The sequence below is a fragment of the Moschus berezovskii genome, chromosome 22, assembly GCF_049115385.1.
Source record: "Moschus berezovskii isolate FMDL1 chromosome 22, NW_MosBer_1.0, whole genome shotgun sequence".
Classification (NCBI taxonomy): Eukaryota; Metazoa; Chordata; class Mammalia; order Artiodactyla; family Moschidae; genus Moschus; species Moschus berezovskii.
The window spans coordinates 13,097,123-13,349,126 of record NC_142481.1 but is presented as its reverse complement, the minus strand read 5'-3'; the positions used below and the strand labels follow the sequence as shown (position 1 = coordinate 13,349,126).

The 252,004-nt window shown below is 50.8% G+C and overlaps 12 protein-coding genes and 1 long non-coding RNA gene across 30 annotated transcripts; 7 read left to right on the top strand and 6 right to left on the bottom strand.

Annotated features, from left to right (window-relative positions):
* The first annotated feature begins 42,403 nt into the window (after positions 1 to 42,403).
* CYP2S1 (cytochrome P450 family 2 subfamily S member 1) lies at positions 42,404 to 55,887 on the top strand. The gene is made up of 9 exons (XM_055411081.2): positions 42,404 to 42,650; positions 43,902 to 44,067; positions 46,305 to 46,454; positions 47,216 to 47,376; positions 47,517 to 47,696; positions 50,113 to 50,254; positions 51,719 to 51,906; positions 54,619 to 54,760; positions 54,854 to 55,887. Exons 1-9 carry the CDS (start codon positions 42,474 to 42,476, stop codon positions 55,033 to 55,035), a joined length of 1,488 nt encoding a protein of 495 aa, XP_055267056.2. The 5' UTR covers positions 42,404 to 42,473; the 3' UTR covers positions 55,036 to 55,887.
* A 9,697-nt stretch (positions 55,888 to 65,584) lies between these two features.
* On the top strand, positions 65,585 to 104,087 carry AXL (AXL receptor tyrosine kinase). Of its 2 annotated transcripts, XM_055412099.2 has the most exons (20): positions 65,585 to 66,143; positions 67,272 to 67,494; positions 67,830 to 67,930; positions 68,639 to 68,815; positions 74,792 to 74,872; positions 75,002 to 75,117; positions 80,319 to 80,529; positions 80,825 to 80,964; positions 82,275 to 82,425; positions 82,626 to 82,652; positions 85,301 to 85,433; positions 85,734 to 85,825; positions 89,566 to 89,661; positions 89,830 to 89,907; positions 94,363 to 94,455; positions 94,873 to 94,994; positions 95,930 to 96,039; positions 98,943 to 99,102; positions 99,614 to 99,750; positions 102,237 to 104,087. In XM_055412099.2, the coding sequence occupies exons 1-20, from the start codon at positions 66,080 to 66,082 to the stop codon at positions 102,586 to 102,588; spliced, it is 2,664 nt and encodes an 887-aa protein (XP_055268074.1). In that variant the 5' UTR covers positions 65,585 to 66,079; the 3' UTR covers positions 102,589 to 104,087. The 2 variants fall into 2 exon arrangements, with proteins under 2 accessions (XP_055268074.1, XP_055268075.1); XM_055412100.2 differs by lacking the exon at positions 82,626 to 82,652.
* A 948-nt stretch (positions 104,088 to 105,035) lies between these two features.
* On the top strand, positions 105,036 to 140,776 carry HNRNPUL1 (heterogeneous nuclear ribonucleoprotein U like 1). Of its 3 annotated transcripts, none has more exons than XM_055412097.2 (15): positions 105,036 to 105,103; positions 110,617 to 110,742; positions 112,753 to 112,906; positions 113,881 to 113,954; positions 115,711 to 115,850; positions 117,436 to 117,535; positions 119,288 to 119,400; positions 124,426 to 124,692; positions 125,797 to 125,919; positions 126,012 to 126,140; positions 133,259 to 133,427; positions 134,018 to 134,302; positions 135,362 to 135,651; positions 139,144 to 139,338; positions 139,870 to 140,776. In XM_055412097.2, the coding sequence occupies exons 2-15, from the start codon at positions 110,622 to 110,624 to the stop codon at positions 139,984 to 139,986; spliced, it is 2,277 nt and encodes a 758-aa protein (XP_055268072.2). In that variant the 5' UTR covers positions 105,036 to 105,103; positions 110,617 to 110,621; the 3' UTR covers positions 139,987 to 140,776. The 3 variants fall into 3 exon arrangements, with proteins under 3 accessions (XP_055268072.2, XP_055268073.2, XP_055268070.2); XM_055412098.2 differs by lacking the exon at positions 105,036 to 105,103 and adding an exon at positions 106,558 to 106,996; XM_055412095.2 differs by lacking the exon at positions 105,036 to 105,103 and adding an exon at positions 106,751 to 106,890.
* Positions 140,777 to 144,059: 3,283 nt separating this feature from the next.
* Positions 144,060 to 152,725, top strand: CCDC97 (coiled-coil domain containing 97). The gene is made up of 5 exons (XM_055412094.2): positions 144,060 to 144,259; positions 147,364 to 147,819; positions 149,635 to 149,910; positions 150,340 to 150,469; positions 152,131 to 152,725. The coding sequence occupies exons 1-5, from the start codon at positions 144,214 to 144,216 to the stop codon at positions 152,249 to 152,251; spliced, it is 1,029 nt and encodes a 342-aa protein (XP_055268069.1). The 5' UTR covers positions 144,060 to 144,213; the 3' UTR covers positions 152,252 to 152,725.
* Positions 151,241 to 152,846, bottom strand: LOC148774352 (uncharacterized). The gene is made up of 3 exons (XR_016035934.1): positions 152,720 to 152,846; positions 151,799 to 151,894; positions 151,241 to 151,379 (listed from the first exon to the last, which is right to left on the bottom strand). It is a non-coding gene; the product is annotated as an uncharacterized LOC148774352 (long non-coding RNA).
* Positions 152,847 to 159,089: 6,243 nt separating this feature from the next.
* Positions 159,090 to 174,912, bottom strand: TGFB1 (transforming growth factor beta 1). Of its 2 annotated transcripts, none has more exons than XM_055412092.2 (7): positions 173,672 to 174,912; positions 170,281 to 170,441; positions 168,965 to 169,082; positions 166,799 to 166,876; positions 166,480 to 166,630; positions 160,096 to 160,249; positions 159,090 to 159,404 (listed from the first exon to the last, which is right to left on the bottom strand). In XM_055412092.2, exons 1-7 carry the CDS (start codon positions 174,024 to 174,026, stop codon positions 159,246 to 159,248), a joined length of 1,176 nt encoding a protein of 391 aa, XP_055268067.1. In that variant the 5' UTR covers positions 174,027 to 174,912; the 3' UTR covers positions 159,090 to 159,245. The 2 variants fall into 2 exon arrangements, with proteins under 2 accessions (XP_055268067.1, XP_055268068.1); XM_055412093.2 differs by having other exon boundaries at positions 166,480 to 166,627; positions 173,672 to 174,909.
* Positions 174,913 to 175,496: 584 nt separating this feature from the next.
* Positions 175,497 to 182,926, bottom strand: B9D2 (B9 domain containing 2). 3 transcript variants are annotated; one of them, XM_055412090.2, is made up of 4 exons: positions 182,770 to 182,926; positions 182,176 to 182,267; positions 178,802 to 178,927; positions 175,497 to 176,097 (listed from the first exon to the last, which is right to left on the bottom strand). In XM_055412090.2, exons 2-4 carry the CDS (start codon positions 182,261 to 182,263, stop codon positions 175,784 to 175,786), a joined length of 528 nt encoding a protein of 175 aa, XP_055268065.2. In that variant the 5' UTR covers positions 182,264 to 182,267; positions 182,770 to 182,926; the 3' UTR covers positions 175,497 to 175,783. The 3 variants fall into 3 exon arrangements, with proteins under 3 accessions (XP_055268065.2, XP_088686339.1, XP_055268066.2); XM_088830213.1 differs by having other exon boundaries at positions 182,720 to 182,872; XM_055412091.2 differs by having other exon boundaries at positions 182,715 to 182,870.
* A 1,899-nt stretch (positions 182,927 to 184,825) lies between these two features.
* TMEM91 (transmembrane protein 91) lies at positions 184,826 to 195,598 on the top strand. 6 transcript variants are annotated; one of them, XM_088830628.1, is made up of 4 exons: positions 184,826 to 185,434; positions 192,506 to 192,598; positions 194,790 to 194,939; positions 195,275 to 195,598. In XM_088830628.1, the coding sequence occupies exons 1-4, from the start codon at positions 185,312 to 185,314 to the stop codon at positions 195,596 to 195,598; spliced, it is 690 nt and encodes a 229-aa protein (XP_088686754.1). In that variant the 5' UTR covers positions 184,826 to 185,311. The 6 variants fall into 6 exon arrangements, with proteins under 6 accessions (XP_088686754.1, XP_088686755.1, XP_088686756.1 ...); XM_088830629.1 differs by having other exon boundaries at positions 185,277 to 185,434; positions 192,506 to 192,729; XM_088830630.1 differs by having other exon boundaries at positions 185,384 to 185,518.
* A 164-nt stretch (positions 195,599 to 195,762) lies between these two features.
* Positions 195,763 to 206,186, bottom strand: EXOSC5 (exosome component 5). Of its 2 annotated transcripts, XM_055412088.2 has the most exons (7): positions 205,961 to 206,186; positions 202,086 to 202,199; positions 201,444 to 201,565; positions 199,990 to 200,130; positions 198,896 to 198,985; positions 198,083 to 198,176; positions 195,763 to 196,820 (listed from the first exon to the last, which is right to left on the bottom strand). In XM_055412088.2, the coding sequence occupies exons 1-6, from the start codon at positions 206,121 to 206,123 to the stop codon at positions 198,084 to 198,086; spliced, it is 723 nt and encodes a 240-aa protein (XP_055268063.2). In that variant the 5' UTR covers positions 206,124 to 206,186; the 3' UTR covers positions 195,763 to 196,820; position 198,083. The 2 variants fall into 2 exon arrangements, with proteins under 2 accessions (XP_055268063.2, XP_088686751.1); XM_088830625.1 differs by lacking the exon at positions 195,763 to 196,820 and having other exon boundaries at positions 197,550 to 198,176; positions 205,961 to 206,183.
* A 360-nt stretch (positions 206,187 to 206,546) lies between these two features.
* BCKDHA (branched chain keto acid dehydrogenase E1 subunit alpha) lies at positions 206,547 to 225,600 on the top strand. 2 transcript variants are annotated; one of them, XM_055412083.2, is made up of 9 exons: positions 206,547 to 206,704; positions 215,642 to 215,827; positions 215,931 to 216,017; positions 219,751 to 219,859; positions 221,810 to 221,971; positions 223,327 to 223,533; positions 223,629 to 223,770; positions 223,997 to 224,168; positions 225,049 to 225,600. In XM_055412083.2, exons 1-9 carry the CDS (start codon positions 206,597 to 206,599, stop codon positions 225,217 to 225,219), a joined length of 1,344 nt encoding a protein of 447 aa, XP_055268058.1. In that variant the 5' UTR covers positions 206,547 to 206,596; the 3' UTR covers positions 225,220 to 225,600. The 2 variants fall into 2 exon arrangements, with proteins under 2 accessions (XP_055268058.1, XP_088686747.1); XM_088830621.1 differs by lacking the exon at positions 215,931 to 216,017.
* A 351-nt stretch (positions 225,601 to 225,951) lies between these two features.
* Positions 225,952 to 228,002, bottom strand: B3GNT8 (UDP-GlcNAc:betaGal beta-1,3-N-acetylglucosaminyltransferase 8). 2 transcript variants are annotated; one of them, XM_055412085.2, is made up of 2 exons: positions 227,656 to 228,002; positions 225,952 to 227,326 (listed from the first exon to the last, which is right to left on the bottom strand). In XM_055412085.2, the coding sequence occupies exon 2, from the start codon at positions 227,289 to 227,291 to the stop codon at positions 226,095 to 226,097; it is 1,197 nt and encodes a 398-aa protein (XP_055268060.2). In that variant the 5' UTR covers positions 227,292 to 227,326; positions 227,656 to 228,002; the 3' UTR covers positions 225,952 to 226,094. The 2 variants fall into 2 exon arrangements, with proteins under 2 accessions (XP_055268060.2, XP_055268061.2); XM_055412086.2 differs by having other exon boundaries at positions 225,952 to 227,323; positions 227,656 to 227,875.
* A 4,194-nt stretch (positions 228,003 to 232,196) lies between these two features.
* Positions 232,197 to 238,443, bottom strand: DMAC2 (distal membrane arm assembly component 2). 4 transcript variants are annotated; one of them, XM_055412087.2, is made up of 6 exons: positions 238,379 to 238,443; positions 236,616 to 236,812; positions 235,210 to 235,290; positions 234,008 to 234,144; positions 233,741 to 233,903; positions 232,197 to 233,378 (listed from the first exon to the last, which is right to left on the bottom strand). In XM_055412087.2, exons 1-6 carry the CDS (start codon positions 238,427 to 238,429, stop codon positions 233,198 to 233,200), a joined length of 810 nt encoding a protein of 269 aa, XP_055268062.2. In that variant the 5' UTR covers positions 238,430 to 238,443; the 3' UTR covers positions 232,197 to 233,197. The 4 variants fall into 4 exon arrangements, with proteins under 4 accessions (XP_055268062.2, XP_088686748.1, XP_088686749.1 ...); XM_088830622.1 differs by lacking the exon at positions 238,379 to 238,443 and adding an exon at positions 238,205 to 238,372; XM_088830623.1 differs by lacking the exon at positions 238,379 to 238,443 and adding an exon at positions 237,681 to 238,163.
* An 8,415-nt stretch (positions 238,444 to 246,858) lies between these two features.
* Positions 246,859 to 248,693, top strand: ERICH4 (glutamate rich 4). The gene is made up of 2 exons (XM_055411080.1): positions 246,859 to 247,032; positions 248,472 to 248,693. Exons 1-2 carry the CDS (start codon positions 246,859 to 246,861, stop codon positions 248,691 to 248,693), a joined length of 396 nt encoding a protein of 131 aa, XP_055267055.1.
* The last annotated feature ends 3,311 nt before the right edge of the window (positions 248,694 to 252,004 follow it).

Below are 252,004 nucleotides of genomic sequence, written 5' to 3'. Positions count from 1 at the left end.
ATGGCAAAGGACTTTGGCTTTTTCCTTGAAAGAGATGGAACACATGGAAGGCTTCTGAGCAGAAGAGGGAACGTGATCTGACATATTTTTAAAGACTCCCACTAGCTGCACACCTGCATGTCCTCAGACTACCGTGTCCTCGGAGGCATGTGCAGACAGAGGCAGGGCCCTGGTAATCGTTTCCTCCAACTCCCAGCCAACACCCAGACCCAGCAGGGGCCGTGTTCTTGCCTCTGAGCCACAGCCTGTACTGGGGAAAGGGCTCACGTGCTTCCATCTGTCTTTGGCTTAACTCTCAACTCTGTTGAGTAAACTGATGATGCAAAGAAAACTTGCCGAGTGGGTGAACCAGTGAGCCCTGTTTGGTAACATCAGCCAAGAGACTTGCTCTCTGCTGCCCTTGTTGGAGGGATGAGTTATACAAGGATGACTGTTGCCCGGGATGGGCTGGTAGGGTTAACTGCCTCTTGTCCTGACTTAATTATTCTTTTAATTAATTCATTCACTTTTTTGGCCATGGCATGTGGGATCTCAGTTCCCCGACCAGGGATGGAACCCGTGCCCCCTGCACTAGGAGCCTGGAGTCCCAACCACTGGACTACCAGGGAAGTCCTGACTCAGTTACTAATAGCACCTCTTGTAGTCTCAAAGCAATTTGGGTGTAGCAATAAATTATAGGGTCTGTAGTTCAAATGATTTTACAGCCCAGTTATCTGGGGGTGGAGGGTGAATTTAGGGGCTATAGAAATAAAGAAATAATATTTATTTTATCATATTTATCATAAATAAATGTTGGAATCATGAACTCTTCAAACAACCAGAATAGCTGGCCTTTATTAACCACTCCCTCTGTGCCAGACAATGGTGTAAATATTTTACAGTTTTTAAGTCATTCCATCCTCCCATGACCTCAAGGGTAGGTACTGTTATCTCCACGTTACAGTGGAGGAAACTGAGCCTCAGTGGTCGCCAGCTGCTAAGTGGGAAAGCCAGGACTTGCCATGTCCCACATGACAGTGCTATGCTGTTTCTCTCATCTCATCACAGAGCCACAACTTAGAATTCTCCAGCCATGAGAACCACAACCTGTATTTATCTGCTCCTCACATAGACCATCTTACTGAGGCTTCACAGCAAGCCTGTGAAGTAGATATCACAAGCCCCCATCAGACTTTTTTCAAATTATCGATTAATTTATTTTTAATTATGGTAAAATATGCATAACATAAAATTTACCACTTTGAAGTGATATAACATAAAATTAACCATTTTTAAGAGTGCAGTTCAATGGCATTAAGTGCATTCATGTTGTTGGTGCACCCGTCACCACCATGCATCTGCAAAGGTGTTTTTCATCTTGCAAAACTGTATCCATTAAAAAGCAACTCCCCATCCTCCATTCCCCCCAGCCCCTGGAAACCACCTTTCCACTTCTTGTCTCTATGAATTTGGCTGTTCTGGGTGCCTTATATAAGAGGAATCATGCAGCATTTGTCCTTTTGTGACTGGCTTACTTCATTGAGGGCTTCCCTGGTGGCTCAGATGGAAAAGAATCTGCCTATAATGTGGGAGACCTGGATTTGATCCCTGGGTTAGGAAGATCCCCTGGAGGAGGGCATGGCAACCCACTCTGGTATTCTGGCCTAGAGAATTCCATGAACTGTGTACTCCATGGGGTTGCAGAGAGTTGGACACAGCTGACTGACTTTCACCTTTTACTTCACTTACCATAATGTCCTCAAGGTTCGTCTATGGTATAGTATGAGTATAATTTCCTTCCTTTATAAGGCTGAATACCATTTGCTGTATGGATATACCACACCTTGTTTATCCAGTCATTCCTCTGTTGTCAGTTTTATTTATTCATTTACTCATTTAACAAATTATAATCCTAACACAGTAGCTGTGGATAAAACTGACAAAGAGTTTACACTGCCCTCAAAGTGTCTACATTCCTGTATGTTTGGAAACAAATAATAAGTAAAAAGCAAAAGATATGCCATATCAAACTATATATAAAATAAACAAGATCCTACTGAATAGCACAAGAAACTATATTCAGTATTCTGTGATAAACCATAATGGGAAAGAATATGAAAAAATATATATGTGTATGTGTGTGTGCATGCAGGCTAAGTTGCTTCAGTCATGTCTGACTCTTTGCAACCCTTTAGACTGAAGCCCACAAGACTCCTCCATCCATAGGATTGTTACCCCCTCCAGGGTAACTTCCCCACGCAGGGGTCAAAACTGTCTCTTATGTCTCCTTTATTGGCAAGTGGGTTCTTTACCACTAGTGCCAGCTGGTTCAGTTCAGTTCAGTCCAGCTGGTTAGTCACTCACGGTCTTTGCGATCCCATGGACTGTAGGGCTCCAGACTCCTCTGTCCACGGAATTCTCCAGGCCAGAATGCTGGAGTGGGTTTCCATTTCCTTCTCCAGGGGATCTTCTTGACTCAGGAATAACCCAGATCTTCTGTATTGTAGGCAGATTCTTTATCATCTGGGCCACCTGGGAAGGCAGATATTTATACATATATATATATATATATATATAAAACTGAATCCCTTTGTTGTACAGTAGAAACTAATACAACACTGCAGATCAACTATACTTAAAATTTTAAAATACAAATCAAAAATATATGGTGTATCAGATGGTGATAAGTGCTGTGGTCAAAAACAGAGCAGAGAGAGGACAAAGGAAATGCTAGGAAGAGGGGGTGGTCATTTTAAATAAGTGAGGAGAGGCTGCCCTAAGAAGGAGAGTCTTTGAGCAAAGACCTCGAGGGGATGAGAGCGGGAGCCATCTGGATATACTGGTGGAGAGCATTCCCAGCAGAAGAACCAGCTAGTGCAAAGGCCCTGAGGTTGGTGGGCCCACTGTGTTCAGAAACAGAGAGGGAGCCAGTGAGTTTGGAGCAAAGTAAAATATCAATAACCTCAGATAAACAATGACACCATCCTTATGGTAGAAAGTGAAAAAGAACTAAATATTCTCTTGATGAAAGTGAAAGAGGAGAGTGAAAAAGTTGGCTTAAAGCTCAATTTAGTTTTCAGAAAACTAAGATCATGGCATCCGGTCCCATCACTTCATGACAAATAGATGGGGCAACAGTGGAAACAGTGGCTGACTTCATTTTTCTGATCTCCAAAATGACTGCAGATGGTGACTGCAGCCATGAAATTAAAAGACTCTTGCTCCTTGGAAGGAAAGTTATCACCAACTTGGACAGTATATTAAAAAGCAGAGATATTACTTTGCCAACAAAGGTCCATCTAGTCAAGACTATGGTTTCCCAGTGGTGTGGTCATGTATGGATGTGAGAGTTGGACTATAAAGAAAGCTGAGTGCCAAAGAATTGATGCTTTTGACCTGTGGTGTTGGAGAAGACTCTTGAGAGTCCCTTGGACTGCAAGGAGATCCAACCAGTCCATCCTAAAGGAGATCAGTCCTGGGTGTTCATTGGAAGAACTGATGCTGAAGCTGAAACTCCAATACTTTGGCCACCTGATGCAAAGAGCTGACTCATTGGAAAATTCCCTGATGCTGGGGAAGACTGAAGGCAGGAGGAGAAGGGGATGACAGAGGATGAGACGGTTGGATGGCATCACCGACTCGATGGACATGGGTTTGGGTGAACTCCAGGAGTTGGTGATGGACAGGGAGGCCTGACGTGCTGCAGTTCATGGGGTTGCAAAGAGTCAGACACGACTGAGCGACTGAACTGAACTGAGCAAGAGAGAGAGGGGGAGCTGAGGGAAGTGAGACTTTGCAAAGTGGCAAAAGGCCTTTCTCAAGGTCACAGCTAGTAGGTGGCTGGCCTGCCACTTAAACAGGATCTGCTTGACTTCAGAGTTTGAGCTCTTAACCATGGCATTGTTTTGCTTCACAAATTTGTTGTTGCTATTCAGTTGCTAAATCATGTCTGACTCTTTGCAATCCCATGGACTGCAGCACACCAGGCTTCCCTGTCCTTCACTATCTCTCAGAGTTTGCTCAAACTCATGTCCATTAAGTCAGTGATGCTATCCAACCATCTCATCCTCTGTTGCCCCCTTCTCCTTCTGCCCTCACTCTTTCCCAGCATCAGGGTCTTTTCCAATGAGTTGGCTCTTCACATCAGGTAGCCAAAGTATTGGAGCTTCAGCTTCAGCATCAGTCCTTCCAATGAACATTCAGGGTTCATTTCCTTTAGGATTGACTGGTTGGATCTCCTTGCTCTCCAAGGGACTCTCAAGAATCTTCTCTAGCACCATAATTCAAAAGTATCAGTTCTTCAGTACTCAGCCTTCTTTATGGTCCAATTCTCACAACCATACATGACTACTGGAAAAACCATAGCTTTGACTATACAACCCTTTGTCGGCAAAGCAATGTCTCTGATTTTTAATACTCTGTCAGGTTTGTCATAACTTTTCTTCCAAGGAGCAAGCATCTTTTAATTTCATGGCTGCAGTCACCATCTGCAGTGACTTTGGAGCCCAAGAAAATAAAATCTGCCACTGTTTCCATTTTTTCCCTATCTATTTGCCATGAAGTGATGGGACTTAATGCCATGATCTTCATTTTTGGAATGTTGAGTTTTAAGCCAGGTTTTTCACTCTCCTCTTTCACCCTCATCAAGAGGCTCTTTAATTCTTTGCTTTCTGCTATGGGGGTTATATTATCTGCATTTCTGAGGTGGTTGATATTTCTCCCTGCAATCTTGACTCCAGCTTGAGCTTCATTCAGCCTGGCATTTCACATGATGTACTCTGTGTAGAAGTTAAATAAGCAGCGTGACCGTGTACAGCCTTGATGCATTCCTTTCGCAATTGTGAACCAGTCCATTGTTACATGTCTGGTTATAACTTGCTTCTTAACCCACATACAGCTTTCTCAGGAGGCAGGTAAGGTGGTCTGGTATTCCCATCTCTTTAAGAATTTCCCATAGTTTGTTGTGATCTATGCAGTCAAACGCTTTAGCATAGTCAATGAAACAGAAGTAGATGTTTGTTTGGAATTCTCTTGCTTTTTCTATGATCCAATGGATGTTGGCAATTTGATCTCTGGTTCCTCTGCCTTTTCTAAATCCCCAGTGTTTTTGCTGGCCTCAGGCTATCAATAAGCAGTGTTTGTGGTTGGACTGGCCCTCGGTGTTTTTATTATGACTGCAAGATGCTCTTCAGCAATAACCATCAGGAAACTTTGAGAAAAATAAAATAGATTTATTATTTACGAGACCTAGAAATTACATAGCACAGCTGGAGCCACTCAGTCAGGTCTCTGGTATAGATGGGGGCGGGGGGCCAGGGAGTGTGAAGGGGTTGGGGGGCAAACCTGGGGTTCTGCTTTTATTGCTGTCAAGAATGGCCACCTAGGATTTCACTGGCCCACTCCTTACTGGTGAATTCAAAACAGAAGAGCATGAATTTAAAGTGTGGGAAGACAGGGGACTTGCCAGGTGGTCCAGTGGCTAAGACTCTGCACTCCCAATGCAGGGAGCCTGGGTTGGATCTCTGGTCAAGGAACTAGATCCTACAGGCCATAACTAAAAATCTCAAGTGCCACAACTAAGATCTGGTGCTGCCAAATTGATTAATTAATTTAAAAAGCAAGTGAAAATAAAGTGTAAGAAGAGAAAAAAGCAAACAGCCCAAATGATCTAAAGTTATTGATGTCAACCAAGAGCTCTAAAACAAAGGGTCTCAGCGGGAGAAGGTGGGCTGGCTCTTCACCTGGTCCTGTGGCTGGTAACGTGTTTATTTGAGAAAGGCACCTCGGAAGCAGATACCTCTGAAATGGATGCCTCTGACAATCAAAGCTTAAGTCAAGCAATTGCATTACAAAAAAGAAAAGAAAAAGAAAAGACTGTCAAGGTTTACACTACACCCAGGAACAAACTCCAAGAAGTGATATTTATTTGGGCTAATCCTGGGCTCATACCTTACAGGCATTGTCTCATTTTACACATGGCAGAACAGGGGCTCCAGGTATGCTCAGTCATTCACTCGTGTGACTCTTTGCAACCCCATGGACTCTAGCCCTCCAGGGTCCTCTGTCCATTGGGATTCTCCAGGCAAGAATACTGGAGTGAGTTACCATTTCCTCCTCTAGGGAATCTTCCCAACCCACGGATCGAACCCAGGTCTCCTGCATTGCAGGCAGATTCTTACAAGCTACCAGGGAAGCCCAAGGATACTGGAGTTGGTAGTCTATCCCTTCTCCAGGGGAATCTTCCCGACCCAGGAATTGAACCAGGGTCTCCTACATTGCAGGCAGATTCTTTACCAGCTGAGCTACCACAGAAGCCCTATAAAGACAGGTCTAGCTAGGAAATGGCAACCCACTCCAGTGTTCTTGCCTGGAGAATCCCAGGGACGGGGGAGCCTGGTGGGCTGCTGTCTATGGGGTTGCACAGAGTCGGACACGACTGAAGCAACTTAGCAGCAGCAGCAGCTGAAGTTTAAGTCCATGCTCTTCCCTGCTGTTATCACACTGATGCATGGAGCTGGAGTTCTTAAATTAGAAACCTTTAGCATTTTAGGATCTTGGGGCCAGGACTGACAAGGCTATAATATTGATAAAATATCTAAATACTTCCTGGACTTCGTGGTAAATAACCACTGCCCTGAGGGTCTCCCCTACTGCTCCCATGTGGCCCTGGCCACCCCAGAATCCCCCGATCTCCCCAGAAAACAGCACCTAAAGAGTTAACGCTGGACTCAGCACTGAGCCTCCCTACCTTGCTCCTGCTATATATCAGTGTCTATTCTTACTGTGTAAGTGTAAGAGCCTTGTTGGAACTATAACATGGCATTCCTGGAAGGAGGCGGAGTCTTCAGCTCAGAGAATTCACATCCAGTTAAACCAGCAAGGATATGGAGAAAGAGGGCAAAGATGGCGCAGTTTGGGGAGGGGGTGGGGGTGGGGGTCTTCTCAGTTTACATTTCTGAGCACTGGCCTCATTGGAACCTGCCTCTAAGCGCTTCCCGGGTTGCTCAGTGGTAAAGAATCTGCTTGCCAATGCATAAGACATGAGTTCGATCCCTGGGTCAGAAAGATTCCCTGCAGGGGGATATGGCAGCCCACTCCATTATTCTTGCCTGAGAAATTCCAAGGACAGAGGATCCTGCCCAGCTCCAGTCCGTGGGGTCACAAAGAGTCAGACACAACTTACACAACTTAGTGACTGAACATGCACTCACTAAAAGCAAATACATACCACAGGCAATAAGCCTTCAATCGCCAGAAGAAGTCTTTCTGGAACTATATATAGCCTAAGGGGAGAGACCATGCGCTCCACCTTCAACTAAACTTTTGTAATAATGTGATATGTTTCCTTTCAATAATATGGGTTCATATAATCCTTCATCCAATCTCATTAGTTTCCCTGTGATGATCTCCAAAGGAAACCAGTGATGTTTCTATCAAAGGGTGTAGATCTGAGGTTGAGGAGGGTCAGTGGAATGGACTTAGGGTCAACAGTTTTAGCCAATTAGGTTTTAATTGTTCCAGCTGGTTCCATTAACCCAAAAGACTGAGGAAAATCACCATGGAAATGCTCATAGTTGGCCAAATCGTAAAATATTCTTAAACAATTTGTCCAGTAAAATGAGTTCCACTATCACTATGTATTTCCTTTTTTTTTTTTAATGGCTATGTATCTCTGAGGGGATAGGGTGCATCCCTGGTGGCTCAGATGGTAAAGAATCTGCTCACAGTGCAGGAGACCCAGGTTCAACCCCAGGGTTGGGAAGATCCCCTGGAAGAGGAAATGACAACCCACTCCAGTACTCTTGCCTGGAGAATTCCGTGAACAGAGGAGCCTGGCAGGCTCCATGAGGTCACAAAGAGTCGGATATGACTGAGTAACTAACACATTTCTGAGGGGACTCCCCAAAAGAAGGTCATCCTTTTGAAAATGAGTTTCCCCACTGATTGTTCTGTGGGCTGTCTGCATGAGAATGCTTCAGCCCAATGTGAAATATACAAATCATAACAAGAATGTATTGACTACCTTGAGAGGGAGACATTTGTATAAAATCAAGCTGCCAAATTTCAAAGGGACCTGCAGGTAAAGAAAAATGTCCTTGAGAACCGTACAATGGCTTCCATGAGTAACATTTTGGCCAAATAGTACATCTTCGAAGAATAAACCTTCTGAGCTGTTGTAAAGGACGCCTTCCAAAATTATTGTTTACCCCATAATACCATCTTGTCTGGGTTCCAATGAGCTAGCTCATGAATATATTATAAAATAAAGTATTGAGCTCCAGAGGGAAGGATAGGCCTCCTGTTTGTTCCTATCCAAAGCTCTTCATTGAGATCGAATCTCCTTTTTTGACTCCCAGGAGTCTTTTTCTTTTCTTGTGCCATGCCACCAGAATAAGAGTGTGCCAGGGCAGGGTAGAGGGTAGTGGCACAAGAAATTCTGGAGGGATTTTGGAGGGATCCCACCAGAAGGGATCAGGTAGAGAGAAAAAGATAAATGTTTTGGGAATTCTCTGCTGGTCCAGTGGTTAGGACTTGGCATTTTCACTGCCCAGACCCAAGTTTGATTCTGGTTAGAGCTTCCCTGATAGCTCAGTTGGTTGAGAATCCTCCTGCAATGCAGGAGACCCTGGTTCAATTCGTGGGTTGGGAAGATCACCTGGAGAAGGGAAAGGGTACCCACGCCAGTATTCTTGCCTGGAGAATTCCATGGACTGTATAGTCCATAGGGTCACAAAGAGTAGGACACACCTGAGCAACTTTCACTTTCAGGAAATTAAGACCCTCCAAGCAGTGCAGCAAAAAAATAAATAAATGTTTCATCTTTATCTACAAAGATATCGAATTGCTGCAAGTTCTAGTTACCTCGAGAGGAAAGATTCCTTATGTCTGGAAAACGAAGATTAAAAAAACTAGTAATATTTCAGACAAAAAGCCACAAAAATTATAATCATATTCCTCAGTTCATTCAGTAACTAATTCTTGATCTTTGGTTAGTAGTTTTATGAAGCCATCGGTTTCTTCATTAGAGTTCTATAAATTCTTACCCAGTTCAAAGGTATGGTCTGAAAGTTTATCAGCAGTTTGTTCTTGTCAAAAAGTCCTTTCTATGAACCTTCTTGAAGATGTAGCATTTTAGCAAAAGCATCAGAGTAAAATGTTAACTGTCCGTAAATGACAAAAGACTGAAAATGGTATGGTAAAGATCTGACTACAAAGTGACTGACAAAGAAAATTTGGTTATTTCTGTGATACACATTTTAATGTAATAACTAGAATTATGAATGATGACATTAATATTAACATATAACAGATTTTAGGAATTCCATATAATTTGAGAACATACATTATTAACATTTACCCATGCAATATGACCTTAGAAGGTTATCACTTATTTGACAATGGTTCCCATGTAATTTTATGTACCAGATAAGCCAATTAATTTAATATTTCTCTGAGATGTTTCAGGGGCCCTCTGAAAATCTCAAGGTTACTTAGATAATAAAGGGATTTCATTTAGAATTTTATTTGAGAAAGTTTGATAGATATGTCAAAAGGTTTTAAAACACCTGGTCAAGTTGAATCATAGGTCACTGTGAAACAATGCTTATGTGCTTAACCAACGTGACAATCAGTTCAGTTCAGTCGCTCAGTCATGTCTCACTGTTTGTAACCCCATGGACTGCAGCACACCAGGTTTCTCTGTCCTTCAGTATCTCCCAGAGTTTGCTTGAATTCACCATTGAGTCAGTGATGCAATCCAACCATCTCATCCTCTGTTGCCCCCTTCTCCTCCTGCCTTCAATCTTTCCCAGCATTCAGGGTCTTTTCCAATGAGTGGCTCTTCACATCAGGTGGTCAAACTATTGGAGCTAGCTTCAGTTTTAGTATCAGTCCCTCCAATGAATATTCAGGACTGATCTCCTTTAGGATTAACTAGTTTGATCTCCTTGCAGCCCAAGGGACTCTCAAAAGTCTTCTCCAACACCACTGTTCAAAAGCGTCAATTCTTTGGCACACATGACAATAAAATATTTCAAAAGCAAATACAGGAAGTTACAACAGATTACTTAAAAGGTTAAAAAAATAACAACTTCACAATCTGTTATCAAAAGCAGATCAATATTCAAGAAAACTTTGTCCTCTTAACAGACAGAAAAAGCAAAGTTTAATTTTGCATTAGCTTACTCATTAACTTAAATTCGTTTTCATCTTAGCTAGTCCTGGCCATGCTTAAAATTCCTTTCTAAAGATTCTTTTTTTTTTTTTTTCACAAAAACAAACTTTTTACATCTTTCTATGTCCATTTTAGTTTATCCTTTATTTTCTTTCTCATTTAGAGATAACCAGCTTTAGGACAAAATTACTTTCTTTCCCTTAACAAATTCCATTTCCATGCTTTGTACCTTTTTTTGGTCTTACACATAAAGACGTTTTCTTTATTAACTTTGAAGTAATTTTAATTGCATATGTTAATTAGAATCCTTGACCTTTAAAATACTTAAATTCTAGTGACAATTAAGAAGTAATCAATTTTACATTAAGAAGTAAGCTAATTTTACATTCAGTTCAGTTCAGTTCAGTCGCTCAGTTGTGTCCGACTCTTTGCGACCCCATGAATCACAGCACGCCAGGCCTCCCCGTCCATCACCAACTCCCGGAGTTCACTCAAACTCATGTCCATAGAGTTGGTGATGCCATCCAGCCATCTCATTCTCTGTCGTCCCCGTCTCCTCCCACCCCCAATCCCTCCTAGCATCAGACTCTTTTCCAGTGAGTCAACTCGTCGCATAAGGTGGCCAAAGTATTGAAGTTTCAGCTTCAGCATCAGTCCTTCCAATGAACACCCAGGATTGATCTCCTCCAGAAAGGATTAGCATTCTGTAAATTGGCGAACTCATAAATACCATTTATAGCTTCCTAAAACATGTGCTTTCTTTGGCTCCAAGCATATTTACCAGTAGTCCTAAATATTTTCATTTTCTCTGTAAAAAGAATCCTATGTTCAGTGTTTCAGTATCTTATTTGGGAAAAATCGAGATATTCAATAAATTTTCATTTGACTTAGCAAGATCCTAAAGTTTCAAGTCACCAAAAAGTTTTGGAGAAACTATTTTTAAGTAGACATACCATAAAATATAATTATTCTTTTTAAAGATTTCCTCTAAAAACTCTTATCCAATTTACATTTATTTAGTTACTTAGGAAAATATCACAAGAAGTTATTTTTGTTATTGATGAATTTTGTAACAAAGATAAGATGAACTTGGAGTAAATATAGATATTAATGAGGCAGGAGGCAGATGCCTCTCCCCTGCCCAGGGTAAGGTGATTAGAGATTCATCCCCTATGGAATTAAGAAAGTCAGAATGATTTCATTTGTTTCATTGACTCCAATATAGTTTGACACAAACATGAATTATCTTGGTATCTGCTGAAACACAAATGATAACATCCTTAAAGACTGAAGGAAAAAAAAAAAAACAGGTTGGGGGCATCCCTGGTGGTACAGCGGCTAAGAATCCACCTGCCAAGGGTTCCATGTGCCCATGGAAGATGAATGGTTACAAAATAATATTCACTTCATAATTGGGGAAGATTCCACATGCCACTGAGCAACTAAGCCCCTGGGTCACAACTACTGAGCCCATGCTCTAGAGCCTGTGCTCCTAAACAAGAGAAGTCACTGCAATGAGAAGCCTATGCACCTCAAGAAGAGTGGCCTCTGCTCATCGCAACTAGAGAAAGCCCACTTGCGGCAATGAAGACCAAGAGGGCAACCAGAATATAATTAATGAATTAAAGTCACTTGTTTGACGTGATTGCTCCAAGAAGCTATTTCAGTTACTTTTGACTACTAATAATCTTTAGAAAACAAAAATATCTATTTTTCAGTAAGAATTTTCATTTTGGGGGACTTCCCTGGTGGCCCAGTGGTATGAATCTGAAATGTACAGTTTTTAAAATGATTATGTGAGAAAGAAATCTTCCATGAAGAACCCAAGTTATAAGATTTACTTTGAACATGTTGTTTTAACTGAATGGTATTTGTAGGAGAGGCTGTTGGAGGGGCTGGAGATTATGATGTGAATATTATTTTATAACCACTCATCTTTAACTTTGGGGGAAAATGTTTACCATGTGACAAAAACAAATTAAGATTATTACTCTTATGTTGGGCTTCCCAGGTGGCTCAAGTGGTAAAGAATCCACCTGCCGATGTAGAAGATGCAGGATACTCGGGCTCTATCCCTGAACCAGGAAGATCCCCTGGAGTAGGAAATGGCAACCTGCTCCAGTATTCTTGCCTGGAAGATTCCATGGACAGAGGAGTCTGACAGGCTACAGACCATGGGGTCATAAACAGTCGGACATGACTAAGCAACTAAGCACATGGGCACACACATGTGCCCACACGCACGTGCACACACACACACACACAAGTCTTCCGTTACTAATAATATCCTAGATTTGAGAACAAGGTCTTTAATGGGAGAAGGAAGTTCTTAAATTAGTATTTGTAATGTCTTCTTGTTCTTTGTTTAATTCATCACTCAATGGATTATCAACGACAAACTGGCCCTTGCTAAGGACATTAGCCATCTGCCTCTGCAAAGATTGAATCCTGGGCTGCTGCAGCTGTCGACCTTTGACACACTTTCAAATGAGTTCAGTGTGGAGAATGAGGCACTCTATGCTCCAGGGAAGCTGGTGGAACAAATCTTTAAGAACTTTGATGTTTTCAGAAGCTCATTTGATTATCCCAATCTTTGCATGTCCTCATATCTAGAAAAGCACTAGATCCCTTCATGGTGACATCAGCTCTTGTGACTAGCAGAAAACATTTTGTAAAATAAGTGCTTGATTGCATTGAACTCCCCTTTCACCAAAATCATATATACTGACCTTCTCCCACTACCTCTTTGGAACTACTATAGTTTCTCAGAGCTATCTGGGATGCTGTCTCCTGGGCTCCAGTCCTCATTTTGCCCCAAATAAAACTTAACTCACAATTCTCACATTGTGCATCTTTTTCAGTCAGCAGGACCATCTTCCTGTCCAGTCTTGTTCTTTTTGATCAAATACTTTACATCCAAAATTTTATACTTTACCAAAAGACTGTGCTGATCCTCTGGAATTTTACTTAAATTTTTGCACTTACTTTTATGCCAATTAAATAGGGGTCTTTTTCAAATTAGTTTTGGTGTTGTAGCCACGCGTTCCGAGAAACAAACTCACTCAAAAGGACAATGCAGATAGTGAAGTGCAGTTTATTACACCGGCGGGCCCAAGGCAGAGTCTCCTCTTAACCAAGGACCCGGACCAACATTTGTGAAAATCTTTTATAGTACGTGTCTGAACCCACCACTCCAAATTCCTTGAAACTTACATAAACCAAGGAAAACACAACCCCAGTAACCCCATCATTTACGTGCTAAGTGCTCATGTGCTCAAACAGTCAAACAATTAGCCAATAATAATCAATAAGCCCGAGGTTACACTCCGATAGATACAGAAAATTAACGGCCTGTCTGGAGGAAGGGGTGATTAGTGTATGTTTTCTCTTAGGCGATGAGTAACCTAGATACGATCTTCAAGGTTTCCCTGTCTGGAGGGGGTCTTATCCTTCTGTTGTCATTTTCATAGGCACTAAACACAGAGTTCAGAGTCCATTGGAAAGGTGGCTGAGCATGATCAGCACGAACAGGCCTAAGATGGAGTCCAGGCCCTATGAATTCCTTCTTCATTGGTAATGCCATTCAGAGATAGAAAAAATATTATATCTATAATGTAAACAAATAGACATATAGACAGACATAACCAGAGATCTCATAACTTTCAATTTAAAACTTTAGTCATGAATTTTAAAAATAGAAATAAAAATGAAATTTTAGTCATGGATCAGATACAACATAAAATTAACTCGTTTATAAATAGCAGTTGAGATATGTTAGGTCCGCTCACTCAGAAGGCTTAAGTCTTGTACTGTTTTGTGGAGAAGACATTTACATTTTCGAGTTTTAAAAGGTCTCTTATCTTTTTTCAATCTTAGGAATTATCTCTCATAAAAAAAAGTCTTTCTTTATTTGACGGTGCCATACGCAGGATCTTTGCTGCAGCAGGCAGGATCTTCAGTTTAGTTGCAGCATGCAGGATCTAGTTCTTTGACTAAGGATGGAACCTGGACTCCCTGCATTGGAAGCATTGAGTCTTAACCACCGGACCACCAGGGAAGTCCTGTAATTATCACTTACATAAGAGTTCCTTGAGAAGAGCAGGCAAAGGCATCCCAAAGGCACCTGAAGAGAAATGCAAGCTCCTCTTGGGATTCTTATGGAGTCCAAGTTTATTCTGCTTGCCACAATAGGCCAACGAATCCGAGAGACACAGCGCTGAGGCAAGGAATAGGACTTAATCCAGAAAGCTGGCTGACCAAGAAAACAGCAGACTAAAATCTCAAAATAGCCATCCTGTTGGGGTCTGGATGCCAGGTTTGTTTATGAATTAGAAGATGGGGAGGGGAGGTGAGGAAACCAAGTGAAAAAGGCCATTAGTCTTGCAAATGTCTCCTAGTGTTAGTCATTCAGTTGTGTCTGACTCCCTGTGACCCTGTGGACTGCAGCCTGCCTGGCTCCTCTGTCCATGGAATTCTCCAGGCAAGAACACTGGAGTGGGTATCCATTCCCTTCCACAGGGGATCTTCCTGACCCTGGGATCAAACCTGGGTTAGGTTAGGTTTTAGGTGTCCAACTCTTTGTAATCCCATGGACTGTAGCCTGCCAGGCTTCTCTGTCCATGAAATTCTCCAGGCAAGAATACTGGAGTGGGTAGCTGTTCCCTTCTCCAGGGGACCTTCCCAACCCAGGAATCGAACTGGGGTCTCCTGCATTTCAGGGGGATTCTTTACCAGCTAAGTACAAGGGAAGTCCTGGTAAAGAATAACAGGGTCAGGGTTAAGTCAAAGAGACAGATCTAGCATGGAAAAGTCAATATAGACTCTTCCATCTTACAGGACTTCTGTTCCCTTAGAGTCAGAATTTTGAGAGAGGTGGGGGAGGTGGGGAGTAGTTTTTTCAAGCCGGCTTTCTCTAGAGCTTACACAGAACAAACAATCTTAGAATGTCAAAAGAGCCCCATCTTGGCCTATAACAGAGCGTTCCCATTTAAGCAAGTACTTTCAAGTATAAGCTCCACATTTGTACATGCACCTGGCTGGAGCGTTATTAATAGCTATGGAGGTTGACTCTCTGGTGCCCTTTTTTACGATTTGGAGGTTTTGTTTCCTATTTCAGGGTCAGTTTGTCAGGAAAAGAATACTATTGCAAACTGTGTGATGGGCCAGTGTGTTTATTGTGAACTTAACCCCTCTTACGAGTCACCCTGGAGTTGTTTGAACTCTTTTTTTTTTTTTTGGTGAGTTCCTTTATTGATTTCTTACTATGTCTCAGACACTCAGCTTTTCAATCTTTAGTTATTTAATGCTTTTGACAGTCCTCTGATATATTGACAGATTCCGTATTCTGCCCCATATTCTTCAAACAGGAAAACAAGTATAAGTAGTTAAATGAGATGTTCCCCCAGATTGAGTATCTTCTAAGTGGAGATACTTTGGCTGTAAAATAGACAGGATTTGGTGGTAAGCTGCATATAAGGGAAGATGTGGGGAAGATGAGGCTGGAGCTGGAAATAGTGGCTGGGACAATGGGTGGATATGAAATTGCCAGATACACAAAGGGCTGGGGTTGCTCTGGTCTTGCTGCTATTCCAGACAAGCAGGTTGGGGGCTGAAGCACTCTCATTTGGGAGAAAAGCCATCCAGAGAAATTGATGTGTGCAGGGAAGAGTCAATTCTAACATCCTGTTGGAACTGTTCATTTAACTTACTTTATGTTGCTTTTGTTATTATAATCATGCATAATGGCATGCCTCAGGGAACCCTGCCCCTCTGCTTGACTTGTAGGACTAGAATGCCTTTATTCAGCTCACAGAGAGATCATCTGACCCTGCCTACCTGTGAATGGCGTCAGGAAAGAGGAGATTGACACATTGCCCTACCTGAAGTTTGCCATTCTAGGAGATACTGGCAAGAGTAATGCACTTTTTACCTTGTTTCCTCACCTCCCTTCACTTCTGTTCTGTAAAAGAACACGGCATCCAGATCCTGTAAGATGGTTTTTTTGACACATCAGTCAGTCAGCTTCTCAGCGGTTTTCCAAATAAGAGTGAGCCTGGACTCAGTAGCAATAGATGCACCTGGAAGGGTGGGTACAGTGCTGAGGGATCTTAGAATCTCAGGATAATAGTTAATGTCGACAGAGTTTTTCTTAGTTCAAACTAGCTTTACACTGAGCAATTTACATTCATGAAATTACACGATTGAACCCTCTCGTCTTCTGAGTCAGCTATCCCTGTCCTCTAGATGAGGAAACAGCTCAGACGGGGGTGGTGGTCTCTGGTCAGGGTTAGAATGCAGCAGAGATGGATTTGAACTCAGGTCCACCCAGCTCTAAAACCCTCAAACAGGACTTCCCTGGTGGTCCAGTGGTTAAGACTCCATGCTTCTACGTCAGGGAGCAAAGGTTCAGTCCCCAGTCAGGGAACTAAGATCCAACATGCCACATGGCAAAAAAAAAAAAGAGCAAACAAACCCTCAAACAATGAACCTTCCTTGCAATGATGCCAGTGTTAACATTTCTGACCGAAACATTCATAATGACAAGAATGTTCTCATTAGAGAGCCTGCTGTGAGTCAGCACTGCCTGACACTTTGACAGGCCAGCCCTTGTGTCATTTCACCCCCAATTCACAGAGGATAATCAAGGCTCAAAGAGGCTAAAGTATATATCCAAGGTCGCAGTACAGCAGAGATGTGGCTGGAACCCAAGCTGTTTTTGCCTCCAAAGTCTATCCTAGAGCTCCTCGCTTAGACTAATTTTTGAAAATGAAGGAAATGGGACTTCCCTGGTGGTCCAGTGGTTAAGACTTCACACTTCCAATGCAAGGGCCAGGGTTCGACCTCTGGTCAAGGAACTAGATCCCACATGCTGCAACTAACGGTTCACATGCTGAAATTAAAGATCCCACATGCATGTATGTGTGCTAAGTTGCTTCAGTCGTGTCCGACACCATACAACCCCGTGAACTGTAGCCCACGAGGCTCCACTCTCTATGTATTCACCAGGCAAGAATACTGGAATGAGCTGCCATGCTCTCCTCCAGGGGATCTTCCCAACCCAGGGATGGAACCTGCATCTCTTAAGTCCCCTGCATTGGCAGTCGGGTTCTTTATCACCAGCACCACCATACCACAACAGAGATACTGCATGCCGAAACTAAGACCCAGCACAGCCAAATAAATAAATACTTCTTTGAAAAGGTCAGAGAAGGAAGGGTCTCATGCAAGTTTCCCCAGCAAAATGCAGCCAAAGAAAGGGCTGCCGTGAGGAAGAGGAGGTGGGAAGTCTGAATGAGAGACCTGTGTTTGCAGACATTCCTGTGCATAACTCTCATGCCCTTCTTGACAAAGCTATAAACACAAAGCTATAAACAAAGCAGGCATGGGCCCTTGACCTCCTGAGGAATTCTTTTAGAACTATTCTGCTGCCTCTCCCACTCTGTGTACTCTGCCTGCCAAGGCATGTGTGACCTCCAGGTCAAGCCCAGAATGACCCAGATACTTCTCTCTGACTTCTAAAGAGGAACCTGGCCCTGCCTGGCCAAGGTTCTCACCGAGCCTTTTCCCCTTATTGTGCCTCAGTTTCTCCAGCTGGAAAGAGAGATCATATGGGGTCCGTGCATGGGGGAGTCAAGTTGAAATCACTGGTCTGAATCCAAAGCTGTGTAACCTTGGACAAACGTCTTGGCCTCTCTGCCTCTGTTTCCTTATCTATAAAATGAAATGAGAATAGTCATTACACAGGGTGGTTTTGAAGCCTCCATGAGGATGTGAGTATATAAGTCTGGCAGTTAAGTTGCTTAAAATTTTTTACCTCTGGGACTTCCCTGGTGGTCCAGTAGCTAAGACTATGCTCCCCATTCAGGGAGCCCAGTTCCATCCCAGGTCAGGGAACTGGATCCTCATGCCTCAACTAAGAGGATTGACTAGTTTATCTCCTTGCAGTCCAAGAGACTCTTAAGAGTCTTCTCCAGCACCACAGTTCAAAAGCATCAATTCTTCAGTGCTCAGACTTCTTAATGGTCCAGCTCTCACATCCATACATGACTACTGGGAAAACCATAACTCTGATTGTTCAGGTCTTTGGCAGCAAAGTGATGTCTCTGGTTTTTAATACGCTGTCTAGGTTTGCCATAGCTTTCCTTCCAAGGAGCAAGTGTCTTTTAATTTCATGGCTGCAGTCACCATCCGCAGTAACCAATATGGCTGCCTCTAATCCTCTTTTCTGAGGGTTAATTCTCCACCTTATCTTCCTTGTCTAGCCTGAAGGGAGTTTAGAAGAGGATTTCCCTCCTGGGGTTGTGCTGCTTTATTTCTTCATGTTCATCGACCACTGACTGGGGCTTCCCTGCTGACTCAGTTGGTAAAGAATCTACCTGCAATGCACGAGACCTGGCTTTGATCCCTGGGCAGGGGGGTGCTTCAATTCTTGGGATGGAAACCAAGTCCCCCTAAAACTGAGTTCCCGTACCACATTTATGATTTAATTCCTCTTTCCAAAACTTTCTTCCCTTGCGTGTCTCCTCTGACCTCAGTCCCCCTCATCTCTTCTAACCTCAATCCCGTGCTGTTGTTGCTGTTCGATTGCCAAGTCGTGTCTGACTCTTTGTGACGCCATGAATTGGAGCACACCAGGTCTCTCTGCCCTTCACCATCTCCCAGAGTTTGCCTGATTGAGCACTGCTTCACCAGAATCAGATGACTAACATTGCTGTTGTCACATCATTGGTGCTCTAAAACTGCTGTTAAAGATATCACTAACTACAAACTCAGGCTGTTTCCCCAGGGCAAAATGAACTCAGGAATCTCCAAGCCATGGGCCACTTGGCCCGAGAATTGTAAACTGAAGACATCCTGATTCCTGAAACTATGATTAAGAAAGATCAGAAGATGATGATCAACCTATTCTATCAATCTTCCTCTTTAAAATAACTTGAAGACCAGGTTCATGTGGATTTGAGGTTTGTCTCCCAGTTCCTTGCTTGCTGTCCTACAAATGCATGCGTGTTAAGTCTCTCAGTCATATCCGACTCTTTGAGACCCCATGGACTGTAGCCCACTAGGCTCCTCTGTCCATGGGACTTCCCAGACAAGAATACTGGAGTGGGTTGCCATTCTCTTCTCCAGGGGATTTTCCCTACCCAGGGATCAATCGAACCTGAGTCTCCCACATTGCAGGGAGATTTTTTCTCTTTTACCATCTGAGCCATCAGGGAAGCCCCACAAATAAACCTTTACTTTGCTGAAAACACCCACTATCTCAGGTTGACTTTCTCTGCTGTGGGCATATGAGCCCTCGCTCGGTCACAGAACTCCATGGACGTTGTCTGTCATACCAGAAATCTTGATAACTCCTGGTTCTTGAATCTAAACTCAGGGCCGATGGGGTGCCTTTGCGTTAATCAGAAAAAGGCTGTCCCTCTAGATGTAAGCGAGGATCTCATCTGGGCAGAGCCATACCTCAAAGTGCAGTTTGGGGAGTAATGCTTTCTTGGGAAAAAAAAAACAACGAACGAAACTGCCCTCCTGTGGTTGTATGCAGCGCTGCTCCAAGGTGCGTGACTTGGCATGTGAAGTGTAAGCAGGCTGCATTTGCTGCTCACTCCTTGTGCAGTGAATAACCTGCACAACCACACAGCCATTCACTGTTTGGACCCCACCCTGGAGAGTCTGCCTCTCAGCAACAGTCATCAGAGCTCTAGACCCCTGAGGGGACTCAACGGAGCTGGTCAAGTATAGACAAACGTTGGCCATGTTACTGACTGTAGATGGGACCTAAGGTATCCATCAGAACATTTCCAAGAAGAAAGCCCAGGACTCCCCTGGTGGTACAGTGGATAAGAATCTGCCTGCCAATGCAAGGGACACGGGTTCAACCCCTGGTCCGGGAAGATTCCCCATGCTGCAGAGCAGCTAAGCCTGTGCACCACAGCTCCTGAGCCTGTGCCCCTAGAGCCTGTGCTGTGCAACGAAGAGTAGCCCCTACTCGCTGAAACTAGAGAAAGCCCGTGTGCAGGAACAAAGAGCCAACACAACCAAAAGTAAATAAATAAACAAGATAAGAAGGCCCAGAGAAGGTCTGTATTAATGTAAAAGCCAAGTTCCTATAACCATAAGATCCCAAAATACAATGGCTTAAGTAAAATAGAAGGTTCTCTTTCTCTTCCATGACCCTCCTGAAGTAGGCATGTTGTCTAAGATGGCAGGTGGCTCCCCTCCACGTGGTCAGTCAGGGACACAAGTTCCTTCAGTCTTGTTGCTGAGATCACTAGCATCAGCATCACCAGAAACTTGTTAAAAATGCAGATTCTCAGGCCTGACCCTGGACCTACTGGATCAGAAACTCTGGGAGTGGGCCAGCGACCTATGTTTCAACAAGGATTCCCAATGACCTTGATGGACAATTAAGGTGGATAACACCACCTTAGGGTGTTATTCTGATCTTCATGGTCAAAGGGAGGGCTTTGGACTTCTCGAATCCCCCCTTCCTATCCAGGACGTGGCCAGGATGGAGACGCTCTGGCTGTTCAAAGACCTCAGGTCCAGAAGAAACTTGACTTCTGGGCATGCGAGTTGGTTTAAGAGGATGAGGGTGGCTAGTCTAGCATAATAGTTAGTGGTTTAGATTCTGGAGACAGGCTACCTGGGTTTAAATCCCAAAGTTGCTGTGGTACCAGCTGTGTGACCTTCAACAAGTAACTTTACCTCTCTGAGCCTCAGTACCTTCTCCTATAATACAGGGATCATTGCTAATATAAATATCTGTCTCATGATATCACTATGGGAATCAAGTGTTATTATGTGCCCTACACATAATAAGCTCTCAAAATGTTAGCTTAATCATCTCAATATCTTAATAAAAGCTGCTTTTTATTTTATTTTGGCCGTCCTGTGCAGGTCATAGGATCTTTAGTTTCCTGACCAGGGATTGAACCCAGGCCCCAGCAGTGAAAGTGCCAAGTCCTAAACGTTGGATCACCAGGGAATTCCCAAAAGCTGCTATTTATTCCATGTAGCATCATATTGAATCTTCATGATACTATTGTGAAAGGTATGTTTTACATATAGATATTCATTTTATAAAGGAGAAAATTGAGGGGCAGACTGGTAAGATAACATAAGTTATAGGTAATAGAATGGTAATTCTAACTCAGGTCAGATTCTTATAGAATCAAATCTAAATCACCTCTCAAAAAAAGGGGGGGGAATATTTGCCATCCAATTAAAATAAATAAAATTATTTTTAATTAAAAAAAAGGAGGGGGGAGTGGATTTCTAAAACTTCTTGTCTTACAGGAAGGCAGTGTTGTTCGTGGCTGGTGGGCTGAGCTGTAATAGGAATGCGTGCCAGGGACTTCCTTGACAGTTCAGTGGTTAAGACTCCACACTTCCAACGCAGGGGTCTGGGGTTTGATCCCTGGTTAGGGGGCTAAGATCCCACATGCTGTGAAGCCAAGCAACAACAACAATAAAAGGAATGCATGTGGTAAGCCTAGGGGAGAAATCTCTATCCTCTCCAAATTCTCCCAATCACTTGGCCAGATGGACAATCCCCTAAGGAGAGATGAGAAACACTACCCAGGGCCAGATCCAGCCCTAGAAAGAGGTGCCTGGAAAGGTATGCACCAGACAATGCATCAGACACGTTACGTCACTGTCACTGAACCAGCCTATTACTGTCCCCACTTTAGAAGTAAATAAAACCAAATGCAGAGATAGTAAATGTCCAAGATTTTAGCCAGGAAGCAACAGAGTGGAAGTCATTCTCAGAGCTGAACGTCTCTTGCCCCCGACTCCCTATGGAGCTGTGGACAGCGCCACCTGGTGCTATTCTGTTGGAACTGCTTCTGGAGGAAGAGAGCAAGATAAAAAGGGGATATTACAGGGGACGACGGAGGGTAAGACGGTTGGATGGCGTCGCTGACTCAATGAACACGAGTTTGAGCAAGGTCCGGGAGATGGTGAAGCACAGAGCAGCCTGGTGTGCTGCAGTCCACGGGATCGCAAAGAGTGGAACACGGCTGAGCAACTGAACGATAGTTAATATATAGCATTTAAAATGTGCTAGGCACTGATCTAAATGGTTTACTTAGATTCCATTTAAATTAACTTGTTTAATACCTCCTCCTAACAGCCCTTTAAGGCAGTTAATTAATAATAATTTCCACCCTTATCCACTTTTATTTTACTCTTCTTTCTTACTGGGGGAAAAAAAAATCTTACTGTGGAGCATTTCTGTTCTGTTCTGTTCTGTTCTGTTCAGTCACTCAGTCGTGTCCGACTCTTTGCGACCCCGTGGACTGTAGCCTACCAGGCTTCTCCATCCATGGGATTCTCCAGGAAAGAATACTGGAGTGGGTTACCATTTCCTTCTCCAGTGGAGCATTTCAGGTATACCCAAAACTGGATGATGGGGCTTCCTTGGTGGTTCAGTGGTAAAGAATCCGCCTGCTAAGGCGGGACACACAGTTCAGTCTCTGATCTGGGAAGATTCCACATGCCACTGAGCAACTAAGCCCATGCACCACAACTAGTGAGTCTGTGCTCTAGAGCCCAGGAGCCACAGCCACGGAGCCCACGCGCCAGAGCTGCTGAAGCTCCTGCACCCTAGAGCCCATGCTCTGCGACAAGAGAAGTCACCGCGATGACTGGAGCGCTGTGCACTGCAAGTGGAGAGTAGCCACCCGCCCACAACTAAGGAAAAGCCTGAGGAGCAAAGGGGACCCAGCCCAGGCGAAAGTAAATAAAATGATGTATTTAAAAAAGAACTGGTGATGATGTATCCATCATCCTGGTTCAACAATGATCAACTCATAGCCAATCTGTTTCATCCACACTCTCAACAATCCCCTCCTCCTACACCCCCCCCCAAATCAGAATTACTTTGAAGCAAAGTCCAGACGTTGTATCCATTCTCATCGGTCCGATTATGTATTCCTAAAAGTGTCCCCATCTTGCTGTTGAGGAATCTGATCAAGGTCACTTTGCTGATAGGGTTCAGAGGCTGGATCATTCCCAGTGGTCTGGTTTCAGGGCTTTTGCCACTGGCTGTTGTGATGCCTCTGGAGTGTGGATCACTCAGACAGTACCACAACTCAGCCTCAGCCACTTTTATTTTTCTTTTTGGCCTTGTCGCTTGTGGGATCTTAGTTTCCTGACAGGGGATCGAACCCAGGCCCTCGGCAGTGAAAGCATACCTGGAAGACCAGGGATTGCCCAACCTCTTTTTTTCAAAGTTGTCAATTGATTCTCAAATTGACAAAGTTGGAATATAAATAGTAGAGATGAAAGTATTGTATCATTGTTAACTTAACAACACTAAACTTGATAACCAGACTGCAGCTGTATGAGGAAACATCTCTGTTCTTAGGAAATACACACTGAACTATTTAGGAGTAAAAGGCCATGTTGTGTGCAGTCATGTATCCTGAATGATTTAGGAAAATATTAGATAGATATGAGACAAAGAGAGAGAGGAGAGTCAAATGATATTGGAAATGAAATAAAATGTTAACCTGACGCTAATCTGGATAAAGAGCCACCAAATGGATGTTATTTGAACTATATTCATTTTTGAAACTTTTCTGTACATTTTAAACTGTATTGCCCCCAGAGTTTTAAAATTTAGAAAAATAATGCATAATACATATCACATATGATTTTATTTAGGTGAAGGGTTGTTTAAATCTAATAAAAGGACTTTCATCCAGAATTTATTAAGAACTCTCAAAACTCAGTAATGAGAAAACGTACAACCCAATTTAAAAGTGGGCAAACAATTTGAACAGGTATTTTTAGGTGAAGTTTTCAAACAGGCAAAAGTACTCTAGATGAAGTCAGAACGGTGGTTCCACTCAGTGGCTGTCACTGAAGAAGGGCAGGACAGAGATATCCAGGGTACCAAAAAAATTCTTTATCTGTTCTGAACCTGTCTCATTCAGCTGTCTGCTTAAAAGCTTTGCACTTCACTGTATGTAAATTATACCTCCATAAAAATGAAGGCAATAATAAAAATAAAAGCAAAAGACCAAAACAGGTACATTGCCACAGTCATAAAATCAATTACTGTAAAGCAAGAAAAATGAAGGAATTGCAGTTTTACACAATAAAAAGGATGAGAGAATTCCCTGACGGTCCAGTGGTTAGGACTCCTCACTCTCACTGCCCCGGGCCTGGGTTCAGTCCTTGTTTGGGGAACTAAGATCCCACAAGCTCCACACATGGCCAAAATGTTTAAAACATTAAGTTAAAAATGTGTTCTCTTTAACAACAAAAGCAACAGAAAAGAATCTCAAAAACATAACTTTGATAGTGGAACTATATGTAACCTTGTTCTCTATTTTCCAAGTCTCCTGTAAATTTGTTATCATATTTTTCTTAAAAGTTAGAAGAAAAAAACACATAACTTTAAGCAAAGAAAATAGACACAAAACTATATGTATTAAATGTTTTATTTATGCAAAGTCCCACAAAAACAGGCAGGCAAGTAGCCCTGCTTAGGAGGTAAAAGACTACACTAAAACTCTATGAAAGTCAAGAAAATGCTTTTCTTTGGGAAGAGAGAGGCAGGAGTCATGGGGAGGGCAGCAAAGGGGCATCAGGGATGCAGGCTACATTCTGTCTCTTAACCTGGGTTTTCACTTTTTAACAATACATTGGGCAGGTACTCATTTGTTGTGGGTACTGTTTCATATGTATTGAAACAAAATATACATAATTTTCCACCACATCTAAATCATGAGAGAATAAGGCATAAATCTTACGCATAAAATATGCGTAAGACCTGTCCACCGAAAACCACCCGATATTGCTAGGGTAACTGAGTAAGACTGAATATATGAGAAACATGTCACGTTCAAGAATCAGATGAGTCCAGACTGCCGAAGCATCAGTGCTCCACTGATCTGTAGAACAAAGAACTCCGAACACAATCGAAATCCCATCGAATATTTAATATTTTTGTCAAGCTGAGATGAAAGCATCTTTTTGACAATTTGTTTTCCTACAGACTATCCATTCAAGCCTCTTCTCTGGTGGCTCAGCGGTAAAGAATCTGCCTGCAATGCAGGAGATGCAAGCTCAGTTCCTGGGTTGGGAAGATCTGCTGGAGAAGGGAATGGCAACCCACTCCAGTATTCTTGCCTGGAGAATCCCATGGACGGAGGAGCCTGGGGGGCTTCAGTCCATAAGGTCGCAAAGAAAAGAAAATATATAACTGCTTCCACTTTTTCCCCTTAAATCTGTCACGAAATGATGGGACTGGATGCCATTTGTTGTTATTGTTCAGTCACTGAGTCGTGTCCAACTCTGTGACCCCATGGACTGCAGCACATCAGGCTTCCCTGTCCTTCACTATTTCCTGGAATTTGCTCAAACTCATACCCATTGAGTTGCTGATGCCACTGAGACACTATCTCATCCTCTGTCATCCCCTTCTCCTCCTGCCTTCAATCTTTCCCAGCATTAAGGTCTTTTCCAATGAGTCAGTTCTTTGTATCAGGTGACCAAAATATTGGAGATTCAGCTTCAGCATCAGTCCTTCCAATGAATATTCAGGACTGATTTCCTTCAGGATTGATTGGTTTGACCTCCTTGCAATCCAAGGGACTCTCAAGAGTCTTCTCCAACACCACAGTTCAAAAGCATCAATTCTGTGCTCAGCTTTCTTTATAGTCCAACTCTCACATCCATACATGACTACTGGAAAAACCATAGCTTTGACTATACAGACCTTTGTCGGCAATGTAATGTCTCTGCTTTTTAATATGCTGTCTAAGTTTGTCATAGCTTTTCTTTCAAGGAGCAGGCATCTTTTAATTTCATGGCTGTAGCCGCCATGATTTTAGAGTCCAAGAAAATAAAGTCTGTCACTGTTTCCATTGTTTCTCAATCTGTTTGCCATGAAGTGACGGGATTAGATGCCATGATCTTAGTTTTATTTCACACCACACCCAAAATTAACTTAAAATGAACCAGAGTACAAGCATGTATGAAATATGATACAGCCATATGATTGTGATGCATAAGGAGATATAGATGATATACTGAAGATAAAGTAAATAAATAATTAAGAATCAAGATCTTCAGCTTAAGAGAAGGGGAGTCCCCAAAGTACAGTTTTATTTTTAAAAAGCAAAAGAAATGCTAGATTCTTCCCTTTATATATATCAACTTTCCAAAAAAATTTATTTATTCCTCAGTATCCTTCCAAAGTGACCCATTGAGGTTTTTGGTCTCATGACGATTCACTGATATACTTGATCACAGTGAAAGTTTCCTGGTTATGTCAAAATCTGGGGATCAAATACTGGCCAGTGCTTAGAAAAAGTAAACAAAGACAAAACTGTTATCAATCTTAAGAAAAACACACCTGCAGGAGAAAGAGCATATAGCTATAAGTCATTACATGGTCCAGCTGTGAACTCTATTACACAGTCATAATAATGTAAACACCCAGGGTTGATTTAAGAAGAAACGGTGATGAACTCAGCAGAGGAACTGAGGGGAGGAAGAGAGTGAGTGCAGAGGGACGTTCTTGCCAAAGGAATCCCATGATTTGATTCCTGAAGGGATTCTCTAAGAGACTGAGGTCTCTGGATCTGCTCTGTCCCAGAGCAGGAGGCTGAATAACAGCCCCGTCCCCAAAAGATGGGCTTCCCAGGGTAGCTCAAAAGATAAAGAACTTGCCTGCAATGCAAGAGACCTGGGTTAGATCCCTGGCTTGGCAAAATCCCCTGGAGGAGGAAATGGCAACCCACTGCAGTATTCTTGCCTGGAGAATTCCACAGACAGAGAAGCCTGGTGGGCTACAGTCCATGAGGTCACAAAGAGTTGGACATGACTGAGCAACTTCCACTTTTCCCAAAAGATGCCCCTGCCTTCATACTCAAAATGTGCTCCCCTTACCTGCTAAAAAAGACTTTGCAGTTGTGATTAAATTAAGGATCTTGAGATGGATAGATTATTCTGGATTCTTCTGGTGGCTCATTGTAATCACAGTGGTCCTTATAAGGGGTGACAGAAGGGTCAGAGTCACAGATGGAGATTGCAACAACAGAAGCAGATATCACTTGATGCAGCTGTGAGCCAAGGACTGTGGGCAGCCTCTAGGTTCCAGAAGAGGCAGGGGACAGATTCTCCCCTAGAGCTGCTAGAAAGAAGCAACTTAGTGGACACTTTGATTTTAAACCCCTGAAACTCACTTCATTTTTTTTAAAGCACTGTTATTATCCTCATCCTATTTTTCTTTAATCTATCAGATTTTTTCTTTTTTATTCTTTTATAGTGAGAAGTGGAGTATCTCCTACCACATCAGTACTGTATCAGCAAACAAGAATGTCACAGTCATCAGCGATTTCAGCCCTCCAATAAGAGCCAGCAAGCCCTAAGGGCATACAGGAAGGAGAAGAATACCTGCCATCTAGCTGTCAAAAACTGCTGGTTTTTCCAGTGATCCTGTATGGATGCGAGAGTTGGACCATAAAGAAAGCTGAGCGCCAAAGAATTGATGCTTTTGAACTGTGGTGTTGGAGAAGACTCTTGAGAGTCCCATGGACTGCAAGGAGATCCAACCAGTCCATCCTAAAGGAAATCAGTTCTGAATATTCATTGGAAGGACTGATGCTGAAGCTGAAACTCCAATAGTTTGGTCACGTGAGATGAAGAACTGACTCATTTGAAAAGACCCTGATGCTGGGAAAGATTGAAGGCAGGAGGAGAAGCGGGCGACAGAGGATGAGATGGTTGGATGGCATCACTGACTTGATGGGCAAGAGTTTGAGCAAGCTCCAGAAGTTGGTGATGAACAGGGAAGCCTGGCGTGCTGCAGTCCATGGGGCTGCAAAGAGTCAGAAACGACTGAGCAACTGAACTGAGCAGCCATCAGACTGCAGCCACCCCCTATGGTGAGCCCCAGGAGAGCTCAAGATGTGAAACACAGGATACTGGCCCTATGATAGCTGAGGTGCATATGAGAGGAACAATTTCAGTGAGCCTGGACTCTTGCACCTACCTTCCCAAACACAGAAAAGTGCTAAATTACTTTACTTAGGATATCTGGTTTTCTTTAATTAACAATAATCTTTTAATGTTCAGACTATCTGCTCTTTGTTGCAAAACTTTGATATAATCTGGGTCCTTTCCTCACCTCCTTAGAGTAGTTCTCTCAGGGTTACTTGAGATACTGCCTCCTAGGAAGCCCTCCCTGATCCCCACTACTCCCAGGCTGGGGCAGGCACGTTTTGTGGGTTCCCACAGTCCCCTGTACCTTCTTCATACAGGGTCTGACCCCTCTGCCTATGCCACCCCCATCCCAGCCCAGACGGCACTGGGCAGTCAGCGTGACTGATCTGACTACCCCACTAGAGGGCAAAGCTGCCTATGCTACCACTGTGACTCCAGCATGGCCCAGCCAGGCCTGAGCACAGAGCTAGCTGGCATCCACTTTGGAGTTAAGAGGGGGAACCTGGGGTTCACTGGGGCCTCTAGCCTTAGGCACAGACAGAAAGCCCTTCTGCATCCTGGCCCTTTGCCTCTCCTCCAGCCAATTATTCTGGAAACTGTGCGTGTGTGTGTGTTTAGCCACTAAGCCATGTCCAACTCTTTGCAACCCCATGGTCTATAGCCCGCCAGGCTCCTCTGTCCATGGGATTTCCCAGGCAAGAATACTCAAGTGGGTTGCCGTTTCCTTCTCCTCTGGAAGCTGGGGCATATTGAAATAACACGTAGCCCTAAATGCAGGTGGCATTTACTTGAAATTTGGAGACAAAGTGGAATGTGACATTTCCAAAGTAACAAAGGCAGGGCCTTCTGTCAGCTATCTAAGGGTGAGTCTCCTTTGGTAGACAGATAGAAAATAGTGGAACCAGTCCACACTGGTTCGGACAACAAATCTGAGAACATGAATAACCCCTTAGGTGTTTCCCGGGCTGAAGGCTCGGCCTGGGGGCTGAAATAGTCAGGGCCAGAGAATGAGGAGTTGAAGGTATTCTTTCCCTGCAATCTTTGTGTTTTTTTTGTTTTTTTTTTTGGTCACGCTACATGGTTCACTAGACTGTCAGGGAATTCCCAGTGTTTTGAGATTTTTGAGTTTATAATCATCTGCTACTTGTGTAACTGAATTTCTGTAGAAAACGGCGGTGGAGACTGCTTTGGGCTGTTGTGAGATCCGAGGGCCACACCTGACACGGACGCGCACCCAGAATGACACAGCGGTGAGCGGCATAGCACGCCTGCTGCCTGCCGGGATCGGCCAGCAGTCATGCGACGCCGCCGGTAATCCTCCCGGGAAAGGACCAGCCTAACCTCCTCATTTTCCAGATGAGAACCTGAACTAGAGGGAGGTTTTTAGCTGGCCTGCCCGAGGTCACCCAGCTTCTCAAGGTCGGTGCCGGGATTTGAACCCAGGAACCCTCACCTGGCAGCAGGTGGATATCCCTTGCAGGTTCTCGCTCCCTCCAGTCTCGGGTTTTCTCGCGGGTCTCTGATCACCTCCCTTCTCCAGCTCAGAACTCTCATGTCCAGTGACTGGGGGAGAGGAGAGCGCCCCCTGGTGGAGGTCCTGTGTGAGCGACAGCAGAAGCTAGTGGGAGTGGATGGGGGGTGTCGCGGTGCGGGGTCGTACCCGAAAGGGAAGGGTGGGCATCAGCGTGGGGCTCGCTCCTTCATTTCATCATAGTCCAGGGCAACTAGTCTGTACCGCAGGTTGCTGAGTAGGGATGGAGGAATAGGGAAGGAACAGCCCCAAACAACAGATACCTACGTGGCCTTGAGCAGGTCACCTTGACTTTCTTCTGCCCCAGTTTCTTCATCGGTTATCGATGACACCTCTCTTAAGGTATTAATGGGGGATAATAAGATTCATGCCTTTTCTAGGAGGAGCCCAAAGAAGATTCCTTAACCCAGGCTGGGATGGAAGGTAAGGGGTCTGGCTTTACTATTTGCTTGCTTGTTTAGTCGCAAAGTCACATCCGACCCTTTTGTGACCCCCATGGACTGTAGCCCTCCAGGTTCCTCTGTCCATGGAATTTTCCAGGCAAGAATATTGCAGTGGGTTGCCATTTCCTTCTCCAGGGGATCTTCCCCACCCAGGGATCCAACTGCTGAGCCACCAGTGAAAGAAACTGAAGCTGAAAGTTGCCCAGTTGTGTCCGACTCTTTGCAACTCCATGGACTATAGAGTCCATGGAATTCCCCAGGCCAGAATACTGGAGTGGGTAGCTGTTCCCTTCTCCAGGGGATCTTTCCAACCCAGGGATCAAACCCAGGTCTCCCGCATTGCAGGCAGATTCTTTTCCGGCTGAGCCACCGGGGAAGCCCAAATCCCTGGCAGGTAGGTATAATTATAAGCCCCATTTACAGATGGGGAAAACTGCAAAGTTAAAATAACTTGCTAGAATCACACAGAGAGCTGTGACAGTGGCAAGGCAGAGACTTGAGTTCAGTAATTCCTGTTCTCAAAAGTTTCCAAACTTTCCAAACAGTTCCAGCCCTTCAAAGCTCACTCTCCAGCCTCCAGACCGTCTCCCCAGACTCTTCCTGTTCTTTTTGAATGCAAAACCACTCCACACCATCCTAGCACCCCCACACACTCCCTACTCCCACCCCCCCAACCCGACCAACTGGCCAAACCACATACTTTCATCAGCCAAGCCAGTTCTTCCCCTAAGAAAGAAAGATAGCGCTAAGTCATGTCCAACTCTTGTGATCCCACGACCTGCAGCCCGCCAGGCTCCTCTGTCCCTGGGATTCTCCAGGCAAGAATACTGGAGTGGGCTGCCCTTTCCTTCAGAGAATTCCAAAGCCAGCTGCTGAGACTGTTCACTTTCATCCCCCTTATATCTGTGTCTTCCTGGTCGGGTGCTGCTGGGTGGGGAAGATGAACCCTGCCCCTGCCCTGGACCCTGTCCAGCTCTGGGCTTGGAACACAACCAGCATCAGATAAACGATCAAAGATGGGAAATTTAAAGACTCTGGGACTTCCCTGGCTTCCCAGTGGTTAAGACTCTGTTTTTCCACTGCAGCGGGGCACCGGTTTGATCACTGGTCAGAGAAGATCCCATATGCGATGCGGCGAGACCAAAAAATCATAATTTTTAAAAAAATAAAATAAATAAAGACCCTCTGGCTTCGAGTGGAAGGTAGATGGGAGCCTGGAGGCCTGGAGGCCAGGAGCTTAGAGGAGATTAGGTTGGACCCAAAGGAAAGATAGGAGGGGAGAGATTGAAGCCAAATGCTGCAGGCAGAAGGAACCAGACCCCCATGACTCAGGCACTTGAAATGAGGAAATTCTTAACCAAGAGAAAGATTCAGTGCTTTATGTAAAAGAAACTGTCAAAGCCGTTCCATGATCTGCCTGCCTGGAGTTGAAACCAAAGCTGCATTGACTGGATATGAGTGACCCCAAAAATGGAAGAAAAAGAGGCCAGCTGCAGAAAGATATGTCTGTGGTATGTGCTGTCCTGTGTATCCAGTTCTTAAACCTGCAAAAGATTCCCAAATATTGTGTTGGATGCACACATATGCAGTAAAATAATGAAAAGTTATGTCAGAATAGTAACTGTAAGAGAGTGGTTTCCCCGGGGCGGGGGGCGGAGATATGACATCTGGGATATCAAATAAATTGCTTTAAAAAAAAAAGAAAACAAAAAACTCTCCCATCTCTGTATTTGAAATACTTATTTCTAAAACAGCAAGATCAATCCTGGGTGTTCATTGGAAGGACTGATGCTAAAGCTGAAACTCCAATACTTTGGCCACCTCATGCGACGAGCTGACTCACTGGAAAAGACTCTGATGCTGGGAAGGATTGGGGGCGGGAGGAGAAGGGGACGCCAGAGAATGAGATGGCTGGATGGCATCACCGACTCTGTGGACATGAGTTTGAGTGAACTCCGGGAGTTGGTGATGGACAGGGAGGCCTGGCGTGCTGTGATTCATGGGGTTACAAAGAGTCAGACACGACTGAGCGACTGAACTGAACTGAAAACAGCAAAGGGGGACTTCCCTGGTGGTACAGGAGAGGATACAGGAGACCCCCCACTGAGTCAGAAATTGTTTTCTTTCCCTAAATAAATGAATGGTAAAAATGGTAACATATAATAAAGTGTGTAGATACACTGAATCATGACAGTTCTTCAAAACCTGTCCTGTCTTGGGAATTCCCTGGTGGTCCAGTGGTTAGGGCTCCATACTTTCACTGCATGAGGCCCAGGTTTAATCCCTGATCAGGGACCAAAGATCCCAAATGCCTGTGGCACAGCCAGAAAATAATAAAATAAATTGCTTAAAAAAAAAAACAACCTCTCCCATCTCTGTATTTGAAATAATTATTTCTAAAACAGAAAAGGGGGACTTCCCTGGTGGTACAGGGACATGGGTTCGATCCCTGGTGCAGGAGGATTCCACATGCCTGGGAGCAATTGAGTCTGTGCGCGACAACTACTGAGCTGGTGTGTTGCAACTATTGAAGCCCATATGCCTAGAGCCCGTGCTTTTTAGCAAGAGAAGCCACTGCAGTGAGAAATCCATGCACCACAACCAAAAGAAAACCCTCACACAGCAATGAAGACCCGGTGCAAGCAAATGAATAAAAATTTTGAAAAAGGCTCTGAGGAGGAGGGATGGTAACCTTATGTGAAAGTTAGGGAAAAACAAAAACAAAACAGAAAAGGGAAGCTATGGAACCAGATAATAATCAGATGCAGCTGTAGATGGAGGGAAGGGAGCAAGAGCCATGGCAGGAAAGACCTACAATTTTCTTTATCTCAGCCCTTGGCTGCCTTCCTGAATGTATGGGGCAGTGCCTCACTTTTATTCCCCGCCCCACCGGCCCATCCCACTACAGAGTATGATACATAGAGGGTCTCAGGAAAAGAGAGGATGGGGTAAGAGCGTTACTGAACCCAACTTAAGTCCAATCACCTGCTGCTGCTGCTGCTGCTAAGTCGCTTCAGTCGTGTCAAACTCTGTGCAAACCCATAGACAGCAGCCCACCAGGCTCCCCGATCCCTGGGATTCTCCAGGCAAGAACACTGGAGTGGGTTGCCATTTCCTTCTCCAATGCATGAAAGGGAAAAGTGAAAGTGAAGTCGCTCAGTCGTGTCCTACTCTTAGCGACCCCATGGACTACAGCCTACCAGGCTCCTCCATCCATGGGATTTTCCAGGTGAGAGTACTGGAATGGGGTGCCATTGCCTTCTCCGGGGTCCAATCACCTACCATGAAGCAAAACCAATCTACTGACACCAGGTTGTTTGATGAAGAAAAAGTACAGCAGGGAGCCAATTGCAGGAATCCAATCAAGGAAAACGGGCAGCTCATGCTCAAAAGACCCAGACTCCTGGATGGCTTTCAGGAGAGGATTTTTAAAGGCAACATTTGGGGTGAGGGTTGTAGGGTGTATGGACTTTCTTCTGATTGGCTGATGGTCAGGTAACTGGGTGATGTTTCTGGAATCTTAATCAGCAACCTTCTGGTTCCAGGCAGTCTGGTATCTACTCGCTTGTGGTCCATGTAGTCATCATCCTCCACCTATGGAACAGGAATCGGGGGTTCTGAGTGTCTGCAGAAAACTCAAAGATATGCACAGATGGTTGTGTGTATCAGTTGAGGAGGAACCAGGACTCTGTGTTATGGACAGAACCAAGGAACCATTGTTTAAGACATCATTACTTTTCCTGCTCAGCTACTCCTCCTTTGTCTCTGCATTCCCCCGTCACTTCCCTAATTAGTAACTGCTGAAGTCTGTTCTTTGGAACTCCAAGAAGGCCTAGGAGACTAAAGCTTTTTTCTATAAACACGAAGTGAGGGACATAGAAGGGTTTTTGTACCCAGGGAGGCCCCACAGCATCCTGCTCAGTTTCAATCCCCTCTTTCTTTGATACTCCTCAATCCTGACAGGAACAGGAGTCAGACAACAAACGGAATACAGTTTTGAACAGTTAGTCATAAACTCAGCAGGGGAATGTGGTTTTAGGGGGACTTGGTTTCAAGAGTATGGGATGAAGTGGTGGATGAGAGAGTCAATGAGCGGATGGATGAGGGATGGGACGGGAGACAGCAGTAGAAAGCCAAAGAACATTGCTGCCTGTGGACTGTGACATAGTCAAGTCCCTCGAATTACTCGGGCTTCCCTGGTGGCTCAGATGGTAAAGCGTCTGCCTGCAATGCGGGAGACCCAGGTTCGATCCCTGGGTTGGGAAGATCTCCTGGAGAAGGAAATGGCAGCCTACTCCAGTACTCTTGCCTGGAAAAGCCCACGGACGGAGGAGCCTGGTAGGCTGCAGTCCATGGGGTCGCAAAGAGTCGGACACGACTGAGCGACCTCACTTTCCTTCCTTTCCTCATGTTACTCACAGCCAAGGATGCTCTTAGAATCCAGGGAAACCCTAGGCCCAGTATAGTAGGAAGGAAGCAAGACTCATCTTAAACTTCCCTTTTGCCCAGTTCTGGGTGCTGGGTGGGGTAGCTTTGCAGAAGGGAAGGCAAAGAAACTAAGCAGAGCTGGGGAAAGAATATTTGGGGCAAGGAATAAACCAGAGAGCAGATGGGCCACAGCTCAGCCCCAGATAGCAAATCAGGTTCTAGAACTGTAAGGCTTGAGGATCCAAGCAAAATAATGCCCCAGCAACTTATAGAACGCACCCGCCACACAGCCTGCTGGAACCCTGGGGTTGACAACCCCCCAGAGCAGTCTCTTAAAATCCATCATAGTAGACTAAATTTAAAGTCACCCAATGGGAAATTCCCTGGTGGTTCAGTGATTACGCCTTGATGCTTTCACTGCCCAGGGCTCCTGGATTTGATCCCTGGTCAGGGAACTAAGATCCTGCAAGCCACACAGCACTGCCAAAAAATAGAAATACAAAATTAAGTCACCCAGAGCCCTACCCAGCCCAGAGGGTGTCTGATGGGAAGTAGCTGATATGGGGGAGCAAAGGGTCAGGTGTCAGTCACTGAATAAGATATGTGAGCATATCTCCTGGTCCAGGGAAAGAGAGACAGGATCTACCACAGATGACTCAGTTACTGAAGAATCTACCCTAGGAATCTCAGAATCTTTGCTCTGTAGACTGAGATTTTGGAAAACTTGATTGCTCTTTAGATGAATTTGAGAGACTAGCAAATCTCTCATTCAAATCACTCATTCAACAAAATAATTATTGAGTACCTACTGTGTGCCAGACACTGAGGGCACATCAGTGAACCAGACAGAAGTTCCTGCCATCATGGAGAGACTATTCTGGAGGGGGAAGGCAGAATGAACATGTGAATCAATATATGAGATACTTCAGGAGACCTCCCTGGTGGTCCAGTTGCTCAGACTTCACACTCTGGCGATGCATTGAGATCCCACATACCTCAGAACGAGCAACTCCTGAAGGCTCATGCCCTAGAGCCGGTGCTCTGCAACAAGAGGCTCCACCGCCATGAGAAGCCTTTGCATCACAAAGAAGAGTAGCGCCCACTCACTGCAACTAGAGAAAGCCCGCATGCAGCAAGGGAGACCTGTCGCCTGCGTGCTAAGTCGCTCAGTCGTGTCCAACTCTTTGCAACCCTATGGACTGTAGCCCAGCAGGCTCCTCTGTCCATGGGATTCTCCAGGCAAGAATACCAGAGTGGGTTGCCATGCCCTTCTCCAGGGGAATCTTCTCTACTCAGGAATCAAACCCACATCTCTTATGTCTCCTGCACTGGCAGGTTTTTACCACTAATGCCATCCGGGAAGCCCAAGGAAGACTGAGCGCAGCCAAAAATAAAATAAATAAAAGTTAAAAAAAAAAAAAGATGCTGCAACTGAAGAAGAAGTGCCGCAACTTAGACCTGGTTCAGTTCAGTTCAGTTCAGTCTCTCAGTCATGTCTGACTCTTTGCAACTCCATGGACTGCAGCACGCTGGGCTTCCCTGTCCATCACCAATTCCCGGAGTTTACTCAAACTCATGTCCATTGAGTTGGTGATGCTATCCAACCATCTCATCCTCTATCATCAGCTTCTCCTCCTGACTTCAACCTTTCCCAGCATCAGGGTCTTTTCAAATGAGTCAGTTCTTCATATAAGGCAGCCAAAGTATTGGAGTTTCAGTTTCAGTATCAGTCCTTCCAATGAATATTCAGGACTGATCTCCTTTAGAATGAACTGGTTGGATCTCCTTGCAGTCCAAGGGACTCTCAGGAGTCTTCTCCAAAACCACAGTTCAAAAGCATCAGTTCTTCAAAGCTCAGCTTTCTTTATAGTCCAACTCTCACATCCATACATGACTACTGGAAAAACCATAGCCTTGACTAGACGGACCTTTGTTGGCAAAGTAATGTCTCTGCTTTTTAATATGCTGTCTACGTTGGTGATAACTTTCCTTCCTAGGAACAAGCGTCTTTTAATTTCATGGCTGCAATCAGCATCTGCAGTGATTTTAGAGCCCCCCAAAAAAAAGTCTCTCACTCTTTCCACTGTTTCCCCATCTAAATAGATGGCAAATGCCATAAAGTGATGGGACCGGATGCCATGATCTTTGTTTTCTGAATGTTGAGCTTTAAGCCAACTTTTTCACTCTCCTCTTTCACTTTCATCGAGAGGCTTTTTAGTTCTTCTTCACTTTCTGCCATAAGGGTGGTGTCATCTGCATATCTGAGGTTATTGATATTTCTCCCAGCAATCTTGATTCCAGCTTGTGCTTCTTCCAGCCCAGCGTTCCTCATGATGTACTTATATAAATTAAATAAGCAGGGTGACAATATACAGCCTTGACGTACTCCTTTCCCTATTTGGAACCAGTCTATTGTTCCATGTCCAGTTCTAACTGTTGCTTCATGACCTGCATTCAGATTTCTCAAGAGGCACGTCAGGTGGTCTGGAGACCTGGTACAGCCAAATAAATAAATACTTTTTTTTAAACAAAAGATGCTTCCAGGTAGTGATAAAAGACTATGAAGACAATTTTGTATATATTTAATAAACATATTCAAAACTGCCTACATGCCAGGCATTATTATTGTAGGTGCTTAATTGCTCAGTCGTGTCTGACTCTTTGTGACCCCATGGACTGTAGCCTGCCAGGCTCCTCTGTCCATGGGGATTCTCCAGGCAAGAATACTGGAGTGGGTTGCCATGCCCTCCTCCAGGGGATGTTCCAACCCAGAGCTCGAAGCCAGGCCTCCCCTACTCCTACTCCTAGCGGATTCTTTACCATCTGAGCCACCAGGAAAGCCCATTGTAGAGGCTTAGAAAATATTAATTCATTTCACATTTATTAAGCACCTTATTTTATAAATTACAGCAAGGTCTGGGGTTGGGGACGAAGGGAATTCTGTTTGTGTCATCTATGACAGTCTCTTCCAGAGGGGACTGCCATTTAAGCTGAGAACAGAGGATGAGCCAGTCTCAATCTCTAGGCCAAACATTTCAGGCAGAGAGCTAGTGCAAAGACCCTGAGGCCAGCTTACTGTTTAAAACACTGAAAGAAGGCTAGTTCTCAGGATGAATGGACCATTCTGAGCATAGAACAGCGTGGGCCCAGATGATGTCAAACAGCAGCCAGTGGACAGATCCCCCAAAAGGGCCCCGTTGGCCACCAGGAGGGACTTGAATTTAATTACCACCGTGGTGGAAAGTCTTGTCTTGAAATCTTTAGAATCTTGTGAACTTACCTATAGGATCTTGCAGTCAAGTTCATCTTAAAATGTGATTAGACTCTTAGACCTCTGCAATCTTGAAATTTCTATTCTAGGCCAGAGCCCTTTCTCTCAAAACATGGCTAGGACTTCCCTGGTGGTCCCATTGCTAAGAACCTATGCTTCCACTGTGGGTTCGATCCCTGGTTCCACATGCCAAGGTGGAGCAAAAAAAAAAAAAGAAATGGCCAAAATGTTCTCTATAGTCTTGATTCTAGCCTCTGACACCCAAAGGTGTCTCCTGAAACCAGAGAGAGGTGGGAAGAGGCTGGCCTACACTTCGTTACCATGAAGCAGGTGCGAGTCCTTAAGCTTCTCCTTTGCCCTGTTCCAGAGGGTTCTGGGAGGTCTCAAGTCCAACGTCTAACCTGCCTGTCCACTTGACTCTTCTCCTGGGATAGCTAACAGCTATCTTAAACTTCTCAGGACCAAAAGAGAATTCCTGATTTCCCCTCCCTCCAGTAAAACTTGCTTCACCAGTTTTCCACCTCTATTTGAACCCATCTCCTTCCTCACCTCTGTAAAAGGAAAGCGTCATGTTTCCACTTGCTGAGGACAAAAACAAACCGAGATTAGGGAAAGCATTGGTTTCACTAGAAAATACATTTTTCTGGGTTATCACATTCTGGGGTTGCTCACTGTCTTTGCAATAGACTCTGTCCCCTCTACTGCAACAGTCTTTTGGGAAAAAAAATCTCTCCTTACTCTCCAGAATTGTTAGTACATGACAGAAACAACCTGAATTCCTTCGCCTTCAAATCAAATTTGTCAGGAAACCCTGCTGAGTCTACCTCCAAGTATTAATACATTCAAAATAAATCCATTTCTTTCTCTTCTCACTGGTACCCACTCTGCTCCCTGCCATTAGCATCACTTGCCTGGACCTTGATTGCACTGGGCTCCCAGCTTTTTCTTCCCCTGCTCCCCACTCCCCAACAGTTCCTTCTTCTAAAGGCAGACAGAAAGATCTTTTGAAATGCAAAAAGAGGGGAATTCCCTGGTGGTTACAACTCTGCACTTTTCACTGCGAGTGGCCTTGCAATCCAAGGGACACCAATTTGATCCCTGATCGGGGAAGAGCCCACTTGCCTCAGAGCAACTAAGCCCGTGTGCCAAACTACAGAGTCAGCATCCTAGAGCCCACGAGCCTCAAATACCGAACCCTCCTCATGCAACTACGGAGTCCCGTGCACCCTGGAGCCCTTGCTCTGCAATGAAAGAAGCCATTGCCATAAGAAGCCCAGGCACCACAATTAGAGAGTATCCCTGGTTCGCTGCAACTAGGGAAAGCTCGCGAACAGTAACAAAGACCCTCCACGGCCAAAAAGTAAAATAAATGCATAAATCATTTTTAAGATATAAGAAAAAAATGCAAAGAGAAAATGAATGTTTGAGGGGGTGATGGGAAAAGGCCTAGTGGTTTCTGGAATGATGGTAACTCTCTATATCCCCATAGGATTTTGGGGTCACATGGAGGATGTACTCATGTGTGGAAATTTGCGCATTTCATTGTGTGTAGATTTACCTGTAAACCAAAATTAACTCTAGCATGCTAGATGCATGCTAGTTATGATATGCATGCAGATGTGTTTAGGAGTGAAGGATACTGGTGTCTGCAACTGTTTTTGAAAGGCATTAAAAAAAAGATTAATTGATGAGACGAGATGAATAGATACATAACAAAGCAAAGATAGTTAAAATGTTATCAGTGGAAGCTAGCTGGTGAATATACTGGTGTCTATTGTATGTTTTAAAGTTTTCCTAATAAAACACTAAATGAAAGTGCAAAGCAAACAGTAACTTCCTGCTAGAAACACTTCCACTGCTTCCCCTTTCATTCGAAATAAAACACAAAATCTTTTCTGTGACGTTCCTGTCGACCTCAACATCCTCATCCCCTACATTCAATCTGTGATGCAACAGACATTTATTGAGCATCTACTCTATGCCAGGCACTGCTCCAGATGCTGGGGTACATCACAGATCGGACACTGTAACTGTCTTCTGCCTGAAGGAGCCCATTCCCTTGGCCGGCCTCTGAGATTCCTTAAATTGTCTCGATTTGCAAGTTTATTTACACAGGGGTAGGTGCTCTGAGAGGGCAAGGTTCTCTCTGTTACTCATAGCTGCACCGGCAAAGTCTTACTCACAATCAGACTGCAGTAACAATTAATCAGAAGAATATTAGCTTTGCATTTGTTTAATATTTGTTATATATGCACCTGGCCCTGTTTTAAGCTATGTACACACATACCTGGTGGCTCAGACGGTAAAGAGTGTGGGACACCCGGGTTCAATCCCTAGGTCAGGAGGATCCCCTGGAGAAGCAAATGGCAACCCACTCCAATATTCTTGCCTGGAAAATCCCATGGACAGAGGAGCCTTGCAGGCTACAGTCCATGGGGTCACAAAGAGTTGGACACAACTGAGCGACTTCACTTTCACTTTTTCACACACATACCTATATTTTTATATTCTTTTATGTTTGGCCTCTTATTTGTGAGATCTTATTTCCTGGAACAGGAATTGAACAGGGGCCTGTGGCAGTGAGAGCCCAGAGTCCTCACCACTGGACCACCAGGGAAGTCCCACAGTTACCTTTTTAATTCTAAAACAGATCCCCATTTTACAGATGAGTTAACAGAGTCACAGAAAAGTTAGGCTGTGAACTCAAGTAGTCTGGCTTTAGACATCATGGTTCTAACCACTGTGCTATACTGCGAAGTGAATGAATGGTTTAGTCAGTCATTCAGACTGGCCTGAGTTCAAATTCTAGTTGAGCCTTTGTTACCTAAGGCTCTCTGAACCTAGATTCTTTATTTTTTTTTGTTTGTTTTGTTTTGTTAACTAGTTAATTTTTATTGAAGTATGGTTGATTTACAATGTCGTGTTCATTTCAGGTGTACAGCAGTGATTCAGTTACACATGCCCAATTACATACATATATATGTGTATAATTAATATATGTAGATATACATATGTCTATATATACACATATTTATATTTACATATGTATATATAAATACATAATATATATAGGTACACATGAATATATATTTCCTTTTTCAGATTCTTTTCCATTACAGTTTATTACAAGATATTGAGTATAGTTCCCAGTGATATACAGTAGGTCCCTGTTGGTTATGTATTCTATATATGTGTGTAAATATATATTAATATTAAATATATATAATATATATATAAATATATACACATATATATGTGTATATATGACTTGCTTCTTGGCAGGAAAGCTATGACAAACCTAGACAGTGTGTTGAAAAACAGAGACTTTACCAACAAAGGTCCATGTAGTCAAGGCTATGATCTTCCCAGTGTTCACGTACGGTTGTGAGAGCTGGACTGTAAAGAAGGCAGAGAGCCGAAGAATTGATGCCTTCAAACTATGGTGTTGGAGAAGACTCCTTCGAGTCCCTCCAACAGCAAGGAGATCAAACCAGTCAATCCCAAAGGAAACCAACCCTGAATATTCATTGGAAGGATTGATGTTGAAGCTGAAGCTATAAAATTTTGGCCAACTGATGCAGAGAGCCAACTCATTAGAAAAGACCCTGATGCTGGGAAAGATTGAAGGCAGGAGGAGAAGCTGGGGCAGGGGATGAGATGGTTAGATAGCATCAGCAACTCAATGGACATGGGTTGGAGCAAACTCCAGGCGTGCTGCAGTCCCTGAGGTCACAAAGAGTTGGACCGGACTTATCGACGGAACAACAACATATATAAGTATATATATTGTGTGTGTGTGTGTGTGCTGCGCTTAGTCGCTCAGTTGTGTCTGACTCTGCAACCTCTTGAACTGTAGCCCGTCAGGCTCCTCTGTCCATGGGATTTCCCAGGCAGGAATACTGGAGTGGGTGGTCATGCCCTCCTCCAGGGGATCTTCCCGACCGAGGGATCGAACCCAGGTCTCCCTGAGCTCTCCTTGCAGGCGGATTATTTACTGTCTGAGCCGCCAGGGAAGCTCAACTATATATGTACACGTGTATATATATATTTTTCTTTTTCAGATTCCTTTCCATTACAGGTTATTAAAAGATACTGAGCACAGTTGCCTGTGCTATACAGTAGGTCCTTGTTGATTATGTATTTTATATATTGTTAAAGGTCCCGTCCCTCCTCCCAGTTCATGATGAAGATGTAAGATGCTGGAGGAAACCGGCTCAGGCCCACCACTCAAGGCCGCACACGAGCACACACACCCAGATAACAGCGAGGAAGGAGGCAGGAGCTGGAGAGGGCGGCGCGGGGTCGCCGCCAGGCGCTGGGGTGTGGCCTCCAGGAGGCGGCCAAAGTCTCCGGCTTGCAGGTTCCTCCCGTGGGTCCACGCCCTACCTGGGGCGCGGGGAGCGGTCTCCGCCCCCTCGAACCTGGGGGACCTGGGAGACTACCTGGGGGACCTGGGAGACTACCGCTGGGGAGTGTGTGTCCCCGACAGCAGGCGGCGGCGGTCGTCTGGGAGAAAGAAATCGGGCGGCGGGAAGAGAATCCCGCCCGCACGCAGCGGGAGAGGCTCCGGCCCCGCCTCCCTCGGCCGGATTCCCGCGGGGAGGGAGGGAGCCGCCCGGCGCCCGCCCCCGACGGGCCGGGCCGCGTGGGGCGTCTGCGAACCGGAGGAGCCGCCGACCTGCAGAGATGGAGGCGGCGGGCACCTGGGCGCTGCTGCTGCTGCTGCTGCTGCTCCTGGTCGTGACGCTGGTGCTGCCTGCGACCCGGGCCCGAGGCCACCTGCCCCCGGGGCCCACGCCGCTGCCGCTGCTGGGCAACCTCCTGCAGCTCCGGCCGGGCGCGCTCTACTTGGGGCTCCTGCGGGTGAGCGGCCGCGCGGACGTCCCGGCTAGTGGAGAGGGGGTGGGAGGCGGGTGCCAGGGCCAAGAGACGCGCGAGGGGACCCCAAGCCGGGAGACCACGCAGAGAGGCCCTTGGGTGTCCTAGAGGATGCAGGCGAAGGGGCTACAGATGCCCCGGGATGGGGTGGGAGTAGGGGTCCCTGGCTGAGATGGTTGAGGGAGTGATGGTGAGAAAGGAGGCTAGGGTGGGGATGGCGCTAGGAGACGCAGAGAATCCTGGAGAGGGTGTGAGGGGTCGGAACCAGGATCCAGAGTGGCAGGGGTCCCGGGTTAGAGAGACTGGGAGAATCCTAGGAAGGCTGGAGCGGGGTGCAGGGAACCGGAGCTGAGACAAGAGACCTCAAGCAGAAGAGACCGAGGTGGCTTGTCCCACTGGGAGAGGTAGCGGGGAGATACAGGTGAGTCTCCTGAGGAGGGAGCAGGGAGTAAAAAAAAGGTGCCCACCCAACCCCACCCCACCCCCCGCCCCTCACGCGGGGGAGTTGGAGGCCGAGGCTGGAGGATTCCAGGAATCTGTTTGCCCAGACTGATGGGGATGCGTGCTGGAGGCGGATGGGGGGTGGTTTGGGGGTGGGGAATACTTGGAACTCAGCTAGGAGGGAGCTGGAAGCTCCTGGGGAGGAGAAAGTGGGGAGAGAAAGAAGGCTGGGGTGGCCCCAACCTTTTCAGGGTAGGGGGAAGTGAGGAGAGGCCAGAGGTTCCCCATTCTGGGGTCCTCTATACAAGGCAAGGCGGGTAGCAGTCTTGGTTGGACAGAGATAGTGCTGGTGCTTGAAGAATTTGAGGATTTAGCAGTGACTCAAAGGGGTGGTTAGTTTTTTTTGGGGGGTGGGGATTAAGGAAGCCCACCGTTATCATCCCGTGCCCATTTTTGCCTCTATACGTCTGAGTTGTGGGAGTGATGGTGGGTCTTGGGTCATCCTGGCGTCAGAAGTTAGGGCTCTGCAGGGTAAGGGGATGGGGACCAGAGAGTGTGTTGCGTGATGGAGTTTGGGGAAGGAGAGCTTTTAGGGGCAGGGGGCTGGGAGCCTGGTACAAAACAAGAACTGAATCCCCCAAAAGGACTGTTTCCGTTTGGGGTGAGGCAGAATCAGAAAGGGTTCCTCTTAGGTGGTTCATCCAGAGACAAGGGGCCGCGATGGAGACACACAGACTTTGAGAGGCAGCAGCCTGCCCCCGCACATCACTCACACCTCTCGCTCCCTGCTCCCAGCTGAGTAAGAAGTATGGACCGGTGTTCACCGTGTACCTGGGACCCTGGCGGCGCGTGGTGGTCCTGGTTGGGCACGAGGCGGTGCAGGAGGCCCTGGGAGGTCAGGCCGAGGAGTTCAGCGGGCGAGGGATGGTGGCAACGCTAGACGGGACCTTCAGTAGCCACGGTGAGTCACAAGGGGAGCTGGAGGCTGCTGGGTCCCTTCACTCAGAGCCTGCCAGCATTTATTGGCCTGTGACCTGCACGTGGTGCAGGGTCTCTGGGCCACTGTTTCCTCATTTGTAAAATGGGATGATAACAGTGCCTTATGGTACTGAAGGTTGCTCAAAGTCAGCACTCATTAGTTATCTGGTTGCAGTAGAGTTATTATTGCTCCAGGGGAAGCTGCAGGGTTGGGAGGAAAAGGGAGAGCATTTGAGACACTGGGAATCAGTGGGCAAACTCTCCAAATGTACAAACGAGTCTCTGTGTTAAGATTGAAAGCAGGAGGCCAGTGCTGGATGCTCCAGGGAACCCAGCAGTGAATAAACAGCCTCAGTCCTGCTCTCCCAGAGCGCACAGGTCAAGAGGAGACAGTCAGGGCTGGCCTGCGGGAAGCCCTGGGACTGGTGGAATTGGAGGGGGCACCTGGCCCAGCCTGTCCAGGGGGTCTTCCTGAAAGATGGTGAGTCTGAGCTGAGACTTAGAGGATTAGGGGAACAGTGTTCCAGGCAGAGAGAAAGCACGGAGGTGAGATAAGCATGCATTCATCGGCTGACAACTTTTCATTACACCTGGTTGGGTACTGGGAACACAGCAGTAACAAATGTAATGACATGTTTTACTGTGGGAGTGATGAGCTATATGAGAAGACAATGGAGGGAGAGACTAGATTTCTAAACCCAGTTGGTGCTAGTGGTAAACGGCCCCCCCCCCTCCACCGCCAATACAGGAGACGCCAGAGACTCGGGTTCAATTCCTTGGTTGGGAAGATCCCCTGGTGGAGGAAATGGCAACCCAGTATTCTCACCTGGAAAATTTCATGGACAGAGGAACCTGAAGGGCTACTCCATGGGGTTGCAAAGAGTCAAACATGACTAAGCATGCATGCACAGTCCTGAGAGCAAGACAGAGGGGGCCTCTACTGCCCGCAGGAGCAGAGCGAGTTGAGGGGAGAATGGAAGGAATCAGGGAAGGCTTCCTAGAGCAGGTGATATTTAAGCTGAGACCTCAAGGCTGAGTGGAGTGAGTTCAGTGAGGAGAAGAGGTGAGTGGTCCAGGCAGAGGGAACAGCAGGGGCAGAGGCAGAGGGGACATGATGATGCCTTTGAGGAAGTGAGAAGGGCCAGTGTGAGTGCATGAGGAACAAAGTTGGAGAAGTCTGTGGAGCCTGATCATGCAGAGCCTGAGTCAGGCCAGACCTTGGGTTTTCCTGGAAAAGACTGGAGTCAGAGTTAGAAAGGTCCTCTGGTTCCTGTGTGGGAGTCCAGAGAGGGGCTTGGGCTGGACCAGGGCTGGAGCCGTGGAGTGGGGAGGGGAGGTGGTTGGGAGAGGAAGGCAGGACTCTGGGTAGGGAATGGGATGCTCGGTGGCTAAGCCAAGGAGAGATGCTGAGGCCAGTGTGGGGCCCAGTGGAGGGCTTGGTGGGCAGGGGACATCCAGAAGGAGGCATCCAGGAGGCCACCATGGGCTGGCATTCTACAAGTGGAAACAGTTCAGAGCAGGGAAGGGTCTGTCCAGAGCAAGTCTCCTGAATAAAGAGGAAAACAGTGCAATTTCTTCCTCCTCCTTCCCTGTTTGGGGCACTGGGGCCTGGGACCCAAGGCGTGCATGCGTGCTAAGTCGCTTCAGTCATGTCCAACTCTTTGGAACCCTATAGACTGTAGCCCGCCAGGCTCCTCTGTCCTCTGTCCATGGGATTCTCCAGGAAAGAATACTGGAGTGGATTGCCATTTCCTTCCCCAGGGGATCTTCCCAACCCAGGGATCAAACCCGCCTCTCTTATATGTCCTGGATTGGCAGAAAGGTTCTTTACCGCTAGGGCGAACCGAGAAGACCTGCGTAAATGTTAAGATGGATGGAGAGAAGGGTAGGAGGGAGGGAGAGAGAGGAAGGGGAAGGAAGGATAAATGGATGGGTGGGTGAATACAGGAATAAAAAGATGGATAGACAGAAGAAAGGAAGACATCTTCATCCACCTTGGTGAATTATCCAGACATAAGGAGTCTGGATAAGCCCCGTTAATGACTCCCCAGGAGGCCAGCCTCTGATGCAAGGTTAGGCATTGATGAAACACCTCCTGAGTCCTCCTCCGTGGACTAGGCTCTTACGGACTCAGGACAGGGCACCTCCCTGGGAGGAAGGGAGGAGTCCTGGGGATCAGGGGGAGGGCCGGTCCCTCCTTGAGCCTAGCCGTCTGTGCAGGGGTGTTCTTCTCCAACGGGGAGCGATGGAGGCAGCTAAGGAAGTTCACCACACTGGCCCTGCGGGACCAGGGCATGGGGAAGCGAGAAGGCGAGGAGCTGATCCAGGCGGAGGCCCGATGTCTGGTGGAGGCGCTGCAGGGGACAAAAGGTCAGCAGGGTGGCCCGACTATGGCAGGAACTTCTTGCCTCGGGGGCCAGGCTGGGGGCTCTGTTTACTCCACCTCTGTCTTCCTCTGCCTTCCGTCCGCCCTGCTGTCTCCCTGAGGGCGTGTGTCCCTGGCCCTGTCACATCACTCTTTCTGCCTCTTCTTTTTCTCTGGGTGTGCTCAGCCGCTCAGTCATGTCAGACTCTGTGACCCCATGGACTATAGCCACCAGACTCTTCCATCCGTGGGATTCTCCAGGCAAGGATACTGGAGCAGGTTGCCACGTCCTCCGCTAACAGATCTTCCCGACCCAGGGATCAAACCCGCATCTCCTTCATCTCCCGCCCTGGCAGGTGGATTCTTTACCGCCGGGCCACCTTTCTGTTTCTGGTATTCTCTCCTGTAAGTCTCTCTCTCTCTAACTTTCTCTCTCTCCCCCTGGCCAAGCCAGGCCGAGTGGCATGTGCGATCTAGCTCTCTGACCAGGGGTTGAACCCTCGCCCCCGGCGGTGAGAGTGCAGAATCTTAGCCACTGGGCCCCCAGGGAAGAGCCCACGTCTGACTCTCTGTCCCGGTCTGTCAGGCCCTCTCTCGCCGACTGCCTCCCGTCTCTCCCCATCGCCGTCTGCTGTGTCTGCCTCTCTCTCTGCCTCTCCTTCTGGTGGCGTCGGGCCCCTCTTCCATCTCTGCGGACCAGCTCTGCCCAAGTCAGTCCCGCTCTGCCCGTCTCTACCACAGCCTCCCCGCTGTCCCCTCCTCCCAGGACGGCCGTGCGACCCCTCCCTGCTGCTGGCCCAGGCCACCTGCAACATCATCTGCTCCCTCGTCTTCGACCTCCGCCTCCCCTACGACAATGAGGAGTTCCAGGCCGTGGTGCGGGCGGCTGGCGGCATCGCCGTGGGGGTCAGCTCCCCGTGGGGCCAGGTAAGTGGTTGGGACCCCTCTCTGGCCACCTTCCCCAAAGGCTCCTGCCTGCCTCTTCCAGGCAACCCGAGCGCCCTGTCCACCTGCCCATCCGCCCTGGTGCAGGGGCCCCGTGAAAACGGCTGTCCTTCTCCCCGCAGACCTACGAGATGTTCTCCCGGTTCCTACAGCGCCTCCCGGGCCCCCACACGGAGCTCCTTGGCCACTTGGGCACCGTGGCTGCCTTCACCACCCAGCAGGTGCGGCAGCACGAGGGGAGCCTGGACGCCTCCGGCCCCACGCGCGACCTCGTGGACGCCTTCCTGCTGAAGATGGCAAAGGTGGGACAGTTGGGGTTGGGGGGCCTCCTGGCCGGCCCCCACCCGGGGGTGTAGCCGGGACACTCTGTCACCCTCCCTCTTTCTCTCTGCACGTCCCTCTGCGAATGCGGGTCTGAGTCCCTTGCATCTTCTCCTCCCTCCACCCTCAGCCCCCTGCCCGGGCCTCAAGCCCCTTGACCCGCTGCTGTCAACCCTCACCGTCACTTCCCCACACACACACACAGGACAGTTCCTATCAATTACAGTGGTTTACTTATGAAACCTTGCAATAGCAAATTACACTGAGAAAGTCCTCTTTATTAATTATGTGAGAACAACTAGCATATGGGAAAATTCGCATTACGATGACCCCTGTGGAAATAACTAGTTTTTAATTGTACACACTTTGCCATTAGGGGAGATATTCAGGGCCACAGTCTTTGCATACATGCAACCCTGCTCATGGAGAGAGAGGAACTTTTTTCTTAACTCTGTGGCCCTACTTTTGTTATTTTTTTGTCCATGCCACTCAATTTGTGGGATCTTAGTTCCCCAAATGGGAATTGAACCCAGGCCCTCGGCAGTGAAAGTATGGAGCCCTAACCACTGAACTGCCAGGGAGCTCCCATTTCCTTTCATTTTTTGAATTAAAAAGATTTAATTATATTTGAGATGAACAGATATTACTGTATATAAAATAGATAAACAAGGACCTACTGTATAGTACAGGGAAGTATATTTAATGTCTTGTAGTGGACAGGGAGGCCTGGTGTGCTGTGATTCATGGGGTCACAAAGAGTTGGACACGACTGAGCGACTGAACTGAACTGAACTGAATAACCTATAAATGGAAGAGTCTGAAAAAGAATAAATATAGTATGATTCAGTTATATGTGTGTAACTGAATCTCTATACATTCTGTATACAATCTGTATAACTCTGCTGTATACTGGAAACATCATAAATCAACTAGACTTCTGTAAAAAATTTGGTAATTCTCTGGTGGTCCAGTTATTGGGACTCCATGCTTTTTCTGCCAAGGGCCTGGGTTCAATTCATGGTCAGGGAACTAGGAGCCCACAAACTGTGTGGCATGGTCAAAAAAGAAAAAAATGAAGTATACAGTTTAGTAGTGTTAGATATTACATCATCACCACCTATCGCCAAAACTGTTTTCAACCAGCAAAACTGAAATTCTGTAGTCATTGAAAGACAGCTCCCCCTTCCTCCCTCCCCCAGCCCCCAGCCCCCCGCTTCTGCATTTTTTCTCTATAAACTTGACTCCTCTAGGCACCTCATGTGTGTGTGTTAGTAGCTAAGTTGTGTCTGACTCTTTGTGACCCCATGGACTATAGCCTGCAGGGCTCCTCTGTCCATGCAGTTCTCCAGGCAAAAATACTGGAGTGGGTAACCATTCCCTTCTCCAGGGGATCTTCCTGACCCAGGGATTGAACCCAGGTCTCCCACATTGCAGGCAGATGCTTTACCCTCTGAGCCACCAGTGTTTGTCCTTTTGTAGTTTATCTCACTTAGCATAATGGCCTCAGGGTTCATGGTCGCTGTACCTCGTGACAAGGTCTCCCTCCTTATTGAGGCTGAATTGTATGAATACAGCACATTTCCTTCATCCATTCATCCATCAAGGGACACTTGGATTCCTTCCACCTTTTGGCTGGTGTGAATAGCCTGCGATGAACGTGGGTGTACCAATGTCCTTCAAGATCCTGCTTCCTATTTTTTCTCTTGCTTTCTACTCTTTTGAATAAATCCCCAGAAGTGGAATTGCTAGATCACATGGTAATTCTGTTTGTAGCTTTTGAGGTACAGCAGTACCTCAAAAGTACCTCATTTACCATAAGAGCTGCACCCTGCTTTTTGTTTTTTTGGCTGCACTGGGTCTTCATTGCTGCGTTTGAGCTTGCTCTAGTTGCGGTGAGCAGGGGCTACTTTTCTTTGTGGAACACGGGCTTCTCACTGCGGTGGCTTCTCTTGTTGCGGAGCACAGGCTTTAGGAGTGTGGGCACAGTAGTTGTGGCGCACAGGCTTAGCTGCTCTGCAGCATGTGGGATCTTCCCGGACCAGGGATCAAACCCATGTCTACTGAGTTGGCAGTCGGATTCTTAACCACTGGGCCACCAGGGAAGTCCCCACTGCACCCTTTTATATGTCCCCTTGGTGATAGGGATTCTGGTTTCTCCACATCCTCATCAACACTTGTCATTTTCTGTTTGGGTTTTTTTTTATCGTAGCCACTCTTTCATTTTTAAACCATTTCAAGCCAACAGAACTCATGTGAAGACCCAACTTGCCCATACATTTTATTTAAACTCCCTGACAAAGCTTTTCACTTGCTGCACTATACCCTAAACGTGGCTGTGCTGGGTCTCTACTGCCCGCAGCCTGTGTTGTCTGAGTCCCTCTGCTTGGTTTCTCCCAGGAGAAGCAAGACCCAAACACAGAATTCACCGACGAGAACCTGCTGATGACGGTCGTGTATCTGCTGTTCGCCGGGACAGTGACCGTCAGCACCACGATCCGATACACCCTGTTGCTCCTGTTGAAATACCCTCAGGTCCAAGGTAGGAGCCTTCTCCACCAGCCGGGCCCCGGGAACAGCAGGGAGGGCTCGAGAAGAAGAATGTTCAGGAGAGTGGGCAGTCTGAGCCAGAGCATGGAGACGAGAATGAGCCCGGACATCCAGCGTGTCTGAGGAGCGGGAAGTCTGGGGACTGCCGACTGCAGCTTGAGGCACAGTGAAATGAGAAAGGAGGCAGGAGACGCCTCCAGCCTTGCTGCCTTGGTGGCACATTGTACGCCTAACCCTGAGCAGTGGGGAGCCATGGAGGGCTGTGGAGCAGGGGAGGGCAAGGTCAAATTAGAGTTTTAGAAAAATGTTTTGGTCTGTCATGAAGAAGCAGGTGAGTGTGAAAGAGGATGCCCGGAGGACCAGGTGGAGCCAGGGCAGGGACCTGGGTGGGAGAGAACAGGGCTGCGCCAGGCTGTGAGGAGGGAAGAGGGGGCCTGGTAGGCAGGTGGTAGAGGATGACAAGGGAGGGAGGCGTCCAGGGACAGGCCCAGGGCTCTGGTCAGGGGACAGGGGACCCGTGAGGCCACCCTGAGATGGGGGCAGAGGGATGAGGAGCTAGTTCAGGGGAGACGCTCAGGCCGCGCATGCGTGCTCAATTGCTCAGTCGTGCCCAACTCTTTGCAGACTGTAGCCCACCAGGCTGCTCTGTCCATGGAATTTCCCAGGCAGGCATACTGGAGCAGGTTGCCATTTCTTCTTCCAGGCGATTTTCCCAGCACAGGGGTCGAACTTGAGTCTCCTACATTGGCAGGCGGTTTCTTTACCACCGAGCCACTGGGGAAGCCCCATTTGGAGACAGTTTGCGTGTGAGGAGCCTGGGACCACCAGGGGGAGGCATCCAACCCGTGTCAGAACTGAAGATAAAAAACAAACTGGGGTTATCAGAGTACAGGCAAGACCTGAAGCTGTGTTGGTGAGGGAAGGCTGGGAATGTGCCCCAAGGCACTGCAGCATTTCAGAGGCAGGCCACTCCATCAAATGCCCGTCGAGCCAGTGGGATGGGATGACAGGGAGCTGGGACCTGGTGGCCTTGGTGGAATGGAGTCAGCTGAGATTTCAGCTCATCAGGCCTCAGTGTCCTTATCTGGGAAATGGGGCTACGTAATGGCTCCCCCACCACCACAGGATTGCTGCGGGAACTGGAAGAAGAGAGACGTGATGCCCAGCACATGGGATGTCCGGGCTGTGGAGGGCCAGAGGACTCTCCCTCCCTGCCCGCAAGTCTCACCCCTAACCATAGCTGATCAAGAAGATGGGAATTCCCTGGTGGTCCAGCGGTTAGGATGCCACACTTTCACTGCCAAGGGCTTGGGTTCAATCCCTGGTCAGGAAACTAAGATTTGGGCAGCACAACTAAATAAATAAATAAATGTTTTAAGAAGAAGAAGGTGAGACGTCCAAGGGGAGATCACAGGACCCCGCCTAGCCTTTGACCTCCAATTCTCCTTGCGTGCAGAGCGCGTGCAGGACGAGCTGATGCGAGAGCTGGGGGCCGGCCAGGGGCCGAGCCTGGGGGACCGAGCCCGCCTCCCCTACACGGATGCAGTTCTGCACGAGGCGCAGCGGCTGCTGGCGCTGGTACCCATGGGAATACCCCGAGCCCTCACCAAGACCACCCGCTTCCGGGGGTACACCCTGCCTCAGGTTGGTTTTCCGGTCAGCCAGACCCAGCGGCGCTCTCCCCTGAGCCTTGGGTCCGAGTCCCTTGCTGTCTTTGTTTCTGGATCTTGGACGGTTTTTCTGTGTCTTTATCTTCCTGCCCTCCCTCCTCGCTGGATGACATCTTCCTCTCTTTTTCTGTCCCTGTCTCTGCACGTGTTTCCTTCTGTGTACACCTTCTCTTGCACTTTGACGCCGTCTCTGAGCCTGTTTGCCCAGGTGTCCAGTGGATCCTAATTCTTTGCTGTTGTTCAGTCGCTAAGTCGAATCTGACTCTGCGACCCCACAGACTGCAGCCCACCAGGCTCCTCTGTGCCCCGCTATTCTGCCTCCTTCCAGTTGTGGCTGAGACAATCGGATAAGGTGACAGGCAGGGAAGCAGGCTGAGAACTGAGGGCCAGCCGAGGCCTCTCCCCCCTCCCTGCGCCCCGCGTTGCCCTCCTCACCGCAAAGGCTATCAGGCTGTCCTTCCCTCCACACCTACACGCTCAGTTCCTGCCCCTTCATTCCAGAGCAACTCACAGCTAGCACCACCAGGGGGCGACATCTCCCTGGAAACTGCAAGTGCCTTTCTGGCAAGTTGCTCCTTGAGTTCATTGTAGAATCCAACTCAAAGCAGTTAGAATCCAGTCCTGCTGTTTTCTAGCTGAGACCTGGAGCAAATCACTTCGCCCTCCATCTACTTCTCTACTAAATCGGAAACAATCATATTATCAATTTGAAATTGTAAGGAATCTGTGAAATGAGGCTTGTGAAACACCAGATGACGGACTTCCCCAGTGGTTCAGTGGTTAAGACCCCCAAACTTCCAGTGCAGGGGGCACAGGTTCAATCCCTGGTAGGGGAAGTAAGGTCCCACATGCCATGTGGTGTGGCCAAAAAGAAAAACCCCAAAACACCAAATGAGCTGTGCAGGAAGTGGGGCTCCCACATACCCCACAGCAGCAACTATTGCTAAAGCAGTGACCATTACAACTACAATAAAGGCAACAGCAATTACAGGCATCAGTGATCAAGGACCTGCTCTGTGCCAGATATTATTCTAAATGCTTTGCACGTATTACCTTATTTAACCTTCAGAGCAACACTATAGCTTTATCATGCCCACTTTACAGATGAGGAAACTGAGCCCTGAGAGGTTAGATTTGCCAAGCTCACCCAGCCTGTGAGTAGTAGGGGTAGGATTTAAGCCCAGAGCCTATGCTTTAACCATTGCTATCTTTCTCTTCTTTTTTTTTAATCTCTTTTCTGAACACCGACAGTATGACCTTCTCAGTGCTCACCACCCTTCCCAATTCAGAGCCCTAGTAGCCAGTATCCTTAATAAAGGAGGTCTGTCACCCCCTCCTTAGAGTCCTGACCTTCGTTCACCCTCCACCATAGTCTTGGGAACATGGGGACTCTGATCTCAGCTGAAGGGGCTGCCCCTCTCCCCAAACCCAAGTGGGGGGATGCCTTCATGGACAGCCCTCAACCACCCACCCTTCACCCTCAGAAGACCATAGTGGCAGAAAGCTGGACTCTGAGCTAAGTGGCTTAGGACAGCCACAGCTTAATAACAGCGCGCCCTCAAGGTATAATAACAAATGTAAAATAATAAGCTCTGCCATAGCCATGTCCAGATGTCGCCTCTAGCAAGTTGCTTAAGATCTCTGAGCCTTTGTTTTCCCATCTTTTTTTTTTTTTTGGTTGCGCAACTTGCAACTATTAATAGTTCCCTGACCAAGGATTGAACCTATGTCCCCTGCAGTTGAAGCACAGAGTCCTAACCATTGGACTGCCAGGGAAGTCCCACATCTTTTAAAATCGGGATCATATTAATAACTATTCCCTGGACTTGTAAAACGAAGAAGGAAATGGCAACCCACTCCAGTACTCTTGCTGGGAAAATCCCATGGACAGAGCCTGGCTGGCTATAGTCCATGGGATCGCAAAGAGTCAGATACGCCTGAGCACTCACACATACCTGCAGACTTGTTAAAAAGATTTAGTGAGTTTGTGTATCTTTGTGAGTAAGTATAATATGTGTATGTAGTATATATGAGGTAATATATGTAATACTTAATAAGATGCCTGATCCGTAAAAGTACTCAGTAAACATGATGTCGCTATGTTTTGTGAGTCAGTTTCCCCAACACTCCACAGACTGCTGTGCTCTGCCCTCAGGAACTGAAAACCTGGGGGGTGAGGGATATTTGTAGTTTGGGGTGTTTTTATATTTTTTTATGTCCCCACTGTTTTCCAAGAGCTTAGGGGCCAGAATTGTGGAGGGAGGGCGGGGTTGGGGGGGCGCTGTACTGGGTCTTCTACAGCATATAGGCTTCTCTAGCGGTGCACAGGCTTAGTTGCCCCTCGGCATGCGGGATCTTCGTTCCCCAACAAGTGTCCCCTGCGTTGGAAGGCAGATTCTTAGCCACTGGGCCACCAAGGGAGCCTGGATATTTGTAGCTTTGTTATCATCTCCCCTGGTGACTCAGATGATAAAGAATCTGCCTGCAGTGCGGGAGATCCCTGGGTCAGGAAGATTCTATCCCGGGTTCGATCCCTGGGTCAGGAAGATTCCCTTGGAGTAGGAAACAGCAACCCACTCCAGTATTCTTGCCTGGAGAATTCCATGGATGGAGGAGCCTGGCGGGCTACAGTCTGTGGGGTCACAAAGAGTTGGACACGGCTGAGCGACTGTCACCACCACTGCAGGGCACGGAGGTCTTCCCCCTTCTCGGCTCCATCCTGCATGACCCCGCGGTCTTTGAAGAGCCCGAGGAGTTCAACCCAGGCCGATTCCTGGATGCGGACGGGAAGTTCAAGAAGCACGAGGCGTTCCTGCCCTTCTCCTTAGGTATCTTCTGGGGCCACCCCTGCCCACTCACCGGTCCCCCTGTGCCTGGCGGGGAGGATGGCTGGCCCAGCACCACCTCTCTCTTCCCTCCAGGTAAGCGCGTCTGCCTCGGGGAGGGCCTGGCTCAGACTGAACTCTTCCTCCTGTTCACCGCCATCCTGCAGGCCTTCTCGCTGGAGGGCCCGTGCCCGCGGGGCGCCCTGAGCCTCCAGCCGGCAGTCAGTGGTCTTTTTAACATCCCCCACGCCTTCCAGCTGCAATTCCGGCCCCGCTGACCTCCACCCCGCCCCCACCCTCCGTGTGGACCGGATGACAGAGGGAGCCCTGGGAGGGTGGCAGCCTTGACGGTGGGCGTGGACACGGCTGTGTCTCCAGAACCACGCGTCTACACCACAGGCAGCCTCATTCACACCCGTGTAGGTGTACATTCGCACACATATTTTCAGCCTCCACATCCACAGGGTCATCAGCACGCAGACACACCCACAAGAACCACAAGGCAACTGAGCCACACTGCTTTCTAAAGACAGAAATTCAGCCCGTCTGAAATCACGACCACGTACCCAGATAACCCACCAACTCAACACACAGCACAACCACCCTGGACTCACAGCCCACATGTGGGCGTTCAGCTGCTGCCATCACAACTCACGGAAACAGCCACCATGTTTGTGGCCCACACGCCCTCTGAACACATCAAATTTACCGGAGCCACCGTCTCTGGGAGCCTGGAGCAGAGACCCCAGGCTGGGTCACATCACCATGCACATGTCCTCAGAGAGGTATGTCCCTTGGTGACCCTACTGCTATCCAGGCATAAGACTGTCGCCATCCACAGGCCCCCAACCATCAAACAACACAGCCAGCCCACGTGTGTGTGACACCAGCCTGACTGCTGGTATCTCCCTGCTAAGATACAACACAGCCTCGGGGGCCACAGTTGTGGCCTCCTCTATACCTTCAGCCAAGGGCATCCCCTTTGCAAGTACCCTGATCCTCAGATGCCCCCAAATACAGACACACCCCAATGTGCAATTGTGCACAAAAGTCTGGGGACCAGGTCAAGTTGGACACACGTGGACCCCCAGGCCAGGGTAGCACGCGCGTGTGCGTGCATACACACACACACACACACACCAGCTTATATCAGAGATCGAACCCATGTCTCTTATGTCTCCTGCATGGGCAGGCAGGTTCTTTGCCAGTGAGCCTCCAAGGAAGCCCTAGCCTCCCCTGCTCCCCCCCACCCCCCACCGCCGCCAGCACACACACTGACCCACCGCCCTGACTGCGTCACAGTCCCAGCTAGACCTCATGGAAGGAGCCAGATTCCAGTTCCCCGTGTCAGGGAAGAGGCCAGGTCTGACGTCCTTGCCACTTGGAAGGTCCCCGTTTTGCAATAAAAGTTTGTTTCTGGCCCCGGGGCAGGGCCTAGTCTGAGTGTGACAGTGTCCATCATTGTGAGTAAGGGGTGGGGACGGGGGTCCACCCCTCCCTCGAGGCTAGGCGGGAACTGAAAAACATGGCCCGCGCCTACCCTGGCTGTTGACATCAGTAGCAGATGTGGAGGTGGGGGGGAGGGGAGCTGTCCTAGGCCTCTTCCGGTGAGGCTGGTGGGGGAGGGGCCGGACTGCAGGCCTGGGGGGGGCTTGGGGCGGTGGGGGGGACCTCAGTTTGGGACAGCCCGAAGGTGACCGCCCAGCACCCTGGGCACCCTCCCAAACTGAAAGCAGATGCTGAAACACAAACCCTACCCTTCACTCTGGCCTCTCCTGCCACCCTTTCCCTCCTCTTCACAAGGGAGCCAGAAGCATTTTTATTTGTCAACTATCTAATAAGGAAGTTTTCAAATATACAGTAGAGAGACTAAGAGAGCGGGCCCATGACCCGTCCTCATTCGATAAGCCATCAACTTTCTGCTAATTTTATTTCCTCAGTCGTTCCCTTACGACGATTTTAAAGCCAATCTCAGAAAATAATTGAATACACATTCCTAATAGGAAAAGATATTCCCCCCGCCAACATTTTTTTTTCCATTTCTTATTCTATAAAGCCAATACATTGGACCTGATGATTTTTTTCCTTTTAAAATATTCATTTATGTATATGTTTACGGCAGTGTTGGGTCTAAATTTCGGCACGCCAGATCTTCACTGCAGCATGCGGGCTTCTCTCTAGCTGTGGCTCACAGGCTCAGAAGTTGAGCCTAGCTGCCCCGTTGCGGGCTTAGTTGCACCGTGGCATGCAGGATCTTATTTCCCTGACCAGGGATCGAACCCGAGTGCCCTGTATTACAAGTCAAATTCTCAACCACTGGGCCACCAGGGAAGTTCCCCTTCTCCTGCAACATTTTATTATGACAATTTTCAAACATGCATCAAAGTTGAAGGGATTATTCAGGAACATCCATGGGACACCACCTACATTCTCCCACCTTGGTTACCCTGCTTCATCACTACATTTCTATCCACCTGACCATCCAACTCTTTTTTTTTTTAAGGCATTTTAAAACAAATTGCAAAGACTTCCCTGGCAGTCCAATGGTTAGGACTCCACCCTTCTACTGCTGGGGGTGAGGTGGGGGGAACAGGTTCGGTCCCTGGTCAGGATACTAAGATTCCACATGCCATTCGGCACAGCCAAAACCAAACAAAAGATTGCAGATAGGCCTCTGAAAGCTTCATAGATAGCATAGAAAGCATAGATCGTTGGCTAAAGTTGTTTTTTTTTTAATTTTCCATGATGTCATCACTTTATTTTTTGGCTTAAGTTCTACAGAGGTGTCACAGAACAGTGATATGATAGAAAACAGAAAGATGAGACTGGGATCACATCTTAACTTTGCCACTTTCTAATTGATGACGCCTTCACTGAGGGTTGAGCATCTAAAAGACATGCAATTTAACATGCTCCCAAAGTAGGGGGCACAAGTTTGATCCCTGGCCAGGAAGCTAAGATCTCACATGCCGCATGGCATGGCCAAAGAAATAATTAAAAAAGAAAACAATAAAAGACTTACCTAATTTAAAAGAAGAGATGTGAAGAATTCTGGAACTTCACAGGCACCAAAATATATGTTACATTCTTGGATTTATTATTATTGCTACTTTGTATGTCCTGGACAGAAGAGCCTGGTGGGCCACAGTCCATGGAGTCACAAGAGTTGGACACGACTTATCGACTGAACACTCACTCACTTTTTATGTCAGTAGGATATGAAAAGGAATGAATGAGGTTTGAGGTTTGGTCTTTTTATTTAAATTAAGGCAGTGGGGATGTCCTTGGTGATCTAGTGACTAAGACTCCGTGCTCCCAATGCAAGGGGCATGGATTTGGTCTCTACTCAGGGGACTAAGTTCCCACATGCCATAAGGTGCCACCTAATTAATTAATTAAGGCAACAACTAGCTTTCCTTTGCTAGTTCCCATTCAGGGAAATTTGGAACCAGAAATACCAGCAAACCCATTTATTTATGGAAGGATGGACCTTGTACTGCATTAATATGAAAGTTGACATATTAGAATGATTGCAGTAGCAAGCAAAGACGAACATAAACTCAGAATGACTTAACAATAATTATCGAACCCCAAAGTAAAAGTATTTACAATTAGTGTGCTCTTCAGTTTTTTTGGGGGGAGTGGTAAAATATATCCATTTATCATTTTCACCACTTGTAAGTGTATTAAATACCTTCACAATGTATAACCATCACACTATCTATACACAAAACTTTCATTATCCCCAACAAAGGCTCCTAACTTACTAAAACAACTCCCCCTTTAAAATCTATTCTTTATTTTTTTTTTTTGCCATGTGTCTCTCAGGATCTTAGTTCCCCAGCTAAACCCATGCCCTCAGCACTGAAAGCTTGGAGTCCTAACAACTCCACCGCCAGGGAATTCCCTAAAATCCACTTTTTAGAAGTCACAATTCTGGGGTTTCCCTGGTGGCTCAGTGGTAAAGAATCCACCTGCCAAAGCAAGAAGCATGGGTTCGATCCCTGATCCAGAGGATCCCACATGCCACAAAGGAGCTGAGCCGTGCCCCATAGCTACTGAGCCTGTGTTCTAGAGCTCGGGAGTCACAACTCCTGAAGCCTGAGTGCCCCAGAGCCTGTGCTCCACAACGAGAGGCCACTGCGATCAGAAGCCCGCGGCCTGCAACTCGAGAGAATAGCCTCTGCTCACTGAAACTAGAGAAAAGCCTACACAGCACAGCCAAAAATAAGCAAAATTATTTTAAAAAGTCACAACCACGATCCACATTTTCACACCTATCCCAGTTAGCTCTTTTGCAGTGTTAGTGTTCATCTTTCCCCGAAGGTCCCAGAAATGTACTTTGTGGTCGTATTTACTCAAATCAGCACTCAGAGGCTCACCACGCAGTGCCTTCATTTGGATGCTGTACTCAGTCGCTCAGTCATGTCCAACTCCGCAACCCCATGGACAGCAGTCCGCCAGGCTCCTCTATCCATGGGATTTCCCAGGCAAGACTACTGGAGTGGGTTACCGTTTCCTTCTTCAGGGGATCTTCCCAACCCAGGGATCGAACCCACGTCTCCTGCATTGGCAGGTGGGTTCTTTACCACTGCTCCACCAGGGAAATCTTCTAAGTTGTAATCATTCCCCAATCATTTGAATGCTACTTATTTTTTAAAATTTGTTTTGAAATATAGTTGATTTACAATGTGGCATTAGTTTCGGATGTGCAGCACAGTGATTCAATTATACATCTACATAATTATACAGTTCTTTTTTATCTTCCCTTCTAGTATAGGCTATTATAATGTATTGAGTATAGTTCCCTGTGCTATACGGTAGATGCTTGTTGTCTATTTTCTGTATGTGAAGTGAAAGTCACACAGTCGTGTCCGACTCTTTGTAACCCCATGGACTGTCCATGGAATTCTCTAGGCCAGAATACTGGAGTAGGTAGCCTTTCCCTTCTCCAGGGGATCTTCCCAACCCAGGGATCGAACCCAGGTCTCCTGCATTGCAGGCAGATTCTTTACCAGCTGAGCCACAGGGGAAGCCAGGTATATATTTTAACCCCAGATTGTTCATTTATCCCTCCCCCTTTTTTCCTCTGGTAATACCACTAATTTCTTGAAGAAACTGGGTCACATCCTGCATTTGGCTGATGGCTTCTTGGGGGTGCTACTCAAGAAGATATCTTTCCATTGCCAGGAATTCCCTGCAAACTGGGAGTTAGATCAGATGCGGGCTTATTCTGGCAAGAGCTCCTTGCTAGGGAGCGCTGGGTCCCTTGCCAGCATCAATAATAAATTGTCCCATATAGTCTGTCCAGGTCCTGATGCCCCTGTTAGAAGGTTTCCCATCAACCTTTCACTTACTGGTCTCAGTAAAGCCATATTTGTTTATTCATAGCTGTCCTGGGTCTTCATTCCTGCAAGGGCTACTTTCCAGTTGCTGTGCATGGGCCTCTCATCAAAGTGGCTGCTCTTATTGTAGTTCCTGGTCTCCAGAACACAGGCTCAGCAGATGTGGCGCCCACAGGCAGAGTTGCTCTGCAGCATGTGGGATCTTCCCAGACCAGGGATCCCACCTGTGTCCTCTGCATTGGTAGGCCGATTCTTTACCACTGAGCCACCAGGGAAGCCTGAGATCTTTGAAAACCAAATCAAATCTGGTCACTCCCCTAATCAAACACTTGTGCGCTGTTGGTGGGAATGTAAATTAGCGCAGCCACTATGGAAAACAGCTTGGAGGCTCCTCAAAAACTTAAAATTGTTATATAGGATCCAGCCATCCCACTTCTTGGTATATAGCCAAAGGAAACAAAATCAGTGTCTCAAGAGATATCTGCACCCCTGTGTCCATGGTAGCATTATTCACCATAGCCAAGACACAGAAACAAATCTGTGTCAGCAGATGAGTGGATAAAGAAAATGTGACATAGGAACCTCCCCTGTGGTCCAGTGGCTAAGACTCTGCACTTCCACTGCAGGGGCAAGGGTTCAATCCCTAGTCAAGGAAGTTTCACACACTGTGATGCAACCAAAAGAAAAAGAAAAGGAAAGGGAAAGTGATATAAATGTGTAGCAGAATATTGTTCAGCCATAAGAAAGAAGGAAATCCTGCCATTTCTGACAAAAACGGATGGACCTTGTAGACATTATCTGAGTGAAATTAAGTCAGACAAACTAGTATGATCGCTTATATGGGGAATCTAAAAAAAACTGAAAAATCACGAAACAGATAGGGATATAACGTACTAGGTGCCTGGTAATCATGGTTAATAATACTGTATTATACATATGAAGGTCGCTAAGAGAATAGATTATTTAAAAATTATTTATTTATTTAAATTGGGGCATGTGGGATCTTTAGATACAGCGTGTGGGATCTAGTTCCCCGGCCAGGGATTGAAACTCCGCCCCCGCCCGCCCTTCCCCCCACAGTTGGCAGCATGGAGTCCTAGCCACTGAACCACCAGGGAAGTCCCAAAAAGAGATTTCTTTTTTTTTTTCTGCCGTGTAACTCAGCATGCAGGATCTTAGTTCCCTGACCAGGAATTGAACCTGGTCCCCCTGCGGTGGAAGCAGAGTCAACCTCTGGACCACAGAAAAGAGCCCTGAAAGTAGATCCTAAACATTCTCTTAACAACAACAAAAAAAACCCGTCACTGTGTAGTGATGGAGATTAAACTAGACTTACAGTGGTGATCATTTCACAATACATACAAATACTGAATGTCTGCGTACATCAGACACTAATGTAATGTTGTATACCAATTATCTCTCAATTAATAATTAATGGGGGCTTCCCTGGTAGCTCAATTAGTAAAGAATCTGCCTGCAGTGTGGAAGACCCAGGTTTGATCCCTGGGTCAGGAAGATCCCCTGGTGAAGGAAATAGCAACCCGCTCCAGGATTCTTGCCTGGAAAGTCCTATGAACAGAGGAGCCCAGTGGGCTACAGTCCATGGGGTCACGAAAGTTGGGAAGATTTAGCGACTAAACCACCACCTATAATTAATTAATTAAATGAAAAAGTGAAAGAATGGTGGTTGCCAGGGACCGGGTGAGAAACGGGGGGATTTTGGTCAAAGGGTACAGAGTTCCTTTTACAAAATGAATAAACTCTGGAATCTATTGTACAACCTGGGGAACGTGGCTAATGCTGTCTTGCATGTCTATTGATTGATTGGCCGTGCTAGGTTTTTGTTGCTGCGCACGGGCTTCCTCTAGTTGCATATGTCGGGAGCTACTCTCTAGTTGCGGTGCTTGGGCTTCTCATTGTCGTGGCTTCTTTTGTTGCAGAGCACGGACTCTAAGGCGCAGGGGCTCAGTAGTTGCGGTGCAAAGGCAACTAGCTCCGAGGCATGTGAAATCTTCCAAGACCAGGGATCGAACACCGGGTCCCTTGCATTGAAAGGCAGATTCCTAACCACTGGACCACCAAGGAAGCCCCTGTATTGTATACTTGAAATTTACGAAGAAAGTAAAATCGTAAATATCCTTTACCATCCACACCAGAAAAAATGGTAACTATGTGAGGCAATGGATGGGTTAACTAAATATATTGTGGTAACCATTCCACAATATATACATGTGGTGAATCATGTCGGACCCTTTAAATTTATACACTTTTGTCCATTGCATGTGTTAGTCACTTAGTCGTGTCCGACTCTTTGCGACCCCACGAACTGTAGCCCGCCAGGCTTCTCTGTCCATGGGATTCTCCAGGCAAGAATGCTGGAGTGGGTTACCATTTCCTTCTCCAGGGGATCTTCCCGACCCAGGGGTCGAACCCGGGTCTCCCGCATTGGAGGCAGACGCTTTAACCTCTGAGCCACCAGGGAAGCCCCCACGTTTGTCCATTACACACTGATAAAGCTGGGTAGGGAAAATAGCCCCCTAGTGCATTCTCTCATATTTAGAATAAAAGCCCAAAGTCTTCCTTGCCAGGCTGACACCCTCTCTGACCTCAGCTCCTCCGTGACCCCCATCCATCCCAGCCACACGGGTCTCCTCCTTGGAGTTCTCCACAAGCCGGCCTCCAGGCCTTTGCACTGGCTGTTCCCTCTGCCTAGAATGCCCTTCCTTACATGACTCACTCACTTGCTGCTTTTCTTCAGACCTTGATCGTAACCCCAGAGAGGCCTTCCCTGACCACCTTCCCTAAAACAGCAGTCTCCACCCCCTTGATAGCCCTTCCCTTGATGTATTTGTCTTCACTGCCCATGATGCGTCCTGATAAATGTTTCTCTGGCAGGCTCAGTAGTTGTAGCACTCAGGCTTAGTTGCCCCTCGGCACATGGGAACCTTAGTTTCCCTACCAGGGATCAAACCCATATCCCCTACACTGAAAGGCAGGTTCTTAACCACTCAGGACCACGAGGGAAGTCCCGAGCAAACAGTTCTTGAGAGAACGAACACTGATTTGACTTGGCCAGGCACACAGCAGGTCCATTAGGTGCGTATGGTCCCCCAACATATTCAAACAAGTGGGCAGATCATTGCAAATATTTGCATCTCGCCCGACACTGCCACAATAATTAACTGACCGCTTTATGAAAGGTTTTTTACAGGGTGGTGGGGACAGAGTGATGACCAAGCCACACCCAATGCCTGCTCTCTTAGAGCCCACAGACCAGCAGGAGAAGGAGGACATAAGACACACAGCTACACCAATAAATATATCATGAAAACTCATGCAGCGCCACCAAAGGAAAGGACAGGGACCTCCCTGGTGGTCCAGTGGCTAAGACTCTGCTCTCCCAATGCAGGGGGCCCAGGTTCGATCCCTGCTCAGGGAACTAGATCCCACATGCCACAGCTGAGAGTTCTCATGCCACAACTAAAGATACCACATAAAGTGCAGTCAAATAAACAAGCAAATAAACATATTTTTCAAAAAAACAAAGAAAAATATTAAATAAATATATATATTTTAAAAAAAAACAAACCAAAGAAAAGGACAAAGTGTTGGGCGTGAATAACACGGGGACCTGGAGTTCACTGGGAAGTACCAGGCAGTGATGCCATGGGAAGGGGGCAATTGATATGGGGCTGAAGGGTGTGTAGAAGTTGGGGAAAAAGGGCTACAGGAGGAGGCCCGGAGACCTGTGAGCAAGAGAAAGGAGCCAGGTGGTGGACATCAGTGGGTACGAGGCAAGCAGTTTGGGGGTTTATCATGGAAGATTTGGGACAAAGGAGGAAATGGGTTTGATTTGGGATCGAGAGACAGTCTTTTTCTCTTTTTTCTTTTTTTCAATATCTATTTATTTGGCTGTGCCAAGTCTTAGTTGCGGCATGCAGGATCTTTAGTTGTGGCATGTGGGATCTAGTTCCCTGGGCAGGGATGGAATCCGGGCCCTCTGTAGTGGGAGCTCAGAGTCTTGGCCACTGAACCGCCAGGGAAATCCCAACAGACATTCTTCTTGCTCTTGACTGGCTAGAGGGAGGGTGAGTGGGGGCCAGGAGACCAGGGAGGAGGCCAGAGCAGGAGTCCAGGTTGGAGAAGATGGGGCTGGACCAGGGTGAGGTCATGGAGAAGAGAGCAGGGCCAGGCAGGAGAGAGGTTTGTTAGCTGAATCTAATCCTCCATGGCAGCTGGAAACTTACTGAGGGTACGAGGTATTTGAGAAGACCCTGAGGGTCAGGCTTGGAAGGCAGGATAGATGCTGAGGTCTCCATTGAAATGGAACACAGCTCAAGGAGGGTGCCAAGCCTCAGCCCTGGGTGCCAAGTTGAGGAGCCCAGGGCTCATCCCGAGGGCAGTGAGGAGCCAAAGTTAAGCAGGGAGGGAATGGGGTCAGATTTGAGTTTCAGAAACATCCCTCTGGTTGCAAATGGGAGATGGGTTGGAGGGAGTAACAGTGGAGGTAAGGAGGCCCAGGGGAGGAGGCCAAGGCAAGGTCCTGGTGGGAAAGGACTGAGGAAAAGGGGCGGGTGGGCGAGACCTCGAGAGGCTGAAGGGCATTTGTGAGGAGCTGTGGGGATACAAGTATAGAAGCAGAACGGCCAAGAACAGAGAGTTCAGTCTGTCCTGCACAAACACGCAGGCTCAGAGGGACCACCACACACACACACACACACACACACAGGGGAGGGAAACGGACAAGCAGGGATACCAGCACACCTGCACCGGATCTGCAGGATCAGGATACGCAAACCACCAGAGGGAGACAGCAATGCAAGTGCCCGGAGACAGACCCGTGAGATGCAGAAAAATCAAGGGCACCTAGTCAGCTGTCGTTACCACGTGTGAGGGAACTGCGTGTGCCCTGCCCCCGTAGCCTGCTAAGTAGGTTCTGTTCTTATTCCCAGCTTCCAGATGGAAAAACTGAGGCTTAGGGAGGCCAGTCCCTTGTAAGGTCATGGGGTTAGTGGCAGAGGCAGGATTCCCATCCAGGTCTTCAGGCTACCCCCACCCCCACCCCCGTGCGTGCCCATCCACTGGCATCCTGTTTCTGTGCCCACGTTGGTCTTTATTTGGTACGAGGGGTGACGTTCCCCCTGCCCCCACCCCGCATCAGTGCACCCTGGGGATGCCCACAGGGTCCTCCCCTTTCTGGTTTCTGAGATTTTTTTCCAGGAATGGAGGCGCTCCTGACCCGGCTTGTTTGAGTGTGGGCCGGCGGCGTGTCCCTGCGTGTCTCCTCCTGTCCCAGCCTCTCGTGTTTGTGTGTGTGTGTGTGGATGACATCTGAGTGTGTGTGTATGTGTATGGGTGTCCCAGTCTGAGGAGCTGCGAGTGCAAAGGGGGAGTGCCTGGCTGGGCTGGGCTGGGGGTGGAGGCAGGGGAGGGGGGCGTCGCAGAGGGGAGTGGAGTTCTGGAGGAATGTTTACCAGACACACTCGGAGAGAGAGCCCAGAGGGACAGCGCCCAGAGCCGGGGTGCAGAGCCGCCCAGCTTCCCTGCCCCGCTGGCCCCGGAGCAGGGGTGCAGCCGCCAGGGGCCCCGCCGCCTCCTCAGCCTCCCTCGGGGCCCCTTTAAGACCGAGCTGGTCCTCTTCTCTCTGCGTTAACCCCTCGCAGTCCAGGTGGCCTCTTGGGCTCCGAGCCGGTGGGCGGAGGCAGAAGCGACGGGGAGCCAGGGGCGGAGAAAGTGTAGCCCGAAGTCTGGGAGGGAGAGGGGGAGGCAGAGGAGCCGGGAAGGCAGCCGCTGAGCCGAGCCCGCGAGGGACACCCCCCAACCACCACGCTGTGCCAGGCGGGCAGTGCCAAATTAGGGGGGGTGGCAGCCGGGAGCTGGGGGGAGGGTCGGGGACAGCCCGGCCCTGCCCCCTCCCTCGCGGGGTGCCCAGCAACTTCTGAGGAAAGTTTGGCACTGACTGCCTGGTGCCCCGAGGATGGGCAAGGTCCTGTTGGCCTGGTGCTGGGCGTTGTGCTGCTGGGGGCGCGTGGCTCCCAAGGGTGAGTGATGATGGGGGGCCCGTGGCGAGGGACCTCTCGTGGAGGGGCTGGGGGGGCAGAAGGGAGAGGAGGGGACGGATGGCAGGTGTTTGAGGGGGGACGGCGCTGAGTCCTGAGCCGGCTCAGGGAGTTTCCTTGGGACGACAGAGAGGGAGACGAGGGCGACAGAGAGGGAGACGAGGGCGACACAGAGACAAAACAAGAGAGGCCGGGAAAGAAGAAAAGGGGACCCTCGAGAGAGGAACAGAATGACTAGAAACAGAAACTAGGAGCCGCAGAGATGGGGAAGAGATGGACACACAACAGTGGGGCAGGCAGGCAGGAGACGCTGAGGGCTAGGGGCTGGACTTGAACTGGGGGCCTTGCAGAGAGGGGCTGAGCAGAGGGCTGCCCGGAAAGGAACCTTCCAGAAGGGACCTCGAAGTCAGGCAGCAGGGTGAGGAGGCTCCGGAGCCCTTGGGGGAGACTCTCATCACTGTCACCCCCACTTCTCCTCACCCCAGGGCTGTTCGTCCATTTGCCCCACCTCCGGGGCCGGGGGCTCTGCCTTCGGCCGGCCATCTCTGTGGGTCTCCGTTTCTCTTTCTGCCTGTTCTCTGAGAGTCTCTTATCAATGTCGCTGTCTGCGTCTTTCTCTCTCCCCCTGTGTGTCTCTCCCCCAGCTTTTTCCCCTCTAGGTCTGTCTCCATCTCTCGTCCTCAGTCTCTCTGGAGTCTGTTCCTCTCTGGCTGCCTGACTTTCTCCGGTTCCGCTGTCTCTCCTTCCCCATTTCTCGCTGTCTCTCCCAGCTCCCTCCCATCCCCTTTTCTTCCCCACCATCCCAGTCTGTCAAGTCTCCAGAGACCCGAAGCAGGGGCAGGCCAGCCGGGCAGTCAGGGCGTGGGAGGCTGCCAGATGCTGGGCCTACTTCCCAACGGGATGGAGGCCGGACCCCAGTCCCCTGGGAAGGCTCCCATCCTCCCCACGAAGCCTCCACCCTCCGCCCCCCCCAGCTGAGGTCACTCGACAACTATGTGGGCCTAAGGGCCTGGTGGGGTCCTGGCAGCCGTAGGCAGGCCGGCAGGGGTGGGACTGAGGAGTCCAGGGAAGCAGGGGTTCCCGAGCTAACGTTCTTCCATCTCCCTGCAGGCCCACAGACTGAAGTGCCCCCCTTCGTGGGGAGTCCGGGGAACATCACCGGTGCCCGAGGACTCATGGGCACCCTTCGGTGTGAGCTCCAGGTTCAGGGGGAGCCCCCCGAGGTGACCTGGCTTCGGGATGGACAGGTCCTAGAGCTGGCAGACAGCACCCAGACCCAGGTGCCCCTAGGCGAAGATGGGCAGGATGACTGGAAAGTGGTCAGCCAACTCAGGTGCCCAGCCTCCCCCTCCGACCAGCCGCGACCCGTGTCCCTCCTGTCCCCACACCTCCACCGCGTGAGGCCAAGTGGGCAGTCCCTCGCAGGAGCCCCACCTGGGCTGGGTGGCAGTGTGGCCACTCGGGAGCTGCGTGGTTCTGACCATGTGACGTAACTCACCCTGGCTTTCGCTTTCCTCTTCTGTAAAATGAGTTAATAATAGTACCCACTTCCTAGCTCTTACAAGTTTCCGGGCCAGACCCCCTTGCCCGCTGTCAGTTCTGAGGACCCCCACTCGCCGGGTCCAGCTCTGACCCTGAATCTCTCTGGCCCTCTTCTTGCCCTGTCAGAATCTCGTCTCTGCAGCTCTCGGACGCGGGATGGTACCAGTGCGCTGTGGTCCTAGGAGAAAAGACCTTCGTGTCCCAGCCTGGCTATGTGGGGCTGGAGGGTGAGCCCTGGGCTCCAAGGTCCCGGGAGGGCAAGAGTCCTGAGGGAGGGGTCAGAGGGTGCTAGTGGATTCACGGTGTCTTACGCCTAGGAACATACGGCCTGGGAATGTCAGAGATCTTGGGAGGGTCAGGCAAGGGGTCTAGAAATTATTGGGGGCAAGCCTGGGGGGAAGATTATGTTTTTTGGGGAAAAGCTATCTTGGGGGTTGTCAGATAAGAAATCCAAGGCAACTTACTACTCTCGCCCACCTCGGGAGACTTAACCCTCTCCCCCATTGCTGAGGATTGGGGGGTTGGTTCATTTTCCTCATAGATAAAGTGGAATGAGGTGGCTCAGTGGTCAAAGAGTCTGCCTGCAATGCAGAAGATGTGGGTTCGCTCCCTGGGTCGGGAAGATCTCCTGGAGAAGGAAATGGCATCCCATTCCAGTATTCTTGCCTGGGAAATCTGGTGGACAGAGGAGCCTGGCAGGCTACAGTCCATGGGATCGCAAAAGAGTCAGATACGACTTAGCGACATTCTGGAAAAGAAACATGAAAGGGGGTCAGACATTGAGTCGGATATATGGGACCTTGTGTCCTGGGAGTAGAGGTATCCTGAGGGCTCAGAAGTAGGCATCAAAGACCCAGCAGCCTACATCATCCTCACGGCGAGTCAGACCCCTCGGGGGATCAGAGGGACCCCAGCCTTTACCACTGCTCCCCCAGGCCTGCCTTACTTCCTGGAGGAGCCTGAGGACAGGACTGTGGTTGCCAACACTCCCTTCAACCTGAGCTGCCGGGCGCAAGGACCCCCAGAGCCCGTAGACCTCCTCTGGCTCCAGGATGCTGTCTCCCTGGCTTCAGCCATGGACCACAGCCCCCAGCACACACTCCGCGTTCCAGGTGAGTCCAGGGATGTGATCAGCTCAGGACAGAGGGCCAGGCGGGATGGAAGTGGGGGGCGCTTCATGCCTCCCTCTGAGGCTCTCCTCATCCTTCTGTTCTCTCTCTCTGTCTTTGAGTCTCTCCCGTTTTTCCTCTTTGTCTCTGAGTATCTCTGTCTCTGCATTTCTGTCCCCATCGATCTTGTTTCTCTCTGCGTGCTTTCTTTACGTCTCTCTGTGTCCGTCTCCCTGTCGTCTCTCTGCTCTTTCTCCCTCCATTCGCGCCAGCCTCTCTGAATAGCGTCCTTTGTCCTGGGTTTCCTCTGAGCTGTTCCATGGCCAAGTGTGTGTGGGCCCGATGCCCCTTTGTCAGCCCCTGACCCCAAGCAGGGCACCGGAATCAACCGTGCCCTCCTCTTCTCCTCCTCCTTACAGATGTAACCCAAGAAGGTGAGAGACGGGACAGGGCTGTGACAGATGACACCCTCCCTGTCTCAGGGTGACCATCTCTTTCCACACCTCACAGATGGGGCAGAACCTAGCTTGGGGGGTCACGCAGTGGTCAGGCAGAGTTAGGGGACCCTGGACACAGGGAGTTCCCCTCACTGAGGAAAGAGAGACAGAGGAACACAGATGGGGGAGGCTGAGTCAGTCAGAGGGAGGTGGCTGGAGCTTGGAAGGCATTCGCTTCCAGCAGCCCCAACCTGCTGCCTTCATCTGCTGGCACTGGGATGGTACTCCGGATGGAGGGTCTTTTAGGGTGGAAGGAGGGGCTCACATTCCAGCATTCCGGGGGCCCTGAGTGTGCGAGGAAGCAGCGGTGAGCATTCTGGCCTCCAGAGGAGTGACTCAGGCCCAGGGCTCACTCCAGGCCTGAGTCAGCCTGGCAGGACCCCGGATTGTGGCGGGGGGGGGGGTGGGGGGGGTGGGGGCGGGGGGGGGGGATGGATCCCGGAGTCCATCCCAGGAAGAGGGAGAAAGGGGAGGGCGAAGGTGTGAGAGGATCCATGTGCTTATCAGCATGGGAGCTGCCAGGCGGGGTCTCTGTGTGTGTCCCAGTGTGAAGGGCGTGGTGGGAGGGTCTGGGTGTGTCCCTGGCCCTCTGGATCTGTGTCTCAGTGCTTCTGTCAGCATCAACCTCTCTGGATGAGGGTGTGCCTTCGTGAGGGCCAGCTGCAGAGAATGTCTCGGGGCGGTGTGTGTGTGAGTGTGTGTGTGTGTGTGCGCACACCCTACTATGTATGTTTGGTCAGTTTAGCCATCTGTCCCACTGTATGGGTCTCTTTTTTTTTTTGCCTGTGCTGGGTCTTCATTGCTTTGGCTTTCTCTAGTTGCGGCGAGCAGGGGCTACCCTTCATTGGCGGTGCACGGGCTTCTCATCGCAGTGGCTTCTCTTGCTGCGGAGCATGGGACTCTAGAGCTCGAGGGCTCAGCAGTTGTGGTCCACAGGCTTAGTTACCCCATGGCATGTGGGACCTTCCCAGACCAGGGATCGAACCCATGTCCCGTTTCTTGGCAGGGGGATTCCCACCCACTGCCCCACCAGGGAAGCCCGTGTTTGGGTCTTTATGGCACATTTCTATAAGTTTCTCAGGGGCTGTCGGTGTAAGTGTGTGTCTGTGTGTGACTAAGAATCTCAGTGTTGGCCTGGTATCCATCCCTCTTTGTGTGTTCATAGCTGTGACTCACTGTGTGAGGGTGGAACAGTGCATGTGTTTGTGATGAGAGATGGCAGAGTGATGGACCACAGCCACAGTGTGTCTGAAGGCCGTTTTGCACACCTCGCTTTATAGAGGTGACCATGTCAGCTTACAGGTGTGTTCCTCTAGCTATGAGTGTGTCTTGGCGGGGATTTTGTTTCTTTGTGGAGTCAGGGTGGGTCATTGGACGGCTTGGTGTGTTTCCTCATTTCCCCTGTGGCTGTCTGTGTATGGATGTCTCTGTGATATCTGGATGTATGTCGCAGGGTGAGAATGTTGGTGGACAGCTGTGTCCCATGGATCCCTATAGAAGTGTATGTGTGTGTGTGTCTGTGTGTGATTCACAGCAGGTAATAACAATACCCTTCAGCTTCTATTTGTTCAGCCCCAGCCCTGACTACCCCTTGGTGGATGAACTCGAGGTCCTCACCAGCCCATGTATATATGTGTCTGCGTCATCTACATGCACTTGGCAGCATCGCCACGCTTGTGTGTCTGCAGCAGCCCTGTGTGTCGATGCAAGCGTGCGTTTCCATATCACTCTGCATCTTGATGAACGTGTCCGAAGCGAGCTGAGTGCGTCCAGCTGTTTGGAAGGCTTGGCTGTGTTTGTGTGCGAGCGCATCCACATCAACCTCATCTGCGCCCTATTGTGTATGTTTGTCCACTTCAACCGCAGTGTGCATTTGTCAGTTGGCGGATATATCTCAATCTGCAGGGAGGCTGGTGTGTTTGTCAGCTTCAACCTAGTTGTAATTGCGTTACTGAGTGTTTGTAGGGCTTCTTTGGTGGCTCAGACAGTAAATAATCTGCCTGCAATGCAGGAGACCTGGGTTCAATCCCTGGGTTGGGAAGATCTCCTGGAGAAGGGCATGGCAACCCGCTCCAGTATTCTTGCCTGGAAAATCCCCATGGACAGAGGAGCCTGGCAGACTACAGTCCATGGGGTCGCAAAGAGTCGGACATGACTGAGTAAGTAAGCACAGCGCAATGAGGGAGACCCAGGTTCAGTCCCTGAGTGGGGAAGATCCTCTGGAGATGGGAATGGCAACCCACTCCTGTATTCTTGCCTGGAGAATTCCAGGGACAGAGGAGCCTGGAGAGCTACATACAGTTCAGGGGGTCGCAGAGTTGGAGGGGACTGAGAGACTAAACACACACAGGTGTTTGCAGTCCGTGTGGGCTTCTTTGATCGTGTGCTTATGCTTGTATGTGGGCATGTGTGTGTCTGTGTATGTCTGTCAGTGTCAGCCCCCTGTGTCTACATATAAGTCAACGAGTATGTTTTTGTGTCACTGCTTGTTTGTGACAGCACCCTCCGCGGCAGTTGACCGGCGTTGCTGTTTTCTGTTTTAGGACCAGCAACGGCCCCTGTATGTTAAGTGTGATTCACTGTGCCTGTATGCAGGAATTCGCGGTGGTGCGTGTTAGGAATTCCGTCCGTTTGTGTGTGTCTGTCCCTGGATCTGACTCAGGGCGTGCCCCCTCTCTCTCTCTCTGCTTCCATCCCTCCCATTCCCTCGGAAAAAGCGGACTGCGCTCCGGGGTGGGGGAGGGCCGGTACATCTGGAAAGCACATCTGGCCGGGGAGCCCGCCGGCAGGGAGGGGGTCCCAGGCCCCTTCGGCCCGGCTCCCTCCCTCCCTCAAGGTGCGGGCCGCTGGGGCCCGGCTAGGGGGATCTCGGCCGGCCGGAAGTGCGGGGGGGCCCGCTGGGGTGACTCACGCGGGGGCAGGAATGCTGCGGTCAGAACCGGGCTCCTTGATGGGCGGCGGGCGCGCGGACTCCCGCGCGGTGACCCTGGCGGGGCCCCCACGTGCCAGGTGCCTGGCGGGGCCCCGGGCTTCCCGCCGCGCCCCCCCCCCACCTCCCCGGGCAGCCCTCCCGGGCCGTCCTGTCCCTCGGCGGGGCCCGCGGGGGCTGCGGGCACCTGACCTTGGCTGGGAACCGCGGCCCGGGCAGCGGAGCCCTGGAACTTCCCTGCCCACCCCCTTCCGGCCTCGCCGCCCTTGCCTGTGTCCACTCCCTCTGCCGCCTGAGAAAAGGAAACTTTGTGTCTGCGGGTAGCTGCTGATGGTGGGAACAAGCACAGCGCAGAGCGAAGGCGGGAGACACCGCGAGGCCAACAGCCACACACAAACAGCAGATGGATGCAGACCTGCAGTCACACACAGATTTAAGACTTGTTCCTCCTTATATCCTGTCACCCAGACGTTGTGTGTGTGTGTGTGAATCTGTGGACATTGTATAGCTCTGTGTGTTGTGTCTCTGTGTGTGTGCGTCTCTTGTGTTTGCCTGTGTACTTGTATGTGCCTTTGTGAGTGTGAATCTGGACTTTCTATAGCTCTGTGTGTTGTGTGTCTTTGTGTTTGTGTGCCTGCGTCACTTGTGTTTGCCTGTGTACTTGTATGTGTGCCTTCGTGTGTGTGCGTATGTGTGTATGTGTGTGTCTGCCTGTGTTCCCACCACCACCACACTGGGGAAGGGCAGGCAATCTCAGTTTCAGACACTCAAAAACCAAAAACGGTTACTCAAGAGTCCTCCAGAACTCACCCATGGATTTACATATGCTTACATTGCTACCTACACACCCTGAAATGCTCGGTTCAGTTCAGTTCAGTTCAGTCACTCAGTCGTGTCTGACTCTTTGCGACCCCATGAATCACAGCTTGCCAGGCCTCCCTGTCCATCACCAACTCCCATAGTTCACTCAAACTCATGTCCATCGAGTCGGTGATGCCATCCAGCCATCTCATTCTCTGTCGTTCCCTTCTCCCACCCCCAATCCTTCCCAGCATCAGAGTCTTTTCCAGTGAGTCAACTCTTCGCATGAAGTGGCCAAAGTATTGGAGTTTCAGCTTCAACATCAGTCCTTCCAATGAACACCCAGGACTGATCTCCTTTAGAACGGACTGGTTGGATGTCCTTGCAGTCCAAGGGACTCTCAAGAGTCTCCTCCAACACCACAGTTCAAAAGCATCAATTCTTTAGCGAACAGCTTTCTTCACAGTCCAACTCTCACATCCATACAAGACCACTGGGAAAACCATAGCCTTGACTAGATGGACCTTTGTTGGCCAAGTAATGTCTCTGCTTTTAAATATGCTATCTAGGTTGGTCATAATGAAATGTTCATAAGTACACAAATGTATCCACACCAATCCAGCCACTCATTCAACAAACATTTATGGAGCACCTACTGTGTATCAGGCCATATTGGGCCCTGGGGAGGGGGACGGGGTGGGAATACAGCAGGGCTGAAACCCCTGACCCCCTGGGTCAACACTCAGCGAACAGGAGACACAGGACTGTGTGAAGGATACCGTGATGAGGAGAACCAAAGAGAGAAAGTAAAGCAGGGAGGAGGCTGGCTGTGGAGGTGAAGGTCGCTCAGTTGTGTCCGACTCTTTGTGACCCCATGGACTATACAACCCATGGGATTCTCCAGGCCAGAATATTGGAGTGAGTAGCCTTTCCCTTCTCCGGGGGATCTTCCCAACCCAGGGATCGAATCCAGGTCTCGCTCATAGCAGGCAGATTACTTACCAGCTGAGCCACCAGGAAATGTCAATTTTCAACAAGGTGCTTGGGGAGGGACAGAGTGGCTGGAAGGTGGGGTCTGATTAAGGAGTGTGAAGGAGGGCGGATGTCTGTGGGAATGCTTTTCCAAGTGGAGGGAATGGAAGTGCAAAGTTCCCGAGGTGGGAATATGCTTGGTACTTTCCAGAAACACCCGGAGGCCGGTGGGGCTAGAGCAACTGAGTTTGGGGGAAAGAGGTTGGTCGCGGCCGAGCTTGTAAATGAACAAACACGCCTATGTTTACACACCCCCATGAAGGCCTGCTTCCTAAGTGTGTGTCTAATAGGTGTGTGCGCCTCTACGGGTGTCTGTGTGGCTCAGTGCAGTTGTGTCTGTGTTTGTGTGTATATGTCTGCGTGTTTGCCTGTGTCTGGGTATGAGTATGTGTTTCTGTATGTAAGTGTGTAGTTTGTGTGTATAACTGTATGTTGGTGCGTATGTTTGTGGTGTCTGTGTGTGAGTGTGTCTGTGTGTGCGTACATGTGTCCATCTGGGTGGGGGTTGGGTCTGTGTGGGGGTGGTGTTAGCTGGCCTGTCTTTGGGGGTGGAGGTCCGCATTCCCGATACATCACCTCCCTTTTTGACACTCCCTTCAAGCAGGCACCACTGGGGGCTGGACTGATCCTGGGGATGGGGCACGGTGGGGCAATGCTCAGCCTGGCCCCAACCCCCTCCTACCCCTCTCTGACCGGGCTCCCCCTCACATGACTCCCCAGGCCTGAACAAGACTGCTTCTTTCTCCTGTGAAGCCCACAACGCCAAGGGGATCACCACATCCCGCACAGCCACCATCACAGGTGACAGGAGAGGGAGCTGGGGAGCTGGGGGTCAGAGGGTGTGGGCTTGGGGTCAGAGGTCAGAGCTGGGGAAGAGGGCCAGCGAGGAACTTTGGGCACAGGATCAGCCCCTCCCTCATCTGTCCACAGTGCTCCCCCAGCGGCCCCACGACCTCCGCTTGGTTTCCACCCAGCCGACGGAACTGGAGGTGGCTTGGACCCCAGGCCTGAGCGGCATCTACCCCCTCACCCACTGCATTCTGCAGGTAGGTGAGACCGCAGCCTTTCCTCGCCTCCATCTCAGCCCTCCTTCCACCCGGAGCCCCAAGCCCTCATCCTCTCCCTGGGAAACCAGCCTTTCCCAGCCATTTGTGTGTTGAGAGGCAGTAGAACCTTGGGATAAGCCAGATGTCCTGGGTTTAAATCCTAGCTCCAACAAGCTGCTGGCTGCATGAGCTTGGGCAGGTGACTCAACATCCCTGGGTCTTAGTTTTCTCATCTGTAAAATGGGCATGATGGTAGTCCCAACCTGGTAGACTGGCTGTAGGAATTCAGTGATTGACTGCATTTAATAAACTTAAAGTAGTATCTGGAACTTGGAAAGCATGCGATAAACTGTTGGCTGCTTTTGGAAATTCCCTAGGACTCCATGTTTTTGCTGCCAGGGGCATGGGTTCAATCCCTGGTTGTGGAACTGAGATCCTGCAGGTCGAGCAGCGTGGCAAAAAACAAACAAACAAAAAGCTATTGGCCATTTTCATTTTTTAGTGTTGGTGATATTGATTCTAGCCAGAATAGAAACCGTAAAATAGCAGGGACCAGAGCCATCTTTCACCATTGGGCGCTCTCAGCCCTTGGGCTTCTCCCATCCCATCTCTGGCTTGTCACTCGCTGTTTGGGGGGTGAGTCTATCTCTCCACTGGACTGTGAGCTCAGGAGGGGCAGGGCCGAGCTGGCTCAACCACCACTAGGTCCCCATTATTTATTTCGTTATGTTTAAAAATTATTATTATTTTTACTTTTTGGCTGCCACACAGCATGTGGGAACTTAGTTCCCTGACCTGGGATCGAACCTTAGTTCCCCTTCCTGCAGTGGAAGCGTGGAGTCTTAACCACTGGACCACCAGGGAAATCTCTGGATTCCCATTACTGCTCAGTGCAGGGCCAAACACTGAGTAGGAAATGTTTACTGGAAGAATACCTGATAATTGAGGTGAACTGGACCCAGCCTTCTGCACTGAAGTTGCTCCTGCTCTAGAATAAGAAAAACAAACCAACACACATCTCCAAATACGAGATCCGGTTCTGGCCTGAAGTTCTCTGAGATTTGAGAGTTTAAGTGAGGATGAGACAATGCCCATGATGGGAAATGACAATAATGAATAATGACCAGCTTTTTTTTTTTCAGTCATGCCACACGGCTTTCAGGATCTCAGTTCCCTGACCAGGGACTGAACCCGGGCCATGGCAATGAACGCCCAGGATCCTAACTATTAGGCCACCAGGAAACTCCCAATGACCAATTTTTATTGCGTGTCCACTATGTGCTTAGGTTTCCCTGGTGGCTCAGTGGTAAAGAATTGGCCTGCCAATGCAGGAGACACAGGTTTGATCCCTGGGCCAAGAAGATCCCCTGGAGGAGGAAATGGCAGCCCACTCTGATATTCTTGCCTGGGAAATCCCATGGACAGAGGAGCCTGGCGGGCTATAGTCCATGGGTCACAGAGAGTCAGACGGAACCAAAGAACAAAAACAATAACAACAACCACTGTGTGCTGGGCCTTGTGTTACAGGTTAACACATACTTGTTTGAGTGTTTTGTGAAGTAGAGTCTATGGATACACTCATTTTCCAGATGAAGAAACTAGGGCTCAGGGACTTCCTTGGTGGTCCAGTGGTTAAGACTCGCTCTTCTACCACATGGGGCATAGATCTGATCCCTGGTCAGGGAACTAAGATCCCGCATGCCATATGGTGCAGCCAAAAAATTCAAAAAGAAGCTAAGTTTCAGAGTAGTTAAGCGACTTGCCCAAGGACAGAGCCAGGAAGTAGCAGAGGTGGGATCCAAACCCTCGTCTTGCCAAACCCAAAGGGCACTTCTGAAAAGTCATTTAGAGCCAGTGCTTGATTCTGAAAAGTCATTTAGAGCCAGTGCTTGATTAAACAGGAGCTCCCTTTCTTATAAGACCCTGGCCCTGGGGACAACCTCACATTCACTTGATATTTTAACCCCAGAAAGTAATGCCTGTTCATCTTCCCATTTTCAAGATAAGAAATTGAGACCCAGAGAGGGGAAGTGACCTGCCTTCCCCAGTGGCTAAAAAGGCTAAAACTGATTCAGTCCCAGAAACTGGGCTGATTTGGGAAGAGCTCAAATGCCAGGTCAGACGCCAGCTGTACCCCCAACCCACATCCATCCAGTGTCCCCCAAGAAAAGCAGAAGTGTGCCCTCTTCCCTCTCCAGGTCTCACTTCCTGCTGTGCATGAGCGCAGGGTTCAAGTTGGAGGGTCACAGCCGTGCGAGGGAAAAGAGAAGTAGGGGTGGGCAGGGGGAGGCTGACTGTCTGCACCCGTGTCCCCTTTGTCCCGGCCGAGGTTCCCCTTCTGGCCAGCCAGTGTGGGTCAGAGAGCAGCAAGGAGACCACCTCCCCTACTCCTGCTATCTCCTCCCCAGGCCTTGCTGTGGTTTCCCCACTCAGGGGACTGTATGACCTTGGGCAAGCTGCTGAATCTCTGGGCCTCTGTTTCCACATCTGTAAAATGGGAATGAAAAAATGAATTGACCCCCACAGGTGCCCATTCCGGACTAATGTGCTTGGCAGGGTGTTTGGGACACAGCTGGCACTCAAAATAAGTTAACTGTTGACAGGAAAGGCAAGCCAGTTCATGGGCATTATGTCAGTAAACCTCTCACCTTGACAGGTAGAGACTCTCGGAGGCCCATTTTCCAGAGACAGGAACTGAGACCCGGGGAGGTAAAAACACTCACTCTAAATCACATAGCAGGGACTTTCCTGGTGGTTCAGTGGTTAAGACTTTACGCTTCCACTGCAGGGGGCAAGGGTTTGATCCCTAGTCGGGGAACTAAGATCCCGTAAGCCACCACATGGCGTGGCCAAAAAAAAAAATGATAATCAGCAAATAATATCCAAGCTAAGATTTGTACCCGATGGAATCCGGTTGTGAGCAGTAACTCTTTCCCAGCGCGGTATGTGTCGTGGTTATATTGCCTGGATGCTCCCCAGGGTGAAGGCAGCACCCCTGAGCTGTGTGGCTGTGGGTTGTGGGGCTGTGACGAATTTGTGGTTCTGTGGGGAAGGGCTGTATAGACATCCTCCCCAGCTTCGGTCCCTCCCATCCTGATCTCGTCAGTCCTGGGGACCAGGTGGGTGGAGGACCCTTTGCCGCTGTGCAGGATGTGCTGGTTTTGACACTGGTGGCCAGATAATCTCACACACACAAAATAGCAATGACAAACACTCAGTCTGCACAGACACTCTTTTTTTTGTTTCTTTTTGCTTTTTTAAATATTTATTTATTTTTGGCTGTGCTGGGTCCTTGTTGCTGTGCACGGGCTTACTCGGGGGCTACACTCGAGTTGCAGTGTGTGGGCTTCTCATTGCGGTGGCTTCTCTTGCTGTGGAGCATGGGCTCTAGGGCACGTGAGTTTCAGTAGTCACAACTCGGGGGCTCCACAGCGCAGGCGCGATAGTTGTGGCGCACATCCCTGTGGCATGTGGGATATTCCCAGACCCAGGATCGAATCCATGTCCCCTTCATCGCAAGGTGGATTCTTAACCACTGGACCACCAGAGCAGCCCTGCACAGACACTTTTCTACATGCTTACAGGGTATCACTTCAGTTAATCCTGTGAAGAAGGGAAACACTGTTGTTATCCCATTTTTCAGATGAAGAAACTGAGGCACAGGACTTGGGAGTAGGAGAGGCTGGATTTGAATCCCAGATCCAGTATCTGTGCTCTTCAGCACTAAGATGCTTTGCATCTCTGGACAGAAGAGTATTATTACCATTATTGATGTTCTTAAAAAGACATTCGTATTGTCAGTTGGGCAAAGATTTTGAAGATAGGATGGGTTCAGGTCCCAGCTTCATCAATGACAAGCTAGCGTCCTCGGATCAGTGATTCCATCTCTCCAAGCCTCAGTGCCTTCATCTATATAGTGGGCATAAACACAGCACATACTTACAATGCACAGCTAAAGTGAAGGTCAAATGAGTTTAGGTTTGTAAAAGACTTTGCTTTAAAAAAAAAAATATTCCTCTGGCTGCATTGGGTCTTAGTTGCAGCATGTGGGATCTAGTTCCCTGACCAAGCATTGAACCTGGGCTCCCTGCATTGGGAGCACAGAGTCTTAGCCACTGGGGCACCTTGGAAGTCCTTTTCTATTTTTTTAAATTAAAATATATAATGTTCAAAATCTTTGGTGTACACCTAGATTGTTTAACCAATGTGACCACCCTCTGAATCAAGATATAGACACTTCCCAGCTGTTGAAGGTTACCTCACTCCCCAGAGATGCCCACTCTGCTGACTTATTTTTTAGCTATGGGAGGTTTGCGGGATCTTAGTTTCCCAACCCGGAGAAGGCAATGGCAAGCCACTCCAGTACTCCTGCCTGGAAAATCCCATGGACGGAGGAGCCTGGTAGGCTACAGTCCATGGGGTCGCTACAAGTGAGACATGGCTGAGCAACTTCACTTTCACACATTGGAGAAGGAAATGGCAACCCACTCCAGTGTTCTTGCCTGGAGAATCCCAGGGATGGGGGAGCCTGGTGGGCTGCCATCTATGGGGTCACACAGAGTTGGACACGACTGAAATGACTTAGCAGCAGCAGCAGCAGCAGTTTCCCAACCAGGGATTGAACCTGGGCCCTTGGCAGTGAAACCATAGAGTCCTAACCACTGGACCACCAGGCAATTCCCTCCTCTGACTTCTATTGTGGGACATTGCTTTTGCCTGTGGTTGAATGTCATTATTATTGATGTTGACCACCTGCCATGCACCGTCCAGCTGTCCTACACTTAATTTTTTGTATGGCCATGTCACATGGCATTTGGGATCTTAGCTCCCTGACCAGGGATCGAACCTGTGCCTGCAGTGGAAGCATAGAGTCCTAACCACTGGATTGCCAGGAAGTCCCTTACATTGAAACTTCAAGCAGCCCTGGAAGGCATTTGTTCCTCTAAGTCCCCATTTTCCAGATGAGGAAACTGAGGCTCTGAGAGAGAAAGTCTTGTTAGAAGTGGCTTTTGCAACTGATGGCAGAGCCACGTTGTGGAGCTGGGTGGTACCCGTGTTGCACAAACATGGAGTCGTCGCGCACACACACACATCCTTGCGACGTTGTGTCATCACACCAGGATCACTACCATTGACAGTTGTGTGACCGCTTTGAGTGTTGACGTGGCCACCCTGTTCTCACATGCCCTCCCTCTTCCCAGGCTGTGCTGTCAGACGACGGGGTGGGCGCCTGGCTGGGAGAGCCAGACCCCCCAGAGGAGCCCCTCACCTTACAAGCGTCCGTTCCCCCTCATCGACTGCGGCTGGGCAGCCTCCACCCTCACACCCCTTACCACCTCCGGGTGGCCTGTGTCAGTAGCCAGGGCCCCTCACCCTGGACCCACTGGCTTCCCGTGGAGACACCGGAAGGAGGTAAGAAGGGGCTGGTGGCGGGGAGACAGCGTTCACTGCCCTGCTGACCCTTGCGTACATCACACGACCCCCAGCATCTCCTCTCGCCTGTATACCCCACGTGGCTTCAATCTCCATCCTGTCCCAGCCCCAACTGGCATCTCTCCCGGACCTCATCCCTGTGTTCCTGCTCATGGGAGACCTGCACCAGTTGCCTGCTTGCTTGTCCTTTGCACCCTGCCCCTACTCCTTGGGAAGAGGGGAGGGGGTCAGGAAGAGGTGGGGGTGCCAGCTTCCCCTTTTCCCTGTCCTCCAGTGCCCCTGGGCCCTCCTGAGAATGTTAGCGCCATGAGGAATGGGAGCCAAGCCCTTGTGCGCTGGCAGGAGCCAAGGGCGCCGCTGCAGGGCACCCTGTTAGGGTACCGACTGGCCTATCGAGGTCAGGATACACCCGAGGTGGGTGCTGCTGGCTGGGCTGGGGCAGAGTGGCTGTAGAGGAGGGGACTGGGGAGGAGAGGATGACAAGGCAGACATGGACAGTTGAGCAGGTTGCGTAGGATGCGATCACCCTGTGCTAGCAGAGCACGTTCTGGGGCGGTTAAAGGGGACCATGAGAGGGTTGCCTGTGTGCATGCTCAGTCGCTCAGTCATGGCTGACTCTTTGCGACCCCATGGACGGTAGCCAGGGACAGGGACCCACCAGGCGCCCTGTCCATGGGATTCTCTAGACAAGAATACTGGGGTGGGTTGTTATTTCCTTCTCTAGGGGATCTTCCCAACCCAGGGATCAAACCTGCATCTCCCGCATTGGCATTCTTTACCACTGAGCTACCTGGGAAGCCCCCAGGAGAGAGTTGGGGGATGGCTATTTATGAATCTGTGAACTGTGGTGTTGGAGAAGACTCTTGAGAGTTCCTTGGACTGCAAGGAGATCAAACCAGACAATCCTAAAGGAAATCAACCCTGAATATTCATTGGAAGGACTGATGCCGAAGCTGAAGCTCCAATACTTTGGCCATCTGATGCAAAGAGCTGACTCATTAGAAAAGACACTGATGCTGAGAAAGATGAAAGGCAGGAGGAGAAGGGGGCAACAGAGGATGAGATGGTTGGATGGCATCACCGACTCAATGGACATGAGTTTGAGCAAGCTACGGGAGATAGTGAGGGATATGGAAGCCTGGCGTGCCGCAGTCCATGGGATCACAGAGAGTTGGACACAGCTGAGCAACTGAACAACAGCAATTTATGAATCATGTACAAAACGTTTCAGTAGACATATTTACTAGGACAGTTTTACAGCAGATAGTTGCATAGCATATTGAGGAAGGGGTGTCTCTTTCTAATTAACATGAAGGTACTATCTGAGCAAGCAGCACCGTGGGATGGGGAGATAGATGGGAGAAAGAGTGACGAGTCAGAAGGGGATGGAGGGATGAGGGGGCAAAGGTGAGAATTTGGTCCTTTCAACAACAGTACTGTGTTCCACGCCTCCTTGTGCTAGGACCTGAGGATGTACGTGGCAGTGAAGAAGACAAAGCGCTGGACCTGGTGAAGCTGATATTTTAATGAGTGTAGGGATAGAGAACGGAAAGGAGAGGACAGGATGGGGGATGAGAGATGAAGGATAGGGAGAGGTAGGGGATGAGGGGCTGGAGAGGAGGAGTGGGCTTTAAGAAAGATGGGGAGTTGAGGCTGAGGGTGAGGGCTTAAGCGCTGGGGCTGGAGCTGGAGCTCTACTCTGATGCCTTATTTGCACGTCCTAGGTGCTGATGGACGTGGGGCTAAAGCGAGAGGTGACGCTGGAGCTGCGAGGGGAGGGGTCTGTGCCCAACCTGACGGTGTACGTGGCAGCCTACACTGCCGCTGGGGAGGGACCCTGGAGCCTCCCTGTGCCCCTGGAGCCCTGGCGCCCAGGTAACTTCAAAGCCGTGCTCAGCCTCCCCACAGGGACCACGTCTATCCCAGATGCCCGTGACTTGCTCCTTGTACCTTTTGGCGTTACCCCAGTCTAGGCTCCATTCCTACCTGGAAGCTTCCTGAGAGCCTCACTCCCTCTCTCCCATGTCTTACCAGTCTCTCTGAGCATGTCCTCCCTCCGTCCTTTCTCCTCGCAGGACAAGGACAGCCAGTCCACCAGCTGGGTAAGGGCTTTCACACCCCCTGTCCTGCTCTCCCTTCCCCCAAGGCCCAGTGAGGGCGCATCACTGCACATTCTCTTTGCACATCCCTCTCATGTTCCTCAAACTCCTCACTCTAATCCTCTGCTTCTTGATTTTGTGGGTCCTTGATGGAAGTGCCTGGAGTGGCCCGGAGCCTTGTGGCACCTTGGTGAATGGTGGATGGATAGGTGGATGGATGGACTGGCGAACGAATGGATGTGTAGATGGACAAATGAATGAATGCGTGGCTGAGTGGTGGACAGATGAATGAATAGGTGGGTGGTGGACGGCTGAATGAACGGGTGGGTGGTGGACGGCTGAATGAACGGGTGGGTGGTGGACGGCTGAATGAAGGGGTGGGTGGTGGACGGCTGAATGAAGGGGTGGGTGGTGGACGGCTGAATGAATGGGTGGTGGTGGACGGCTGAATGAATGGGTGGGTGGTGGACGGCTGAATGAAGGGGTGGGTGGTGGACGGCTGAATGAATGGGTGGGTGGTGGACGGCTGAATGAATGGGTGGGTGGTGGACGGCTGAATGAAGGGGTGGGTGGTGGACGGCTGAATGAATGGGTGGGTGGTGGACGGCTGAATGAATGGGTGGGTGGTGGACGGCTGAATGAAGGGGTGGGTGGTGGACGGCTGAATGAATGGGTGGGTGGTGGACGGCTGAATGAATGGGTGGATGAGTGAATGGATGGATAAACAGGTGGGTAGGTAGATGAATAGATAGGTAGAGGGACAGAGAGATGAGTTATCCCTCTCATACTCATCTTCCTTGAATGTTTCTCCAAATGTTCCTCCTACACCCATTGTACCCTCCTGGCACTATTACACCCCACCTCTTGTAACTCAGCCCACTGTCCTTAAATATTCCTTACGTGTTTTCTTGCGTTTCTTTGCGTACCCTTTCCACACTAACCCCACCCTCCTTTCACATTCATCCCACTGTAGCCCCTCATTCTTCCCACGGGCTTCCCAAACCCAATGCACACTCACACTTCTCATTCACAAACATACTTTTTGCACACTCACCATGCATCCCACATTGCAGGCACTGAAGGACTTCCAATCCACACGATCTCACGTTCTGCAACTCTCCTTGCACACTCACGAGACACTCCTTACACAGCATTCCCTCACCTCGAGCTAATCCTAACCCATGCCCACTTTCTGCACATACCACACCAGACTCTTGGTGCACTCAACACACACTCATCTTCCACCCCTTACACACTCACTCCCCCCTTTCTGCATATCCTTTTCATTCATCTCATGCGTCCTTTGCACACTCATTGCACATTCCTCACACCGAAGTTACATCCTTACAAATCACTGCCCCCACCTGGTATCTAAAACTCCTTGAATCCTCACATACTCCTAATTTCTCAGATACTCATCTGGCACTGTTCACACACTCCTTTGCACACCATGCCCCTTTGCACATTTATTTCACTCTCATCCCTTGCTTTATGAAAGCTCTTCCAGGGAATTCCCTGGCAGTCCAGTGGTAAGGAGTCAGTGCTTTCACTGCTGAGGGCATGGGTTCGACCCCTAGTCAGGGAACTAAAATTCCACAAGCTGCAAGGAGTGGCCAAAACAAAAAAAACACCACGCTTTCATAGTCATCACACATTCCTCAAAAATGTCCCTTGGCCATTGATCCCTGGAGCCTCCAACTCCTTGCATATCGATTGCACATGCCTTGTACACACTGCACACATTCTCTCCCTGCACCCAAGTGCCCCCTCCTTGCATAATCATCACACACATCACACACGGGTACCCCACTTGAGATTTACTTACAGCCCTCCCACACTCCTCCAGCCCTCCTTCCATTCTCACAGCCCATCCCGCACAATCTCTCACTCCCATCCCACACTCCTTCCACACTCATTGCACACTCCCCAAGTATCCATCCCACTTTGCACTCACCACACTCATCCTAGGAGTTTCACACTCCTCCTTAAAAAAAAATTATTTATTTGGCTGTGTCAGGTCTTAGTGCATCATGCAGGATCTTTCCTTGTGGCTCGTGGACTCTCTAGTTGCAGCATGTGGGCTCCAGAGCACCCAGGCTCAGCAGTTGTGGCACGCGGGCTTAGCTGATCCTAGGCATGTGGGATCTTAGTTTCCTATGCCTGCGTGTGTGCTTACTCGTGCCAGTCATGTCCAACTCTTTGCGACCCTATGGACCATAGCCCTCTCCTCTGTCCATGGGATTCTTCCGGCAAGAATACTGGAGTGGGTTGCCGTGCCCTCCTCCAGGGGATCTTCCTGACCCCAGAGATCAAACCCATGTCTCCTGCATCTCCTGCATTGCAGGTGGACTCTTTTTACCACTGAGCTACCAGAAAAGCCCCTTAGTTCCCTGATCAGGGATCAAACCCGAATCCCTTGCATTGCAAGGTGGATTCTTAACCACTGGACCACCAGGGACATCCCCTCACACTCCTCCTCCAATGTCCACTCCTTTCGTATCCATTGCATGCCCCGTCTTATCCATCGCATGTCCCGTCCAGCCCTGTCCATCACCCAATGTACCTCCACCTGCCTCCCTTCACCACCACCCCCCTGGGGACCCAAGGAACCAAGACCTCCACCATGACCTGTCCCGCGTACCCCCCGACAGTGAGTGAGCCCCCCCTCCCCGCCTTCTCGTGGCCCTGGTGGTACGTGCTTCTGGGAGCAGCAGTGGCCGCCGCCTGTGTCCTCATCCTGGCTCTGTTCCTCTTCCACCGGCGGAAGAAGGAGACCCGCTACGGGTAAGTTGGGACCACGTGGGTCGGGAGGCTGACCTGGACTGGGGTAGAGAGGCTGGAGGTGGGGAGACCGTGAGGAGGCTGGCGCAGGAGGAGAGAGTACCAAGAATCAGAATGAAGACAAGCGCCTGGGGAGTGAATGGAAGGCAGAAGGCAGCAGCCCAAGAGGCTCTCAGCAGACATTGGAGGAGAGGGCCGGCAGGTCTGGGGGTTGGGATGGTGCTTGCTTCCACTGCTGGTGGAAGTGGAGGGAGTTCCACATCACTCTGCCCTGCCCTCACCTCCTCTCTGTTCCCCCCCTAGAGAGGTGTTTGAGCCAACCGTGGAGAGGGGTGAGCTGGTGGTCAGGTACCGTGTTCGCAAGTCCTACAGTCGGAGGACCACTGAAGCCACCTGTAAGTGAGCCCCATGCCTCCCTGCCTGGGTTTGGGATAAGAAGTATTGAGTGTTGGGCCTGCTGGGCTTCTGCAGATGCGTGAACCAAAAGTTTCTGAAGGCCTTGGAATATTAGCACCACAGACCCTAAGAACAACAGGACTGTGGGACCACACACGACTTTAGAATAATTGAATCTTAGACACAATAAATTTTAGAAAGGCCAAACTCTGAGTCATAGGCTCTTAGAACCACGTAATGATGATGATGAAGACGATAAACATGATGAGGATGGCAATGAAGAAAATGCCCATGATGAGGTGCTTACAATGCTGAGGATAACAGCCAGCCCTAGCACTTCCTCATTATTGGCTATACTGGGTCTTCATTGCTGCTCACGGGCTTTCTCTAGTTGCGGTGAGTGCGGGCTACTTTAGTTGTGGTCTGAGGCCTTCTCGTTGCAGTGGCTTCTCTTGTTGTGGAGCACAGGCTCTAGGGTGCACGGGCTTCAGTAGTGGCAGCACATGGCCTTAGCTGCCCTGAGGCATGTGAGATCTTCCTGAAGCAGGGATCGAACCTGTGTCCCCTGCAGTGGAAGGTGAATTCTTAACCACTGGGCCACCAGGGAAGTCCCACAGGTGCTGTTCTAAGCTTCAACACATGTCACTTAATTTAATCCCCATGACAACCCAGTGAAGTAGGCACATTATCCTCCCCACCACCGGTGAGGAGACTGTGGCACAGAGTGGCTAAGTAACTTACTGGAGGCCACACAGTTTGTAAGCTGGAGAGCTGGGGTTCACACCCAGGCAGTTCCACTCTCAAGGTCATCCTCTGAACTGCCGCTTGGAAGTAGAGGATATGCAAGAGGATGTGCAATTTATAATTAGCCTAAAAAATTATAATCCAGTGCTACAGACTCTGTGATTATAGACTCTATAATCCGGTGCTAAGGCTCCCCTGGTGGCTCAGATGGTAAAGAAGCTACCTGCAATACAGGAGACCCCAGTTCAATCCCTGGGTCAGGAAGATCCCCTGGAGAAGGAATGGCAACCCACTCCAGTATTCTTGCCAGGAGAATCCCATGGGCAGAGGAGCCTGGAGGGTTACAGGCCATAGGGTTGCAAAGAGTCAGACATGATTGAGCAACTAACACTTGATAGACTCTTAGGATCTTAAAAATCATAGAATCTTAGCACTATAATAGACTCTGTGTTAGAGGATTGTAGCATTTATGGAGGGTCCCAGCTAAGAAGGGACTTCAGGAGCCACCTAGTCAAATTTCTTCTTCTCTCCAGTTGGGAAAACAGATCCAAAAAAAAGGTGGGGGACAGAGGCTTCCTCTAGAGTTAGCACCCAGGGAGAAGACTGCCGAGGGCCCCAGGGAGATACCGGAAGGGGCTGGGAAAGACATTTATTGCAAAGGAGAAGGAAGAGGAAGTGAGGAGGTCACAGAAATCTAATGGGAATAACATGCAGCAGCAGTTCTCCAAGTGTGATCCAAGTCCCCGGGGGTCCCCAAGACCTTAGCAGGGGGTCCATGAGGTCAAAACTATTTTCATAATAATACCAAGACGTCATTTGCCCTTTCACACCCTCCTTCTCTTGCGAGTGCTCCGCAGAGTTTTCCAAAGGCTTCCAAATATGTGATGATGTCATCCTTCTGTTGACTGATGTGCTCGTGTATTCTTGTGTTTTGACAATTTGTCTGGGGATCTTCCCTGGCGATCCAGTGGTGAAGACCCTGAGATTTCACTGCAGGGGGCTCGAGTTCAATTCCTGGTTGGGGAATCATTAAGAAGATCCTTCGTGGTGCGGCCAAAAATGAAAAAAGGAAATCATATCAGTTTTCATCGTGAACACAGTAAATATTGCTGTGTAGACAACCCACATAAAAGAAAGCTTTCTTTCAAGTCTCAATAATTTTAAGAATGTAAAAGGGTCCTGGGGCCAATACGTTGGAGACCAATTGCTACACAGCAGTGAAAATGAATAAACCCAACTACACACAGCAACTGGGCTTCCCTGGTGGCTCAGTGGTAAAGAACCTGCCTGCCAATGCAGGAGACATGAGTTCCATCCCTGGGTCAGAAAGATCCCCTGGAGAAGGAAATGGAAACCCACTCTAGTATTCTTGCCTGGGAAATCCCATGGACAGAGGAGCCTGGCAGCCTACAGCCCAGGGGTTGCAAAGAGTTGGACACCACTTAGCAACTAAACAAGAACAAACAAGCAACTGCATTATAATATTTCATAGATATCGTGTTAAATGAAAGAAGCCGGACACTAAAGAGAACATAGTATGTGGTTCCATGTTTATAACATCCCCAAACAGAAAAGACTAGTCTGGGGTAAGAAAAGTCAGGAAAGTGGCCACCCCTGAAAGGACAGGTCATAGTCTATTCTTGACGTGGGTGTTAGTGACACACACTGTTGTGTTTGGTTCATGAAAATCCATTGAGCTGCTCACTTATGATTTTTGCAGGTTATACTTTAATAAAAAGTTAAGAAAAATTTTGAACAACTGGTACAGCAGGATGTTAACCAATCAAGGTGCCACTACTGCAAGATTACGTGCCAGGCTCTAACCCTTTAGTTACTGCTCTAGGGGAAGTTCTGGGGGGTCTAAAGGAAAAGTGGGAGTTGGGAGTGCTCAGGGCAGTAGCTGATCCTGAATGAATGCAGAATTATTTCAGTATTTTAACAATGGGTATACAGGCATGGGGCTTCCCTGGCAGCTCATGGTAAAGAACCCACCTGCCAATGCAGGAGATGCGGGTTGGATCCCTGGGTTGGGAAGATCCCCTGGAGAAGGAAATGACAACCCACTCCAGTGTTCTTGCCTGGAGAATCCCCTGGACAGAGGACTCTGGCAGGCTACAGTCCTTGGGATTGCAAAAGAGTTGGACACAACGTTAGTGACTAAACAATGATAAACAGCAACACACAGGCATACCTGGGAGACACTGCACATTTGATTCCAGACCAACACAATAAAGTGTGTAATGCAATAAAGTGAGTCACGTACATTTTGGGGTTTCTCAGTGCATATAAAAGTTATGTTTAGGACTTCCCTGGCAGTCCAGTGGTTAAGACTCCATGCTTCCTCTGCAGGGGCCCAGGTTCCATCTAAGATCCCACATGCCATGCAGTGGGGCCAAAATAAACAGAAACATAAAAACAAACAAAAAAGTTGTGTTTACACTGCACTGTAGTGTACTAAGTATGCAACAGCATTATATCTTTAAAAACAATTTAGATACTTTAATTTTATCTACTTATTTTTTAAATTTGGCCACCTCATGGCAAGTGGGATCTTAGTTCCTCAGCCAGGGATCAAACCCTTGCCCCTTGCAGTGGGAGTTTGGAGGCTTAACCACTGAACTACTGGGGAAAGTCCCTACATACCTTAATCTTAAATTGCTTTATTGCTAAAAAAAAATGACAACCTCCATCTGAGGCTTCAGTGAATTATAGCCCTAACATCAAAGATCACAGATCATCATAACAAATACAATAATAATGAAAAGGTTTGAAATATCACAAGAATTACCAAAATATAACACAAGAGAAACAAAGCAAATTGGAAAAATGGTAACGATAGATTTGCTTGACACAAGATTGCCACAGACCTTCAATGTGTAAAGAACACAGTATCTACGAAGTGCGGTCAAATGAGGCGCGCCTGTATCCTTATGAGAGGTGCCGCCTGGATGTCAGCTCTGCTCCACGGCTCTGTCTACTCCCACCCCCCATGCAGTGAACAGCCTGGGCATCAGCGAAGAGCTGAAGGAGAAACTGCGGGATGTGATGGTGGACCGGCATAAGGTGGCTCTGGGGAAGACGCTGGGAGAGGGTGAGTGCCCCCACCTCACACACACGCACATAGCTCCCTGAGCCATGCAGTCCTTCATCTCCCCACCCCTACCCAACCACAGGAAATGCAGCTCCTACAGGGGCCCCCCTGAAGCCAACGGGGGGTGCCCCCCCACACATGTCAAAGTCTCTCTCTGCTCCCCCACAGGAGAGTTCGGAGCTGTGATGGAAGGCCAGCTCAACCAGGACGACTCCGTCCTCAAGGTGGCTGTGAAGACCATGAAGAGTGAGTATGTACGCGCATGTGGGATCCCCATCCCTTAACCTCTGGCCCCTCCCCTGTGCCCCTAAGGAGGCAGAAGAACAGGGACGGTGACAGCAATGTAGCCCAACTCTAGAACGTCAGTCTTTCCAGACAAGAAATTAAGGCCCTGCCAGGTCCTTCGACAGAAGGATCTCAATATGGGGAGATTACTACAGAAGTGCAGGGAAAACTGAAGGAACAGCAGGGCGCAGTTAAGACAACCTAGAGATTAGCAGCAAGCTATCACTTCCACCTCCCAGGCCTGAAGGGGCAGAGAAAGGAAGTGGAGTGACCAGAGCCCACAGCCAGGGCCCGCTGATGGGATTTAGGCATACAGAGTTAGGGGCTACCTTGTGGGAGCTTGAAAACACAAAGGAGACACAGCCACCACCAAGGCAATACTGGAAGCAGAAAGAGAAAGAGTGAAACACCCTGACTTCTCTCCTCTCACCCACCAGCCGGTCTCCCATCAGTGCTTCCCATTGGCAGGTTCCAACAGGAAACAGCAGGAAAGGGAGCCTGGGCAATGTAGTTTTCAGGGGCCAGCCCCATGCGATACATAGCAGAGCACGAGATGGTCCAGAATGAGGCACACCTGGCTTCATCATTTACTAGCTGTATGCTTCCCTGGTGGCTCAGATGATAAAGAATGTGCCTGCAATGCAGGAGACCCAGATTCGATCCTTGGGTTGGGAAGATCCCCTGGAGCAGGGCATGGCAACCTACTCCAGTATTCTTGCCTGGAGAATACCATGGACAGAGGAGCCTGGTGGACTACAGTCCACGGGGTCGCAAAGAGTCCAACACGCTGGGGGACTAACACTTTCACTATGATCTCAGGTAAGTGACTACCCCTCTCTGAGCCTACCATTCCTCATCCAGAAAAAAGTATCATAGTGTTCCTACCTCCTAGGGTATTAATATGTCAAAGCACTTAATGCCTGGCTTGGCACATAATACACAGTTCAGTTCAGTTCAGTCGCTCAGTCGTGTCCGACTCTCCGCGACCCCATGAATCACAGCACGCCAGGCCTCCCTATCCATCACCAACTCCCGGAGTACACTCAAACTCATGTCCACAGAGTCGGTGATGCCATCCAGCCATCTCATTCTCTGTCGTCCCCTTCTCCTCCCGCCCCCAACCTTTCCCAGAATCAGAGTCTTTTCCAGTGAGTCAACTCGCCGCATGAGGTGGCCAAAGTATTGCAGTTTCAGCTTTAGCATCAGTCCCTCCAATGAACATCCAGGATTGATCTCCTCTAGAATGGACTGGTTGGATCTCCTTGCAGTATAAGGGACTCTCAAGAGTCTTCTCCAGCACCACAGTTCAAAAGCATTGATTCTTCGGCGATCAGCCTTCTTCACAGTCCAACTCTCACATCCATACCACGGGAAAAACCATTGCCTTGACTAGACGGACCGTGGTTGGCAAAGTAATGTCTCTGCTTTTTAATATACTATCAAGGTTGGTCATAACTTTCCTTCCAAGGAGCAAGCGTCTTTTAATTTCATGGCTGCAATCAGCATCTGCAGTGATTTTGGAACCCAAAAAAACAAAGTCTGACACTGTTTCCACTGTTTTTCCATCTATTTCCCATGAAGTGATGGGACCAGATGCCATGATCTTTGTTTTCTGAATGTTGAGCTTCAAGCCAACCTTTTCACTCTCCTCTTTCACTTTCATCAAGAGGCTTTTGAGTTCCTCTTCACTTTCTGCCATAAGGGTAGTGTCATCTGCATATCTGAGGTTATTGATATTTCTCCCAGCAATCTTGATTCCAGCTTGTGCTTCTTCCAGCCCAGCGTTCCTCATGATGTACTCTGCATATAAGTTAAATAAGCAAGGTGACAATATACAACCTTGACGTACACCTTTTCCTATTTGGAACCAGTCTGTTGTTCCATGTCCAGTTCTAACAGTTGCTTCCTGACCTGCATACAGGTTTCTCAAGAGGCAGGTCAGGTGGTCTGGGATTCCCATCTCTTTCAGAATGTTCCACAGTTTATTGTGATCGACACAGTCAAAGGCTTTGGCATAGTCAATGAAACAGAAATAGATGTTTTTCTGAAACTCTCTTGCTTTCTCCATGATCCAGCGGATGTTGGCAATTTGATCTCTGGTGCCTCTGCCTTTTCTAAAACCTGCTTGAACATCTGGGAGTTCATGGTTTACATACTGCTGAAGCCTGGCCTGGAGAATTTTGAGCATGACTTTACTAGCATGTGAGATGAGTGCAATTGTGCGGTAGTTTGAGCATTCTTTGGCATTGCCTTTCTTTGGGGTTGGAATGAAGACTGACCTTTTCCAGTCCTGTGGCCACTGCTGAGTTTTCCAAATCTGCTGGCATATTGAGTGCAGCACTTTCACAGCATCATCTTTCAAGACTTGAAATAGCTCAACTGGAATTCCATCACCTCCACTAGCTTTGTTCGTAGTGATGCTTTCTAAGGCCCACTTGACTTCACATTCCAAGATGTCTGGCTCTAGGTCAGTGATCACATTATCGTGACTATCTTGGTCGTGAAGATCTTTTTTGTACAGTTCTTCTGTGTATTCCTGCCACCTCTTCTTAATATCTTCTGCTTCTGTTAGGTCCATACCATTTCTGTCCTTTATCGAGCCCATCTTTGCATGAAATGTTCCCTTGGAATCTCTAATTTTCTTGAAGAACTCTCTTGTTTTTCCTATTCTGTTGTTTTCCTCTATTTCTTTGCATTGATCACTGAGGAAGTCTTTCTTATCTCTCCTTGCTATTCTTTGGAACTCTGCATTCAGATGCTTATATCTTTCCTTTTCTCCTTTGCTTTTCGCCTCTCTTCTTTTCACAGCTATTTGTAAGGCCTCCTCAGACAGCCATTTCGCTCTTTTGCATTTCTTTTCCATGGGGATGGTCTTGGTCCCTGTCTCCTGTACAATGTCACGAACCTCCGTCCAGAGTTCATCAGGCACTCTATCAATCAGATCTAGTCCCTTAAATCTATTTCTCACTTCCACTGTATAATCATAAGGGATTTGATTGAGGTCATATCTGAATGGTCTAGTGGTTTTCCCTACTTTCTTCAATTTAAGCCTGAACTTCGCAATAAGGAGTTCATGATCTGAGCCACAGTCAGCTCCTGGTCTTGTTTTCGCTCACTGTATACAGCTTCTCCATCTTTGGCTGCAAAGAATATAATCAATCTGATTTCGGTGTTGACCATCTGGTGATGTCCATGTGTAGAGTCTTCTCTTGTGTTGTTGGAAGAGGGTGTTTGCTATGACCAGTGCATTCTCTTGACAAAACTCTATTAGCCTTTGCCCTGCTTCATTCCGTGCTCTAAGGCCAAATTTGCCAGTTACTCCAGGTGTTTCTTGACTTCCTACTTTTGCATTCCAGTCCCCTATAATGAAAAGGACATCTTTTTTGGGTGTTAGTTCTAAAAGGTCTTGTAGGTCTTCATAGAACCGATTAACTTCGGCTTCTTCAGCATTACTGGTTGGGGCATAGGCCTGGATTACTGTAATATTGAATGGTTTGCCTTGGAAACGAACAGAAATCATCCTGTCATTTTTAAGATTGCATCCAAGTACTGCAATACACAGTTAGTGTGACTCAAACCATGTTATCTACTTCAGCAGAGAGGGTGAGAGCCAGTCCAGTCCAGGTTCACACAGCACAGAAAGGCCAGGGTCAAGCTTTTCCACATAGGGATGAAGCTTAGAGGGTCATGCTGGAGGTAAGGGAGGAATGATCATTTCAGAATCACAAGGGCTGAAAACGTGGGTTATGGAGTCACCACTCACTCATTCGTTCATTATTGACTGACTTCTGAATACTGGGTTGTGCTCCTGGTCTGGGTTTGAATCCCAGCTGTGTGACATTGGGCGAGTCACTTTGCCCCTCTGAGCCAGTGTCCTGAGTTGCAAAACAGGGGCAATCGTCTGCCTCCTAGGGCTGCTGGGAGTGTGCTAGGAAGCAACCTCGCACAGAGCCCACACATGGACCCCTGAGCCAGACTGCCTGGGTTTGAACTCTGCCTGTTCCTCTTGCAAGCGGTGGCACGTTTCTTAAACATTCTGTGCCTTGTCTCTGCATCCTTCTTGTTGTCCAGTCGCTAAATTGGGTGAGACTCTTTGTGACCTCATGAACTGCAGCACACCAGGCTTCCCTCTCCTTCATTCTCTCTCTTGAGTTTGCTCAAACTCATGTCCATTGAGTCAGTGATGCCATCCAACCATCTCGTCCTTCTGTAGCCCCCTTCTCCATCTTTAAAATGGGGAAATAGAAGCTCCTCAGAGGGTTAAATGGGTTAATATATGTCAAGCGCTGAGTACAGCCCCTGGTACTCACTAGTCATGCTTGATGAAGAAGGAGAAGATGATATGGTAACGAGGAGGAGGAGGGAGAGTCCTCCCTCCCACCCCTCCGCCTTCTCCACCTTCCTCTCTCCTCCCAGTTGCCATCTGCACAAGGTCGGAGCTGGAGGATTTCCTGAGTGAAGCCGTCTGCATGAAGGAATTCGACCACCCCAACGTCATGAGGCTCATCGGTGAGGGAGGGGCAGATTTAGGGCCAATAGGCCCCATGGAGGCAGCACCAGAGGGAAGAGCCCTCCCTCAGGCACTGGGAAGATCAACCCTCCAGGCTTCCTCCCCCACCACCCACCCCCGCCAGAGTGAGCAGGCTCCCCCCTTCCTCTCTCCCTCAGCTTGGAATGTGACCTCTGACCTTTCCCAGAAATAGCTGAGGTCCCCAGGAGGGCTGGAGAAACATCCCTGGGAACCAGTGCTGGACATGGCTTCCCTGACGCTTGGTCCCTGCCACCACCACCACCCCCGCGGCTCCCCAACAGTCTGGAGGCCAAATCTGAGAGGGAGAGGGGAGAAACAGAGGTGGGAGTCGGGGTGGCGGCCCCTTCTGCCCACCTCCAGTGACAAGGCTGCCTGGGGTGGGGGGCGGGACTCAGGCGTCTGTTTCCAGGGTTCTGAACGAGAGGGCTTCCCGGCGCCCGTGGTCATCTTACCTTTCATGAAACACGGAGACCTACACAGTTTCCTTCTCTATTCCCGGCTCGGGGACCAGCCAGTGGTAAGGGCATTTTATTATCTGGACCACAAGTGTTAACTGAGTACTGACTAGGTACCCAGTAATCTTTCTTCCTTATTTGAAAAATTTGATGTCGATTCTGCGTACACTAAAATATGCACATTTTTTACATGCAGTTCAGTGAACATTTTCTTGTGTATAGACCCATGGAAGGGCTTCCCAGGTGGTTCAGTGGTAAAGAATCTGCCTGCCAGTGCAGGAGACGTGGGTTCCATCCCTGGGTTGGGAAGAATCCCTGGAGAAGAAAATGGCAACCCACTCCAGTATTCTTGCCTGTGCAACCTATGGCCAGAGGAGCCTGGTGGGCTACAGTCTATGGGGTCACAAAGAGTCAGACATGACTGAGTGACTAAGTACACATGCATGCATTAGGTCCCCAGCGCTGCTCAGCCACTAGGAAGGTGATGGAGACCAAGAGCTTGTTTTCATGGAGGAGCTGTCTGCCAGAGGTGGGGGTACCAGGCAATAAACAAGTTAACAAATGAATAAGCACAATAATTTTTACGTGCCAGGATGAGTGACAGGGAGGCCAGGCAGTTCGTTTGAGTGAACAGGGAAGGTCTTATGGAGGAGATCGAAGGAGGAGCTAACTGGTGGGAAGTGGGCAATCTGGGAGGAAGTGGTCCCGGCAGAGGGCACAGAATGTGCAAAGGCTCAGAGGTGAGAATAAGCATGGCTTGTTGAAAGACCAGAAAGGGGGTTCCCTGCTGGAGCGTATGTCAAAGGCAAGCACAATGGGAAATGAAGACAGGAGAGGAAGGTAGGAGGGGATGACCAAGGGCTGATATGGAAAGGGGTGGAATTTAAGTCTCAGAGGCATGGGAAAGCATCACAGGGCAGAGCTAGTAGGGCCAAGGGATGGATTTCTGGGACTCAGCTGATCTCTACCCTGTCATGTCCTGCCTGCCCCCTCCCAGTTCCTGCCCACCCAGATGCTGGTGAAGTTCATGGCAGATATTGCCAGTGGCATGGAGTATCTGAGTACCAAGAGATTCATACACCGGGACCTGGCTGCCAGAAATTGCATGTGAGTGCCCAGCCTTCCAGGGATCCCCTTCTTCAGGGACCCATCCCCACCCCCACCCTCCTTCCCAGGATGGAAGAAGGTGCTACACACACACACACACACACACACACACACTCACACTCTCTCTCACACACACCCTTCAGGCAAGTCAGAGCTCAGGAGTGGAAGAGAGAAATGAGCAGGGAGGTTGGGGTCAGCTTTCTGCAGGACGTGGACCCTGAACTGAGATCCCGCACATGCTGGACTGTGCAGAGAAACGGGGAGGGGCAGGCTCAGTGGGCAGCAGGATGTGAGCAAAAGGGCAGAGGAAACCCAAGAGGGTGGTGACATTTAAGCTTCATCTGTGTCCCTCTCCAAGCTGAGTGTCTTGCCTGGGGCTACACGTGGGCAGTGGCCACACTGGATAAAGAGACCACACCCCCTGCTAAGTTGTTGCTGCTCAGTCGCTCATCAGTCGTGTCCCACTATTTGAAACCCCGTGGACTGCAGCACGCCAGGCTTCCCTGTCCTTCACTATCCCCCAGAGTTTGTTCGAACTCGTGTCCTTTGAGTCGGTGATACCATCCAACCATCTCATCCTCTGTCGCCTCCTTCTCCTCTTGCTTTCAATCTTTCCCAGCATCATAGTCTTTTCCAATGAGTCAGTTCTTCGCATCAGGTGACCAAAGTATTGGAGTTTCAGCTTTAGCAGCATCAGTCCTCCCAATGAATATTCAGGGTTGATTTCCTTTCCAAGGGACAAGCAAAAAATAGCCCAGAACCTGGTCTAAGGGCTATGTGTGTGACACATAAGCTTAGAATATTAGTTTCATTACAATGTGGCACTCAGAAATTGGAGCTGAAGAGGACTTTCCTGGTGGTCCAGTGGCTAGGACTTCACACTCCCAATCCAGGGGGCCTGGGCTTGACCCACTAAGAGTTCACATGCTCCAACTAAAAGATCCTGCATGCCACAACTGAGGCCCAGCACTGCCAAAGAATAAGTATTTTTAAAAATATTAAAAAAGAAGTTGGAGTTGGAGAATCAGAGAATCTTCAATAAGACATGCAAATGTTCACAAATGGTTTTGATTACCTTCCATGGAATGCACATGTCAATTTGAGGAGAATTGCCTTTTATACATTTCAGGGTCTTCTCATCCATGATTATGGTATAGCTTTCCAATTTATTTAGGCATTATCCAGCTTCTTTCAGCAAAACTGTATAATTTTCTTTTTTTTTCCTGCCCCACTACACAGCATGCAGGATATTGGTTCCCCAACCAGGGATCGCACCAGTGCCCCCCTGAAGCAGAAGTGCAGAGTCTTAACGACTGGACCAGGGAATACCCAACTTCCAATTTTTATTTTGAAAAAGTTCCAAATCTACAGAAAAGTTGAAAACATTGTGCCGTGAACACCCATATCTCCTCCTTGTTGAGATTTTGTCACGTTTCTCCTCTCTTCTCTGTCTCTCTCTCCCCTCAACCATTTGAAAGTAAGTTGCCAAGATAGTGACATTCCACCCCTAAATCTTCAAGATGTGTCTCCTAGAATAAGGACTTAAGCCTAAACAATCACAATTCTATTTTCAGACCTAAGAAGATTAACAATAATTCCATAACACAGTCTTCTATCCAATCCATATTCAAATTTATATATACAAACAGCAAAAACAAACACAAGTAATCCACACTGTTAGAAGTGAAGATCTCAGTCACCCTACAAGAGGTAATTATACCCTAGGAAGGAAAGTCTGGTAATCTTTCTTTCTCATGAAAAAAAATTGATGTCTATTCTATATACACTAAAATATACACATTTTATGCATGCAGTTCAATGAATGTTTACATATTTATAGACACATAGAAGGGCTTCCCAGGTGACCCAGTGGTAAAGAATCTACCTGCCAATGCAGGAGACTCAGGTTCGATCCCCGGGTTGGGAAGATCCCCTGGAGGAGAAAATAGCAACCCAGTATTCTTGCCTGGGAAACCCCGTGGACAGAGGAGGCTGGTGGGCTACAGTCCATGGGGTTGCAAAATGTTGGACACGAGTGAGCATGCTCACAGACCCATGGAAACAACCACCATTAAATCAAGATAAAGCACATCTCTTGGCCCTTCGCAGGCTCTCTCCTGCCCTTCCCAGCCCCTGCCCCCAAGGGATAACAACTATTCTGTACTTCTGTCACCTGTTTGTAAACGTCATGTAAATGGAATTGCAACTTTGACTCCTCTGTGTCTGGCATCTCTCGCTCAGCGTGAAGTTTCTTTGATCAGTCCGTGTTTTTGCACATATCTGTAGTTCTTGTTCTTTGCTGTGTGGTATTCCATTGCACAGCTGCCCCATGATATTCTCTTTCCTAATCTGGGTTCTAGTTACATAGGTGTGTTTGTGAAAATCCAGTGAGCTCTCCACTTAAGATTTGTGCATGTTTTTGTATATATATATAGTATATGTCAAAAAAAATTTTAAAAACGGACTCCCCTAGTGGTGCAGTAGCTAAGACTCCATTCTCCCAATGCAGGGTCACTGGGTTTGTTTGATCCCTGGTCAGGAAACTAGATCCCGCATGCCTCAGTGAAGATCTTGAGTGCCGCAACTAAGGCCCAGTGCAGTCAAATAACTATTAAAAAATTTTTTTAAAATATCAGAGAATCGAACCCAAGGAGCCTGGGAAGGACCTTAGAATCTGGCAAAAAGCCAGAGCTGGGAAGGTCCCCTAGCAGCCCTTTTCAGACCCACCTTTCACAGAGGGTATAAGAAGTAACATAGTTCCCTCCCAGGTTTGGGGGCTGACCGATCCCCACCCCGAAGCAGGACAGCCAGGGCAGGAGGCAGAGACGTGTCTGAGAGTGAGGGCAGGCTTCCTGGTGGAGGGGGCAATGCCGTGACCCCATTCCTCTCCCCCAATCTGGCAGGCTGAACGAGAACATGTCAGTGTGTGTGGCTGACTTTGGGCTCTCCAAGAAGATCTACAACGGAGACTACTACCGTCAGGGACGCATCGCCAAGATGCCAGTCAAGTGGATCGCCATCGAGAGCCTGGCGGACCGTGTCTACACCAGCAAGAGTGATGTGGTACATGCGCCCTGGCAGGAGAAGGGGGAGGGCGTGGCCGGATCATCTCACACTGACCCAGGCTCCTGGGGACATGAGGGCTTCCCTGCGCAGGGGCCTGTCCACGTAGACCAGGTGTGGTGGGCATCTGTGAACGGTGGTGTGGACATGCTGGGGGGTGCACATGGCTGCGTGTGCATGGTGGCAGGTTGCTGCATGGACTGTGCACACACACAACTTAGCTTGGGAGAGGCAGTGGTAAGGGTATACACGTGCATAGCTAGGGTGTGGAGGGTGACCCGAGACCACGTATCCGTGGAGTGTGTAAGCATGTGCACGGGTGAGCAGGTCTAGGCATGCACACACATTGCCTCCATAAGTGTGTACCTGTACCAGAGCGTTTCTGTGACTAGCTCTGATGCACCCACAAAGACATCTGTGTACATGTAAGTGTGGGTGTATCTGTGTGTTGGGTGAGGGCATCTTTGTGCAGGAGAGATCCTCTGATCTTCTCCCTTCTGTCCCCCGACAGTGGTCCTTTGGGGTGACGATGTGGGAGATTGCCACACGAGGCCAAACCCCATATCCGGGAGTGGAGAACAGCGAGATTTATGACTACCTGCGCCAGGGAAACCGCCTGAAGCAGCCTGTGGACTGTCTGGACGGACTGTGAGGACCCTCAGGACTCCCCTCCCCTACCTCATGGGATTCCAGTCCCAAACTCTGAGCACCCCACATGGCCCTGACATATCCAAGACCCTCTAAAACCTGCACAGGGACTTCCCTGGTGTTCCAGTGGTTGGGACTCCAAGCCTCCACTGCAGGGGGCGCAGGTTTGATCCATGGTCTGAGAACTAGGATCCCTCGTGCCACCTGGCACGGCCCCCCAAAAACAGAAAAACCTGCACAGAATCCCTCAGACTATTGAGGAACCTATCTGCCCCTCACCCATGCTCCTCAGAACTATTAGCTCAAGAGGTGTGAGTGGCTTCAGTCACGTCTGATTCTTGGCGACCCCGTGGACTGTAGCCCGCCAGGCTCCTCTGTCCATGGGATTCTCCAGGCATGAGTGGGTTGCCATGTCTTCCTCCTGGGGATCTTTCCAACCCACCCAGGGATGAATCCTGCATTCCTTACTATATCTTGTGTTGGCAGGTGGGTTCTTCACCACTCATGCCCCATGAGAAGCCCGAGAGGTATGAATTAACAAAAGGTGCCCTTTCTTCCTTTGCTCTGTGCCAAATTCAGGCTGGACCAGTCTCCTGCCAGGTATCTGTGGGCTGCAGTTCCCATTCTCAAAGAATTCTAATTCTGTCCAGACTCCTGAGCACCCATGCTTCCCTCCCGTGCTCTTCAACACCCAGAACCCTCTGCCAAACCCTTATAATCAACTTCTCCAAACTCTAGGGCTCCCCTGAGATGTTCTCAGAATCCTTTAGGGTGGTGCTTATCACACTTTGCCATCCCATGAAATACATGGAGAAGAGAACTTGGGGGATAAAGAGAAGATGTTGCTTGGGTCAGGAGGGGACAGCCTGGGGCTTCAGACTCCCCAAGTCCTCCTTGGGTGTTCCAAGAGCTGAGGGGAGTAAGAAGAGTGAAAATTTCCATAGAACTTACTAGAAGGCATGGTTTCAGGTGCTTTGCATGAAATTAAGTCATTTAGTCCTTACTACAGCCATTTGAGGTGGGTTGCCACCATTAGTAGGGCTTCCCAGTTAGCACAGTGGCAAAGAATACGCCTGCTAATGCAGGAGACACAGGTTCGATCCTTGGGTCGGGAAGATCCCCTGGAGAAGGAAATAGAAACTCACTCCAGTATTCTTGCCTGGAAAATTTCACGGACAGAGGAGCCTGGCCAGCCACAGTGCATCAGGTTGAAGAGTCAGGCCTGGCTGAGCAACTGAGCACGCAAGCACTCAAAGCACCATTAGTATTCCCCTGTGCAAATGATGTAACAGAGACCCATATCAAGGGAAGATCATTTGCCAAAGGCTGCATAGCTGGTGTTTTAGTTATCTATATCCCCCAAATTCAGTAGCTTAAAACAAGCCTTTTATTACTTCACATGGTTTCTGAATGTCAGGGGTCTAGGAACAGCTTGGCAGGCTGATTCTGAATCAGGATTTCAGTGAGGTTACAGTCAAGATATCAGGGAGGCTACAGTCATCTGAAGGTTGGGACTGGAAGCTGGCTCACTCACATAGCTGTGGCAGGAGGCCTCAGTTCCTTGCCACGTGGAACCCTCCACAGTGCTGCTTGAGTTTCCTCATGACATGGCAGCTGGCTTCCCCCAGATGAGCATCCCAAGAAAAAGAACAAGGAGGAATCCACAATACCTTTTCAACCTAGTCTCAGAAGTCACATACACCATGGAACTTCCCTAACAGTCTGGGGGTTAAGACTCTGCGCTTCCAGGAGGCATGTGTTCAATAGTTTCCTATGCCACGTGATATGGCAAAAAAAAGAAAAAAAGAAGTCTCACACACACTATCATTGGTACCAAGTCAGAATGCAGTGCTCTATCTTTTTAAGGGAGGAATGTCAAAGAATTTGGGTACACACACACACATATATATATATAAAATTTATTTTTTGGCTGCACTGGGTCTCCACTGCTGTGCGAGGGCTTTCTCTAGTTGCAGAGAGCAGGGGCTATTCTCTAGTTGCAGCTGCATAGGACGGGCTCTAGGTCATGTGGGCTTCAGTGGTGGTGGCATGTGGGCTTAGCTGCCCTGCAGCATGTGGAATCTTCCTGGGCTAGAGATAGAACTTGTGTCTCCTCCATTGGCAGCTGATTCTTAACCACTGGATTACCAGGGAAGTCCTGAGTTTGTATTTTAAACCAACACAGCTTGCAAAGCTTTGATGCCAGAGTCTGTCCTGAGAAGCCATATTGGGAAGTTTTGCTCTAGCAAAACCTCACTAGAACATCACCCCACACCTAGAAAGATTTCCCAAGACACCTTCCAGCTCCTGAGTGTTCCAGGACTCCCCTTAGAAACTCTTGCGAATTCCCAAATCCCTATAGGTGCCCCCCTCAAAACCACTACAGTTCCCTCGACTCCCATGAAATGCCCTCAGTCCCGAGTGTCCTAAAATGCCCCCAAGCTCCTAGGAGGCTCCCTTTCTGACTCCTCATTCTGCTGCCCTAGGTACGCCCTGATGTCCCGGTGCTGGGAGCTAAACCCCCGGGACCGGCCGAGTTTTGCAGAGCTGCGGGAAGACCTGGAGAATACGCTGAAGGCCCTGCCCCCTGCTCAGGAGCCAGACGAAATCCTCTACGTCAACATGGATGAGGGTGGAGGTCATTCTGAACCACTTGGAGCTGCTGGAGGAGCGGACCCCCCAACTCAGCCTGACCCGAAAGATTCCTGCAGCTGCCTCACCGCTGCCGAAGTCCATCCTGCCGGCCGCTATGTCCTCTGCCCTTCTACAGCCCCTGGCCCCACCCTGCCTGCTGAAAGGAGCTCCCCAGCACCCCCAGGGCAGGAGGATGGCGCCTGAGACCACCCTCCACCTGGAACTTCCTCTCAGGACCCAAGCCAGGCACTGCCACTGGGGGACCCGTCCCCTACTTTCCCTCTCCAGACCTTACCCCCAACCATAGCCCTCTCTTCCTACCTGTTCCACTTCCATCCCAGACAGATTCTCTCCCTTTTCCATACCTTAGTGTCCCCATGCACAAGAAAGGGATTGCACTGAAATCCCTGAGGGCCCTCCCAGGTCTAACGTTCCAAGATTCTAGATTCTAGGGTTTAAAGAGTCTAGATTCAGAGGTTCTAAGTTTCAGAGCTGAGTCTTTGGTTCTAAAGACTTGGAATTCCAGTCTCTAATTCTAAAGTGCTAAGGTTCTAGACACGGAAGCTCTAAGGACTACATTCTAAGGCTCTGAGATGCTGTGGCTATAGATTTTTCTGGTTCTAAGATTCCTCATAAAGCCCATGAAATTTTAGGTTACAAAGCTCTAAGATTCTATTTCTAGAATCTAAGGCTCTGTGATTTTAGATTTTATTTTTCTAGGGTTCTAAGTCCTGAGGGTGTAAGATACTAGATCCTACAATTCTAAAAATCCTACAGTTCTAGACTTGGAGGTTCTAAGGGGTCTTATGTTCTAAAATTTGAAGTTCTGAGCCTCTTAGAGTATAACTTTTCTGGTTTTAAGACTCCAGATCATAAGGTTTCAAGATTTGATCTTCTCAAGTTCTAAGATTCTAATGATGGTCAATGACAGAGTCTAAGGCTTTATGATCCTCGAAACCCTTGTTATGAGACTGTGGATCCTAAAGATCTAAAATGCTAGCATCTGCAATTCAAAAGTTCTAATAGTCTAAAGATGGAGGTTCTAAGGTCTAATGTTCTAAGATGTGATGTTCTAAGGCTTAGTCTAAGAACCTAGATTCTCTGTGTCTAAGATTCCAGATCATATGCTTTAAGATTCTAGATTATTAAACTCTAAGATTCTAATGTTGTTCTGTTCTGTGTTCCAAGGTACTCTAGATCCTAGTGGTCCAAGATTCTAGATCCTCAGCATCTATGGTATAAATATTCCACAGTAAGTGGTGAAAAACTGGATGCCAAAGTTCTAATCATTTTTAATTTTGGACACCTTTAAGTTCTATGATGCATCTTCTCTTTCTAGGATTTTAGTTAAGGGTCTAGGAATTCATGGTTCTAAGTCTTACGATTCTGGGTTCCAAGATTCACATGTTATAAGATTCTAAAGGTCTAGAATTCCAAAGTAAAATTCTGAGGTTCTAACCTTACAGTTTTACCCTGTGTGACCCTTCCCTTCTTAGCCACCTCTGCTTCCTCTTCCTTTCATGTGGGGGTGTGCCCCCTCAAACCTGTGCAATGCAATAAAGACGCCTCCTTTTCCCAGAGGACAATATCCCTCCTTTGGGGGCCATATTGCCCCCCTGAGCCAGTCCTTTATGCCCCCTGAACAGAGTGTGAACCCTGGCACCTCCAGCGGGGCTCAGATCACATAAAACTTTGTAACCATGCTTCTGTCTCCTCTTCTCTCCACTTAGCTGTTATATGGCCCTTTTCCCAGGCAACTCAGCTTTTGTAAAAAGGAGGGTTTGGTGGGGTCTTGGAGTTCTCCCCTCACTAAAGAGGATAGATGTGAACAGATACAAAGACAAAAGGACAGGCAAACAAAGAAAAGCGGACTTGCCAGACTGCGGAAACCCCTAGTAAGAAATAAGCACAGAGATATTCACAGGGTCACACAGAGTTCCTCCCTGTTTCCCAAAGTAACAGACTCATTAATTAATGGACAAACTCAAGCACTCTTGGTCACAAACACAGAGACACAAATGCAGACAGAGAAACACAAAATTACACAAACATGTTTACAAATATGCACTGGCAGGCCGTCAACCAAGAAGAAGAAACTTGAGTAACTAGAGAAAGACAGACAGACACAAATACTCAGACATATCGAGTACCTAGGGGGCTTCCCAGGTGACACAGTGGTAAAGAATTGCCTGCCAATGCAGGAGGGGCAAGAGATGCGAGTTCGATCCCTGGGTTGGAAAGATCTCTTGGATAAGGAAATGCAACCCAGTCCAGTATTCTTGCCTGAAGAATCCATGGACAGAGGGAGCGTGGGAGGCTACTGTCAACGGGGTGGCAAAGAGTCGGACATGACTGAGCACACACACACAGACACACAGAGTACTTAAAGGGGACTCACAGACCCAAACGTTCAGAGTCACACAAAAACACAAGCGCAGAGTACCTCCGTTACCACGGGCCAACAAAGGGATTCCTGCCAAGACAAGCCCGCTGTGTTTTGCACGAATCGCAGGCATAAGTTCCTGGGTGTGTCTAGCAGCAGACGGAGGAACCCTTGGCAGCGCCCGGACGCCCCCCAGTGGTAGGTCCTGAGAATGAAAAACAGTTCAATCCGGGCCACAAACTTTTTTAGAACAAATCATTGTGGGAAGCTGGGAGGAGAGAGGAAGTCGGACGTGGGCGAGGGGCGGGGTGTCTGGACTGGAACCTACGGGCCCACGTGAGTGTCTCTCCCGCTTCTGAGTGGGTGCTGTGTGTCTAGGTTGCCGTGGTGTAAGCTTGTAGTGTAACTGTCCTGTGTCTATATCATTTGATGCTGCCTGCTTGTGCCAACCTTAAAGGGCACATCTATATCGCGGTTTGGTGTACTATCCCCTGAATGGATGCATCTGATCCTACACACGCCATTTGTTTATCTATGTTGTGTGTGCGCCTTTGTCTAAGCAGAGGTTGTGTATGGCTTTCGTGGGTTTTAGATATGGCTCCGTGGGCAGCGGGCATTTGCACTGCGTATCTCGATAGTGTACCTTCCAGAAGTTTTGTGTCTGTTGAGTTAGGCGACAGGGTTAGACATTGTGAAACTGTGGCGTTTAACAGAGCCTTGACTACGGACCTGTGTGTTTGAGCTTATCATATTGACGCCAAACAGGCGGATCTACTGAACAGTAATTTATAGAGGATTTGAGGTAGAGACCCCTGAACTTGAGGTCTTTCCGGAGGGAAAGGCTCTATGATCGCGTGTAGAGCGCCCATTCACGTAAGATACCAACCATAAAGACAGCTCAGCTACGATCGTGGAAAGAGGCGCACGATGAAATGTACTATGAAAGGGGAGAGGGTGCGAGTCCCCGTTATGACTTTTCTCCCGCTGTTAGTCTAGCCTTTATTTTCAAACCTCCAGGACTCTGAAGTCAAAGGATTGCTTTCCTTACAACTGAGTTTCTTCCAGATTAAGAATAATTTATCTACTTAATCTCGATTTCATATACTTCCTCTACAGCGAAATTTGTAAGGCCGTCCGTAACCAGAATGGCCAATCTGTTTAGGTTTTCCTAAAACGATGCAGCTATACTAGCTTTAGTGAGATAAGTCAGTAACTGAGATTGGTGGACAGATTGTTTTGAAACCGCCCTAACGGCAAGGGGCAGGTCCTTAGTGAATTCATCTCTTTCCGGTTTCTTAAAGGCAATCGTGAAAGGAGGCGGGGGGGGCGTCTTCCGATTCTCCATTTGATTGGTTCTGGTGGTTTTACCCGCTTGGACGCCTCTAGGGGCGGGAGACTTAGACCAATCAAGATATGTGTTACAGAGACACTAGTTTGATGAAAGGACCGCGCAGGAAAGGCCGTGCGGCGCCCATTCTGAGACCCCATCACTGATTGGCCCAAATCTTTACTCGCTTTCCCTCATTTGACCCTACGGGAGCGGGCGCGCGAGCACTACCCAATCACCGCGCGCTCCTCCTCCCTCCTTTTCCCGCCCTCCCGTTTCGGTCCCGGCATCGACGTAGGCCAACGCTTCCTCCCCGGCAGCTCCTAAGCCCTTTCATTGCTGTTCTTTTGAAAGACGCGCTCTGATTGGTTGAGGCCTTGGGCCCGCGCCCGTTGCCCCTATCAGGTGGCCAATTGGCAACAGTGTTGCATCGCGCCGGGCCACGGAGGAGGGGGGAGGTGGCGGCGGCGGCCATTTTGAGCCGCCGCCGCCATTGGAGTGGGGGGCCCCCCCCTTTCCCCCTTCGCCTGCTGACAGGAAAGGTTTAAGGGGGACAGAGCCCTGGGAGGCCGGGCCGGGCTCGGGGGCCGCCCCGGGGGCCCGGGCCATGGATGTGCGCCGTCTGAAGGTGAACGAACTTCGCGAGGAGCTGCAGCGCCGCGGCCTGGACACTCGCGGCCTCAAGGCCGAGCTTGCTGAGCGGCTGCAGGCGGCGCTGGAGGCCGAGGAGCCCGACGACGAGCGGGAGCTCGAGGCCGACGACGAACCGGGGCGACCCGGGCACAACAACGAGGAGGTCGAGACCGAGGGGGGCTCCGAGCTGGAGGGGACCGCGCAGCCACCGCCGCCCGGGCTGCAGCCGCACCCGGAGCCCGGCGGCTACTCGGGGCCGGACGGACATTGTGAGAGTGCGCGGGGCGGGGGCCGGGGAGCCCGGACTCCGGGCCGAGGAAGGGCTGTGGGACGCGGGAGTCCGGCGCCTGAGGTCGGGGAGACGGTCTGAGGATCGGGGATACCGCTCCCCGCCGCTGAAAAGGATCGGGGGACAAGGCCCGCGGGACGACCGGAGGGTGGATCCTGGCGTTCGGCGCAGGGAAGATACTGGAGTGGGGGCTCTCGGTTTCGGAGATGAGGAAGGTCCGGGGTGGGGGTGTAGCGGATTCCCGAGCCTAAGGCTCAGAAACCGGAAGCCGTGGTTTTTGGAACCGAAGACAGTCGGAAGAACAAGGGGATCTCTTTTAGGAGACTGAGATCTTAAAGATGGTGATCGTAAGATTTGGAGCTGGGTAGGCTTGGGAGCCGTGTTTTCAGGGCTGGGAGCGTTTTGAGGATGGAGGATCCTGGAGTTTGCTGCTGGATGGGGTACCGGGGAATTCTCATGTTTGTTATCGGGATGGGTTGGTAAGATGGAGTTCCGGTGTGTGGCCAGGGAGGGTCTGACGGACTGTGCGTTCTAGTGGTTGATTGGGGAGCTTTTAGGAGATGCGAGAGACTACCATGTGTACCATGGGGGACCCCTATCTTTCTGAGGACGGCCTGGGGGGGGAGGTCTCAGATCCAGGGCTGAAAGGCCAGCCTTGAGGCATGGGCAACCTGGGCATTTGATGCTGGCCACATGGGACCCTTTTGGCTGATGTCTAGAGAAGGTATATGGAACAGCGATGTCCAGAAGGTGGTGGGGGAGAGAAGGATACTTCACTGGGTGAAGTACCTGGAGGTCTGGAGCTAGGAAGGCATTAGGGGACAGATAACGCAGTGGCTCCTGCTGAATGGTCTTAGATTAACGGTATGGGGTGTTTGGAGAAAAAGAGTAGCTGTGGGTGGGTGGGGTAGATAACAAGTTGGTGGAGTTTGAAGTTGAGGGAGTATCTGAGGGGTAGAGAATCCTTGCACAAGAAAAGAGTGTGTAGCTGGTGTGTCAAATATAGGGAAGGGAAGAGTGTGTATGATGTGGAGGGTGAAAGAAAACTTGTTGACTTGGCAGGGGGCCTCAGGGTAAAGGAGCAGAGTGTTTCTGGGGCTGAGCATCTCCATGAGAGGGCTCCTTGGTCCCCAGAAGCAGGGTTTTTTGTGTGTGTGTGTGCCTAGGGATTGGAGAGGCCTCAAGGTGTAGTTGAGAACCTCTGCATCAGACACTCTGAAGGAGAAGGGATGGAGTAGATCTGTGACTTTCTGAAGGGAAGAGACCCTGATATGGGAGGAAGTAAATTAAGTTAAAAACGGGTGGCTTTCTAGCAGGACAGGACATGGTGATTGGAAAAGTTGAAGAGTAAGTAGAAAGGACTCTGGCATCCAGGGTTTGTATTATTTACCTGAAAAAGAGGGTACCCTGCGCTGTGGGACTAAAGAAATGAGGGGAGCAGGAGGATCAGGGAAAAGAGTAGATTTGGGGTTGGCACAGGGTATTTACGTGTTCTCCTAGAGCAGGGCAGTCTGAGGGCAGATTTGGGATGGAGGGCGGATGTGTAGGACTCAGATGCTGGGAGGAGTACTTCCCTTTGCAGAGACCTGTCAAGGAAGGAGGAGTGGCCCAGTGTACCTGCTTAGGGCAGGCAAGACCCTGGCAGGAATGCTGATGGCTGGAAATGTCTCCAAAGAAAAGTGATATGCTTTATGGCACAGACTCTAGACTCAGATTTTTGTCTTGGGCAAGTCACTTCACCTCTGAGCTCTTTCTTCCTTGTGTGTAAAATTGGGATATAATAATAGTGCCCCCCCCCAACTTGGGGATGAATGGGATTACATGTGTAAGGGGCTTAGCACTGGGCCTGCCTGTTATTAGGAGGTAAATGTTTTAGAGAACAGAGAAGGGCCCCAGAATCATAAGCTGCTCTGGGCGAGGCTTCCTCTGAGCGCAGGAGAGATTCTCGGAAAGAAGATGTAAGGCTTTTGTGGCGAGAACAACACTGTGCTTAGGGTCTGGAAGAAACGCAATGGTATGAAAGGGCCCCCTGTGTTCTAATTAAGGAGTTATCCTGTGTCTTCCTTTCTCTCCTACCCATTACAGCAAAACCCTTTGAGCCCCTTTTATGCCCCCCTCCAACCCTTCCTTCAGCCCTGGTAAACAGACCTGTAGCGAACCACGTGATGTGTGTGACTTTCCTCCCTTTGGGCCGCACCTGGTTTGTGCCCAGATACATTTGTCCTCTGAGAAAGGATCCAATCAGTTAGCAAGCAGCAGAATAGTCTCTCCTTCCCCATGGTTCCGCCTCACTGGTCCTGGCACAGCCACTAGTAGGGCCCTGGAGGGACCTTGCAGAGCCTGTCCCTGGGGTGGAGAACCTGCTTGCTACTCAACTTAGGTTTCCAAAGTTCTCTCTGGGTTTGGCTACAGGGTTCTCCTTGAAGGAGTTTCAGGTTTTAGTCCCATCTCTGAGCTTCCACAGGTGTCGCCCCAACCCCAGGAATGTTTTCTCCATTCTCATCACTGGGTTATCACTTATGTATCCTTTGAGTCCAGGCTTATCTGTTACTTTTTGGGTCCCTGATCTCAGCCCCTGGTACTTCTTCGTAGTCCTTAACACAATACAATTTTTATGCTTTCAGATTTGTTTAATGTGTGTCTGTCTGACTAAGCTGAAACTTGTTCTTAGTTGTATCCTAGCATGTGGTGTGTAGTATGGACTCCACTCTGTGAATCGTTGATATTGTTGTTGTTGTTGTTTTTCTTTTTTGGCTGCACTGCACAACTTGCGGAAACTTAGTTCCCCAACCAGGGATTAAACCCTGGCCCCAGCAGTGAAAGCACTAAATCCTAACCACAGGAAATTCCCTGATGTTATTATTCTTGCCACCCTTCAGTTGAGTCCTCCTGGACCCACAAAAACACCTTCCTGAAACACTTCCTGCCTAACTCCAAGTATTTTAGGGCTTATCCCTAATGAGTCTGAAGGCCACTGTTATCATGACTCCTGTTTTCTTAACAGTTCCTTTCCTTCTTCCCCCATTACCCCTTCAACTGAGATGGTTACCCCTTATCTTTACAGCTATTGCAGGGTGGAAGAAATTCATAAAGAGAGTTGGCTATGCAGGTGGGAATAGTGAATTGGGTTGGACAGAGGACTGGTTTGTGCTCTGAACAATTTTTAAGGTTGTACCCTAAAGGCAACTCCCTAAGCTTTATACCATGTCAAAGAACAGCTGGGCTGGTAGTTTTTAAACTATGTTCATTGAGTTGCCCCCCACCCCAGCGGGGACTTAGAGAGGAGGTCAAGCTGAACCCCTTCTCCGACTTTCCCATCTCCTTGCTCCAACCAGAGCATTTCTGCTTCATTTAGTTTTATGTGTTAGGATTCTGTAGAACCTAGTCACAGATCAATCTCTAACTTTTGAGGGCAAGAGGGCCCGTCCTCAGGCAGCTGGGGCCCCTGACTGCCCAGGTGGGTTTCCATCTGAAGGTGTTTTCACATCTTTTAGCCTCTGGAAGACTGGTTGTCCACAGTGGGGATGGCATCATTTTGTATTAAAAAGCTACCTCTAGTCCTAAGAAATACCCTTCTAACTGGCCATTTTTTGATTTAAGATGTCATGGACAATATTACCATGCAGAACCAATTCTATGAGACGCAGGTCATCAAGCAAGAGAACGAGTCAGGCTATGAGAGGAGACCACTGGAAATGGACCAGCAGCAGCAGGCCTATCGCCCAGGTAGGAAAGCGCTTGTGATACATCTCTTTTGAAGGAAATGTAATCTGTGTGTGGGTGGCCTTTACCTTCTGCCTACTACCTGTTTTCCCAGAAACTTTGTATCTTCCTTTTAGGCAATACTTTGGGCTTGGTCACTCTGGCAAGATCTTTTTGAAGGGAAGAACTTAGTCTCTCTCACTCCCAGGTATTAGGATAGAGGAGTCTTCAAGGTATCTGTCATCAGATGTTAGTACCAACATCTTGGAGAGCTTAGACCTGGAGGCCAATATCTGAGTCCTACTTAGAATCTTAGAATGTTGAAGCTAGAAAGGACCTTCGAAATCTAGTCTAGTATTTGCCATGTTCTGAAGAATATTGTTCCAGGAGATATTGCTAAGGACTTCTCAGAGAAGAGTTCCTTGGCCAAATGCATCTGAAAAATGCGGCATATACCTTGCCGCCTCTGGGAGAGTCACTGTGCTCATTAAAGATGCTGAGAAGTGCTGGATTGGGAAAAACTCTGTGTCACGTTGTTTAAACCCAGCATTTCCCAAATATGTAAATGCATCTTTGTAGAACAAAGTTTTCTACGGTACAGACTTGGAAAGCACAATTATAATGTAGATCTCTCCCCATTTTACAGATGGGGGAGATCGAGGGCTAGGGTTGGATCCAGGAAATTGAATTGGCTTCTGGGCCACTGCTCTTGGTTGATAAGCAGCACTCCTTACCTAATGTTTGGGAAGCGGGATCCTACTATTGAGTAACGACAGAGCCAGGACTGACTCCCCGTCTTGTGCTCCTGTGACTGTGCTGTGGTCCCAGGGCCTTTGCGTAGTCAGTCTAGTTGGTTCTGTCTGATTCCATTCTGGTTCACCCACAAAGTAAAATCCCCAGACATTTCTTGTGAGTGGCTCAGGATTTTAATGAATGTAGGTTACACTGCATTCTAAGCTGTAGATTTGTGTCAGGCTCTGTGAGACTTGTGGGATCATTTGGCCCAAGGAGACTGTTTTCTGTGCAGACATTTATCAGGGCCTCCCATGAGCCCAGTGCTGTGATGGGAACCAAGGAAGCTCTGTCCGTGTGGGTGAGCACCATCTCTGTCCTAGCGAACGAGGAGCCTTCTCTGAGAGATTTTGTCTGTGTGCCAGAGCCAGGGAGTGCTCCAAGGTGGTGTTGAGTTGAATGCTGAAGTGTGTAGATGTGATGTGAGTGATCCACAGCATCCATAGATGAGGTGAGTCTGAATCCACAGTTTGCTCTCAGTAGGCACAGATTCTTGGAATCTGCCTGAGCCTGGGACATTCCTGTGGTCCACAGTGTGTTATCCCGTCCTGACTTCCTATTTGTGGTGTGATTTAATGAGGCCATCCCACCTGTTGGCTGACTTACACGTAGACCCTCCCTTCTGGAGCACTTATGGACTTTGTAATAGTGATTAAGGCCCATGGAGTTAGGTGGGGGACCACAGCACTGCTGAACTGACTTTCCCTTCCATTGCTAGACCCAGGAAGCTCTGTAAGAATTGAAGTGAAGAGATTCTCTGGGAGAAGAATTTATAGAATGCAGAATTGTGAAATGGGAGAAGTCTTTTAGGGCGCCCTCCTACTTGGTGCACGCGATGGTAGCTCCCAACTTTCCCAACTTTACCTTGCCTTTGACAAGGTAGCCCAGGCAGTCAATCGCCTTTGAGTATGCCCTTAGAGAGCGTCTTGTTTAGTGCTGAAGTCCCCTCTCCTCCCCACGAAGCCTGAGAATTATCTGACTGACATCTCTCACCCTATCAACTGCTGGTGCTGCTGGGCCTGGATAGCCATCCCCAGCCTCACTTTATTCTAGCCCTGTCCTCCAGTATAGCCTTTTGGGTTCCCTCTGCAGGTTTCCACTGAACCTAGCAAGAGCGTGTGCCCAGACCTTCATCATCATAGTCAGGATTCTGCTAGTATCTCCTGAAGTAGAGGGGACCAGAAAAGTGATAACTGAAGAGTTTCTGAGTGTCTTAACCATCTAGATTTGTTCTGACTGTAGAAGTGAAGACAGAGATGAAGCAAGAAGCACCCACCAGCTTCCTCCCACCCGAAGCATCTCAACACAAACCAGACAGACAGCAATTCCAGAGTCGCAAGAGGCCTTATGAAGAAAACCGGGGACGGGGGTACTTTGAGCACCGAGAGGATAGGAGGTAGGTCTGTGACGCGGTGGTCATCCTTTTTCCAATAGGTCTCAATGTCTGTAGCCCAGTGCCCACCGGGATCTTTTTACAGCCTGGAGGGCAGAGCTGAGGTCTCCCTGCCCTCTCACTCTCCCCCACTTCTTCCTGTACCCACTGCAGATTCAACTTTGCTAAACTTCTGATCATTCCCTCAGTTTCTCCCTTCCCATTGCTTGAAGGATGAAGTTCAAACACCTTGCAGTTCACACGTGAGATGCCAGCCTGCCTTTTTAGTCCTTTGCCCCACTGCCCTGCATATGGCCTGACCTGAGCATATGGTAGACTAAGGTCGTCCAGACTGTCCCAGGGAGGACCCTACGCATGAGACTCCACACTTCTGCCCCTTTCCCTTATTCTCATATGTTGGAAACCACCAGTATTTTCACATAGTCCCTTTTAGTATTTTGGCCAGAATAAATTTTGTTCATAATTTAGGACACTTTTAAAAGAGAAGACAAAAAATGGGTCATTTCAAATCCTTTCAGATGTGGAGTTTCAGGAAGCCTGGAATAAGGGCAGATTATAATAACAGATTTATCCAAATTCTTACAGATTGCCCTTCCTGGCCCAATACCCTCTGGGCTACTGTAACCTCCCATCAGTAACAGAGTTCAGTGTGAAGGTAGTGCTCAGCATGTAGAGGGGTGGATCAGAATCTGAGTGTGTGACCGAGTGGTACTTTTGAAAAAGTTTTCTAAATGATTCTCATGGTCCTCTTTAGCAGAGCACACCCTCTCCAGTCCCTGACCCTGCCCTGGTAGTTAATAGTCATTGCTCTCATTGCAAGGATGTAGGGTTCCAGAGTTCTTTTGCCAACCTCTGTGGGAGGAACTTGAAATCCAGGAAGCAGCTTGGAGGCCACTTGTAAATTCCAGCAGAACCTTGAGGTCGCTTCTTCCCTTGTCCGTCTGTTCTCCTGTGACTGATACCTCTTTATGACGCAGGGGGCGATCTCCTCAGCCTCCGGCTGAAGAGGATGAAGATGACTTTGACGACACCCTTGTGGCCATTGACACATGTGAGTCCTTGGAGTGCCTATTCGATACTGTCTTCAGTCAGTGTAAGGAAACTGCCTTTACCTTCAGAAAATCCCCACCCGCACCGTCTAGAGCAGTGTTAGTTCAGATGTGAGAAATAGAGCCCTGGAGTCAGGGTGTTGGTTTGGAGACAGAAGATTCACCTCAGCACTATCTGTGAGATTCTGGTCAAGTCATTCTACTTCTCCAAGCTTCTCTTCAGAGAGTAAGAATCCTGCTCTTATATACCTCAGGGGACATTCATCAGAGAGCAAGTTGGAAAACCCTGAACACCCTGTAAAGTTGTCATCTAATCAAGAAGGGAACCTGAGTGCTGCTGGGGAAACTTAACTCTTTGACGGCCATTTCCCCAGTTTCCATCAGCTGCTCACGTTCCTGGTGAAACCAATGCTGCCTTGTCTCCTCAGGCATTAACCTGGCCTGCCCTGCTCTCTGTCCCCCAGTTCAGTTTTGTTTCCTCTAGGTAAGTGATTTCCCCCTTGACCATGCATCTAAATACTTGGGGGAACGAAAGTAGAGGTCCTGTCCCTCCTCAGGCCTTCTCAGATAAACAAGTGGTAGAGCCTGTGAACCTGAATTTTTTAACACACCCAGAAGCCCAGTCAAGTCTGAGGACTGCACTTTTCAACAGAGCAGAAAGTTAACGGCAGTTCATTCATGTACTTATTTACATAGCTCGTGTTTATAAACCAATGGCTACATGATTTAAAAGAGGTAAAGACATCTTGTATACAGTCCCTTTGATCACAGGATCTTAAGGATTCAGAGTAAAACGGAGTGTTAATTTTTTAAGTATTGGGTGGCAGTAGTTCATGAAACCGCATCTGATTAAATGCCAAATGTACAGACCATGGCACTCAGCCTTTAGAGAAAGGAGAGAGCTTACCGGACGAGACAGACAGGAAAGACTTTCCCGGAGACATGAGTGGCTCCTGGAAGAGTTGGGAGAGTCTGAGCAGCAGAGTCCTAGGCCCACACAAGGAGCTGGGAACCTGTGGTGCACCTGACCATGGTCCTGGGTGGTGGGTGTGGATCAGGGTCAGCTGTTTGTGCAGCTCTTGGCGGCAGGAGTCTGACTGATATCCCACACTGATAGAGTTGGCATGGGAGATGGTTGAAGTTTATGGTGTTAGGAGTTAATATTTTCTAAATTCTGAAATCACTTGAGATGCTAACCTTTTAAATTCTAGAGTCACTTGAAAGGATATTGACCCTCTCCCTAGCAAGTGTGCGTGCTAAGTCACTTCAGTTGTGTCCGACTCTTCGTGACCCTGTGGACTGTGGCCCACCAGGCTCCTCTGTCCATGGGATTTTCCAAGCTAGAATACTGGAGTGGATTGCCATGCCCTCCTCCAGGGGACCTTCCCAACCCAGGGATTGAGCCCGCCTCTCTTAGTCTCCTGAACTGGCAGCGGGTTCTTTACCGCTGAACCCCATTAGAGGCTTGTGTGTGTTATCTGCAGGAGCCCCCTTGACAGCCATCCTTGGGCCCCAGCCAGGTGAAGAACCCTAGTTCGTCTGTGGAGTAGCAGCTTTCATCCTGTGTGGTCCAGTTTGCAGTATTGCAGGGCCTTTGTGCTGAAAGAATGGTTAGGTGGTGTGGCTGGTTTCTCGTGAACCTGTCCCCACACCGTGTCAGCTTATGTACTTTTGGTTAACACTCTTAGGAAACTTCCTCTGCCTGTCCCTCTGGGGACCAGTAAAACATCAGCCGACTGCAGGCTTTTTCCTCCACAGATAACTGCGACCTCCACTTCAAGGTGGCCCGAGACCGGAGTAGTGGCTACCCGCTCACGATTGAAGGCTTTGCATACCTATGGTCAGGAGCCCGTGCCAGCTATGGGGTCAGAAGGGGCCGCGTGTGCTTTGAGATGAAGGTGAGTGGGAACAACAGAGGGATGGGGACAGAAAGCAGGTCCATCCTTGGTCAGAGCCATGATGGCAAAAGAAATTTGATTGAACATGAATTTCATGTTCAGACCAAAGAAAAAGTAAAATGAACTCAGGAGAACTGTGTCATTGCTAAATATTATATGGGGAAAGCAAGGTGACCATACGTTGCTTCATCAAGCAGATTTTTTCCTTGATGGGGTTTGACCCCCATCAAGGTGCTGTATAGCCAGCCATTCGAGGGTGACGTGTTTGTAGAGCTGGGGAAAGGAGCTGTTTGGAAAAACAGTGAGCTGGAAAGAATTGGCCCTGGCCAGTTAAAGGGAGGCCAGGTGAGAGTAGGGCAAAGTAGGGTTCTGCTATCCGGATATCCTCTATCATTATCTCTCCACAGTTCCACGTCAAAGTATATTTATGAACATAATACCTGGTCATGTTTAATAAAAGGTCAGATAGCACAGAAGAGTAAAAAGCAGAGTTATACTCACATCCTCCCAGCCCCTCTCCTACCCTCTAGAGATAACTTTATGTGTTAACAGTTTCTTGTGTATCCTTTGTATAGCCAAACTTACTTATGATAGCTAATATCTGTAGACTATCTTGCATGTGCTAGGTACAGTGCCAAGTTCTTTCCGTGGATATTTCCATTAATCCTCACAGTCTCATCACAAAGTATGTACTGTTGTCCCCCATTTTTCAGAGGTGGAAACTAAGACCAAGGGTTATCATATTTGGCTAAGACCCTTGATTCTGAGTTGCACCTTGTTTTGTGTGCATTGAGAAGCTCCCAGTTATACTAACAGTGCTTTCAGACAGCAGTTGTAAGATATACACTGAGTCTGGAGATGTGAAAATCGTGTGTCCAAAAGTCAATTACTAGAGTAACTTTCCAAAAGCCGCAAACTAACAAGTATTGGTTATTAGATAATCTAACTGCTAATTGAAAGTTAAGTCAGAAGGTGCCTTTTATTTTCTCTGCTCCTTAATACTATATCTTGAACGTTTTTCCGCACCAGTGCATTAGACCTGCTTCATTCATTTTAACCGCTGCATCATTCTGTGGCATGGATGTGCCTTAATGTGACTGGTACTTTACAGGTGGTTTTTTCTTCCTTCCTCTTCCCCTCTCTTCCTTCCTTCCTTTTCAACATGAAGACCACCACACTGCATTTTTTTGTGTGTATATGTCTCTAGGAGTTGAATTTCTTGGTTATAGAGCATGTGCATTTGCTGTTAATAATAACACTGTTAAGTTGCCCTCCAAAGACATTACATCAATTTATGTTTCCACACCAAATGTTGTGAGAGTCCCTGTTTGCCTTGTAGCAAGTATTAAAGCTAAAAAATAACTATTTTTTAAAAATTTTCATTTCTGTGGCCCTGAACTCTCCTGAGCCCTCTGGAGGCCCTGGTTTTGGTATAGCTGGCCCTTCAGACAGCTCAGATACATGTTCCCCAGCCACAGAAGCCATTCCTGTTTTTTTAATATCTGTGAACTTCCCACCTGTATTGCCTCCTAAACTGTCAGCCTCCAGAGAATCAATTCTGAGCCTTCTTTTTCTCTGTCCCCAGATCAATGAAGAAATCTCTGTGAAGCACCTTCCGTCTACAGAGCCTGACCCACACGTGGTCCGCATTGGTTGGTCCCTGGACTCTTGCAGCACTCAGCTAGGTAAGGGAGGTCAGCCAAGCAATCCAGAGACTAGAACGGGTGCCTTGATCCCTGGATTCTCAAGCTTCCTCAGTTTCTCTCCTGCATTGGACCCAGAACAGAACTACCCTGGGGTAGAGTAAACACAGGGATTAGGTTTGTGGTGCTGCCTAGCTTCAGACTTACAGGATTCAACTGGAAGGACCACAATCATACAACAGCTTTTCTACAAAAAATTTATCCTTCATCTTTAAGAACAGGGTCCAAAGTTCTCTTCAGAAAACTGTTCCCTTTTAAAAAAAAGAAGACCAGTTGTCTCTTGTTCTCAAACCATGGTGAAAGTAATAAGGTCTTCAAGTTCCATTGAGTTCTGTCTGTAATCTTCTGCCCAGAGCCTAACCCAGAGTAAAAGAGAGAGAGAGACCAGTGGGGCCAGGACTGGCTGGTGGAGAGAGGCAGGGAGGGGCTGTCTTGAGAGGTTTTGAATTTTCACAGATTCCCCAGGCCCTCATGACCTTCTGGCCCCAGGTGACTGATTTCAGTGACCGATGGTGAGACTTTCTTTCTTGGTCATGTAAACATTCTGATTGTGAAAATAACGTCTGCTCCTGGTGAAAATTCAGGCCATTACAGAGAGTTGGAAATGAAAATCCTTCTAAACCTGTGAGATAATGACTAGTGTTAACATTTTCATCTGCATTCTTCAAGACAGTTTTTTGTCCTTTGTATATCTCAAATGGGATACGTTATAGAACTTTTTTGTAGCCTGACTGCTTTTTCTCACTTAATATTGATGGTTATATTTTTGTAAATAAGTATAGGTTTTTTGACCACTGCATAGTTTTTCACTTTATAATTGTATTACCTATTTATAAACGTTTTATAGGTCATTTATATTGATTACTAATTTTTACAGTAAAACACTTGAGCTCTTGTATATAATTAGTCTAAGCCTTAAAAGTAGAAATGGTAGGTTAAAAGCAGTGTACAGTTTTCATTTTGATGTGTATTAGTAGTTTTATTTAAGATTCATATGTCATCTCCTTTTATCTTTGTTTCTGTTTTGAGATGTAAATGGAGAATAGTTGATACAGATAAAGATAAAAAGCCCAGAGCAGTCAAGCAGCTGTCCAGGTTACACGCTGATTCAGGCTAGAGCTGGGCCTGGAGTTCGTGCTTGTTGGCGCCTGCTTTACTGACAGAACCTAGGTTTCTGGCCTAATATCCCTGTAACTCAGATGTCAGCCGGGGCCCTTGGGGTCTCCGTCATCTTGCTTCAGAACCCAGTTGTGTAGCCAGAGGAAATTGGTACCTTTCCTGGGTTAGACCTCGTGGTCTGCAGAAGCAAAACCCATTTACTGATTTCTGACCAAAACTCATTGACACCAAAAACAGACACCATTAGGAGACTTAACTGAATGTTGAATGTCACAGGGAAGAAATGTGCCTCAGTGTACAGCCTTCCTCCCTCCCAGCTTCTCTCTTCCCTCCTCCCTTTTTCCCCCATTTCTCCCTTTCTGTTTAAAGCAGTTCAGGTCAGCTCCAACTCTCAGACTTAACACCTAAAGCCATCAAACCCTCAGAAACTCTGCATGATGAAGGGCTTCCTTTCAGTGGAAGCTTTCTTAACCTCCTTCCCCAAAAGCACCTGATCAATAAAACTGGCAAAGAAAATGTTTCTTTTATTTGTTTTAATTTAAAACTATGTAACAGCCATAAAGGCCATTGTGACTATCACAGGTCTAACCTGCCTTTGCCTGTTTCTTCCCTCAGGCGAAGAGCCTTTCTCCTATGGCTACGGAGGCACTGGGAAGAAGTCCACCAATAGCCGCTTTGAAAACTATGGAGACAAGTTTGCAGAGAATGATGTAATTGGCTGCTTTGCGGTGAGTGCTGGCAGCCCGTGGGAGTTAGCAGAACCAAATGTCTGTCCTGTGAGGTCAACCTGCAACATCTTTTTCGGAATATTCCGTCCATTGTCTGCCCTTTGTCCAGCCGCTCTCACCATACCTCTGTTTCTCTTTGACACACTGAAATGTTTGTGGTCATTTTGTGCAAAATTCTGCCATTCTTCCCCCTCTGGTCTTTTGTGCAAAGTTTTCAGATGGCATCTTGAAGATGTTTGGGGATGTCAGACGTGCACAACTTCTAGATACCAGAGTGACATTTCCTAAGCAAACTAAGGAATTACTTCCCTTTGCTGTGGAATAGTCTGCATGCGCAGGTGCTCAGTTGTGTCCGAATCTTTTCAAGCCCATGGACTGTAGCCTGCCAGGCTCCTCTATCCATGGAATTTTCTTCAAGAATACTGGAGCGGGTTGCCATTTCCTTCTCCAGGGGATCTTCCTGATCCAGGGATCAAACCCTTGTCTCTTGTGTCTCCTGCATTGACAGTCAGATTCTTCACCACCAGCACCGCCTGGGAAGCCCGTGGAATAGCCTATCTGTTCTCAAGGGCAGTGGTGTTGGTTCTTGCCCCCACTTGAGCATCATCTCATCCCAGAATGAACTTCTCCCCTCCTTCACCTCATTGGTTTAGCCAGGCTTCCAATAGTGCATTGCCTTTTAGGAGGATGGGGTGGGTGCAAAACAGAACAAGGTAGAAGAAACCTGAACTGCTGCTGAACTTTAGTCCCCAAGAGCAGTAACCAGCACTCACAGAGGTGTAGAGTGTGACTGATGGTTCTGGGGCCAGAATCCCTAGGCCCAAACCCAGTCCCTGCTTTTCACCTCACAGCCCTGGACAGCCTGCCCTCCTGTGTTTCAGTTTCCTCAGGGAGAACTCTCACACCTACCTCGGAATTTCATGTGGTGTCATTAAGGTAAACCATTAGAAACACTTACAGCAGTGTCTGGCAGAGAATGAATGAACGCTCAGGAAATACTCTTTAACACTATGATCACTGGAAGTTAAATGTTTGTAAAAGTATGCCAGGAAGCCTAACAAGGTGGATGCTTCCTCTTGGCCTTGTTCCCGCTCCCTTCTTCCTTCTCTCCCTCATATTAATATACATGGTATTCTTTTTTCTTTCTTTTTTTCTCCCCTCTTTGAAAGAATTTCCAACTTAAAAGCCATAGAGTTCTCATAGAACCTTGTCCAGATTCTAATGTTCGCTTTACCATTTTTCACAAATATATGTCTGTGTGTGTATATGATTTTTATCTGACCTGTTTGAGAGGAAGATGCCTACTTTCTGTCTCTATTCCTTAATATTTTAGTATGCATTTCTTAAGAATAAAGCTATTCTCTTAACCACAGTAATCAAATTTAATGTTGATTTAATGCTATTATCTGCTCCACAGTCTATGGTTAAATTTTGTCAGCTGTCCCAACAGTATCCTTTAGAGCAATTTGGTTTGTAGTTCAGGATCCAGTCCAGGATCACTGATTGCATTTTCTTGTCATGTCTTTTTAGTCTGAAACAATTTCTCAGTCTTCCTTTGTCAGTCATGACCTCATTATCTTTTTAATAAAAAGCATGTTTTCTTGAATAAAAATTAACCATGTTTATATTCCGTACACTGTTCCAAACCTCGCATTTTTTTTCGATTTAACAGTAAATCTCAGCTATCTTTCCTCTGTCTGCACAGAAAGTATAAATCTAGCTCAATTTAAAACACTGTTGGATAGTTAATAAATTCTTATGGTTTTCAAAAATATCCAGAAATACAGAAAGGTATACAGTATAAAGTCTTCTTCAAACCCTTCCCCTCCACCCATGGTTCACATATGCCCTCCCCTACACATGAGCCCAGTGGTACTCAGCATTTCTTTATCAAAATACAGGAAAGGTGGTGGTTATTTTTCTTTTCTACACAGAAGGTAGCATATTACATGTTATTCTGTATCTGTCTTTGTTTAACTATATGTCTTAGAGGGTTTTTTTAATATCATTACCTAGAGGACTTCTTTGTTTTTTTATGTAGTCTGCAGTCATTGTGTTGATCTACCATGTTTATATAATCAGTCCTCTCTTAATAGACATTTGGTTAATTTCTCATCATTTTACTCAGTGGCTTCCTAGTATTCTAATGTAGGTGTCAGTTTCTCCTGGTGGACCTGAAAGTTATTTCTTGGAACAGTTGATGCTGCAGTGATAGCTTATCATTTCCCACTTACTGGAGTATCTTGGAGAGCTTTTCATGTTCCCATTCATGGATGTCCTGTGTGGTTTAGTCTCCCACTTCCGTATTGGAGCACATTTAGCAGTGCTGGAGTGAACAGTTTGCACATTCTTGCGTTCCTGTGGGCACACATTTGTAGGATATATGCTACTGAAAGCATAAATTCTGAGTCAAAGGTATAGTTTTAATTTTTGATAGCTACTGTCAAGACTGTACTCCCAACTCCAGAGAGCTTGTAGCACTTTAATGTGTCATCAGCGTGTGACTGTGTTCCCCAAGCGCTCTCATTCGGGCGTGACATTCTGAGTGTGTGGCACTTGGGAACTTTGGGCCTTGACTCTTGCTTCAACCAGTTGATCTTTACTTCTGTTTTTTAAGATTCTGTGTTCAGTTTCCTTTGTTTTAAGGATCAGTTCAGTTTAGTTGCTCAGTCACGTCCGACTCTTTGCGACCCCATGGATTGCAGCACGCCAGGCCTCCCTGTCCATCACCAACTCCCAGAGTTTACTCAAATGAGTCAGTTCTTCACATCAGGTGGCCAAAGTATTGGAGTTTGAGCTTCAGCATCAGTCCTTTGAATGAATATTCAGGACTGATTTCCTTTAGAATGGACTGGTTGAATCTCCAGTTGCAGTCCAAGGGACTCTCAAGAGTCTTCTCCAACGCCACAGTTTAAAAGCATCAATTCTTCAGCCTTCAGCTTTTTTTATAGTCCCAACTCTCACATCTATACATAACTACTGGAAAAACCATAGCCTTGACTAGACGGACCTTTACTGGCAATGTCTCTGCTTTTTAATATGCTGTCTAGGTTGGTGATAACTTTTCTTCCAAGGAGCAAGCGTCTTTTAATTTCATGGTTGCAGTCACCATCTGCAGTGATTTTGGAGCCCCAAAAAATAAAGTTTGTCACTGTTTCCCCATCTATTTGCCGTGAAGTGATGGCATCACTTTAAAAGATTCAGAGCAAAGGGTTAAGAAGAGGTGTGAAAAATCAGTGACCTGAAGGGGAACTAATAGGGAAGACATTTGTGTCAGAGCTTGAGTTCTCAGCACTCACAAAACAGGACCAAATGACCTTCTAGGTGGAGAGAACAGTATAACTCACTTCAGCAAACCATAAGGAATAAAATACTTGGCGCCTCGGGGACAGCACAAAGATGTGAGAGGCGAGGCTGTGAAAACACACACTTTGATCAGTGCCAGGCTTAAGGACTTTGGGTCCTTAGGCCCTTGAGTGGCATCAGGAACATTTTAGCAGATATGACACAATTACGCTTGCCTCCTTGACGGTTGGCCCTGTCGTGCTGGATTTGTCAGTTTAGGGTGCTGGTTTCCGTACAGGGAGGTAAGTGCCTATCGTGAAGCTGGTGGACGTAAGCAAGGTTAGCCCCTGCCATGTTCACTTCTGCAGCAGAGCAAAAGTGACCTGAGCGATTCTTGCTCAGGTGAGAAGATACGGGAGGGACCATACTGCAGAGATTGAGGCAGGATTTAGTCCAGCAGATGTTTGCGTGTCTGCCCTGCATGTTCTCCACCTGTATGGGCACTTACACAAAGGACCATGTAGAACTATGCCCTGTGACCACTGAGGAGGGTGGTGAGGAGTCTCCTTGGGGGAAGGGGGCTTTCACAGCTTCTCAAAGGAAAGTCCCAAGGTGGTCTCTACATGCAGGCGGGGAAGGAATACCACTCAGCCTTTGCTCCCATCCACTATACGACCCCAAATTTTGAGTCTTCCTTAATTATTTACCTTTGCCCTGCAGCTGAAGTGATCTTTGTGAAACACAGTTTTGACCAGGCAATTCTGCTCTTAGGAACAAGTCAGGGGCTCTGCTCTGCTGCCATCAGCAGGAATCTAAACTTCTTCCCTGCCCCCACGCTTCAGTCAGAGCAGTGTCTAGCATCTGGGAGTGAGACCACCCATTCATGCTCTCTGTAGGAAATATATTAACCTGTTTAGTTCTTAGCACAACTCTGCTGTATTGCGGAATCTTTTTTGTTAAGGAAACTGAACCTTCCAAAACAGGATCTTGACACTAAACCTCAGCTGATCCATAAGGACTCAATGAATTGTTGAATTAATGAGTATGGTCCCTTCCAGCTGTGCCTGAAATTACCACCTCCCAGTTCTTCACGCTTCAGCCAGTCTGGCCTTGTGTCCTCTCACTGCCTTCTCTTTAGGATTGTCTTCCCTCACCCCAAACTTGGCTCGTTCCCATTGATTGTTCAGGACTTGGCTTACAGGTTCCTCCTCAGAGAATCTTAATCCTGCGTGGGTGTTCTCACTGAATTAGGATAATGTCCTTGTCTGGTTCCGCACTAGTCTCTGAGCTCTTGTCAGGCTCAGATGACTAGAAGATGCATCAAGAAGAGCAGGAACTCAGGGAGCACGTGTTGAACATATAAATGGATGCACTTGTGGAGCCAGGCTTGATTTAACAGGCTCTGCTGTGAATTTCTTTCCATCCATTATCTTGTGGGGGTTGAGAATGGACAGGACAGCTTCCTCTCCATCTCAGGCTAGGCACAAGACTCAAATACTTGGAACTTCCTAAAATTACACACTTCACATCCACTTCTGGGTTATGGCCAAAGAGGGCCTTGGGCTGCATATGGTCTGAGCCATTCCTTGGGGCTGACGGACGCATCTATATGTTGAGAAGGGCTGCACTTGAATCTGGGGCACAAGCTGTTTCCACCCCCTACATCTGCTCCCTGACTCATGGTTCCTGGTACCTTATGCAGTGCATTGGAACTTACCTTTCTTTGGCTTTTTTCCCTAGGACTTTGAATGTGGAAATGACGTGGAACTTTCCTTCACCAAAAATGGGAAGTGGATGGGCATTGCCTTCCGAATCCAGAAGGAAGCCTTAGGGGGTCAGGCCCTCTATCCTCACGTCCTGGTGAAGAACTGTGCAGTGGAGTTCAACTTTGGGCAGCGGGCAGAGCCCTACTGTTCCGTCCTCCCAGGCTTCACCTTCATCCAGCACCTTCCCCTGAGCGAGCGCATCCGGGGCACCGTCGGACCAAAGAGCAAGGCAGAGTGTGAGGTGAGGGGCCTGGAAGCCAGCCTGGGTGGCCGCGCCGCTTCTGCAGAGCCACGCTGCTGCCTAGACAGGAGGCCTGCCTGCAGCTGAGTGTGGAGAAGCTTCCTAGTTTCGGGGAGAGTGAGGGGTGTGGGCATGGCTCAGGCCAAAAGGGCTGGACTATCATAACTAAATACCAGAAAGATCCCAGAAGTTGCCACACTATTCCTTGAGTGAGGTTAGAATCTTGAGAAAGGAGGCCTAGCAGAAAAAGGGTGCAAAGGCACTTTCTGGTGAGCAGGTTCTTGGAGGAGGTTGTGTGGCTCCACACTCCTGCCCAAGCCTGTCTGAGAACAAAAATGGCACCTGGGCTTGGAGCTTTGGCTGCAAAAGCTGTACTCCTGGTCTTGATTCTCAAATAATTTTTTTTTCTGGTGTATAAGTGAGTTTGCGTTTATTCTAGAAAATTAAGAAATATAAAGGAGAGTTTCCCGTAATTCCACCATCTACAATGTTTCCTTTGAAGAGTTTTGAAGTTTATCCTGTGCTTTTTTCTGTATTAGGTACCAGTTATACACACATTTTATTATTTAGATCTTACAGTATAAATAAGCATTTTGATACCCTGCCTTTTCACTTAACATTTTTTGGTGAGCTTTTATCTTAACCATGTGAACACACCTCTTTGAAATTTGTTGTTAGTAGCCTCAAACTATTTTCCTCTTCCTGGGCATTTCACTTGCATCCAGTGTTTGCCAAATTTTCAAGGTACTAATTAGAAATGGTGCTTGTCCTTGCGCATACAGTCTGTCCCCATCTGAGACTCCGGGAATGTTGTACCACTCCTTGTGCCTATTCCGTGGGCCTTTCCCTGTCAGACGCCCCTGAATCCTGCCTAAACAGAAATGTTAATATTCATGATAACAGCAGGCCCTTTGCTGAAAGTCCCACAACCCTCATCTCTTTCACTCCCAACAGCAGTACTGTGAAGTAGACACTGTTACTGCTTCCATTTCCCAGAGGTGGCTGTGAGGTTTAGAGTCACCCTCACGGTCCCCAGCAAGTGGTGATGCCAGGCTGCCGTGGTACACACTGTTCACAGCACCCCTCTTGGTCCTGTTCTCGTAGATTCTAATGATGGTGGGCCTGCCTGCTGCTGGCAAAACCACGTGGGCCATCAAACACGCAGCCTCCAACCCCTCTAAGAAGTACAACATCCTGGGTACCAATGCCATCATGGATAAGATGCGGGTAAGCACAGCCCCTCTTTGCTCACCCCCCTGTCCCTGCCTGCTGCCTAGCAAACAGGACCCCACCCACCCCTCACCACTCCCTGCCCACAGGTAATGGGCCTCCGCCGTCAGCGAAACTACGCCGGCCGCTGGGACGTCCTGATCCAGCAGGCCACTCAGTGCCTCAACCGTCTCATCCAGATTGCTGCCCGCAAGAAGCGCAACTATATCCTAGATCAGGTACTTACTGGTGACCATCGTTCCCCAGGAGAGGGAAGGGGCCTTTTGGGTACCTGGGAAGTCCTCTGTAGTTCTTTTTTACCCCCATAATGCTCTTGGCCTACAGTATTGGTCAGAGGTCAGCTATACATGGTGGCACAGTCCCAGACTCTTAACTTTCTGAGTCCAGTCTGCTGGGGGATTGGGGGGCAGCGATCCAGACCTAACTCAAGCCCCCAGCATCTCACAAGAACATTGTCAGGTGAGAGCAATGGTGTGAAATGGAAAGGCTTAGATTTCTGAGCCAGACAAACCTGGGCTTGAATCCCAGTTCTGCCACTTGCTATTTGCATGCCTGTGGGCAGCGGCCTTTATCCTTTGACTGTTAAGTCTTCTGATCTGGAAAACAGAGCTCAAAATGGTGCCCACACACCTGACATGGAGACTGGCATATGGTAGCTGGAAATTGTTAATCTACAGAATGGATCTGTCCCACCCTCTCTCAGCATGTTTTTATGACTGTCAGGTACATGTATATGTCATATATTTTCTACTTGCATCTTAGTGAAGAGCAGAGTTCTTCACATTAAAAGTATGAGCGACCTAAATGTTTAAAGTTCTTCGTTAGTACCATGTGAGACATCATCCTTGACGTTTGTCATAAGTGTGCAAATACATAAACTAAGTAGCGTTGCTGACCTGGCAGCCTTAACTAGAGTGCCTTCCATGAGTGCGGCCCTGGGTACTTGGTTACCATGAGTTTAAAGGGCTCCTGGTGAGGTTGGAGCTGGCTTTAGTGATTGACTGATCAGAAAGGTGATTGAAAAGAATTCCTGGTGATCCAGTGATTAGGACTCCGTACTCCCACTGCAGGAGGCCCCTGGGTTCAATTCCTGGTAGATGAACTAAGATCCCACAAGCCATGCAGAGCAGTGATAGATAGATGGATCCATTGTTCATCCAACTAACTCACAACCTTTTAGAAAGAAAAGAAAGAAAGATGATTGGAAACTCCAAGGGATCAAGGTGCTTTTGCATAGGAGAAAGCATCTTAAAGAAAATAAGCCAGAGCTTGTGGGTTGGTGAATAGTGGAGATTCAGGGAGGGTGGCACGTTCCACATTGCTTGCCATCTGTGTCTGTTCCATCAGGTTGTCCTGCATTATATCCTTTTATAACACGCTGGTAATCTAGTGTTCAGAGTTGAAAAATTGATTCCTTAACATCCAACCTTTGAAAGGGATACACAGAACTTAAGACCAAAAAAAAGGCTACTAGTTGGTGATGGTTCTTCATGACAGATAAATTGAACAGTCTTGCCAGTTAGATATTGAGCATGGAAATCTGGTTTGCTGATGAAACAGTTACACTAGAAAACTCAAAGTTGGTCAAGACCGCAGTACTGTTGACACTCTTCTGTCGTGGTAGAGATACAAGATTTATACTGGGCTCTGCTTTTCTGGAAAGTGGACATGAAAAAGGTGCACTCTTTAATTTTTTTGTAAGGTGGGTTTTTGGTTTTTTAAGTTGTTGTTTTTTTTTTGAGTTCTTTTTTGGCCACACTGTGCAGTGGGGGGTGAGGGGGACTGTCTTAGTTCCTCAACCAGAGGAACACACACACACAGTGGAAATGTGGAGTCTCAACCACTGGACCACCAAGGAGTTCCCTGGAAAGGTGTACTTTTGTCTAGTGGCCAATGCTGCAACCCTGGGATTAAGCCCTAAAGACTCAAATTTGTGAAGACAGACATGATTCCATAATACTAAATTTTGATAAAACAACTAATTGGGCTGATGTTTAGACTGCGTTTATGGGGGAGGGGTGATTGGGCACAGGGTAGTCCAAGAGCCACTCAGGGTTGCTGCCCCAGCCCAGCCCCATCAATAAAGTGTACAGCCAGCCTTCCCCTTTGAAGACTGTTTGTTTAAATTAACCCTGGCCTCACATTGTCCTGTTTCTTATCAGGGCATTTTGGAATTGTAGTCCATACTTTGAGAATTATTTTTTTGGATACCACAAGTATTCCCTGCCTCCCTTTTTCTCAGTTTGCTAGTTAAATCAGCTGTGAAACCCATTTCACATATAGGGCCTGGTGGAGAATGTTTATAATCCAAGGGGTAAATAAATTGTCTTAACATCTCCGTCCAACATTGCAAAATGGGCTTTCTCAAGGTCAGGCCCCCAGCCCCTCAGCCAGGCACAGAACTGCTGAGCACTGTAAAGAGGCCCTCTTGGCTTGTGTTGGCTCGCTCAGGACAGGGTCCAGGGCTTTTCCAGGTGCCCCTGTGGTCTCCAGGGCTGCTGGCCTCCTGGTGAAGGAACTTGCAGGTCAAGTCAAGTGCTCCAGGCCAATGGCAAGGCAACAGAACGCAAACTCTGAAGGTGGGGCAGTGTGGGGAGGAGGGTTCTCTGGCAAACCACAGATTGGAGGATTGACTTGGGGCCCCAAACCAGAGGTTACTGAGGCCTGGAAAGAGGTCTGAAGCCAGTGGTTTGACCTGTTTTAGCTTAAACATCAAAAAGGGTGTTCCAGAAAAGCCTGTGTGGGTAGATGTGTGTGTAGAAGATTCAGATCAGGCCCCAGGCCAGATCCTGACATTTCCTCCCCCACCAACCTTGGCAGTGAGGGGTAGGTCGATGTGCAGTTGACTCCTAAGTTAGATGGGGCCCAGAGCCGGGATTGGGACTACAGGCAGAGTCCCTGCAGTCCCTGGATCTCAGCCCAGCACTGTCTTTTTCCTTCTCTGGTTTTTCCTGAGTGGTCTGACCTCCCCACTTTTGGCTTTTCTGGGTTTCCTGTTACCTGGTTTGACCCCAGAAATGCCCCTTCTTGAGAGGGGAATGTACCTGTAGAAGCCAGGAAAGGCCAGGTTTCGAAGTGGGGGGTGTCTTTTGTCTTCGTTCCGTGGTGACCTGAGTGTCTTCTTTAGATCTGTGGGTGTCAGAGCTGTGGAACAGCTAAGGAGAAAAAGCAGCGGTAGGCCACATTGCTTCAAGTGGCTCTTTTACGTCCTCTGTTGCCAGTGGGAATCCTCTGGAATGGGAGACTGCCTGGCCTGTCCCTGGCCTACCAGATGCAGAGCAGGAGCTGGGCCTCAGTGAGGCAGCAGACTTGCCCTCTTGGAGGCTTCTCAGAAGGCCCCTCAGGGCCATCAGTGAGGGCCCAGGCCACTCCCAGAGTTGAGGTCTGAGGCTAGGAGTTCTCTTAGGAATCCAGCAGCCCAGAGCGAGGCCAGGCAAGTGATCAGAGGCTACGATATGACAGCGTCGTTAACCTTGCCTTAGCTCGAGGTGATTGTCCTCCTGCTTGGCATCCCCATGGGCAGGTGCCATGCCTTTGCCTGAATCAGAGACCCAGGGCTGCTGTGGGGACCCAAAGTAAACTGCCTCTTGTGGACAGGCATTGGAGAAGAGGGTGTTTTCTTCTGTCCTCCCCAGCCCCAGAACCTCAGCCCACTCCATTGTTGACACTCTAGCCAGCTCTGTGTCTACACATGTGGTTCATTCTACTGGGTTTACCTCACGCTGAGCCCAGAGTGAACTCTTTGGTCAACAGCTTTAAGCTTGCTTCTGTGGGATTCACGCATGTTTCTCCTGCTGCCAGCCTGACCTTGTTGAGTTGAAGGGGGACAGTTGACAGGAGATAGTTTCTCTTAGAGATTTCAGGCTGTGAGTAGCCTGCTGTGTTCCCTCCTGCCTGCCCCAGACTGTCACACACCAAAACTACCCAGGCAGCTGCTCTAAGAAACCCAACCCCTGTCCTTTGGCCCACATCACAGAGGAATGGGAGTAGCCAGGAGGCAGGGAACACAGACAGCCCCAGCCCTCCTTCAAGTCAGCATCTTCAAGCAGGGTGGGACTGAGAGAAGCAGGAACGAGGCAGCAGGAGCCCACACAGCTGGAAAAGCTGACCTAGCTGTTGTGTTGGTCTCCTAGCAACAGCCACCAGCAGCCCCCAGTGACCACAGCAGTGCCGGCCAGCCCAGGGGCTCTGACCTCACTGTGTTTGCTGTGGCAACAGCCACCAACAGCTAACTCCCTTCCCTCTAGGAAAGCCAAGTATTTGCATTTTTGCTGGTGTGGCTTAGATGCTCTTCTTCCTTACCCCAAGCCAAGGAGTAAGGGGAGGGAGGTGCAGTCTTGAAAACCATCACCACAAGGGTTCTTGGCTCCTCAGCTCTGAAGTGTCTGAGGAGCCATCCCTCGGTATCTAGCCACTTCCCAGGACAGAGGCCAGCTCCTGAGGAGTCCCGTCTGCTCTTCCCCTTCCCTCCCATCAAGAAGCTGTGGGGACTGGCCCCTCTGGACAGCAATGCTTCTCTTTGTCTCCTCATCAGGACATGGCCAAGGCAGGTCTGCTTCATAGAAAACCTCCAAGAGGTGTTTATCCACGTCCTTGAGGTTCAGAGGAATCCGAATAGGATCACTGATCATTTCTTATGGGCAAGCAAACAGTGGAATCAGTTGTCCACAGAATGTCTGGGGCCACACTCACCCCTGGCACCCGCCCATCTGGGTTGTGTGCCAGGAGGAAACTTCGTTATTTAGCTGGAAGTCAAATTCTGTCTTCCTATGACCAGACATCAGTTGATTCGCTTTTAGGAATGGAGCCTAGGAGGAGCAGCGAGAAGGACTTGAGTTTTCCTTTGTAACCAGTGTGTTTTTTCACCATTTGTGTGGCTCAAAGCACAGATGACTACACGTGTATGCCTTCACCTCCACCCCCAGTGAAGGTTGAGACATTTTCCCTGGGGAATAAGGAAGACCCTCTAAATGCTGTGTGTGTCAGAGCCACAGGGTCAGGTTGGTTAAGAGACCAGCTACACCCACCGACCAGATCTCCCAACAGGTGTGCACTGCGGTCCCTGGCCTCTGGCTGACCCACATCCCAGCTTCTGTTCCTCGTGTTTTTGGAATAGGCTCTCTTGTGTTTCATCTTCTCCTCACACTTAACTTTCCTTGATGCTCCCTATTGGGAAGCCTCTCCCAGGACAGCGTCAGTCCTGTTGGCCCCAATTTCAGACTTCTTTCTCTGCCAGACATTTCCACATCTGCAAATTCCCACCAGAGCCAGGGGGAGGGTGATAGGATCTCCGTCTTCCAGATGCAGAAATTTGAGATTCAGACTAATTAGGTGGCTTGTCTACATCCTCACAAATAGAGGGCACAGCTGCGATTTCAACCTCGAACCTCTTCCCCAGAGCCTAGATTTCTACCCTGACTCGCTGTTGCTGACCTTCTGATGGGAAATCACCGTAGCTTGACTTTTGCCTGGTCTGGGTTGCTTGAACTCAACCATACGGTGAGAAGAGCCAGTGCAGCCTACCCGGTGATGGCCACATCGCACCAACCATGACCTCCGTTGGTTGGGTGTCGGCTGTGAGCTAGGCCCTGGACTAAGCAATGGCTTCATTCGTCTGAGCTCCTTCAGTTTTAGTAGTGACCATATGATTTTCCTCTTATTTCCCCCGTTCAGGGTTTGAGACTTAGTAGATAGGCAGACTGAGGCTCTGAGAGGAAGTCCCTCACTCAGGGCCCTGTGGTGTGACTTGGCCAGGTCACAGTAGATCCGGTATGTGCCAAGCCTCTGCCCTGCACCTCTGGCCTCTGTCTGGGCAGCTTCCATCCTGGAGGCCACAACGGAGCCCCTACTCCAGGGATCCCTCACACATGATCAGTTGCTTTGTGGTCCTTTTTCCGGTCAGTCTTCACCAAGTCCAGGAGAGAGACTTTTCTCCCGTATTTCATGGATGAAGCAACAACACGGACTGGCCGTGGTGAGCAAGTAGCCACACTGGAACTTGATGCTGGGCTTTTTCCATCCCACTAGGCTGCATCTTCAAAACATAATGTTTGTTTGTCTGTACACGCAGGCCTCTTTACAGATTGGTTCCCCTCTGATTACCTTTCAGGGCCAGTGAAAGTTGTTTAAATGCAGTATTCCTTATCACTCCAGTCCTGTTGTGTGTCAGAATGTGAAAAGGACACCCGTGTGTGTGTCTGGGCCCCACTTCCAGAGACTGGGGTTGAGGAAGACCCCTATAGGCGGGTTCCAGCTGCTGTCTTTTTCAGTAGTGTCCAAGTGATTCAGGTACATAGGCTGAGTCCTTGGACCACTGGAGTTTGATAGATCTGGGCCCCAGTCCCAAAGGGCCCAGTATGTGGGAGGTACACAGTGAATGGCAGCTGTTGTGCTCTCGATCAGGTGTGTCCTAGAGTACCACTCTCTGCCAGCACCAGCCAAGGACGCCCCTAACCATCACCTAGAAGAAGCAAAGAGAAAGTTACTAGCAAAACTGCACTTGCAAACAGCACAAGCTATTGGCTTGTCAAGCACCCTAATTTAGAAGCTTGTGGGTGCAGCTGGTGTTTCAGAGCAGGACTAAGGGGATAAAAGAACCACAGTGTTGATGAAAATGATCTACACAACTGTCAGAGGGGCTGGTTAATTATGGCATCTGTTCTACAAGTAATAAAGGAGAACACCAGGGAATTCCCTGGCGGTCAGTGGTTAGGACTTGGCGCTTTCGCTTCCTAGGGCTGGGGTTCAATCCCTGGTCAGAGAACTAAGATCATGCAAGCTGCACAGCATGGCCAGAATAAGGGAGAGCACCAGCACAGAGAAATGATAAATGTTGAGTGAAAAAAAGGTTTCCGAAGAGTGTGTGTTGTTTGATTCCACTGGTTTTTAAGAATCACACAGATATTTCTAAAATTACATAAATTCAATACAGGTCATCTCTGGGGAGTAGGCTTGCAGCAGTGGGTGGATGAAAGGCTTCTTCCTCTGCGCTTTACACCTTGTACTCTGAATGTTTTTACGGTAAGCATGTGCTACTGTTAGAATAGGGGCCGAGAGAGCTGTAACGTACAATACCAAGAGCAAATAGGGTTAAAAAGCAAAGTCCAGACATCAGGAATCTCCTGTCCTGTGACTGTCAGCAGCCACTTTCCCAAGTCACTTCGTTTTCTGAGGGTAGATTCAAGAATCTTGGAAGTGAAGAAGGAGCAGATTCCTGAATTTTTCTGCTTAGGAGAACTGGTATCCTTTTCTCACTCCCTGGCCCATGTAATACCCTGCAGAGGAAAAACCAGCTTGTAATGTGCCACCTCTTGCCTCTTCTGATACCTGCCCCTAGACAAATGTTTATGGATCAGCCCAGAGACGAAAAATGAGGCCATTTGAAGGCTTCCAGCGCAAAGCTATTGTAATTTGCCCCACTGACGAGGACCTGAGAGACCGAACGATAAAGCGGACTGACGAAGAAGGGAAGGATGTCCCAGACCATGCGGTCTTAGAAATGAAAGGTAGGCAATGAACGGTTCCCAGGAAGAGTCTCATCCCGTCTCTCCCGCCCCAGCTCCTTGACCATTCTTCTTTGATTTTGTTCTTTCTTTGCTTCTGCTTTGTCCCTTGCCTGTGTAGTACAGCTGTGACTGGAAGATCTGCCCATGTCCCTGTGGGGGCAGGCTTTTCAGATCAGATGGGGGTGGGGCAGGATGCGGGAGAGGGTATGTGGGAACACCCTCTGGAGACCTGCATGGTCTTCTGCCTCTGGCACCCACTGGGTGGGCTGGCTGAGCAAGCCTCAGTGAGGCTTCTCCATAAAAAACAAGGATGGTGATTCCCCTTGACTGGTTTGTTCCCTGGGGTATCAAACATTGGTTTGGTGGAGCTTAGTCACCTCTTCAGAAAAAGGAGAAGAGGGTCGTGGTTAGCCCCTGATTGTTGTCAGGGAGGCAGAGCTTGGGACCCTCTCTCCTCTGTTGCTCACACTGCGGTCCCCTACTTCTCCTCCCTCTGGCAGACGAGTGTCCTGGGGGTGCAGGAGACTAACCCACGGAAGGTAGGTACTGACCGCCTTTCCTATCCCTCTGGCACCCTTCCCTCCTCCTAGCCAACTTCACGTTGCCCGATGTTGGGGACTTCCTGGACGAGGTGCTGTTCATTGAGCTGCAGCGAGAGGAAGCAGACAAGCTGGTGAGGCAGTACAACGAGGAAGGCCGCCGGGCTGGACCGCCGCCTGAAAAGCGCTTTGACAACCGAGGCGGGGGTGGCTTCCGGGGCCGCGGGGGTGGCGGCGGTTTCCAGCGCTATGACAACCGAGGTCCCCCAGGGGGCAACCGAGGAGGCTTCCAGAATAGAGGAGGAGGCAGCGGTGGAGGAGGCAACTACCGAGGAGGTGAGACATCTCACACTGAACTCTCCTACTTGTGGTTCCGGAGTCAGGGTTGACTGCTTCCTCAGTCAGCAGATGACATTTCCTTGGCACCAGCTGTGGGCTGAGCCCTGGTAGAGAACTGAGATAAATCAGTCTGGGGCCTCAGGGAAACTCACACTGTCACCTCTTCCCTCCCCACCCCACCCCCCCACCCCCGCCAACAGTACCCCTGAAGGCCCTGCCCATTTGTGTGTCACATTGCTATGATTTTTGTGAGTCTTTCCCACCCCGTATCTGACCACGAGCTCCTTGAGAAGAAGGGCCAGTCCTGGGTCCCACCTCAGGACCTTGCACAAGGCAAATATTAGGACTGTTTTTGCTTGTAAAACAAATGGAGAAACAGGCTTGGAGAGATTAATTTGCTCGATTCACCCAGGTGAATCCATGGTTGGTATCAAGTGATGGATCCAGAGCCCAAGTTCTTAGTCACTAAGTTACGCTATGTCTGAAGTGTATGGTCGTGATTTTAATAAGCGTGCCCTACTCTGTCTCAGTCTTGTGTTGGATGGTTTAGGGGACAGAGCCATGACCCAGTCGCTATCACCCTTCAGTGACAGTCCAGAAGGATGCTGGGCTGAATGGGAAACCCCAGGGTTACAGTGAGCTCCAGTGATCCAGCCTGCCGAGGAGCAGGGCTCAGGAAAGGCCCCAGAAGTGCTAATGCCTAAGCTAAGGTTCTGAAGCCCCACCAGGAGTGGGGTGGGCAAAGAGTTCTGGGCCAAAGGCTCAGGAGAGGCTGGCTCATTTGGCCAAGCACTTAGATGTTGGAGAAACAGTAGAAACCAAGATAGCCCTGGTTCCAGGCCCAGAGTCCAGTGGGCAGGACAAACCTGTCAGCAGGCCTTGATGACTGGGCGCTCCCAGGGCTCTGGGGAAGGCCAGAGGGGGTTCTTGATTTGTTCACTGGACCTGCTCTGTGCATGGTCACCCTGGAGCCACAGCAGTCCCCAAGACAGCCCGACACCTGAGGGTCTCAACCAGTCAGAACAGTCAGACCTCTTACCTGCTTCTCCAATGCAGGTTTCAACCGCAGTGGAGGTGGTGGCTACAACCAGAACCGCTGGGGTAGCAACAACCGGGACAACAACAACTCCAACAACCGAGGCAGCTACAACCGGGCTCCCCAGCAACAGCCTCCGCCACAGCAGCCACCGCCACCACAGCCGCCACCACAGCAGCCTCCACCACCACCCACCTACAGCCCTGCTAGGAACCCCCCAGGGGCCAGCGGCTACAACAAGAACAGCAGCATCCCTGGCTCGAGCGCCAATACCAGCACCCCTCCTGTCAGCAGCTACAGCCCGCCACAGGTGAGAGGATGAGTGTGTGTGTGTACAGGTGAGAGGATGAGCATGTGTGTGTGTGTGTACAGGTGAGAGGAGGAGCACGTGTGTGTATAGGTGAGAGGATGAGCACGTGTGTGTATAGGTGAGAGGATGAGCACATGTGTGTATAGGTGAGAGGAGGAGCACGTGTGTTGTGTACAGGTGAGAGGATGAGCACATGTGTGTATAGGTGAGAGGATGAGCGCGTGTGTTGTGTACAGGTGAGAGGATGAGCACATGTGTGTATAGGTGAGAGGAGGAGCACGTGTGTGTATAGGTGAGAGGATGAGCACGTGTGTGTATAGGTGAGAGGAGGAGCACGTGTGTGTGTCCAGGTGAGAGGATGAGCGCGTGTGTGTGTACAGGTGAGAGGATGAGCGTGTGTGTGTGTCCAGGTGAGAGGATGAGCGTGTGTGTGTGTCCAGGTGAGAGGATGAGCATGTGTGTGTCCAGGTGAGAGGAGGAGCACGTGTGTGTACAGGTGAGAGGATGAGCATGTGTGTGTACAGGTGAGAGGATGAGCATGTGTGTGTCCAGGTGAGAGGATGAGCGTGTGTGTTGTGTACAGGTGAGAGGATGAGCGCGTGTGTGTATAGGTGAGAGGAGGAGCACGTGTGTGTATAGGTGAGAGGATGAGCATGTGTGTGTCCAGGTGAGAGGATGAGCATGTGTGTGTCCAGGTGAGAGGAGGAGCACGTGTGTGTACAGGTGAGAGGATGAGCATGTGTGTGTACAGGTGAGAGGATGAGCATGTGTGTGTCCAGGTGAGAGGAGGAGCACGTGTGTGTATAGGTGAGAGGATGAGCATGTGTGTGTACAGGTGAGAGGATGAGCGTGTGTGTGTATAGGTGAGAGGAGGAGCACGTGTGTGTATAGGTGAGAGGATGAGCACGTGTGTGTCCAGGTGAGAGGATGAGCATGTGTGTGTCCAGGTGAGAGGATGAGCACATGTGTGTATAGGTGAGAGGATGAGCACGTGTGTGTCCAGGTGAGAGGATGAGCACATGTGTGTATAGGTGAGAGGATGAGCATGTGTGTGTCCAGGTGAGAGGATGAGCGCGTGTGTGTATAGGTGAGAGGATGAGCATGTGTGTGTCCAGGTGAGAGGATGAGCGCGTGTGTGTATAGGTGAGAGGATGAGCATGTGTGTGTCCAGGTGAGAGGATGAGCGTGTGTGTGTCCAGGTGAGAGGATGAGCGTGTGTGTGTCCAGGTGAGAGGATGAGCGTGTGTGTGTGTCCAGGTGAGAGGATGAGCGTGTGTGTGTGTCCAGGTGAGAGGATGAGCGTGTGTGTGTGTCCAGGTGAGAGGATGAGCGTGTGTGTGTGTCCAGGTGAGAGGATGAGCGTGTGTGTGTCCAGGTGAGAGGATGAGCGTGTGTGTGTCCAGGTGAGAGGATGAGCGTGTGTGTGTCCAGGTGAGAGGATGAGCGTGTGTGTGTGTACAGGTGAGAGGATGAGCGCGTGTGTGTGTACAGGTGAGAGGATGAGCGTGTGTGTGTGTACAGGTGAGAGGATGAGCGTGTGTGTGTACAGGTGAGAGGATGAGCGCGTGTGTTGTGTACAGGTGAGAGGATGAGCACGTGTGTGTATAGGTGAGAGGAGGAGCACGTGTGTGTATAGGTGAGAGGATGAGCACGTGTGTGTGTCCAGGTGAGAGGATGAGCGCGTGTGTGTGTACAGGTGAGAGGATGAGCGCGTGTGTGTGTACAGGTGAGAGGATGAGCGTGTGTGTGTACAGGTGAGAGGATGAGCGCGTGTGTTGTGTACAGGTGAGAGGATGAGCACGTGTGTGTATAGGTGAGAGGATGAGCGCGTGTGTTGTGTACAGGGGAGAGGATGAGCACATGTGTGTACAGGTGAGAGGATGAGCGCGTGTGTGTGTACAGGTGAGAGGATGAGCGTGTGTGTGTGTACAGGTGAGAGGATGAGCGTGTGTGTGTACAGGTGAGAGGATGAGCGCGTGTGTTGTGTACAGGTGAGAGGATGAGCGTGTGTGTGTGTACAGGTGAGAGGATGAGCGCGTGTGTGTGTCCAGGTGAGAGGATGAGCGCATGTGTGTGTACAGGTGAGAGGATGAGCGCACGTGTGTGTGTACAGGTGAGAGGATGAGCACATGTGTGTATAGGTGAGAGGAGCGTGCACGTGTGTGTGTGTGTGTGTACAGGTGAGAGGTGGGGCCACGGGTCCTCATTCTTACTCCAGCCCTGCCCTTTCTCCCTTTGTTGCCAGTGCTTTCAGCTGGGACAGACCCTAGATATTCCCAGATCCTTCCAGACTCAGAGGAAATCGGGAACCTACATGTTTTGTCACCCTCAGGGCCGACTGTTGTCCCGAGCAAGTGCATTTCTCTTGGCTATATTATCATCAGCCTCACTGAATTCCCAAGAGAGCACTTCATTGGAGTTACCTCTTGCCCAGGCTAGAAGGGGTGTGACCCCTTGGTCTTTAGGATGTGGAGACAGACCCTGAGGTTGGTGAGGACTTGACCTCTGCCCTGAGAGCTTCACTGCTAAGCAGCTCCAGGCTCAGTTCAAGTTCTCAGAGAGCCAGTTCTTGGCTCTGGTGTGCACAGGCCCTGTAACCAGCGGTCCCTGTTTACTGTGCGCCTTCCACTCGCCAGGCCTGGAGGCAGCTGCCAGGGGATACAGGTGCATGGTCTAGTCCCAGTCTAACCAGAATATTTCCTAGAGCAGGAGTTGGGCAGATGCAAATTCAAACCCTAGCCTCACAACCTTCTGCTTTTGTGACCTTGGACAAAGCTTTACCTCTCAGAACGTTGTTTTCCTCATAAAGGCTCTAGGCCTTTGTTAGTAGAACTCACTTCCAAGGTTTGGCTGTGAGGGAAAGACGACGTTATAGCTTTGCAGGTAAGGCTCTGGAAATAGGCAGACCTGGAGGCAAGTCACGACTCTTTGCCCGTGTGACTTGGGCCCTATTGATTTTACCTCCCTGGCCTCACCTTCCTTCCCTATAAATCAAAGCCAGTGGAACCTACCTCAGAGTTGATCGGCTGTCCGGTGAGTTAAGGATACAGCCTGGACATGGGGAGCACTTAGGAAATTGCCACTACTGTTTTCCGTAGTTGGTCTTCCTGTAACAAACACCACCATTTATTGTGCTCAGTGGAGTATGCATATAAGCTTCCTGAATGTGTGCGCAAGGCAGTCCAGAGGGGCATCCTGCTGTCCTTTTCTTTCTACAGGGGCGGGGAGCGGGGAAACACCTCAGTTTCCACGAGATGCTGTGTGCCTTGCTCCTGAGGGTCTCAGGCCTGGGATTAGAATCCCGGATAGAGCTCTGCATCTTCCCGTCCTGCCAGGTCACAGAGCTAACCCACACCCGCTTCTTAGCCCTCGAACAACCTCCCCCGGGGACATTCCTTTGTGGGCCCACTGCTTACAAAGGCCCTTCCTCCATCCCAGCTGAGCTGGCTATTTCACAGAGACCTGTGTTTTTTTCCCCCTCCCACTTTCCAGCCGAGTTACAGCCAGCCACCTCCCTACAACCAGGGAGGGTACAGCCAGGGCTACACAGCCCCACCACCTCCACCTCCGCCACCACCTGCCTACAACTATGGGAGCTACGGCGGCTACAATCCAGCCCCTTACACCCCACCACCGCCCCCCGCGGCACAGACCTACCCTCAGCCCAGCTACAACCAGTATCAACAAGTAAGTGTCAGAAGCAGGGAAGGTAGAATGGGGCCCCACACGGATCTGTATTCCCAGACTTATGTCCCTACTTATCCCTAAAAAGATGGGCAGTCTTTTGGTGTCCATCTAGTACAACCATTCCATTTGGTGACCACTGCTACACTGGCTGCTAAGTGTAGGAACTGCCATTCTAGTTCCTCTCCCCAGTGCAGCAAGCAAAGGGGGCCACAAACCCTGCTTCAGCACCATGGCCAGTGTCCATTCTGATTGGTTGGTGCTAGGCCACCGTACCTATTTTTGATTGTTTTGATCGTGGTATAAAACACACACGTCTAACTGTACCTGAAAGGGCAGAAGGTTGGCAAGCTTCAGTCTCGTAACTGCCCGCCCATGCTACAGCTCATTCACTTGTCCTCCCAAGGTACCTTGGTTTCTCTGTCAGGAGACCTCTGTGTTGACTATCGTCACTGTACCATGGCGGGGGGTGGTTGGGGAGGAGCCAGGTGTGCGTCTGGATGAACATGTGGCGTTGTTGGTTTCTCTCCCCAGTACGCCCAGCAGTGGAACCAGTACTATCAGAACCAGGGCCAGTGGCCGCCGTACTACGGGAACTATGACTACGGGAGCTACTCCGGGAGCACACAGGGGGGCACAAGCACACAGTAGCCAGTGTGTCCTGGAGGCCCTTGCCGGCTTCCTCCACCAGCGCCCACCTCGACCCTCCTCGCCCACCCCCACCGGGTCCCGTGGTGCTGGGGGATGGGTCCTCCCAGGGCTGCCTCCCCTCTGAGGGGCTCTTCCCCCACACAGGGCCGGGCATTTCCTCTGGATTCAAACAGGCAACAATGACCTTTTATTTTCTGTTCATCCCCCTACCCTCCTTCCTTTTTGACTAAAGACCCCTGTCCCTTGCCTTGGTCGAACAGTGAGGCTACAGGGCTGAGGGGAGGGCCCCTTCCTGTCCTCTCCTCCCAGCCCTGCTCTAGCCCCTCAGCTTCCCAGACTCTCATGCAGTTGGTTGTAAATTCTTCCAGGAGCTGTTTTACTGTCTACTTTTCAGGATTTAAAAAAAAAAAAAATCAAAAACTTAAAAAAACACAAGTTTTAAAAAGCAAAATGCAGAGGGAGGAAGCAGTGACAGATTTTTTTTTTTGGTAATTATGCTTTTTTTTTTTTTTTTTTTTTTTTTTTAATTTTTAGAACTTGTCCGTTTTTACTGTGGGTCGGCTGTTGATATTTCATCAGGATAACCATTTCTTTGCTGAGTTCAGGTGACAGAGGAAGAGCCACACCCTCAAAACACACACAAAACAAAACCACAGAATCATCTTTAACCTAACTTTTTATACAATGTCTCAGTTTCCCGTAACTTTGCACACAAGCTTCTGTGTTGAGTTGAATTGTACCTGCTTTTTGTATTTGGAGAGAGTGTGACTATTGAACTTGAAACCTTTTATTCCGGGTGTCTTGGTAGTTTCTGGTGGGATTAAGCGGGTGAGAGGGAAGAAGGGATTTGGGGGGCTCCTACCCTTCAGAACATGAAGTTTCTCCCACTGCTCCTCTCCAGAGGTCTCCCAGTGCCAGACCTAAAGGTTTTTCCTACAGTGATCCTCTGATTATTTTTACTTCCCCTTGACCCATATGTTTTAACAGAACTTTTAACAAACTGCACTTATTAAGAAATGTGTTTGCCCTGTTTTGTTTTGTTTTTGTTTTGTTTTCAATAAATGACATGGCACCTCCTAGCAGGAAGGAAGCAGGGTTTCAACCCTGAAGTGTTACTGCAATTGGCCTTTACTTGGGGTGGGGGCCTTTACAAGGGACATTATTTACTCATTCATTGAATACTTACCGTGGGATTTGTGTTCAGTCGCTCAGTCGTATCCGACTTTGCGACCCCATGAACCGCAGCATGCCAGGCCTCCCTGTCCATCACCAACTCCTGGAGTCCACCCAAATCCCTGTCCATCACCAACTTCCAGAGTCCACCCAAACCCATGTCCATTGAGTGGGTGATGCCATGCAACCATCTCATCCTCTGTCGTCCCCTTCTCCTCCTGCCCCCAATCCTTCCCAGCATCAGGGTCTTTTCCAGTGAGTCAACTCGTCGCATCAGGTGGCCACAGTATTGGAGTTCCAGCTTCAGCATCAGTCCCTCCAGTGAACCCCCAGGACTGATCTCTTTTAGGATGGGCTGGTGGGATGTGTGTCTTTCCCCATCTTTGGTGCTGGGTGTGCCCCTGTAAACCTGGGGCCCTAAGTTTAAAATCCACTAGTTCACTTTTAAAGTGGTTCTCTGGTTTCTGCCCCTTTCAGTCCACCCACAGACCCCAGTCCCTCCCAGAATTTGTGAATAAAAAGGATGTAACAGGTCTCTCAGCAGAGAGCAAGGTAGGGCCTGTGTTTGGGAACAGGGTGGACTGTTGGGGTCACCCCTGGGTGTGACTGCCCATCTACATTAGGTCTGGCCTGGGTGCTGGACTAAAGATGGTTCCTGACTGCTCCTGGATCCAGGCTGGTGGGGTTCCAGGGACTAATGTATCCAACTAGTAAGTGTCAGTTCTTGCTCTGTTCTTATCCACCCACTCTGGACAGTGTTAAGAACACAGCATGACCAAGGTGGTCTTGGACCCTGCCCTCAAGGGGCTCCCAATCCAGAAGTGACAGAGACCTCTCCTGGAATGGTGACAGCTTCAAGATCAGCTGTGAGAGCGTGGGGTGGGTGTGGGGTGTGGTGAGGGCTTCCTGAAGAAGGGGAAATTTTTTTTTTTTAGTGGGAATGATCTGGGATAAAAGATTACATCCCCAGCCTGTCCTTCCCTGGCAACTTGAGTCACTTCTTCATTCCCTCTGGGCATGCTGTGCTCCTGACCCCTTGTGAGGGACAAGGCTGGGACACAGGAGGGGCCAGTTCAGCCTCACCTCTTCCCTCACAGAACTATCTCAGAGCCTTCTGAAGGGGACACGGACTACAAAAAAGGGAGGAGGAAGGTTGACTACCTTTGAGGTCAAATGTGAGGCATCTGACATGAGATGGAGCCAAGATTGATGCCTAACCGCTACAAGTGACCCTAAAGTGGCCTCCCTGCTGAGAGGGCCTGAGGCCCTCTAGGCTGGGAAGGCCCCCTGCTGCAGGTCCATGTGTTGGGCAAGAGTGCCCTCTGCTGGCCTCAGCAACATCTAAGTGTGGTCCATTCCGTTCCGTTCAGTTGACTGCGACCCCGTGGACTGTAGCCTACCAGGCTTCTGCGTTCATGGGATTCTCCAGGCAAGAATACTGGAGTGGATTACTATTTCCTTCTCCAGGGGATCTTCTAAGTGTGGTCTGCTGCTGCTGCTGCTAAGTCACTTCAGTCATGTCTGACTCTGTGTGACCCCATAGACGGAAGCCCACCAGGCTCCCCCGTCCCTGGGATTCTCCAGGCAAGAACACTGGAGTGGGTTGCCATTTCCTTCTCCAATGTGTGAAAGTGAAGTCGCTTAGTCGTGTCCGACCCTTAGCGACCCCATGGACTGCAGCCTACCAGGCTCCTCCATCCATGGGATTTTCTAGGCAAGAGTACTGGAGTGGCTTGCCATTCCCCACCTATTCCAAGCAGCAACTGAGCCATTTTGCTCCAGATCCCTTATCCTGGGAGTGCAAATAGGAAGTTACTCCTATTTGCTTTCAGCCATAATAGGGTTACTGCATCAGCCTCCTCACAGATCTCGCCGTCCTCCAGTCCCTGATCCTGATGCCCTCACGCTCTTCTACCTCTCCACAGGATAAAGCAGCTCAAGCTACTTAATTCGGCTTACATGGCCCACATGCCTGGGCCTGGTGACCTCACTGGCTTTATCTTGCCACTCCCCGTTCAAACTTCAGATCACTTGGCTGTTCAGGGAGAGTCACAAATCCCTTTCAGGCTCTAAATGCCATGAATTTCTGCCTTGGAAACGCATGTGTACTTGGAACTTTGCATAGATTCATGAGATTCTCTGATCCTTGCAGTCTGGTCAGGGCCAAGTTAGAACTTTCCTATTCCTTGACCATACTGAAGTCCTTGCAGCAAACAGAACTATGGATGCCCGCCTTCCCTTCCAGGGCTTTGCCATGCCCACTTCCTACATGAGACCTTTCTCTACCTCCTTCTTACCCTAATTCCTGCTCATCTTTCAGGTCTCATGGTATCCTTTACTCCCAGAAAGAAACCTTCCCTGGGCCCTCCAGCCTGGGACGGACAGCTCCCTTAGCTGAACCTGTGGGTCCATCAGCCCTGCCCATTCGGTCACTGGTAGCACTTGAATGCCAGTCCTTACCAGTCCTTAGCCATCACCTAGGGCAAATCAAGACCAAGGTCTTCTTTCCACACCTTTAGATTCTTCAGGTCCTGGAAACACAAAGTGGGACGTACAGTCTCTGATCTCACCACCAATCATGCTAACCAGGGGCTGGGTGTGATGACAGGTATGCTACAAGACTTAGCAAATATTCTTTGAGGTGGTGAAAAGGATAGGTCTAAACCAGAGCCCAAGCACTCAAGAGGTCATGAGGGTGGTGATTCATCCATTCCCAAATTAAGCATGCTGGGCTCTGGGATCAGTAGCGCACAGGTTGAACAGTGCTTCCCTCCCGAGACCCCACAATTTCGTAGCGGTTCAGGTTGTCGGAGGTGGCCCGGAAGAGCCTATCTGACCCTAGCCCCCTTTTCCTGCCCGGCTGGGGTGGGCGGGGCCGGACAGCAGCACGCGTGCGCATAGGGAGGGCCACCTTCGTCCCGGAACTTTGGTTCCTGATTCCGTGGAGCACCCGGTCCCAGGAATGTACTCAGCCGGAAGTGGCCTCTAAGGACCTGCGTCCGGAATTGGTGTTAGGAGCTCGCCACGGCGGGTAACAAATCGTAGACAATTGGGATGGAGGCCATAGCGACCGCGACTGCGGCGAGGGAACCTGGTGAAGGTGAGGTCCTGGCCGCGCGGAGGCGGCAGGAGGGTGGGGGTGCAGTGTCACTGTGAAATGTTTCCCCTTGAAGGTGAAGGAGGACTCTATAAAGAAGGCACCTGTCCTCGGCCTTACCTGTCCGCTTCGTCCAGATTAACCCCTGTCTTTGCAGGCTGACCTCTTTTATCCCATCGCCTCCCCCGAAATTAACCTCTTCCAGCTCTTTCCGTGTCCCGGTTAACCCGTTTCCTTACCAGGCTAACTCAGGCTAGCAAACCTGTCCCTGTCCCGGGCTAACTCTCCCATTTTCTCTGCCAACCTTGCTTTCTCAAGTTACCTCCTTCCCTTGACTCCTCCCCTCCCACGCAAACTCTTATTTGCTAACGCCTCCCTGCATTTCACTCTAATTCCCTTTCCCCGAAAGTCCACAATCCCATCTGCTTACTCAGGGTGGTTAATCCATTTCTGTGCTCTTTTGAGTTTTCAATCTCTTTATTTCTCCTGATGCCTCTCCCATCAGTACTTAAAATGCTTTTGTTTTGATGATCCAAATTCTGTCCTGGTGCTTCAGGGTACGTGGGTTGAGGTGCGGTTAAACATCACAGGCCAAGAGTTGGCCATTGTTGAAGCTGGATGATGGGTATATTTGTCATTGTACTACTTCTGTGCATGTTTGAATTATTCCATAGTAATAAAAAAGTTTTAACCTAAAAAGCTATCCCTTGATTCCATGCCGCCTTCCAGATACCATTTAATCTTCTCCAAAGAGTCATTTACATTTGCCTCCTCTTCCCACCCACTGCTGTCTGGCTTTTACCTTCAGAAACTGCACTGATTAGGGTCCCCAGTGATCTCCCTGTGTATTTTTTTTTTTTCCTTTTAGGAAAGTTTTATGTATTTATTTATTTATGGCTGGGGTGGCTCTTTGTTGCTGCATGCAGGCTTTCTCTAGTTGTGGAGAGCCAGTGGCTACTCTTTGTTGCAATGTGTGGGCTTCTCACTGTGGTGGCTTCTCTTGTTGCAGAGCACAGGCACAGTAGTGGTGACCTACACGTTTATTTGCTCCAAGGCATGTGGGATCTTCCCAGACCAGGGATCGAACTGGTGTCCCTTGCATTGCAAGGTGGATTCTCAACCATTGTACCACCAAGGAAGCCCCACTCTAGTTAAACCACATGGTTTTTTTTTTCTTGTTAAACTACTTGCAGAATTTGATGCCATTGACCCCTCTGTCTTTACTGAATGTTTTTCTTTGGTTTCTGTGACACCATTCTTTCTGATTTCCTTCCTATCTCTCGGGCTCCTCCTGCTCAGCCAGCATTAGTTTCCCATGGCTGCTGTAGCAAATGACCACAAACTGGATGGCTTAAAACAACAGAAATTTCTTCTCTCACGGTTCTGGAGGCCAGGAGTCTGAAATCAGTACCATTGAGTTGACATCAAGGTGTCAGCAGGGCCGAGGAGGCTCTTAAGGGAGAACCCATTCCTCACCTTTCCTAGCTTCTGGTGGCTCCCCACATTCCTTGGTTTGTTCCCACATCACTCCAGTCTCTGCTGCTGTCTTCACCTCTGGGTGCATCAAATCTCCCTTTGACAGGACACTTGTAATGGCATTTAGGGCCCACCAGGATAATCCAAGAGAATCCCCCTATTTCAAGGTCCATACCTTAATCATATCTGCAAAGACCTGAGTTTTGTGGGGGGTTTTTGGCCATGTAAGGTTAAAATTCACAGGTTCCGGGAATTAAGATGTGGCTATATTGGGGGGCATTTTTAGCCTCTCACAGCCTCCTTCCGATCCAGTCATGGCTCTTTCTTAGTCCCTCCTCTCTTTTCATCCCTCACACACTCTCCTGTACCCTCCCCGTGACTTATTTCCTTCAGCTCCACTGCTTTCCTTGGCTCTGATGACTTCTGTAACTGTCCCCAGAGCAGCACTTCTCTCCTGAGAAGTCTCCAGCCCCAGGTACCAGCAGTCTCATAAATGCCTTCCCTTGGGTGTCTCCTGGGCCTGTCATACCATCCATGTCCCAAATTGGTCTCAACATCTTCCCCCAAACGTGCTCCTTATCCATGCCTCTGTGTCAGGGACAGTTTGACCCGTTTACTGGCCAGAGGCCTGGACCTTAACTGAATGCCTTCCTCGCCTCCCAGCCCTTCAATCCCATGACTTGTCCTAGTCAGCATCTGAAGCATCTTTTTAATCTATCCTCTCTTCCATAGCCCCTTACATGGTCCAGCCCAGTCCTCTCCTGCCTCTGTGACTAAAACGCTCCCTGAAGCCCGTTGCGCCTATAACCACCACCCTCTTTCTCTTCCCCGTCCCAGTCAAGCTACCTGAAGGAGTGGTCTCTACTTCCCTCTTCACTTACTCCCTGCTTGCAGTGGCCTTGCTCCAGTTCCCGCCACTTTTGAGGACACAGCTCTCAGCTTTTCTGTTTGCAGTGCCTGTACTGTCTTTGACCTTGTCTGTCTTCTCCCATCAGACCAGGTGCTCCCAGCTCAGGGCCCAGCATAGGTTTAGCGTTGTTGAAGAGTGGTTGGATGGATGTGTGTGAGTAGGAGAGAAGGACCAATGAATGCGTGAACGAGTCTGTGAATGTGCTGATGATTTCCTGGGCAAGGGAAAAGGCAAAATTGAGCGAATCAGTGAATGAAGTGGTCAAGGACTAAGGAAACCCACCAGGCACACTTCTCTCTCGGGGCCTTTGCACTGGCTCTTTCCTCTGCCACTTCCCACGGAAATGTCATGGCTCAGTCCCTGACGACCTCAGGTCTCCACTGAAATGTCACTTTTTTGGCAAGACCTTCATTGACTGTCCACTTAAAACTGCAGCCTGACCGCCATACCCTCCTCCTTCCCTCTTAATTTTCCCGCACAGCTCTTGGAACCACCTAACACACTATTGTTTTCACTAACTATGTTAACATTTGTCTGCCTTCCCCACTAAACTGTCAATCTCTTGCTTAGGGTGGTCTCTCTAGGGCCTAGCACAGTGCTCAGAATATAGCAGGTGCTCACTAGAAGTGAAATGAGTGGGTGAGTGAGCACTCAGTCCCTTTCACCCACTCCCTAGCCCCTCTCCCATCCCTGGAGTGACTGATCTCCCCTCTCCCCACAGGCTGCAGAGAGCCCAGTCCTGGGCACTGGGGGGAGCTGAGCTGGACGCCGGTCCTGTCCAGACCCCAGGACAAGGCGGAAGCAGCAGAGGGAACACCAAGGGCCCTAGACGCCGACCCCCCTGAAGTGGAGGACCCGGCCGTGAGTGCCATGCTGCGCGCAGTGGCTGCCAGCCGCCTGCCCGTGTGCAGCCAGCAGCAGGGCGAGCCCGACCTGACGGAGCGGGAGAAGGTGGCCATCCTGGGCCAGCTGTACCACGAGAAGCCGCTGGTGTTCCTGGAGCGCTTCCGAACGGGCCTCCGGGAGGAGCACCTGGCCTGCTTTGGACACTTACGTGGTGACCACCGCGCAGACTTCTACTGTGCCGAGGTGGCCCGGCAAGGCACCACCCGCCCCCGCACGCTGCGCACCCGCCTGCGTAACCGCCGCTACGCTGCCCTGCGTGAGCTCATCCAAGGTGCGGGGCACACGGACTGAGTGGGAGGGGAGACTGCGGCAGAGGAAGTAGAAAACAGGGGTGCAAGAGCAGAAAGAGAGATCCTGGAGAGACAGAAATGTGAGGTGACAGGGCGTGAAAGGGAGAGACAAGTGGGGACTCACGGGAAGAGAATGGCACAGGCAGTGAGAAGGGCTGGAATTTTGCAGATGACAGAAGTGCCATTTCAGACCAGCGGGTCAAGGACACAGTGTCCAGCAGTGTGATAACTGGTCATCCCTCAGGAAAACTAGGTCCCTGCCTCATACTGTACAAAGAGGCATTGCCAGAAACCTAGGGGAACATGTTCAGGAAAGGCCTCTTGAAACACACACATGTGAAAAGCATGGAGAAAAACATCAGTGGGACTTCCCTGGTGTCCAGTGGTTATGGGTTCATCCCCTGGTCAGGCAGCTAAGATCCCACATGCCTCGGGACCAATAACCCGAAATACAAAACAGAAGCGGTATTGTAAGAAGATTCAATTAAGACTTTAAAAATGGCCCACCTCAAAAAACCTTAAAAAAAAAAAGGAAAGAAAATATCAGTACCTTTTTCTCTTTTCTTTAATTTTTAAATTAAAAAAATTTTTTGTAACATTGGTACCTTTTTGACCATGATGTAATTACAAGCAGCTTTGTGACCGAAGACACCAGAACTAAAAGATGTTAAAGACGAGAGCAAATGAAGGACAGGGTGAGCCAAGATTCTCGTCAGAGAGGAGGCACGGGCTCTAGAGCAAGGGGGCTGGAGAGGGGCACAGCGGCAGGTGAGGAGCTGAGGGAGGCTGAGGGAGTGAAGGAAGCGGGGTGAGATGGCAGAAGCTGAGGAAGCGGGAGAGAGAGATGGGGGCGGGCAGAGGAGCGGAGGGAGAAGCCGAGACCCAGAGAGAGAGAGTGCCGGTGAGAGAGGAGGAGGGAAACTGAATGTGGTGGGAAACACCACGAGACGCAGCTGCGGGGGTAAGAGGGAGGACAAGACGGGGCCCACGACAGGGCTCTTGAGGGCGGGGCTGGGCAGGCCGAACCCTTGTCTAAGGGACAGAGCCGCCTCTGCAGGGGCAGACAGCCAGGGGAGGCGCGAAGGCCCTGAGACAGGGGCAGGGAAGCCCGGCCCACCTGAGGGGTGAGGCGTGGGGCTTGGAAGACCAACAGGGACGCCCACGCCTGGGCAGGTGCCCCGCGAGACCTGACGGGTGCACACGCATGCCTGCTCCATGCAGATGCGCTCTCACGCGCCCAGCAGTGCGGGCATGTCCAGGCAACAGCCAGAAGGAGGCTCCGCAGACAGGCATGCACGGTCTACACACTGGCTCCCGTGTGCAGTATCCCTGCCCACAATGCCCTGCTCACCAGCTCCGAGACACAGGGGCCCAAGCAGTGTGCTGATGTGTGCACGCATACACGCAAGCATGTGCATGCACACACGGGGTGCAAAGCCTTGCCAGTACAGCTGCACGCAGGCCCTAGGCCAACAGGGCCTCAGGGGCCGGAATGTCCAGCAACCTGACTGCCCCCGACAAACTTGGGACACGTGAGTCCACACGTAGATACAGGCCTGGTCACATTCACGTGCTCACACACGTTCGTGAGTCCTGGTGGTCACGACCTCTGACATCTGTGCATGTTTCACTGCATTCCTGAATTGGACAATCACACACTTGTGTGTGTACAGCTTCGGGTCAGCGTGGTTCCACGCCTGGGTGGACACAGGTCTGCCCAGATGCTCACCCCCACCCAGCCCCTCGCCTCACCCGCCACCCCCTGACCCCACACCCACCCTGTCTCCTCCGTGCAGGGGGCGAGTACTTCAGTGACGAGCAGATGCGCTTCCGGGCCCCACTGCTTTACGAGCAGTACATCGGGCAGTACCTGACCCAGGAGGAGCTCAGCGCCCGCAACCCGGCCCACCGGCCACCCAAGCCCGGCCCCCCCGGCTCGCCCACCTGCCCGCTGTCCGACCTACTGCTCCAGTCCTACCAGGAGCGGGAGCTGCAGCAGCGGCTGCTCCAGCAGCAGGAGGAGGAGGAGGCCTGCCTGGAGGAGGAGGAGGAGGAGGATGAAGATGAGGAAGGTGAGGGCCGGCAGTCGGGGACCCCACCGTCGGCACACCCAGCCCCAGCCTGTGTGCCTTGGCTCTTTGGCACCACCTGCAGGAACAGACGGCACATCCTCCCCTGCCTGCCCTGAGCACCCTGGCCCTTCCGTCCTCTCCAACATCCCTGTCCCCCTCCTCAAAGGACATCCCTCACCTCTAGGCCTTCGCTCATGCTCTTCCCTCTGCCTGGAGGGCCCTCCCTTGACCGTCCCCCTTCAGGTGTCAGGTCTCCACCCTGTTCTGCGGCCTCCAAAACACCGCGTTGTCATGGGTTTGATGTATGCCCTGGGAAGGTAGGGATGGGGCCATCGTGGTCACTGCCCTGTTCCCAGGGCCACCCAGCATGAGGGACGCAGCTCTCTGTGCACCCCTCACACACCCCCACCCTGGGCGTCTCCCCTACAGACCAGAGACCTGGCAAAGACTCAGAGGCCTGGGTCCCCGACTGGGAGGAGAGGCTGATCCTGCGGGAAGAGTTCACCAGCCGCATGCACCAGCGCTTCCTGGATGGCAAGGATGGCGACTTTGACTACAGGTGCCCCCTGCCCTCGCCCCTAGTCCCCCAGCCGGCACCCCACAGGGCAGGGGCTCTGGGTTCACCCAGCTTAGGGGTTTCAGATCAGAGGTCAGTGGGTGACCCTGGAGTAGCTTTGTCCATCTCTGAGCTTCCGTCCCCTCCTCTGAAGTAGGGATTTGAGCGGGGCTGACATTCAGCTCCACGTTGATAGACCACCGAAACATTCCTGTCCGGGCGGATGATGTGGTGGCCTGATACGAAGTGTCCCCAGGACTGCAGAGGCTCTCATGCTGCAGGAAGTAATCCCTGGCAGGGTAACGCCTGGCGTAGAGGGGCCTGTGCCGGGCGCCCCTGCCGTGCTGGTGGTTCATTTCTGCAGTACAACCCCAGGGATAAAATTCCCAGACCACCTGAGTGAAAAGAGATTTTGCCATCACGGAAAAGGACACAGGCGAGTGAAGTATCGGAGTAAAAAGATAGACGGTTTTGTTGACTGCGGCAGCCTCGCCTTGTGGTCCGAAACATCAGGTGTGGCAGCAGAGGGCCCACTCCCCCCCACACAACACGTGAACAAGCGGCCCCACGGGTCTCATCAGTAGAATGGGGGTCCTCATTGCCTTGGCCACGCCAGCCCCTGGTACCAGAGCACCTCTGGTCCAGTCTGGGATCCCCAGCTCCAGAGGCAATTCTGGCTGATCCACTTCGACATTTATCACTCTCAGGGTTCCACGCAAAGCAGTGAGTAGAACGCCTGGGCCCTGGGTACTCAGTAACGGCACCACTGCCATCATACAGCCAGGTGCCCACGAGGAAGTCAGACCCAGCATGAGGAGTGGTGTGGACCGAAGCCTGTCCCATCTGTGGGGGTCGGGAGGGTGGAGCTGCCGGCCTGCATTCACTGCCAGGTTCTCAGCGCTGCGTCCAGACTCTGGGGATCAAGCAGGGAACAAAAGCAGTGGAAGGGTTCTCTGTCCAAGGGCACCCCATTCCAGTGAGGAGGGCAAAAAATGGATTTAGTGAGGGAGCCAGGAAGAAAAAGCAGGAGGGTGGGTGATGAGGTGGCCAGGAAAGGCTCTCTGAGCAGGTGACTTTTGAGCAGAGACCTGCAGCAGGGGAGGAGTAGGCCATGCCAACGCCTTGGGGAAGAGCATTCCCAGCAGGGGGCAGGAGCCTTGAGGGGCACAGAGAGCCGCTGGGTGGGTGAGGAGGGAGGCGGACGGTCCAGATAATCCTTTGTGCGGGCTGTCCTGCGTGCTGTGGGCATTAAACAGTCTGCCTGGCCTGTACCTCCTGAACACCAGCAGCAGCCCCCCTCCAAGTTGTAACAACCAAAATGTCCCCAGTTACCACGAATGTTCCCTGGGGTGGGGGTGCGGCAGAATCTTCTGGTTGGGAAGCACTGCCTCTGGGGAATGTGGGCCCATGTGTCACCACGTCTTCCAGCTTTTTAAGAGAAACCAGAAGTTGTCTTGTAAGATCTTTCTTTGGCAAGTGTTACTTTTTGTGGGAAGCCCTCAGAGACCCAGCCTAACCCAACTGTAAGTTACCCCTGACTTACAGCTGCCAGCATACGGCCTTTCATTTCGGGGGAACCCCGGGCCCCAGCTCCTCCACCGGGTGAGAAGTGGGGAGGCCGGAGTGCAGGCAGAGCCCATTCCTGACAGCCCCTCCCCCTGCAGCACCGTGGATGACAACCCTGACTTCGACAACCTGGACATCGTGGCCCGGGACGAGGAGGAGAGGTACTTCGACGAGGAGGAGCCCGAGGACGCGCCCAGCCCAGAGCTGGACGGGGACTGATGGCTGCGGCCGCCCGCCGCTGCCCCCCCCGCACGAGGCCACTGACAGGCCAGCTCAGGGACTTTGTCTAAGCAAAAGCAGGGCGGTTGCCGGTACCACCAAGCCTGGTGGTGGTCTGCACGCCCTCTTCCCAGCTGTGCCTGGGCATCCCCCCACCCCTCATCCCCCCCCCCACCTCTTTCTCTCCGCCTTTCCATCTCCTGCTTTCTCTCTCCCCCCGCCTCCCTGTTTCTCCTTTCTGCCTTTCTCTTTCTTCTCCTTCCTCTGTGCCTTGGCCCTTATCCCCACAACAGGGCCTGGGATGAACATCCTCCCCTGGACCTAGGCCAGGGGGCCCTCTGTGGCTGGAGCTGGCCAGGTTGACCCCAGAGCAGTGCCCCACCACTCCGCCCCTCCCCACCCTGCCCTGACTCTCCTGCACGCTGCCCTGGAGTCTCAGGCTCCCAGGTGCCCCTCCTTGCCTGTTACCTTCTGTCTCCTGTGGACTCAGCTCTCGGGACCCACGGCCACACATTCCCATCTCTCAGTCTCTGTGCTGGTTCTGTCCTTCTCTGCCTTTATCTCTGGGTTTCAGGATCCCCACCCCCCTCCCCAGGCTGTGAGCATCCCCATCCTGGCTGCTGTGGGCAAGAGAACCTGGATGCTGAGTAACCCAGCCTCGCTGTGGACAGCAGGGAGACCCTGGGAGTGGCCACCTGCTCTCCCCTCTCCCTCAGGACTCAGGTTTGGGAAAAGTGGGCAGGAGCAATGTGGGACCACGGGCCTGCCAGGTTGGGTACGGGGGACTCTCCCCTCCCAGCGTCCCTCTCCCAGCCACAATTTTCCCTTCCTTCCTTCACTTCCTCCACCTCCCTCTTCCTCTCCTGTTTATACTCCCTGAATACGCACAGGCTGTTATCATGGGTCCTGAGTCATCCCACATATACACACAGCCGGCCCCAGCTTCCCTGCCCCCAGCCAGCCACAGAGCCGGCCCCACGGAGCCCCCTGCCGCCCTGGGCTAATGGGAGCCAGATGGCCGCCTGGTGACTCAGCAGCCGGCCTGTGGGAACCCAGGTGTCCCGCCTTCCCATGGCCCCGCACTCAGCTCATGCTCCCCCAGTAGACATACACAGAAGGGGCTGGCTGCTAGCGGGGGGAGGACACAGGCCGTGGGTTGGAGAAGAGAGGTGTGGGGACCCCTCACTCTCGTGAGCCAGGCCATGGCCTGGCCTGAAGGCCCTCTCAAAAGTGCCTCCTCCAGCATGTAGCCCAGGGTGAAGGGAGACCCCAAGGATTCCTGGGGCCACAGCACTTGACCCCCAGGGCTCGGCTCTGCCCTCTGGATCAGATGGAATTAGAGCCAGACACAGAAAGTGAAAGCCGGATGGAGGCTGGGGTTGGGGGGTGGGCGGTATGGTTCAGACAGATTATTGAATAAGGAAGCTTCCAGTTCCTGAGCAGTTCGGTCCTGTGCCAGGCCCTGGCCAGGTGCCTGATGCTGCACTGAACCCTCCAGACAGCCCCAGGAACCAGGGGCTCCATCCCATTCCATGGGCAGTCCAGAAAGGAGATGTCACATACTCAAGGCCAGGTCTTCGAGACCACCTCCCAGCCTGCCTGTCCACTACTCAGGGCCACGCGGCGTGGACGGACACACCCATTTCTCGGGAGTACCAACTGAAGGAGAGTTCGCTGCTGAGGCCGCTAACTGTGGATAATGCCTTTGGGGCCCTGCACTGCCCTTCCTCTCCACGGACGCATGGAATCTTCTAGTGTTTAGTCAGTACCTGAATCACTGAACCACCACAAGATCCCGTGCAGTACAGACTCTCAGCACTGACAGTGCATCTCGGGGGAGGTCCAAGGCTATCCCGTCAGCCAGACCCACAGCTTGAAAAGATGAAGAGGGTGGGGTGTTTGTCTCAGGTTCTGTGTTCATGCCCTCCAGTTGTGAGGGGTCTTTCATACCACAAGTATCAGCCCTGGATGACCTGTACATATTCCATTTGATCATTAAATTTGTGATATACTGTGCCATGCATAAATTTGTCACATAATTTTTTAAGTGATGAGAGACAGCATTTTGAGTCAGAATTAGGGTTAGTCAGATGGCGGAGCAGGAGCGTCTGTACCAGAGGGAGACAGAGGTGGAGCCCGGAGACACACCCCCGTCAGAGTCGCTGAGACATGGAGGTGCCCAGAGAGGCGCCTACCCCTCCGCTCCCACTCCTGGGGTTGGGGTGGGCGGAGAGGCTGAGTCAGGGAGGGGAGAGCCCCTCCGAGGGCATCCGGCCCCCACCCCCATGTCTCCGGTCTGTCCCGGTCGGGCTCTGCTGGCAGCCAACTCCCCCCATCTGACACCTCTGTGCGTCCCGCCAGAGCTAAACCTGCCCCAGCCCCTCCTCGCTGTCCCTCCTTCCTCTGCTCCTCCCCTCGCTCCGTCTTCTCTCTGAGGGGCTGTCTCTGCCGCTCTGTCAGCATCTCCCTTCTCTCAGCCCCTTCTCTTCCCGCCGCTTAGCCCCCACCTCTCTCTCTTCTAGTCTTTCCCTCCCTCGGTCTCTGCTTCCCCATACCTTTCTGTCGCAGCTCCCCGCCCCAGCTGCTCCTCTTGGCTTCACCCTCATTTTTTCCTAGCCCTCTCTCTGCTGTCTCCTGGCCCACCCCCCTCATCCCCACTCTGTGGGTCTCTGTCCCAGGTCCTGGGAAGCCCAAGGGGAATGTGTGGGTCAGGGCTTCACTGGTGGCCCCTGGGAGCCCAGGATGAGGGGTCACCACCTCTCCCCTACCCAGAAAGGGGGCGGGAAGGGGCAGCGAGGCTGTGGCCTGTCTGGCCAGAAGGAAGTGACTGTGCTGTGGCCTGGTCATCCCCGCCCCCAAGGACCTGCCGGGCTGCTACCGCCCCCGGGCTGGGGCCGAGTAAACACAGCCGCCGGCAGCTCAAGATATTTATACCGAGGTCCGGGCGTGGGTCCAGTGCCCACCACAGCCCCTGCCCTGCCCTGCCCGCCACAGCCAGCCCCGAGCCAACGTGGCACCAGCCAGCAAGGGGACGCAGCCGCAGACACAACCAGCCTCCACTCGGCACGGAGGCTGCCAGGGGTGTTGCTCGGGACGCCAGCGGCTTCACTGGGGACACAGGATGCCCCCCTGCCCTGGAGACACAAGAGCACAAATGCAGCCCCGCACATGCAGCTGCCCGTGAACGTAAGCACACACCCCACCGAAAACTCCAAAGCGACAGCACAAAATAGAGACCCACGCAGCTGCTCACACATTGAAGTCATCAGCCCACATGTGGGGACACAGAATGCAGACACCACCTGCTCACAGACCCCACAGAGGCTGAGAACACCAGTCCTGGAGATGGACACGCACACACACCGCAAGGACAGCAAGCATGTGGCAGACACACCCCACAGACACAAACATGCTCAGAATACCAGCAACACACACTGATCACGAAACAATGTAACCCAGAAGCTGCTCGCCCACAGACACACTGGGAACTGTTACACACACATACTGAAAACGGCCTGAGTCGGAAACACAACACACACACACTATACCTCCTGGAAAAACACTTTTCTCACAGACCCATAAACACACTTCAACTCAAACTTAAGCTAAGACTGTACAAATTTACACCCAGAGAAGAGGAAGGGTGTTGAGAAGAAAATCCAGAGAAATAACACACCCCAGGGACACAACAAACTTACACACACAGACTAACCGAGTCACATGGTGTCAGGACACAGAAACCAGAGTGCACACCAGCTTATACAGCAGAAACACAAAGCAGGTGCAAGCGCCACGAATGCAGCACAGTCATACACACACACACACAAATGCACGTTGGAAACGCGAAAGCCACCAACACACTGGATGTCCAGAGATCGAGGGAGAAAGGGATTTTCTTTCCCTCCCCGTCACCGCCCCCCTCCCTTTCTCCCTCTCTCGCTGACCCCGTCCCAGGTCCCAGGCACGTCTGGGGGAGGGGGCAGGAAGGCCTGGGCTGGCCTCCCTCGGCCCTGCTTCCTGCGCCGTGGGGGCCGGACGGGAAGCTGGGGCTCCAGCCGGAACCCAGGCTCCCCCCACGACTTCCCTCCCCGCCCGGGCTGCCCGCGGAGGCGGGGGAGGGGAGCGGGGAGCCCCCCGAACCCCCGGGTTCGCCCCTGCGGCCGGCTGCGGGCCGGCCCTGCGAGGGCCGGGCCGGGCCCGGCCTCCCCGCGGGGGCCCGGTGCCGGGAGCGGCCGCGCAGGGGCCGCCCCCGCGGCCCGGAAGGTGCAGAGCGCGCGGCCTCCCCTGCCCGCGGCGCCCGGGCAGGTGGGCGGGGTGTGGCCCGAGGGCGGGGCCGGGGCCCGGAGGCCGCGGGAGCGCGCGGCCGGGACTTGTCCCGGGCCCAGGCGCGAGCCGGGCGTGTGAGGGCCGCGGCCCCGGGGGTGTGTCTGGGTGTGGGGGCCTCTCCGTCTGGGCCCCGGGGTGTGACAGTGCGTCTGGGTATGACGGGGCGGCCGCCGTCCGGAGGGCCGTGGGGGGACTCCTGGGCTGGGCGTGTGGCGCTGTCAGGCCGAGGGGGCGCGACCGCCCGCCCCGCAGTCTGCGCGGTCCTGACGTGTCAGGTCTCCGTGTGTGGGACGCGCCTGGGTGGGGCCGTGACGTGTCAGGCCGTGTGCGTGCACGCTGTGCCTGTGGGTGACGGTGACCCCTTGGAGGATGTTTGTGTAACTGCTGGTGGGTCGCAGCCTCTGTTTCATTTCCTGACGGGCTCGGATGCTGCGAGGAATGTGTGCGTGACACTGCTCTTCCTCTGTCTGCTGTGCGGTGGTTGTGACCGGGACCCCACAGGAAAAACTTGTGTCACTGCGTCTTGCTGTGTCCCTGTTGAAGTCTCTGCTTATGGTGTGTCCCAGCGGAACTCCACGGCTGGGCTGTGTGCATGGCATGGGGCAGTGTGTCACACTGGCACCAGGTCTCCCAGTCAATGACTCGTGGGCGCCGCAGGTGTTCGTGTGTCCATTGTGGCACTCAGGCGACTGGGACACGGTGGGGCCTTTACCCATATCTGAACCTCTGTGTGAATGTGAATGTGTGCATACATATGCCACATCCTCGTGGGGCTGCAGTGACTACTATTCATATCCTCGTGTCCTTGCCGGCATCTCCACACCAGAGGCTGGTAACAATCAGGACACATCCTTGAATAGAGATCTTCTCTGGTCCCCCATCTCATGCCTGGCCCTTTATGGGTCCCAGACCTCGGGCAAGAGGAGTGACCACATGTCTACCGCTGCTCTGGGCTGGAGGGGGCAGATGCTGGGACTCATACAACCAGACCTAGAGCTGCTGTCTCCCTGCCCCCAACAAAGGAAGCTCAGCACCCACACCATCGTCCCCCAGGGCAGTCACTGAGCAAAACAGGTTAAGGAGAAGGGCAAGGGAGAGACTGGAACTGAAACCAGGGGCAAGAGGGGAATCTGAGAGGCCAGAGAAAGAGGAAGCAGGGGAGAGTTCACCAGCAAGACCCCAGCAGATAGAAACCAACAGAGCAAAGGGAAACCCAGCCCAGCTCAGGGTGCTGTCATTTCTCTCCTGGACAGTTGGTCTTCCTGGGGTCACCCTCATGCCCACTTCAGTCTGCTTTCAACCATCAGCCAGAGGGAACCTCTGAGCAGGTCAACTCACGTCCCTCTTCTGTTGAAAACCCTGTCACGGTGCCTGCCTCCCTCAGAGAACAGGTTCTCACAGGTTCCCTGATGGGGGTCTGGAAGGTGGGACCAGTGCAGAAGTCATGTGCATAAACCCCCAACTCCAGCTGCCTGGATTCGAATCCCAGCTTTGCCATTTGCTAGCTGTGTGACCTTAACAAGTCACTTAATCTGTGTCTCAGTATTCCCATCTGTGGAGTGGGGAGCAAATGGTCCCTGTAGCAGTTGTCAGGCTTTCCCTGTCAAGGGTCAGATAGTAAAGGTTTTTGACCTTGCACAGTTTCTACTCAACTCTGCCCTTGAAGCACTAAATCAGCCACAGACAGTACAGTAGGGAACGATCAAGGCTGTGGTCCAGTAAAATTTTATTTACAGAAACGGGCAGCCCGTCAGAATTTGCCTCGGGAGATAGTTTGCCAACCCCTGCTTTCTTGAGCTGCGGGGAGAATGCCATGAGCTAGAAGCTCCATACCTGGCGTGGAGAATTGTTGTTATTACTCTCTGGCCTGTGAGTGTTACTTTCTGACTCAGATCTTAACACCCTTCCCTATGCCCCTCCCTTCTAACCGCACTGGCCTCTTTCCTGTGTAGCTTACCCCAAGTTCATCTTCACTTCCAGGCCTTTGCTTTCGTCCTCCTACCAAGAACACCCTCCCCCATCCTCCCCCAAGCTGCCATTTTGGCTTCCTTCAAGTCCCAAATGCCACCTCCTCCAAGAAGCCCTCCCTCCTCCCCAAAGCCATCTCTAGCCCATCCTGCTTTCCTATTTTTGCACAACGCTACTACGTCTGTCTCCTCCCCACAAAGTAGGTTCTTCGTGGGCAGGAACAATTCCTTAACCTCTCTGGGCTTCGGTTTTCTTAAAGTGGGTGTTATCAATCTCTTTATCTCAGAGCTTTGTTATGGTGGTTTAAAGAGTTAATTAATATAAGACACTTAAAATAGGGTCCAAGGTGCTCAATCAATAAACCTAACAATAAATAAATCTAAATGTTCACTAGGAGTAAGGAACATAACAAGCGCAAAGGAAGTTTTTGTGTGAAGAGGGGCAAATGAATAAAGACAGGAGGACAGGAGGAGGCAGATGGGGGGGGGGGGAGAGAACGTCGGAAGGGAGAACGCCGTCAGCGCCCAAAGACACAAAGACCCAATCCTCTCGCCACCTTTAATGGACCCCAGGTGGGCTTGATGGGGGGGCGGGGTGCTGTGTCCTTAAATACAGTTCTGGTGAGGCGGGCGGGGGCGGGGCCGGGCCTGCCGGGTGGGCGGGGCCAGTGGGGGCGGGGACTGTTGGGTGGGGCGGGGCCTCAGCTGCACTTGCAGGAGCGCACGATCATGTTGGACAACTGCTCCACCTTGGGCTTGCGGCCCACGTAGTACACGATGGGCAGGGGCTCCAGCGCCTGAGGCACGCAGCACGGCGCCGCCGACGCGCCCGGGTTGTGCTGGTTGTACAGGGCCAGGACCTGCGGGGCGGGCGCGCGGAGTCAGGGTCGGGCCGTGGGGAGGATGCCGCCACCCTGCCAGCCTCTCCCCATCTCATTCCGTGTCTTTCTGGTTCTCTGCCTCTCCCCATGTTCCACTCTTGGCTTGTATCCCACTGTCTTTCTCCTTCCATCTTCCGAATTCTCTACCCTCCTGCCTTTTTCTCTCACTCTGCCTCTCCTTTTCTTTCTCCTTCCATCTCCCCACCTCTTCCCTCGCCCAAGTTATCCGTCTCCACGGGCTAAGTCACTTTAGTCGTATCCGACTCTGTGACCCCATGGACTGTAGGACGCCAGGCTCCTCTGTCCATGGGGTTTCCCAGGCAAGAATACTGGAGTGGGCCGCCATTTCCTTCTCCAGGGGATCTTCCTGACCCAGGGATTGAACTCACGTCTGTCTCTTGTGTCTCCTGCATTGGCAGGCGGGTTCTTTACCACTAGGTCTCCCAGATCTCTGTCTCCCACTCCCTGGAGTCTCTAACGTTGCAGACCCTGCCTCGAGCTTTTCTTCCATCCTATTATCACCTCCCCTCCAACCTCCCTCTCCCCTGTATTTCTGACTGCCATCTCGCCAATTCATCTGATTTGACCTCTCTTTCTCCCTCTCCCTCGATTTCTGCTACCCCCATCCCACCCCCACCTGGGGAGTGGGGGTGTCGGGCTCCAGACGCACCTTGCTGTACTGGGTGTCCAGGCTCCAGATGTAAGGGCAGGGCCCCAGGCAGAAATTGGCGTGGTACCCCTTGGGTTCGTGAATCCACTTCCAGCCCAGGTCCTTGCGGAAGTCAATGTAGAGCTGACGAACACAGCAGTTCTTTTCTGTAGAGCTGCAGGCGGGAGAGAAAAACAGTCAGGAGAGCAGAAGGCTGCCCCTCCTCCCCTGAAGTGTGTTTCACCCTGGTTGCCCTCCAGCACGGTATCCAACCTGGACTCCCTTGCACCCTCTGTGATAATAACAGCAATAATAGTAATAATAGTAGTGATCATCGCTAACATTGATAAAGCACTTCCTCTAGTCCAGCACTGCACCAAGGGCAACCTCATGAGCATTATCTCAGGCAGCACTCAAAACAAACCCGTAAGGCGCCAAGTGAGGGGAGTTCCCAGGGAGACATCCAGTGGTTAAGACTCCGAGCTTCAATACAACAAAAAAAGGAACAAACAAGCAAACAAACAAAGACTCCAAGCTTCCACTGTAGGGCGCATGGATTCAATCCCCCTGGTCAAGGAAGTTCCACGTTGCATGCTGCACAGTGCAGCCAAAAAAAAAAAACACCAAGCTTAAAGAAGCCAAATGACTGTCCACAGGGGACAGCTACACAGATCACCCCACACTGACACACTGCAACATAAACAACATAGTGCAGGTCCACGTGTACTGATATGTTCTCAGCGTGCAACAAATGTTTACTGAACTACTCCGTGTTGGGCTGGGGTCTACTGGGGACTCAGTACAAATGAAACAGACAAATCCCTGCCTCCTGGGGCCACATCCTAGAGACTGTCATGTCTCTCCTCTGCTCTGAACAAGTCCAATGTCCAAGTCCTCACCACAAGCTCAAGGAGCCACTGGATCTAGCTGATCTCAACTTCCTCCCCACTCCTCCTCTCGCTGTCCTCTGGCCACTTTAGCATCCTCGCTGTTCCTGAGTCCCAGTCCAGGACCTTTGCACGTGCTGTTCCTTCTGCCTGGCTTGCTTTTCCCACAGATACCCTCTCTGGCTCTGTTCCTTCACTCCATTTATACATGTGCTCAAACATCCTTCACTTTGGGGAGTCTTCCCTCCTACAACACTGCCTGGCATGCAGCAGGTGCTCAATAAATATCAGTTAAGCAAATGATGTCATTGCCTCAGAGGCCTTCCTGGATGATCCTACCCAAAATACCAATCTAAAGAGTTGTCAATTCCTAGGGACTTTCTAGGAATTGGTAAAGACCATGTGCTTCCAATGTAGGCGGCATGGGTTCGATTCCTGGTCAGGAAATATCTCACATGCCATGAGGCGCAGCAAAAAAAAAAAAAGATAGTTAATTCCATTTAGCGTAATAACAGCATTTCAGTTCTGCAAGGAAATATAAAAATGTCTGCAACATTTGAATCAGTTTTAATGAGGTGGATGAAATTGGAGCCAATTATACAGAGTGAAGTAAGCCAGAAAGAAAAACATCAATACAGTATACTAACGCATATATATGGAATTTAGAAAGATGGCAACCTGAACCCTGTATACGAGACTGCAAAAGAGACATAGGCATATAAAACAGTCTTTGGGACTCTGTGGGAGAGGGTGAAGATGGGATGATTGGGGAGAACGGCATTGTAGCATGTATATTATCATAAGTGACCAGTCCAGGTTCGACGCATGATACAGGATGCTTGGGGCTGGTGCACGGGGATGACATGGAGGGAGGATATGGGGAAAAGGGAGGTGGGAGGGGGGTTCAAGAAAGGGAACACATGTACACCCGGGGCGGATTCATGTCAATGTATGGCAAAACCAACCAATATATTAATGTAAGGTAATTTGCCTTCAATAAAATAAATTTTTAAAAAAATGCAACAGAAATGGGGCAAATCTTAATGCCTGTTGATCTAGATGAGAGTGTATGGGGGTTCATTTTACCATCTTGGTTGCTTATACATTTAAATGTTTCCATAATAAAAAGTTTAAATCAGAATAGGAAAAACAAATCATCACAATGATTTCTTTCTTTCCTCTTCCTTGGATTTATATTCCTTCTTCGAACTTACTGCAACCTGCTCTTTTATTAGAGATTGATTTGTTCATCTGTTCATTTCCTGTCTTCCTCTGAAGACAGGACTTTTTGTCTATTTTGTCCCTAAAGGTGTCCCCACTGCCTATAACAGTCCCTAGCACATGGCAGGTGCTTAGCAAGTGTTGGCTGTATAAATTAATTGATCAATATGTTGGATTTTTTAGAAGCACATCAGAGAGTGGTGGTGTGTAAGACTACTGCCATGTACTCATGATCTCTGATTCGGGCTCAGATGCAAAAGTCAGTCCTCGGGCTTCCCTGGTGGCTCAGTGGTAAAGAATCTGCCTTGCAATGAAGGAGACATGGGTTTGATCCCTTGTCCGGGAAGACCCCATATGCTGTGGAGTGACAAAACCCTTGTGCCACAAGTATTGAGCCTGTGCTCTAGAGCCTGGGAGCCACAACTGCTAACTCTATGTGCTGCAACTACTGTAGTCCATGCACTCTTGAGCCCGTGCTCTGCAACAAGAGAAGCCACTGCAGTGAGAAACCACATGCTGCAACTAGAGAAAAGCCTGCACAAATATAATAAAAGTCTGTTCAGAGGGGGACTGAGGGGTCAGAACTGGAGAGTCTTTGAATAGCCTTTCTAGGTTTGCTCCATGTGCATGTATTTTCCTATTTAAAAATCAATACAGAATTTCCTACAAGGCAGGTCTTATTAGTTTTTAATATGTATTTGGCTGTGCCAGGTCTTCGCAGCAACAGGTGAATTCTTTGGTTGCTATATGAGAATCTTAGTTCCCTGACCAGAGAGCGAACCCAGGCCCCCTGCATTGGGAGTGTGGTGTCTTAGCCACACCAGGGAAGTTCCAAGGCAGGTCTTATATTGTTATTCCCATTTGAAGGAGGAATAAACTGAGCCTTAGAGAAAGGGGGATGCCGTCTGTTCAAATGTAGGCTGTAGGTGGTAGAGCTCAGGGCCAGAGGTCTCTGACTTCATTTGCCCAGCCCAACCATGTCAGCTCAAGCAGAGCAGGAGGAGGTGATGCCACAGGCTCTCCCAAGGCAAGACAAGACCTTTCCAAGAGCCACAGGACCTCAAAAAGGAAGTCAGGAAACTAAGATTCCTGTGAGCTCAGCCTGGTCCCTCCTCAGTCTGGTTAGGCCTCAGTTCCTTCATCTGTACAAAGATACAGGGGACGTTAGATCAAATAAGATATTGTTAAGTGCCGAGGAGACATCAGGATGTCCATGGACAGGCTCAGGGAGGTGTCTGAGCTCTCTAAACCATGCACACGTATGTGTGTTGTTGTTGTGTAGTCGCTAAGTCATGTCTGACTCTTCTGTGACCCCCTGGACTGCAGTCTGCCAGGCTCCTCTGTCCATGGGATTCTCCAGGCAAGAATACTGGAATGGGTTGCCATTTCCCCCTCTGAGGGATCTTCCCGACTCAAAGATCAAACCTGCGTTTCCTGTAGCTCCTGCATTGCAGGCAGATTCTTTATCGATGAGCTACCAGGGAAGCCCACATATGTGTGTATGTATAGGCATATTCTGGGGGGAAAAGGTTCCTGGCTTTCAGCTTCTCAAAAAGGTCTTAGATTCACAGAAGGGGAAGAACCACTGTCCAGAAAAATCTATCATTTCTGGTCCAGCTCTGCTGGGGTGCTGAGATCCTCTGATATGAAGTGTGTGATTCCATTACCCAACTCAACTGCTCTCCACGTGGGGTTCCTGGAGCAGCGGCAGCAGCATCGCCTGGGAACTTCTGGGAGATGCAAGTTCTCAGGCCCCACCCCAGATGCACTGAATCAGAAACTAGGGGGTGGGGATGGCTGGGAGACAGCAGACCACATTTAACAAGCCCTCCAGGTGACCCTGAGCTACTCTCTAACCCTGGATGTTAGGGAAAGGGTCATTGAGGCTTCCCAGTGGAGATAGTGGTTAAGCTAAGAATAACTTTTTATTGTGGAAAGTCTCGGACATACACCAACCCACTCCAGTAGTGTTGCCTGGAAAATTCCATGGACAGAAGAGTCTGGCGGGCTACAGTCCATGGGGTCGCAAAGAGTCAGACACTACTGAGCACAGCACAGGCATGGGACATTCCCCAAAGCAGAGAATCTTACATTTAACTGCTGTGTCTCTACCATCGGGCTCCAGCAAACACCAAGTCATGGTCAGTTTCACTGTATTTCTACCCGCGTCCACTTTCTCTCCTTTGACGAATGATTTTGAAACCCACGTCACCCACCGTATTATTTCATCCATAAATATTTCTATCTCCAAGTAAATCTAGACTACTTTAAAGCATCACACAAAAAACAGTAATTCCTTGATATCATCAAATATCTAGTCAGAGTTCATACTTCCCCAACTCTCATAAATATCTTTTCAATTATTTTATCTATTTTTTTAGCCATGCCATGTAGCATATGGGATCTTAGTTCCCTGACAAGGGATCAAACCCACATCCCCTGCATTGGAAGCACAGTCTTAAACACTGGACTACCAGGGAAGTCCCAATATCTTTAAAAAAAAGAAAAAGTTTGGGGAATTCCCTGGTGGTCCAGTGGTTAGTATTCCATGCTCCCAATGCAGGAGACATGGGTTTGATCCCTGGTCAGGTTAAGATCCTGGAGACCATGAAGCGAGGCCAAAAAGCAAATAAGTAAATAAAATCTTAAAAACAGTCTCCATACATAAAGACTCAAGTAAAGTCTATACATGGCTATTGGTTGATACATCTTTTAAGATTCTTTTAAAAATCTATAAACCCATCTCCCTATTTCATCCCTTTGTATCATATTTGTTGAAGAAACTGGGTCAGGTTTCCCACAATCTAGATGTTGCAGACTGCATGCCCATGGTGCTGTTTAACATGTTTCTCTGTCCTTATATTTCTGGAAAATTGGGAGTTGGACCTACCATTATTGATGGGCTTCAGGTTTGATTTTTGGCAAGATTTCCTAAGTGACATTGTGTCGCTCATGTGGCTGGCTGCCTCTCTCTTAAAGTTACAGCAGGCTGGCACTCAGACTTTAATCCATCCATTCATTGATAGTGTTGTTGGGCAGAGGGTAGGATCTGGTGATGAAGGACCTTGGAAACAGAGCTGACTTTCCAGCAGGAGAAGTGCATGCAACAAAGCCCAAAGGCACCATCAAAGTACTTAGCAGAGGCAGGCTAAGGTCAGATTATCATTCTAAATTTGCAATATTCTAACTCTGAATTCCAAAATTCCAAGACTACAACTTCTCAGTTTTCTTAGACTGCAATACACTGGCATCTCAAGATACTAACACAGCAACAGCTTTCCAACTTTCTAGAATTCCCACATCCCCACTCTCGAGGATCTTGGCATTCTGTTTTTTGTTTTATCTTGGCATTCTTGAATTCCAATATTTCAAAACTGCATTCCAGCATTCCACAGTTCTGAGCCCATCTTCCAAGAGGGTCAAGCTGCCACTTTCTAAGATCACAGGCTTCCAAGATTCTAACAAGACTCTAGCACCAGGGCTTCCCTGGTGGTCCAGTGGTTAAGAATCCACCTGCCAATGCAGGGGACATGGATTTGATCCCAGGTCAGGGAAGATCCCATGTGCCCAGAAGCGACTTAAGCCCGCAAGCTGCAACCACTGAAGACAAAGCATCTAGGGCCCATGCTCCTCAACAAGAGACGCCTCCTCAACTAAAGAAAGCCCAAGCAGCAGTGAAGATTCAGTGCAACCAAGAATAAACAAATAATAAGACTGAGTCCCAACATGCTAAGGTACCAGTATTCTGGCTTCCACCAACTCCAACATTTATGGATGCTAAAAGTTCAACACAGGATTCCACCATTCTGGACCTAATATTCAAGGACTCCAACCTGCCAACATGGGAGATTCCAGTCTGTCAATGGTACCCATCATGGGCAATCTTCCAGTTCTGAATTCCCAACTTCTAAGAACCCAACATTCCAACATTCTCAGATTTCAATAATTAATACCGAATTCTAACATCCTAGAATCCCAACGTTTTCAAACCCCAACCTGCCCACAGTACACAAATCTAACACGGTACCCTTCCAATGCTGAAGTCCCACATGTTCAGTGTTCCACATTCTAATAAGTCTCCGATGCCAACCAACCAGCAAGAGACCCACCTGATCTCAACATCCCAGGACTCCCAGTTCGCACACACTCCAGCATCCGAGGCTCAGACCTCATCCCCTGAACCCTCCAGGCTGAAGGAGACGCTAGCCCAACCAGCGCACCAGCTAGGTACCCAACCTGCGGTGGCCGCTCAGTGGATGGCGAGGACGCCCCCAGCCCAGAAGGCTGCAAGGTTCACCTGAAGCAGTAGTTGGTGTCCAGGGCTCGGCGGTGGCGGGAGCTGTGCAGGTGCTGGGCCCTCTCCAGAGGGGTGGCCATGAGGAGCAGGAAGGGCCGGTTCATGCCGTGAATGGTGGCGAGGTCACCCCGGCGGCCGGAACTGAACCCTGCTTTGGTTTTGGGCGTCAAGGGGGTGGGGAGGATTGGAGACACACACACACACACACACTCAGATGGATGAATGACGGAGATGGGCGGGGGAGGACACACACAGAGACAGACAGACACACATCACGACTGGGCGTCGGCGAGGGCGGGGGGCAGGGAGGGGGCCTCACCGTTAATGTCCACTTGAAGCGTGTTATCTTTACTGTCACAGGAGCAGTGGGCACTGAGGCGAAAGCCCTCGATTCCCTCTGTGGGAGTGGGGAGAGGGGAGCCAGCATGAGGGGGGCGGCTCACCCATCCCTGCGGGTGGGCAGGAGAGGAAGGAAGTCGCAAACCCCTGGGGTGTGGGGGGATCTCTTTCCTGCCCCTTCCCCTGCCTGCCCCCTCACTGCACCCTCTCGCTCCAGTTCTTGGCCTTGCGGCCTCCTTCTCCTCCTCCAGGTCTCAGCTCCGAGGCCACCTCCCCCAGGAGGCCCTCCGGGACACAGCCCCTCTCCCCACTGTGACAGCACCTTTTTTTCTCCAAAGCACTGACCTCTGTAGCTCTGACATTAGTCTTTGGCTATTTATTTCCCTCATTGTTCTCAGTGGTGAGCAGGATACAACGGGGGCAGGGAACCTTGTTTTCTTGTTCCCTGCTGGGCCTGGCCCTCAGTCTTAAAAACAAACATCTCCTGAGTGCTCTGGGCGCCAGACCCTGTTCTAAACACTCTTTGGGTGTTATTTCCTTTAATCCTCAGCAAAGTTCCCCATTTTACAGATGAGGAAGCCAAGGCCCACAGGCAGGGCTGGGATGGGATGCAAGGATTAGGCTCCTGTCATAAGGCAGGTGCAGAAGAAAGGTTTTCCTTTTTCCTTTTTTTAAAAAATATACAAAACAAAAAGTAACAGTTTTTATTAACATTTTTTGAAAGAATAGTGTGTTCGTCACTCAGTTGTGTCCAACTCTGCGACCCTATGGACTGTAGCCCACCAGGCTCCTCTGTCCATGGGATTCTCCAGGCAAGAATACTGGAGTAGGTAGCCATTCTCTTTTCCAGGGCATCTTTCCAACCCAGGGATTGAACCTAGTCTCCTGCATTGCAGGCGGATTCTTTACCATCTGAGTCACCAGGGAAGCCCGTTTGAAAGAATATGTATATCTAATCATCATAGCAGTATTTATCAGTTGTTCTTATTTTTTAAATTGGCTTTTACCGGAGCGTAGTTGCTGTACAATGTTGTATTAGTTTCTACTGTACAGCAAAGTGAATCAGCTGAATGTGCACACATATTCCAGAAGAAAGGTTTCTTGAATGAATGACTGAATGAATGCTTTCCTAAGCACCCACAATAGTGTGGGACCCTGTATCGGGTGCTCTGGACTCAGCAGTCAGCTCAGGACACTTGTCCCAGTATGCACCTGCTCCCTAACCCCCATCATTTCCTCTGGCCAAACCATCACCTCTTGCATGAGTCTCAACACAATCATTCTCACCCAGAAAGTCCTCTTGGACCCCCTCAGAGGGGTTAGGGTACCCACTCTGGGCTCCTGTAGCACTTATGGCCTCCCCCAGCCCGGCCCTGCTCAACCTGGCCATCATAGCCTGCTAAGGCTTTGGGCAAGATTTCCTGGGTATCTAGAAGTGAGTATGGGTCCCATGAGGGGAGGCTGTCATGATTACCACTGTGTTCCCCCACCCCACCAGCATAGGGCCAGCCAGAGAGCAGGAACCTACTAGCATTTACCCCAGTGAAGGAAGGAATGAGAGGGAGACTAGGAAGGGAGATTTGAGTACTGGGGCCTTCTACATGACAGGACAGATAGTCCTTTTCCAGACAGAACAGGTATGTCAGGCTTTCCCTGGACTCGAGGCCTCAGCACAGCCTATTCCTCTGCCTTGAACACTCTTGCCCCTCCCTCCTTTCCCGGGCTGGCCCCATGCATCCCTCTGACACCCACTCCAATATCCCCTCCTCCAGGAAGCCCTCCCTGACCTCCCAGGCTGCATCAGGCACCTCCTCTGGGCTCCCCATCCCAACCCTGCCCACGCTGGGACATTACTACCTGGTTTTCATGTCTTTTCCCCAAGTCCCCCAACCCAAGCAACGGAGCACGAGCTTCCTAAAGGTCAGGATGAAGCTGTTTTCGTCACTTCTGTGTCTCCAGCATCACCCAGCACAGGGCAGGTGCTCCAGAAATGGATTAACCATTAATCACTCAGGCGTGAGTGTCTGGGAGGAGGGCCAGGTCTGGGCTCTTCGGCCCCAACACAGGGCAAGGGGTGCTAGGCAGGGTGGTCTCAGGACAAATAATGGGTTACAAAACAGAGGCTGGGCAGACAAGTGCTCCTCACCTCTGTGGGTCAGCCACTGCCGCACAACTCCAGTGACATCAAAGGACAGCCACTCCGGTGAGTCGCTGGGGGCGAGCAGCCGGTTGCTGAGGTAGCGCCAGGAATTGTTGCTATATTTCTGGGGGATGAAGAATTGGGGGGTGAGACAGTGGGTAGAGGCTGCCACACACACCCATGTACCCTGCACCCCTCATTCCATCTGCTCCCCAAAACGGGTCTCCACACAGTCCCTCAGACAGTCCCCCTCCCAGACAGCCACACTGAGGGGCTTCACAGAAACCACCCAACCCCACGACAGGGGACAGAGAACTCCAGGCTGGGGGTCAAGGCACCTAGGCATTTCAGCCTCCACCCTTGATGCCGGGATGGCTATGAAAAATTTGTTTCTCTTTTGTGGCCTCAGTTTCCTCACTGGTGAAATGCCCGGGTCCTTTCAGCTTGGACAGCTCATGAGGCTACGATTCTCCTACTGACATCACAGAGGTCATTGATGATACAGCTCTGAATTCTGACAGTCTGTCGCTTTCTAGAAGTTATGTTCGAAGTCATTCCATAACTCCAGCACTTGGTGGCACCCCAAGAATTACACATTCTATGAACCCGAGAAGTTTTATGAGAGTCAAGTTCAACAAACCCAGGAGTCCGACGTGCCAGAAACCTGGACGGTGCAGACGCCTGACATCCACGAGGAATGACGCCCTGGGAACTGGCAGCATAAAGCCGAGTTCTCTAGACTCCGAGCAGTTAGTATCAGAGCTTCCTCGTCGTAAGAGTAACATCTACCACTGAATCTAACATTCCATCTGACAGGGCTTCTAGGTCACATAGCCTTTTAGAAAATCCAGATTTTCTGGACTCTTCCTGGAGACTCTTCTAGAACAGAGCTATCCAAGAGAACTTTCTGTGACGATGCAAATGGGCTTTATCGGCGGTGTCCAAAATAGCAGCCACTCACCCCATGTGACTACGAGCCACTTGAACTATGGCCAGTGAGACTGAGAAACTGAACTCTTTATTCTATTTAATTTTAATCCACTTAAACGGCCATATGTGGCTAGTGGCTACTGCGTGGGCACAGGGCATTTTGAAAGTCTCCAACTTTTCAAAGATTCCAACTTTCCTTGTCCTGAGTTTTCAGAGTCCAGCTCCAAAGATTCCAGCTGCTAAGCATTTAACATTCTAGGGCTCTAGGAGACTCCACAGTCTGTGCTCCCTCATCCTTCAGGGTTGGTCCACGTGGACCCTGCAGCCACCAGCCTTGCGGCCATCCTGGGACCACCCCAGCCCAGGCCTCCTTCCGGGACCCTTGCCCCCACCTGGTACAGCTCCACGTGCTGCTCCACTTTTAACTTGAGCCTCAGCAGGCGCAGCTCTGCCCGAGAGAGCAACACAGGTTCGGGCACCGCTTCCCGGAGCTCAGACGTGTTGAAGAACATATATATGCTGTGCGAGCTAGACTTCATTTTCTCATAGATTTCTAGGCGGAAAGAGTCGGGGGGGGGCGCTGTCAGTGTTTGGCAAGGGGCAGGGGAGCTAGTGTACCCCAAATTGAAGAGCTCTGGGTTGGAGTCCGACCCTGACACTTTTTAGCTGTGTGACCTTAGGTGACTAGCTTCTCCTCTCTGGGTTTGTTTCCACCTCTTTACTATTATTTTAAATATTTATTTATTTGGCTGTGCAGGGTCTTAGTTGTGGTGTAGGATCTTCGGGCTTCGTGCAGTGCGGGGTCTTTAGTTGCAGCATGCGAACACTTAGTTGCAACATGTGAGATCTAGTTCCCTGACCAGGGATCGAACCTGGGTCCCCTGCATTGGGAACTTGGAGTCTGAGCCACTGGACCACCAGGGAAATTCCGCTAGCTCTTTAAACAGGGTCCTATCCATACTTCCCTCTCATCAGGTAAGAAGTGGCTGGCCCCTCAGTACAAAGCCGGCTTGGGGGTGGGGCTGCTCTGCTTGCTCAGGCCTCTCCAGCACCTGGAGCCTCAAATGCAAGTTATGTTGAAGCTGAGAGATAAAGGGCCCTTGGATCAGACTATGCCTCTGCTGCCTTCTGTGACCTTGGGCAAGTCACATTCTCTCTTGGAGCTGTTAAATCTACTTGACATCAAGCTCTCTGCCTCCCAACCTAGGCTCTCCTAACTGAAGAGAGGAGTGCAACTTTGGGCAGATGAATTCCTCTCTCTGTGCCAGATTCTCACCTATAAGCCAAGGACTGATGACAGAATGACAGTGTGAAATAGATGAGATGATGCAGATAAAGTATGTCGCACAGAGTCTGCATACAATGGTTACTCTAATGTGTGTTCAACAACCCCATGAGAAAGAGTCTATTAGTATACCCATTTTATAGATGGGCAAACTGAGGCAAAGAGATGAAACAATTTGCCCCTAGGCCACACAGCCAGGAAACTACAGTGTGGGGTGGGGATTCAAACTCAGCCAGTCTGATCAGAGCCTATGCTCTTAATCCCTAGGCTATGCTCCCTCCCTGTTAATGTGGTTATTTTTTTTTTAATTAGTAGTAAGTAGTATTTCCTCCTTTAACTGGTTAGAGAAAGTAAAGTTCACTCTAGATAAGGATGGCTTCAGGGGTGGGGGAAGGGAAACAGAAAATTAAGAAGACTCCCAGTCCAGGAAAAATTGGGGACTGGGAATGAGGGGGGCAGGCCTTGATCAACCGGAGCAGTTTCTTTAGGCCTCTGCGGTGGGGGCATGGAAATGGTGGAGACATGTTGAGAAAAGACAGAGGAAGACCCTCTTGAGCGCCTCCTTCCCCCTGCTCCTCCCATCTCTTGGCTGGCCCCTCTTCCTCACAAATAAGCCCTATCTTGGCCCAAGGGTTACTCAGGCGACTCAAACGGAAGGGCAGAGCCCAGGCCCAGGAGACAGATAGGGAGGAAGAGCGATAGAGGGAGCAGGACGGGTCAGAGGGAGAGATGGAGAGTAGGATACGGAGGAGAAAAAGAGAGAAGAAAAAGGGAAGAGATGGAGAGAGAAGCTTGGTGACCCAGAGAGGGACCGAGCAACACGGATGCGGGAGAGACGGAAAGGCAGAAGACAAACGGGAAGACAGACGGAGGGTTTGGGAGCGAGATGGAGGCAGGAGAGCGCTGAAGAGAAACTGAAGGTGTCAGCGTTGGAAAAACCTCTCCGACGAAGGTGAAGCGTCGACGGAAAAGGTGAGACGGAGATGTGGGTGGGTAGCCTGCAGGGATGTCATTTGACTGAAGCCGCAACTGGGCGCCCAAATGGGCCAGAGACCCACACGTCTACTGCCCACGAGGGAAACTGAAAGCCTCGCCCCCGGGCCTCGGGGCCCCCGGGACGCCCGGGTACCCGCGCGGGCGCCGACAGGGCGGGCCCGGGGTAGCCCCGCCCCGAGCTGGGGGCGAAGAGGCAGGGAGCCGCCGCCGTCGCGAGGGCGGGGACCGGACCTGCCTCGTCTCGCCCCAGGCTCCGCGCGCGATCCCCGCCCCGTAACCCCCCACCCCAACCCCGAGGCACGAGAAGGAAAAGGAAGGGAGGGCTAGGCAGCCGGACGCTGGGGTTTCCCCAGCCTCGCAGGGAGGAACTAGGAGCTGGGGGTCTAGGCTCGCCGCAGAGCTCTGCGGGGTCCTCCTGCTCCTTCCGGAAGCGCAGGCTCCTCCCCCACGCCCGCGCGTGGCACCCACGTGGGGCTTCTCCAACCCCTACAAGCTCGGTCTTTCCCCCGGGTCTCGCAGAGTCGCAGCCACCCACCTATCTCTCCCTACTACGACTCCTCACTCAGCCCTCTTCCTCCCAGTCAGCGGCGGGAGGGTGGGGGGCCCTGCTGCTCCCAGCATGACACCATCCGTCGCTGTTCTACCCCATTCCAAGTCCACCTTTCCCACGCTTATCCTCCCGTTCTGTAAACCCCTTCCCACGACCCAGTATTGTAGGTTTCCTGGGGGCGCGCGCTTCCTTCTCTGGGTTTCCTCCTCTTACAGTCCGTCTGGGAAATACTCAGAGCACCTCCTGGTGCATCCTGGGCACCCCCCGCCCCCACCCCCTGGGCACATTCTAGGGTCTCCTCTCCCGCTAGTTTCCCGCACCCTACAACCTCGCGTCTCCTTCCGACCTCACCTTTATCACCCCCTCCCCGCCTCTCTTTCTAAGCCCTCCCCCAATCTCGCGTGTTCTTCGCGTCCTGTGCATGCGGGTCCACTTTCTCTACTTTCCTGGCACCCCTCTGGGGTTCGCTTCTGTTTTTCTGTCCTTGAATCTTCCTGCCTCACGGCCCCTGAACTCTGGGTCAGCTTTCCCCACTACCTCTCTCTCCTTTTCCAAATGCCGGGGTGCTAGTTTCCCCCAAAGTGAGCTCCCTCTCTGCAACCCCACTCCCACGACCCCCGCATTCTCGAGCACCCTGCAAAGGGGAAGTCTTTTTCGAATGGCTTCGCTTCTCTCACTCTAAGGGACTCCCCGCACGATCTCGCATGATCCCGTCGCCCTCTAAAAGCGGTCCACTTCGCTCACTATCTCTTATTCAAGACCAGATACCTTGGGGTTAGGGAGCTCAGCTCTATCCTCTTTGGGACCCCTCCCCCCAACCACGTTCCCAGCGCCCCCGGGGGTTCTCTTCCTCCAGCCAGTTTCCTCTACCAGCAATTTCCTCCCCGTGACCCCTGCACTCCGGCGCCCCCTGGGGGCTCCCCTCCAGGGTCCCCTGCCCCTGCAAGCTCACCGTTGCCGTATTCCACCATTAGCACGCGGGTGACCTCCTTGGCGTAGTAGTCCGCCTCTGGCTCAGGCTCCGTTTCGGCACTTTCCCCGGCCACCCGGTCGCGGGTACTGTTGTAAAGGGCCAGTATGGCCTCGGGCAGCGGGCCGGGTGGCACGTCCCCCTGGCTAGGGGGGCTGGCGAGCCGAAGCTTGGACAGAATCTGGCCGCGGATGGCCTCGATGCGCTTCCGCTTCACCAGCTCCATGTCGATGGTCTTGCAGGTGGACAGCCCGGCGACCGGCCGGCCAGGCGTCAGCATTAGTAGCCACAGCAGCGGCAGCAGCAGCGGCAGTAGCCGCAGCCCCGAGGGCGGCATGGGGGAGGCAGCGCCCCCCGGCACAGCCGAGAGCGCGAGCTGGGCTGGGGTGGGAAGAGGGAGGCCCCGCCCCTACAGGGGCTGGGGTGGGTGGGGGTCTCCCGAGGAAAAGGTAGGAGGGTCTGTTTGCAGGGAGAGTTGAGGCCTTCAGGGAGAACGGAGCAGAGCTGGAGGGGAGGCTCTGATGGGTGGGTTCTCTGTATCCCACGGAAAAAAACCGAGATGGGTGAGCTCTGTACTAGAGATGGGTGATCTTGAATAGAAAAGCTGAGGCAAGTCTGAGAGATCCCGTCTCCCGGAGAAGGGTCCTCGGATGCGCGGGGGCTCAGGACAGAGGCTGGGGAGTTGGGGGGCCGTGCAGGGGGGTGCGCCCGAAGTCTGGGGTCAAGTCTTCGCGGGAGTCGGATTTGCGGTTCCTGATGGCTGGTCCGGAATGGGGGCGCCTGGGGAATGCCGTGTAGGCGGCAGGGAGGGAGCAAGCGTCCGAGGCGGTGGCGGGGGCTGCTGCTGTCTGGGGTGCTCAAGTCCTGCCTCGCGGAGCAGCGCTGCGCGTTGCGGTCCCCGCGCCTTCGGCTCCCAGCGGCAGCGGAAAAGTCTCAAAACTTTTTTTCCTCTTCTCCCAACCAGCTCGTCCCTCCTCCCGCTCCTCCTCCCCCTCCTCCCCGCAGTGGCGGCGGCAGCGGCGGGGGCGGCGGCGGCTCGTCTCAGACTCTGGGGCCTCGGGCTGCTCCTCAGCCCCGCGGGCGGCTCCGAGCCCGGGGGGTGCCCCGGAGGGGGCGTCCCCCCTGCCCCCGGCCGGGGGCCTTGCTGTCTGGCGGATCCGCGGCGGGAGGAGGGAGGTGGGACGGCCTGGGGCGCGAAGGGCGGCGGCAGCGGGGACCGGCAGGGGCAGCGGGGGTTTTTGAAGCCGCCCCGGCCCCACCCAGGAAGCGCGCGGGGCGGGGGCGGCCCTCTGGGGGAGGGCACGGGGGGGCCGGGCCACGGTCCGCATCTTGCGTGGGCGGGCTCCAAGGGGGGTCCCTTAAGCCCGGGGGGAGGGGGCGGGCACCCGGCTCCGCCCCACCAACAGGGTGCTGCCTCCTGGCGGTCGAGCGCCACCGAAGCGGGCGGCAGTGAAGCGTGTGGCTTTGAGGACTGGGCCGGGGGACCTACATAGTGAGGAAGGCTCTGAGAATGGGGACGCAGGATACGGGGACTCCGAGGTGGACCGCCCCGAGTGGAGAGTGGGAAACCGGGGCAGAGGGGAAGAGGGTCAGCCAGAAGCTAAGGAGCCACTGGGGAAAGGGGCACGGGGCAGGGGGAACCCCCAAGGAGTGGGGGCCCTTAAGAGCATCACCCAGAGTGGGGAAGGGGGTCAGACGCTGAGGCAGAGGGCAAGGGAAGGGGGCTTGAGGAGGAGGGTAACAGTAGGAGGAATCCCCCCACCCCCGGCCCACGTCTGACAGATTAAGGTCAGAAAAGCACCCACACTTGAAAAGCACCACACCTTTATTGAGCCCTTCCATGTGCCAGCAGCTTCTCTGCACCCAATCCCTGTGAGCCCACACACCTACTGCCCCCATTTTACAGATGGGAAAACTGGACCTGGGAGGGGCAGCCACTGGGCTTGAATTGCCAGTCAGGATAGAAGCCGCACCAGCCTTGGCTGGGTCAGGTCTGATAGTCTCCAAAGCCCATGCTTCTGACCACTGCACCATCCTGCCCCTTATGGGGTGTCCCAAGACATGGCTGGGGGCCAGCCACCCTTATAGGCTCCTTCAGCATTCAACCCCATAGCGATCGAAGTGGCGCAGCAGCAGGCTCAGCTCGAGGTGCACGGTGCCACCAGAAGTGGTGTGCAGGCGATAGCGGTCAGCCCCACTGTAGATGGCATCTCCGTGCAGCAGCTGAGGCCCGCCACCCACGAAGGCCCTCGCCAGCTGCTCTCGCCAGCTGCCCAGGGGCCGCCACGTGGGGCAGTCCAGCTGGTGGGTGCCTGGACTGCTGGGCACATGGCAAAAGCCATAGCCTGCAAGCTGGCAGCGGCCAAAGCTGTCCTGGGACCACACCTGGAGATGGAGCCGGGGCCAGCCTGCAGGAGAGGAGGGAGGGAGGAAAGGTGAAGGGGTACAGCCCAGCCTCCTGCTCCTGAAGACCCCAGGCCCAGTGCTTCCCTGCCAGGTTTCTGCCCTACCCTCCTCCTCTGGACCACCACAGAGCAGCCAAAGGGATCTTTCTGAATCCAGGTTCTTCCTCTGCTCAAAACCCTTCCATGATTCCCTAATGCATTCAGTATAAAGTCCAACCTCAACATTCTAGGCCCTTGAGGTCTGGCCTCTGTTGAATTCTCTGTTGGCCTCCTCCTCTGTGTCCCTATCTTCGGGGAGCCCAGTCCCCAGCTGAGGGTGTTGGGCCTTGTCCTGGATGCCTCCTTCCTTCCCTCCCCATGGCCACATCCTGTCCTCTTTCCTGGCCTCGGGGCCTTCTTTCTTGCCTTCATCATCGTTCACCTGGCAGCTGGAAGCATCTTTCTCCCCTTTCCATAGATTTCCCAGTTCCTCACTCAAGATACAGTTCAGCTCCTCACCCTATAGGCTAAGTGCTTGGGAGATCCAGCCCCATTTCACCCTCCTTTCTGAGTCTCTCTGAGCTTGGCCCTGTTCTAGAAGCTGGGGATACAGCAGTGAACAGGGCAGACAAAAATTCCTGCCCTTGTGCAGCTGACATCTTAGACAACCAACACAGTAAATACGCAAATTATAGGGTATGTTAGATGGTGATAACTGCTCTGGAGAAAAATAAGCTGGGTAGGGTGGGAGTAGGCATGCAGTTTTAGAAGGCGGTGATCAAGAAAAAATTTACTGAGAAGGTGACATCGGAGGGAATGCTTAAAGGAGGGAAGAGCCTGGGGGCTATATGGCTATCTAGGAAAGAGTGCTCCCAGCAGAGGGGACAGCTAGTGCAAAGGCCCTCAGGTAGGAGCTGCCTGGTGGGACTGATGTGGCTGGAGCAGACGGGGAAGGGGAGACAGAACCAGACCAAGCAGGACCCTGTCCTTCCATGGTAAAGCTTTGCCTTTTACCTTGAGTAATGTGGGGATCACAGAGGGTCCTAAGCAGAGGAGGAATGTGACCTGACTTAGGTGTTCACAGGGGGGACACCTCAGTAAAGACTCCATGGTAACAGCCCAGTGAGAGGTAATGGTGGACAGATCAGGGTGCTTTGAAGGGGGTGGGGGGAGTGATGACATTCAGGATGCATTCCAAAGGTGGAGCTAATGGGATTTCCTAATAGAATGAGAAAAGAAACGGCAAGGTATTTGGGATCCTTAAGAGCTGAAAGGACTGTGGCCTGCCTCACCTTCCAATCCGTCACTCATGAGGCACTCAGAGGGATCTTTTTTTTTAATTGCAATCTTTTTTTTTTTTTAATGTTTATTTATTTGTTTGACTGCGTCAGGTCTCAGTTGTGGCACATGGGATCTCTGTTGCGGCACAAGGGCTCCAGAGCCCACAGACTCAGTAGTCACATGGACCCAGCTGCTCCACAGCATGTGAGATCTTAGTTCCCTGACCAGGGATTGAACCTATGTCCCCTGCATTGAAAGGTGGATTCTCAACCTCTGGACCACCAGGGAAGTCCCCAGAGGGATCTTTTAAAAGCAAAATCTGACTTGTCAATCACCTGCTCTGACTCCCCAGATATGGCCTCCACTCTGCGGCCTGGCACTGAAGATCCTGCAGGGCCTGTTCCCTGTCCCCTGCCACATCACCCCGTGTAGTCCCCTTGCTTACCCTCCATCCTTCAAATACCCAACTCACCTTTTCCCCTTGACCCTTCCACACTTGGGTTTCTGCCTAGAACCCTCTTCCATCGTTCTGTTTTAATAGCTCCTATTGACTCTTCACAGCAAAGCCAAACATTCCCCCTCCTCCAGGAAGCCCTCCCTGAACTCCCCCAGCAGAGTAAGGCACCTCCTCTGGGCTCCCAGAGCCCTTCAGGATCCCTCATCCCAGGTCTGCCCACTCTGGGTTGCCACTCAGGGTAGCTCTTTCTCTCCCCAGAGATGATCTGTGTGGGAACAGAGCTGGGCTAGCAGGGGCTGTCTCATCACTGACATCTCCTTGGCCCCCCTGACACAGGGCAGGCACTCAGTAACTATTATTTATATGATAGAAATATATGGCATATTTGTCTAGACTATTTCCTGGAATCTACTCCTTTGTAACGACACAAATATTCCTCCAGAAAAGGTTTTCTGATACCCCTCCTCTCTCACATATTCATTTACCCTTGAGCAGCAGAAAAGTCCTGCTTGCAGAACAGCCACTAGCCTTTACCTCTTTCTCTCTCATAGCCCTCCCCCAGCTTCCTCCTTTTTTTTTTTGGCTGAGCCAAGTAGTGTGTGGGATCTTAGTTCCCCTACCAGGGATCAAACCCACGCCCCCTGCATTGGAAGGGCAGCATCTTAACCCCTGGACCTCCAGGAAGTGCCTCCCAGCTTCCTTCTGATGGAAGACTCTCTTGCTTTGTCTCTGTGAAAGTCACGCCCCTCTCCCCCGGCCCGCCCCTTGACCTTGCCCCGTTAACCCTGCCCTCTGCCCCGGTTCTAACGAACTCTAGAGCTGGCCTGGGGAGGTTTCAGCTCAGCCTCTCCCGGGCTAAATCTGGTCAGGAAAGGAACCCAATGGCACAGGAAGCAGGGCCAGCACTTGGTGGTTCCGGTTCTGGTAGCATGGGGGTGCCACTAACCCACCTCCCGTTAGTCTAGCCTGAGGCCCAGGCTGGGAACCCACCTTGAAGGCCTTTGGTGGCGAAGTGCAGGTCGATGGGGTGGGACCAGTAGGCCACGTCCCCTATCTGGGGGGTGTCCACCTGTGTTTGGCCCTCCCGCACACCTGACAGGAGCTTCCATGCTGCCCCTGCAAGTGAGAGCCAGGACATGGATGAGGTGGGGGGGGAGGGGCAGGAGACAGTCCTCAGGAAGGGGATCCCACTGTGGCTGCAGGACCCCCTTTCTCTCTGGAACCAGGGGTGGGTGGTTGTCAAGGGTTGCAAAGTGTAGATTCTGGAGCCATATGTCTAGATTTAAATCTTGGCACTATTTCTTCCTGCCTATGCAACCTTGGGCTTGTTACCTTTCTCTGCCTTGGTCTTCCCATCTGTAAGGTGGGTATAATAATAATGCATCCCTCACAGGTTTGTGATTTGATTAAATGAATTAATACACACGAAGCACTAAGACTAGTGGCCATGGCACAGTGCCTGCTGAGTAAGTGATGGGTATAACTTTATTATATTACTATTCTCATTCCACATTTAGAGGCCCTAGTCCAGACACGACTGAAGCGACTTAGCAGCAGCAGTAGTCCGAGGACTAAGATGGGTCCAAGGGTGTCCTTCATGAACAAAAGCACAGAGCATATCATGAAAGGTGCATCGTAATAGCAATCCTACCGAGGGTGACAGTAATATCAAAAATGCACTGAGTGCTTACCGAATGCCAGACGCTGTGCTAAGCGCTTTAGTGATGAATTCATTTAATCCGCCTTCTGGGACTCTTAATCCCCACCCCACCCCCTGCTTACAGATTCTCCTCCATAGCCCACAGGCCCTGAAAGGCCTGGCCTGTGCCCACCACCCACCCCACCCCCACCCACCACCTTCCTGAGCTCATCTTGCATCACTTTCCTCGTTCCTCACCACTCTCTGGCCTCACTGGTTCTATTTTTGTTCCACTCTTCAGGGCCTTTGCACTGGCTGTTCCCTTTGCCTAGAAAACCCTGCTCCTGAATGTCCCCAGACTTTTTTTTCCATACTTCAGGGATCAGCTCAAGTGCTACTTTCACAGAGGTGTTCTCCCTCACCCTCCTATCCCCAAACTAACCAGTCCGTCTCACATCATCTCTCAGCTCATCTCTCCCGAGGACCTAGTACACGATCTGTAATTATTGGACTCATGTCTTTATCTGTTTATTTATTTTCTGTCTCCCCTACTGTGAGCCCCAAGAGAGCAGGGATCTTGTAAAGTACTGGATACCCAGGACCGCAAACCCAGATCTTGGTACACAGAAGGTGCTCAATATGTGTTTGCTAGACAAAGAAATGATCCTAGGAGGTGGGGGCTAATACAATCCTCATCTTACAGGTAAAGAAACAGACTCTGAGAAGGAATGGCACTTGGCCATTCATTCCACAAACCTTTACTGAATACCTTCTCTGTGCTAAGCACTGTTCTCCACGCTGGGCCTACAGCAGGACCACAGCAGACCAAGTCCCACAGTGGAGCTAATTCAAATGGAGCTCTGTTTTGTTTCTGGTTTGTTTGTTTTTTGTTTTTGACCATGCCTCGAAGCATGCAGGGATCTTAATTTCTTGACCAGGGATCGAACCCATGGCCCCTGCAGTGGAAGTGTGGAATCTTAACCACTGGAAGTGGTTAAATGGAATCTTAACCACCAGGGAAGTTTCTCAAATAGAGTTCTGACTGATAGCAGAGACCAAGCCCCTTATCTGACTGCCCCTCAGCTCTCCTTTGCATAACTAACCCTCCTCTCCCTGGCAAAGAGCCCCCTGAAATAATAAAAATCATGTTGGTCACTGCTCCCTTCTGGGCCAGGTGAGAAAAGCAACAGACCTTGAGTCAGGATTCTCACATACAAGACTTCCTGACGTTGCTATGAAGGACAAATAGTCCCATTTTATGGACTAGGAAACTGAGGTTCTGAGAGGGAATAGCGCTTGCCCAGGGTCACAGAACAAATGAGTGGTAGCGTGCTGGAAACCAAGTTGATTCCAGGCTTGTCTTATTCACTCAACTGGAGGATCCCAATTTCCCAGGGAATCTCAGCCACTAGTCTATCCACCAGTGAGATCACAAAGGACTCTGGACCTAAAAAGATGATGATGACAATGGCCACACTCATTTCATGGACATGTATCTCTGCTAGACAACATATCCCAGGCTTAGAAAAAAGAGCCCATCCAGCTGTTACACAAGCCAGGCAAACACTTACGAGGACTTACAAATCCAGGTCCTCTTCTAAGGGCTGTTGATATTCATGTAGTCCTCACAACAACTCCATGAGGTAAATAGTGCTATTATTCCCATTGTATAGACAGGGGAATCGAGGCAAAGACAAGTGCCCAAGGTTCCATAATTAATAAACAGGAGCTGGTTTTGAATCCAGGCAGTCTCTGCTCTTAACCTCTCAGTACTCTGCTGCCTCTTAGGTGCTGTTAGCTTCATTTTCAGACAAGGAAACAGGCTCAAAAAGGTCAAGTCCAAAGGCTCCCAATTAATAGGTAAGGGAGTTTGTATTTGAGCCCAGGCTTGGTGACCTGTGGCCCTATCACACTAACCACCACACTCTATTGCCTCTGATGGAAAGGCATGAAAACTGGGACCTCCAAGGTCCCTCTTGGGCTTGTGTGGATGGACTTGGATGACGATCAGAACCAGGTTCCTACGTTTTCACAGAGAAATATGAATACAGGAGGGTGGTCTCTCCTCTTAATTACAAGATGGAAACTTCCATTTCATCCTAAGAACTCAATAAACGGAGACAGTAAAGCAAAGAATTAAGATGGGGGAGTCACCCAAGGCACCTCTAAGACAGGGAATGGAACCCAAATAGTGTTGTTAGGGCTGTTAAGTGTTTTGAGGATTGGGAGTGTGTGTTGGGGGTGGGTGGGTGTGTCAAGCCTATAGTCCCCTATCCTTGCTGTGTGCTAAGTCACTTCAGTCGCGTCTGACTCTTTGTGACCCTATAGACTATAGCCTACCAGGCTCCTCTGTCCATGGGATTCTCCAGGCAAGAATACTGGAATGGGTTGCCATGCCCTCCTTCAGGGGATCTTCCAGACGCAGGGATCAAACCCGTGTCTCTTACGTCTCTTGCATTGGCAGGCAGGTTCTTTACCACTAGCACCACCATGGGAAGCCCTCAGGGAATGTGTATTGAGAGACTAGAACTCAGAGTTCCCAGAGGTGGGATGGGAAGGGATAAGAAGGGAGCCCGAGACTCGCATGAACAGAATGTGGTCAGGGGTAGGAGTCCTGAGAACTGACGGAAGCTGAGGACCAGGGACGGAGCCAAGGGTCAAGGAAAGAGGTGAAGCAGCTAGACGGAGAGGTTTCGGTGGGGAAATGAACCATGTCGGGGGATACCTGTGTGGACGCCCCACTTGCAGAACAGGCTACTTTCTGAGAAACCGGTGGCCCCCATGATCTGTCCGATCACGTGCACCTCAGCCATTGCCCTGCAAGGGGAAAATATAATCACAGACTTATGAGAAAAGTGTACAATTATCTCCACCTAATAGATGGGAAGACTGAGGCCCACCAAGTAAGGAGCAATACGTGGGATTCCAAGCTGGTTTCGTCAAACCACTGAGGTTGCGGTTTCAACCATGATACTAACTGCCTCTCCAGGAGAGTTTCAGAAAAATAAGCGGCGAGAAACGTACGCTCCAAGGAGCTGGCGCGTAACTCGGCCTGCCTCTAAAATAACTTCTTGCTAGGCTCAACGCTTCGGAAAGTCCCGCCCCAGGGGCCCCAATGGCTCCGCCCACAACACAAAAGCTCCGCCTCCCACGTCAGACTTCCGCCCCCCAAGTCCATGAGGCGAGGCGCATGCGTTTTATGTGCTGGGCGCCTTAGCGCCGCCTGTGTGAGTTCGCGCATGCGTTATTCCTACCGCAAAATACCTAACGGTTAGGAGAGGCGAGAGCGCTGGCGGGGCTTGGAGTTCATGGGCCTGACCTGTCCCTCTCTCCGCAGGCGCTGACTCCCCAGGTCCGGCTCACGCCTCTCCTAGGACCTTCCTGACAGCGAGAGCTCTGAGGCGCAGATCTCTCCGCGACTGAGTCCGCCTCCTGCCTCCCAGGTTGTTGCTGGGGCAACGGCACCCTCCTCCCCTGGCCTTGCACCCGCCCTGCGGGTTGCTAATTGGCCCTAGCGGCCTTTTGGGGGCGGAACTATGCTGTGATTGACATTTTCTCTCCCCCACCCACTTCCATTTTTGGGTAAGAAGTCTTTCCAGCCACGACCCACGGTTCAGCCATTTGCGGCGTGGCCCCGTTACGGCCACGGTGAGCGCGGCGAAGAAGTTTGAACACTGTATGTCTCAGATATTCTCATAACAGAATAAGCAAATCCATCCATGCCCCATTACCCCTCAAACTGTCAACTGGGACCACAAGACAGACTTGAGCCAGAGCTAAGGGGGAATCTCACGAGTTTGGGTGCATCCCTTTGCCTCCTAACTGGAAATAAACTTCATCTGGTTGGCGGGGTTCCTTTTTAGAGTTCCCCCAAGCTCCTCAAAGGCTGATAAATCCAACTTCCTTCTCAGAAATACCGCCCATTTCTTCATTGTTAGTGCAGATTCTGAGCAATGAGTGGGTGGGGTGGGGGAACGGGTAAGTGAAATGAGGAACTGAGGCCACTTTATCTGCAGAAAATCCTGTTTTTGAAGGCTGGACTCTGTCAGTAACTTAGGACCTTGCACAGCTCTGCCGCTGCTGCTGCTAAGTCTCTTCAGTCGTGTCCGACTCTGTGCGACCCCATAGACGGCAGCACACCAGGCTCCCCCGTCCCTGGGATTCTCCAGGCAAGAACACCGGAATGGGTTGCCATTTCCTTCTCCTAGGTCTCCGTTATTTCATCCATGTCATGACCCCAAGTGGAGTGACTGAGTCAGGCACTAACACGTTCTGATTTCCTGAGCAGTACCTTCTCCACCCTCCAAGTCCAATTGAGCCTTAGTTCGTGCCTTATTCCTCCAGCCCAGACCAGGAGTCCAAAGGGAACTTATTCCCCTACTTATTGTAAAACGGGGACAGCAAAAGTTAGGATCACCAGCTCAAAGTTATAGGGAGGGGGGCAACATTTCAATAGGATAGTGTTGTGGATTGTGTGCAGGTTAGAAAGGAATTTCCAGACATGAGGCAGAATGAGAGGAGGATAGAGTTTATTCGAGAGGGAGATGCCCTTAGAACAGCAGGCCTATCTCCTGACAGAGCAGGGAGAGCTGACTGTTAGAATAGCAGGCCGGCTCAAGAGAGAGCCAACGCCTTTCATTGGCTAGTAGCCAATTTTTATAGCCTCAAGACAAAACTCCTGCTGAAAGGGTGGCATTAGGTGATTGGTTAGGATGCTATAGGGTGAATAATGGAGTGAGTGTTTTTACCCTTACATTGGCAGATGGATTCTTTACCACTGCACCATCAGGGAAGCCCACAGATATCCCACAGGGTGGGTAATTATCAGTTTTATTTAAGATGAAGAAATTAGGGCAAAATCATTTATCCTTAAACCAAATAGACTATAGTTCTGTCTTGTGCTACATGCTCAGTTGCGTCCGACTCTTTTGTGACCTCACGGACTGTAGGCTGGCGGGCTCCTCTGTCCATGGAATTTTCCAGGCAAGAATACTGGAGTGGGTTGCCAGTTCCTACTCCAGGGGATCTTCTCAACCCAGGGATCGAACCCACGTCTCCTGCATTGGTAGGTAGATTCTTTACCACTGTGCCACCTGGGAAGCCCATAGTTCTCTCTTGCTCTGTCCCCAAACTTTATGTTCTTCACCTCCTGCTGTCTCACTTCTCTTGGATACACATCTTATCTCCCAGTATCAAAGGAATATGGAGGTCATGGGTGTCATCCTCAACTCCGTCATGTCCCATGTCCAGCCAGTCATCAAAGTCCTATACATGGGACTCACCTGGTGGTCCAGTGGTTAAGACTCTGTGATTCCACTTCAGTGGGCACAGGTTCGTTCTCTGGTCTCAGAACTAAGATCCCACATGCCACACAGCATGGCCCCAAAACAAACAAACAAAAGTCTCATAAAAAGCTCCTTCTTAAATATTTTTTCTTCAGTTGGTTTCTTTCCCACTGGTAATACTAGTGATTAAGAAAATGCTTTCCAGTTCAACTACCTGGATTTAAGACTTAGTTCTGGCCCTTCCGTTTGACCTTTAGCCTCTCAGTTCCCTCGTCTGTAACAGGAGAATGAGTAATGGTACCCACCGTGTTAGATTATGGTCAGAATTTAATGAATGTATGAACTGGACATTTAAAACATGTCCACAGATTCTTGACACTCCTTTCACTAGGTGGTGGAGCCTAGTGAGTATAGGCTCCACCCTCTTGAGTATAGGCTGCACTTTGTAACTTGCTCCAGTAACTCCTGGTACAATTGTTACTGTGTGACTTCTGAGACTAAGCCATAAAAGGCATTGAGGATTCCGCTTCCATATCTTTCTTGCATGGCTCACGTTGAGAGAGCCCAGCCACCACGATGAGACAGCAGGGAAGCAGCCAGCAGAGAGACCCAAATGGGGAAGAACCAAAGCCAAACAAACCAGCACCATGTGAGAGGCCCATCTTGGAAGGAGATCGTTCAGCTGCAGCAAACCTTCAGGTGACTGTTGCAGCTGGCCACCATGCCAGCTGTAACTTCATGACACCCTGACCCAGAGTCAGCCAACAGAAACTATGTCTGATGGTAGTATTTGTTGTTTTAAGCCACTAAAGTTTGGGAGGATAATCTGTTATGCAGCAATAATAACAATGTAAATGCCTAATAATAATAATAATACAAATGCCTAATGAATTTAGGGTATTGCCTGGCACATAAGAAGCACTATAAATGTTTGTTATTATTGATGGTTTTTATTGTTCATGTTGTTACTGAGATGGCACATTTTACATACTTTTTACAAGAAGCACACTGAATATCTCTTTATGTAGTTTTTATTCTTAAAGTCTTTTAAATTGTGATAACATACTCATAAAATTTACCATTTTAACCATCTTTAAGTGAACTGTTCAGTGGCCTTAAGTACATTCACATAATTGTGCAATATCTCTATAACTCTTTTCATTTTGCAAAACTGAAACTGTACTGATTAAACAAAAACTCCATCCCTCCCTCCCTTCCTCTAGCCCCTGGAAACCCCCTATTTACTTTCTATTTCTATGAATTTGACAACTGTAGGTACCCCATATGAGTGGAATCAATATTTGTCCTTTTATGACTGGGTTCTTTCATTTAGCATCATTTAGCATAATATCCTCAAGGATCAGCCATGCTGTAGTGCATGTCAGAATTTCCTTGTGTTTCAAAATTATATGGCAATTATTTATTTATTTTGAAGCATAGTTGACCTCCAACACCATGTTAGTTCCAGGTGCACAACATAATGGTTTGGTATTTCTGTACATTACAAAGTGGTCATCGCAGAATTTCCTTCCTTTCTAAAGTTCAGTAATATTCCATTTTAGATACACACTGTTTTCTTTATCCATTCATCTAGTTGGGTTGCTTCCACCTTTGGGCTCTTGTAAATAAAGCTACTATGAACATGGGTGTATACACACATCTCTTTAATACCTTGCTTAGGGCTTCGCTCATAGCTCAGTTGGTAAAGAATCCGCCTGCAATGCAGGAGACCTGGGTTCGATTCCTGGGTTGGAAAGATCCCCTGGAGAAGGGAAAGGCTACCCACTCCAGTATTCTGGCCTGGAGAATCCCATGGACTATACAGTCCATGGGATCACAAAGAGTTGGACACAACTGAGCGACTTTCACTCTTCAGTTCTTTTGGGTACACACCCAGAAGTGGAATTGCTGGGTCATATGGTACTTCTATTTTTAATTTTTGGAGGAAATGCTGTACTCATTATTAGAGTGACTGTTCATCCTCTTTTATATCTTGGCTTTTTTTTTTTTTGGCCAAGCAGAGTGGCTTGTGGGATCTTAGTTCCCTAACCAGGGATTGAACCCAAGTCCTCGGCAGTGAAAGAGCCTTGTCCTAACCACTGAACCACAGGGAATTCCCACATCTTGCATTTTTCACTCAGTGATACATCTTGGAAGGTTATCCATATCTTTAGCTCGAACTCACATTTTCAAAAATAAATGTTTGGCAGTATATGTACAGAAAAGTGCACAAATCATAAGTGAACAGCTGAATTAAATTGCATTAACTGAACACACTTGATAACCAGAACTCAACTCATGAAAAGAACATGACTAGCCTCCAAGGATGCCCTTCATGCATCATCCAGGATGCCCCCAAGGGAAACCACTAACTGGACTCCTAACAATATGCATTAATTTTGCCTGGTTTTGTACTTTATATAAATGAAATCTTGCAGTATGTATTGCTTTGTGTCTGCTGTCTCTTCAGTGCTTTGTGAAATTTATCCCATGCCATTGCACGTGGCTGTAGATCTTTCATTCTCATTGCTATATAGTTCCCTCTGTGTGAAGATGCTATACTTTATCCATCTGTTGATGGGAACCTGTTTTCTGGTGGACATATGTTCATATCTTATTGGACTGGAATTGCTGGGTCATTTAGGTGGCTCACTAGTAAAGAATCTATCTGCCAGTTCAGGAGACCCAAGAGACATGAGTTTGATTCCTGGGTTGGGAAGATCCCCTGGAGAAGGAAATGGCAACCCACTCCAGTATTCCTGCCTGGAAAATCCCATGGACAGGGGAGCTGGGCAGGCTACAGTCCATGGGGTCACAAAGAGTCAGACATGACAAAGTATGCACACGCATACACAGAATATATTCATCTGTAGCAGAAACTGCCCAGGAGTTTTCCCAGTGGTTGAACCAGTTTGGATGCTCATTCAACCTAGTGGTTGAACCAATTTTAGATGTATGAGTTCCCCTGCTCCACATCCTTACCAGTACTTCCTGGTGGCTTCTTCTGTCATTTAGCCATTCTGATAGGGATATATTGGTATCACACTGTGATTTTAATTTGCATTTGCCTGATGATTAGTTGGGTAATTTTTTAAATGTTCATTGCTACCTTGGATTTCCTCTTTTTGTGAAGTTTTGTTCAATTTTTTCACTTGATTTTCTTTTCATATATATAAGTATGTATATACACATATGTGTACACATATACATATATTATATTCATAATATTATTTTAACAGTAAAATTATCCAAGAACTAGAGGATTCTCCTATATATCCATAATACCAGTTTAACATTTCCCCAAGTATCAATTTAATATTGATAGAAAACTATCATCTAATTCATAGCTTATATTCAAATTTCTCCCATTGTCCCAATAACGTACCTTGTCACCATCTGCTCTCCATCTGGGATCACACTTTGTGTTTATTTATCATGTTTCTTTAAGTAAGTAAGTGTTAGTCGCTCAGTCGTGTCCGACTCTTTGCAATCCCATGGACTGCAGCCCACCAGGCTCCTCTGTCATGAGATTTTCCAGGCAAGGATACTGGAGTAGGTTGCCATTTCCTTCTCCGGGGATCTTCCCAACCCAGGGATCGAACCCAGGCCTCCTACACTGCAGGCAGATTCATGTTTCTTTGTGTGCGGGCTAAGTCACTTGAGTCATGTTCGACTCTTCGCAACCCCATGGACTGTAGCCCGTCAGGCTCCTCTGTCTATGGAATTTTCCAGGCAAGAATACCAGAGTAGGTTGCCATGCCTTCCTCCAAGGGATGTGTCTCCTGCATTGGTAAGTGGGTTCTTTACCACCAGTGCCACCTAGGAAGCCCTTCATGTTTCTTTGGTCACCTTTAACCTAGAACAGGCTACCGACTTTTAGATTTTTATGTTTTCGTTTTCATGACACTGACATTTTAAAAATATACATTTAATTTGGCTGCATTAGGTCTAGTTGTGGCACGCGGGCTCCAGAGCATGCAGGCTTCATAGTTGCAACTCCCGAACTTAGTTATTCCTTGGCATCGTCCCCTGCATTGCAAGGTGGATACTTAACCACTGGACCACCAAGGAAGTCCCAATACTGACATTTTTGAAGAGTTCAGATCAGCTACTTTATAAAGTGTCCCTCGATTTGACTCTGTCCCATGTGTTCTCATGATTAGATTCAGATGATGCATTTTTGGCAGAAGCATCGTAGAAATGATGTCATGTCCTTCCTTTTCAAGTGCACATCAGCAGGCACACGATGTTGATCTGTTCCAATACTGGTGATGTTCACTTCTACCACCTGATTTAAGTGATGTCTGCTGACGTAGTCCCTTAATACTGTTTTTTCCCCTTTGTAATAAGTTATCTGTGGGGGGATCCTTTGAGACTAAATAAATGTCCTGTTCCTCACCAAACTTTCACTCAGTGGCTTTAGGCTTCTGTTGATAATCCTGGCTGGGAGTTCATGTTCAGTATTTCAGGACCATCACAAAGCCCAAGAACCCTGGAAGGGGCAGGGAGACTGTACAAGTCTGATGGTGGCCAGAGAATGTAGTGAAGTGAATAAATCTCTAGGGTGTGGGACTTCCCTGGTGGTCCAGTGGTCAGGACTTTGCACTTCCACTTGCAAGGGGTACAGATTCCATCCATGGAATAAAATCCTGCATACAGAGTGACCAAAAAAAAAAAATCTCTAGGGTGGCTTAGGGGGTCAGGGAGCCCCATATTGCTCAGGGATTCAGTAAAAATCAGTAAATTCAGCCTCAGTAAAATGTACTGATTCAGCCTCAGTAAAAAAGGGAAGCTGGTAAGAATTCATGTGCCCATGCCACAAATAGGTATTGAAGGCCTGCTTTGCACCCGGGCACTGTTCTAGGCCCTGAGGCACAGCAGTGAACAAAAGAGCAAATCCCAGTTCAGCTGCAGCTGGCACTGAAGTGGGGGAATTCAAACTACAAACAGCCAAAGTATGTAGTATGTTCCACAGTGATAAGAGCAAGGTTAAGGAGATAATAAAGAGTAACAGGTTATCTCTCCTGATAGAACAGTTCTGCTGCCTCTCCTCCTCTATCCTCCCGTGGGTCTCCCTGCCTGTTGTCAGCCAGAATATCTGGCTGAGCCAAGTGCACTTCCAGACACCATCTGCTCTCCCTGGGAGTGGGGCCCGTGCCAACTCCAGCGTCTGGACTCTTGGCACAGAGCCCCAGAGCCCTGGAGCGAGAGAACTCTGGCCGGCCCCACATCAGGAAGGGAATCCTCCAGTTTGGCTGTCTGGGACTGGTGAGATGGAGGGCTTCCGAGAGACAGGGAAGCCAGTGCAAGCTGGGTGGCCTCCTCGAAGGAGGTCGAGGCCTGTAGGGTGAGAAGAGTCCCTTCATCAGACAGAAGATGATGGCTATATTAATAAATAATTCTATTGCTAAGCACTATTAAACACGTTCAGAGTGCCTAGTTTGGGGCAAATGCTGGACATGTGTTATTGCACCTAATCGAAGTGCTTTATAGATGTGATCACAATCTAAGAGACAGGGAGTACTTACCCTATTTTACAAATGGAGAAACTGGGGTTCAAAAAGGTGATGCTATTATCCAGAGGTCACACAGCAAGTGCTTTGAAGAGCCTGGAAACGAACTCAGGTCTGTGTGGGTCCAAACGGTAACTCATAACCACCGCCTGTACCACCCGATAACTAGCACACCATCCCTGGCCCACTCCCGCCGCCGGCCCTTTCCCTGGAAGCCCCCACCTCACCTTCTGCCTCTGTTTTCACCCCTCTACGTGGGCCAGCAAGAAATACAGCCTTGGGTCAGAATCTGCCTGTGGGTCCTGGCACTAGCTGTTTACCTCGGACCAGTGAACTCACACACATCTCTCAGCCTCAGTTGCTTGACGGGCAGAAGAGGCAGACAGATGGAGAGGAACCCGTGAGCCGATGAGTGCAGCGCATCTAACGCAGGGGCAGGGCGCGGGCCACTGCACTCACGGACCCTGCCGCGCGCTCTTAGGCGAGCTCCAACTCTCGGCGCCTGTCTCCTCCTGGGCACGACAGGACCACCAGTGATAGTGCCTCTCAGGTCGTTGTCAGGAATAAACGTGTCCGTGTATATACATAACGTGTGTATGTAAAGTACTAAGAACCGTGCCCACAGGTAGCTAGGGTTGCTGCTTTGACTGTTGGGCAGCGGGGAGGGCGGTGGGCTGGAGGCGGGGCCGAGCCAGGAAGGCCCTGGAGAATCGCGGCGCCCCCTCCTCCGTCCTGCAGCTTTCGGGTCTGGGTTCAGGGAGTCAGGGCCCGCTGTCCTCAGAGACTCCCGCCCGCTCCTCCACACCGGCGGCGGTAGGGGTCCGCGCCCGCCGCTGACGTCGGCCTTCAAGGCCCCGTCCCCGGGCCTCCGCGGAGGGCGGAGCCGGGAGCCCGTCGCCCCGCCCCCATCCCCGCCCCCGCGCGCTGCGGGCCCGGGGCGTTGAGAGGGGCGCTCGCGGAAACCCTGAGCCCGCAGCCCGGCCTGGACCCCGGGGAGGGCGGGGCTCGCTGAGTGCCCCCACCCTGGGCGCCGGTGCAGGGAACCCCGGAGGTCCTGGCCTATGGCTGTGGGCGGTGAGTGAGGGGCGCAGCTGCGGGCCGGTGGCACCGCTTTTACCCCAGGTCTTGGGTTTAGGGACAGGGAGGCAAAACCTTGGCGAGGAAATCGGCTCTAGCCAGGCTTGGACTGAGGGTGGAAGACTTGGGGACCCCCCCTCTTGGGGCGATCTTGAGGGCCAGAAGAATATTCTCTACGGTTGAGTGGAGTGTGGTGGGTTGGTGGTGTTCTGGGGGAGGGGTGCAGCGGTGGATTCTGCAAACAGGAGGTGTCTGGGGAGCAGGGGGGTGTGGGTCATGAATGTGGGGGGAGTAAGAGAGGAGTGTGTGGACCCTGATGTTTGGGGCAGGTGTGCAGGGGAAGTGATGGAAACGGGAGAGTGTTCCATCTGCATGTGTGGGAAGCCTGTGCATATTTGTGCATCTGGGGAAATTCTGATGTTGAGGGGATTGGGATGAATGTACAAGGAGTTGTTTGGGGTGAGTGTGTAAGAAGGGTGTGGGCCTCAGAGGGGAGTTTCCTGGGAGCTCATGTTGTTTGGGGCAAACTGTCCCTTGGGACCTGAGTGTGCACAGGTGGGGGTTGGGCTTGCCTTGATGGATATGTGTGGCAGGGGACTTGGGCATTGAGTATGCAGGCTTGGAGGGCACAGGGGGTGTGTGGACTAAGCATTACTGGGGATGGCTATGCGGGAGACGGATGGGAGTGTGAACCTAGGATGGGTGTGTAGTTCATGGGCCAAGTAAGTGTGTAAAGTATGGTTTGGAATAACTGTGGAACAGGTATGTGGTTTTGCCCTGAGGAGAGAGAAGCCCAGAACTGAATGTCCAGATTCCTGAGTTTATTTTTTTTCTCACAACTTGGACCATCTTCTTTAACTCTTTTTTTTTTTAAATTATTTATTTATTTGGCCATGCTGGGTCTTAGTTGCAGCACGTGAGATCTTGAGTCTTCATTGAGGCATGTGGGATCTAGTTCCCTGATCAGGGATTGAACCTGGGCCCCCTGCTTTGGGAGTGCAGTCTTAGTCACTGGATCACCCTTTTTAACTCTTTAGACCTCAGTTTTGCTATCTGTAAAATGGGTCTTAGGATGGTTCGGCTACCTAGTCCCTGCCTGGAGTCTCTCCAAAGCCAGGAGTGGGGGAGGGATGAAGGTGAGACTGTTAACAGCTTGTCTTGTTCTTTCCTCTTCCCCTAGGAAGGAGCCTCTCCCCAGCCATGGACAGCCCCAGTCTTCGAGAGCTCCAAGAGCCCCTACTGGTGGGTGGTGAGCTTCCCATCCAGAAGTCCGGTGAGCCTGAGCTGGGGACTCCCTTTCGAGAGACAGCCTTTGCGGAGTCGCTGAAGGGTTGGCAGTTCCTGCCACCATCTCTTCCTTCTGTGAGTGCAGGACTAGCGGAGCCAGGGAGCCCCGACTTTGAGGTAGGAGCAGCACCATAAGGAAGGCTCCCTAGTGGGAACTGGGGGAGGGCGCTGGAGGGAAACCCAGCTGTGGCCAACATCCAGCAGGCTGGCAGGTGGAGTGCCCATCTTTGGCCTGGAGTCTCACTTCCCAACTGAGCGCATGTTCCTGGGTTTCCAGTGGTGGTTTCTCCTGTTCTTACTCTCCCCCAGTTTCTTTACCTTTCCTCTCCAGATTCGTCTCTCATCTTTGTTCCTTTGGCTCTTTCTTCCCAGTCATTTCTGACCCCCTTGTGTTCTGTCCATCTCTCTAAAGCCGATGCCTCTCTGCACCTCTCTCATTTTGTCTCCCCCCCAGTTAATGTCATTTTTTATCATTTCTTATTCCATGTCCATATTCTCAAGCTTATCTTTTATTTGCAAAGCATGGTTTTCCTGCTGCTACTGCTGTTTAAGAAATCACCCAGAACTTGGTAGCTTAAAACAACAATCACTATCATGGCTCATGGTTTCCATGGATTGGGAATTTGGGAAGGACTTGGGTGGTTCTGCCTCAGGATCTTTCATGAGGTCGAGGCCAGCCAGTGGCCAGAACTGGAACAGTCAGGGTCTGAAGCAGCAGGGGGTCTGGTTGGGTATCTCTCTTAATGTGGTCTCAGGGCTTCCGCAGGAGTCACCCCATGTGGGCTGGTTTGGGTTCATAGCACGTAAGCTTCAGGGCAGCACTCCGAATGTGCCTCCAGCCCTCTGGCAGGAGTGTTTGAACAAAGCTGAACCTGTCTCACCTTTCCTGACTTAGGCTTGTGAGTCGTGTGGGATTATTTCCACCACATTCTATCAATTACAGATGAATCATAGCCTGCCCAGACTCAAGGAAAGTGGACACAGACCTCACCCCTTGATGGGAAGATTATCAGTCACACTGTAAGAAGAGCCTGTGGGAGGAGAGAGGTGGTTATGGCCATTTTTAGAAACAGTCCGCCACACCGTGGCAGTAAGCTTCACTTTGACATGGTTATGTGTCTGATAATTCCAGTATTTGAAGACTTTCAGGGCCTTATTATTTTGCTAGTTCTTCTCCATGGTTCCTGTGTACCTGGTTATCTTTGACAGCATGTTGGTTATTGTATTTGAAAAATGTTTTTGAGGGTTAGAATGAAAGTACCTTGTCCAGAAAGGATTTGGTCTGCTTCTGTCAACTGCCTAGGGGCACTGCCATTCAGAGATCATTTTTAATCTAGTTCAGGGTCTGAAAGAAAGATTAATTTTTCTGGGATCGGGAAATGCCTGCTGGGCAGAAGGGACCTTCTCTGTTAAATTAATTTTGATTTTCACTTCAGTTTTGGCCTTACAGTAACTCCTTAAATTCTTGTGAGCTATTTGATGCAAGATTAAATATATATATACATTCCAACTGACTCATTGGAAAAGACCCAGATGCTGGAAAAGATTGAAGGCAGGAGGAGAAGGGGACGACAGAGGATGAGATGGTTGGAGGGCATCACTGACTTGACGGACTTGAGTTTGAGTGAGCTCCGGGAGTTGATGATGGACAGGGAAGTCTGGCGTGCTGCAGTCATAAAGAGACAGACACGACTGAGCAACTGAACTGACTGATACATATATATGTTAACCTAGAACCTGTGGTTTCAGCAGGCAGGTTTGTCCTAGTAATTCAGGCCACCAGAGCTCGCTCCTCTAATCTCCCATCTTTTTTGCAGGTTCCGGTCCCCATTGGTTTCTGTGTCTACTTCAGGGGTTTATAACTCAGGGCTTATGAGCAGTTGCAATACCCACCCATGGCTGGACCTGTGAACTTCTTGAAATTGAACTCAAAGCTTTTGAGCGTGGGTGAGGTTTTTCTCAGAGTCGGACACGACTGAGCGACTGAACTGAACTGAGGTTTTTCTCAGGAGGCAGGGTCCAAAGCTTTCCCTCGGAGGCATCCAGCACATAGAGGAGTCAAGAGTCTATCTCTGGGAACATTTTTCTCTCTTGGTGTCTTTGGGGGCATGAGGAGCAGAGCAGTGGGGCAGGGACGGGGGATGGAGATGCCCACTCAGGCTGTCTCCTGTCCACAGGATGTCTCATCCAGCGACAGTGACTCGGACTGGGATGGGGGCGGCCTCCTCTCCCCGCTGCTGCCCCACGACCACCTCGGCTTGGCTGTCTTCTCCATGCTGTGCTGTTTCTGGCCCTTGGGCATCGCCGCCTTCTGCCTGGCCCAGAAGGTCAGTCTCTGGGTGGGGTTGAGAGGGGACTGGATATAAAAGAAAAAATGGCATTTGATAGAAAACAAATGAGAGGAGCCCTGCTTGGGTGGGTTGGGGTGGGGGGTGGGAAGTAATGAAGAGGATTCACCTAGAAATATTCAGCAGTGAAATGAGTGAGCGCCATTCCTAGACCTGCCCCGCCCCCACTAAGGTGATGGTCAAGCCACTTAATCTCCCTGTGCCTCAGTTTCCTTATCTGTAAAATGGGGATGACTAATTCTTTCCTCAGGGTCATTGTGAGGCTCAATGAGTTAGAACTGTGGCATATAGTAATATACGTCTATTTTTATTAGTCACCCAGTAAACCCAGTGCCCAGCTGTGCCTGACCCACGGTAGCTGCTCGCTGTTTTTGGAACATTTGAATACAAGGGTGTGGGGGATGGGGGAGCGGTCGGGCTGCGGGAAGCAGGGTGGGATGAGGGGACGCCTGAGTCACCGCTGCCCAACGCCTCTACAGACCAACAAGGCTTGGGCCCAGGGGGACGTCCAGGGGGCCGGGGCCGCCTCCCGCCGAGCCTTCCTGCTGGGGGTCCTGGCCGTTGGGCTGGGCGTGTGCACGTACGCGGCTGCCCTGGTGACCCTGGCCGCCTACCTCGCCTCCCGGGACCCGCCCTAGCTGCCCCTGCGGCCCCCGCTGTGAGCCCAGAGGCCGGCCGCCCAGCGTGTCTGCGGTCGGAGTGGAGAGTCCCCGCGGCAGCGGCAGCATCCAGAAACGGGAGTGGGCTGGGCCGCCCCCTCCCTCCCCGCCTTCCTGGAGGCCGCAGAGAGCGATTAAACACCAGACACTCTTGCCGCCAAACCTGTGTCTGTCTGGGTGTGTGGGCAGGTGGACAGGTGGGGCCAGAGTGACAGGCTGTCCCCCGGGGTGTTCCTGGACACCTCACAGCCAGAGAAGGGAGAATCCATGGAGGCTCGGAGGGCTCCCAGATGACAGAATATTCTCTCCAGAACACGGGTGGTCGGCAGGGAATTAGGAAAAGAGACGTTCCAAGTCTTTCCTCCACCGAGTTCACCGTGTAACCCTGCGGTCTGAGCCTCACTTTTCCTCATCTGCAAAATGGGACTTATTTCCCCCACAGCTGGAGCAGTTGTAGAGACCAAATGAGTCATACGGTCTACACAGCAGTCTCCTGAGTTCCTTTAACAGCAGTGGCAGAAATCCAACTCTTATACAACAAAGGGGAGGAAAACAGAGAGAACTGGATTCAGGGTGTCAAGTGAAATGGTCTGGTCTCCCCATCTCTTGGCTTCCACCGTGCAGGCTCCCCCTCCTGGGGGAGGAAAATGGGAGCAGGCAGCCCTGATGCCAAAGGTCTTCTTTGCCAGGCACCCTCTCATTGGCCCACCTGGGGTCCAAGACAGCTGCATCCCACAGCCTGAGATTGGGATGGCTGGAGCCTCAAAGTGCTAGCAGGCAAAATAGCCCTGTGCCTAATGCACTTGTCAGATACATTAAATGGGGCCTGAAAGACTCCACACTTCCAGTGCAGGGGACGATGGTGCCATCCCTGGTCGGGGAACCAAGGTCCCACATGCCATGGCCAACCCCGCCCCCTGGGCTGGATATTATCAAGTAATGAGAGCTATTTAGTTGTCTTCACTCCACTTAATACCATTTTGGGGCTTCCCAGGTGGCGCTGCCAATGCAGGAGATGGAAACAATGTGGGTTTGATCCCTGGGTCAGGAAGATCCCCTGGAGGAGGGCATGGCAACCCACTCCAGTATTCTTGCCTGGAGAACCCCATGGACAGAGGAGCCTGGTGGGCTACAGTCCACAGTTGCAGAGCGGCACACTCCCGAAGCGACTTAGCATGCACAGGCACACTGCCATTTAATCCTGCCGGAAGAAAACATTATTCACTGTCTGTGCTCTCCTGACCATTTTCATGGGGCGTAATTTCAAGCTATTTATGCATTTCCTTGGTTACTGGGGATGAAAATGACACCTGCCCAAAGGGGCAATTGTGTGAGTCAGTGCACCCATGCGAAGCTGCAGCAAAGGACCCCCTCCCCCAACATGTCATTTTCACCATAAACCCCAAATGTCAGTGGCAGACAGGATCTGGCAGGCATGTGGCCCCCCTGTGGGAATGTTATTCCTTGCAGGATGCTAGCATCTTCTTGGCTCCTGCCCCCTAAACCTGAGGGTACGGATCAGTCAAGTCAGAACTGAAAATATACCTGTTTCCAGAAGCCCCTTGTGGGGTGCTACCACCCGACTGAGAACCAACAGGCCTCGGCCACTTCTGCACTGTCAGGGACCTGAGGTCGAGAGTGTGCGGACTCTCTTGGGGTCTGAACAGTGGGGGTTCTGGGTCTGGACTCTGAGCAGGGACCAGTGTTCCACCACTAACTAGTGACCTCTGGCAGTTAACTGCCTCCTCAGTTTGTTTCCTTACCTTCAAATAGGGACCATAACAGCCCCACCTCACGGGGTTGCTGGATAAAGGCAGTGCTCAGAGGCAGATTGCCCTCCAAGGCACACGAAGCCTGTTGTCTCCCTGACCATTTCCTCCCTCCCTCCTGCCCTTCCCTCCTCTGCTGCAGCCACACCAGCCATCTTGCACCTCTGCCTATCTCTGCCAAGGGGTCCCCCCTCCACCACGTGTCCATGAGTCCCTAAGCTCATCCCTGGCCTCCTCCTGGACTTCCCTCAGATGCCCCCTCTCCACGAGGGTGTCCTCAACTGATGTACTGAATCTGTCCTCTTCCCCCGCCATGAACTCACCTAAACCCCCTTTTAAAAAATTTTTTGTATTGTTTTATTTTTTAAATAGCATCCACCATCCAACACAAACTACTGTTATTTGTCAATCACCTCACCATTCCTTGAATCTGGGCCTCATTCACTGCTGAGGCCATAGCACCCAGCAGGGCTTGCTACACTCTAACTGCAGTCTCGGCTTCATGGGGCTGTTAGAATAAGTAGCTTCATTCAGCGAATGCACTACCCTACCAGTGTCTTCCTGGAGTGGGGTGGGGTCTGTGCCGTCCCCCATGCCCAGGGGGCCGGCTTTAGCCACTCTTTTCTCGGCAGGGCCAGCCTGCTGGTTTCTTTGACGCTGAAGGTGGAGGGAGGGGTGGCCTGCCCTGGCTTGCCTCAGCTCTTGGAGTAACGCCTCTGCAGCGATTCCCGGTAGAAGCGGAAGACGTGTGTGGAGGCAGTCTGGGCTGCAGCCAGGCACTGCTGGAGCTGGGAGGGGAGAGGGGGTGTCAGTGCCGGGGGCCCCACCTGACTCCCAGAGCCCCCCAAACCTAACACCTCCCCTTTCACCGGGAGCCCCTCTCCCCAGGGGAGGGTGATGGTGAGGGGGTTACTCCACGTGCATTCCCATCTTCCCCACTTCATGGCCTCCTTAGAGGCCATGGGCTTCAGGGCTGATTAAAACAGCTCCAGGCCCTCAGACCAACAGCATCAGGCATCCTGCCCCCTGGAAGCATTCCCAGGCTCATTGAGCTCCCGACCCAGAGAGATTGGAATTTTAGACCCAGAGGTCCTGTGACTCCAAATACTCTTAAAAGCCATGGAACTTGAGACCTCAAATCTTTCCTGCCATGTATACCTGGATTCACAGGAGGGCCATGTGGTAAATGTTCTTGGTGACCATTTGGCCCAACAGGTGCCCAACTCTGTTCAGACACCCCGAACTCCAGGGTGCACAGCTCTGAGCTGGAAGCTGGGAGGCCTACAAGTGCCCCATGTCCTGATTTCTACTTGAGCCCCTCTTCTCATAAACCGGTCTTCCCTTTAAAATTCCCACAAAAGCTTCTATGGCCACAAAGTGTAAAAACTCCTATTTACAGAAGGGGTGCAAGGAGGGGGTTCCCCTTAAGCCTCTTAGAATAGCGACTGGACCTCGTGTCAGGTGGGTGGAAAGGACCTGGTGTTCACCCCCAATTATGCAGTGGTACCTCAGTATCGGAGTAAAGCCCCTTGGTGGTGGACATCAGCAGCTTCCGTTCCACGCTGTCAAGGGCAAAGGTCAGGACTGCTCGGGCCTCCTAGGAATGAGAGGTACAAGGTGGAAGATCTGGGACCCTCCCCTCAGATACAATCTCAGCTGGCCCCAAAGCGGGTGGGTGTGTGTGTGTGTGTGTTTCGGGGGGGTTGCTTTTCCCGCAGCCAGGCCCTCACATAGCAAGTGTGTTTTTTGAGGCGAGTCTACACATCACCCCTTCCCTGGGGAATCACTCCCCACGTGATCCCATCACATGGTTCCGACAGGGGCTTCCAAAGCACAGTATTCCGCACCAGAGGGGCAGCCACAGTAATGGTCATCCCCCAGTGCCTCCCAGCAGTGCTCTGTTCTCTGGGGCTGGAAGCCAGCAAGCTCTATTTCCCAGGCTCCCCTGCCAGTTTGGTTCCAGCAGGAATCTGGTGGGAGAGAAGGGGAAGGAGAAAGCAGCATCCAGGTCCTCACACGGGTTTGGGGCATATCACCCACCACAGTCGTCATGGAGATGGGGCAGCTGTGGACCTCAGCAGCCAGGCCAGAGCCAGAGTGTCTGTTTTCATCTAGATCTGACTGCTCCCATGTCCCCAACAGCACCCAGCAGGAGCTGGCTTCAGGCTTCTCATCTCAGGGGGGTCCTCGCTTCTTCCCTTTTGCTTCTTCAGTTCTTCCAACATGGCTGTTGTGACCGGTTCCCTGCATTCAATTCCAGTCCCTCCCCCCGCCCCGCCCCCGCCATCTGAAGCCCCCAAGGGGTTTCTTTCTGCTTTCTTGACTGGATGTGACTGTCACCGTCCTGAGCAGACAATAACTGGGGAATAACTGGAGCCCCAGCACACTGTGAACTTGGGCCACTGAAGAAGAAACTCTCATTTTTTGCTTTTGAGCCTCTTAAAATCAACTCCCTTGTCGCTTCAGCGGGTTAGAGCTGGGTTTCCAGCAACTGCCCAGAGGAACAGAGCGGAGCTTGCCAGCTGAGCGTGAGGTGGTGCCAGCCAACTGTTTGGAGAAGCGAGGCCCAGAGCCTCTCACCACCCCGCCCTTCATACTTACCTTTTCCTGTTTAGCAGTAGGGTCTAGCATGAGAGTCCCATCAGAGTCCAGAGCACAAGTGATCCCACAGAAGAGGGCCCGCATGGGCACACCAGCGTCCACCAGGGCCATGCAGGCGGCATTCAGGCAACAGGCCAGGAGCTGAGTGCCACAGGCAGTGGTTAAGAGTTTCTTTTTTCATCCTTTTTTCTTTGATCACGCTCTATGGCTGGTAGCATCTTAGTTTCCCCACCAGCGATTGAACCCAGGCCCTCAGCAGTTACAGCGCAGAGTCCCAACCACTGGATTGCCAGGGAATTCCCATGTCAAGAGTTTCTACTGAAGATTGGTCAGCAGAACACATCCATGCCTCCGGTTCACCAGGCCAGTGCCTGTGAGCATCTGATCAGAGAAAGGCAGAGTAATCCTGGGATCTAGTATCCTTGGGTTCCAAACCTGAACTGCCACCTCTAAGCTCTGTGACCTTGAACAAGCTACTTACTCTCTCTGAGCCTCAGTCAGGGGTCATAATGATACTCAGCAGGTATGCACCTTCAGGGAAACAAAGGTCAGAAGCCTTTCAAGAGAAAACAAGGAGGCAGTGGCAGAGCCAGGCCGGGGGCTGGGGAATCCAGCAAGCAGTGCTACCAGGTGACAGACTGGCAGGATGATGGAGGGAGGAGTCAGTGTCTTCAGGGAGCCCGCAGTCCAGGGGAGAGGTGTGGCCCTGGCCCTGTGCAAGGTGAGCACAGGTCTGAGTCAGACAGCTAGCCGCAGCTCAGTTTCCTCAAGTCTTTCCTCCCCAGGGCCAGCTTTACAATCAGTCAGCCCCACCTCTGCCACTGACCCTCCGTTGTCTCCCATCTGTGAGGTGGGTTCACAGTGGTCCTCTTCCCCCATCTGTGAAGTATCTGCCCAACACAGGGCCACACACACCCACAAAGCTGTCTAGAAATGCGCATTTCTGGGCCTCTGCCTCTCGCACCCAAACCGCAGCCACATTCCAAGGCTGAGCTGCCGAACCAAAGGCTCTGCCTGCTCAGGGCTCCTGCACTGTTGAGCCTCAAATCCAAGCTCAGGGGCAGAAATGAGGTCAACGGCACAGGCTCTGGAGTCAGATGGGCCTGTGTGTGAATTCAGCCTCTGCTGCCTTCCAGTTGTGTGACCTTGGGTAAGCGACCTCCACTCTCTTGGCCTTGGTTTGCTCACCTGAAACATGAGAACAGGACCCAGCTGCTAGGGGCCTTGAGCTCTAGAACCACGTGGCTTGGGCTCATGTCCTAGCACGGCCAGTTACTAGAAGTGTGAGTTGTCCATGCTGTATAAATTGCCTGACACACAGTAAACACTCAAGCAGTGTTTGCTGTTCCTACAAGTTGACATCTGTCAAGCAGACTAGGAGAGGGTGTGTACATGGCCATCGGCAAGGAGGGCAATCAATGAGATTCTGGAGGACTTCCTGGAGGAAAGGATACAGAGCCAGCATCGCTGATGACCTGGAGCACCACAGTTATGGAAGTGCGGGGGTGCAGTGCTCCCAGAACCACTGCTTCGCATGTGTTTCTGATCAGCCGCTCCCGGCTCTTCTCTGCTACGCCTGCGGAAATCAGGGGTGGGGTTGGGCTGTCAGGGTCTTCCTGTCCAGCTGGCTCACCTGTCTCCATATACCCCACCCAAGCCTCCAGAAAAAGGCCTGCAGTCTCGGCCTGGGAAGATCTTCTTGGGATGACAGAGGAGTCCCAGTGGGAGGGAGGCAGGGCCTGACTGCCACCCACTTGATGCCCACCACCTCCAGCGCCCAATAAGGGAGCCTCCCAGGGGAGGAGAACCTCAGAGCTCTCCCATGTCCAGCGCTGCTGTCCATTCCCATCCCAGTGCACCCGGCCCTGGGGACTGAGGGGGGCAGAGAGTAAAAGGGTGGAAAAACAGATTAATGGAAAGGAGGAGAGATGGAGCCAGGAAAGGGGGGCGGGAAGTGAAGACGGAGAAAGGGAGAAAAGTGATAGAGACGTACAGGCAGAGAGCTGGAGAAAAGGACTGAAACAGCTGAGGGGAGCTGAGAGGAGTGGAGACCAGAAAGGGCAGTGACAGGGACACCGGGCGAGAGGACCAGTTACCAGGCAGTCCAGTCTTCGGCCTCAGGATCACTTCCAGCGTGGCCTTGTTGAAGATCTCTTTACTCACCTTCACCTCGGCTGGCCCGTACACGCCGGCCAGGACGGAGGTATCCCCTGGGGAGAAAGCATGGGCAAGCTCACCCGCATCTTCCCTGCTTCTGGGGTCTGACACGAGAGACTTAACATTGTGGGCCCTGAGCTGGGTGGCCATGGGTCCCCACGACACCCTCACTCTGGCCCACCCCTTGTTGGCAGTGATTCCTTGAGCATTTGCTTCATCTCTCTGCCTCGACTTCCTCATCTGTAAAAGGAGGATAACTACAGTACGTCCCTGGGACTTTCCTGGTGGTCCACTGGCTAAGACTGCGCTCCTGGTCAGGGAACTGGACTACAAGAGCAGCTTCAACCCCTGGTCAGGGAACTAGATCCCACACGCTACAGCTTAAGAGTTTGGGTGCTGGGACTAAGACCCGTTGCAGCCAAAAAAAAAAAAAAACACAAACACCTACAGAACATCCTTCACAGCTATGAGGATTAAATTAGATAAAAAGAGAAACACTTAGGATACTGCCTGCTAAATTGCTGAGTGCCCAAAGGACTTTAGTTACTATTACTAATTTTAACAGGAGGTTCTTCCTGAGTGCTAACCTTCCTCCTTCTTACTGCTACTGGTCCCAACTTCTCCTTCCAAAGCTTCCCCCAGGCCGACTTCTCTTCCCTCTGGCTCACATCCCCAAACTCTGCAGCAGTCAGGACACCTGAGAAAGGGATGAATATCTAGGGCTGGGTCCTGACACCTGCTTATTTCCTCCTGGCTCTGTAACCTCAGCTGATTTTGCTTACTTCTCTGGGCCTCAGTTTTCCCATCAGCAAAATGGGTAGACTGGACTACAAGAGCAGCTTCCAAACATTCCTGATCCTAACTCCCTGTAAGAAATACATTTTAGACTCAGATACATTTCAGGACCCAAAGCTCACACAAATCTGTGTAGACACACAAATCTGTGTAGATGTAAATGGAACAAACACCTCCCAAAACAACTCTGTTACTGCTTTGACGACTAAACAATAAGGACAAAGAGGGCTGGCCTTAGTTTGCATTGGTGGGTTCTGGGGCTTGGCGTTTTTAACCTCACTCGAGTCTAGTGAGGGTTTGCAGAGGACCCTGCTCCAGGGTCCTGGGCTTTGGGGTTTTAGAACATACAAGGGGTTCAGTATTTCTTAAATTCTAAGAACCTCCAGGCACCTGCACTGAGCAGGAAAGCTAAGCCTGGGGAGGTCCCAGGTAAAGGCTTTTTTGTTCTGGGGCTGGGGAGGAAGAACTGCCGTACAACTGAGGGACTCTCTTGGCTCTAGGAGAATGGACCCTGGAGGGGGAAATTATACAAGCAGAACTAGAGCCACACTGGGGTTTTCTTTCCTGTTACTCCAAAGGCGCTGTCTGCGCTTCACCTGGACACAGAGTGCCTCCCTTCTCATCTTCCCGAGGCCATGACTCTAGCAATTCCCTCCCCTCTGGACCCCACATCCATCTAACTCCTGGCCCATCTATCTTATCCTCTTACAGCAAAGCTCCTGAAGAGTTGTCTCCGCTCACTGACTCTTTCTTTTCCTTCTTGACTCCACCCCTCCACCGGAACAGCTTTTTCGTTTTTAAATTTTACTTATTATTTTTGGCTGTGCGTTGGGTCTTCGTTGTGACGCGTAGGTTTCTTATTGCAGTGAATTCTCTTGTGTGGAGCACAGGCTCTAGGGTGTGTGGGCTCAAGTTGTTGTGATGCAAGGCATGTGGAATCTTGCTGGACCAGGGATTGAACCCGTGTCCCCTGCACTGGGAGCTCAGAATCTTAACCAGGGAAGTCCTAGAGTGACTCTTGGCTGCACCACCTACAACAGACAACCAAGTTGTCAACCCACAGGTCTAGTCCATCCTCACATGATTCAGTCTCTCAGCCAGACCAAAACAGTTGGTTGGTCCTTACATTTCAAACATGTTCTCTGGGCTCCAGGTCACTGCCCTCTCTTGGTTTTTCTCCTACCTTACTAGCTGCTCCTTCTCAATGTCTTTTCCTAGCTCCACCCAGGCTAGAAGGCACAGGGCTAAGTTCTAAGTTCTTCTCTTCTCCATCTATATTAATTTTCTTAGTGATTCCATCCAATCAGTAGCTTGAACCGCCATCGAGAGCCAAAGGACCCCCAGATTCCAGTCTTGGATGTCCTATTGCCGAATCCACACTGCCGTGGGAAAGTCTATTAGGCACTGCAAATGTACTGTTCCCAACTGAACTCATTTTCTCCCAGCACAGCTGGTCTGGGTAAAGAACTTTAGTGTTTTCCCTGACTGTCATACCCCCAAACCAAACCACCTGCAATTTGTCAGTTTCACCTTCAGACTCTCACCACCTGTACTGCTTCCACTCTGGTCTGAGCCACCCTCCTCTCCTTTCCCCCTTGCCCTTTGCCGTCAACACTGCAGCCGGAAAGTCTGAAATCTATAAAAATATACTCAGAGCATGTCACATGGCTCCATTCTCAGTCACTACACTTTATACGAGAGTCAGGCCTCCTTACCTCCACCCACCTCCTGTCACCGCTGCAGGCACCCCTGTCCCCCTGACTGTTCTTCAAACACACCAGGCAAGTTTTGGCCTCAGGGCCCTGTGGTTCCTAATGCTTTATAAGCTTTCCTCTTGATCTCTTTAGGGTTTGCTCCCCCCACAAAAAGCCAATTTTAGGAAATAAAACTGCCTGAAAAAAATTTTATTTGGTTGCACTGGGTCTTCATTGCAACATGCAGGATCTTTAGTTGGGGCATGCGAACTCTTAGTTGCACCATGTGGGAACTAGTTCCCTGACCAAAGATTGAACCCAGGCCCCCTGCATTGGGAGCTCAGAGTCTTAGCCACCGGATCACCAGGAAAGTCCCATCTTTAAGTGTCTATTCAAAAGGCACCATCTCAGTTGATGCCTTTCCTGACCATCCTAATTAAGACTGCAACCCTCTGTGGCAAACCCCATTCTACATCCTTACTGTATTTTTCTCCAGTTTTTTACTACATATTTTACTTATCTTTTGTCTGTCTCTCTGACTAGAATGTAAGAATGTCAAATCCATTATGGCAGGGATTAAAAAAAAATTACTTACTTATTCCAAGTGCCCAGAACAATACTAAGCAAAGGTACATGTTCAGTGAAAGCATGAATGAAAACAGGTTTTGTATTTGGGCATTCAGGTAATGCCCTAGAGCAGGGTCTGAAGCATTTACAGGGATGACCCTTAGGCCTATCTCCAGAGGAATATTTCCCTCAGAGGGGTCAGGGAATTGAGTCTAGTTTCAGAGTTGTTTAGCTAGGAAAAGGGGATATTTCCCTAATAGGTAAGAACTGCCCCAGTCTTAGGAATATAGCGAGAGTTGTGTACCCCAGTTAAAGGGACATTTGCCCAAAAGGTGGCGCTGGGGACATCACCATCAATCTGAGAAGTAACTATTTGGATAAAAGATCTGCCACCGGTCTAGGGAGTAAACCGGAAGTGGTGATCTGGGTATTTATGCAAACGAACAGGTTTGCCTCAGCCTGGGATGTATGGACCCAGGGTGCGTGTGTGGGAAACCGGAGAGGAGCCTAGTCAAGGGAGACACCCTAAGATTTCCCCTATTCTGGAATATTCACTCTTTAGAGGCGGTGTGCCCTCTCCCATTCTGCGTACTTAACAATCTTCTCCTTACTAGTCTGGAGGGATAGATATATGTCTACCTGCATATGCAGTAGTGTCCACCCCGGCAAGAACCGCAGCAGTTCAGGAGAGATTTTTACCAGCTAGCGCAATACACTGCAACCGCCCCCCAAAACGAATACAACCTAGTAGATCCTACCTTGCAGGAAAGAGGCAGAACCATCAGGCCGAGACAACAAGTTCTGTTCGCAGGCAAAGTGCCGGAGGCTACAACCGGGGCCCCGAGGGCCGGGGTCTGTCCCAGAATCAGCCCGGATCTTCGATTCAGTCTGCATTGCCCCCTCCATAGCTTCGGAGCACATGTGCAGCCGGGGCTTGTTGCTTCCGCCCAGAAACGCGCGCTTGCGTACGAGGCGCGTACGCAGTACGCACGCGCTGACCCGGGGGCTCCAGGAGGGGCGCCCGCACGTGGCGCGGCGTTTACTAACAATTTGGGCCCGCCCACTCCCGCCTCGAAAATCCAGGAAAGCCATTGGACAGAAGAGAAGGGTGGGCGGGCCTTGGCATAAGTTCGTCCTACCCGAGGCCCCCGGCCCTGAAACCCTGAGGCTCTGGACGGGTTGTCCTCTTCTTTGCCTGTTACAGGAATAACTAACGTGAGGCGGTCAGAGTAATTTTGGGAAGTTAGGTGGCTTTATGTGTGTCCTAGAGGCTGCAGAACTAGTAGCATAGGGTTTCTTGGCCGTGTGTTGCTGGCATTTGAGTCAGGCTTGTGAAGGGGCAGCCCCGGCCTCGCCGAGGAGAGGGGCGGATCTCTGAGGGATGGTCGGCCAAGATGGCGGTGGCGGCTGCGGCGGCGAGGGTTTGGAGGCCAGGTCGAGGCTTGGGACGGGCGGGCCTCCCGCTCCTGCGGCTGCTTGGGGCTCATGGACTGGCTAGATCTGTGAGTACGTGGGTCACCTGGGAGTTCTCTCCAAAGAGGCATAGGAATGTTTATGCCTTCTTCAGAGCGAGGGGGATCCCTTAGATCCCTGTAGGAAGTGAAGGAAGGGCTGTTAGAGAAGTGACGAGGGCTGGGAGAACCGCTTGGACAGGACATGCAAGGGAATAACTTCCACTTCCTTAGGAGAAGAAAAGCCAGGCAGCTCCTCTGTGACCTTAAGGAAGGGATAAAACTTGGAGAGAGCGAGGGAGTTTCTTAATTGCCGTCAATCCCCAGGGGAGGCCGCTTGGAGAACACAGGAGAAGGATGTGACCTCTCTCCTCAGGAGCTGGAGAAAATTGTGTTTGTAAGGGAAAGACTTTCTTCTCAATAAAGAGTCCACTTTCAAAGAGGAGTTGCCCTTTCTGGGGCTTTTATGGTGCCCCGTGTTTCTTTGCTTCAATTCTGATTTTTAAATAAACTGCGTAAAAAAAAAAAATCGTTCTGGGACATCCCTGGTGGTCCAGTGACTGAGACTCCGCGCTTCCAATGCAGGGGGCCTGGGTTTCATCCCTGATCAGGGAACTAGGTCCCACATGCCAGCAGTTAAAAGAATTCGCATGTCGCAACTAAAAATCCTGCATGCCACAACTGAGACCCAGTGCAGCCAAATAAATAAAGTACTTATAAAAAGTCGTGGATCCTGTGCCTCCGATATAGAGCGGTAGCCAAGGACCTTGTCGGTTTTGGTCACTCTAAGGAGGAGGTGATCAGTGAATATTTGTTGAACTAATGAGGGGAGAGGTCCTGGCAGAGCACTTAGTCCATATTTCTTAGAAACAGTGGAGAAATGCCTTGTTTCTTGTCAAAAGGAGCAGCTCCCCTTTAGATTCATGGTGCTAATGGCAGGCTCGCACAGCAGAAATGTAGGTGGGAACCACTGTTCGTTTAGAGGGAGAGAGGCAGGGGGCTGAGAAAAGCTGTGAACTGAGATTTTGCTTATAAGAGAGTAGTGGTTAAGATTGGCTCATGCTAAACCATGTGAGGCCATGTTCTGTAATCTGCCTTTTTCTAGCTCTGTAGCTTTGGGCAAGGGACTGCTCTTCTCTGGACCTGACTTTCCTCACTGTAAAATGCTAACAATGGTCACCTCGTAGAGTTGTTGTGAAAATTAAATATGTGAAGTGGTAAAAACTGGATCTGGCATATGAGGGCAGTTGGAGTGTTAGCCACTGTTGAAAGTGAGGTTGGAGGGAAGGGACAAAAACTCACCTCGGAGATGGGAGAAGAAGGGAGGTGACCTGGGAAAGGCCTGCATTGGTGAAGGCCTTGGTGGGAATTCTATCCAGACCTTGTGGGGTTGGGTCTGACCATCTGATCACCAAACCATTAGGAAGGGAATATGGAATCTGGGAAGAAGCTCTTGCTAGAGAGAGAAATGGGAGGAGGATGGGCTGTGAATAATGTGTGGGAAGACCTAAGAAGGGAGTCACTTGAAGCAGGTAATTTCAGAAAGGTTACTGGAGCAAGAGGAAGGTGGGAGAGTCCCTGCCTTTGGGCTGGTCTCTGTGGGGGTTTGGTTTTGATTTGAGCAGTCAGATCCTCCACAGCTCCATCCCTAGAGCCCATTGGTTGAGCCTGTGGAGTGAGGGTGAGCTTGACTGAGTGGGAGGAGGGAAAGGTCACTCATGGCTGATTAAATCTGCTTCCTTTCTGGCTCAGTTTCCTTGCTGCTGTTCCCTCTTGCCTTCCTCCCATGTTTTTTTTGAGTGAGGTCATTTGTTAGTGGGGAGGGAAGCAAGGGGCGGTGGTCTTTCATTATTTATTTGGCTGTACTGGGTCTTCCTAGCGGCATGAGGGAGCTAGTTCCCTGACCAGGCATCGAACCTGGGCCCCATGCATTGGGAACGTGGAGTCTTAGCCACTAGACCACTAGGGAAGTCTCTACGTATTTTGAAAGTCCCTGTTTCTTCTTCTTCACTTTAAATTATCTCACTTGTTTTTCTTAAGCGTAAAAAAAAACTTTTTTTTGGGGGAGGGAAAAGGAAGGAGTAGTAGCATTTACTCAAAGATCTGGGGCCTGGTGTGTCCAGTAGCAGCTTCCCTCATGACTCAGATGGTAAAGAACCCGCCTGCCAATGCAGGAGACACAGGTTTGATCCCTGCTTCAGGCAGATCCCCTGGAGAAGGGAATGGCAACCCACTCCAGTATTCTTGCCTGGAGAATCCCACAGAGGAGCCTGGCAGGCTGATTTTTTGTGATGATATCCACGTTGTTCAGTACGGTAGCCACTGACCACCCATGACTCCCGGGCCCTTGAAATGTGGCTAGTGTGACAGAGCACTTGAAGTTCTCATTTAACTTTCATGACTTTAAATAGCAAGAAGAGCGTGGTGGCGCCACATTGGATGATGCCGTTTTGGGCAGTCGAGGTGGAGCCAGGAGGGGTATCTCGGGGGCAGGTTGGGAGGCTGTGTCTCTGGAGGACTGGTTGGGCAGTTGGGGCTGGGGGGGGCTCCTCGTTCTCCGCCGCCGCAGCCCCGCCTGCCGTTTACTCACTCTGAGCCCTGCTGCCCTGGAGGCATGTGGCTGGCTCTGCCCTCGGTCCTGTTTCCAGCAGACGTTTTACCGTTCAGGGAGAAGAGAGGAAGGGAACCTGGTTGTCCCAGAGTCCTGAGTTGTTTTCTCAGCCACCGCCCCAAGAAGCTAGTGTGATCTTGATCAAGTCATTTTACTTCTCTGAGCTTTAGCAGGTGGGGTGACTAGAGTGCCTCCTGGGCGTCAGGAGGCACCTCAGAGCTGGGTCTGTGTGAATCATCAGTAAGGTTATTTCTCGGACCCTGCTGTTCAGCAGTGTGTCTGGGGCTCTAGGACTCCAGGGCCCTGTGCAGCATCTCCGCGTGGTTGGTGCCCAGAGTATATTGCAGCATGAGACCGTGGGAGTTCATCTCCCTCTTGGCTGGTGTCTTAATGAAGCACTTTATCACTGACAGGGCCAACTCACACCATTGTTATATTTAACACTGCAAGGTACGTACTGGTAGTTTTCTTCTGTTACGGGGGAGGAAACTGAGGCTCAGCTAGGTGAGGTCTGAACTTGGAGCCCTGGACTCCAGAACTGCCCAGAGGAGCAGGGGCAGGACTTGGGTTCAGGTCTTAGCACATCCTGCTTAGCCCAGACTGCATGCGCATCGTCAGCCTCTGCCGGGACTGGTGGCAAGGCAGGGTGCCCTCCCCTCCCTGCACTTCAGCTCCACTGGCATTTTCCCTTCCCTCGGGTGAGCTCCCACCGCCTCGGTAGAGATGTGGTCTTTCCAGTGTGGGCAGACAGGTCATCTCTTCAGAGAAGCTTTCCCGCCCCCGCCACCGGTCTCAATCTGTAGAACAGGGACAGTAGCAGTGCCTCTGGAGAGAGATGGTGAGGGTTAAAGGAAACGGTTCTTAGGAAGTACATGTGACATATCTAGGGCTTTCCTGGCAGCTCAGCAGGAAAGAATCCTCCTGCCAAGCAGGAGACTCCGGTTCAGTCCTTGGTTGGAGAAGATCCCCTGGAGAAGAAAATGGCAATATTCTTGCCTGGAAAACCCTGTGGACAGAGGAGCCTGGTGGGCTACCATCCATGGGGCCGCAAAGAGTCAGACTAAACCAGTACCACCACCCACACCATGCGCTCCATGAAGGCTCAAGAAATGGGAGCTGCTGTTTTTCTCCAGGGACAGTGACACTGGTGTGGCTCTGGCTGATGTAAAGCAAGGATGCATTACACCTTCAGTGACTTGGGGAGCTTAGTGCTACTAAACCCCCCATGTCCTTGAGGCCAGAAAAAGCCTGACCTGCCTCCACCATTCCCTGGCCTCCCCAGCCAGGCCCCCACCCCGCTCTGGCCCCCGGAAAGGGAGGCCGCTAATGAAGGCGCTAACATTCCTCAGCTGGAAGTAGAACCAGGGTTTAGCTCTCTTTGAGGGCAGTGTGTCTCAGATCCCAGAGAGCGCTGGCTGAGGTGACCTTAACCATCAGAGGACCTGGTTCCCTGGCCCCATCCACAGAGCCATCCCAGGCTGGACCCCACCATCCTCTCCAGCTTTCCTGTAGTGGTCAGGCTGCCTGGTTTCATATGCTGACGTCGCCGCTTCTGATCTCCTTGCATCGCGGACAAGTTGCCTAAACCCTCTGAGCCTCGGGGCCACCTCTCACGGCGGTGTGGTCGTGGTGCCCGCCTCGGGTTCAGTGGGACATGGACATCACACAGCACAGGCCTGCTGTGGCCCGGACGCAGGTCCTTAAGTGCTGTCATTAATGTGCCACAGCCAGATGGTCCCCATGGTGCCAGGGTCTCTCGTCCAGCCTCAGCCTTTTCCTTCCAGAGAATTGACATGTTTCCCCTATCCCAGTTTTTACCTGGCTCCCCGTGCTCGTTCTGCAGGCCTCAGCTTCCCTCTTCCTTTTCCCTGAGGCTTTTCCTCTTACACATGATACAGATAGTGAAAGGTTTCCTTCTCCAGGTATAGCAGGTGCTTTTTACCCGCCCACCACCAACTGTTAAAGTAGAAATTCTTCGTGGGTTCAGGGAGGCGGTCTCCTGCCCAATGTGACGTGACTGGAGAGCCAGGATTCAAGCACAGGCCGCTCAGCCCTCCAACTCTCACCCTATCTGACGTGTGTTGACGCTTCACGATCCTGCCTCCTCTGGGATCGCCCCTCCTGATTGTAACTCCTGTGTTCAGTGTACATCATCCATCTCTCCCCATCGTCTCCACTCCTCAGTTCAGAGCCTGACTTACAGCAAATAGTTACTGATGCCTTGTTTGACCACAGTAGCCATCAGGCACACTTGTTAGCTACTCATATTTGTCCAGCACTAGTTATATGCCAGGCACGAGGTCCTCTACACACAGGAGTTCTTAATATGCACACTAACCTTCTTTACACATGAGGAGACTGAGGGATCTGTAGTTCCACATCCCGGAAGCAGTGGTGGACTCGGAGTTCTTGTCCTTAACTATGGCGCTATGGTTCCCACAAGTACTGCCCCTTAGTACTTGTGCGGCAGACCTGGCCTTCTAGAGCATGTCTTGGTCCTGTGCTGGGAGAGGGCATGGCTTCAAGGCTTTGTGTAAGCCCGTGCAGTTTCTGCAGGATTCCACCAGGACAAACCCACCCATACCAAGAAGAAGGGAAAAATGGGTGGAGAGGCATATATCCTCTGCATGTGATTAACCACCCACCCCCACCCCCCACGATGGAGCCTTTCCTGAGGGCCAGCACTATGTGGAGCCCTCGGAAAGCTCATGGAGTCTCCACAGTACCCTTGGTGTGGGTACCACCTTCATCTCTACAGGCCCTGGATGCGGGGGCACCGCCGAGGCTCAGCTCCAGGGACAGTGCCCTGCCAGTAGCCCTCCAGCCTCTGGCGGCAGAGAGCCGTGCCCTGACTCGGGTTTGCTCTGAGCCCTGTGCCTCTGTCCTCCTGCATCCTGCTGGCCCCTGGCCTCCTGTCTTAGAGCCCCTCCTTGGAGTCGCCCCTGCACCTCAGTCTCCGGAGTGTCCACTGGGGCCCAGTGTGGAGTTAACCGTCTTGTCTGAGACACAGGCAGTCCTTCTCCCCAACTCCCCTTTCCCCAGTCTTCCCAAATGCCAGTCAGTTTCTCTTCCTAGATTTTGGTTTCCCCCCTTCTACCAGTTTTTGAGCATATAGTAGTTCCCACACCTGTGCTGAATGAGCCCTCTGCGTACCATATCTGAGGTACTGCTTGTAACCCTGTGCAGCCTTTTCACAGATGAAGAAATTCAGAGACACCGTGTTTTGCAGAGGGCTGTGCAGTGAGCTAAGAAATTGGAACCCAGGTTGGTCTGACTCCAGGCCAGTGAACTTAACCGCTTGTTCATGCGTTGGGTTGGTAATTCCCTGTTAAAGCGTGTGCCCTGTAAACCCACGTGGACATGCTCCCTGCCTCCGGAGCTCATGGTGTATGTTGGGGGGAGACAAGACACCTCCAGGTGGTCGGGAGGGTCCAGCCCGCGTGAGCACCCTGAAAGCAGGAACGTGGTCTGCAAGAGCCGAGCAGCTGCCCTGCTGTTGTCAGGCCTGGGCCTGCCCTGCCGTCGGAGCATAGTTTCCTTTATTTCCTCACCACCACAAATGCAGAGAAATGCACACTCATTCACATTCCCCCACTGGCCTCTTGGCCTCAGTTAAAGGAGGGAGGGTGGGGAACCCATTTATTCACCCACGTGTGAGACCCAGCTCAGGATGAACCCAGGAGTCGTTCTTCAGTCCCTCTGGGAAGTGAAGCCACAGTTAGCCAGCCAAGAGAGGACCCTGGGGACCTATGGGAAGTGGGCAGCTGGGGTGGGGAGACAGGGCTTGGGGGCCTGGCTGTCAGCCCTGCCCAGGTTTGAAGCCCAGTCACGACTTACTTGACTGGTTTAGCTCTGGGGCCTGGTACAGAACGTGATATTACCGCCCTGAGCCTCAGCTTCCTCATCTGAAGGGCAATAGTAAGTACCCTCTGCCTCCGGGACGTGCTCTGAGGACTCGGTGAGGGTTGTGTCTAGGGACTTTAGCCTGGTATCCTGCTTGGGTAACTTAATAAAGGGGCTCTGTTGCAACGCTGAGATGGTTCGAGGCTGTCTAACTGGAGAGCTGAGAAATGGAATTGATTCTTCTCCTGATGCGCATGTGGGCTTCTGGGCTTTCCTCTGCCAGGCCTCCTCTGAGCTGGGGACTGCGATGTTTCCCACAGGACTCCTCCCCAGTTCCACAGATACATGCCACTCCTCACGTTCTGCCTTTTGCCTATTCTGCCTTGCTTGCATGCTAAGTCACTTCAGTCATGTCCGACTCTTTGGGACCCCATGGACTGTATGTAACCAGCTAGGCTCCTATGTCCATGGGATTCTCCAGGCAAGAATCAGTTCAGTTCAGTTCATTTGCTCTGTCGTGTCCGACTCTTTGTGACCCCATGGACTGCAGCACACCAGGCTTCCCTGTCCATCACCAACTCCCGGAGCTTGCTCAAACTCATGTCCATTGAATCAGTGATGCCGTCCAACCATCTTATCCTCTGTCGTCCCCTTTTGCCTTCAGTCTTTGCCAACATCAGGGTCTTTCCCAGTGATTCAGTTCTTTGTATCAGGTGGCCAAAGTATTGGAGCTTCAGCTTTAATATCAGTCCCTCCAATGAATATTGAGGACTGATTTTCTTTAGGATGGACTGGTTGAATCTCCTTACAGTCCAAGGGACTCTCAAGAGTCTTCTCCAACACCACGGTTCAAAAGCATCAATTCTTTGGCACTCAGCTTTCTTTATAGTCCAACATTCACATCCATACATGACTACCGGAAAAACCATAGCTTTGACTAGATAGACCTTTGTTGGCAAAGTAATGTCTCTGCTTTTTAATATGCTGTCCAGGTTGGTCATAGCTTTTCTTCCAAGGAGCAAGCGTCTTTTAATTTCATGGCTGCAGTCACCGTCTGCAGTGATTTTGGAGCCAAGAAAATAGTCTCTGTTTCCATTGTTTCCCCATTTATTTGCCATGAAGTGATGGGACCGGATATCATGGTACTTGTTTTTTGAACGTTGAGTTTTAAGCCAGCTTTTTCAGTCTCCTCTTTCACTTTCATCAAGAGACTGCTCAGTTCCTCTTTGCCTTTTGCTGTAAGGGTGGTGTCATCTGCATATCTGAGGCAGAATACAGGCAAGAATACTGGAGTGGATTGCCATGCCCTTCTCCAGGGGATCTTCCCAACCCAGGGATCAAACCCACGTCTCTTACATCTCCCATATCGTCAGGCGGATTCTTTACCACTAGAGCCACCTGGGAAGCCCGCGTGTTCTGTTACCCTGGCCACGAATGCTCCTTTCCTGACTCCTAGATATCCTTCAGGTCCCAGCTTTCACATCACTTCCTCAGGGGAACTGTCCCCTCTTTCCAGTCTGCTCTCACCCCACAGCTTCTCCTGGAAGAACACACATCACCCTCGGCCCCCCCCGGTGTTACTTGTTGGGGATCTGTCTTCCCTGCTGCGTGGCAGGTGCAGGTGTCTTGCCTCTCTTAGGTCCCCACAGACCAGCACAGGCCATGGAATGAAGCAGGTGCTCAAATATTTGTTGAATGAGTCAGTCTGGGCTCCTGGAGGAGGTTAGGACTGGAGAGGGCAGCGAAGCGTGTGGAGCTCTCTGCCAGGTGATGGGGGAGGAGGCTTTCTAGTGTAGATGAGAGCAGAGATGTGGTGGTAGAGACGAGGATCAGCATTACTTCGCACCTTCACGATAGGTACAAATGCTCTGCTCACCGTTTTATACGTGTGCTTTTGTCTAAGCCTCCCAGCATTTCCATGAGGTGTTCTCCATGTTACTGGTGAGAAAGGGGAGACTTGAGGAGGGAGACCCTCATTCCCATGGTCACACCTAGGGATTTGAGCCTAGGCAGGCTGACTTTTAAGGGCTCCCAGACATAAACTCCAAGCTGAGAGACTGGCTTCGAGTGGTCTCCTTGTGGGTAGAGGGGTCGGTGAAGAGCACACCTGGGGAGTGAGTGGGTGTGTGTGTGGGGGGGGTCACGGTGGGAGATGAGAGGAGGCAGTAGTTGCGGTCAGCCTTGAAAGTCCTTGAATGCCAGGAGAGGAATTTGGGCGTCTGATAATTACAGCTACCAGTTCCTGAGCCACCTGCCACTTTATTAGATCATTTAAGCTTTACTGCAACCTTGTGTGATAGATACTTTGATTTTCACCCCGGTTTTACAGCCGAGGAGCCGAGACACAAGGCAGTTATAGGAACCTGCCCAAGGTCATACCCTGGGAAGGTGATGGAGCAGGAAATCAGACCCTGTGTGTCAGGCTCCAGAGTCCACCATGGCCTGGCGGCTGCACCACCAACAATACTGCCTGTCACCACAGGGAACCTCTGCTGCTCCTGACTGGGGTGTTCCCGTCAATCCTCTCTCCCCAGTACCCCCGCAGGTGGCAGCGACAGCAGCACTTCTCGTCCCTGGATGACAAGCCGCAGTTCCCAGGGGCCTCAGCGGAGTTCATAGACAAGCTCGAATTCATCCAGCCCAATGTCATCTCCGGGATCCCCATCTACCGTGTCATGGACCGGCAGGGCCAGATCATCAACCCCAGCGAGGATCCCCACGTAAGAGGCCACCTCCCCCTGTCCCCGTGTCCCCCATGCCCAAGCCCCTTGCCCATCTCTCTGGCCCCAGCTGGCCCGTGTTTGTCTGCGCCTCTGTCTGCAGCTGCCCCAGGAGAAGGTGCTCAAGTTCTACAAGAGCATGACCCTGCTCAACACCATGGACCGCATCCTCTATGAGTCCCAGAGGCAGGTGCGTGGGATGGGCTGGGGCGGGGGCCTGGGATCACCTGAGGGCCTGCCCACCCTGCCTGTGTCTGGGCCAAAAGACAGCACCCAAAGAAGGGGGAGTGGAATGGGGATCCCTGTCTTGTGGTCCTTAGAACTCCTGGGGTTCTCCTGGGGCTCTGGAGGAAGAGGATGAGGGGCGGTCCTGCCCCAGGGCAGAAGGCTGAACCGGATCACAGGAAGCCTGTTGTCTACTGGGCTGGGGCTTAGCTGTGCTGGGGCGGGAAGACAGAAGACTGGATGGCCCTTCCTCTCAGACACTCACAGTCCTGAGAACAGGGTGACCCTCGGCACTTCCTGGAGCGCCTGTGTCTAGTGTGCTGTGGAGGGACACTCAGCAGTGTTAGCTTCAGCAGACAGAGACCAAGGCACAGCAGTGTCAGCAGAGAGGGGGCTTGTTGACTCGAATACCTGCAAGTGTACAAGGCCCTGTTTCAGGCACGGCTGGACCCGGGGACTCAAAAAATGTTATCAAACCTGTTTCTCTCTCTGAGTGTCTTTTCCACTCTTCCTTTGCCTTGGCTTCGCTCATGCTCAAGCCGCAGTGGTCTCTGGAAGCTCCAGGCTCACAGAGACGGGGCAGTGAAAGGGTTCAGGCTGCGGGCTCTGGAGCAGGACTGCAGTCGGAGTCCTCATTCTGTCACCCTCTAGCTTTGTGATCCTGAGAAAGGTGCTCAGCCTCCCAGGGCTTCAGTTTGCTGGTCTCTAGCCACTTTACCGGAGAAGGCAATGGCACCCCACTCCAGTACTCTTGCCTGGAAAATCCCATGGACGGAGGAGCCTGGTGGGCTGCAGTCCATGGGGTCGCGACTGAACGACTTCACTTTCACTTTTCACTTTCACACATTGGAGAAGGAAATGGCAACCCACTCCAGGGTTCTTGCCTGGAGAATCCCAGGGACGGGGGAGCCTGGTGGGCTGCCGTCTATGGGGTCGCACAGAGTCGGACATGACTGAAGCAACTTAGCAGCAGCAGCAGCTACTTTATGGGGTTGCTGCGAGGACTGATGATGGTGTACATAATAGCCTGAGAAATAGTGAAACTGACATTTTTCATGGATACCAGCCTTGCAGTTATTATCTTCTCTACTTAGCAATGGAAAGAGTGTCTGGTCCCTAACGTTCCAGCAGAAGGCCCAGGGCTGATGCTTACTGGCCAGGCTTTGGTCACAGACAGATTCCTCTTTGAACCAACCCGTGAGATTGACCAGCCGGGCCAGGGCTGTGTGCCCATGCCTGGGAACCATGGGAGCAGAGGCCTGGAGTCTGTCCTTCCTGGGCTGCAGAGACTTAAGAGCAGGGGCACGGGGTTCCTGTTAGAAAAGTGGGAGAATGCAGGGCAGGCTGGCCCTCAGCTTCCACCACCCCTGCTGGGTCAGAAGTGGGGATGGGCTTGGGAATCTGCACTTGTATCAAGTCCCCAGGTGACCCCACTGTGGACTGAAGCCTGAGGCCTACCAAGGACAGTTCCAAGCAGATCATGTGGGCAACCAGCTCGCAGCAGTGCTGTGTGTGGGTTCTCCACCCTGCCCAGAAACTTCCCTTGGCTCCTGTCGTCCACACGATCAAGACCGGCCCTTCCTGTCTGCCTTGTCTCCCGGTGTGGTGCTCAGCCATCTGCTCCCCTCTGCACAGCCTCAGGGCCAGGCTCCACCTCCCATGCGCTCTTTCATGGGCTCCTTCCTGCCCCTGGATTGACTGTGCATATAGGACCTTTGGAACCTGATGACATGGGCCCAAGGCACGACTGTGACTTTAGGCAGATGGTTTTTCTTGTCTTTGCCTCAGTTTCTTTAGTGTATTAGAGAAAAAAAGTAGAAATAGCAAGAGAACACCTGCCACAAGGTGGGAGTGGGAGTTCCGTGAGACCCACACATCAGGCCACTTGGCCATTGGCCAACATTGGGAACCCTCAGTAAGATCAGCTCGGCCATCAGGTTCCAGCCTTTATTAGCTAGGATGACACTCAGCTGTAAGTAGCAGACAGCCCTCCCTCAACACCCCCAAATCCTGACAAAAATAAAGGCAGTAGTTTAAACAGATGAGTAGTTTCCTTCTCTTGCATAAAAGAAGCGTGGAAACAGGTGGTCAGGACTGATATGGCACAGTGTTGCTGGACGCCCGGCGCTGGCCTCGAGCCGCTAGGGCCCCTCGGGAACCAAGTGGCTGCTGGAGCCCTCCATCACGGCTTACCCCAGGCAGGAAGCAGAAGGAAGGTGGAAGGTCAGACACAGCACTGTCCAGCTATCTCCCCACACCCACATTCATTGAACTTTCTAGGTAGTCCCACTAAATAACAGCACGGGTGTCACTGGTCACTCGCAGCTGCCAGGGACGCTGAGAAAGTAGTCCGTTAGTCTGGGCATTTGCTGCCGGTGGTGCAGTGAGGCCTGTTAGTAGAGAAGAGGCATCGGGTGCTGGGTGGGCGGCCAGTGACTGCTGCCACTAGCCCAGGTCTGTTTGCTCAGGATTCCCCCCTCAGCCTCCTCCCCACGCCAGCCTTGAGGCCCAGCCAAGCACTCAGCATCCACCCACTTGCTTGGCACCGGGCAGTCAATTAACTTTTAATTGGCTCCCCACTTGGAAGCAAGTATTAATCACCGGTTCCCAGATTGTGATGGGAGGCTCGGCCTGTGGGACACGAGGCCTGGGCACAGGGCATTCTGCAGAGCCCGACCTGACTGCCTGTTTTACCTTCCCTGCAGTCCTGCTTACCACCCTTCTCTGTGCCAGGGTTCCTGGGTCTCCAGCCAGGCTTCACCTCTTAGCCCCAGATCTACTTCTCACCCTGGCTGTCCCTCACCGATTTCAGCCTGTCCAGACTTGACCTCAGCACCTTCCTCCCAGGCTTGCTCCCCTTCCTCCCTTAGGCCATTTCTCAGTGATTGGTGCCACCATCCAGCCATTCACCCAAGCTGGAGACCCGCAGTGCTCCCCATCCCTTCCAGTCCCCTTGCTCTCGCTTCCCCTCTCATTCTCTCTGTCCTTAGGTCTTCAATTAGAAATCCATTCTGCTCAGTACCCAAGTCAGGAACCCAGACTTCTTGCCTTTCTGCTACATCATCTTGGGCGGCTTGACCTTCCTGTAATTGTTGCCTCGTGTTCACAAGGTGGCTGCCACAGCTCCAGGCTTCACGGCTCTGCAAAGTGGGGAAACGGCTGGCAGCACTGCAGTGATCTTTTATCGAGAAAGCAAAAGCAGACTTCCACTTGTCTGGCTAGAACTGGGTCCGGTGGCCACTTCTGACCATAAGGGAGGCTGGGGACCTGCTTTTCCAGGCCCTGGGATTGAGGGATTCAGGAAGGGGGAGTCACCTTGGGCACTGGTGTATCCAGCAAGCAGGTGCCTCTCTCTATCCAACCTTGCCGCCCCCCCGCCACACTTTACATCCCAGCCCTTCTGGCCTCCCGGCCTTTGTTGTCGGCTCTCTGGAAACCACCATCCCCACGTTTGCTCACCTTAGGCCTTGCTCCATGATGCCTCTCCATGGTGGAGTGGGTACACCTTCAGCTTCCATCACCCTGGCTCTGACCAACCTGGCACTTCTTCCATGGAGGCAGGCATGCCAGCATGGCCTGGCCCCGAGCCGGCCTTCAGGAAGCATCTGCTGAATCACAGAGTCAGCAGACAGTCAGCATTTGGATACTCTTCTGTTGTTGCCCAGCCTCGCTGAACCCGGGCGCCCCTCTTCCCCCAGGGCCGCATATCCTTCTACATGACCAACTATGGTGAAGAGGGGACGCACGTGGGGAGCGCGGCAGCCCTGGACGACACAGACCTGGTGTTTGGCCAGTACCGGGAGGCAGGTACGTCTGACCTTAGCCAGGCCCTATGAAGTGGGCCCTGGATCTGTGGTCTCCGTGGAGACAGGTCAGGCTCAGTCCCGCCTGCTCAGAAGGCGAGGCCTACATTAGTAGTGTGCCCTTCTGTGAGCAGCATGGTGCCAGGGAAGCCTGGGGGTGCTTCACCTCCGAGAGGCCTGGCGATACTGTAGTTAAGCACCTGTGCCCCTAACCTTTCCATGCCCTGCTGGTGACTGGTTGTCAGATTTGGGGCAAGTCACTTCCATTCTCTGAGCCTCATTTTTCTCAGAAATAGAGATTACGATGGGGTAGCGACCCTTGCGTGGTGGGGCTGCCGGGAGCCTGCAGTGAGGGCAGGCTGGGGTGCGGGACCCCCATCCACATGTGCAGGGCTCTGCCAGCCTCTCTACAGGTGCCGGGTCACTCACCCAGCAGAAGCAGATGAATGGTGTGTTCTAACCACTTCTAAGTGAACGAGGGAGAGGATGGAAGGATCACAGACTCGGGATGAAGAAGACGGACGAGCGTTTAGGAGAGACGGGGGGGAGAGGGGAGCTGAAGCTGGGGGTTCCAGAGCAGTTGGCATGGGGACCCAGCAGGAGAGCCCCTTCTGCCCCTTCCCCTTAGGTGTTGCACGATCCTGGGCAGGTTGCTTAATGCGCCTTGCCTCACGTTGCTCAGCTCACGTCCGTACCGTGCGGGATGCAGACCCCTCCCAAGACGGTTTCACTGGGCAGACGACACAAAGCCCTCAGCACAGGGCATACGGTGCAGAATAAGCCCTCAAAGTTGGAGGCGATGCTGTGGCCATGGCCTTGCACCCTGAACAGCTCTTCAGGGAGGTGTGGCCTGGCCAAGGTGGCTGTCCAGACCCTGGACCAGCTGGCATGGCCGTCTCCTCTCAGATTGTCTCCTCTCTCAGCTGCACTAGACCCCCCTCCCCCACACTCTCTGGGAGGACAGACGCCCCATGATAATGACTCTGGTTCAGCATCATTAGATTTCCCCGGGTGCTGGACCACAAACCAGGCCCTGCCAGGTTGGCCAAGTGCTTCCCGCTGTTTTTGCCGAGGGGATCTCTCTGGGGAGGGCTCCAGGCAGGGCCTGGCATTGTGGGCGCCAGCTGGGCTCTGCACACAGGGGCCATTAGGGCCCTGGCCACCTCTGCAGGACTGAGCCGTCCTGCCCGGGTCCTGGAACGCCCTGCGTCCCGGCAGCTGCAGGAGGCACCTGTGAGGGGCAGGAGGAAAGGCCGACCCCGCTTGCCCATCCTGACTGGGCAGCTGCTCGTCTGGCTGACTCGGTGTCTCCCGCCTCTGACGTGGGGAGAACAAGGGTGCTAAGCATGGTGGTGCTCCCAGAGAGCCTGTCTCCGTTCCCATCACAGTGGAGCAGAGGCCCCTGCCAGCCTCGCGTTGGAGGGGCTGCATGGGGCCCCCGCCAGCCCCGCCAGCCGGGTGGTGTGAAGCCCGGGTCAGAGAGGTGTGTGCTTGTGGCTTTTGATGATGAGATAGGTGTCCACCAGGGGTTTTCCTGCTGAGAACAGATGTGAATGCTTCCTCCCTTAGTCCAGGAGTCGTGAACATGGCCCATACGTTTATTGGGTTCGTATGAGATTTGTTTTTTTAAGTAAATGAATTAGAGGAACACTTAAAAATCAGGTAGCTTCTCAAAAGAAAAAAACAGGCAAGCTGAATTTCTCCTTCTTTTGAAAAATGAAACCATGTGGCCTTCCCGAGCAGAGGTCAGTTGGTCTGAACAGCAGCCTCCCCGTGGAGCCAGGCCTTTCTGTGCACCGTCCCTGTGAGCATCTGAATGTGCCTTCCCTGCTCTACTCCAGCTCCCTCGCCAGCAGGGGGGTGGGGCCTGGTGGCGGGTGAGGGGGTAGCCTTCTGGGGTTGGCCTGCCCTGCCCCCCATACCACCCTCCAGAGTAACCCTCCTCCCGCTCCAGGTGTGCTCATGTACCGGGACTACCCCCTGGAGCTGTTCATGGCCCAGTGCTATGGCAACGTGAGTGACCTGGGCAAGGGGCGCCAGATGCCCGTCCACTACGGCTGCAGGGAGCGCCACTTCGTCACCATCTCCTCCCCACTGGCCACGCAGATCCCCCAGGGTGAGAACGCGCGCAGGCCCGGTACACACAGACTGACGACCTTCCCTCCTCGGGCCCTCACCCCCTCCACCGGGGCCTCCTGGTGGGCGCAAGGACCGAGCGCTGCTCTGGGCTCTAGACTTACAAGACCCTCTCTCTGGGACCCTCGTGGGAGGGCTCTGGTGGCGTTCAGCAGGCGCAGTCACACTGTTTCCCATGCTTGTGCCCACCTCGTGTCTGTTCACCTGCACGGCCAGCCGTGTGGAACTGAGTGTGTGCCAGGTTCCTCGCTAAAGGTCACTGGCGGGTTGCAAGAGGAGTTGGCTCTCATGCTGTGGACCAGGAGGCTCCAGAGCCCAGGTTCTCTACCCCAGCCCTGGTCTTCCTCTGCCCTCGGAGTCTGACTCCCCCCGAAGCTGACTCTGGAAGCGCACGATGCTTAGTGCAGCCGGTGTGACTTCTGTTAAAGATGATCGCTGTGAAGCAGACCCGCTTGGGGCTAGGCCTGCAGCCACACAGTGCAAAGACAAGGCCAGTCCGCTCCAGGGCAGACCCTTGAGCTGATGTGTGCAGGGTTTAGCAGAGTGCCAGGCACATTCGCCCCTCGTGAGTGTTACATACCTGAGAACAAGAGCGGTCTGTGTCTGCGGTGGGGGGTGGGCAGGGCAGCCTGGGGTGGAGGCAGCATTTTCACTGATCTGCATTCCGTAGAATCTCCATAAGGTGCGACCGGGCCCTCCCCTTCCGTTTGGGTGAGCGGTTTAGTCGGTCAGTTGGCTATGTCTGGGGTCCATGTGGTGTGCTGGACACCCTTCTAGGTGCAGTGAACAGAGGCAGCAAAACCCTGAGGCCTCCTGGTGCTAACCCTGGTGGGGGAGATGGACGGCATCCGGAGCAGATAACCCGTGGAGTATGTCAGGGGTCATAAGGCCTACAGGGAAAATGGCCCGGGTGTGATACGGCCTCTTGACTTTTGAGCGCACTTGGACCCACAGTGGACCCCTGCTGGGGGAGGAAGAGGAGCAAGTCCCTGGTCGGCCTGGCTCAGGGTTTACTGGAGGGTAATGAGGGGTGGGGGAGGCTGCTCAGGCATGCAGGGGAGAGGTGGGGCTGGGATCACCAGGGTGAACTGAAGAAGAGGCCGAGTTTTAACTCCCATTTTGGAGGTGGAGCAGGTGTGGGAATGACCGGACTCAAAGACGCTGAAGGCTTTGGCCTGAGGGGTTGGAAGGGTGGAGCTGCCGTCAGCTGAGGGGAGAGGACCAGGTGGGGCAGCTTCTCGGGGGCTCAGGTGTTTTCTTCCTGAGCCCCAGAGGCCCGGGTCGGGGAACAGGGGTGTGAGCGCAGGTGAGACGCGCATGTCTCTGCTCCTGCAGCTGTCGGGGCGGCCTACGCGGCCAAGAGGGCCAATGCCAACAGAGTGGTCATCTGTTACTTCGGAGAGGGGGCGGCCAGCGAGGGGGACGCCCACGCTGGCTTCAACTTCGCCGCCACCCTCGAGTGCCCCATCATCTTCTTCTGTCGGAACAACGGCTACGCCATCTCCACGCCCACCTCAGAGCAGTACCGCGGGGACGGCATCGGTGAGGGCCCTGCTGGACGCCCCTCCCCACCCTGTCCCTCCCGGCTCAGGTCTCAACTGAGCCCTGGGGCCTGGCCGGCCTCTCTGTCCCCACAGCGGCTCGAGGCCCCGGGTACGGCATTCTGTCCATCCGCGTGGACGGCAATGATGTGTTTGCCGTGTACAATGCCACCAAGGAGGCCCGGCGGCGGGCCGTGGCGGAGAACCAGCCCTTCCTCATTGAGGCCATGACCTACAGGTACCTGCTGGCTGCCCCCATCATCCCCCAACCGTGACAGCCTGTCCCCAGCTCTTCCCCCTTGTTGGTCACTGTCCCCCGCCACTGCACCACGCCATCGCCCCGTACCCTCTGGCCTCTTCTGGCCTTTATTCCATTCCCACTCCTTTGCTCCTAGTCTAGCCCTGCCCTCTTGACCCTTGCCTGCAGGGCCGCAGCCTGACCTGGGCCTCCCCTCCCCCTGTAGGATCGGGCACCACAGCACCAGTGACGACAGCTCGGCGTACCGCTCAGTGGACGAGGTCAACTACTGGGACAAGCAGGACCACCCCATCTCCCGGCTGCGGCATTACCTGCAGAGCCGCGGCTGGTGGGACGACGAGCAGGAGAGGGCTTGGAGGAAGCAGTCCCGCAAGAAGGTGAGGCAGGGCCTCCCCGCCCCAGGACCACGTTCCAGGATGATGCTTCCTAAGGGACGCTGCACGAATGGAGAGGCTGGGGCGTTGTTCGTTGTTGTTCAGTCGCTTGGTCACAGCTGACTCTCTCGTGACCCCATGGGCTGTAGCCCACCAGGCTCCTCTGTCCATGGGATTTCCCTCGCAGGAATACTGGCCTATTCCTTCTCCAAGGGATCTTCCCAACCCAGGGATTGAGCCCACATCTCCTATACTGGCAGGAGGGTTCTTTTCCATTTACCACCAGGGAAGCCCAGCTGTGGGGCGTGGTGGGGAATGCCATGGAATGGAGTCTTGGGGATAGCCTGATGTCACGGTGCCCAGACACGTGCACCTTGGCCACGTCCCCACAGATGTCTGGCCCCAGTTCTTTCATCCCTGAGGAGGGATACTGGGTGCCTGCCTCAGAAGCTTGTCTGAGGCCTTGCACTTACTCCAAATGCAGTTTAAGTGTCCACCAGAGTCTGTGCACTGCCCTCCTCAGCCCTGGGCACCAAGTGCCAGGGACATTGCAGCCCAGTGGGCAGGACGGACCCTGGTGCTGGGCAGCATGCGCTTCCTGACTTTGTCATCATGGACACGTCCTTCTCTTTGCCTCGCTTATCCTCACCCGAGTTGCCCGCTGCTTAAGGCTGCTAAGAGGCCGAGATGATTCTGTTCTCTTAGTGCAGCGCCTGGTTCCACTAAGGATGGAGAAGCTGGGGTTGGTGATGTTAGCTGTCACCACTGTTACGATGATTATTTCCATCATCTGCGTGGAACTTGAGGCTCAGGGGGTCCCACAGGAAGAGGCAGGTTCCTGGGTGAGGGATCGGCAGCCTGTCTACTGCCCCTTGTCTCCCAGGTAATGGAGGCCTTTGAGCAGGCTGAGCGGAAGCTGAAGCCCAACCCCAACCTGATCTTCTCGGACGTGTATCAGGAGATGCCTGCCCAGCTCCGCAAGCAGCAGGAGTCTCTGGCACGTCACCTCCAGACCTATGGCGAACACTACCCGCTGGACCACTTCGAGAAGTGAGGCCACTCGTCCCCAAGTGAGCCCCCACAGCCCTTGGGGTAGTGCCTCAACCACCCCAAGAGGCAGCCCCAGTTAGAGGGGCAGACAGGAGTAGCAGGGTGCCAGCTTACTCAGACAGCTGCCCCCAACACACTCAGGAGGCAGGCAGTACTTGAGGCGGCGTCTGCTCCGCTAGGCTGTTACACCGGGGGGGTCCTTGGTCAACCCCTTCTCTGCCCTGAGTTACACGGTCTTCTCCCAGGGGCTGGGCGAGGGCACCTCTGGGACTGGACACCCCTGAGGGCTGGGCTAGATGTGGCTGGTCAGTCTGTGGAACTTGACTCAGAATGAGAGGTCAGCGCGCAGTGAATAAACTGTGTCTCTGTGTTTGGCTCTCTGTCACCTCTGGTTTCTGTCTCCTGGAGTGGGGGCGTGGGAGGTGAGGCCAGCGTGGCTGGCCTGGGACTCCCCTAGCTCCTCCATTGGAGATGAGTAAAGCCAAGGCTGTTGAGCTGTCGTCTTCCTCCAGAGACTTTGACAAGCTGAAGGGTCAGCTTCAGCGAATAGCATGGGGATGGGGTCCTCCAGAGATGACCTCTGGTCTCCTGAAGAACGGGTCAGAGCTGGTATCCAGCATGATGGCTAGGCCATTAGAGCGGACCTCGCCCAGGTGGGGGCAGCGTCTGGGAGCAGCTGAGCCTTGCTCTGTACACTACCCCAGGTTCTGGTAGACAAGAGAGCCGACTCCAGGTCTCAGAATGCAGAGCACGCATATTTTGTTTCAAAAACAAAAAGACGAGGCCCAGCAGGGGTTCAGGCAGCCTCCATTCCAGGACCTCCTTCCTCACCCCTCAGGGGCTGCCCTGCCCGCCCCTCCCCGCCTCCGCCTCTGGGGCTCAGCACTGGAGCCCAGGGTCCTGCAGCTGTTTCCAAAGCCGGATGCTGTCCTGAGGGCTGAGGGGTCGCACAAGCAGCAGGTCTCTGAAGGCACAGGGGTCAGCAGTGCGGTCTGCTGGCCAGGCCGTGAGGAAGCCTTTGTGGGTCCTGGGGGCAAGACCCAGGGCTTGGAAGCACAGGCCAGTGTAGACGTCACCAAAGGGGAAGGGGGCCACGCGGGCCGCCGCCTGCAGCAGCCAGGGTGCCAAGCGCCCTGCAATGACATAGCCGCCCCCACTGGCGTAGGCTGGGTAGCTGCCCTCGAAGAAGGATCCGGGCACGTAGAAGGGTCCTCCAGGCTTCCGGAGGGGCTTGGCCTGTGTGAAGACCTCACCCAGGTAGAGGCCCCGGGCCCTGGAGGGCGGCAGACCCCGCAGGTGGTCCAGCAGAGCAGGGGTGCGCACGAAGGCGTCGTCCTGGGCCTGCAGGACAAAGCTCACGCCAGGGCAGTGGCGGCCAAGCCAGGCCAGCAACATCAAGTCCTTGAGCGTCTGGTTGAAGGGGACGTCGAGGAAGTCCCAGAGCAGCAGGTCACTGTAGCGCCGGCTCTCCCAGGACACCAGGGTGCCGAGGTCCGGCCCCACCTGGCCCACTGGGGACCCCAGGAGGAAGAGCAGCCGGACCCCAGGGGCCGACCCGCCCCACGTCTCCCTCACGGCCTGGCGTTCTGCAAAGCGCCCTGGTTCCGACTTGACAGCCAACAGCAGGAAGGGGACATCACCGGGATCCTCGCAGCCGGTCACCTGGCCTCCGCCGCCCACGGGCAGCCATCGTGGGAAGCTCCGGCAGGCGGCCCACAGCAGGAAGCGGCGGAGGTCCTCGGGATAGGAAGCGAAGTCGGGGATCTCAGCCGCGGCGGCAGCACCCCAAGCGCCACAGTTCCCCGCCTCCGTGCTGTTCACTCCGGGCAGGGTCCCCAGCCGCCACTGCTGCTGGTTCCAGTATGCAGAGGGCAGGGGGCTTGTCTGGCCCAGACGGGCTGAGAGGTTGGCTGGCAGGGTGGGCTCGGCACTGGCTGGCGTGGGGCCTGGCGGGGTGCTGCGGGGTCCTGGGTAGGCCTTGCCCAGCCGGGGCTCGGATGTCCACTCGATGTACACTTTGAGGCCCAGGAGTGTGAGCAGCGCTGACAGGCAGAGAAGGCACTTGGGGCAGCGCATGACCCGGCCCAGGGAAGGGGCGGCTGTGGGAGCTGCTGAAGAGACACAGAGGCCTTTGGGGTGGGGCCCGGGCCGGTCCCTGGCAACTCCTGCGAGGTTTCTGTGGTCCAGACCCTAACCCCGCCCTCCACCGACCACCCGACGCCCGGTCTTCCTGGACCGGCGAATCCCCGCTCCTGACGTGCCAGCACCTGGCTCTTTCCACTCAGCCCAGAGACTTCTATCTTCCCCATTCCCCATCCCCACCCTAGAGACCAGGGATTCCGCCATTCCTGCCCGCCCCCGCCCACCAGGAGTCAGGATCACAGGGGTCACGTCCTCGCCCGACCGTCCTCCACCCCAGGCACTGCTCCCTCCTTTTTACCTCTGGGGCCAGCTCCGGCCAACTCCAGCGCCCTGGGCCTCGGTCCGGCTCTCTCCGCCGCCTCCCTCTGCCCGCGTCCGGAGGTGCGGGTGTTGTTCTCCAGCCTAGCCCAGCCAGTCCGAGGGCGGGGAGGGGAGCTGCTGAGGGCTGGGAGGGCCCCAGGGGCCGGGAGGGGCTGGGGCGGGGCTGAGGGAGAAGGGGAGCGGGGGAGGGCAAGAGGCAGGCCTGAGGGATGGGGCTGGGGCGTGTCAGGGCTGGTTTGCTGGTGAGACCTCGGGAAAGGTGCAGGGAAGCCGGCAGACCCGGGAGGGGAGGGCAAGGCTGAGGGCTGCTGAGCCAGGGCTGGAAAGTGTCAGAGTGACCCAGGGAGATGAAGAGCCCTAAAGTGGCCCAGCCTGAGGCCAGGGGTTGGGCCTGGCCTGGGGAGGAGGCGGGCAGTGAATGTGCTGAGAGGGCAGGGGGCCTTGCCAGAGGGGGGGTGTTGCCAGGAGTCAGGTGGGTTGGGGGCAGGGGACTAGTGAGGAGGAGAAGACACCGGCTGGGGAGGCAGAGAGCCGGGGAGACCACAGGGGCAGGGCGGGAGGAGAGGCCAAGAGGAGAGGCTAAAGGTAGAGCCGCAGGAGATAAGGGGAGCCACGGGGGAAGGGGTGGGGAGAGAATGTGGAGGGGCAGGTGGAGGGACTGGGGTGGAAGCAGAGAGCCGGGAGTGGGCGAACAGCCAGAGTCAGGGAGAGGCCTAGAGGGAGGAGCTGGGGAGCAAGTGGGTGGGAGCCAAGCCGGGGGCAGTGAAGGGCGACGGGCGGGGGCACGGGGCCCTGGGGCTGGGCTGACCCCGCACCCCCCCACCCCATTCCCTTGCGTGCCTGGCAAGGCTGCAATCATCCCTGCTGAACCCTCTCTCCGGCCCTGGGCCGGCCCCGCCTACAGCTGCACGGTGACTCCGGGAACGCTCACATCCGGCCCCCCTCGGGACCAAAGGGTGTCTGCCTGTGTTTATGGCCCTGCCCTCCAGGGGCCTCTGCTGTTGGGGCTGCTACAGCTGTCTGGGGAGGCAGGCCAGTGGGACCGGCTCATCCTAGACCTCCTGGAGCCTGGGGTGAGAGTGAGGGAACCCCCCCTACCCCCGCCCTCAGGTGAGCTTGGCCTGACCCCAGCCTTGGGTTGGGAACTGTCCAAATCGCTGCAGGAACCCTGTCTGTCAGCAACAGCAGTGTAATGGAGCCCACGGGACCAGATGGAGGAAGAGAGTGTGGAGAAGGTGGGGACTATTGATGGAGTAAAAGCCAGAGTGGGCTGGGGCAGGGCTCTGAGAGCCCCTGGAAGGGGTCTGCAAGCCTTTTTACCCTTAGGCTGGGCAGCGGGGGTGTCTAGCCCCTCGACTCTTGGCTCATCTAGCTACTCCCAGAGCACAGGCCAGGGGCAGGGTAGACAGTTTGGGTTGCTGTGTGCCTTAGTCTGCAGACATTCCAGTGAGGAGAGAAACCATCCAGCGACTGGAACAGGTGAGTTCGGACGAGTGACTGAGGAGGTAGGTGCCTTCTGGTGGAATGTGGACCCCGGCCTGCATTTCTGCCTCCCCAGGTCTTTGGATCTCCCTCTCCAGTTTATGCCTGGGCAGTTCGGGTTTCTCGCCTTAGTAACCATAGGTCACTGTTGAGTCCCAAGTTCCAGTCAGCCAACCAAGAAAACTGTCAGGACAACACCAGTTGCACTAGCTAACTCATATCCAGAGTCTCCAGCAAGTGTCCGTGTGTCAGTGAGCTTCGCTCCGTGCGGTGTGAGGTCTGCTCTCACTAGCCTAACACCCTGAGAATCCACTCCCGTGCGGCTTCTTTAGTGTTGACTGTCCATCCCTCTGCAGGTCTTGCCCTTCCGTGTAAGAGCTGTTCCCTTCTGGGGCGCCGTGAGCACCTGCTCCCTGGAGCGTGCTGGGGCTTGACCTGTGGCTCTTGTGGGTCCAGTGACAGCAGGGGGCGCTTGTGGTAAGTCTCAAGAAGAGCAGATCTCCCTTTCAAGGCATTTGCCTCAGGGGAGGTCATGGCCAGGTTTTCAAGTGCAAGATCGCAGGTGGTCTCCCCACATTGTTAGGGAAGGGTCCCAGGAACTCGGGGGTTCAAGGTCGTCTGTTTCCTCTGGGTCCAACCAGATGATCTGACTCCAGGTTTCTGGATCCCACTGTGTACCAGGCAGTGCCCTCACTACCACCAGACAAGAAACTTGTCCAGACGGGAATTCAGGTGTCATAACTCAGCAACCCACAAACCTAAACACTGTGTTATATTTTCGCAGTATCTATGAGCAATAACTTTGGTGGGGTGGGGGGAATGCTGTCACGGGAGCTTGCCAATTCCAAGCGGGGTGACTGAGCTGGGCACTGGAGGGAATCTGCCCAACCCTATCTTTAGAGCTGTCATTACTGCCCGTGTCACGCCCAGCAGCCACAGGGACCCCAGGGCACGTGGCACCTCACTGGCACCTCATCACAACCCCAGGCGATAACATTTTTGTGATGCTGCTGCATGCCTTGGATGGTTTTTATTTTTTTAATTCTTATTTTATACTGGAGTATTCCCAGGTAGCTCAGTGGTTTAAAAAAAAAAAACAAAACACCTGCCTGCCAGTGCAGGAGACATACATTTGATCCCTGGGTTGGGGAGATTCCCTGGAGGAGGAAATGGCAACCCACTCCAGTATTCTTGCCTGGAGAATCCCATGGACAGAGGAGCCTGGTGAGCTACAGTCCTTGGGTTCACAAAGAGTTGGACATGACTGAGTGACTAAACAACAATAGATTAACAGTGTGTTAATTTCAGGTGTACAGTAAAGTGATTCATATACATATATCTATTCTTTTTCAAATTATTTTCCCATTTAGATTATTACAGGATATGAAGCACTTTGCTGTGCTATACGTAAGGTCTTTGTTGATTATTTATTTAGCCTATTTTTTACCTGTTTGGCCCCTCTTTGTTCCCCAGCCAGGGATTGAACGTGTGCCTGAGAGGGTGACAGGCAGGAAGGCCAGAGGTTCCCAAGCAGCAGGAGGAAATGAACTGCAAGTGGCAGATGTCCTGCCTTGAGCTAACCAATGTTTTTCTTGTGGAAATGTTTTTTAAACTATGTATTTGCTTTAGAATTTGCCTTTCTTCAAAATGGTTCCACCCAAGGCTAACTTATTTTCTTTTCTCAAATCTTGGACTGATGATAATGGCTCAACAAACCAGTATTCCTATCAATTATTTTATGACTGGGGGATGCCATCCTATCTCTTGTGGGAGAGATCTGGTGAAAGTCCCTCAGCCTTGAGGTGTCTCTCTTATCTGATTAATAGCTTTCGCCGAAGAATTGATGCTTGTGGTGTTGGAGAAGACTCTTGAGAGTCCCTTGGACTGCAAGGAGATCCAACCAGTCCATTCTAAAGGAGATCACTCCTGGGTGTTCATTGGAAGGACTGATGCTAAAGCTGAAACTGCAATACTTTGGCCACCTCATGAGACGAGTTGACTCACTGGAAAAGAGTCTGATGCTGGGAAAGGTAGGGGGCGGGAGGAGAAGGGGACAGAGAATGAGATGGCTGGATGGCATCACCGACTCTGTGGACATGAGTTTGAGTGAACTCCGGGAGTTGGTGATGGACAGGGAGGCCTGGCGTGCTGTGATTCATGGGGTCGCAGAGAGTCGGACACGACTGAGCAACTGAACTGAACAGACATAAAACACCTTGCTAAAAACTAGCAAGGGGGCACTTTTTCTGTTCCCTTCTGATGTCGGTGTCAGCAGCTTTCCCTATCTCTATACTATAATGAAACTTCGTTACACAGAAAGTCCCCCAAGTAGTCAAGCCTCATCTCTGACCCCAGATTGAAACTCTCCCCCGGAGGTCACAGATCCTGGGGAGACACACAGCTCAGCAGCAGCCTTCCACGCCGTCAGCAGTGGGAGCCCAGTCCTAACCACTGGGCCTCCAAGGAACTCCATGTTTTCAATATAGCAGCGTGTGCGGGTCATAGCCATAGGTGTCTCTCTAAGTCTATGAGTTTTTGGTTTCTAAGTTCATTTGTATCATTTTAAAAAAATTCTGTGTATAAGTAATGTCATATTTTTCTCTGTCAGACTTACTTCACTTGAAATGATAATCTCCCAGTCAATCCACGCTGTTGCAAATGGCATGACTTCATTCTTTTTCACAGCTAGTAGTATTCCACTATGCATCACATATACCCCCTACATCTTTGTTATCCATTTATCTTGTTGACGGCATTTAGGCCATGGATTTCTAATGTTTCATTTCCCACTGCCAAGGAGCTCAGCAGTGGACTCAAGCCAAGGGCATCATTATCCATTCATCCTGTTGATGACATTTAGGCCATGGATTTCTAATGTCTCATTTCCCACTGCCAAGGAGCTCAGTAGGGCAATCAAGCCAAAGGCAGGAACCAACCAACCCCCAAATCCTATCTTTGTGAATTTATCTCTGGGAACACTCCAGATGCCAAGGCTCTTATCAGTCTGGATCCAGTCTAGAGAGAAAAGCCACACAGTAATTTGAACAGGGAAAGTTTAATATAGAGAATCAATGACTTTAACAGCAAAGTGAAGTAAGGAGGGGATTCATTGGTAAGGGGCCCTGGGACTTACTGGAAATCCACCTTCAGGGGTATGGCAGAGAGGCATTCACAGAGAGACACCTCAGTGGAGGCTGTCCTCTGCAGGGTGCGGGGTGGAGGGCGCCAGGGGAAGCTGCTGACCACCTGATTCACCTCAGCAGATGCGGGGAGCCCTGCACCACCATGCGCTGCAGGGCAGCTGAGCGAGCACCCCTGAGCAGAGCCAGAAAGCAAAAGCCTTGCCTCCCTTGAGGAACAGCTCTCAGGCGCCCTCTACTGACAACCCTTATCAGGCCAGTTAGCAAAGGAGAATACTTCAAAGGCCCAGATCAATTTTCACAAAGCGAACAAAGTTGAATTTGGAGCTGAGCGTCAATAACTCAGTAAGGGGAACGCTGTGGGACTCCCCGCGTGTAGTGGGTATGGACTAGGGATATTGCAGCCCGCAGTGAGCCGAGTCGTCCCACACAGGGAAGAACCAGCCCGGTAGAATGCCAGCAGTGCCCCCTGGCAGAAAACAGGAGCACAGGCAAGTGGGAAAATCCGACTTCTGACAGAAGTCAAGCGAAGCTTCTTGCCAGAGAAGCGGGCACGGTGTGGGGCAACCACAAGGGAGCGTGCAGCTCCCCGGGGCTACTTGCAGCCAGAGGCCCTTACCTCCCCTAGGCTGGAGAAGGGGGCTCCTGAAACTGGGACGGAGAGAAGCACGTGGAGAGGGCTACCTGACAAGCTGAGGGGAGGTGTGAGCTTCAGGCTGGGTGCAGCCAGCCAGAGCACCCCGACGGTGGAGAACAAATGTCCCAACCTCAGGCTCTCCTCCCCTCACCCCAGCCTGACCCCCCGAGTTGAGTGAGCCCAACAGAGCCAGAAGGGTGAGCTACTGGGCGCTCAGCACAGCCTGGCCGAGACCCTGCTTGATGGGGAGGGGCCGAAGGCTAGACGGGGATGGGGCTGCCAGCTGCGTCCCGGGACTGCTTCTCTGGCCCCACCTTGAGGCCCTGTGCCCAGTCAGCCCCCAGAACCTCACAGTGGGGCAGCATCTCCTCCACCAAGATCTGAGTGAGGCCCGGGTTGGACACAGCAGGAAGGTCGGAGATATCCAGCCTGCGGAGGTTCCTGAGAGGAGGCAAGATGGGGGTGGGGTCACATGTAAGGATGGCGTCTGTGTGTGAGTGTGGGGGGTATACCTGCCCCATGCTGACCCCCGGCTTTCTAATAAAATCTTTGCTCATACATGAGACCCACTGTGTTCATTACAAACTGCACACCTCTGGCTCCTGCTGTCCCACAAAGTGTAAATATCTTGTAATTTCATTAATACAAAAAGGCAGGAAGATTAAGAGTCTCCCCACTCTCCCAGAGGTTCACTGCGCAGCTCATCTTTGCTGACCCACCACCAGCTCTAGGTCTGTCCAGGAGGCAGGGATGGGGGCACTGCCCTCCCCTGGTCTGGGGCCCAGCCTGAGTTGAGGTCTCACTGGAGGTGGTGGAGGCAGGCGAGGCCCCGTTCAGAGATGCGGGGGCAGCCGGCCAGCGAGAGCTCCTGCAGCGAGTCGGCCAGCTGGTAGAGGCGGCTGAGACACCAGTCATCCAAGTGGGGACAGCGCCGCAGCGATAGGGACTGGAGCTCCTTCAGGGCCACTGCAGGGGGCAGAGGGCAGATGGCACTGAGGGCGCTTCTGGAGCCCACCACGAAAGGGCAGAGCCTGGCCCATCTCCACCTCATCCCGCCCAACCCCACTCACAGAGGTTGTCCAGGCCTTGGTAGTTGATGGCACAACCACTGGCATCCACAGCCTCCACAGGCACCTCCTGGAGCTTCCGGAACTCAAGAGAGGAGAGGCCCCGCTCATTCGCCCGCATCCACTCCCTGTCCCGAAACCTGGGAGACAGGGAGTGTCAGCAGGGTCCCACAACCTTCCAACCTCTCGATAACACTCCTACCACCATACCAGAGAGCCCGCTACACTCACTATACACCAGGCCCTGCGCTAAGGGCTTCACATGTCTGGTCTCATCAGGTCCCCTGACAACCCCATCAAAGATGGAGTGTTTGGCCAATTTTACATACCTGGACGCTGAGGGTTGAAGAGATTATGGATATTAACATGAGAAAAAAGAACTATGAGACAAGAATCCTTGGAGATGGGTGAATGTTGAAATATTTACAGACAGGGAGATCAGTCCTGGGTGTTCAATGGAAGGACTGATGCTAAAGCTGAAACTCCAATACTTTGGCTACCTCATGCGAAGAGTTGACTCACTGGAAAAGACTCTGATGCTGGGAGGGATTGGGGGTAGGAGGAGAAGGGGACGACAGAGAATGAGATGGCTGGATGGCATCACCAACTCGATGGACATGAGTTTGAGTGAACTCTGGAAGTTGGTGATGGACAGGGAGGCCTGGCGTGCTGTGATTCATGGGGTCGCAAAGAGTCGGACACGACTGAGCGACTGAACTGAACTGAATACCATTTCTAAGGAGGGTGCTGGAGGAAGTGCTCAAAACAAGTGAAAATCTTAATTGGAACCAAGAGGAAGGCTAGATGAAGCCTGTGTGAATTGTGTTTTCTAAAAAGGAAAATAACGGGGAAAAACAAGAGGAGGCGGAGTGGGGAGGAAGAAAGAAAAGACGCACCAGCGCTGAGCGAGCACACATGCCGTGCTGGCCTGTGGCCCACGACAAGTGTCCAGACAGCAAGGTGTCTCTGAATCTTTACAGCATACCTTGTATGTTAGACATGACCACCTGCCCATTTTACAGATGACAAAACTGAGGCTCAGGAACAAGTCCCCAATCACACGGCCAGGAGGGAGAAGAGACCAGGGTGTGCACAGAAGCCAGTCTGACTGATATGAGCCCATCCGATGGATGAGCCCCAGGCTCAGAAAGTGGCTCTCCCGCCTACCACCCCCTCACCCCATTCTGACACCTGTGCCGTCATACTTGACTGCGCCTCCCTGCTTCAAGACGAAATAGGCCCCTGCGACGTAGGGGCCGTATCGTTCCTCGATGTAGGTGAAGGACCTGCCGAGAGAAGAGTAGCCGAGGGTGAGTCTTGAAGCACCACACCCCTCTCCAGGCCCCAGTGCTGCTGAGAGGGTCACAGTCCACGGCACGTGGCTGAGACGCGCAGGCAGGCTGAGTCAGATGGCAAATATTTACTGAGGGCCTCTGAAGTGCTGGGCACTGGAGGACAGTGGTGATCAAGGTGGATCACTGTCCCTACCCCCGCAGAGTTACTTCACAGGGGAAACAGATAACCGGCAAGTTAAGAACAAATCGCAGAGTATCAATTCCGTGATGAAATTAATACTGAGGGAACAGATGAAGGGTGGCTCGGGTCGGGATGGGGGATGGAGGTGAGTGATTTGGTTTACGTGTTAAGAAACGCTTCCTGGAGGGGGCTAAACTTGAGAGATTTGAATGAGAGAGGGATTGCAGAGGTCAAGGTCAGAGTCTGCCAGGCCAAGGGAACAGCCAGTGCAAAGGCTCAGAGGCTTGAATTAAGATGAACAAATGGCAATGAGGATGCCAGGCTGGCAGAGTTGAGAGGGCGTCCCCAGTAGAAGCCTCAAAGCTCCGTAAGGGGCCAGGTTTTTGGCCTTCGAGTTTGGCTTTTATTCTAGTTGCAGTTGGAAACCATAAGAGGGTTTTAAGCAAAATGGTAATGTTATCCGTCTTCCTTTCCTAAGAGACCTCTGGCTGCTGTGTAGACTATGCTGCTGCTGCTGCGTCACTTCAGTTGTGTCCGACTCTGTGTGACCCCATAGATGGCAGCCAACCAGGCTCCCCTGTCCCTGGGATTCTCCAGGCAAGAACACTGGAGTGGGTTGCCATTTCCTTCCCCTATAACAGGGGGCAAAAGGTGACCAGATAGGAGACAACTGCAGTCATCCAACCATAAAAGGGCTCCAACCAGGCTACAGGGAGTTAGAAGGTGACCACTGGTCAAATTTAGGATATTCTGGTATTTTATTGATGGACTGGATGTGGAGGGAAGGGAAGCAAAGATAGGAATCAGGGATAACTCCTTAGAATGTGGTCTGAACAACAGACGGGCAAACGTGCCACTGCCTGGGATGGGGAAGCCTTGGGGGTGAGAAGGCTGTTTTAGGGGGAAACCAAGGTTTGCTGTTAGCCATGTGAGGTCTGAAGAGCCAGCTAGACCTCCAAGAGGAGATAGTGGGCAATGGATTGCCTCTATGAGCTGGAGGATTTGGGAAGCATGTGGGCTGGAGATGAAGAGGCACGTGGCACTGGAAGCCCTAGGGCTTCCTGGAGTGGAAAGCGCAGGGCGGGGAGACTGGGGAGGCCTGGAGAGCAGGGCTGGGCAGGCCACGGGTTCTCACCGATTTTTCTTTTGCACCTTCAACACCTGCTTCCGGAGAAGGTACTCCCTCACAGCCTCCACATCATAGAAGCGGTCAGTCAGGAACTGGAGCAGCGTCCTCCCCTTTCTCTGACTGCCCTCCGGGTCCACTGCCTTGCTCAGGCCACGGACGCCGCAGGTACCCCTGTTCCACACTGGGGCCATGAGGCGCAGGAACTGAGGAGGAGAGGGGAGGAGGTGCTGAGCCCAGAGCCTCCTGCGAGACACACAGCCAGATTCCCCTGTTTTTCCTCCCAAATCTTCCCTCCTCAATGCTTCCCTGCTCATTCTTCTAGGATGTTCCAGTTCTTTGGAATCTGCAAAATTTCCCCAGGCTTTCCCCAATTCTTTCCTTTAATCAATCTTAAATTCTCTTTGGGACTTCCCTGGTGGTCCAGTGATTAAGAATCTGCCTGCCAATGCAGGGGACATGGGTTCGATCCCTGGTGTGGGAAGCTCCCACAGGCTGCAAAGCAACGAAGCCCATGTGCCACAACTACTGAGCCCACCTGACCTAGAGCCAGAGCTCGGCAACGAGAAGCCACCGCATTGAGAAACCCGTGCACCACAACTAAAGTAGCCCCTGCCTGTCGCAACTGGAGAAAGCTTGCACGCAGCAACCGAGGCCTAGCACTGCCAAAAAAAATTATCTTTGATTTGGCCAAAGGGTCTTTCGGTTTTCCTAAATTCTCCCCCTAACGTCCCCAGAGCCCTTAGTCTCTGACCAAACCTCTATTCTCTGAACTCTTAACGTACTACAAATTCTCCCCTTAATTTTATCCACTTCCCACCAGAGTTTTCCTAAATAAGGCATTCCTTTCCCCCAAATATAACACTTCTTTTTAATTTTTATTTTTGGCTACGCTGAGTCTTTGTTGCCGCGCAGGCTTTCTCTGGCTGTGATGGGGGCTACTCTTCCATTCCAGTGTGCAGGCTGCTGATGCTGCGGCTTCTCCTGTTGCTGAGAAATGGGGTCTAGGGTGATTTTCCCCAGGGAAGCTCCCAAATACAATCTTAATTTCTCTCCAAACCATCCTTAACTTACCTCTTGAAGCTCCCAAACTCTCTTCAAGTTCCCCTCCAAAGATTTCTCTTAACCTGCCTCAGTTTCTCTTTTTGTTTTAACCAAATTCTCCCAAGAGTTTTGCCCACATCCTTATTTTCCCTTAAAATTCCTTTTAAGCTCCCAACCTTACTTTAATTTTCCTAGGTCCCTTCCTTGATTTTGCCGAATTCTTCCTAAATTCTTTCCACAACATTGCAAATCCTCCTCTTAATTTCCCCTAGATCTTTTCCCTTGGAATTCCCAAATTCACCTCTTGGGTTTTCCATCAAAATTCCTAACTATTCCATGAGTTTCCTTCACCTTTGGTCTCCTACTCTTGGACCTCAAACCTGTTTTTCTGCCAATTTCTTCCAAACCCTCATCCTTTGCAGGTCCCACTGTCGTCCGCCCCTAGACTCCCAGCGCCCGTGGGATCCCTCCCTCTGATTGGTCCGGCGCACTTTCTCAGTCGGCACACCCTGCTTCCCCATTGGTTTCTCTCCTTGGCGGCCTGTGACCCGCACCGATCCTTCCCGGCCCCCGACGACCACACGTCTCGGCTCCCAGAGTGAGGTTTAGCGGGAGAGGCCCCCTGCTCCTTCTCGCTCCACGTCCGCAGGGCGCCGAGAGAGGTCCTGAAGGCAGAGACGGCGGAGCGGACACTAATTTAGCGGACTCTAAAAGCTTCGGTCACCTACCGCCCTGGGCGCCGCCATCTTGCTAGGATTGTGTAACCGGAAGGGGCTCATCCTATCCGACCCACCGGGTCTCTTATGACCACGCCCCCTCCTCTTAAAGGGCTTCCGTCGTGGCTCCGACAATGAAGGATCCGCCTGCAATACGGGAAACTCGGGGTCGATCCTTGGGTCGGCGACAGCCCCTGGAGAAGGGAATGACAACTCACTCCAGTATTCTTGGCTGGAGAATTCCATAACAGAGGCGCCTGGAGGACTATTGTCTTTTACCATCCACAGAGTCCCTAAGAGTTGGACATGACTTGAGCAAATAACATTTTTTTTAATTTATTTTTTTTATTGAAGGATAATTGCTTTACAGAATTTTGTTGTTTTCTGTCAAACCTTAACATGCATCGGCCATAGGTATACATGTATCCCCTCCCTTTTGAACCTCCCTCAAATCTCCCTCACCATCCCATCCCTCTGGATTGATACAGAGCCCCTGTTTGAGTTTCCTGAGCCATATTGCAAAGCCCATACCATATGTAAAATAGATAGCCTTTCTTTGGGATTGGAATGAAGACTGACCTTTTCCAGTCCTGTGGCCACTGTTGAGTTTTCCAAACTTGCTGGCACATTGAGTGCAGCACTTTCACAGCATCATCTTTCAGGATTTGAAATAGCTCAATTGGAATTCCATCACCTCCACTAGCTTTGTTCGTAGTGATGCTCTCTAAGGCCCATGGTATTGGCTATCTATTTTACATATGGTAATATAAATTTTTTTTGCATTTCTTTTCCATGGGGATGGTCTTGGTCCCTGTCTCCTGCACAATATCACGAACCTCTGTCCAGAGTTCATCAGGCACTCTATCTATCAGATCTAGACCCTTAAATCTATTTCTTACTTCCACTGTATAATCATAAGGGATTTGATTTAGGTCATATCTGAACGGTCTAGTGGTTTTCCCTACTTTCTTCAATTTAAGTCTGAATTTGGCAATAAGGAGTTGATGATCTGAGCCACAGTCAGCTCCTGGTCTTGTTTTTGCTAACTGTATAGAGCTTCTCCATCTTTGGCTGCAAATAATATCAATTTGATTTCAATGTTGACCATCTGGTGAAGTCCATGTGTAGAGTCTTCTCTTGCCTTACAAATAGCTGTGAAGAGAAGCGAAAAGCAAAGGAGAAAAGGAAAGATATAAGCATCTGAATGCAGAGTTCCAAAGAATAGCAAGGAGAGATAAGAAAGCCTTCCTCAGTGATCAATGCAAAGAAATAGAAGAAAACAACAGAACAGGAAAAACAAGAGATCTTTTCAAGAAAATTACAGATATCAAGGGAACTTTTCATGCAAAGATTGGCTCGATAAAGGACAGAAATGGTATGGACCTAACAGAAGCAGAAGATATTAAGAAGAGGTGGCAAGAATACACAGAAGAACTGTACAAAACCGATCTTCATGACGAAGATAATCACGGTGGCATGATCACTCAGCTGGAGCCAGACATCTTGGAATGTGAAGTCAAGTGGGCCTTAGAGAGCATCACTACAAACAAAGCTAGTGGAGGTGATGGAATTCCAATTGAGCTATTTCAAATCCTGAAAGATGATGCTGTGAAAGTGCTGCACTCAATGTGCCAGCAAGTTTGGAAAACTCAACAGTGGCCACAGGACTGGAAAAGGTCAGTCTTCATTCCAATCCCAAAGAAAGGCAATGCCAAAGAATGCTCAAACTACCACACAATTGCACTCATCTCACACGCTAGTTAAGTCATGCTCAAAATTCTCCAAGCTAGGCTTCAGCAATACGTGAACTGTGAACTCCCAGATGTTCAAGCAGGTTTTAGAAAAGGCAGAGGCACCAGAGATCAAATTGCCAACATCCGCTGGATCATGGAGAAAGCAAGAGAGTTCCAGAAAACCATCTATTTCTGCTTCATTGACTATGCCAAAGCCTTTGACTGTGTGGATCACAATAAACTGTGGACATTCTGAAAGAGATGGGAATCCCAGACCACCTGACCTGCCTCTTGAGAAACCTGTATGCAGGTCAGGAAGCAACAGTTAGAACTGGACATGGAACAACAGACTGGTTCCAAATAGGAAAAGGAGTATGTCAAGGTTGTATATTGTCACCCTGCTTATTTAACTTATATGCAGAGTACATCATGAGGAACGCTGGGCTGGAAGAAGCACAAGCTGGAATCAAGATTGCCGGGAGAAATATCAATAACCTCAGATATGCAGATGACACCACCCTTATGGCAGAAAGTGAAGAGGAACTCAAAGGCCTCTTGATGAAAGTGAAAGAGGAGAGTGAAAAGTTTGGCTTGAAGCTCAACATTCAGAAAACAAAGATCATGGCATCTGGTCCCATCACTTCATGGGAAATAGATGGGGTAACAGTGGAAGCAGTGTCAGACTTTATTTTTTGGGGCTCCAAAATCATTGCAGATGCTGATTGCAGCCATGAAATTAAAAGACGCTTACTCCTTGGAAGGAAAGTTATGACCAGCCTAGATAGCATATTAAAAAGCAGAGACATTACTTTGCCAACCAAGGTCTGTCTAGTCAAGGCTATGGTTTTTCCCGTGGTCATGTATGGATGTGAGAGTTGGACTGTGAAGAAAGCTGATCGCCGAAGAATTGATGTTTTTGAACTGTGGTGCTTGAGAAGACTCTTGAGGGTCCCTTGGACTGCAAGGAGATCCAACCAGCCCATTCTAAAGGAGATCAGTCCTGGGTGTTCATTGGAAGGACTGATGCTAAAGCTGAAACTGCAATACTTTGGCCACCTCATGCGACGAGTTGACTCACTGGAAAAGAGTCTGATGCTGGGAGGGATTGGGGGTGGGAGGAGACGGGGACGACAGAGAATGAGATGGTTGGATGGCATCACCAACTCGATGGACATGAGTTTGAGTGAACTCCGGGAGTTGGTGATGGACAGGGAGGCCTGGCGTGCTGTGATTCATGGGGTCGCAAAGAGTCAGACACAACTGAGCCACTGAACTGAATATAAATTTACATGTTACTCTTTCCATACATCTCACCCTCTCCTCCCCTCTCCCCATGTCCATAAGTCTATTCTCTATGTCTGTTTCACCATTGCTGCCCTGTAAATAAATTCTTCAGCAACATTTTTCTAGACTCCGTATATATGTGTGCTAGAATATGATATTTATCTTTCGCTTTCTGACTCACTTCACTCTGTTAGGTTCTAAATTATCCATCTCATCAGAACTGACTCACATTTGTTCCTTTTTATCGCTGAGTAATATTCCATTGTATATATATATAACAACTTCTTTATCCATTCATCCGTTGATGGGCATCTAGGTTGCTTCCATGTTCTAGCTATTGTAAATACTGCTGTAATGAACAATGGGATACATGTGTCTTTTCAACCCTGGTTTCCTCAGGGTATATGCCTAAGAGTGGGATTGCTGGGTCATATTGTGGTTTTACGCCTAGTCTTTAAAGGAATTACCATACTGTCTTCCACAGTGGCTGTATCAATTTATATTCCTACCAACAGTACAAGAGCGTTCCCTTTTCTCCATACCCTGTCCAGCGTTTATTGTTTGTAGACTTTTTGATGATGGCCATTCTGACTGGTGTGAGGTGATACCTCACTGTGGTTTTGATTTGCAATTCCCTAATAATGAGTGATGTTGCGCATCTTTTCATGTGTTTGTTAGCCATCTGTATGTCTCCTTTGGAGACCTTAGGTCTTTTTCCCACTTTTTCAAATAACACTTCTTAAAGGAGCACATACTTATTACTCTTCTTGGGTTTAGCAGTCTGTTGTACCTCCCTTTCCAAAGGGCATTAAAATGGGCCCAGCAGTCTCCCTTAGGAGAGGGCTGTTGGAGTGCCTTCCTTCCCTCCGACTGTACTCACAGTCCCTGTGAGGTTTCCTGTTCCTCTAGGTCTAACTAGCTGTTAATGCTTCCTTAGAACAGAAAGAGATGTGCTGAGAAACTCCACGTCTTTATTTTTTAATTATTATTTTTAAAAATATTTATTTTTGGCTGTACTGGGTCTTCATTGCTGAGGGTGGGCTTTCTCTAGTGGTGGAGAGCGTGGGCTGCTCTAGATTCCATACTTGGGCTTCTCATTTCGGGTCACATTTTGGCTTCTCTTGTTGTGGTCAGGGGCTCTAGGGCAAGCAGGCTTCAGTAGTTGCAGTGCATGGGCTTAGTTGCTCCTAGGCACGTGGGGTTCTCCTGGATCAGGGATTGAACTGGTGTGTCCTGCATTGCAAGGTGGATTCTTATCCACCTGACCACAAGGGAAGCCCCACATCTTTCTTTAAACAGGGTCAAGGAAGGGAGAGACAGAATAGATTGTGAGCTTAGATTTCAAGGTAAGGGACAGAGGCAGAATTTCAAGACTAGTATTGTGATGTGTTGGCAATTTCAGTTTGGAGTTCAAGGCTATATCTCAAGGCAAAATTCATTATGAAGCCTTGTGGATAGAATTACTCATTCGTTCATTCTACAAATATTTACCATGTGGCAGGCACTGTTCTGAGTTGTGAGATTACCATGGAACCAAGGCTCTTCCTGGAATGGAGCCAACAGTCAGTGAGAGGATGGTTAAGAAACAAATGAATAAGCAAGATAATTGCAGACAGTGTTTGATAAGAGGCAAATAAAAACAAGCCATATAATAGGGAGTGACTGAGCCACAGGACCATCAGTAAAGACCTCTGTGAAGTGGTGACTGTTAAGAGGCGGTGAGGGATGAGAAGGAAACAGCCATTCAAGGGCCTGGGGGGGAAGTGATTCAGGCAGAGCTAACAGCCACCGAAGGCCCAGAGCTGGGACCAGCTTGCCCAGAGGTGTGGGAGACTGGCTCAGAGAAGTGGGCAAGAAATTGACTGCTTTATTCCATTTGCACATGCATGCCATGGTCTGGTTTGTGTTTTCTTTTTTAAGATTCTGTTTATTTGTTCATTTATTTGTGGCTGTGGTGGGTCTTTGTTGCTGCACGTGGGCTTTGCTTTCCCTGGTTGTGACAAGCACGGAGCCGCTCTGTGGTGGTGTGCGGGCTGGCTGAGGTGTCTTCTCTTGTCATGGAGCTCAGGCTCTGGACTGTGCATGCTCAGAAGCTGTGGCACAGGGATTTAGCTGCTCCAAGGCCAGTGGGATCATCGGAGGACAGGGATCAAACCTATGTCCTCCGCACTGGCAGGCAGATTCTTAACCACTGGACCACCAGGGAAGTCCTAACAGACCTTAGATGTTAACTATGGATGTTGATTGCAGCCATGAAATGAAAAGACACTAGCTCTTTGGTCGGAGAAGGCAATGGCAAACCACTCCAGTACTCTTGCCTAGAAAATCGCATGGACAGAGGAGCCTGGTGGGCTGCAGTCCATGGGGTCGTTACTAGTCCGACACGACTGAGCGACTTCACTTTCCCTTTTCACTTTCACACATTGGAGAAGGAAATGGCAACCCACTCCAGTGTTCTTGCCTGGAGAATCCCAGGGACGGCGGAGCCTGGTCGGCTGCCGTCTAAAGGGTCGCACAGAGTCGGACACGACTAAAGCGACTTAGAAGCAGCAGCAGCTCTTTGGTAGAAAAGCTATGACAAACCTAGACAGCATATTAAAAAGTAGAGACATCACTTTGCCGACAAAAGTCTATCTAGTCAAAGCTATTGTTTTTCCAGTAGTCATGTACGAATGTGAGAGTTGGACCATAAAGAAAGCTGAGAGCCTAAGAATTGATGCTTTTGAATTGTGCTGGAGAAGACTCTTGAGAGTCCCTTGGGCAGCAAGGAGATCAAACCAGTCAATCCTAAAGGAAATCAACCCTAAATATTCATTGAAAGGACTGATGCTGAAGTTCCAATACTTTGGCCACCTGATGTGAGAGCCAACTCATTGGAAAAGACCATAATGCTGGGAAAGATTGAAGGCAAAAGAATAAGGAGGTGGTAGAGCATGAGATACAACCGATAAATTGTGGTGGTTGTTGTTTTGCTGTTTAGTCGATAAGTCATGTCCAGCTCTTTTGCAACTCCATGGACTATATGTAGCCCACCAGGCTCCTCTGTCCAAGGGATTTTCCAGGCAAGAATACTGGAGTGGGTTGCCATTTCCTGCTCCAGGGGATCCTCCCCACCCAGAGATTGAACCCACATCTCCTGCATTGCCAGGCAGATTCTTTACTGCTGAGCCATCAGGGAAGCCCCTCCAAAAAAAAAAAACACAACTGTGGTAGATCTATCCAATAGGATTCTGTGTCAGTCAGAATCCAAGCAGAAAAGTAAGTCACACACAAGTAAGATAATTGAGCATTTAATAACAGCACTATTTACAAAGTGAGGGGTATCCAACGAGGGCTGGTGAAACACCTGTAAACTAGCCAGAGAGAGGCTCCGTGACACCCTCATCCTTGAAGGGCCAAAGGGAGAGAGCAGTCCCTGGAACCCGGTGAAACCTATGGGTACAAAAGAAGGCCAACAGGAGTCATGGCCAAAACAAGTTGCACAACCAAGCTCATCAGTGGGGAAGAGGGAAACAAAATCCTCTCCTAAGGAAAGGACCAGTGGGAGGGAAGAAAATACTTTGAAAATAATACATTCTACCACAGACGAGACTTCCAGCAACTCTCCTACCACCATAAGGATAATACCAGACAATAAAAGAGACAAGGAGAGCAGAGAGATTGAGAAAACCAGAGCCCCAGTCCAGTATTCTTGCCTGGAGAGTCCCAAGGGTGAGGAACCTGGCAGGCTACTGTCCATGGGGTCACCAGAATCGGACACGACTCAGCAACTAAACTACCACTGCTGCTAAAGACATCATCACAATAAAAAAGGCTGAGCGCTGAAGAACTGATTCCTTCAAACTGTGATGCTGGAGAAGACTTGAGAGTCCTTTGAACAGCAAGGAGATCAAACCAGTCCATCCTAAAGGAAATCAACCCTGAATATTCACTGGAAGGACTGATACTGAAGCTGAAGCTCCAATACTTTGGCCACCTGATGCAAAGAGCCGACTCATTGGAAAAGACGCTGATGATGGGAAAGATTGAAGGCAGGAGGGAAGGGGATGACAGAGGATGACATGGTTGGATGGCATTACTGACTCGATGGACATGAGTTGAGCAAACTCTGGGAGATGGTCAAGGAGAGGGAAGCCTGGTGTCCATGGCAGTCCATGCAGTCCACGGGATCACAAAGAGCTGGACACGACTGAGCAGCTGACCAACAACAAAGACATCATTTAAAGCCTGAATCCAGCGTGTCTGTCTGCTCGTGACCTGCCCCAGAGCTCCTAAAAATAGATTCCCATTTCTGCCTAAATGAATTTGAGTCAGATTTCCATTGCTTACAGCAGTAGAACTACGTCTTTGGAGGGAAAGGCTTCCTCAAGCTCTGTTACACTCTCCCATCAATCATGAGCACTGACTCAACTCCCATTGGTTGAAAATCTCAACCAATGAACCTTCCCAAAGGAATCAACTGTCTCCACTAAGAGCCAGAGACCAATAGCATCACAGCTTCCTAACATCTTAATAGGACAATTTGAAAATATACAGAAAAGTTGAATGATTTTGTACAGTAAGTCACTGCCTCCGTTCTGTAACTGGCATTAGTAAATGTTAGTTGCTCAGCCATGTCCAATTCTTTGTGACCCCCATGAACTTTAGCCCACCAGGCTTCTCTGTCCATGGAATTCTCCAGGCAAGAATAGTGGAGTGGGTTGCCATTCCCTTCTCCAGGGTATCTCCCCAACCCAGGGATCGATCACCAACTCAATGGACATGAATTTCAGAAAACTCCCGTAAGTAGTAGACGACAGAGGAGCCTGGTGTGCTGCAGTTCATGGCGGGGCCTGAATTGCTAGTGATAATATCTGTGGACAAGTCCAGGGTTGGCAGAACTGCTGCTCAGCCTGGGCCAGCAGCCTGGACACCAAGGCACTCCGGCTGAGGGATCGTTCTCCTGGAAGCCACTCCTGGCTCCTCAGGCACAGGGGCTGTGAAGCCCTGCAATTCCATGGCCAGAGTGGAGAAGACGGGTAAGGATCAAACCAGGGAAAGATAGAGGTTAAGTGGAGGAGAGGGCTGCAGAGAGTGTTGGGGAGGAGCAGTGGGCGGGACCCAGGAGGGGCGGGGAAGAAGAGGCGGGGCAGCCGCTCACCTGTGAGGGGTCCATCTGAGAAGGGGCAGGGAGGGGTGGAGTTTGACCTCCGGCCAGAGGGGCTGAGGTTGGATCCCTGTGAGCCGACCTCATGCTACACTTCAGTTAAAACACACACATGCGCGCGCGCGCACACACACCCACACACACACATCCTCCCCCTCCACACACACGAAGCTGCTGATTCTCTGTGGAGAACGGACTTTGTGATGCCAGGGGGTGCTCCCCCACTCTCCACTGCCCTTTACTCCCCTCCTCCCGCCCCCAACTCCCCAGGGGCTGGGTCACTCTGGACCTTGCCACTTGCTGTTACTGGCTGCCGCAGTTCAGAGGCTATGGAGCTCTGGAAGCAGCTGAGGCAGGCTGGACTGGTGCCCCCGGGGCTGGGCCCACCCCCGCGGGCCCTGAGGGGCGTCCCCCCAGTGGAGAAGGTGGGTCAGACCCTCGCGTCCCCAGGGGCTGGCGCTGGAGGGGCCAGGGAGAGTCTGCTGTGGATCTGGGAGGAGCTGGTGAGTGAGGGGTTCAGAGGAATCAGAGATGGGGGAGTGGGGAGTGGATAAATGAATGGGGATGGATGAAAACAAAAGGTGCCAGAGGCTGAAAGAAAGTGAGAGACAGGAGTGGAGAAATAGAGGCAGAGACGGATGCGGCAGGGTGAGCGGGAGACAGAGACACAGGACAGTGAGTGACAGTACAGGAGACGAGAGATTGAAAGCAGAGCCTGAGAGCCAAATGCAGGCCTCTGTTAAATCCGAAAGGCAGAGGGAGGAAGTCAGAGGCAGGGCAGAGAAACAGAGACGGACAGAAAGACAGGGTCTAGAGAGACGGAGGGAGACAGCCAAGTAGAGACAGAGAGATGGAGACAGGTAACAGGAGAGGGGCCTAATAAGAGAGACGGAGACTAAGACTCAAGACACACAGAGACCTAGAGAGGTGGAGAAAGCGAGGGACAGGGAGACGGAGAGGCCAAGACAGTGGGACACGGGGCAGAGCAGGCCGACAGAGTCCAGGGACCCCGGGAGGGCTCCACCCGCATGCTGTGCGCCAGGGCTGTTAAAGAGAAAGTAATTGATGACACCTGTTAAAGATGGCGGGCTGTAGGTATAAAGACCCGCTGTGATGGGATTTTGTAGTAGAAGAGAGAGATTGGGCTGAACCTTGAATATAGCATGGGCAATTGGGAATTGACAGCCAAGGAGCAGGGTCAGGCGATAGAACATTCCTAAGAGGCTGGGGTGTCCCTGGAGGTCTAGTAGTTAAGCCTCAGAGAGGTTCCAATGCAGGGGATTTGGGTTCAATCCCTGGTGGGGTAACTAAGATCCCACATGCCGAGTGGCACAGCCAAAAGGGGGGAAAAAAAGAAAAATTCCGAAGAGGCAACCTTAGGGGTAAGGGGGGAGTCTGGCTGAACTGATCTAGCAGGATTCTTGCTAAAGGCAGGCCAGGGTGATCAGCCATGACCTGGGGGATGGAGGAGGGAGGAGGACAAGAAATCTGATTAGATATGAAACAGGGTGTTGTTAGTCTCTTAGTCGCGTCCAACTCTTTACGACCCCATGAACTGTAGCCCACCAGGCTCCTCTGTCTATGGAATTCTCCAGGCAAGAATACTGGAGTGGGTTGCCTTTCCCTTCTCCAGGGAATCTTCCCAACCCAGAAATTGAACCGGGGTCTCCTGCATTGCAAGCAGATTCTTTACCGTCTGAGCCACCAGGTTAGTCCAAAACATACAAAGAGGGGGATTCTTGCTAAAACTGGATTTTCCTGATACAAAGAAGTATTGATGGACCCCGGAAAATGTTCAGGATCCTGACTAAAGTTTGGTTAGGCAAAGAATCTGTGTTGGGACTTGAGCTGGGGGCTGCTCCCACCCAGGTTTCTAGGCAGAAGCACACTAACCCTTTGCCGTCTGGAGTGGCATACCCATGACTGCCCTTTCCCACCCGAGGGGAACCTCCGCCGAGTGGATGTCCAGCTGCTGGGCCAGCTGTGCAGCCTGGGACTGGAGATGGCGGCACTGCGGGAGGAACTGGTGGCCTTCCTGGAAGAGGAGGCAGAGGAGAACGCCAAGGAAGAGGAGGAGGACAGAGAGCTGACAGGGAAACTGGAGGGGGCCTCCAGTCCAGTCCCCGGCCACCACCGCCCCCCTGACTTTGAGATGACTATCTGAGGCCCTGCCAGTGTGCTTCCAATGGACACGTGAATGATACACAAATTTATGTAAGAAGACAGGGGACAAGAGGGGTTTGCAGGTCAAACTGACTTGCAGATGTCCAGTTTGGTACCGTCATGTGCTCCTTGAGCAAGTGCTTTCTCTGAAAGTGTCTGAGATGAGATTGAGGGGTGGATCCCTGAATGGTGGGTGTGTTTCTAGATGCTGTGGGAAGTTTTCAGAGAAACTCTTGGTGTCTTTAAAAAAATTATGGAGATGTGTACAGATGGCTATTAAGCACTTGGAAAGCGGTTAGCTCTAACCGAGGTCTGCTGTAACACACATGCTGTATTTCCAAGCTGGGTTTGATAAAAAGAATAGTCAGTATTTCAATAATTGTAAAAGATAATTATATTTTGAAATGATAATATTTGGGGTATATTGCGATAAATAAAAATATGACTAAAGCTAATTTCACCTGTTTATTTGTAAATTTCTTTTACCGTGGTAAAACACATAGCATAAAAGTTACCCTTTTAACCGTTTTTAAAGGGTCGGACGCAACTTAGTGACTAAACCACCACCAAAGGGGAGGTCAGAGTGCCTTTTTCCTATCTGTTGTTTTTGTGTTTGTATATTTTTTTAATAATATTTATTTATTTATTTTTGGCTGTGCTGGGTCTTCCTTACTGCGTGGGCTTTTCTCCAGTTGCAGCGAGCAGGGGCTGCTCTCTGGTTGCGGTGTACAGGTTTCTCTTGTTTTGAAGCACGGACTCTCAAGCGTGTGCTTCAGTAGTTTCAGCGTGTGGGCTCAGTGGTTGGCAGTTCCCGGGCTCTAGAGCACAGGCTGAATAGTTGTGGTGAACAGGCTGAGTGACTCTGCAGCATGTGGGATCCTCCCGGATCAGGGATCGAACCTGTGTCTCCTGCCTTAGCAGGCAGATTCTTTACCACTGAGCCACCAGGGAAGCCGTGAGTGTGTATTTTTAATTTAATTTGGTTTATGTTTTTGGGCTGTGCTGGCTCTCTGTGGCTGCTCGGGCTTTTCCCTAGTTGCGGAGAGCAGGGGCTACTCTGCAGTTGTGGTGCACAGGCTTCTCATCGCGCCGGCTTTTCCTGATGCAGAGCTCCGGCTCTACGGCACACAGGCTTCAGTAGCTGTGGCTCCTGGGCTCTGGAGCCCAGGCTGAGTAGCTGTGGTGCACAGGCTTAGTTGCTCCGAGGCACATGGGATCTTCCCAGACCAGGAATCCGAACCTGTGTCTCCAGCACTGGCAGTGGATTCTTAACCACTGAGCCACCAGGGAAACCCCCATTTTTACCATATTTTAAAGTTTACAATTCAGTAGTGTGAAATACATTCACATTGTGGTAGGAATATATTTTCATCTTTCAAAACTGAAAATGTACCTGTTTTACAACTCCTCATCTGCCCTCTCCCAGCCCGTGGCAACCACCCTTCTGCTTTGTGTCTCTATGAATTTGCCTACTCCACGAACCTCATGTAAATGGGATCACACAGTATCTGTCTTTTCCTGACTGGTTTGCTCATCCATGTTGCAACATGTATCAGAGTTTCCTTTCTCTTTGAGGCTGAATAATATTTCATTGTATCAACAACCACATTTTGTTTATTTGTCCATGGGCACTTAGGTCATTTCTACCTTTTGGCTATGGTGAACAGCATCGCTCTGAACAAGGGTGTACAGATATCTGTCCAAGCCCCTGCTTTCTTTCTTTTTTAACGTATATTTTTGGCTGTTCCAAGTGTTAGCTGTGGCATGTGAGATTTAGTTCCCTGACCAGGATCGGATCCAGGCTCCCTGCATTGGGAGCGCAGAGCCTTAGTCGCTGGACCACGAGGGAAGTCTTTTCTTAAAAATTCTTTTGGGTATATACTCAGAAGTGGGATTGCTGGACTGTGGGTGATTCTGTTTAATTATCTGAGAAGTGCTGTGCTGTTGGCTATACCATTTGCCATCCACACGACCATGACCACGATCCCCATTCCTACGGCCAGTGCACAGGGGCTCCAACTTTCTACCTCTGTGCCAACACTTGTTTTTTTTTTAATATTTAATTATTTTCATTGTTATTTTATTATTTTTATTTTTTGGCTGTGCCCCGAGGCTTGTGGTACCTTAGTTCCCAACCAGGGATAAAACTTATGCCCCCTGCGTTGGAAGTGCAGAGTCTTAACCACTGGACCATCAGAGAAACCCCTTGCCAACACTTATTTTCTTTCTTTTTTTTCACGATAGCCATCCTAGTGGGTGTGAGGTGGTATCTCATTGTGGTTTTACTTTGAATTTCCCTAATGATTGGGCTTCCCTAGTGGCTCAGTCAGTAAAGAATCTGCCTGCAGTGCGGGAGACCCAGGTTTTATCCCAGGAAAAGCCGCTGGAGGGGAGCATGGCAACCCACTCCAGGATTCTTGCCTGGAGGATCCCCATGGACAGAGGAGCCTGACGGGCTGCAGTCCCTAATGATTAATGATGTTGAGCATCTTTTCTCATGCTAATTCACCCATTTCTTAATTACATTTAAAAATATGACTGCTAGAAAACTTAAAATTACATAAGTGGCTCCCACAGTATTTCTCTTGAGCCACAGTATTTCAGATGTTTGAAAATGGAATGTGGATCTGAGCAGATGAGCCGCGAGGGTTCATCCGTGTTCCCCGACGCGATGCAAATGCATCATAGTGAAGTCAATCAGAGAGGGGGAGAAATATTATCACTCACAGGAGGAATCTATAAATTCATCAAAATGAACTTTATAAAGAGAAACTCACAGACTTAGAAAACCAACTTATGATTATTTTTAAAAAAATACATAGGGGAAGTGGGACATTAAGAGGTTGGGATTAACATATTAACACACTACTTATTATCAGATAGATAATCAAAGAGGGCCTACTGAATAGCACAGGAAAGTCTACGGAATACACTGAAAGAACCTATTTGGAAAAAGCCCCCTTAAAAGCCCCCTTAAAGAACAGAATCGATATACGTCTATGTATAGCTGAATTAAGTTTCTGTAAGGCTGATCGCCGAAGAATCGATGCTTTTGAACTGTGGTGTTGGAGAAGACTCTTGAGAGTCCCTTATACTGCAAGGAGATCCAACCAGTCCATTCTAGAGGAGATCAATCCTGGGTGTTCATTGGAAGGACTGATGCTAAAGCTGAAACTGCAATACTTTGGCCACCTCATGCGACGAGTTGACTCACTGGAAAAGACTCTGATGCTGGGAAAGGTTGGGGGCGGGAGGAGAAGGGGACGACAGAGAATGAGATGGCTGGATGGCATCACCGACTCTGTGGACATG

Coding starts and splice junctions, on each gene's coding strand:
- CYP2S1 (XM_055411081.2), top strand. CDS start 42,474: ATGGAGGCGGCGGGCACCTGGGCGCTGCTGCTGCTGCTGCTGCTGCTC. Junction 44,068..46,304: donor CGGGACCTTCAGTAGCCACG/GTGAGTCACAAG, acceptor CCGTCTGTGCAG/GGGTGTTCTTCTCCAACGGG. Junction 46,455..47,215: donor GGCGCTGCAGGGGACAAAAG/GTCAGCAGGGTG, acceptor CCCTCCTCCCAG/GACGGCCGTGCGACCCCTCC.
- AXL (XM_055412099.2), top strand. CDS start 66,080: ATGGGCAAGGTCCTGTTGGCCTGGTGCTGGGCGTTGTGCTGCTGGGGG. Junction 66,144..67,271: donor GGGGCGCGTGGCTCCCAAGG/GTGAGTGATGAT, acceptor ATCTCCCTGCAG/GCCCACAGACTGAAGTGCCC. Junction 75,118..80,318: donor TCACCCACTGCATTCTGCAG/GTAGGTGAGACC, acceptor CCCTCTTCCCAG/GCTGTGCTGTCAGACGACGG.
- HNRNPUL1 (XM_055412098.2), top strand. CDS start 106,702: ATGGATGTGCGCCGTCTGAAGGTGAACGAACTTCGCGAGGAGCTGCAG. Junction 110,743..112,752: donor GCAGCAGGCCTATCGCCCAG/GTAGGAAAGCGC, acceptor TTCTGACTGTAG/AAGTGAAGACAGAGATGAAG. Junction 133,428..134,017: donor TGCGGTCTTAGAAATGAAAG/GTAGGCAATGAA, acceptor CCCTCCTCCTAG/CCAACTTCACGTTGCCCGAT.
- CCDC97 (XM_055412094.2), top strand. CDS start 144,214: ATGGAGGCCATAGCGACCGCGACTGCGGCGAGGGAACCTGGTGAAG. Junction 144,260..147,363: donor GGCGAGGGAACCTGGTGAAG/GTGAGGTCCTGG, acceptor CTCTCCCCACAG/GCTGCAGAGAGCCCAGTCCT. Junction 147,820..149,634: donor CCTGCGTGAGCTCATCCAAG/GTGCGGGGCACA, acceptor TCCTCCGTGCAG/GGGGCGAGTACTTCAGTGAC.
- TGFB1 (XM_055412092.2), bottom strand. CDS start 174,026: ATGCCGCCCTCGGGGCTGCGGCTACTGCCGCTGCTGCTGCCGCTGCTG. Junction 169,083..170,280: donor AGCACGTGGAGCTGTACCAG/GTGGGGGCAAGG, acceptor TTCATCCCCCAG/AAATATAGCAACAATTCCTG. Junction 159,405..160,095: donor TGGACACCCAGTACAGCAAG/GTGCGTCTGGAG, acceptor CCCGCCCCGCAG/GTCCTGGCCCTGTACAACCA.
- B9D2 (XM_055412090.2), bottom strand. CDS start 182,263: ATGGCTGAGGTGCACGTGATCGGACAGATCATGGGGGCCACCGGTTTC. Junction 178,928..182,175: donor CAAGTGGGGCGTCCACACAG/GTATCCCCCGAC, acceptor TCTCACTTGCAG/GGGCAGCATGGAAGCTCCTG. Junction 176,098..178,801: donor CGCCACCAAAGGCCTTCAAG/GTGGGTTCCCAG, acceptor CCTCTCCTGCAG/GCTGGCCCCGGCTCCATCTC.
- TMEM91 (XM_088830626.1), top strand. Junction 192,730..194,789: donor CAGGGAGCCCCGACTTTGAG/GTAGGAGCAGCA, acceptor TCCTGTCCACAG/GATGTCTCATCCAGCGACAG. Junction 194,940..195,274: donor CCTTCTGCCTGGCCCAGAAG/GTCAGTCTCTGG, acceptor TATTTTTATTAG/TCACCCAGTAAACCCAGTGC.
- EXOSC5 (XM_055412088.2), bottom strand. CDS start 206,123: ATGTGCTCCGAAGCTATGGAGGGGGCAATGCAGACTGAATCGAAGATC. Junction 202,200..205,960: donor TTCTGCCTCTTTCCTGCAAG/GTAGGATCTACT, acceptor CTTTCTCCCCAG/GGGATACCTCCGTCCTGGCC. Junction 201,566..202,085: donor GCCGAAGACTGGACTGCCTG/GTAACTGGTCCT, acceptor TGATTTCCGCAG/GCGTAGCAGAGAAGAGCCGG.
- BCKDHA (XM_055412083.2), top strand. CDS start 206,597: ATGGCGGTGGCGGCTGCGGCGGCGAGGGTTTGGAGGCCAGGTCGAGGC. Junction 216,018..219,750: donor TCTATGAGTCCCAGAGGCAG/GTGCGTGGGATG, acceptor CTCTTCCCCCAG/GGCCGCATATCCTTCTACAT. Junction 223,534..223,628: donor GTACCGCGGGGACGGCATCG/GTGAGGGCCCTG, acceptor CTGTCCCCACAG/CGGCTCGAGGCCCCGGGTAC.
- B3GNT8 (XM_055412085.2), bottom strand. CDS start 227,291: ATGCGCTGCCCCAAGTGCCTTCTCTGCCTGTCAGCGCTGCTCACACTC.
- DMAC2 (XM_055412087.2), bottom strand. CDS start 238,429: ATGAGCCCCTTCCGGTTACACAATCCTAGCAAGATGGCGGCGCCCAGG. Junction 235,291..236,615: donor AAGGTGCAAAAGAAAAATCG/GTGAGAACCCGT, acceptor TTCTCTCGGCAG/GTCCTTCACCTACATCGAGG. Junction 233,379..233,740: donor GCCTGCCTCCACCACCTCCA/GTGAGACCTCAA, acceptor GCCTCCTCTCAG/GAACCTCCGCAGGCTGGATA.
- ERICH4 (XM_055411080.1), top strand. CDS start 246,859: ATGGAGCTCTGGAAGCAGCTGAGGCAGGCTGGACTGGTGCCCCCGGGG. Junction 247,033..248,471: donor TGTGGATCTGGGAGGAGCTG/GTGAGTGAGGGG, acceptor TTCCCACCCGAG/GGGAACCTCCGCCGAGTGGA.